The 257,289-nt window shown below is 43.5% G+C and overlaps 4 protein-coding genes across 8 annotated transcripts; 3 read left to right on the forward strand and 1 right to left on the reverse strand.

The window, feature by feature from the left end:
* The first annotated feature begins 6,055 nt into the window (after positions 1-6,055).
* Positions 6,056-129,056, forward strand: RFX3 (regulatory factor X3). 4 transcript variants are annotated; one of them, XM_033172776.1, is made up of 17 exons: positions 6,056-6,103; positions 74,636-74,760; positions 83,483-83,580; positions 86,461-86,719; positions 95,149-95,223; positions 101,944-102,125; positions 104,725-104,844; positions 109,021-109,142; positions 110,511-110,623; positions 111,112-111,227; positions 111,657-111,811; positions 119,792-119,889; positions 121,069-121,218; positions 124,001-124,209; positions 125,885-126,038; positions 127,745-127,787; positions 128,754-129,056. In XM_033172776.1, the coding sequence occupies exons 2-17, from the start codon at positions 74,644-74,646 to the stop codon at positions 129,023-129,025; spliced, it is 2,283 nt and encodes a 760-aa protein (XP_033028667.1). In that variant the 5' UTR covers positions 6,056-6,103; positions 74,636-74,643; the 3' UTR covers positions 129,026-129,056. The 4 variants fall into 4 exon arrangements, with proteins under 4 accessions (XP_033028667.1, XP_033028668.1, XP_033028670.1 ...); XM_033172777.1 differs by having other exon boundaries at positions 128,787-129,056; XM_033172779.1 differs by having other exon boundaries at positions 86,461-86,551.
* A 16,867-nt stretch (positions 129,057-145,923) lies between these two features.
* LOC117060658 (histone-arginine methyltransferase CARM1-like) lies at positions 145,924-187,614 on the forward strand. Of its 2 annotated transcripts, XM_033173069.1 has the most exons (13): positions 145,924-146,064; positions 160,116-160,241; positions 162,942-163,081; positions 163,228-163,332; positions 165,318-165,428; positions 170,166-170,343; positions 172,747-172,837; positions 179,050-179,131; positions 181,636-181,721; positions 182,195-182,284; positions 183,322-183,459; positions 186,722-186,811; positions 187,582-187,614. In XM_033173069.1, the coding sequence occupies exons 3-13, from the start codon at positions 162,950-162,952 to the stop codon at positions 187,589-187,591; spliced, it is 1,113 nt and encodes a 370-aa protein (XP_033028960.1). In that variant the 5' UTR covers positions 145,924-146,064; positions 160,116-160,241; positions 162,942-162,949; the 3' UTR covers positions 187,592-187,614. The 2 variants fall into 2 exon arrangements, with proteins under 2 accessions (XP_033028960.1, XP_033028959.1); XM_033173068.1 differs by lacking the exon at positions 160,116-160,241 and having other exon boundaries at positions 145,982-146,064.
* An 8,679-nt stretch (positions 187,615-196,293) lies between these two features.
* On the forward strand, positions 196,294-220,657 carry PUM3 (pumilio RNA binding family member 3). The gene is made up of 17 exons (XM_033173316.1): positions 196,294-196,387; positions 197,798-197,980; positions 200,023-200,158; positions 201,361-201,436; positions 201,770-201,863; positions 201,944-202,010; positions 203,099-203,273; positions 206,025-206,128; positions 206,716-206,794; positions 207,373-207,471; positions 209,098-209,151; positions 209,839-209,919; positions 211,328-211,470; positions 212,577-212,799; positions 214,101-214,188; positions 215,762-215,852; positions 220,361-220,657. The coding sequence occupies exons 1-17, from the start codon at positions 196,309-196,311 to the stop codon at positions 220,494-220,496; spliced, it is 1,908 nt and encodes a 635-aa protein (XP_033029207.1). The 5' UTR covers positions 196,294-196,308; the 3' UTR covers positions 220,497-220,657.
* Positions 220,658-232,011: 11,354 nt separating this feature from the next.
* KCNV2 (potassium voltage-gated channel modifier subfamily V member 2) lies at positions 232,012-237,750 on the reverse strand. The gene is made up of 2 exons (XM_033173768.1): positions 235,989-237,750; positions 232,012-232,275 (listed from the first exon to the last, which is right to left on the reverse strand). Exons 1-2 carry the CDS (start codon positions 237,351-237,353, stop codon positions 232,012-232,014), a joined length of 1,629 nt encoding a protein of 542 aa, XP_033029659.1. The 5' UTR covers positions 237,354-237,750.
* Between the last annotated feature and the right edge of the window lie 19,539 nt (positions 237,751-257,289).

A 257,289-nucleotide genomic window follows, 5' to 3' on the forward strand; every position in this document is an offset into this window, starting at 1 on the left:
AGCAATTCCAGTGCCCAATCAGTGTAGTGAGCACAAGCCTCTTTGGGTGATTTGACTCAGATATATAATGCATTTTTTTCTGTAGAATTGAACACATTTTTTTAAAAGTAATTGTATTAATTACTTTTAAAAATGTGTTCAATTATACAGGAGAAATTGCATTGCATATGTGAAATAGAATAATGCTTGCCTGTTTTTAAAGTTGTTGTGCAGCCGAATTCATACACTAGTTAAGATGCAAATTATGGATTTTAAATTAATTTACACCCCAGACCTAAATATCTGCACTGGCATATTATCTTCCTGTAGGAGTGCCAGCAGAGTGTCCTCACAGTGCTACTACACCAACAGCATGTTCTGTGTTTTAAAATGACTCACTATAATCGCTTATTGCATCTGACATTAAATGCTGTGGGCACTCGTGGCTCCCAAGACAAACAGAATCAGGAAGCAGAGTCACAGGACAAATTATCTCTGCAGTTAGGGACAGAGCAGGAAAGGACTCAAGACACCAACAGTGGCCCATAATGAAGCCAGACTCTGATGCCAGTGCAGATGGTGTGGATCAGTCTCATGCTGGCACCCATCTGATATAAAGCCTGGTGAAGCAGATATTTTTCACACAAGGAGATCTAGTGCTACTGAATCATTGGTCTTCCTCAGTTAGCTGGGAGCAGAATTAACAAAAATTGTTGTTGGCATCCATCTGTCCTGAGAAACAGATGCATTAGCAGCACCAAAGTGACTTCCCCAGGGCACAAGTCTGGGCAACGTGTCTGGAGGTTCTGGGCTGCCCAGACCACCTCACTGATGTGATCCCAAGGAAAGCAGAGCAAGATGTTTGGGCACCAGCTTGGCTGCAGTTGCTGGAATGAAGTGTACAAGGCACCATCCAACTGGCTTAGGGACTCTGCTCCAGATGTGTGTATCGTTTACTCCTTTTCTTCTCCTGAAGATATCTTCCAAGGCAGCGGATGTTTACAATCAGCATTTTCCTTCTACTAGATGGGCTTCCTACCCAGATTGATGAGCCCCATCTGCCCCTCACTTCCCTCTACAGCATGTGCAGAACCGCCTTCTTGACTGTTGGACCCACTCTTGGTCTCATCTGCTCTATCTGCCAAAGTCTATGTTTGCATGCAGTGGAAGCCCTAACTCAATGAGGGTTGAGATCCATCAGCTCCCCTCACCTGGTTTAGCCAGCCAGTCAAAGTCGTTCCCGGGACGTGGCTGCTGTTGCATGCTGACAGCTTCTAGGAGCCACAGGTGAGAGTTGAGTGCAGGGTGGGGGACCAAAGGTGGACAAACTACCACTGAAGAAGCACAATGTATCCCCCACAAGGTATTACTCCTCCCCTAACACCCCTTATTAGATTTAAGACAGGGTTGTATCCACCAGAATAATTCTGCGATGCCCGTCAGAAATATACATATTTAAAAATAATATAATGCTAAAATCTCCTGTTCTGAGTAGAGTTCACTTTCAATTCTATCCAAAACAAAATAAAATAAAAAAATCCTTCCAGTAGCACCTTAGAGACCAACTAAGTTAGTTCTTGGTATGAGCTTTCGTGTGCATGCAAACTTCTTCAGATACACTGAAACGGCTATCCAGTTATTTGTCTGCCTGATCAGTTTGTGTGGTTGCCAAAATGGCCCATGTTTTCGAGACAATATTGCTCTCTTTTCCTTTCGTCATCCCTCAGCCTAGTGGCCATATTTTTAAGTGGCAAGAAAACTGACTTCTGCTTCTTTGTTAACTGTGCTTCGTGGGATATGCTTTTCTGCTTTTTAAAGCCACCAACTTTTTTTAAAAAACCATAACACAAAACTCACCTACAGTAAAGAACACATATGGCAATATTACACTTCACTTCTCAGGCCAGCCCCTAACAATGTGGCCTGAGTTTTAAAGGACTTGGCTTACAAACATCTACTATGTCAGATCAAATTTATTAGCAGGCCAGTCTCCAAGCATTTCTTTTATTTTCTAGTTTGATCCTGTGTCTATATTTATTTGCATCCCTTGTGAAACCAATTTACTTACATTTGCTAATTTCCCTGGACTTGCTAACTATGCTTTTTATTTCCCGAGTCTTATAATGTCAGATATAAGATAAGGCTTCGAATTCTACTTTAAAAGGCAGGAGAAAAAGGAAAGCCCAGTATGGTAAAGGACCCCTGGATGGTTAAGTCCAGTCAAAGGCGACTATGGGGTTGAGGCACTCAAATGGCTTCAGCCCGAGGGAGCCGGCGTTTGTCCACAGACAGCTGTCCGGATCATGTGGCCAGCATGACTAACTGCTTCTGGCACAATGGGACACCGTGATGGAAACCAGAGTGCACGGAAACGCCGTTTACCTTCCCGCCACAGCAGTACCTATTTATCTACTTGCACTGGTGTGCTTTTGAACTGCTAGGTTGGCAGGAGCAGGGACAGAGCAACAGGAGCTCACCCCATTGTGGGGATTCAAACTGCTGACCTTACAATTGGCAAGCCCAAGAGGCTTGATGGTTTAGACCCCAGCGCCACCCCAGTACAGTGGTACCTCAGGTTACAGACGCTTCAGGCTAGACACTGCTAACCCAGAAATAGTACCTTGGGTTAAGAACTTTGCTTCAGGATGAGAACAGAAATTGTGCGGCGGCAGCAGGAGGCCCTATGAGCTAAAGTGGTACCTCAGGTTAAGAACGGACCTCCAGAACAAATTAAGTTCTTAACCCGAGGTACCACTGTATGTGTACTGGGTTTGTGACACTTGCATGCAAAGTAGACTATAATTCCATATATATATATACATATATATGCTATAATTTCTGAAATATATTTTATTTTGTAAAAGCAATGTGTCTGTATTGTCTGAGAAAAGGTTTAACTGTAACATTCAAGTGATCATGAAATCATTGCCTGCCCTCTTAGTTTCTTTCAAAAGTTAATTGTATGCACTGCTAGAAATTATAACATTTTAATATTAAAGCTTTTATCTCAATTTCTTAAAATTTGTTCTTAAAATTTAAATATTTCTTTCCCTAGCTACTTGCCTCAAAAGTTCAAGAGAACCACAAAAATGGAAGGCAAACATAGTTATATCCAAAGTTAGCCATGCTACCCATTTAAATTAATGGACATGACTAACTTTGGTCCATTAACTTAGATACAACCCATAATGCTTAAATTCTCTTTATGGTCATGTATTTTCTGTATTGCTGCATTGATACTAATGATATGAAAGGCTTCTTTTTGCAGTTAAGGGTTTGCACTCAGGTTTACTGAAATGATGAAATAACTTCTCAGCTAAAAGCTACAGCAAGAGAACGACTGGATTAAGTTGTATGGCACCTGCATGCAGGTTCAAATCCCAGGTATGGCAGGAAGTCTGGAGAGTGAACAACCCTGAGCTAAATGGAACGATGGTCTGACACAGTATAAGGCAGGGGTCCCCAAACGAAGGCCCGGGGGCCAGATGCAGCCCATTTGCTTTCTAAATCCGGCCCGCAGACGGTCTGGGAATCAGCCTGTTTTTACATGAGTAGAATGTGTCCTTTGATTTAAAATGCATCTCTGGGTTATTTGTGGGGCATAGGAATTTGTTCATATTTTTTTTCCAAAATATAGTCCGGCCCTCCACAAGGTCTAAGGGACAGTGGACTGGCCCCCTGCTGAAAAAGTTTGCTGACCCCTGGTATAAGGCATCTACCTATGTACATTATTATTTTTTTGAGACCCAGGCACAACTTACTGGCTTTAAGTACACATTAATTTCCACAGGTGAAATGTCCATTTCCTTGACAGTCTGGTGTGTATATTTAATATTCTGCAACTCCTATCTGGTCACAGCAGATCACACATGATATATTTGGTTAGGTGTAATGACCTGGAGGAGAACAGGTTGCCTATGTATGCACCAACAAGATGCAAAAATAGAAGATTAAAAGACAATGGCAACACTCAACTGAAAAAGGACAGGTGGAATCAGAAACTTAGTGGAGGAAACGGCAAAAAGATACATATATCCTCATAATTTCAGGAAAAATCTGGGGGGTGGGAGTGGGGGCAGAATCATTGCCATTTCCTGAAGGCAACATCTGTGCGCCACGTGGAGTGCTGTCCCTATGCAGCTGGTGCTGATCTTCCCAGGCAGAGGAGGCAGCTCAGCTCCAGCAGACACTTCTTGGGAGCCTCAGAGTCGGCTTATCTAGTTTTATGCTATGCAGTGGGAAACGCTCCCCCCCCCCCAGCTTCCTATTTGCTATTGGGGAGTGATGCCCGAGCTGTAAGGGCCAAGGAGATCTAGTGGGAAATCAACAAATGGGCAGATGTATAGCTTGCGTTTTTAGAGGGGAACAGGAATTGAGTCAGATGAGAAGATTGGAGCACAGCATAAAATCAAGGCATCAATAATGCCACTGTTTACAACTTCTTTGTTAAAGAGCGACTCCAGCTTTCTTTCTTTTTTGAAGGCTGTATATTGCAGAGACAAAGTAAACCAGCCTCTCTGTGTGCAGGAGTTTCCAACCAAGGTAAGAAAATTCTGCCAGATTCCAAGCAAGTCTTGCCTCCCTTCCTGCAGTTTGGTTAGGACACCAGATTGGTTCCTTGTAGATATGCTGCGCTGTGGAGCCTTCTATGCTGTGTGGTAAGAAAGAACCACCGCAGACATGGCAGTTTCTCTTTTTGCGTGGCAGCATGAGTTTTGTTTTAGAGGTGTCTATGCGCCACTTCAGCACAACGATGCTCAGGTCTACTTACACATTAAAGCAAACCTCTACTGTGTAACCCAACTGGGCTTCTTCTCAGGTGTTTGCAACACCACATCACACCCTCCGAGTCCAAGTTCTCAGATCTGGAACAGCTCCCCCCTCGGGGACCTCCACTCACAACCAAAAGGAAATACAGTGGTCCCTTGGTTCTCGAACTTAATCGGTTCTGGCAGTCTGTTCGACTCCCAAAACCATTCGAAAACCAAGGCGTGTCTTCCGAGTGGCTGCAGGATCTCCCCTCACTCAAGCGGAAGCCGTGTCGGACGTTTGGCTTCCGAGAAACGTTTGCAACCCAGAACACACTCTCCCGGGTTTGCGGCGCTGGGGAGCCGAGGTCCCGCTGCCCTGCTGCCCGTGCCTTTGCCAGAGCCCCAGGAGGAAGCACCACAGGGAAGCCGCGGCCCGTCTCCTGCCCGAGGGGGCCCCTTTCCGATCCCTTCTTCACCGCAGATCCCAGAGATGGCGGGCCCCCGGAGGCCTCTCACCCCGTTCCCCCGACGGGGGAGGGGGAGGGGAGAATGCCGCTCTCCGCCCCCCCCCCCCCGCCAGACAGCCAGGCCGGCCTTCTGGCCTCGGAGGGAAGAGCCAGGCGCCCCCTCCGCCCCTCCCTCCCTCCCCCCCCACGAGGGAGCGCGCGCGGACGGAGCGGCGAGGCGCGAACTTGGCGCTTCTCCTCCTCCTCCTCCTCCTGCAGCACATCCGGGGCCCCCCCCGCCCTCACTCTCCCTCCTCCCGAGCCCCTGGGCCGGAAGTGACGACGGCCAGGTTTCCCCCCACGCGGGCGGGAGCGAGGCGTCGCGGCCCCTCCCTGCTCGCTCTCGCGGGGGGGGGGGAGTGTGTCGGGCGGCCGGGCCGAGTGCGCCGCGCGGGCCAACGGTCCCCCGTCGGGTCCAGACTCGCGCACGCGCGGTGATGCGCCGGCCGAGCCCCCCTCCCCCCTCCGCGTCTCTGGCCCGGGAGTGGGCGGCGGGCTGTCCGTCAGGCCGAGGCGCCGCCTCTTCCGGCGCGCGAGGCTGGGCCGGCGCCTGCTCGTCTCCTCCCTCTCTGTGTCTCTCTCCCTTTTGTGAGTTATAGCAACGGTTGCCTTGAGAGCCAGGCGCCATAGTCACCGTAGTCCTGGCGACTGTTACCCACCAACAACAACGGCTCCGCTCCGACTCCGCCGCCGCCGCCTCCTCCTCCTCCCGCCGCGGCTCCTCCTCACCCCCGTCCTCGTCCTCGTCCTCGTCCTCCTCCTCCTCGCCCCGCGGCGCCTCAGCCTCGCCCACCGCCACCACCACCGCCACCACAACCAGCAGCCAGAGCAGCAGCGGCGGCGCCCCGGCAGCCCCCCTCAGCCCAGGTGAATATGCTGCTCGCTCGCTCGCTCGCGCGCACCCTCCCTCTCCCGGCCTGGCTCCGCGCGTGGAAGAGAAATCCCCGCGGCGGCGCCCCCCCACCACCACCCCCACCCCCACCCGCCCGGCCTGCTTGCCGTCCTCCTCGCGGCGGCGGCGCCCCCTCCCCCCCCCGCGGAGGAGTTTGGAGGGGGGGAGGGAGGGGGCGCCGGGGGGCTTTGACCGGTGGGGTTTTTTTGGGGGGGGAGTGAGGTCACAAACTAAACAACTCTGTGTGGGGTTTGCAAAAAAAAAAAAATCATTGGCGTCAATGCCGAACCCCCCCCCCCTTTTCTGGTACTTGCATGCTGTTTGCCCTGCGCGATGGGGTTGTCGCGGGGGGAGTCAGGTGCAGCGGGCGGTCCGCATCTCCGTGCGGGTCTCGCTGCTCTCTCGCCCAAATCCCCTTCTCTCTCTCGGAACTCGCGTGTGGGCCTCGGGCTCCCGTCGGGGTTGCGAGGCTCGGGGTGAACTTTTCTCTCCTGATCCTCCTCCCCTCGCTGCCTCTTTAACCTCTTCTGGGCTTTGGGGCGAGCAGGTTGCTCCTGTGACTTGGTCATTCGCATGCAAACAACCCCCCTTGGGCTGCAAATCACTCTCCTGCTTTAAACACCTCACTACATAAACACAGGTTTATTGGGAGAAATCTTGCAGAGTTTTAATCCAAATTTACTGCCTGTGCGTAACTTGGCTATACTGTAGCTTGCCCACCTGGAGTGTGCCTGTGGCTGGTAGAGAATCTGCATTTTATGTTTTATTAACTGGTGCTTTGGGATTAGAGGGCACTCACGTAAAGAAATTAAATTTCATTTTATTTAGGAGACTTATTAAACATGGGCATGAAGAAAAGAGGGGAAAACATGTACCTAGAAATTTTATTTATTAATTAATGTAGTTTTTAGTGGTTTCTTACTGTTTTTTCTTGCGAGTTTTTAATTCTCCCAAATTCTGAAACTGATCGACCATAAATAATTATGAATCTTCTGAACTTGAAATATCTGTGTATTTAATCATTTTCTTGTTGCTAGTTAAGATCTGCAGATTAGTACTTAGAGCATATGGTAATCACTTTTTCTTTCTGGACAAAAGGTAACATTTGTGATGCCTCTTCCTCAGTGGGACTGCTTGTTGATGTTCAGTTTCTTTGCACCTGACCCCATCTCCCTTTTAATATAGCCCCAAATCACCTTTCAATGAGTAATGCTAGTCATTGGGAGTCAATGTATTATGTAGACTATAAGCGTCTGTACCTGTGTGTATGCTCAATTTAGCTCAGTTAAATAGGACTTACTTCTGTGTAAACATGCATAGGATTGATCTGCATGGATACTAATGACATGAAAAGTCTTGTTACTTCAGTGCTTTTAATTATTATGATTTTTGGAGAGGTGCTAATGTTTCCTAACTGGATTCCTGTAAATTTTGTTGATTCTTTATAAAGAAGCCTAATTTAATTGTTAATAATTGTTATTCCTCACATTTGTGAAACCTGCATGGAACTGGTGGTTGTTTGTAGCAGTGCCAACAGAAAGATATTGATTTATTTGACAGAGCAACCCCTGAAGAATGTGGCAGTGTCTATTATTCCTTGAATTGTCAAGTGCATAGCAGATTAGGTTAGATAATTGATGCTTTGGTAAAGCTGGGACTATTTTCTGAACTGAGATTTGTGTGCCACATAGTTTTATTCCATAAACATAACTTACACCTGTTCTACTAAAGGTACATGATAATTCAATGAAGATTGAACAGGAGAAGCAATACATCATTCTCCTATTACACATTAACATGTGAATATTGAATACAGTTATTTTGTTTGCGCAGAAGATAAAGCCACTTCACAATATAGTTTACCTGTTTATAGTCTTTTAGGGTGACAGTGATTTTCTTCATTCCTCCTATTGGTTGCATCCACCTGTTGTCTTATTTTAGATGTTTATAGCTAGGAAACAGATTTGATGATTGTCTTCTCTCTAGCATATTTAATACAACAGTGTGGTCCTTGATCAGCGAGATTAGTCTTCCAAAGACAGAAAGCAATAGAGTAGTATATTTGTCTAGTCTGGCAAGTTTAGTAAGATGCCTTATGATCTGATAATTCAAGTAGGGAACCACTTTCCCCACCAACAACAAATCACCAACTAATCAGATTACGATTGTTTTTTGGGGGAGGGGGAGGGAATAGAATATTTGTGTCTTCTAATGACAGGTTCAGTAGCCATTCTTGTTCTTTATACTTCAGTTCACAAATGTTGATAAGTTACTCTTAGCCATAGATAGTTCCTGTGGTATCACTGCTAGGTATAAGATACCAGAATTGGTGCACTGATACTTACTGAGTTGATCCCTAGGAGGCAGAGTAGATTACCGGTAGTTTGCCTGCTCAAGACTCAAATCTATGGCATTGTGAGTCAGAAATGCCCTTTCCTCCTCTGATTTTTTTTTAAAAAGGGAATCTTCTTCCTTGACACCCCTCATGACCTGCATACTACTGAGTGTTCATCAATTTTAATTTATTTATCTTGTGTATTTTAAAAACAAATTAGTTTTTGTTCTTCCCGTGCTTCCTGAGATACTATGTACAGTTTTTGGTCTATCCTATCCCAAGAGCTAAGGGCATTTCATGAGATGATAGTTCAAAAGACAAACATCTGAACATACATTAAATCCATGTTTTTGTTCCTATTCAATTTCCTAACTAAAGAGAGCTGCTGCTTCCAACCAAATTTAGTACTCCCACCAATGGCCTGCTTTTCCTTGTTTATCTGATGCTTGCACCTATTTGAGGGTATAAACACCCCCCTTTCTGAGACAAGTGCAAAGTTTATCCACTATTACAGCAAAGATCCATGTTTTTATTTACTGCCGTGTTTGTATACGACATGGTTGTGTTATGGGTGTCTAGATATTATTAACTAGAACAGAAACTGGAGCGACTCTGGGGTTGCATAGTCAATGTTCAGTTACTAAGAATTGCACATAAGGGTGCATTTGTGTAGTCTCACATGTTGGCATACCCCTTACCCCCTCTTACATATATATTATACATGCATGCACATGAGTACATTCCCTCTATTTTGTACTCTTTATGATGTTTATGCATCTGACATGCAAACAGTTTTTGCCCTTTCTTTAGCATCGCGTAGCACCTGATTTGTGCATACAGTTAACACTGCTTTCAAGTAATCCTTGGAATTCTGTGGAAGGGAGCAGCATCACTTTCCCCATGGTTCAGCTTGAATGGAGAAGGCTCACAAAAAGTGGATAGTTAACGGAACTGCCTCACACTAAAGAGGAACCATTGCATCCATATGGGTCACCAGCTGTAACTTCAAACCTTTGGGGAAAACAGTTGAATCTTGCTTACTCAGAGTGTGATTGCTCTTCCCATGTAAGGAACACTCAATGTTTCCCTCAAACCTCAGTTCTGCAACTGCTGGTTAGGACTTCACTTGGGTGGAAGGGCAGGAGGGGTCTGTGTGTGTGCGCGCACACACATGTGTGCACAGCAGCAGCAGCAAAAAGTTGCTTCTCCTTTGTGTAGGCCAAGGTAATTGATCTTCCCATATCTTCTTAGCTCTTCACCTGTGCTGGAGCCTGCTGGAAGTGATGCAGTCCCCTTCCACAGGATACAGAATAGTTACTCCAATACACATTGTAACTATGATTTGGGTCTTGGTTGTCACCCAGCAAGACATCTCCAAGAAGGAAGCTGCTGCTGTAGGGGTGGTGGACCTGTAGCTCTCTAGATGTTGTTGGACTCCAGCTGCCTTCAGGCCTAGTCTGTGGCAGTAGCTAGGGATGCTGAGTGGTGGAGTCCAGTTAGTAGTATCTGTTGGGCCAGTGAAAGTGAAAGACCTTTCTCCTGGCTTCCTATACCATTTTCACTTGCTCCTGCTCTTGGAAGCCTAATGTAGACCTGTCCTGTGGTGAAGAAGAAAGATCCATAAAACAACTGTGGGATGGGAATGCACCATGGGACATCGGCAATGGGACAAAATAAGTGGGGTCTGGTTTTTATGGGACAGTCACTTCTGAATAATTTAAGAAACAAGTCATACATTAATTACAAGAAGGTGACAGCCCTTGTGTAAGCTGCTTAAAATCACTTTTATGATTTAAATTAATAATTATGATTAAATAATAATATTCATTAGATTATTATTCTGAAAAGGAATAGGATAAACTATACTTTGAGCATTTCAAAAATAATGTCCAACTTAGAAATCTCCAAGAGGATTGTTTAACCTGTCAAAGTATCTTATTCCATCGTTGAATAGTTTTTGATGTTTTTCTAACAGACGCCTAACTTAAATTTATCCTGCTGTAGTCTTGTTATTTCTTTGTTAATGTTTATATTATGTGCTACTTGTGAGATCATGCATCTAGAAAGGCAGCAAGTTGCAGGTACATTTCTGATATGATCATGGTGTCTATAAAAGAAACCCTTTAGCATAATTGGGGAGCGGCAGTATTTAAAACTCTGTTCTAGGGGTGAGAAATGCTCTGTGTGCAGTTGCATACATCAGGGGTGTAGTATTTTGTTTTTATGGACGAGAATGGAAAATCCCTTGCTGTGTGAAGCTCTGCATCACTGCCATGATGCTTAAAGGTACATTGGACCACAGATTGGTTACTGATCTCTCATAAGTGAGTTTGATTTTTTGGGAGCTGCTCGTTTGGGCAGGAAAAAGAATGTTAGTAGGCATTTTAGGCCTTCTTGTTGAGAAACTATATGAACATTTAGTGCTTGATTATGGTGGTTCTGTTATTGCCTCCTCTATTTCTTTTGCAAGTACTATTTAACACATTGTTTTCTACTTACTTAAAAAAAATTGTTCCTGTATATTCATTATACTTTTCTATATTCCTAATGACTTATCCAGTAGAATAGCAGATGTTATGCTAGCCGGTCCTGACAAGAACATTTGTTATTTTTAAAAATACGTGCAGCTTAGAGTACATAGCTGAAAAAGTGTGATTAAGGATGGATTTAAATTCATCTGGTGTTATAACCTCATTAAAACTTTGGATTTTAGGCACTGGTGCTCTCTTCATGTTCACAATATTTTGAATGGATTTTTCCATGTGGTATAAATAAAAAGCAAGGTAGGTGTCTTAAAAGCCTGATCCTAAAGATTTGTTGTAAATTGGAGCATAGGATAGACTAATACTTAATTGTTCCAGCACCACCCAACTAATGTATAATTGGCTTGCAGAACTGCATACTCAAGCACCAAAGTAGGAATATTCTCCTAGACTTTGCTGTGTTTAAATTATCTTTTAATTGACAATGGTTATGAGAGAAAGTTTACATTATTATTCTATCTGCTATAACTTTGGATTCACATGGCCACTTAATTCTAGAACATTGCTATTTTGTGAAGTCAATACAGTCTAGTGAATAACTGACATGTATTCATGTGAAAAGCCAATGCAAGTTGTGCATGCATACATTTTAAAGTTTGCTGAGCTTACATTGGGCTGAACATGCATCAAACCTATGGTAGAAAAAGTTACTTGCTTTGTCACCTAAGGTGAGTAGGAATTTCCAGCATATCGGGGTGCTTTTGTAAATTAAAGTTTTTTTCAAAAAAAAAATTTTTTCACACGCTTTGGAGGGAATATGATCATCATGCTTGTTGTTGGTTTCTGTGTTTTTTATATAATTCTCTTTTTGTTAAATGTGAGGTTTTTTAATTGTATATGTTAATTGCCTAGAGACATTTTGTATTGGGTAACAAATCAGTTATATAATAATTAAGATAAGGTTTCTTTATTGTCATTGTACAAGTACAAGTACAACGTTGTACAAGTGCAACAAAATTGAATGCCATCCCATAAAAACAAGACAAAAAACAAAAAAACACATTTTTCAGTCACACATGCACATACATACACCCATCACAACTCTCCAAAGCCATATTATGTGGATACAGCATTTAAGATGGTTATAGCTCTGGGGTAGAAACTATTTTTTAATCTATTTGTTCTTGCTTTAATTGTTCTATACCTCTTGCCCGAAGGCAGTGCTGCAAAAAGACTGTATCCCGGATGAGATGGATCCTGTAAAATATTGTTTACTTTTTTAAGGCAGCGGGAACTGTATAGTTCTTCCAAAGATGGGAGAGTGTGACCAATAATCTTTCGGACTGTGGTTATGACCTTCTGGAGTATTATTATTAGTAACAATAGATAAATTTTCTCCTTCAGTGGTCAACCAGCATTCCCAAGGCAGTTTACAAAATCTTCCTCTTAACCACCTCCCACAGCTTTCAGTGTGCATCAGATATTTTGCATGAGTATGTTTGCGTATAGTAAATGTAAGTGTATTTGTGGGCTATGACTTGCGAAGCTAGTAAAATGATTGACAAGGTATGTGGCTCTTGGCTAAAGATGGCTAAAAGTCACCTTGAGCCTGGGGAAAAAGTTGTCATGTAAATGCCAAGTTATACATTTTTGAAAAGCATTAACAGTGTGATTGAATTACTGGAAATGTTAGTGTTCCTTTTAATACTAGGTACTACTCAAAATAATATTGTATAATGTACAAGCCTGAGAGCACTCGTTATAGGTCAGGGAGAGGCATCAAACAGCACCCTACTATTATAAAACCTGAATGTAACCACTTTAAATCAAGATGATTCGTCCTAGCCACATTAAATTTGGCATAAATAGTCCATGTGGTGGACTTTATAAGGTTCAAAAAATCTTTTGAAAATGTTCAGGATGCAACAGTTTAATGTTTAGCATTTGAAGTGCTGTCCTGTTTGTTATCATTTTTTGCTCCCGTAATGTGCCTTCTACCATTTCTTCTGGATTAAATATTAAAAATAAATAAATTAATCTACAAAATTGAAGGGATTTTAACTTTTGTTGTTTGATGAAACAGTCATGGTCATTAGAATCCAACATTGCACAAATCTGAAGCAGATTTGGGATGTTGGAAGGAGTGGAAGGAGAAGTACTGTTGTGCTGGCAGAACTCTATTCTGCTTGTGCAAGGATGCTGCTGGAATACAACCTGTGTTCATAACAATATGAGATTTAAGTTAAGACTCAAATTTCAGTTTAAAGTCAACCAATTAGGTAAATGCAAGGTATATTGCTACATACGCTTAGGGCCAGATTGAGTCTTCTTGAGTAAAATCTGTTCTCAAAAGAACACTGACTGCCACCATACTGAGGAGGTGTAAAGCTAATGAAACTAGGAGGATGTGGAAAGAGGGGGAGTGAGTGGGATTGTATGTGTGCAACAGATTGATTGTGAAGTACTCGGCTCTACATGTGGGGATTGTGCTTAGTGCCTGTAGGAGGTTGGGCCTTAAAGGAATGGACTCAACCAAGTCCAAGAGATCTTGATAGCTAAATAAAGATATGAACTTAGTCTTCATCTAGTAAATGATGATGATGGTGATAATTATAATACTTTATTTTTTGTACCCCACCCATCTAACTGGGTTACTCCAGCCACTCTGGGTGGCTTCCAACAGGGTATACATTGCATGTTAATTTGGGCTGCAGTTTATATACATACCGGTACTTGCCTTCTGAGTAGACAAGTCGGAGAGAGTGAGTGTGTTATGGCTAAACACAGAACTGAATAGCCATTGTCTGAATAGTCACTTTTGGTAGTGAATTGTTAGACCAACCCTTCCTGCTCCCTGCTTCTGCTTTTTTAAAAACAAAACAAAACAAAACAATAGAGTTATGGACTCAAAATCAGAAGAGGTAAGAAACTTAAAAATTTAATCATGCACCAAAAGAAGGAAAAAGAGAAAAAAGAGAAAGAAAGAAATTATTATTTTAAGTGCCTAATCTTAACTTCTGCAACATGTAAAGAGTAAACACACCTATTGTGCTTGCTTACAGTTTAGCTTCCTAAATTGTCTTTCTCTGCTGTTGGGGCACGTAGAAGGAGCCAGTGCTATATCTGTGTTTAATATACTTTTAAATTCTAAATAACTTCTTTCCTAGATACAGAACACAGTTCTATCAATGTTTAACAACAAATTGTTTTGCTATATAAATTCCAAATTTTAAGTTTGACAGCCAATCCCTTGCAAACCTTATTTTAGTCTTCCGAATGCAACTTTGTACATGTTTACCTACAAGTTAAACCAGCAAAGTCATTAACTAATTTACTCTTATCAAAACATCAAACTTGTTATGCTTATAAATTCTAAGAATTTATTTATTTTAAACTGAGCCAACTTGTTACATAGTCCAGTCCTGTGCATGTTTGGTATGACATCTGCAAAATCATAACGTAAGGACTTGACCCCTTCTGGAAAGGTCCCTCACTTGACTTTGAAGTCCACCAAGTGGTCCACATCCCATCTCTAATATTCCTAAACTTTAAGGTAATTTGAATAATTATTCTACTTGGTAAGTTCTAAGCTTTGGAAGGATCGTGCGTAAAAACATGCTAAGAGCAGGTCACCTTTGCCAAGCTATCAGTGTCAGCAGCTGAAATTTAGTAAAAGTTTTAATGAATTGTGTGAACTGGGAGAAGTAATTCTGAAGAGGGAAGCTAAATATACATGTCTCTGATTTAAAACACAGAGGATAGAACTATTTGGATCACTGCTTTGTGGTGGAGCAGAGTGAATGTTAGCCTCCCTCCCTGCCAGAATACAATGAAATATTCTAGATTGCACGGGAGGGAAAGCTAGTGTGGTATAGAAATAAAATGGGAAATTAGGGTTCAAATCCTCACTCAGGTATGAAGCTCACTGGGTGACATTAGGTCATTCGCTGTCTCTTAGCCTAATCTACTTCACATGGTTATGAGGATTAAATGGGGAGGGAAAGAGAATCAAATATGCCCCCTTAGGTTCTTGAAGGAAAGGTGGATGAAATAAAAAATAAAATAAATGAATTCCTGTTCCAAAATAATTTGCTAATACAATACAAACACATTTACATATGATTATAATCTCTGAAAACTTAAAACATGACCCTCATCAAACACATTGGCTTGGCTGAGGTATAATGATCTCAGCCTGATAAACTCATGTTCCTTCTCATTCCTTTCTTCCCATCCCTTGTGTATCCGACTGAACCTTTCCTGGTTTGATTAAACCACAGTTTCCTGTGAGGTCTGAACTGGGAAACTAGTTTAAAGGCTTTCAGTAAGGCAGGATACCAAACTGGGATCATTTTCCCCCTCCCTTGTCTCAGCTGGGGATAGCTCAGCTGGTAGAGCAAGAGACTCTTAATCTCAGTGTCTTGGGTTCAAGCCCCACGTTATGCAAAGATTCCTGCATTGCAGGGGGGAGGGTGAAGTAGATGACCCTTGTGGTCCCTTTCAGCTCTACAGTTCTATGATTTTATCACATCTTGTGTTCAAATAATTGTGGTATCTCCCTTTTCAAGTGTTTATGTCCTGTGTGTACAGAGAGGGCAAGGTGGAGGAATGAACCCGAAAGTCCAAGACCTGATTGCCTACAGTAGGAGTGGAAGACCCCTGACCTTGGGGGCTACATGTCGTCCTCAGCCTCATTTTAAATGGTTCCCCAGAGCTATCAGACTCCGGTTCCTTTCTCATCCTTGCATCCCTGTTCTTGTGTTCTGAATTCCACAGCCATCTGTTAAAGGGGGAAGAAATGAAGCCATCGTTTAATTCTGGTGAACAACTAGCAGAAGATCTTTTTAATACTGTTTGTTTCAAAAAATAGTTTTTATTATGAACTAATGGAATGATTCCTTCAAATAAATCCCACAGCTCTGGCTCTGGCTGTCTGGTGTGTTGCCCCCAGGATATCTCCAAGGGAATGTGGCAAAAAAAGTTCCCTACATGTTTGAGGATAGGGAAAGAAATATTGTCTAAGACCCACAGTAAATGTGATAGAAAGCAGACTTTTCAAAATGGAGGAAATATTAAAATAAGGTCTCTTCTCTGATATGGATAATTGGTACCTTTGGAGATCATTATTAAAGTTGTTCTTTTTCCACTTTCAATTTGCCATTGCCATATTTTAACTGTGGACTTACGATCAGAAATGAGTTTTAACAGCAGCAGACTAACATGAAACAAACAAAAAGAACAAGCTTTTAAAGTATTTAAGATATTTATTTTCAATGCTGATTTTGAAGGAAATTGTCTTTCGTTTAATTTGACAAGTTATAAATTAATCAGAAATATTTATGGAACTAAAGCAAACTTTCGAGCCAACTATTAAGAAGTTAGCATGCTGTTGTTGGTTTTTTTTAAGTTGGGTTCTTTGCCAGAGGAATAAAGGCTTACTTTAAGTACCCCAAAGTGCATGTTTTAATTATGAATGATGCTGTTCATCTTATCTAAGAATAAAGGGAGAAATCTGCATGTTTATTTTCAAAAGCAATATTTTCCCAACATGTACATTAATCAATAGATGACATTATTTATGGGATTTAAGTACTGGTGGATGTGAGCAGTATTTGTGCAAGGGTTCCCAGGTGCAGTGTAGCTAGGTATTTTGAAGATCTAAGATTAAGTGGAAAGACTCTGGTTTCTTCAGCTGGTGAGGGACAGATGGTTGCTTGAAACAGGTGTCACTTTTATTTCTCATGTATTGTGTTGGGACTTCCAGTGGCTAACAAAAGGACTGCCAAAAGCATGTGGCAATGGCATCATCTGCATTTTTTTTTTTTAGCAAAATGTAATCTTATGTTGTACTTTTCTTTGGGAAGCATTTTACTTGGCTGAATGTTTTATTAGTCTCTCACTTTTCAGAGCACATTCTTATACTTAAAAAAAGCCCTAATCCTCTTAGGAGGTGGTTGTTTTTAATAAAAAGGAGTGTGCATGTGTGCATGAGAAATGTAATTTAGCAGTGTTTCAGTCTATGCAGGTAGAGGTGATCCTGGTAATTTGCTTTATAAAGCAAGGAACAGTACTACTTTTATTAACATTCATTTTGATATAAAATTAATGACAGCCACTCTGAACATATATTGCTCTGAGTATTGGTTAAAGTCAAACTATAAACTAAATTTACAGGTCCACACAGTGTCTTTTGAAGGGGTGGTTATTCTTGAGTGGGTGGGTGGGTTGTTGATTTTTGGCCTGACAGCAAAATATGGAGGCTAATTTGTCATTGTTACTCTTTCACCATCTAATGTGTGCATCCTATTAAAGTTGATATACTAATGCACACAAATTGTAAGATGGGAAGGTGGAGTTTTTGAGCCTGCAGTCTTTTGGGGGGAGTGAAAAGTTTCGTTTTAAATTTTGTGTGTGTGTAATGTACGCTGAATCCATTAGACTAGGGTAGGGGACACTAACTAAATACTAAACAGAATGTGTAAATAAAATCAGCACCTGCAGTACTTTGACTTATTTTTATACTGCTGTTGATATGCACAATTTGCGCAGAGATTATATGCTTGCATTTGCCCAGAGATTATATGCTTGCATTTGTGTGATAAACGTAACTGTTTCATGCAGTATACTAAGTGATTTTTTTTAACAGTTGTGCTATATTCCTACATAATTCAGCCAAACTACTAATCTGTGGACTATTCTTCTATGTAGTTCTTAGATATGTATACATTTCTGTTAGGAAGATCAGTGTCTGTGTTCAATGATTGGTTGTAATAATTTGAAAGGAGAATTGCAGTCCAATCCTGTTTATGTAAAGTATAATTGTGTAGAATGTGCTTTACCCATTAGAAAAAAAATAGGATTGTAGTCTCTTTAAAACATAACATTTAGCATGTTGATCCCCGACCCCCTCTACTGCAACTACTACGACTACTACTACTAATTTTATTATTTGTACCCTGCCCATCTGACTGGGTTGCCCCAGCCATTCTGGGCAGCTTTCAACAAATATAAAAACATAATAAAACATTAAACATCAAAAGACTTTTCTCTACTTACTCTCAGTGTTTGTGCTTCGGGCTGCGTTCACTGAGGGACTAAAGAGAACAACTTAGTGCTTTATTTCTTTCCTCAAAACTTACTGAAGAAAACAGGTGTGAAAGAAAATAGTGTGATCTGAAATATCAGCTCTTGTCCTCTGAATTTTGGTTGATTAAAGCAGGGGTCGGCAAACTTACCCGGCCTGAGGCCGGTTCCTCCGGCACCGATTGCACGGGAGGGCGGGGGAGGGCGCGGGCATACGTGCGCACACTTGCTTTTCCCAGCAGTGTTCTGGCGTGGCACTGGAAATAGCTTGTGCGCATGCGCAAGCGTCATTTCCAGCGCACTTCTGGCACGGTGCCGGAAATAGCTTGTGTGCGTGCGCACGGGCCTCTGCAGACCTGGAAGTGCACCAGAAATGACGCTTGTGCATACGCACAAGCTATTTCCGGTGCCGCGCTGACCCGGAGATGGGCAGCCACGCTGCGCCAGTGGGGGGCGATGGGGGTCATCGGGGGCCGGATATGGCCCGCGGACCTTAGTTTGGGGACCCCTGGTTTAAAGCATGCTTCAGCTCACAGCCAGGTAGTAGGCTGATCTGATGGTGCTGTGATGCCAGCTCTTGTACCAGCAGAATATAGTCATAAATGATCTTTTGTGTGCTTAGAAGCACAATAGCGCTAGAAGTTCACAGAAGAGCACTAACAGACAATTTCCCTATATCTCTGCAATGGTGCCACCATCCACCCTCAGTTATATTTTATCTGCACAATCAGAAGGAATTTCAGGAAGGAAAAAGTCATATTGAAAAATACAACTTTCAAGCCACCTGGCCCCAAAATGGCAACTAGACATTCTGTTTTGGCGACTGTAACCCAGTTTAAGGAGCCGTTTTGCACCTAGCTTATATATCTGAGTTTCTAACATCAATCTACGTCACATTAGGGTGATAACTTTTTAAAAAAAATTCTCAAAAATTATTTCCTGTAGCACAAATGGATGAACTTTTGCCTATTAATGACTAAAATGAGGTATATTCCATTGGAATATTTAAAAAGGTCACACACAAACTTTTTAAATTTTTAGTATGCCGTTTTACCATTTCATAAATTGTATTACACCTGAGCTGAAATGTGAGAATTGTCTTTTTCAGTCTGTTTCAAAATTGTGGGAGACTTTGAGGGGAGGGGGTGGATAATATCCAGCAGACTTCCCACCCTGCTATTTCACAAAAGGGTAGATAATTTTGCATGCACATATGTCTCCAATCCACCCTCTTTTTACCCATTGCTTATTCCATTCACCAGTATGTTGAAAGGTCCTTTTGGCTGAGATTTTTCAGAAGGTAATTGGGGATTTTTGTTTTCATGCTTCTGCTGTTTGGAAAATATTCAGCAGAAACCCCCGCCCCTTCCTTTTTGACACCCACAAAAATGGTAGGTCAAAAAGGCACCAGGCAAGCCACTGTGGGCCAGCCATTCCATAAACGGGGTGCCGACACTGAAAAAGCACTTCCTCTGGTTGCTATTTGAGCTATATTACTTTAGTTATAGGGACGCGGATGGCGCTGTGGTCTAACCCACAGAGCCTAGGGCTTGCTGATCAGAAGGTTGGTGGTTTGAATCCCCGCGACGGGGTGAGCTCCCGTTGCTCGGTCCCTGCTCCTGCCAACCTAGCAGTTCGGAAGCACATCAAAGTGCAAGTAGATAAATAGGTATTGCTCCAGCGGGAAGGTAAACGGCATTTCTGTGCACTGCTCTGGTTCGCCAGAAGCGGCTTAGTCATGCTGGCCACATGACCCGGAAGCTGTCTGCGGACAAATGCCGGCTCCCTCAGCCAGTAAAGCGAGATGAGCACCACAACCCCAGAGTCATCTGCGACTGGACTTAACGGTCAGGGGTCCCTTTACCTTTACCTTTACTTCGTAAAGTGCCATGCATTCATTCTACTAGTACCATATAAAAGTAATAAAATAATTATGATAAACAAAACAAAACAAAAAGCCATGGCTACTCTGTGAAGCAATTCCTGCCACAACTGGGGGAAAAAATCCTAGTTTTACAAAGATGGACAAAGCTATCTCAATCACAGCAAACACTGCAGCTGCTGTTGAGCCTGTAGCAGCCGCTGGTGGCAATGATAGTAAATCTAGCCCTTTTTCTCTGACACTCTCTCCAGAGCTATGGGCAGCAACATAGGTGTAGCACTGTGCATAAGAGCGGAAGAGCATTCTATAACCATGACCTTATGATGCAAACTTTGGAGGACTTGCGCTTCCAGGAAAGGGTGTGCTAAAGAAACTGAGGAAGTTCATAAAAGGATGGAATCTGGTTCCTATGTGTAGAAGAGATACTTGTTTGGTCAGCAGCCTAAAAATTAAAATAAATAAATAATAGGAAGCATGTTCTGCAGTGCTGGACTTTATCTTCCAACATCAGGCAACCAACCTCAGCTAATCATCAACTGCCTCTGCACCAGCATTACCACGCTTCTTTACTTGGCTGTATGTTTTCAGCCTGCATGTAAAAGAACAGGCCATGAATTACTAAGCAATGGTATGCTCAGATGGGGCTTGACAGGGCAGGCTGGGGACCTTATCCACAAGAGCATAAGACGCCTGCCCACCTAGGCCAGTACTGTACACTGTTCTCACAACTAACCAGAAACAGGTAGGTAGCCGTGTTGGTCTGCCATAGTCAAAACAAAATAAAAAATTCCTTCCAGTAGCACCTTAGAGACCAACTAAGTTACCGTATATCGCGGCGTATAAGACGACTTTTTAAGCCCGAAAAATCTTCTCTGAAGTCGGGGGTCGTCTTGTACGCCGGCAACATCATGACCCGGAGTTCCGCCCCGCCACTGGCTGCATGGAGCCTCTCCCCGGCGCTTCAGCCGCCATGGAGCCCGGGCTGGGCGTGGGCGGCAAGCGCGGAGGCTTCCTGTGCGGCGACGGGGAGCTTCTCCCCGCTGCCCCAGGCGTCGCTGCCGACGCCTCAGCAGCCGTGGAGGCCGTCCTGCGCTTCAGCAGGAAGCGCGGAGGCCTCCTTTGGGGCGACGGGGAGCTTCTCCCCGCTGCCCCAGGCGTCGCTACCGACGCCTCAGCAGCCGTGGAGGCCGTCCTGCGCTTCAGCAGGAAGCGCGGAGGCCTCCTTTGGGGCGACGGGGAGCTTCTCCCCGCTGCCCCAGGCGTCGCTACCGACGCCTCAGCAGCCGCGGAGGCCGTCCTGCGCTTCAGCAGGAAGCGCGGAGGCCTCCTTTGGGGCGACGGGGAGCTTCTCCCCGCTGCCCCAGGCGTCGCTACCGACGCCTCAGCAGCCGCGGAGGCCGTCCTGCGCTTCAGCAGGAAGCGCGGAGGCCTCCTTTGGGGCGACGGGGAGCTTCTCCCCGCTGCCCCAGGCGTCGCTGCCGACGCCTCAGCAGCCGTGGAGGCCGTCCTGCGCTTCAGCAGGAAGCGCGGAGGCCTCCTTTGGGGCGACGGGGAGCTTCTCCCCGCTGCCCCAGGCGTCGCTACCGACGCCTCAGCAGCCGTGGAGGCCGTCCTGCGCTTCAGCAGGAAGCGCGGAGGCCTCCTTTGGGGCGACGGGGAGCTTCTCCCCGCTGCCCCAGGCGTCGCTACCGACGCCTCAGCAGCCGGGGAGGCCGTCCTGCGCTTCAGCAGGAAGCGCGGAGGCCTCCTTTGGGGCGACGGGGAGCTTCTCCCCGCTGCCCCAGGCGTCGCTACCGACGCCTCAGCAGCCGTGGAGGCCGTCCTGCGCTTCAGCAGGAAGCGCGGAGGCCTCCTTTGGGGCGACGGGGAGCTTCTCCCCGCTGCCCCAGGCGTCGCTACCGACGCCTCAGCAGCCGGGGAGGCCGTCCTGCGCTTCAGCAGGAAGCGCGGAGGCCTCCTTTGGGGTGACGGGGAGCTTCTCCCCGCTGCCCCAGGCGTCGCTGCCGCCGCCTCAGCAGCCATGGGGGCCGCTGTGCGCTTGGGCGGCAAGCGCGGAAATCTCCTGTGTGGCGCGGGGGACGCTCTCCCCGCCGCTGCCGCCGCCTCAGCAGCCATGGATCCCGGGCTGGGTGAGTATACCCCAAACTCTGTTTTTTCACATTAAAAGTTGGGGGGTCGTCTTATACGCCGAGTCGCCTTATACGCCGCGATATACGGTAGTTCTTGGTATGAGCTTTCAGTGTATCTGAAGAAGTGTGCTTTGCCCAGGTTTCTTGTTTTCTTTCATTTATTTATTTTTCTGTAAGGGGTCATGCAGATTGAAAACCAGTATTTTCTACATTAAGAAATTCTTATATCTGAGTACTTCAGAGGCTTTAGACTTGCTAAATTCACAAAATTAGCAGTTGACCTGTAAGTCATGGAAAGATTTGGGCTTTTGGTTTTCATGTTCAAGGGAAAACTAATTCGTATCCATCCATCAATCTGCCTAATTTGTATGAAGTTTGTGGGAGGGACATAATTTATGACGGAGTTCTCTAAAATAAACATTTGCTACTGTACTTGCTCAGGACACATAAGTGTAAAACATATTTTGGAAAGTGTAAAACATATTTTGGGAGCAACTTCCCAATCTGACCAGGACTCTTGTGGTGATGGTGGTCTGGCAGGGCTGGTCTAATAACTAGGAGTCTGGTAGTAGTAGTAGTAGTAGTAGTAGTAATAATAATAATAATAATAATAATAATAATAATAATAATTTATTTGTACCCCAGCCACTCTGGGCAGCTTCCAACAAAGATTGAAATACATTAAAATGTCACACATTAAAAACTTCCCAAACAGGGCTGCATTCAGATTTCGCCTAAAAGTCTGGTAGTTGTTTTTTCCCTTGACATCTGATTGGAGGGCGTTCCACAGGGTGGGTGCCACTACCAAGAAGGCCCTCTGCCTGGTTCCCTGTAGCTTTGCTTCTGACAAAGATCCAAGAATAGGTAACATTAATGTAAGTCACTATGAGTAGAGGAATGCTCTTGGAAGGTACTAGAGTAGCAATGGAGACAATTTAGTTGCTTTTTTAATTGTGGTTTTGTTGAGAAAATATAACAATGTAGCAATTAAATGTTTAACCATGTTTCCCAGAAAGATGGTGGGGTGGGGGTGGGGATGGGGAGAGGAGGGGTGTGTGTTGACTGATGCGTCTATTAAGGGTGTCTTTTGGCTTTGAAGGGAGGGAGGGAGTGGGGAGCTGCTGTCAACAGAACACTTGGAAAGATTAAGAATTAAAGGTAGGGGAGAAATACTCAACTTTCCCAAGAAAGTAGTTTTGGAACTTGCGGAGGATGGGTGAGAACTCTGGGGAATCCTAGCCATACAAGGAGTTATAAATCGGGGCGAATACATGCTTGAGATATCAAAGGATGGTCCTGGAATGGTGCTCCCAAGGCACAAACACAGGAAAGACAATAGTCTTCCACCATTTAACAAAAGGTATCATTTGGCTAGATAGATAGGATAGAGCATAGGGGTTCCTGGCGTGCTCTGGTCCATGGGGTCACGAAGTGTCGGACACGACTGAACAATGGAACAACAACAACAACAAATCATTTGGCTTCTCCTTGAATTTGGCTTCTCGTTGGCCTGATCCTTAGTGTAAAGTGCCCTTTGCTAATTGGTAACTGAGTGATGAGGCCAGATGGCTGGAATAGGGTTGATCCCATACAGCAGGGGTCCCCAAACTAAGGCCCGGGGGTTGGATGCGGCCCAATCGCCTTCTAAATGCGGCCTGCGGAAGGTCCGGGAACCAGCGTGTTTTTACATGAGTAGAATGTGTGCTTTTATTTAAAATGCATCTCTGGGTTATTTGTGGGGCCTGCCTGGTGTTTTTACATGAGTAGAATATGTGCTTTTATTTAAAATGCATCTCTAGGTTATTTGTGGGGCATAGGAATTCGTTCATTCCCCCCCCCAAAAAAAAATATAGCCGGCCCCCCACAAGGTCTGAGAGACAGTGGACCGGCCCACGGCTGAAAAAGTTTGCTGACCCCTGCCATACAGTCTCAGGAGGTGACTTTAGCTGAATATCTCATGGCATCACCCCCTTGTCTAGATCAGTAGAAGTGTTTCCGCACAGAATCTGAGTGCAGTTACAACCTACAGTGGAACCCCGGGTTACGTTTGAGTTGCGAACGCCTGCAACCTGGAAGTGTTTCCAGAGCACGCGCGACCCCCGAATGCGCAGAAGCGTTCTGCGCATTTCGTGCATGCGCAGAAGTGATCAAATCGCGCTTCTTCCGGGGTTTTTTGTTTCTTTCGCACGTTCATGCGGGTTAGGGAACGGATCACTAATGTAACCCCGGGGTATCACTACTTTGCTTTGTCTGGCCATTTCTGCACAAGGCTCAGCCTCCAAATGTAATTCTTCAGAATTGTGCCGAGGAGCTAGAAAAATGGTAGCAGAACTTTGTTCTCCTGGCAGCACAACTGGATTCATTATGTCCAACTGGAGTATAAACTTTAATCTAGAGTTTATTTATGCATGGGCGTTTCCCATTTTCTTTGAGTGAGAGATGCTTGTTTCTAGTATTTATCATTGCCCCAGCCAGCAATTGCCTTGCATGGAAAAATAAAAAAATAAGAACCTTCTGCATGTGTAGAACTTCGCACAGCCATGAATGCTAATCCGTCTTGGCTATGATGTTCAAAAGGTACTTGACAGTTATAAGTTGCTGACAAACTAAGCTAACATGATGTGTTAAAAAAAAGAGAAGCATGAATTGTGGAAAGACTTGGGTTGCTTTTTTTGAAATGTATGTAAAAAAACATTGTCATTCGTCTCCTTGATGCATGATTTGCTTCTGTGTTAATTTCAAAACTCAGACCTTGTACTTAAGTTTCACAATTCTCATATCTGTACAGTACTAGGTTGCCATGCCAGGCAATGGACTGGTCATATATTAGCTATTGACCACATATTATTTGCCTGTCATATTTTCAAAGAAATCATGATGCTGATAATGCTTAAAGAATTGTTATGCTGCCTATTTAGCATGTGCCTTTTAAAATGGCTTTTTTGGTAATAGTTGCTGTTACTTTCCTTCTTTTTTCTATTTTAATTTGCTTTAAAAAATGTATCTGTAGACTGACCTAGTCTGCCAAGATAAAAGCCAAATGGAAAAACTGTTCAGCTAATCATTCACATTTATAGATTTTTTTAAAAAAAATATATATGCAATTTTAACAAAGAAATAATAATAATAATAATAATAATAATAATAATAATAATAATAATAATAATAATTTGTTATTTATACCCTGCCCATCTGGCTGGCCTCCCCAGCCACTCTGTGATAACAGATACAAAATCAACATACCTGTGAATTTTAAAGTTGGGACAAAATAGTGATCAGTGGACCCTAGTTGGGTGCCAGTCATTGCTATGGATTACAAACTTAAAATAGATTTCCTAGTACTTACAACACCATTGCCTGGTGTCCATCTTCAATCAGTGTAATATAGATTACAACTTTGGTTAGGTTTACCAGTCCTTTTACAATATTTATTTCATTTTGGATGAGGTGTTAATTTGGTGTATATGATATTTATTCAGCTTGTATTGAAAAGTGCATGGAGACATCATGTGAGGCTTATAAAAATGGAATTGAGCCTTATAAACATAAGGGGAGAAAACTGAAGGTTTAATAAGAGGGAGCATATAGTAGAAACCATGCCTTTACACACACCCTTTCTTATCATAGATTCAAATGGTTTTAAAGATTTAGTAGCTGCCTCCAGTTTGTTAAGAAACATAATTGTCTTACATGTAGCCAATTTAATATCTAGTCTCGTAGCTCATACTAGGGAGAATGGGCCATTAAATGCATGCCATTTACTTCTGAGTGAACATGCATAGGATTACACTGTGAATGTTTTGGTCTTCACATGTGTTAGTGCCCATATTTTGTATAGGACAATTTGCAGTAGGGCTTGAACATTTTCTTCTGCCTATGAAATGTATAAAAATGGATCCAAGTTGGGGCCATGAGTAGGCTGGCAGTCCAAATTTTTAAAATGTATTTTACATTTTTCTTTCTAAGTATAGTGTTTAGTTTTTTTCAGCTCCAAATGCAATATAATGAGAAAGTCAGGTTTCTGAACGTAAAGCTAGTGTAAGCAATGTGGCTCCACTACCCTGGAATTGGGCCCAATTTAAGTGTGATGCTAGGCAGGCTAAAATTGCTTACCTGTGCAGCGTTCCACGTGGCTGGCTTTGTGTTGAAATCAGGCCCTCAGCTGCTATGCGGTGTAGCATTAGCACGCCAGGGTTGCTCTTCATAGCACAAACGTAGTTGAAAAATAACAAGGTAAATTAATGAATTCAGAGGAGATGTTGATAGACCTGTGTATCAGAAATACATAGTACTCTGCATGCTCCTACAACTCAACAACTGGAAGCTAGTCTTCTCCTAGAGATATTGTTAGTTGCAGCAATGATGGAGGGCATGGAGGCCTTTCTTAAACATGTAGTGAAACTGTCTAGGAGAAAGTGGCTAGTGTAAAACGGAAGGTGATGCAAGCCAGATGACACCCATGATTTCTTTCTTTATCCCAGAATTTGCTGTTTTGTTTTTATGTCCTGCTGTCACTAAGCTTAACAGTTCATTTCTACTGAAAAATAAGCCCACAGAATTCAATGGGACCTACTTTCAAGTAAGTATGTGTATAGGATCGTTGATGTGCATGTTTAACAGAAATAATTTGCATATTTTTCAATATTTCTTCTTGCTTCCACTTCTGAATCTTCCTCCTGTGTTTCTTAGATTGGAAACACTGGAAAGGGACGTGTCCTCTATCCTTGTAAGCATATTGTTGGTGCTATGTGAAAATAACTAACAAACATTAAATTTTATATTTTTCACTCATATGCCCACTTTGCTGGCTCTCAGTATAAATTCTAAAGAAATTAGTAAAACAGACTAACTTAATATTCTAACTTTTTATTCTTCCTGACCACCATTGTTCCATTCTGCAATTTTCTAGGCCAGTATCTTTTCCTAGTTGTGGTGTTTTGAACTACATATATTCAGGTACACAGTTGATATATATTTATTATTGTCTGCCCCCCCCCACTTTAACTACCAATAGTGCATTGCTCTAACATGAGAGCTACCGTGTTTAATGGATAGTTTTGGACTTATTTGGGGGAAACCCAGTTTAGCCTGGTGCTGCTAAACCAGCCTTCTGGGTAGCAGCCTTGGGCATGTTGCAACTCTCAGTCTAATCTACCTCATAGGATTCGGTTGGTTTTTTTTGGGAAGATAATATAGAATGGGCCACAGATTCCCCACCCCCTAACAATTAACATCTAATTCAAGTTTGTCCAAAATTGGGAACGAAAGCTGAATTTTGTAGGAGCATATAGAATGCTGTTATACAAGGAAGTAGCTTGGTGTGCTGGTTGCATTAAAGCGAAACCATTGCTCATTGTGTGCTGTGATCTGTATGTTAAGTCAGGGCAGCTTGTATGTTGTTCCATTCTGAAGTGGAGAATGGAGAAAGAAGCAGTCCTATAGACAGCCTCAGGACTATTTAGACAAATGAGATTTCGTATTTGGACATAGTTCCAGCAACAAGTATCTAAGTCATTCCTCATAAGCATAAGCTGACATTTTACAAAACATTTTTTTAAAATTTTGTTAGTTAACATTAATGTTTTATCAATTTTTCTGCATTAAAAGTAGTTTTAGCACTTTCCTTGTTTCTTTTAGTAACTAGTATGTAGTTTTTATTGCCTATGACTAGGTGAAATTTAACGTATCAGTTGACATGAAAAAGAGTAAGGACAACTGTTGCATGATTGTTGCATAACAGTTGTTTTGATGTGCAAAAGGAGCTATTTAAATGCTCTGTCCTTGCACCCTTATGCTTATGTTTCTATGGTCTCAGATTTGCAGACTTCCTCCTTGCCTCTGGTATGGCTCGAAGGAAGACTTTGGAAGCTTTTGTTTCTATATTTTTATTAATTGCAGTTGGTTGTTTTATCCAAATCCAGTGAACTGGAGTTAATCTTAACAATGGTTTGTTTGGAACAGTTCATCTTCAAACCATGGATTATGAAGCTAGCATGTTTCAACTAAGCGCAATGCTAAACTACTCTTAATAAAAAACAAAAATGAAAGCATGCAATCTCCCCCTCAAAGCCACATCAGTGGAAGAAAGTTTTGTTTTGTTTTGTTTGTGAAGGGAAAGCATGTGAACATGAGGCTTGCTGTGGCCCATTTCCGTTGCAACAAACCATGGTTTATCAGAGCCCTCCTTAATCTGGTGACCATCAGATCGTGGATTACAGCTTCCATCAGCGTGGACAATTGCCCATACTGGCTGGGGTCAATGGGAGTTGGTGGAGGTTGGGGAAGGAGGGTTATTTTGACAACTGAATGTAGTTTTACTATAGTTGTTTTTCTATTTATCATTTTAGTTTTTTTCAGTACTACATACTTTTCAGCTTTCTGTATACTGTACTGAGTATGTGGTAGTTTATTTATATATATATAAATGTTTCCTGGAAAAACTTTGCAAAAGAAATTTCATTTCCACTTGAATACTGAGGTGGCATAAATTAGCAATTCAACATGCACATATGAAGGAGGAAAACAATTTTAAAGGCTTTTCTAGTAGCCTATAATGGTGTCGAAAGATGTGATACCAAAGAGAAAAGGCATTTCAGCATGGCTTAAAAGCTCTCCCTTTCTGTGACTTTGAGACCTACTGAGTTTCCACAGCATGTTTTTGAAATTTTGGGTATGCATGAGATATATTCCTATCTTACTTATACTGTATATAGAAATGTAAGTGTTGTCATGCTGCAGTTTGCCTGGCTGCTGACGACAGATGGCGCGGCAAACTACAGCATGACAACAGACTTCTGAGAGCTGCTCACCTGCTGCTGGGCCATCTCAACCGTGCCCAGGGGAGTCACAGAGGAACAGTTGGCCCCAGAGATGGTGGTTGTAGCATCTAAAGCTGATGGGCTACCACTTCTGACTGGCTTCCTCCTCCTCATGTTACATGTGCATGAATCACCTTGCTCGCGCAGCACCAAAAGTCTGTGCCAACCCACAGACCAAGTGAATCATGCAGCAGCGCAGCACCAAAAGTAGTGTGTATTTTGGTGCCGTGCTGCCCCACAGACCAGTTGACTGGCATGGCATTGCAGCCACACCAGCTAGCCAGCTGGAGATGTTAGGTGCCAAACTTGGACACCTTGCAAAAGACCAGTTGCCTGTCGCAAAATGCAACTGGCACTGGGCTAATGTTGAATGCTGATCATGTTGCTTCTCCTGCTCATCCCACCAGGGGGCCTTTGGAGGAATGCCAGGGAGATGGGAGGAAGGTAAGTCCTTGAAATGGGTTGTATCTTTAGTAAATAAGGGGAGTTAAGGGAAGGCCTGCGGTGGGAGCGGGAGCATAGAGAAGTGTTGATGTGATAGTTGTATCACTCTGGTGACACAGTGGGGTTGGGGGAAGCTTGAGAGGACAAGGTTGGGGAGGCGCAGGTGAAAGTGTCTAGGGTTAAGAGGGCATTTGAAGGGAAGGGCAAGGGCAGGTGTGCTGTGGGGGAACAAGAGGGGGCATTCAAATAAATGAGGGGGGATATGGGGGACAAGTCCCTAAGTTGATTTGGACAGAGGAGGGTAAGAGTGATACATATGTGAGAACTGCAGCTGGAAACATGGGGTTTGCAAAGGATGTATGTGAAAGCAAGGAAGAGATCTGTGTGACAACCCAGAGGGCTGGTGAAAGTGAGGGAGGCAGCTTTGATTACACTTGGTTTCTTGAAGGGGTGAAAATGGACATACAAAGTGAATGCAGAATGTAAGAGGAGTAGCTTCAGAAATAGGGTTGAGGAGGTGAAAATGGGGCTTAGTAGTTGCATGAGGTGGAAAGGAGAAGGTCCACAGGGTTACCATGGTGGGGGCAAGTGGGGGGTGTTGGCGAGTGGAATGAATGGGGGGTACCCCCTTGTCAAAATTCAGGAGAAATTTCTACAGAAAAACAACATGTTGACGGTTAGAGAATATTAGAACAAGAAGTATGACTTCCCTTCATTGCCCACACTGCGGTTGGATGTGCTCTTCCCTCTTGTGTACAAATTTATTCTCATTTCCCCCACCCTACCCCCGGCTTAAGGGCTAACTGAGCATTGTTAACCAACACTAAAATGAAGCTAGTTACAAGCCTGGGCTTGCTGAGAACCTAGATCCAGCTATGGTACTTGGAGTGCATTTGAAGTACCGGTATATACTTTAAGCTGGCTTGGCTGCATTTGAGTAAAAAGTGGTTTGGTATATAAGCATTAATATCTATTTGGGACAGATGGGAGTTGGAGTCTAACAACCTATTGAGTGCTACAGATTTCCCATTCTTGGTTTAGGAATGAATCTCTCAGTAATGTACAGTCCCACTGAATATTTAAGGAACAAAGAACTAGTTGCTCCCATTCACAGAAGTGAAGTCTGGATCCAACTCAGTGCCTTAAAAAAAAACCTTCTGGAAATGGGTATGTTTTGAATTAAAAATGGCAAAATTATCCTCCTACATTGCAGTACCAAATAAGCATAGCAATAATTTCTAGTGGCAGTGTTACTTTGTTTCTAGCTAAATATTCTTAGGATTAGTATTTTAAGTGCACTTTTTAAAAAAATTACCCAAAAGCACTGAATTTTTGGTAAATGCAGTCTTTTAGACAATAGATTGAAATAAAGTTACAGTCATGACAAATGTATATTATGCCTTATGGTTAACAATGTGTGTGTGTGTGTGTGTGTGTGTGTGTACACACACACAGGCACACACACACACTGCACACACACACTTAAAATAAAGAAGCAGAGGACAAACGTCCCTGTTTTTAGTTAGATGGCAAAATACTTTTAAATGACAAAATAGTGAGGAGGTAGGATCTTGATTTCTTGGCAAGGAAACAGTTGTCGTCTTAAAATACCTACCGGTAATCAATCCTAGTTTGCTCATGCTGGTTCAGGTGCCTTAGGAACAGAGCTGATTGTTTCTTGGATAGGTAAGGGCAATTTTCAAGTGTAATAGGATAAATGATTTTGGACTATTTCAGGCCAGAGCTAACTCACTTTGGACACTGAAAGATTCTCACTGAGCTTGGATTGTACATACAGTACTGTCATTCAAAGTTGTTTGGAGCAAGATGGGGCGATATGTGCCTATGTCTTCTTTGAACACTTATTAGGGTCTGTTTTAAAATCACTTTCATGTTCACATACAAGCATTGAGGTCTGTGTGCCATTGGTTCCATAAAACAACAGTAGAGAAATACCCAAGATGGAACAATGAAAACAGTCACTGCTTATGTCAACTATGTGAATGGATGTTATGCCCTGTCTGGACTATGTACAGCACAGGCTGGAGTTTCAGAACATTAGTTATTTGGGAAAGACCATTGTTCAGTGGTTGAGAACATACTTTGCAAGCAAAAGTTCCCAGCTTTGAGCACCAGCATCTCCTGGTAGAACTAGAATAGACTCCTGTCCGAAATGGTGGGAGACCATGGCTAGTCAGTGTAGATGGCACTAGGCAAGATGACTCTGTGGCCTGACAGCTTCCTGTGTTTCTAAGCAGATAACTTGCTCTGAAGTTTGAAGCTCAACTGAGGCTTTTAGTCTTGCTGCACCCAGATTGTTCCTCTGACTGAAGAGTGAAGATCCTTAAATGGAAAGTTCTTTGGCCTGCAGCCTAGTCCTGCATCTGTTGTCAGCTCCCACCTGTGTGTTGCTTGTGCTGGCAAGCAGGCATTGGGAAGTCCAAGGCTCTTGGTTCCTGAGGTCAATTTGATCCAGGGGCTGATGTCTCTGGGGCTCAGAGTTCGGTGGCCTCTCACTCAGGGGGCTGTTGGTTGACAGGCTCCAAACCTGGCTGTTACTGTCCGTGTCTGACTTCATCCTTTGCATGGGTCTTCCTGATGCTGTTGGTTCTCCCACCTCTGTGTCAGAGTTCTAGCTATTCCTCAAGATCACGGTCATGAGACACAAGGTCTGAAAACATGATATAATGGTTCATAATAGTTGGGTTCTTCTCCTTTAAGACTGTAAGAATTTCTTTTAGAGCTGTTTTTTTGTTTGTTTGTTTAAATGAAATAGACATTACAATCCCACTTTCAAATGTCTAATGTGCACAGCAAAATTACTGATCTTGGGATGAACAGATTTTCAGTTGAACGTAACATCAGTTGTAATAAATAGTGTTTTAATAATCAAGATGCTATTGAGACTTAATCTCTTGATTCCAAGGCAGATGCTTCTTTGTTGATTTAAATCTAATTAAACAATCAAGGCCTGAACTAGAAAATGCATTATACAGAGCCATCATTTTAGTTGTATTCAAAACTATTAAAACTTCTTCTGTCTGATTTAAGAGGTTTTGTAGAGGGACCCATGTGACTTAGGTACTTTGCAATAATGCCTTTTGTATAATAGTGTTAGCATTCCATCCTGAATAGTAGCTTAAATGCACAGAGAAACATGAAATGACGCCTGAAATGATCCACCCCTCCTTATGCAGCTCTTTACCATAAATCATTTTTTCTTCTTATTTCTAGCGTTAGGAATATCCAGACTAATTGATCCAAATATTATAATTGAGCATAACTTGGACTCTTAAGTGTATTATCCACCAAGGAAACTAAAGAAAATAACATTTCATATAGCTGCCATTTACACCAATCATGAGGAAGATTTTAGTTAAAATAATTTCAAATGGTGAGTATTACCATGAATACCTTTGTTTAAGAGAAGTCTCTTATTTTTTTTTTTAAAGAATCCTAAGTATACTTACATGGAAGGAAGTTTTATTGAAATCAAGAACTGCTTGTTTTCTGCTCTTTTTTACACTTAGTGGAAGAAAGAATTCGCAGATTTCAATATGTGTTTGCTTTTTAGGGAGACGTGGAAATAAAATATTGCGGAAGACTTTTTGTTATGAGTGCATGTAACAGACAAAAATGGAAATACTTGTTCTGATAGGTTGTACTTTTTCATCAATAATACGGCTTCGGCACCCTGCAGTGAGCAGGACAAGCTGAGGCTTGCATATGTTGATTACCTTTTAAGGTGTTACAGATGATTAAGTAAGTAAAGAAAACGAAGCAGTGTGCACCCTTTGTGGAGCCACCAGGTTAAGTCGAAACCAATGATTAAGAACAAGAACAAAATAAAAAATTGAATTTTTGTTTAATGTTTAAAGCACTTCTTTTTAAAAACGTAAGACATGCCTTATTGTATGTCAGGCGGAGCTATTATTCTTCATGCATGCCATCTTGAGCGTCTGGTCTCTGTTTATGATGTACTGCTTCTGAATAAATTGGGGTTGGTAGAGCTGGGGAATGGATGATTTTGACTTTGAGCTTGATGTTGGACTAGGTGGTCTTTTGATACTTTTCATGTTTATGAATATAAAGATTTTTTAATTTTACAGATATTTGCTTTTAAAATAATATCAAGCATCTTTTGTAATCTTGTTTGATTCTATTTTGATTCTTTTTGAATTAACATAGTTTGAGTTTAGAAAGCATGATTTACAACATGATGATAAATGGTTTTAACTCTTTGTCTGATCAGAGAACTAATATTAAAATGTCAGTCTTATGTGACTGCCGTAGCGTGGCCATATGGTGCATGTTGGAGGACATGAAAAGTTACTTACTTGAAAGTGCCATCCTTTCTATTGAGTGTACAGAGCTAACTTGCTCATGGCAAGGTTATTCCCTTAGGGATCTGCCTGCATTGTTAAACTGATCCCTCTGGATTTGACTTTACTTTGAAATTTAAAAAAAGCAATATGATAAACAGTGGCATGATGAAATGTTAGTTAAACATTGCGTCTTACTAACAATACATTCTCCAATGTTGGGAATCTGCATTTTTAAAATTAATAACACCTACTTTTTCCAAATATTTCACATAGTAATTTACCTAAATAAATTGGGCTAATTATATTTATTGCATTGAAGGTATTGTAACTGTTGCTTAAAGTAGAAATATATTAAGTTTTAAGCCCATCACTTGTGGCAGCAAGTGAGATTAAATGGCCTCATTGGTGTTGCCAGATGCTAAATGTGTGGAGAGTATCAGAGCCTGAAGAGTTAAATGCTCTGCTGTGACGCACTGGTCACTTTGTGGGCAGTTCACATACGGGCTTTTGTCTTTGTCTGTGTGAGCTGTATTTTTTGGTTTCGTTTTCACTGACCGGAGCAGTCATGGAACTGAGCACTCCGGGAGAAGATTTATTGTTTTTGTAAATAAAGTTAGCTCATTAAGAAGACAACGCTTCAGTGAGTTATTACTGGGCTGCCTTGGCAGTTACACACAAGCTTTCGCTGTGGCTTTGAACTCTGCTAATAGCCAGGGGTTGCCAGGCATTAAAAGCAAAGCAACGCAGTGATAGCGTGCCGGACCCTGGTATACGCTATAGATTGTGGAACACTCCATTTCACAATCCAGCAGGTTATGGATGTAATTAAAAGCACAGTGTTAGCTGTAAGGCGCCCACGCAGCCAGCTGGAGAAGCCTGTCTTGATGCAGTCGGCATAGGGCAGTGGAACTCGCTGGCAGAAGACGGACACAGAAGTGAAAGCAGCCATCGTTCCAGCCCAGGAAGGGAGCCAGGAGAGCTACTGAGTGAGTACGCTAAGAGCCCCAAAGGAGCTGGGAGATGGATGGCAATAAGGACAGCTTTGCTCCACCTTTTGCACCCTTGAATGGCCAGAACTGGGAGGAATGGCAACAAAGGGCAAGGTTTTGGCTATTGGGGAAGGACCTTTGGGATTGTGTATCAGCCCCCCCGGTGTCTGCCCCTGATGGAGCCACGCAGGCAGAGCTAAACACAGCTGCTGCAGCAAAACGCAAAGATCAGAGAGCGCTTTGTGCCATAGTCATGAGCTGTGATGTTTCTGTGTTACCCCACGTCCAGCAAGCTGCATGTGCACATGAGGCTTGGCAAAATTTAGTACGTGTGCACCAAAGAGAAACAGCTGGAGCAAAACTACATGCTATGAGGCATCTGTTTGAGCTGAAACTAAAGCCTGGGGAAAGCGTGAAAACCCACATAGCTAGCGTTTTGGCAGCATTTCATAGGCTGAGGCAACACAAAATTGAGTTTGCAGAGGACGTTATGGTGTATATTCTGTTATCCAGCCTTGATAAAAGTTTTGAAAATTTATGTCTCTCATTTGAGGCTATGCCTACCGCTGACCTGACCCTGCACTATGTTTCGGGGAGACTTTCAGATGAAGAGCAAAGACGCCAGAAAGAAGCAGCAGTTTCTGTTTCTAAGAGTGGCTGTGCTGGCAAAGAATGCAGTTTGGAGAGAAGCAGGGAGGATTCCTCCACTGTACAAGCTTATGCTGGAAGGAGATGTTATCGCTGCAACTCTCCCTCCCACGTAGCTCGAAACTGCACCTGGCAAGAAACTTCAAAGGCCAGCCAATTAAGTTCCCATGGCAACCAACCCAGAAGGGGGAGAGGAGGAAACCAGAGACATGCCAGAGGCCGTGGCAAAGGCTTTGAAGGAGGCAAAGTTTTTCAGAACTTGTCTGCTGCCATGGCAACAGTCCGGGGAGGACAGAAAAGCAGTTTATCTTGGATCATCGACTCGGGAGCTTCAGACAATTTATGCCCCCCTGATGGCCAGTTGCAGAACTGCAAAGAAGTTGCTGAAAAGAAGCAAGTCAACTTGGCAGATGGAAGCACCAGGACACTTTTTTCTACTGGTTCTTATTTTATGCAGTGCTTGCATGCACAGCTAAATGTTTATGTGTTACCTGGCATGAAAAGTGGTTTGTTATCAGTACCTGCATTGCTAAGAGATGGCTTTAAGGTCTGTTTTGAAGGTGACACATGCTCTATCTCCAAAGAGGGGGTAGTGCTAGTTAGTGTGAAAAGCCGAAGCAAGGATGGGCTGTTTGTCCTAGATGGGAGGGGGCAAACAGACAGGAGTAACCCAGGTACAGCGCAAGCACAGTGTGTCAATGCTCCTGTGCATGATAGGTGTCAACATCTCTGGCATCGAAGAATGGGGCATGTATGCTGGAAATATGTGAGCAAAGTACCAGAATGTGCTCACGGGTGCAAGTTCAAGTCATGCTCTAAATTTCTCGATTGCAGAGCATGTAAACGTGCTAAAGTCAAGAAGTGTAGCTACCCAAGGTCAGAACGGGTAAGCACACGGTGTTTTGAGCTTGTCCATATGGATCTGACCGGTCCAATGGCTACTGCCAGTCTTGGCGGATCCCATTATGCTCTAGTCCTTGTTGACGACCATTCTAGAATGTCGTGGTTGTTCCCTTTGAAGGACAAGAGGGAGGCGGCCTCAGTGATAAAGGACTGGGTCATTGAAATTGAGCTTCAATTTTCCCTAAAGGTGAAAAGCTTTCAGAGTGACCGAGGCGGGGAGTTCCTAGGGTCAGATCTGAGAAATTTCTTTCGGAAAAAGGGCATCAAGCACAGATTAACCTGTCCTGACAGTCCACAGGAGAATGGTGTTGCAGAACGCCGCAACTGCACGTTAGGGGAAGCTGCGGATGCTATGCTTTTTGACGCTAATTTGCCGCAACGCTTCTGGGCGGAAGCCTGGCGGACTGCCAATTTTTGTTTGAATAGGGCCTACAATTCTGTTGTGAGGGACACACCCTATTTCGTACTGTATGGCAAGAAGCCAAAAGTGCATTTCTTCCGAACTTTTGGTTGTGAAGCCTATGTTCTTTTTCCCAAATCTAAGAGAAGGAAGGGAAGCCCCAAATCAAGGAAGATGATTTTCTGTGGCTATGAGCCAAATTGTAAGGGCTGGAGGTTTGTGAATGCAGAAGGTGACCAATCACGTATCCACATTAGCAGAAGTGCTGAGTTCTGCGAACAAGATGGGTGGAGGCGTGTTCACGGGAATCCTGATATTCTCCTAGACAGTCTAGATGTGTCTGATGATGAGGAAGGAGAAGTACAGGAACCTGAAAGAGTACCTAGCCCGGTAACTCCAAGAGCAGTGAGACACGAAGTAAAGAGTGAGCCTACGTCACCCACATCTAGTCCCGAGGTGACACGGAGACGCAGTAAGTCACTGAGTGAGATCTCTGACACGAAGTCTGACTCTGATGTAGGGAAGTCAGAGGGGGTACCTGACGTTGTGCTAAGACGGTCAGCACGCACAACAAAAGGTAAACCACCCGAACGGTTCACAGCAACCAGTGTATGGGCTTGCATGGCTCAATGTGAGCCAGAAAGCTTTGAGGAGGTTCAGAGGTTACCTCCAGAGGAAGCTAGCAAATGGCAGGAAGCGATGGAGAAGGAATTGAACTCCATGAGATCGCTAGGAGTCTATAGCACCACACCACTGCCAGAGGGCAAGCGAGCTGTTGGCAGCCGGAGGGTATATAGACTCAAACCCACAATATCTGGTGAACCACAATATAAGGCAAGGCTAGTCGCAAGGGGTTTCACACAGCAGAAGGGGTTGCATTTTACAGAAGTTTATGCTCCCACTTCTCGCAGTGAATCTCTTCGCATGCTTCTAGCATCAGCTGCTCAAAGAGGTTTCACTGTGCAGCATTTTGATATAGATGTGGCCTATCTAAATGCAAATTTGGAAGAAGAGTTGTATATGTTGCCACCACCAGGTTTCGAAGAGGAAGGTACAAATCTAGTGTGGAAACTCCACAAGTCAATTTATGGTCTGCAACAATCGGCCAGAAATTGGAATTTGTATCTCAATGATGTCTTGGAAAAAATGGGTTTCCAGAAAAGCTTGGCGGATAGCTGCCTGTATCTGAAGGGCTCTCAGGAGCAACAGGAGCTACTGTTAGTTTTTGTAGACGACATCATATTTCTGGCAAGAAGCCAGAAACAGGTGCAAAAAAATTGCTAAAGAGTTGGGCAAATACTTTAAACACAAAAACCTAGGACCTGTGAAAAATTACCTAGGAGTACAGGTTGACAGGATTGAAGATGGTAGTTTCATGCTCAGCCAGGAAGGCAAAATTGAGCAGATACTAGCAAAATTTAGGATGTCTGACTGCAAGGGTACTAGAACACCCATGGAAGCAAGTTTCATAAAAGATTCCCAAATCGGGGATAAAGCTGTTTTTGAAAGCCCCGAAGTCTTTCAGTCTGCTTTGGGAAGTTTGTTATACTTGTCCCAGTGGACTCGACCAGACATAGCTTTTGCAGTCAATTTGCTGAGCAGAGAAGCTTCAGAACCTAGTGTCCATGCCTGGAATGGTATAAAAAGAGTGTTAAGATACCTACATGACACTAAAGATTTCCGCCTCAAGCTGTCAGCACAGGGTGAGCCAAAACTTACGTGCTACACAGACAGCGATTGGGCCAATCTAGAAGACCGGAAATCTGTATCTGGTTCAGTAGTAAAATTTGGAAATTCTCTGATAGGTTGGAGGTCGAAAAAACAGTATCTAATCGCACTCTCCTCCACCGAAGCTGAGTTTAGTGCTCTATCCGATTTGTGCAGAGAGGTAGAGTTCTATAAATGTTTAGTACAAGAAATCTACGGTGTTTGTGATTTACCCATTGTCATCTGGGAAGACAATCAACCTTGTCTAAAATTGGCGGAGTCAGCGCAATTTAAGGCCAGAACGAAGCATCTGGATATCAGGTTTAAAAATGTGTGCCAAAGTGTTCAATTAGGATTGGTGAAACTCAGCTATTGTCCGAGTACTGAAAATTTAGCTGATGGTTTCACAAAACCGTTAACCTTTCAAAGACACGAGGAGTTCTGTAAAGGGTTATCTCTTGTATAAGTTGATGTACTGTTGTTTTCCACAGTGAACCAGCGCGAGAGGGGGTGTGGAGAGTATCAGAGCCTGAAGAGTTAAATGCTCTGCTGTGACGCACTGGTCACTGTGTGGGCAGTTCACATACGGGCTTTTGTCTTTGTCTGTGTGAGCTGTATTTTTTGGTTTCGTTTTCACTGACCGGAGCAGTCATGGAACTGAGCACTCCGGGAGAAGATTTATTGTTTTTGTAAATAAAGTTAGCTCATTAAGAAGACAACGCTTCAGTGAGTTATTACTGGGCTGCCTTGGCAGTTACACACAAGCTTTCGCTGTGGCTTTGAACTCTGCTAATAGCCAGGGGTTGCCAGGCATTAAAAGCAAAGCAACGCAGTGATAGCGTGCCGGACCCTGGTATACGCTATAGATTGTGGAACACTCCATTTCACAATCCAGCAAAATGTGGAACTAAGAAGCCTAATTCCATGGTTTTTATTTTTTTTAAGCTGGAATTGATTGAGTTACAGTATTCAAATGGGAGGGAATTCCAAAGAGAAGGATACTGACAAGCTGGAACGTGTCCAGAAGAGGGCAACCAAAATGGTCAAAGGCCTGGAAACGATGCCTTATAAGGAACGGCTTAGGGAGCTGGGTATGTTTAGCCTGGAGAAGAGAAGGTTAAGGGGTGATATGATAGCCATGTTCAAAGATATAAAAGGATGTCATGTAGAGGAGGGAGAAAGGTTGTTTTCTGCTGCTCCAGAGAAGCGGACACGGGGCAATGGATTCAAACGACAAGAAAGAAGATTCCACCTGAACATTAGGAAGAACTTCCTGACAGTAAGAGCTGTTTGACAGTGGAATTTGCTGCCAAGGAGTGTGGTGGAGTCTCCTTCTTTGGAGGTCTTTAAGCAGAGGCTTGACAGCCATCTGTCAGGAATGCTTTGATGGTGTTTCCTGCTTGGCAGGGGGTTGGACTGGATGGCCCGTGTCTTCCAACTCTATGATTCGATGATTCTATGAGAAGGAACTGATAGCGGAAAGGGCAGTTATGAAAAGAGAGTAACAAAGAATTGGAGAATGTAGCAGATGGTGGGTGTGTTGGTAAAGAAGAGGTGAAAGATAAGAGAGAGCAATATGAACATCTGTAGACAAAAGTGGGGGCTTTACATGAAAAAGTCCATAGGTGTTTGTGTGTGGGGGAAGAGTGGTGCGATTATAATGGAGCAGAAGAAGGAACAAACGGAGCAGAGTTGTAAATGGTGAAATAAAATTGTATTAAATCTTTTGTATACCACTCTTTATCCACTTTGAAGTTCAGGGTGGTGTTCCACAAAAGTTACTGAAAGTTACTAAAGATGGGAAACAGGAAGACTAGGAAGAACGGCATTAGAGGTATTGGTAACGGTAAGGTAAAGGACCCCTGGACGGTTAAGTCCAGTCAAAGGTGACTATGGGGTGCAGAGCTCATCTCCACTTTCAGGCCGAGGAAGCCGGCATTTGTCCACAGACAGCGTTCCGGCTCATGTGGCCAGTAAGACTAAACTGCTTCTGGCACAACGGAACACTGTGGCGGAAGCCAGAGCGCACCGAAACGCCATGAAAACAGCCAACGTTTCACAGCAGAGGTAGAAGGGAGTGCAGCTTGGAGAGATTCAAGAGTTAAAAATGACAAAGGTTGGCAGTTGCCTGAATAAAAGAACAAAAGAAGAATTCATAATAACACCGTGATTGTGTACCTGAGAAGAATAGATCAACTCAGAGTCAAACAAGAAAGAAAAAGTTGGAGTAATAATAGAAGAAAGAGCACATGCAAAAAGCTAAGTTTAAGACATTTTTTTAAAACTAGAGAAGCATGCATTCCCTTGTCAATATTATCAGTAATGTGGGTGTTCCTGCATGTATCTAGTACTGCAGGAGACTCGCAATGTATCTTCCTCTCATGGGTGGCCTGGGCCAACATGCATATCCTTAAGCTTGAACAGCAGCAGCTCCTCAAACAAGATGGAAAAAAATGCTTTTGAAACAGAAGGGAGTTTGCAGATCAGTTCTGAGCATGGAGGCTGGCAGTTCAGTAAAAAATGGCTTTAAAAGCCTATAGGTATGCAAAAGATATTGGGTGTGCCTAGATTAGCTCTTTGGATTCTGGCCAACATTTGGTATTGTTATACTCTCATTCGGTGCATGCAAAGAGTATATTGTTTAGGTTTATAGCTTTCCGGTTGAAAGTGATAGTGTATTGGTATCTGAAGAAGTGTGCATGCACACAAAAGCTCATACCAAGAACAAACTTAGTTGGTCTCTAAGGTGCTACTGGAAGGAATTTTTTTTTAAAATTGTGTTTTATATGGTGTCTGAGTGGTGAATGTGCACATCCGCCTACTTCCTGTGATCTTGGCCCTTTCTCTTCTTGATTTGTGAGATGTACCTGTAGCTGCTGTTTGTGTTGGGTCCAAGGAGCGTGGCTAATGCTTCCTTCCTTGCAGCAGGGGACTGTTCTTGCCCCGTTCCAAGAGCAGTGGTGCTGGCTTGCCTTAAGGAGCTATCGCTGAACCTCAAAGTGTAACTGCTGTTGTCCAGTCACAAATAACCCCTTGTTGAGCAAGGTGCTTGGTGTTGGCCATTCCTCTTCAGATGAATTTAGAGAAAGCAGATTATCTTGGCACATTTTAATCTACCTTCAGGCCTGATTGTAGCACTGAAATGACTTTTATTACTTTGAGGGAGCTGGAGGCATGCTATTGCCATGTTTTTGCTCCCCCTAGTAGTGAAAGGCCCCATGGCAGCTGGGTCATGGAGACCCACAAAGCATGATTCTGTCTCCTACACTCTGTACACACATACATCCTTTTATTTGTATGATGCCTTTGCATAGTTAAAACCATGATCAAGGTGCTTTAAAACATAAAGAAAATTTACAAAATTACAAGCACAACAAGTAATAATAATAATAATAATAATAATAATAATAATAATAATAATGTATTATTATTTGTACCCTGCCCATCTGGCTGGGTCCCCCCCAGCCACTCTGGGCGGCCTCCAACAGATATTAAAATATATTAAAATATCACAGCTTAAAAACTTCACTAAACAGGGGTGCCTTCAGGTATTTTATGAATGTCAGATAGTTATTTATCTCTTTGACCTCTGCTGGGAGGGCGTTCCACAGGGTGGGCAGCACTACCGAGAAGGCCCTCTGCCTGGTTCCTTGTAGCTTTGCTTCTCGCAGTGAGGGAACTGCCAGAAGGCCCTTGGCGCTGGATCTCAGTGTCCGGGCTGAACGCTGGGGGCGGAGACACTCCTTCAGGTATACAGGGCCGAGGCCGTTTAGGGCTTTAAAGGTCAGCACCAACACTTTGAATTGTGCTCAGAATCGTACTGGGAGCCAATGTAGCTCTCTCAGGACCAGTGTTATATGGTCCAGGCGGCCACTCCCAGTCACCAGTCTAACTGCCGCATTCTGGATTAATTGCAGTTTCCGGGTCACCTTCAAAGGTAGCCCCACATAGAGCACATTGCAGTAGTCCAAGCGGGAGATAACTAGAGCATGCACCACTCTGGCGAGAAAGTCTGTGGGCAGGTAGGGTCTCAGCCTGCGTACCAGATGGAGCTGGTAGACAGCCACCCTTGACACAGAATTGACCTGCGCCTCCATGGACAGCTGTGGGTCCAAAATGACTCCCAGGCTGCGTACCTGGTCCTTCAGGGGCACAGTTACCCCATTCAGGACCAGGGAATCCCCCACACCCGCTCCCACCCTGTCTCCCAAAAACAGTACTTCTGTCTTGTCAGGATTCAACCTCAATCTTTTAGCCGCCATCCATCCTCCAACCGCCTCCAGGCACTCACACAGGACCTTTACCGCCTTCACTGGTTCTGATTTGAAAGAGAGGTAGAGCTGGGTACCATCCGCATACTGATGGACACCCAGCCCAAACCCCCTGATGATCTCTCCCAGTGGCTGCATATAAATATTAAAAAGCATGGGGGAGAGGACGGAACCCTGAGGCACCCCACAGGTGAGAGCCCAGGGGTCTGAACACTCATCCCCCACCACCACTTTCTGCACACAGCCCAGGAGGAAGGAGCGGAACCACTGTATAACAGTGCCCCCAGCTCTCAACCCCTCTAGGCGGTCCAGAAGGATGTTATGGTCAATGGTGTCAAAGGCCACTGAGAGATCCAGCAGAACTAGGAAACAGCTTTCACCTTTGTCCCTAGCCCGCCGGAGATCATCGACCAGCGCGACCAAGGCAGTTTCAGTCACATGATGAGGCCTGAATCCCGATTGGAAGGGATCCAAATGGTCCGCATCCTCCAGGCGTGCTTGGAGTTGTTCAGCAATCACCTGCTCAGTCACCTTGCCCAGGAATGGTGGATTTGAGACTGGGCGATAGTTGGCCATATTGGCGGGGTCTAAAAATGTTTTTTAAAGAAGTGGTTTAATGACCGCCTCTTTCAGCGGGTCTGGGAAGACTCCCTCGCAGAGAGAAGCATTCACCACCCCGCAAGCCCATCGCCCAGCCGTTCCCGGCTTGCTTTTATTAGCCAGGATGGACAAGGAACAAGGAGACAGGTGGTCGGTTTCGCTCGTCCAAGCAGCCTGTCCACCTCCTCGGAGGTAACAGATGGAAATTGATCCCATGAAACATGACTAGACAGGGCTCTAGCACTCTCCCACCCCAGCTCTGCTCCCACGGTGGAGTCTACCTCCTTCTGAATCTGAGCGACTTTATCTACAAAAAACTTTGTAAAAGCATTGCAGGAGATCTTTGGGTCCCTACCAGGCCCCGATGACGAAGGTGGTTCTGTTAATTGCGAACCACCTGGAAGAGTCTCCTGCTGTTTTCTGCAGATGCAATAGAAACGGTGAAGAAGGTCCTCTTCGCCATCGCCATTGCCACTTGGTAGGCTCGGAGTTGAGCTCTAGCTTGTGTCCGGTCTGATTCAGAATGACTTTTCCGCCACCGGCACTCTAGCCGCCTCAGCGACTGTTTCATCGCCCTCAGCTCCGGGGAAAACCACGGGGCTGTCCGGGCTCCATGCAATCGGAGAGGGCGCTTCGGAGCCAGACAGTCAATAGCCCTGGTTAACTCCACATTCCAGCGGGCCACCAGGGAATCAGCTGAAAGGCCATCAACATGGGATAAATCATCCCCTACCACTCTCTGGAAGCCAATTGGATCCATTAAGTAGCGGGGGTGGACCATCCGAATTGGTCCCACATCCCGGCAGAGGGGAAGGGTCGCGGAGAAATCTAGTTGCACCAGGAAGTGATCTGACCATGGCACTTCTTTTGTTTCGCTTTTACTTAGTGTCAGATCACCATCATCCATAGAGGTAAACACCAGGTCTAAGGCATGTCTGCGGCTATGCTTTCCATGAAGTCCCAAGCAGCCCCTTGTAAGGTCGTGTCGGCATGGATGTTAAAATCTCCTAAGACAACCAAAGGTGTCTCCAGGAGCATATTCGCCACGACCTGAAGCAGCTCGGGCAGGGAATCCTTGGTGCAGCAGTCACAATAAACACGTCCAAAAGTATACAGCCCAAATTGAGTAATTTCCACATAAATCATTATAAGATCTGAAAATAATGATACAAAAAATGATTATCAATAACAGCAACAATGCCCCCCCCAGGCGATACCCCAATCCAAGAGTTTGTTCAGCAGCCTAAGCACTTGTAGCTGGAGTCCGTGAGGGCCCTGCCCTCCTAGGCCAGGTGAAAAAGACGAGCAAGGCAGGGAGCATAAGGCTCACAGCCAAGATTTAACATCTATAGAAAATTGTTGTGAGTGGACATCAGGAGATTTGGGCTCAGGGATTATTGTCCCTATGCAGATGATGGCCATCTCTTTTTCTTTTTAACATCCGAATGAAGTCAAGCCATATAGGTGCTGGATCAGTGCTTGCAGTCAGTAAGGGCTTGGATGAAGGCTGATAAACTGAAGCCGAGTCCTGACAGGATAGAGGGGCTGTGGACTGAATGTTCTTAGGTCTGGAAAATAGGAAGGGGGCCTGTTCTGGATGGCGTTACGCTCCCTCTTGAGGATCAGTGTTGTATCTGGGGGCAGAGTTCCGTTTCCCAGCTTTAGCTGTTCCTGGACATGGGTCGCTGGATCACAGTCATGCCTGCTCTATTAACCTCCTGCTTGGATGACTGCAATTGGGTGCATGTGGGCTGCTGTTGAAGGATGCAACAGCCAGATTGTGAATCAACATATCTGTATGATCTCAAGGGTCCTCAAAGATCTGTACTGTTTGCCACTGAGCTCAATTCAGCGTATTAGTTTTGACAATATATAAAGCCACAACCAGCTTGTGATCTACTTACCTGAAAGAGCATCTCAGTCTGCCTGGGCTTTAAGGTCTACTAGGGAGACCCTGATGTCAGGAGATCCATGGGCCTTCTGGACTGTCTAGGGAAGGTACATCCAACAGGTAGATCGTGATCTACTGGTAGATCACTGGACGTCTGTGGTAGATTGCTGGCTCCCCCCAAAGAAGCTCAAAATGTTTGGCTCCCCTAAAAAAAGCTCAACATTTTTGCCCTGCGCCCCTAAAAAGTGGCTTTCCGACTCCCTAAAAAATGTTCAACAACTTTGACCTGAACCCCTAAAAAGGGGTAGATCACTGCCAGTTTTTAACTCTGTGAGTAGATCGTAGTCTCTTGGGAATTGGTCACCCCTGGTCTAGGTGGTTGGGAGTTGGGGGCACTGTTATACATCCCACAGAATGTAAGCAAATATGTTGTTATTTCTATTTGTTTCTCAGACTTGATAGTGCAGCTTCTCAAGACTTTATCTCATATTTGCTGGATTTTAATCCTGCTTTTGAGAAGTCATGCTTTTGGCCACACATTCAGCTTCTTTGCCATTTCATATTAGGCTTGATTGTTATGAAAAAAAGATAACTAGTTGGTGATTAGGTATTAGTGATTATAATCATAATATAAATATATCTAAGTATATGGAGACTATATGAATCACTAGGAAATTAAAGCCAATCTTCACATTAACATATTTTTGCAATGTGACATGCTTGATTAACAGTGATATTGTATATTTTGTATCTGACCAGTGATAGGTAGTGATCTAGGCTTGTGATCTGGTATAGTGCTGCTAATTCAACATAAATCAGCTTTCCTCTTTTGTGCAGCATTGTTTTGATTCATATTTAAGCCACTATTACTCCCAAATCCTTTTGATAAGTGCTAGAGTATTGTCAATATTTCTCCATTTTGTATTTATATATTTACATTTGTTTTCCAGTGTGAAATATTTAACATGTGTTGTTAAATTTTGTTTTGTGGCTAACAGCCCAGTGCTCCAATATTGTTAAAGCTGCTTTTGAATTATAATCCTATCCTTCCAATATTTGCAATTCTTCCCATTTCTGTGTCTTCTGAAAATTTAATGAGTGTTCTCCAAATCTTTATCAGAGTAATTAATGAAGATGTTGAACAGCATTGGACCTAGGACAGATCTCTGTGAACTGAAGCATCACTTTTTACTTCCTCCCAGCTTGACACTGATCCATTAATTACTCCTCTTGGGCACTGCAGCTTTTCAGCCAGCTGTGTGCCCATCTTATGATAGCACTTTTTAATTACTTTTCTCTAGCATACTTAGGCAACTATCATGTGGAACACTGTCAGATGCCTGTTGAAATCAAGACATAAATCAACTGCATTTTCTGATACCTGTCAAATCATATATTCTTACAGAGAAAGGAAATTGGATGGATTTGGAATTATTTACAATTCTGTGAAGGATGTGAATAATCATTGGCTGTCTTTGACACACAAATAGAATTAAAAAAAACATAATGAAGCTACAGTTATCTAGATGCTTATTTCTCTTTGGGTCCTCTCTTCACCTAAAGTTGGCTGAGACACAGCTAGGCAGCAAGAGAGATTATTGTTTCTTCCGAGTGCTTCCCATTGTAGGGTGAGACACTTTTTTTAGAGAAGTGGCAATTTATTTTACTCACTTTGGTCAACACTGAGAAAGTGAGCTCAGCGTGTGGTGAGTGAACAATCCCATCCTTCCAGAGAGAAAGAGAGAGAGAAATGAAAGGATGGATCAGCCTTTCACTTAACACTGGGCTGGGTGGCATGCCAAAAGATGTTAAATCAGGTATGAAGTTGATTCTGCCCCTCACATGAGCTACAATGTAGTTCCCTCCGGTGGCACTTGACTGGGAGGTGTCAGAAGCTTTGAGAATTTCCGTTGTCAATTCTCAGTATGTCGCAGAAGGTCAGGTGGGCCATGCAAGAGAGGTTAGAAATAATACAAGATGTTTCTTTGGCTATGTGTGAAGCAAGAGGAAGAACACGCAAGTTATAGGTCCCTTGCATGGAGAAGATGGATATGTGCTATTGGGTGACAGAGAGAAGGCAGAACTGCTCAACACCCACTTTGCCTCTGTCTTCTGCTAGAAGGAAAGCAGTGTTCAATCTGGTGATAACAGAATAAACGATGCAAGGAGGGAGCTGCAGCCCAAGATAGGAAAAGAGGTGGTCAGGGAACACCTAGTTACTTAAATGAATTCAAATCTCCAGGACCAGAGCTGCACTCAAAGGCACTAAAGGAGCTTGCAGGGGTAATCTTAGAGCCTCCATCTATAATCTTTGATAATTCATGGATAACAAGTGAAGTACCTGCAGACTGGAGGCAGACAAATGTTGTCCCCATCTTCAACAAGGAGAAAAAAGAAGACCCAGGTAACTATTGACTAGCTTGACATCAATACCAGGAAAGGTCCTATCACAGATAATTAAATAGTCTGTGAGCACTTCGAAAGGGATACTGTGATTACTAAGACCCAGCATGGGATTCTTAAAAACAAATCACGCCAGACGATAGAGTTATAAGCTTGGTGGATCAGGGGAATGCCGTGGAGGTTGTGTATCTTGATTTCAGAAACATTTTTGACAAAATTCCCCATTATATTCTTGTGGAGTAGCTGATAAAAAGTGGACAGGACAAGGTAACTGTTAGGTGGCTTTGCTGGTTGACTGATCAAACCCAAAGGGTGTCACTAATGGTTCCTTATCATCCTGGAAAAAAGTATCAAGTGCGGTGCCCACAGGGTTCTGTCCTGGGCCCGTTGTTCAACATTGCTGTAAATGACTCGGATGAAGGTACTGTGAGGGTGCTCATCAAACTTGCAGATGACACCAAACTGGGAGGGGTAACCAATGCCGCTGAAGACAGAATCAGTATTCAAAATGCCCATAACAGATTGGAAAGCTGGGCCCAAACTAATGGCATGAATTTCAGTAGGGACAAATGTAAAGTTCTGCACTTAGGCAGGAATGACCAGATGTACACAAGAAGATGCAGGCATCTGACCTGTTAGTAGTTGTAAGGCGTTTCGTGGCTGCTCATGAGTAACCAGGCTGACGCAAAACTTCTGGAACTAAGTTCCTTTATTGTGCAGATATTTACAGTGCAGCTAAAGAAAGAACGTCCAGCTCATCCTTCTGCAGAGTCCGGGAATGACCCCTTCCGGTTCTTCGCCCAGCATAAAAGGCGCGGGATGCAGAACCTCCGCCTCCCCCCTCTACGTCTTTCCCCCTTTGCAAAAGGGGAGACGGAAGGGGTGCTTCACCTCCCGTTTCTGCTCAGTGCGAAGGCTCTCTTCCCCTGTCACAGCCCCGGCTCCCATTTCCTGTTTCCATCTCCCCCTCCCCACTAGAGGAATTACTGCTCCTCCCACTGGACGAAAATGAAGAGCTCAGCACCGGAGACGGGGGCTCGCGATACTGATAAAGCCCTGGCACCTTCTTGGCTTCCGGCGAGGGCAGTCTCCTGACAGTAGTGCATGTGTAAAGGATCTAGGGGTCTTAGTTTAACATGAGTCGGCATGTGATGCAGCAGCAAAAAAGGCAAATGCTATTTTGGGCTGCATTAACAGAAGTAGAGTGTTCTGATCAAGGGAAGGCTGTATTATGGCTTGGTCGGATCACATCTGGAGCACTGTGTCCAGTCCTGGACACCACAATTTAAGAAGGATATTGATAAGCTGGAATTTGTGCAGAGGAGGGTGATCAATATATTAAGGGGTCTGAAACCAAGCCTTATGAGGAATGGTTGAGAGAATTGGTTATGTTTAGCCTGGTCTGACCAAACTGCGGGAGGCAGTGGAAGACAGGAGTGCCTGGCGTGCTCTGGTCCATGGGGTCATGAAGAGTCGGACACGACTAAACAACAACAAGCCTGGAAAAGAGGAGACTGAGAGGAGATATAGCCTGCTCCAACTATCTAATGGACTCTCACATGGAAGATGGAGCAAGCTTGTTTTCTCCTGCTCCAGATGCTAGGAGCTGAGTCAGTGGATTCTAGTTACAAGAGAGGAGATTCCGACTAAACATCAGGAACAACTTTCTGACAATAAGAGCTGTTTGACAGTGGAAAGGACTCCCATTAGAGGTGCTGGAATAGAGCCTTCCTTGGAGGTTTTGAAGCAGAGATTGAATAGACATATGTCATATATTATGTTTTTGAGATTCCAGCATTGCAAGTGGTTCGACTAGATGACCCTAGCGGTCCCTTCCAACTCTACAATTTTACAATTCTATCCATATGTGCTGGAGGATCCTGTGATGAGCTGAAATTTCTTCTAGCTTGACATATGCTTGTAATTTCTGAAATATGAGTCAAATATGTACAAATTTAGTAACTTAGGAAACCTTACAGTTCTAAACTAATGTTACTATATCAGTTCCTACATAATCACAAAGTTGTCCATTCAAAATTCACAGCTGAAATAAAAAAGATGAATAATAATGATAATGTGTGTGTTGCCTTAACCCTAAATAATACTGATAATTGGTCAATGGTAGGTTTTTAGCATATGGACTTTATTACGTCCTTGTTTTGATTCCTAAGATATATATGTATTTCATAGAATCATAGAGTTGGAAGAGACCACAAGGGCCATCCAGTCCAACCCCCTGCCAAGCAGGAAACAAAATGTTTTACACTATAAAGAAAATATATAATTTGCATATTATATATTTTCTTTATAGTGTAAAACATTTTGGATAGTTTAATTCTCCTTACGTCAGGGGCTCTGAGTTTGAACTGAGAACACCAAGGTCTGAGACTGGCACCTAGGCTAACACTGGCACCTAGGCTAAAGTTTGAAGTGAAATAATTTAATGTGCCAATAATTAGTAGACGATAGATGATACTTTTTTACAGTTGCACTTTAGAATGTAGCATTACTTAAAATTCCAAGAACATGGTTAATTTGAATTTATGTATAAACCTTTCTTTCTTTCTTTCTTTCTTTCTTTCTTTCTTTCTTTCTTTCTTTCTTTCTTTCTGTAGTGCTTTTTAAGGTTACAAGATATGTGTCATATAACTCTATAAATCTCACATCAGGCCTGTACAGTGGACCACTATTTTCCCCCATTTTTTTTTTTTAAAAACTTTGTTAGAATAGCTTATTTAGCACTCATTGGTCTTGAATACTTCAGAGTAGTTTTCCTGTTTCATTTGTTTTAATTTTGTTAGATTCTATTACTCTTGCTTTTGAAGGAGTACTGACTAGGCAAGAAGCAGTTTCAGGTCTTTGGACATACTGTTTATAACTGTAGACGGAGGCCTACAGGTTTATTAATGCTTCTTAGCCTGAACGCACAACATACCCTTTTAGGTTGCACAGCAACTGATGCCTAGCAACGATAATAGATTGAACTTCCAAGAGTGACCATGCCAGATGTAATAATGAAGCAAGAGTCCAAATAGTTGTCATGGTTTTCTTTTTGCAGAAAACTTGTCTCCATTCGGAGATCTTTTGTCGTTTCCAAATAAAAACCCCAGTTTTGTGGTAGAAGTACCTAATAGTTCTGGTACCCAAATGCAAAGAGTCCTTTAAAAAAAGTGTTGGGCATTTTTGTTTTAAAGTGCAGCAGCAGGAAAGGTAGCAGAAAAACAAACAAAGGTTAGATGGATTATCAGGGGTGGGCAATGTGCAATATCTGCCTGAATTCTAATTCCCTGCTTACTTCAGAAATTAATTCAAACCAGGTTGTTACATAGACCACAGAAAAATAACCACGGTAAACAAAGTTATGGAGTGAATGTACACCATTAAGCAGTAGAGCATCAGCCGACTATTAACAGGTTTAAGGAGAAGCTTCCCTAGGCCAGGTACGGTGAGATCAAAAATGTTGTTGTTGTTTCAATCTATGCACAATCAGTATCTTATTAGCTTTTGTTTGTTCCTTTTAGATTCAATCATTTCTGCAGCAGCTGTTCAATTTTTTTGAGTTTGGAAATGCATTCTTTGCTAAAGTTTTTATTTAAAAAAAATTAATAAGAAGTGCAAGAAAAGAGAATACTTGAAAACCCTACAATCACATAATGAGGAGAGAGTTTGATAGCTATTAATTGCACATTCATCTAGAGACAGTGGCTATGAATAAGTTGCCAGTGGCGGCTAGACAAATTTAGTTCAGTGTCATAAGTCTGTCATGCTGTTCTCCTGTCAAGTCTGCAGTGTGAAAAGTGCAGGGACGTGGGTGGGCTGCTGAGGAGGTGGGAGGCTGAGAATGGCAAAAATGATAGAAACTTTGGTATACCTGTCCATGGTTACATTTCCTGACATGGCTAGTTATGCTGAGGATTGAATTGTCGCTTTTGACAGCCATAGGCTGTAAATGGACATTCATACACCATTTGCTCATTATTATTTTAGGAAAAAATGTAAAATGGTAGTTTAAAGGCTGGCAATTACATTATAGAGCAAGTGTTACTTTTACCCAATTACATTTCATTAAAAGGGCTTCCTTATTAAAATGACACAAATTACTATGATTAGTTGACAGTTGTCCTAGCAGTATAAACATAAAAGCTTAATTTAATAACAAACTAATCCACACAAATAACTTCAGATGAGCATTAAATAATTCAAATTGTTTAAAATATTTTTTCAGGAGGTTGTTTGTCTTTCACTATTAAGCTCCTTCCGTAACTTTCTTGGCATGTGGCATAGAATGAGATCAGGAAAGAGACTTGAAACTTTGCAGAATTGTATTTATATTTATCAGTTGGTTGAAATCATAGGCTTTCAATGAGATGAGGCTCTACTATGTCTTCTTTTTACCCGAGTTCTTTGTTTCAGTGATACAAAGGTGAGAACAGTTGGGATGGGAAATTACTGCTCTCCCAAATACAATGGGGAGTCTATCTTATAAAAACTTTGAGGTGGTATCCAATGCACCTGTTCATTGGTGCCAAGATTTATGTTTGTGCAGTGGAACCTCTTCTTGCCCACTGTGCTCTCACCAAATCTGCTTTAAAGGGTTGGGGGGGGGGAACCCAGAACAAATTTAGGGGGTGGACAGGGAGAGGAGAGCGAAGGGCAATTCCGTTCTGCAGCCAGAAATGCTCACACTGATGGAATGAATGCATTAACCTCTGTCCTTGAATACTTGGTCTTATGATAAGTGGTTTTGTTTTTGTGATAGCTTTTAAAAAGTTTGATGTCAGCACATTAGTAAACTGAAAATATGAGTCTGCTGCATATTTAAGGATTATGATGAAAATGTGTATAGATGGGCTTAACAACTTTCTTGTGAACTTGGAGTGAAACTGGAAATACTGTCCAATTATTTTCTGATACTCCTTTGGTGTCCTGACACTTGCCCTCATCCCTTTCCATGTGCACTACTTCTCCCTCTCATTACTGCTTTAATTTCTTTGCATTGTCCACAAGTACCACTCCATAAGAATTACATTTTTTTCTTTCTCATACCCTTCTGTTATAAGTGTATGTATAAAATTCTTTGCTGCTTCCACTTGTAGTTGTGGTTTTTGATTTGGTCTAGTCTCATTCAACAAATGGCATATTAGCGTTACTAAATGTATCTGGAGTACTAGTACAAGTGTATTAATCTTTTAGTGATCTACATAGTCAGCATTTCTGCAATTGTCTGCATTATTTTTCTAAGTTGATATGAGCTGTAATAACTCCCCATAGCTCCCTGCATCCTCTCCCAGCATAATAATAATAATAATAATAATAATAATAATAATTTATACCCCGTCCATCTGGCTGGGTTTTCCCAGCCACTCTGGGTGGCTTCCAACAGAATATTAAAATACAATAGTCTATTAAACATTAAAAGCTTCCCTAAACATATATTGCTGTCTTTCCCACTTTTTCTTCATTACCTTTTGCACCTCTACAATTCCTACGTTTTTGTCTATCACATTCCTATAGAGGTCAGGATACAGTGGGAAATAGCATGAACTAAATTTCTCTGTTGAAAACTCATCTCTTCCTTGGGTGGCATTGCACAACCCTTGAGCCCCATTCAGTATCTGGGATAGTCATAACGGTGGCCTACCTTTTAAGGGTTGCTGAGGCTGTAGAGATTCTAATAGTGCCTGGAGTAGTTAGTGGACTGGATAAGGGGCATTAAATTGAAGTTAAATCCAAACAAACCAGAAGAACTGCTGGAGTGTAACTTGTCTGACCTGAGAACTGATGTTTTGCCTTCTCTGAATAGCATTGCACTTATACACAATAATTGGGTTCAGACTTTGCAGGTGTTAGGCCCTGTCTTTAGAATCTCAAGTGGCTTTCCTGACACCTTTCCTCAGCTATGGCTCGTATGCCCGACGTTGGCATCTTCTTCAAGGCAGAGATAACGTAGCCAACAGTTATGCATTTCCTGGTAGCTCAGCTTAAAGTGCTATTTCTCCATTAAGCAACATTTGAACCTGCCTGTGTGGCTCTCCAGCCTGAGCTACAAATGGAGCTGTCCAAGGTGCTGCCTACTTTGCTTGGACTTCTTATCAGAAGCTGACTACTACTGTGTCTCACTGGAACCTAACTCAGACTTGCTTATCTTTCTCTTGCTGGCGCACTTTGCCTGCACTGGCTCTGGGAATCAAATCCCGTCTGTCTGAGTTAAACTGACAAGTTTGCCTACAAAAGATTATGTGATGGCCTCCAACTTTAATCTTAAAAGGGAATTAGATCAGTAGTTGCCAATCCTTTTCCGATGGGCTACTTGAAAACTTCTCTAAAAAATTTCTCCTTGTCACTTCAGTAGAGTATCCAACTGGAGGAAAGCAGCATCTCTTACTTAGACTATAAGATTATAGTATCAACTCAGCTTCATGATAATTGACTGTAGCAGTATGACCTCAGAATTTCAAAACTCGATGTTGGTTTTAGACATAAGTAGCAGAATTCTGGATAAAAGGGGCCATATCTTCCAAAAACTCCAAACTGCAGTAGAGAGTGGGAGTACAGTGGTACCCCAGTTTAAGAACAACCCTGTTTATTAACTATTCAGTTTACGAACTCTGCAAAACCAGAAGTAGTGTCCCGGTTTACAAACTTTACCTTGGTGTAAGAACGGAAGCCGAACGGTGGAAGGGCACCAGCGGTGAGAGGCCTCATTAGGGAAAGCACGTCGTGGTTTAAATGATGGTATTGGTTTAAGAACGGACTTCCGGAACAGATTAAGTTCATAAAACGAGGTACCACTGTATATATTATATATATATTACCTGGAATACATAGATTAAGTACATGAGGCTGCTTTGGTGAATATGTAGTACACTTCCTTGTGTAGCTGTTAGCATGGTAACAAATGAGTCATAATCTATCATAAACCTTCAGTCTATGACATTAGTTCTTGGTCTTCTCATGCCCAGGTTTGAAAAAGTTATTAATAAAGTAAGATTTACTAGTGGACTAAACTACATCTGATAATATTTTCTCTTGTTTTAGATACCTGTGTTTTATAGGCATGTGGCTAGGGAACCCCCCCCCAAGTGTCTGAATTAATAATACCTAATTAGTTTATTTTTATTTACAAGTTGAGCTTACTCTAATTTTCTAACAAAAAAATTCAAGTCATAATTGTATTATGACTAAGCAAGAACCATAGCTAAGGTGATATGAAATGTTTGTGCTTTAATGCTTGAAATGACATTAGGTTTTCTGTGCAACTTACACATTGATTTGAAATAATGAATTGGAGCAGAGCATAAATATACTGCAGCTAAGCCTAAGTTCGTGCAGAATTTCTGATACATCCCATTCCTTTTTAGTCATGCTATGAAGTTAATGGCTCATGTTGTATGATGTTCCTCACAACACTTCCAGAAAAGCCAAGCTATCTTATGGCAGATTGCCTCACTGTGTTACATGTGGGCTAACGTAGAGTTTGTGTATCAGTTCTTACTATTGTAGCCTCTGGCTTGACAATTGGAAGGTCGGCGGTTCGAATCCCTGTGACGGGGTGAACTACCATTGCTCTGTCCCAGCTCCTGCCAACCTAGCAGTTCGAAAGCACGCCAGTGCAAGTAGATAAATAGGTACCTCTGTGGCGGGAAGGTAAACGGTGTTTCCGTGTGCTCTGGATTCTGTCACGGTGTTCCGTTGCACCAGAAACATTTTAGTCCTACTCACCACATGACGCGGAAAGCTGTCTGGACAAATGCCGTCTCCCTTGGCCTGAAAGCGAGATGAGTGCCACAACCCCATAGTTGCCTTTGACGGGACTTAACCGTCCAGGGGTCCTTTACCTTTTTACCTTTTACCTTTAATTAGGAAAGAAGTCTGAGATGGCTTTCCGGGAAATTACTGCAATATGCATTTTGTCATGTCCTAGCTCGTCTTCCAAGCCAAACAGTCATGTTTAGGTGAATGAGAGCAGGATGAGGCAGGACTGAGTCTAGGATTCAACATACTTTACAGTCTGTAAGCATGGTAGAACACTGAGAAGCCATCTGAGCAGGACCTCTGGTATCAATGAGAGGAGTGTCGTGCTGATACAGGATCCTGTCTTCCATTGAAGGAAAATCTAGCCCCTCCTCTTCTGCCATTCTTGTAAAGTGGGTTCTCCTGTTAGAGTTGCAGCTCTTTTGTTTCACTTCTTACATTTGAAAGTGAATATATGTGCTGTTGATTGAAATGCATATCTTTGATTTATTTTCCTCTTATTTTAGAAATACCTGTTTTATTTTTCTTGCACAAAGAGAATTCAAATTAGCTCAAGGCAATAGAATACAAATAATCCACACAACATCAAATAGCATGATAAAACATTTGAATAGAATCAGCAAACAGAACAGTTTAGCTTTCCCTAAAGGCCTCTTTAAAGAGCCAGGTATTATTTGTATATCAGAGGGCACATGAGGGAGAAGGTGGTCTTTAAACTACCCAGGTTGCAAGCAGCTTAGGGCTTTAAAATTAAGAAACAGCACCTTGATTTGAGCTGGAAACCAATGCAGATCAAATGGGATCAGAGGACATATGGCAACCCTAGCTTAGCCCACGTCCAATCCTTAACTTCCTATGTTACTATATATCCCTAGATCCTACTTTTCTTCTTCTTTTGCCTAACACTCCTCCACCCTATTATGGCTCATAAGGCCAACTTTTTCCTCAGGGCACTCCCGGAGCCTGACCCTGAACCACTTCTTCTTAGTCCCATATTCTGACCCCCCTGTCTCACTGTTTCATCCACTCACCCTGCCATCTCCCTTGAATTTTCCCAGGGCCCACCCAGTTTTTATTGCTTCCCAATAGAGGGGACTTTGAAGATGAGAGAAGGCTTGTTGTTCAGTCATTCAGTCGTGTCCGGCTCTTCGTGACCCCATGGACCAGAGCACGCCAGGCACGCCTATCCTCACTACCTCTCGCAGTTTGGCCAAACTCATGTTAGTAGCTTCGAGAACACTGTCCAACCATCTCATCCTCTGTCGTCCCCTTCTCCTTGTGCCCTCCATCTTTCCCAACATCAGGGTCTTTTCTGGGGAGTCTTCTCTTCTCATGAGGTGGCCAAAGTACTGGAGCCTCAACTTCAGGATCTGTCCTTCTAGTGAGCATTCAGGGCTGATTTCTTTGAGAATGGATAGGTTTGATCTTCTTGCAGTCCATAGGACTCTCAAGAGTCTCCTCCAGCACCATAATTCAAAAGCATCAATTCTTCGGCGATCAGCCTTCTTGATGGTCCTGCTCTCAATTCCGTACATTACTACTGGGAAAACCGTAGCTTTAACTATACGGACCTTTGTCGGCAAGGTGATGTCTTTGCTTTTTAAGATGCTGTCTAGGTTTGTCATTGCTTTTCTCCCAAGAAGCAGGCGTCTTCTAATTTCGTGACTGCTGTCAACATCTGCAGTGATCATGGAACCCAAGAAAGTGAAATCTCTCACTGCCTCCATTTCTTCCCCTTCTATTTGCCAGGAGGTGATGGGACCAGTGGCCATGATCTTAGTTTTTTTGATGTTGAGCTTCAGACCATATTTTGCGCTTTCCTCTTTCACCCTCATTAAAAGGTTCTTTAATTCCTCCTCACTTTCTGCCATCAAGGTAGTATCATCAGCATATCTGAGGTTGTTGATATTTTTTCCGGCAATCTTAATTCCGGTTTGGGATTCATTCAGTCCAGGCTTTCGCATGATGAATTCTGCATATAAGTTAAATAAGCAGGGAGACAATATACAGCCTTGTCGTACTCCTTTCCCAATTTTGAACCAATCAGTTGTTCCATATCCAGTTCTAACTGTAGCTTCTTGTCCCACATAGAGATTTCTCAGGAGACAAATGAGGTGATCCGGCACTCCCATTTCTTTAAGAACTTGCCATAATTTGCTGTGGTCGACACAGTCAAATGCTTTTGCGTAGTCAATGAAGCAGAAGTAGATGTTTTTCTGGAACTCTCTAGCTTTCTCCATAATCCAGCGCATGTTTGCAATTTGGTCTGTGGTTCCTCTGGAACCAGAGAGAAGGCTTATTGTTCTATAAAGGGAGAGAGGGTGCTGTAGTTCAATAACTCAAGTGAGTAAAACAGACACCCCTAAATGTGGTGATGCCATGGCAGCCGATCATTTCTATTGGGCAACTTGCAGGGGAAGTCACTAGTATATCCCAGGTTTCATAAAAGCCACCAGTGATCCCGGGAATCAGAGTGCCTGTTTTGTAATGATGGCAAGCTGTTGCACTCAGCGTGATGCGTTGGAGTGGAGGTGTAACAGTAAACACACTGCACCTTCTGCTCTTTCCCTATAAAATGATTACACTAGAAAACAGGGGGGAAAGGTCACAGTGCCTTTGTGGAGTGGGAAGCAAGGCAGCTAAGCATCACTGGTTACTGGAAAAAAGGGATGGCTGTGAAGTCCAGCCCAAATATACAGACCTTAATCAAGCAGTATATCACCTGTATGTGATTTTAGCTTTGCCAATTCAAAAAAACCCTCCGAACCCAGGTCTCAGGAGAATTCTTAGTAAGTATGTGCCAGCAGTTACTGGGTCCCTCAGCCTTACTTGTATAAACCCAAGTTTAGGTATCTTTACTACTTCAATTTTCTGATGCCACCAGTTCACTCAGAATACCTTTGAAACCTCCAGGTAAAGTAGGCTTAGGCATGAAGTGGACACCAGCACAAGAGAAAGGATGACAGTTAAACTAAAATGGTTGATTTATTAAAGGGATACTAACTGTATTCATAAGGGAATGCTGATACTTATAGCTGGGTCTTAGATGTGCTTGATGGCTGTTTCTGAAAACTCGAGAGACACTGTAGCTCATCCTCGCCTCTTTTAGCTCAGACCAGATTCCCTAAACCTCTACCCCAGCCAGTTACTCCACGGCTCCTGGGGACAATCTGCCCTGTACCCCAGAACTCCTCTGGTTGTACACCGGCTGCCTGGACCAGAAGCCACTGTGTCACCTTCCTCTGGTGGGATCTTTATGCATTTCAGCCTCTCCAACTAACTGCCACCAGCCACCTTCCCTGATCTTCCACAGACAAATAGCAGTACCAGACTGGATATTAATATATGGGCCCCAGTTTTCCCTTCAGCTGTTCTCTGGTCTTCTTCATTGACCCAGCATCTCAGCTGTTCCCATCCCAGCTGTCTCTCTGGCTGACTGTTAACTCCCAAGGGACAGTTAGCTTCACACCTGGTGTCTCTGGCCAATCAGAGTCTGCTGTCACACTGACCAATCAGGTTGAATTTACCTGGCTCAGGCAGTGCCTGATAAAATCTTCAAGCGCTACTCCCTCTCTCTCCCCTGTCAGAACCTGTCACCAAGAACTACTGCTACACAGGCTTGCAGCATTATAACGACACGAGGTTTCAAACTGTCACAGAACGTTTTCCCATTCCAAACAGGAACATAAGCATTTTTCCACGCCATGCTCCACATCATATCTGTTTACCCTGATCTATATCACTTATATGATGTATGACATCAGATCTCTTTGGGAGGTGGAATTCCACTGTGCTTGTATTTTACAGGTGTTGTAGGCAATTAGCTCAAGGTCAGGTAGGGCAGAATTGGTTGTTGCTGACAATTCTGCTTACTGTTCTTGGGAATCAGAAACTCTAGCTGAAACATGGCAGATCTAGCAGAGATCTTCCAGTAGATCTTGATATTCTGCCCAGCAGTGATGCATGCCATTCTTTTTCTTACTTCTACTCTGATATTGTGGTAATAAAGTTAAAAAAAAACATTTAAAGAGCACATGTTCATCCTTAAGAGGTTTTAGTAGGCAGCGCCCTCTTTAAGGAAAACAGTCTTTTAAGAAATATATGTATTTATGTTTCGAACAGAATGATAAACATTTAATTATCTACCCATATTTGACTTGCATGATGTGTAAATCATAAACTTTCATGGTTTTGCTATTTTTTTCCTTGCTGTCTCTCTTTTGCCACCTGGTGGACAAATTTATATTTTTACCTCTCTAATGGAATCTTACTACATTTCTGTTGTTTATCAGGGGTTGCTATTAGGTACAGTTTTGTTCTGATCAGTTTTATTTTTCCATCTCAAATAGGAGATCACATTTTGTTACCAAACTATCTGCATCAACGTGATTGTTTAATATGACTGTATGTTGCTTATGTTATGTGGTTGCAAAATTGCATTGTAATACTGCTGGAAAGTCCTTTTATTAGCATTTCACTGAAGCTGTTAACAGTTAGAAGGGTTAAATAACTTTCTGATTGAATATGTATAACAGTTCTAAATACAGCATTAAAATTATATATCTTCTCTTTGTTGTTGTTGTTCAGTCGTTCAGTCGTGTCCGACTCTTCGTGACCCCATGGACCAGAGCACGCCAGGCACGCCTATCCTTCACTGCCTCTCGCAGTTTGGCCAAACTCATGTTAGTAGCTTCGAGAACACTGTCCAACCATCTCATCCTCTGTCGTCCCCTTCTCCTTGTGCCCTCCATCTTTCCCAGCATCAGGGTCTTTTCCAGGGAGTCTTCTCTTCTCATGAGGTGGCCAAAGTACTGGAGCCTCAACTTCAGGATCTGTCCTTCTAGTGAGTACTCAGGGCTGATTTCTTTGAGAATGGATAGGTTTGATCTTCTTGCAGTCCATGGGACTCTCAAGAGTCTCCTCCAGCACCATAATTCAAAAGCATCAATTCTACGGCGATCAGCCTTCTTTATGGTCCAGCTCTCACTTCCGTACATTACTACTGGGAAAACCATAGCTTTAACTATACGGACCTTTGTCGGCAAGGTGATGTCTTTGCTTTTTAAGATGCTGTCTAGGTTTGTCATTGCTTTTCTCCCAAGAAGCAGGCGTCTTCTAATTTCGTGACTGCTGTCACCATCTGCAGTGATCATGGAACCCAAGAAAGTGAAATCTCTCACTGCCTCCATTTCTTCCCCTTCTATTTGCCAGGAGGTGATGGGACCAGATATCTTCTCTAGATAGGACCAACATATAAAAATTATAATAGAATTGCAGTCTAATCTTATAATTTAGTGGAAGATCTGTTTTAAGAAAATCTCCTTCCTGATTAAATCTTGTCTCTGTTTTCCGCTGAAAATCTACTGCAAAAATGAATGTAATTGCACTAGAAATGGAATATGGCCAACAGAGTGGTTTTGAGAGTTCTGTTAAATTAAGCAATTAAACAAAATGTATCTGATTCCTGCCCCCCCCCCCACATTGGTTCTGTATTAATTGTGGGTGATAAGATGATGAAATGTTGGAGCATTCTTATTTTTAGACATTTTTCTTTAAGAATACCTCAAGGTTCATACTACACATTAGACCTATTGAATTCTTCAAGAAATAGTTCCATGACCAGACTAGTTAATATTTTCATTTGAAGCTTTTATAGTAGGAGTGGTTTTGGTGAAACCTAATGGGTTTGCCAACTTTGAGTTGTTACCAACACTGTTGAGAACTGTGGAAATTATCATAGATAAACAGAACGGCTGGGATCCAAAGAGCTATTTTAAGAACACCATGGGATTTAGTGTACATAATGCTCCTTCAAAAACAAAATGCTACCACACCACAAACTGCTTTTGAAAGGCTGCTTAGTAGAAATGTAGTTTGAACACAGCCGGTTAGTGGGTATGAATCAAACTTGTGTTTGGGAAAAGAGAAGTCCATTCCCCCATGAATATCTCAGACTAGTTTCATAGTTATTTAGCTCTCAGCCAGTGACTCCATTTGATCTAGTGGAAATGTGGCTAGTGGTGTTGTTTCTAAACCAATCGAACAATTTATTGTTGTAACTAAAATGAGTCCCCACAGCCACAACAAGGATAAAGCAACCTCTTGCAAATGCACTGTTTACAGTATAGGCTTCTATGAACCTGCTCAGTGTATTGATGGCTACCACAAATACTGCCACTCTCAAATGACTGAAAGACTGTCTTAACCAAATCATCATATTCTCCTGTAGCTGAGAATTGGGATCCATGATATGGGATTGTCTCCGCCCATCTCGCCACTGGCAGGAACTCTTTTTTAACAAACACTTTGAGGATACTTCCGGGGAGAGAGAGACAAGCCCCTTGCCTCAGTTCCATTTCTGGCCTTCACCAGAAGGGAGGGTTACAGGATAGAGTTTGACCAATTCCCTCCCCCTCACTTCATTTCCTCCCCATGTTCCCAAAAACCACAGAAGCCTCAGCAGAGGCGTCCGTTGGGAGAAGAGTGCCCAATGAGGAGATCAGGCCCACAGGGGCTCCCACCCAACCTGGACATTGCAGAGATACATCCCATGTCATGGATCCCAGTTCTCCCCTACAGGAGAAGCGAACGTTGGTACTTACCGTGATAAGTTTCTTCTCTGTGTGCACGGAGGAGGCTATCGGTTGCAGCATCTCAGAGGGTTGCCCGGAGTGGCATGAGACTTTGCCCCAAGGTCCAGGGGCCTCTGATCTTTCCTTCCCAGCTTTTCTTCCTCTTCAACCCATATCAGGGTTATTTCCCTTCTCCCCTTCACCTGTGCTAGTTACGGGCCAGTAGGAACTTTTCCTTTCATGCAGTGAACAGAGGGGCATGTTCCATTGAAATAACTGTGTTCCTCTCCTGTTCCTTAGTTGTTATTTTATGGCTGTACAGTTACTTGCTTAAGCATGAGTGGAATTGGAACAAGGGGCTTGTCTCTCCCCTGAAATATCCTCATAGCTTTTTTTTAAAAGACTTCCTGCTACTGGTGAGATGGGCGGAGACAACCCCATATCATAGATCCCAATTCTCCCTTCAGACAAGGAACTTAATCACAATAAGTACCAACGTTCATTTTATCTTGATCTAGGATCAGAACAAATAGAGTCATGAAGCACATAGTTTCATACCATGTCAATTTTCCATGTGCCACAAAGACATAGCGAGTATATATCAGAAATTCTGAAATCTTCAGATATGGGAAGGTTTGGAACCTTAAAGGTTGCTATTGTATTTAATTTTTTAGTGGGGGTGGGTTATACTAGAGCAATGGAAATCAGTCATCATCAGTAAAGGGAGCTTCATTGTACAGAGGCAGTATATGTTGAGAAAGGGCAGAGTGGAAGGCTGTCACCTTTGTGGTAGCCCTGTGCTCTTCTGCCAACAAGTCTGGCAAAGAGGTGTAATATATTGGTGTTGTGGTGTATAGGAACAAAAGGGACTGAGTTGGGCTCCTGTTTTGCACCCTGAGCTGGAGAATAGTGGACATCCAATGAAGCCACCAAGCCAGACGACTTTAAAAGAGGATTGGACAGATCCATAGAGGAGAGGGCTGACTGTTGCCAAGATGGCTCTGCTCTGCTTCCACAGTTGGCAGCAGAGCTTCTGAATACCACTTGTCTGGAAAGTGCAAAAGGGAAGAGTGCGCTTGCGCTTGCATCCTGTGCGCAGGTTTCCCACCAGCTTCTGGTTGGCCACAGTGAGAACAGGATGCTGGACTAGATGGGCTGTTGGTCTGATCCAGCCGGCTCTTCTTCCATTCTTATGTCCTTAATTGTTATGGTCTCCCTTTCCAGTCTTCAGAGCCGCATGCAAAGACGTCTCTAATTTAAGTTTGTATTTGTTTGCATTAGAAAACTTCTAATTAAAGGATGTAATCTTGTTTTAGCATCCAAAAATATGAGGCATGTTTCACATAAATGTGCAACAGTGAAACAAAGTTTATGTTTAGCTTTACACAATAACATTCTATTATTCAGCAAAAAGCAATCAATATTAAAATGTTGTCCAAACATAATATTGACATATAGGTCATCTTAGTTGACTGCTGAAGGTAATTAGCTTTTCTCTGTTTTTTTTTTTTTTTAGAAAAACAGATAAGACATTCATTGCATTTTCAGTCATCACAATAATGTAAAATGTGTTTAACTCCTGCAGTTCCTTAACCTGATTTAGTGCCAGTTGCTTACAGTACAGGCAGTGAAAGTGACAAGCATTTTTGTGCTACAAAAGCAGGCATGATTGACAGCCAAGCTCTTTTTTTATGAGAGGCAGCAATATTGGAGTACTTAAAAATGGCCTAGATATATGCAACTTAAAACTGCCAGGTCCTGGTAATATTTGAATAATGGTTGTCACTTGAACTTTTCTTAGGGGTGAGAACTAATGTCATTTTTCCTGTCAAAAAACTCCAGGTACAGAAGCCATGTAAATACACTTGTCAGATGTAGCATAACACATCCCCTTGAGTGGCTGCAACACTTCAATTGCTGCTTCCCTGCCTTCTCTCCTCCCACAGTGGATGCCGTTGCATACCTGCATGTAAGTGGGCCTGAAAGTATGTAATCAGCATAAAAGTGTTGTGGCAACTTAAAAATGAGTGAGATAACAGGAATATTTTGTAGGCAATAACCTAGTAAACGAATTTCTCTGCTTTGGAAACTGCTACAAAGCTTAGCTGAGTAGTGACATAGTACAAGGTGATTTGTTTGGAGAAAACTGGCATCTAATAACATGATAGAGCAATGATGCAGTTGCTTCATCCACGTGAGCAGAGAAGGGAAAAAAAGCTCACTGTATTCACTCAAGCTGTATTTTTAGGGACAACCTAGAAATGGCATTGGAGATGGGGAATGCATTTGTCTTGTACTGTGTTTATTTTGTTGCTAAAAGCAGCTGCAAGTGATGGGAGGAGTATAGGCTGGAGCTGGTATCACCTTGTCCCTCAACACTGGTACCCTGATGCAAATCTCCCAGTCCAGGAGCTGCTTTTAACAGTAAAGACCTATTGTGTCTGCATGTTTCCCCCTGTGCAGCTGGCAGCAGCTGTCGTTGGCATTTGATAGAATCTACATAATGAAGGTGCCAGACGCACATCTGCGCTGAATGAATGTGGCAATGTATGGGCTCATCTCTGTCCTAAAGGGGCTATAAGGGCCCAGCCAGCCATAGTTGGGAACAGGCACTCATTGCCACCAAGGCCACCTGAACATCTAGTGACAATGTTGGACCCATGAGTATCCTGGAGCTATGGACCTGCTCCTTCCAGGAGAGGGCCACTCTGTCCAGAACAGTTTCTCTTCCCACCTCCTGTTGTTTGAGAATACGTAGCCCCTCTACCTTTTCCAGATTCAGTTTCAATTTACTGGTCCACATCCAGCGGATCACCACCTCCAAGCCCTAGTCTTAATACCCCAACCACCTCTTCTGATTCAAATAGAATAGAGAGATAGAGCAGGGTATAATCTGCATGTTGTTGACATCTCACTTCCTATCTCCTAGGACGCTCCCAGTGGCTTCAAATAGCTGTTAAACAGCATGGGATACAACATAGAACAGCTCTCATGGTTCCGAACATTAGGAGTGGAGTTACTGAAGTACTGTGCCCCCATTCGTCAACATCCTGAGCCTTTCCAGAAGGATATTGTAGTCAGTAGTTGTGGTCAAAAACCACTGAGAGGTCGAGGATAGCAAGCAAGAACAGACTCCTCCCATTTCTCTCCTGACAAGTGTCATGAACCAGGGTGACCAAGGCTGTTTCAGTGCCATGACCAACCCTGAAGTCAGACTTAAATGCCAATTCTTTTTTACCCAGAGTATCACCAAGTACCTCCCCCTAAAAAACTTCAGGGGAGGACCTGAGAAACAGTGAAGACTAAACATGCTCAGTGACCATGGAATGAAGGGAAAACACTAAAGTGGGTGGGAGGGAAGGTAGAATGGAATATCCTGGAAAAGCTGTGGCTGGCTGGCTGAAACACCAGACAGGAGCATTGCACATTTTAACACTATTGCAGGTCTTGCTTGTGTTATTTCTATGGTAATAGGGCAGTTTAGGGAGTGTGTGGCCCTGAGATCTAAACCGCTGAGCCTCTTGGGCTTGCCAATCATAAGGTGGCGGTTCGAATCCCCATGATGGAGTGAGCTCCCGTTGTTCGGTCCCAGCTCCTGCTAACCTAGCAGTTCGAAAGCACGCCAGTGCAAGGTACTGCTGCAGCGGGAAGGTAAACGGCGTTTCCATGCACTCTGGATTCTGTCACGGTGTCCTATTGTGCCAGAAGTGGTTTAGTCCCGCTGGCCACATGACCCGGAAAGCTGTCTGTGGACAAACACTGGCTCCGTCGGCCTGAAGCAAGGTGAGCTCCACACCTCATAGTCACCTTTGACTGGACTTAACCATCCAGGGGTCCTTTACTTTTACCCTTTTACTCTTTTTACTTAATAGGACAGCTCACATAATATACAGTGGTCCCTTGGTACTTGAATGGGTTGGTTCCTGAACCAATCGGTTCCCAAACACTGCAAACCTGGAAGTGAGTGTTCCGGTTTGCAAATGTTTTCCAGAAGCCGAACGTCCGACACAGCTTCCGCAGCTTCTGATTGAGTGCAAGAAGCTCCTGCAGCCAACCAGAAGCCATGCCTTGGTCTGCGAACGGTTTTGGGAGTCAAGGTACCGCTGTAACTGAAATTGTATCAGTTGTGCATGAACAATAGGTCATTAACAAATAAATAATATGTAAAACTTTGTAAATAGCCTTTTTTATTGGATAACCCAAATTGATTCCATTGATATTTTTGAAACTGATGAAAGTGGATGTGGAACTGGAAATTTCTATTACAGTGGTGCCCCGCTAGATGAAAATAATTCGTCCTGCGAAAATTTTCGTCTAGCGGGTTTTTTGTCTAGCGAAGCAGCAATGACAGCCGCGCTTTCGCTAAACGAAAAAAAAAAAGACGAAAATTTTTCGTCTTGCGAAGCAGCCCCATTGACTTTTTCGTCTTGCGGGGCAGCTTCCGCTAGACGAATGCCGTTTGTCTAGCGAGTTTTTCGTCTAGCGAGGCATTCGTCTAGCGGGGCACCACTGTATAGTATACAGATTTATTATTGCATCTTATGCAACGGTCTGTAGCTATTTTTGAATACACATCTGCTGATCATAGAATCAGAATCCTGTAACTTCCTAAGTAAGTTACCACTGGAAGAACCAAAACTTCTTTTTCATATATATTTGATCAATACATTAGGGACTCCATTGGCAGCTTAATTGGTGGGGCCCCTTGAACAATGTACCGTTATATTTATCCCCTTACAGAACTGCTCTCACTTCTAGTGGATTAGCATTAGCAATCTAGTATTATAGAGAGAACTTCCCTTTTTTAATGGGACATAATACAGCAACGCATACTCTCCATCCCAACCCCCAACCCCCACCATTTATTGAAGAAGTGAGGAGGGGCTACACCTGGAGGGCTACAGGTTTCCTGTTCCTGCTTTAGTACCCCTTTCATCAGTGCTGTGCTACTCCTTCCTTTAAAAAATGAAGGCTCTCTCTCTCTCTCTTACAATGTAATCAGAATTTTTAAAAATTAAGCTTGCAGGTTAAAGAATATTCTAAATCTGTGTTTGTACAGCAATTCTGCAAAAAGAAATATTTTGATCCCTTTTCCTAGGATGGGGAATTCAAAATATTATAAAACCGTTCTCTAATGGGCTTGGTTGGAAGGGAAGGAAGTCACCACCTTGCTGAAGCGAAGCAGGGCTGTTGTTGTCTAGTCAGTGCCTGGATGGGACGCAGTTTGGGGGTCCCATGTATGCTACCTGGAAGGATTTATCATAATTTAAATAATGTGGTTTCTGCTGATTCTGTTGTATACTGAATTACCTAATTTGTGTTTTAGCACACACTGTAGTTTAATTGTCCTTTATTTTTATCTCTGTTAGCATCTAATTTAAAACAATTTTTAAAAGAACTAGATTTTAAATAACCTTATGCAGGACAAGTGAGTACAATATATATTTTTTTGTTAAAAGGGGTTATTCAGGCAGCTTCTCATGTTACCAGTACACAGCCGGTACTAATTGCCAGTATTAATTACTACTATCACTTTTTGTAGAAGGATGACTATGGAAAGTCTACACGATTACTATTCTCCTTTTTAACTCTAAAAATAACTTGAGCACAAGTACTTAAAGGAAATCTTTGCAATTTAAAAACATAACTTTAATGCAGTTTTCTAAGTGTGTGGGTGTATTTAACTTTATTTTTTTTTCACTATACAAGGGAACAACCCATGGGTGTAGCCGGGGGGGGGGGCAGTGAGGGGCAGCTGCCCCCTCCTAAATCAATAAAAATACATAGCTAACTGAGGTTCTGCCCCCCCCACACTGTGACCAGTCCTCTTTTGCTTGCCACAGTACACTGAGCCAGTAAGAAAGGACCTGGAAGAGGTCACCTCCTCCTGTTCCTAGCCCAGCTACCTAGGCTGCGGCCAGGCCATTCCCTCTCCCTCCTCACCTTCCTTTGTTCTGCTGAGTTTGAGAGCTTAGGGGTCATTCCACACCAAATCACCTGGTGCCATGACGACTCAGATTTTTTCCCCCCAAAATTATATGTAGATAGCTATGAGATAACCTCAAATTAATTTTTAAGGGTTTTTTGTTCCAAAATTGGGCACAGGAGAATTTTTTTAAATTTTCAATTTTTGCGCGATTTAGGCTAATGCAATTTCTGCGTCAGTTTAGAAAAGAAACTCCTGTTTCGCTTATTTTTCAACCAATTGGGCTTCTGTTGGTATCAAAATAAAGCTAATTGTGGTCTCTTTCAAAAGATGGTATAAAAATGGTATTAAGTGCCACAGAAAAGGGTCACCTACCATTCAAAGTGATTTTTTGTCATTTTATTCCCGGTAGGTTTGATAAGCCATAGCGCGCAAACCACGTGTATCATACTTTTTTTTTGTAGAATGGGCTAACCATGTATTTGTTATGTTTTAAAAATAAGAAGGGTGTATTTTGTGGTTATAAAATAAATTTTGAAGTATTTTTTGTGTGCACAGGTTTAAGGTCTCTTTGAGCCTGAAATAACTCACACATTTGTGAGGATAGTTAAAATTTTACCCTCTTAAGTTCCAATGCCACCTGATATATCTTAAAAATTAAGTTTTATTGATCATTTAATAAAAACAAAACACGTTTCAGAGCCCTTATTCATTTTATTGTGTAAAATACTTCTGCAGTGATATGGTCAAAGCTATTTTGTTTCCCATACAAGTAATATGGTCAATGATGTTGTTTTGACCACTGTATGCAATACGACCTATCTGAATCAGCAAGATAAAAAGTATTTATTTACCTTAAAAATGTCTAACAAGTTTCTTGTGAATAAAACCAAAGGATTCAGTGCAGATTTCTGAGCAGAGGTGTTCTTTGCTCATTGGGTGTCCCTCCTGTCAGCAACGCTGAGGCCGTGCTCTGTACTCCTTGCTGTTTCCGGGTCAAGCCCAAGAGAAGTCCCACTTGGAGTTCATTGCAGTAAACCAATCTTGAACTCACGAATGCCTGAACTGCTCTGGTCAAGCTCTCCTGGTCCAGGAATGGCTATCGCTTTCAGGATAGGCACAGCTGGTAAAAGGCACCACTGCCCAGAGTGGCTGGGGTAACCCAGTCAGATGGGCGGCATATAAATAATAAAATTATTGTTATTATCTAGCTACTGAGAGAGACCTGGATCCAGAAGCACTCCCAGGCTGCATACCTGAAACCCATCCAGGACAGGCAACTGACCAGTTTCTCTGATACATCTATTATTATTTTTCTCTGATACATCTATTATTTTATTTATAAAATACTTCCCCAGTGCTCATAAAGGTTTTATTGTTGATCTTAGTAATTTATTTGTTTTATAGAATAGGAACTTAGTGCTTTGTACTGATATACGTGTGTGTGTGTGTGTGTGTGTGTGTGTGTGTGTTTGTGTTTGCATGCACTCACACAAGGACACTGTTAAAAATATTAAGAAATATGCTGTTCAGAAACAAATCCACCATATGAAAATCTGGCCATTCACAGTTACATAGGCAAGTTATTTTTTAAAGTCCCTTCCTTCTATAAGATCACTTCCTAGCTAGAGATATTATTCTTGGGAGGAAAAAAGAAAAGCAACCTTCTCCTTTGGCGATCCCTCATAGCCGAGTAAGATTGTCTTCCATGAACACGGTCTTAACAGTGAGTCTGTACTTGACTGTGGAGGCCAATTCTGGATCCACACATCCTTCCACAGTGGGGACATTGGTTTCTTTCTTTTTTTAAAATAAATTTTTATTAATTTTCCAAATATACAACCAATCAATTCAATATCTAACACAAATTATATTCAACCATCGCTCCGCCGAGCTATGACTTCCCTCCCCCACGTCAGTTGGTTTTCTAGTCCAATCTTATCACACAGTTTTTATTCCGGGGACATTGGTTTCTGAGTGGGAGCTGATCACGGTGTGGATTTGCCAAGCATGCCATCCTCTTAGCACATTTCCCCCTTGCGTCCTGAGTTCAAGCGTCTTCAAAGCCCATGACACTTTTGGTAAAGGTTGTTCTCCAACTGGAGCGCTAGTAGGCCAGGGCTTCCCAGTTGTTGGTGTTTATACTACACTTTTTAAGATTTGCCTTGAAATAAGTCTTTAAATCTCTTTTGTTGACCCACCAGCATTACACTTTCCATTTTTAAGTTCAGAATAGAATAGAGTAGTTGGTTTGGAAGACGATAATCAGGCATCCACACAACATGACCAGTCCAGCAAAGTTGAGGCTGAAGAATCATTGCTTTGACACTGGTGATCTTTGCTTCTTCCAGTACACTGGCATTAGTTCGCCTGTCTTCCCAAGTGGTATGCAAAACTTTTCGGAGACACCGTTGATGGAGTATTTTGAGGACTTGAAGATGGCCTGGTGTCTTGAAAGTAAATTACAGGCATTTATGTTTTTGTACTGAATGAAGAATGTGTGAGGCAGTGAGAGATTTCACTTTCTTGGGTTCCATGATCACTGCTGATGGTAACAGCAGTCACGAAATTAGAAGACGCCTGCTTCTTAGGAGAAAAGCAATGACAAACCTAGACAGCATCTTAAAAAGCAGAGAGATCACCTTGCCGACAAAGGTCCCTATAGTTAAAGCTATGGTTTTCCCAGTAGTAATGTATGGAAGTGAGAGCTGGACCATAAAGAAGGCTGATCGCCAAAGAATTGATGCTTTTGAATTATGGTGCTGGAGGAGACTCTTTAGAGTCCCATGGAGTGCAAGAAGATCAAACCTATCCATTCTGAAGGAAATCAGCCCTGAGTGCTCACTGGAAGGACAGATCCTGAAGCTGAGGCTCCAAGACTTTGGCCACCTCAGGAGAAGAGAAGTCTCCCTGGAAAAGACCCTGATGTTGGGAAAGATGGAGGGCACAAGGAGAAGGGGACGACAGAGGATGAGATGGCTGGACAGTGTTCTTGAAGCTACCAACATGAGTTTGACCAAAACATGGGAGGCAGTGGAAGACAGGAGTGCCTGGCGTGCTCTGGTCCATGGGGTCATGAAGAGTTGGACACGACTAAATGACTAAACAACAACAACAACAACAAAAGAATGTGTGACATCTTTTAGTGTAGACATTAAAGTAGATGCAGTGTAACAAGATTTTGCAAACTGTAGTGTTTAGAATAGCAAATTAGTTGCTGATGAAAGTGCTTGCTAAAAATAGTTACTATTAAGATGGCATATTTGCACTGTGTGATTTGCTAGGTAATTGATGGATCAGATTGTTAAACCATTCATTCTGGTATGCGCAGCACAGAAGACAGAAGGATCCCTACTGTGCATCTAGAGCGTATTAAATAACCCTGAACAACTTTTGCAAAGAACATTGGGGCAAGATAAATTTTGTAATAAAAGCTGTGTTCTAAACACTATTTCTTAAATTGAAGAAATGCTAATCTTGTCACAATCAGCAGCTGGGTTACTGCAATATTATTTTCCTCTCTTGGAGGTTAATTAGGCTTCTTTCAAAATGTGCCCTATTTGTCTGTAGATGCACATGATTCAGCTAGTGGTGGTTGTACAAAGCAGACCCGTTAACCGGCGGGTGTGTCCAACTGCTTAATTAGCCAGAATAAAAAGGTCCTTTGTCAAACAAGCATCTGTTGTTGGTGACACACCTGACAGTCACATTAGGCAAGGATGGCTAGACGGAAGTTGGGCTCGTCTCTCCTTCCGTCATATACAGTTCACTTCCATAGGGTAGTGTTCTTATGAGGCAGCAGAGGGCTATTTAGCTTTCCAGAAGAGATTAATCTGACTGCCTTTGTTGTGTGATAAGCAAATCACTTGAAAAGAGCACTGTAAAAGTACTGTACTGTACTGTACTGTACTACAATTACTTTGAAGCACGGCATCTCACTACCCGTTGATGGATCAAGCAGGTACCCGGTATATGGAAAATGTTGAGCAAGCCGCGTTCTGTCTTCTACAGTATTACTAGCACACAGAATGTCTTAACAATCATTGTGATACACACAAAAATAAAGGTAGCCATGTTAGATCCAGAGAAACACCCACTGAAGGGCCATGCTGGAAGATTATATTTCTGCCCCCCCCCCAACGCTCCTGAGCCCCTCCTCAGCCTCTGGAGCCCAGGGATGGTGACCCTGCCAAATGAGGTGGGCTGCAACATAGGGACTAAAGAAAAGGAGGGCTTGCTGAAAATTGGGCACCTTCCACTCATGAAAGTTGCCTCCACCTGATTTTTAGCAATCCCTCTCCTCTGTAGCATCCTATACAAAACCCACCCCCTTCAGCAGGTCCCCCATTCCTTAGGAAAGGCTTTTTGCCAGGCTAAGAAGAAGAACTTTCCATCCATCCCCATCCACTGATGTTTTTCTCGATCTATCGCTTTAAAAAAGATCAAAACAACAAAAAATGCATGTTGCTATTAGAGTTAAATTTTGTGTTTTAATAAGAAATAGCAAGAAGGATTTATGGTTTAGTATTTTAATGTACAGTGGTACCTCGGGTTACATACGCTTCAGGTTACATACGCTTCAGGTTACATACTCCGCTAACCCAGAAATAATGCTTCAGGTTAAGAACGTTGCTTCAGGATAAGAACAGGAATCGTGCTCTGGCGGCACAGCAGCAGCGGGAGGTCCCATTAGCTAAAGTGGTGCTTCAGGTTAAGAACAGTTTCAGGTTAAGAACGGACCTCCGGAACAAATTAAGTACGTAACCAGAGGTACCACTGTACTAAAGAAACCTTCGAAACTATAAAACGGTTAAAATACTATTCAAAATGTAACTTTTTTGTTACTACAGTCATTTACTTAATTAAACTCAGTCATTCACTTTATGACTTTTATTTTTCTTGCTGAAAATGTACAAATTAGAGAAATATGTCTGTATCCGTATTTCCAGTTACAGGTGGGTAGCCGTGTTGGTCTGCCATAGTCAAAACAAAATCGAAAATTCTTTCTAGTAGCACCTTAGAGACCAACTGAGTTTGTTCCTGGTATGAGCTTTCGTGTGCATGCACACTTCTTCAGATACACTGAAACAGGGGCACCCACGACTAAAAACTGAGACCAAAAAGAAAGTAATGAGGATTTTACAGGATTTCTTCACCTCACTCCCAGTCAAGGATGGCACATGGACAATACGGATACAAAATCGAAAATTCTTTCTAGTAGCACCTTAGAGACCAACTGAGTTTGTTCCTGGTATGAGCCAGGAACAAACTCAGTTGGTCTCTAAGGTGCTACTAGAAAGAATTTTCGATTTTGTATCCGTATTGTCCATGTGCCATCCTTGACTGGGAGTGAGGTGAAGAAATCCTGTAAAATCCTCATTACTTTCTTTTTGGTCTCAGTTTTTAGTCGTGGGTGCCCCTGTGAGCCACCCAACTGTACATTTCTTAAATACTGAGCTATGAACGCTTCTGTGATAACATAGACCATGGTATCCTTCTGGACCATTTAGGGGAGTTGGGAGTCCTGTTAGGCAATGGTTCTGCTTCTTCCTCCTGGGTCGTGTCCAGAAAATGGTGTTGGGCGGTGAGTGTTTGGACCCCTGGGCTCTCACTTGTGGAGTGCCTCTGGGCTCTGTCCTCTCCCCCATGCTGTTCAATGTCTATATGAAGCCACTGGGAGAGATCACGGGGGGGGGGGGGTTGGGCTGGGTGTTCACCAGGATCCCTATCTCTTATTTAAATTGGAACCAGCGAAGGCGGTGAAGATCCTGTGTGAGTGTCTGCAGGCGGTTGGAAGAGAAATGGAAGTTAGTGGATTGAGGTTGAATTCTGACAAGACAGAAGGGCTGTTTCTGGGGGATGGGGTGGGCAGGTGTCCTGAATGGGGAGTGTGTTCCATACTTTAACTGTGTCTTATATGAAGGAGTTCTTTCTTTTGTCTGTCCTGAAGCTTCCAACATTCAGCTTCATTTGATGTCCCCAAATTCTAGTGTTATGAGAGGGGGAGAAAAGCTTACCTCTGCTTTCTTCGCACCATGCATAATTTGATATACCTCTTATCATCTCCACGCCACCACCCCAAACACACATCTAAACTCAAAAGCCCCCCAATGTTCTAACCTTTCCTCTCAGGGGAATTGCTCCAATCCTCTGATAATTTTTGTTGCCCTTTTCTGAACCGTTTTGAGCTCTACAATATCCTTTTTGAGGCGAGGGGACCAGCAATGTACGCAGTGGTCCAAGTGCAGCATTGCCATATATTTATATAACAGTATTATTTTCAGTTCCTTTCCTAATGATCCCTTGTATGGAATTCACCTTTTTCACAGCTGGCACATTTTGGGTTGATATCTTCATGGGGCTACCCACTACAAGCCCAAGATCTTATTCCCAGCCAGTAACTGCCAGTTCAGACCCCATGTATGTTTTTGTGGAATATAGGATTATTATTATTGTTGTTGTTATTATTATTATTATTCTTTTTGTTTTGGCCTAATGTGCATCACTTCACAATTGATGACGTAGAATTGCATTTGCCATTTTACTGCACATTCACTCAGTTTGGAGAGATCCTTTTGGAGCTCCTTGCAATCCCCTTTTGTTTTAACCACTCTGAACAATTTGGTATCATCAGTTTGGTATCCAGATCACACTAGATCATTAAGGAACAAGTTAAAAAGCCCAGGTTCAAATACGTGTCCTTGGAAGGGTCCCTGTTGTACTTTTCCCCATTATTCATCCCTTTTGTTTCTTCACCAGTTACTGCTCTATAGTCAGACCTCTTCTCTTCTCCCCTGTCTGATAAGCTTCCTCAGGAGTCTGTGTTGAAGGTCTCACCAGAGGAGGAAGATGCTGGATTATGAAGGGAACGTGGCCATTTGAAGTGGCCAGTCGTTAAAAGAGAGCACAACCCTTAACATGCTTATTTTTCAATTTCATGCAGAAACGACAATGCAGACATCAGAGACTGGTTCGGACACAGGTTCGACAGTGACTTTACAGACTTCTGTAGCTGGCCAAGCAGCCGTGCCCACCCAGGTGGTACAGCAGTTACCAGTGCAGCAACAGGTAAAGTGCTTGCTTGTCAGATATGGATGAAACATGGCAAACAAGTCATTTTCGTGTAAAGCCAAAGTAGTCTCTCATTATATATCTATCTCGCCCCAAAAAGTTCTGTGTTTCAGTTTTACTCCTGCTAAAATGGCCCCGTTGCTGCACCTCTTCTGCCCTTATCCAGGCTGCTCCCTCCCCAAACGCAGCCTCCCCACCGGCCTCCTGTCTTCAGCTGCGGAGTCATGGAGTCCAAGTGCAGGGTTAGAACCACCTGTGTTTATCACAGCTCTGTATGGAGCTTTAAAGGGAGTTTCATAATTAGTATGTAAATGGTGTTAGCTTTATGCAAGGCTGGGTGGGTCAAGGGTTGAAGGAAAATCTTTTAAAAATGCACCCTAATTGGCCCCAGCTTCTCCAGTGTTGGTTCATTCGCAAAATGTGTAGAATGAAGAAGGGAAGGACAGGACTTTGTTCCCTTACAGTATTCTAATCCGTGTGTACTAAATCTCATTGTGACATGAAAAGTGGGGCTTCATTGATTTATTTTATGTTTGTGGAATATTATACGGGAAATGCAAAAGGTTTATGTTTAGTATAGGAGACCAAAACAAGCAAAGAAATGAATGAAAATAAGTGGGGTGGCTTGTGGAGGACGCCACCTTAAAAAACCATTTTATCTTGTCTTCATGAAGCTTCTCTGAAGGTCTTTCTTGGGTGACATTGGACTCTGGTTCACTTAAGAAAAATCAATAAATCCTCTCTGCTGGAGGGATGTGGGAATCTTGGAACCTTTTTCCATGCTAGGTAGAATACCAGGGTCTTTGATACCAATTCTAAAATATTTGAACAACTTCTCTTGCCAAATCCAGCTTTAGTGTGCTTTCATTGAACATAGATTATGACCTCATTATTTGACATAAAGATTTAGGGTTTTTTTTTAACCCCCTATTGATAACTGCACGTTTGGTGAAAGCTTCTGTTTGGCATTCTCAGGCTGAGCTATCCTTTGCAGGATGTGACTGTCTCAGAGCGACTCACCAGTCTTAGAAGGAGGGCAGAAGGTATTACAAAGAGAAATACCTTTGTGGAAATTTGGTCTCCTGTCTTTTCATATGTAATGGGGAAGAAGATAACAATTCTCACCCAGCAACTACTCAGATTTGCCTTATATGAACCATTAATACCTTAAGAATATGCGTGAAATGACCCTACATGCTCATCGTAATGTTAGTTGTGGAGATTGTATTACATAACTAGACTTGTACCCAGCTTTTGTTGTTAACAGTTTTATTATTCTCTACATGTTTTTGATACTTGAAAAAATACGGTATTTAGTCTGCTTTATTTGAAAGTGCTATAATTAAAATTTCAAATTGGATTTATAAATCTGAATGAATTGAGCTGGTTTAGCTTCTCTCGGTCTTCTGTTTGAAAAGCATATTGTCTGGAGCAATACCTTCCCTTGTATAATGCTTCATTTTTGTCATTCAAGGTGGCTTTTAATTTTGTGCTGATTGTTTTTATCCACTTTTGATGTTGTTGACAAACATTGAATAGCAGCATGCTGTATAAATTGATGCTCCATTTGTTCCCGTGAGGCAGCAGATTTTATAGAAGCATGTAATTTGTTTTGGTATGCCTTTCTTCTGCAAATGACAATGAAAATAATGACTAATAAAAGACGGTGTTTTGAGAGGCGTTGTTTCAGCTACCACATTGCGATCTTTTTTGCCTCATCTGCTCTCACTGAAAAGGGGCCCTGCCCTTGAGCCGTTGTGTTCAACTGGATATTTCACTGCTCAAAGGAAACTCTTACAATTGTGTGTTGCGTCTTTCCTTACTCTCTTGGAAACCAGCCAGAGGGTCAGACTTGAAAAGTTGAATGGTGTGCTGACCCTGGTCCCCAACTTACATTCTGATATTTCAATCTTTTCGTTTGGGTTCATTTGTTCAACATTTTCTATAACCTCATGGAAACGGCTTATGGTCGTTAAACAGGAGTCTAAGACTGAACTGCAGATTAGATTCCTAAATGTGCTGGATCACTAATTCTGACGTCTCCATTTAAAAAAGACAGGTTGAATTGGGATGGGTGCCACATCTTTCCTGACCTTGAAAATGGGTGCAGGAGCTTCAACTTGAAACATAGAATGGTGTCCTGCACATGTTTACCAGTGGTTACTCTAATGCAGGCTTCCTCAACCTCGGCCCTCCAGATTTTTTGGCCTACAATTCCCATGATCCCTAGCTAGCAGGACCAGTGGTCAGGGATGCTGGGAATTGTAGTCTCAAAACATCTGGAGGGCTGAGGTTGAAGAAGCCTGCTCTAATATCTCACATGAAAATGTATTTTGCATTTTCTTTTCCCCATCCTTTGAAAACATATGAAAACTATGCTGGTATTCATACTTGAATCATGTATCTGCCCAATTTACTTTTTCTATCTTAGTGTTCAACCGAGTTTCCGCATTACGTAAGTAGAGACTTTTTCTGGCTAAGTGGAGAGTGCTCCTCCAAACTGAGTTTCTTTAGAAAATAAAGAACAGTGAAGATGAGCTAAAGATTTACCTGCAGCACTTCTTACCTTCAGGGATGCTTCTCATATAATACCGGAACCAACCTGCTTGACCCTCTTCTGTTGGGGGGCATCAGTGGGGAGTACAGTCACTGTCAATTTTTGGCACTGGCGTTTCTTGCTCTGTTCAGTTTTCTTATTTGAAGGGCTGTCTTTTCTTTCGTTTCTCCTCTGCTGTCTTCCATTTGTTGGCTTGCTGCTTTTGAAAACCTGGTAACATTTTTGTCTTAATCAGAGTCCCCCCTGCTCAGTTTTTAATTCTCATTCTACTCTCATTTCTATTCCATGTAGGTTTTCCTGCGTCGCATCTTCTTGTAGGGGTTCTTTGAACTGTCATTTGGTGTTCAATAAATCTGCAGTTTTTAGGATCTTTTTATTTCAAAACATATTTCTTTTTGCTGGAAAGAAAGAAGATAACTTGGTTATCCTCTTTTGAAACAGTTACCCCTGCTGCTCTTTCTTTTGGTAGTTCTTTTTGACATTCTGCTTTCCCTGACAACTGTGGTGGTGAGGTTGATCTTATTCTTTCATTATCTTGCCAGTCTTATAGTGCTCACTTTTTCCTTTGTAAATGCAGGTTAATTTTCTTTCCTTGCTGCTGTTTACTGTACCATTGGATGTCTTCCTTTTTTGCTTTTGGGTTTTGACCTTAAATGGCATAGGAAGCTGCATTACACTGATTCTGACCCCTAGTCCATCCAGAGGTGCCAACAGGATTGTTTGGGCCTCATCAACTGTGTGTTAACTGGGTCTCCTGCTGCACTTGCAATAAACACACGTTTGCATAAGATTTGCACACTGTTTATGTTCTACTAGTTAGGAGTGCCTGGGTTTTTATATGGATAGTGTTTTTTGTGAGTTTTAGGGTTATGTGTTCTCTCACACCATGCCATGGCTCTAATCTAACCCAGGAAATGCTTGACACAAACCCAGTTGGGGGAGATGCTAATGTTTAATTGTGGTTTATTTGGTCCACCATATTGATTCAACATGCCATCTAGCATCCAAAAGTAGATGAAGACCACCTCATTAACCTTCATGCAGACTTGGGCAACTATATCTTCAGAACCATCCATATTGGTGCAGATTGGACCTGTAATGCCAGATTTGTCAAAATCACACCAAATGGGGTAGCAGTATCTTCAGAGGTGTCCAAATCAATGCAGTTTGGACCAGTCACACCAAAAATCAGGCAAAGGCATACCAAACTCATGTTTCAGTCCATCATCTTGGTTCAGAATGGCAGCAGGTGGCCCAGTGTCAGTGAAAATCCGTGCTCCTGTGTCGGAAATCCTGGTGCCGAGTTTGGCGACAATATCTTGAGCGGCATCCGATTCATAGAGAACGCACAGACAAATCAATTCCAAAAATAAATAGTAGATACAATTTTGTACCCTCTGTTGTAGATGGGAATGGAGGGCCCAAAAATAAATTGAACCCCACAAACAGGTAATAAGATGTATTGACACAGACTGACAATAGGTGAAGCTTTCTATGTAATTGTATTTCTTCACAATAAAAGTCTTGTCCTGCTTAATTTCTGCCTTCCACACGGCTGTAAAAGGCACAAGAACAAATCTCTCCCCAGTGCCAACCATAAACAATGTGAAGGACTCAAATTAGGGTAAGAACAATAACAGTAACAAAATATTTTGGCAGTTTGATAATAGATTCTAAAGTAAAAATATTTAAAATGACCACCTGTAGCAAAATTAATGTACTGTAATGTGTGCATATAGGTAGGGAGAGCTAAGGGTCTCCCACCAAACTAACCCCCACCACCCCAACCGAATCAGGAGCATAGTTGCCCGTCTCCTGCATTAGTCAATTAGCAAGACGTGAGGCCAGGATGACCCCGCCCCAGGCCATGCAGCCTGCGGTCTGACTTGTGGTCTTCCTTTATAGGGTTCCTTTATAGGGTTATCCATTGGTGGTGATGTCCTGTCTTCTGTCATGGCAGCTCTGGCAAATTTTCCAATGCAGACTGACAATTTTCTGATGCAAACTACCCTATGTACACCACCTAATTTGCGTAGGACTCCCCCCCCCCTCCGGAAAACCCATGTCACTAGTGGTAGCTTGAGCATATGAGGTGAAGGGCTTGTTCAAATGAAGTTGCTGGAAGTAGGTTGAGATATGCTAGGATGCCCAACTATACCTCATTTACTTTGGTTCTCCAAACTAATTTCGTGAGTTCGATTCCCCTCCCCCTTTCCTCAAATATCTAGAACTGGGTCTTTAAAATTTGATATTTAACTGGTTTGCCCATGAAATATAGCTAAGTGATGATGTAAGATAGATAGCTAGATAGGAAATATTGCATGTTCCTAGTTCCAATAACAACTGCAAGTACAGCTTATTTTGGGTTGCCCCAGCCACTCTGAACAGCTTCCAAGAGAATATACAAAAGCACAACAGAACATCACACATTAATAGCTTCCCAATGCAAGGCTGCCTTCAGATGTCTACAGAAGGTCGTATAATTATTTCTCTCCTTGACATCTGATGGGAGAGCATTCCACACGGTGGAACGACCAAGAAGGCCCTCTGTCTGGTCCCTTCACTTCTCGCAATGAGGAAACTACCATTATACAATTCTTGTTTTAGAAAATAATCCTAGCATGGTGAGTTCTCTTAAATCAGGTTTCTTATTGATATGTAAGTCTAGGGAGAATAAGTTTGGGGTTTTAAAAAAATACTTAGGATATTAGTACTGTAATTCCATTTTGTCTTTTTTCACAAATCTGTTAAAGGCTCACTCTTTTCCCATTTACAGTCATACCTTGGGTTGCGATCGCTGAGGGTTACGCGTTTTCAGGTTACGGACACGCCGAACCTGGAAGTACCAGAACGGGTTACTTCTGGGTTTTGGCACTCGCACATGCACAGAACTGCTAAATCGCGCATGCGCAGAAGCGCCAAATTGCATCATGCGCAGACGCGGTGCTGCGGGTTGCGAACGCGTCTCCCGCACAGATCACATTCGCAACCCGAGCGTCCACTGTACTGATTTACAGATTGAAAACCTGTTTACTTGATTCACACAACTAGGTAAATGCTTTAACATATTTTTATATTGAAATTGCCCATACAGTCTTGCCATTAATAGACATGTAAACACACCTGTTCAACTCCTTTCATATATTGAGATCTTGTGCATTGTACATTGGCGGGGTAGAGAAGAGATGGGTTTATACCCTGGATGGGGTAGAATGCCCAAAGAATAAATCACAATATTTTTCTTAAGTGGGTAGTGGGCTCATTTACAGTGAGCCTTCCGTGATCTGACTATTGTGGATTGATGCTGGCCTGACCTGGTGGTGAGATAAATTGTCTACATAAATTGTATCCATGATGTGTCTTGGGGAAATGAGATTTGGGAGGGGGTGTTGGATGACCGATCTCAGTGATGAGCGAGAGGAAGAAGTTGCCTTCTGGTTGCCCTCCGTCTCCTGCTGCCTCTCCTGCTCTGGAAACTCTTCCTGACTTCCGCTGGCTGCTTGCCCTTGTCTGAGATGGGGAGGACAGAAGCCTTGGTACTCTCCCCCCATTGGCTTGTGCCCTTGCCAAGTTTGTAATTCTTAGATGACCTAGTCGGGGAGGAGATAATCATGGATGCCTTAGTTCAGATTCCTGCATTGCAGGGAGTTGGACTAGGTGACCCTCAAGCTCCCTTCCAACTCTACAAATTAGGATTTTTTGAAATCAGTCCCAGCTGGAATGAAGTAGTCAAAGCACCTTATAGTTTCCAGAAGTTCAAAACTGTAAGAACGAAAATGGCCTGGTGTTTTTAAAAAGCACATTGTGACAATTCTTAAATCCTTACATAGGTTTGTAAACAGATTCAAAATGGAAAGACTTCACAGTTGAGAATAATATAAATAAATTAATGTAATTGCACAGAAGTCATTCCCTACAAATTCTGGGTTAGTGGATGACAAGGCCTCAGTTTTTCACTAAAAGTATATGATTTGTTTTTAAAGTGAAGGTATTTGTATTGATTCAAATGAAGAATTTGTACTGATGGCTTTTCAAAGATTTATGTGAATAGCAAAAAAATAAGATATTTAATTTGCTGGTAACAGCTTTACACAGTCCAATTAGAGTAGCAGAGACATATAATTGAAAAGCACTTAAGCACTAGAATATCTTTCATCGTCTCTCAATGTGTGGATAAACAGTACCCCCTGCCAGTCCCCAAAGTAGTGTGAGTAATAGACTGCTGGCAGTTCTTCATATTTACTCATTCGATTATCTTCAAGGATAACATCTGAAGATCCACATATAAATCTATAGAATGTATAAATATGGACACGAATTCCAGGGTAATTTTGTTTGAAAACAGATATCATGCAGCAGAGCAGTCAGGATAAAAGATAGTGGTAAGCTGCATTTTTGTTATGTTTTCAAGAGTTCAGAATCTAGTTGACAGGAAATAGCATGAATTTGTCCAGACAGCTGCAGTGCTCCTGAAGGAAATAGACAATTATTAAAAGGCAGAATTTGCTGACAGAATTAAGTTCCAACTTCCAGCAAACCATGTTTAGGGAAGTATAACTGTTGCTTGACTCAAACCATGCTATGCAATAGGCTGGCAAAGGAGAATTGGAAAACAAGCTGTGGTTTGTACAAGTTGTGGTTTGGTATGAGGTCTGAATAGAAAACCCATAGTTAAGTCCTTTGTTCTGTTTCCAGAGGCCATTGCACCCAGAGACAAGATTATTGAGCAGGGAAGTAACTATAAACCATGGTTTGCTTGATTGTGTCAGCACTTAAGGTATTGCTATGTTAGACATAGGAATGAGTGTCGGCCTCAGCAGTGCTTTTTCTGGTGGTACTCAGTGGCACACAGCCCCGCCACCGCCACCCCCCAGAGATGCTCAGCTGCATGGGGAGCCATGGCATGAACAAAGCCCCTCCGGGGCCTGGGCACCATCCCCCCAGGGCTGACCGGAGCACCCAAGTCCCGCTCCCCAAGGGGTGCCAGAATGGGGGGGGGGTGCAGCTTATGATGTGCTTCCCCCACGTGCCTTGGGCTCAACTGCTGGCTGGCTGGGTGCCCCCTGGTCACCTCGCTGGTGGCGCTCACGGTGGTTGTTGCAGGGCAGGGGGAGAAGCTGCTGGTCAGTGCCGTAACCCCCCCCCCCCGAAAAGGCACTGGGCCTCAGCTTCACCCTCTCTGGTTTTGTGCTGTCCTGCTCTTCCATCACAGCCTGAGAAAGAGAGGGGATGTTTTCACTTCCGTTTCGGATTAACAGCAGTCTGGGGTTGCATCTGAATCATAAACTGGGGTCATACTATGATTTATTGAAACAAGCCAGCTTCATAAACCACAGTCTGCAGTTGGCTTGTTTAAGCAAACCATAATGAAGACTAACCATGGCTTACATGGCTTCGCATTTCCTGCTGAATTGTGCTTTCGTCAAAAAGGCAAACAAAATTCTTGGAGCTCCTTGCAGCCATAATGGAAGCTGAGAGGAGAGGGGAAGATACATGAGCTTGACTACACTCATTCCTATAATAATAAACCTTAGTTCATTGTTCTGTCGAAACACAGCCTATAGTTTGGGTTTAAATTATTATTTTAGCACAGACCATGGTTTGTCATAGCATCTGAACAGTTCACAATATTCTTTCCCCCTTCATTAAAAAAATTTAGCCATGAAACTAATACTGCTAAGTCACTTTTTGATAATTCAGGTATATTTACAGAACAAGAGTGAATCTCTTCTAAATGTTACGTTACGTTATGTTACATTATGTTGACACCTGCTGAAAAGTTACTTTTTAATGTTTAATATTTTACTATGTTTTATATATGCTGTCTGCGACTGGACCTAACGGTCAGGGGTACCTTTACCTTTACCTTTATATATGCTGTAAGTTGCCCAGAGTGGCTGGGGGAACCCAGTCAGGTGGGCAGGGTATAAATAATAAAGTTATTAGTATGATTACTTTAAAATTGTACAGATAAATAAAGCAAGCATGCCTTGGGGAGCTTGTCCTTAGTCACCATACTGTGGGTTTGTTTTGTAATCTGTTTAAGAAGCTCCACTGCTCCACTGTTTGTTTATTGCTCACTAATAATTAGCAACAGTAGAGATTAGGTGCCGAATGGCCGAGAGGGAAACCCATCTCATCATGTGACTGATTTCTTTGCAGGTTCAGCAAGTGCAAACGGTGCAACAGGTCCAGCATGTCTACCCAGCCCAGGTGCAGTATGTGGAGGGAAGTGACACCGTCTACACAAACGGAGCTATGTAAGTCCTTCACCTTGGACATCCCACTCATCCATGCAGATCTTCTACATGCAGGCTGCACATAGGACCAAAGATGGGAAAATGTGTGAGAAAGTGAACATATGAAACCACCCTCGCCAATTGTGAATGATGGACCCCCATCATTCATTCTGTGTTTGTTTTGTTTTTTTAAGCTCCATCACGGTTGACTCCTGGTGGTAGCTAATGATCTTTTGTGGTTGGCGTGGATCTTGAAGGGGTGGTGGGTGTTTCTTTGGCACATGATACAGGTGAAGCCCATGTTGAGATGAAAACCATGGTTGGCATTTTTCTTTTCAGTAGACACAGGAAACATAAATAAGCTAATGCCACAAATAAGCTGAACAGTTCTGATTATGGGAGTGTGTGATAATTACACAGTCTTAGGAGTATGTGATAATTACACAGTCTAGGAATTTTGAAAGAAGTGAGAGAGAGCAAGCAGTGTCCTTAAAGTGGTGCATACGTCATTACAATACCGGGTGATAAATAAAACTGCCTTATGGTAGAGAATCTTTGCCATGCTCATAGGGAAATTTTCAGTGAGGCAGAAGCAGCATTCTAGTCAGTATATTATGCACATCACAGATCTGTGAGTTTTCAGACGGTTGATCTATGAATAGTGAGGTACAAAGAGTACATTTTAAAGTGGATGACTCTTGAGGTTGTATTGCCTGTTCTCTACCATTATAATGTACTTCTCATGGATGAATGTGACCATGATATGTCACTTGCATTGTGCAGATAGAAAGAGATCAGTTTAGCACCTGAATTTTTATAATTATCATACTCCTTCAGTTTTATGTTGCTAGATATCTCTAATTAATTATAGGTCTCTAGTATTGTGACTCTTACGTTGCTTATTTCTCATATAGCCAGCCTTCTAGATGCCTTTGTTCATTCCCTGTGTTGCAAAAGCTGTTTCCTAAGGGCAGAATTAGACATTTGCCTGGTTTTCACATTACCTTGAACATGGGAGAGGGGAATGTGGCCTCATTGCCGCTTGGTTCTGCTGCTGCTGTACTAAGTCAAGCCATGTCATCTAAGCCCCAGGCCATGGTTTAGCTCTCTCTAAACTAGCTAGCTTCAAGCTGTAATCACGGTTTGTCCTAAATCAAACCACCAGCAGAATAACTGGGGAGGAACAAGGTGGCTGCCATTTCCCTTTGAGAACTTGCACCCTCATGCATTTGCACGAAGCACTGCTTTGGCCTAGTTAGTGTGATGTGTGAACCAGACCCTCAGGAAGGACATGCGGTGCTGCCAAAAACGAAAGCCCAGGGTCGTGTTAACATTCTCCATCTCCTCTCCATAATAATTCCAAATATATTGTCTGCAAATTACATTGTGGTTAATGTTTTCAACATCTCTGCTTTGCAGGAATAAATCATTTAAAAACCTATAAAAACTTGGGTTAGTTCTCATAAATATTGATGGGTGTAAGCAGCTTTCCTAATTTTTAGCTAAGAGATCTTGTCTACTTTCCTCACAGTAATATTGGCTAATATGATTAAATGTATTAATGTTATTAAATTCTATTACTATCCCTGCATACTGTTGAAATAACAATAATAAATGAACTCTTTGTAAATAGATGGTGAAGTTAAACACTACAGTATTATGAACAGGTGTTTGAATTGAGGTTCTTCTGTGCGTTTAGATTTTTATAGCAATTAGGCTGCCTGTAAGGAAATAACACTTAACTGAGTACAGAAAAGAATTAATTGCAAGGAAAAGCCTTTCTTGATGGAGTGAAAAGCAGCTGTAAAACAGTACTAAACCTAAGAGCAACTTTTGCATGGAAAGATCAGTGTGCTCCAGGTAAACAAAGTCTATTGAATGAGCAGATGAAAGAGAATTTAGGGTCGCATTCAGCTCAGGTACATGCTGAGGCAAGATGAGGTGGCAGAAGTACTAATTTATAAAAGGTGACAGATCATTGTCATGACATTTCCATAGAACCTAATAGAGTCAGCTGGGAATAAATCAATGTGTGGGAGTGTGCCATGTGCACACCACCTTTGAAACTTCAGAAAATATAAAAGATTTACCCTTTCAGTGCCATTCTCTTTCATCAGAATTATTACTACCTGACTTCTTTCCCACAGGGAAATGTCAGAAAGACACAAAACATCTTGAGCACATGAAAATAGTAACTGGCATTGGACTAGATGATCCTCAGGGTCCCTTCCAACTTCATGATTTTATGTTTGTGTCCACAGGGACACACACACACACAGCCCAGTTCCTGTATACATCGCTTGTGCTTTCCGTTGGACATGCTAGAATCTGGAGAATCTGCTTTTGTTTCTTTTTAAAGTTATTGTATAGCTCTCATGATTTCACCCAGAAGTTTGAATACATATGGGCAAACACAGCAGCACACTTTCTGTGCTTGATCAAGTTTTCAGCATCTAAGCTGAGCCATTTTTCTGCCCGTAAGTGTATGTCATCTTTCTAGTGAATTAGTATTTTGTATTCTGAGCTCAAAAGTACTTGAAGTTGACATCACTGAGGGTGAGCATTTGAAACAGGTGGACTCGGGAGTTACATGCTTGTTGTGTTTTTCTATTAGCAAAGGGTGTGTCATCTCCACTTCTAAACATTGGAAATAACAGTTTGCTGTGTTGCTACTTTTGTAGTAAATAGTTGATAGTTTTTTCCAGGAAAAGAGAATTCATTTTAGATTATAAGCTAATAAATTTAAAAGACTTTGTGCAATAATAAATGCTGTTAGAAATTAGAAATAATATTTAGCTCGATGCAAGCCATTGGTGCTTAACTCTGTGGTGAAACAGTTGTCTTCCTCTAGTAAAAGGATGCATATAAACAATTTTGTCTTTTCTCTCTCTTTCCCTGAAGACGAACAACCACGTATCCTTACACAGAAACTCAGATGTACAGCCAAAACACTGGAGGGAATTACTTTGATACCCAAGGCAGTTCTGCACAGGTGACTACTGTGGTCTCTTCTCATAGTATGGTGGGCACTGGAGGCATTCAGATGGGTGTCACGGGAGGACAGCTCATCAGCAGCACGGGAGGCACCTACCTGATTGGCAACTCCATGGAGAACTCTGGCCATTCAGTGACGCACACCACGCGCGCCTCCCCAGCCACAGTAAGTAGCGCAGACGCTTCGGTCTCTCTTGAGCTACGTCTTTCCTGCATGTTAGTTTTCAGTAGCAGAAATTCCAGGTTGGCTTAATGAAGGCACGGGCTACCGGGCCCTGTTGCCATGCAACCTCTATTCATTTCCGTGTCACTTCCACAAGGACATTGAAATGAACAAAGCTTCACAGCAATGGGTCGCAGGGGTTTTTGCCCCAAATAATTGACGCCCACCATGCAAAAAAAGGGGGGGGGAGAGAAAGGGAAAAGTATGAGTCTCATTCTCTTCCATGGTTTTACTCAGATTTATTCGAATAGATTCAGACTTTCAGATGGCTTTCTCTCAAACCTATGTTCAGGATATTTACTTTGTGGGGAAATAAAATTGCGGAAATTTAGTTAAATATACTGACAGTATCACAGCTTCTTTCACTGCATTCTTTTCAGTTCTGGATTTCATGTCTCCTGTATGGGTTGCTCTAGGTAGTTCTCCATGTGGTTGTCATTTGTGTTTTAGCTTTCTTGATATTGATAGCAGCTTCAGTCACAGTTGTAGTTTCCATGTGAGCAGGCATTTGACTGCATTAGAGGTATGTATCACAGAGATTAGCAACTGCATGTAAAGTTGCTAAATGGCAGGTGGATGCAAATGAACTCAGTGTTTGATAACTTTTTATTCCTTAAAAACAACCAATCCTATTCCTGGTTAATATAAATTGTAGCAGTAAATGATAGTTTGTATTATCATGGTTTGTTGAATAGTCTAGGGTCCAGCTTACTGATATTCAGACAAACCATGGCTTGTTTTGTCTAGTGTTGGCTTGCTATTCCTTGAGCTCCTCTGCAAATACCCTGCTGCTACGCTGAAGCCCTTTGTGGCATCTGGGGACTGGCAAGGCATCACCAGCTGCCTTACCATTGGCTGGTTGCAGAAACTGGGCAGTGAACATAAACACTCACCTTGGAGATCTTTGGCCTCTCCAGAAAGCCTCTAAGCAGTAAAACATCCTCCTCCCACAATCCTTTTGAAGAAAAAGTCCTTTCCCTCTGAAAGTCTTCTGCTTGCACCCAAATTATGTAGTTTGCCATCAGGCGAGGCTTTCTTTTGCTCCTCTCAGCGGTGATTGTTCAGTGGGCAAGGGAGACATTAAACTTCTCAGTTTCACATTCACCCACACTTGCTCTGACAGCCTCCTCACCCTGCCCACACACAACTTGGGTGATCCCGGTCTCCCACAAAGTGCAATAGTGTAATTTGCTCCAAACAAACCATGATGAGTGATCTTAGTCAGCTTAAGACATACAAAGAAACCAGTGTTGAGTTTAACAAACCATGGTTTAACGTTGCATCTGTACGAGGCCATTATGTTATGAGAACCTGTGGTGTTCTAGGTGTTATTGAACTCATATCAGCTCCAGCCAGCGTGGCTGATGGCCAGGAATGATGGGAGTTGTGGTCCTGCAATATCTGGAGGACTGCAAAATGGAGGAGAACATACAAATAAAATAGAGCTGCTTGTAGTAGCCATGTTAAAATACAGAGGCAGTGAGGAAAGGAGGAAAAAAAACAACCCAAAACTGCATTATGATATTAATGAGAGAAATATTAAACATTGGGAACGAAACCCAGAAAGCCTTGTAGGGAACGAAGGTTTCTGAGGTTCCTTTTCTACTCTCTCTGCCTTGCCAGAAAAACCATTCTGTAAAGTCAGTGGATCTTGTAGATTGGCATTCAAGAGAACTTAAGTTTAAAGAGGAAATCTCATAAGACATTGTGTAGTTTTGTCAAATTCAGATTATAATGTATAGGGGTTTTTGGATGCAGACTAGGAAAGGCAAGTTTTAAGAAAGGAAATTACATACATTTCAAATGTTGACCCCTTGATGTAGAAGGTTCACCAACCATGAATATATTGAAAATCAGATTCCTTTTTTTAAATGAGGGTTTTTAATTTCTGTGTGTACTTTCTTTAGGGTTTTTAAAAAATAGTTTATTACATAATACGTATAAATTGTAGATACATTGTGCTTCCGCTTTACAGCTAGAAACTTTTATTTAAAAATACTTCTCAGTTGTTTTTTTAAATAAATCTTAAATTGTTGGAATTGTAGAGCATACTTTTCAACTGCTGATGCCATACACAGCAATATCCATAATTGTTGCATGTACCATCTGTTTTGGCAAATTAAAAAGAGAGAGTTTAAAAAACTGAAGAGCTTGAAAGAGAAACTTTCAAGCAGCTTGTGTGTTTTTTAATATTATGACTAATTGGTGTTAAAATAGCAAAAGACAAAAGAGTGGCTGGTAAATTCAAATTTTATATTTGTTCTGTAATGTGAAATACTGTCCCTATTTTGAACTGCATAATTACTGTATTCTTCCTCATTATTTTTGCAACAGCAACCCCCCCCCAAAAAAAAACTATGATGTGGTAGAAAATAAACTGTTTCAAGATTCCAGAAGTTCTTTGTGTATCTTGTTCTAACAATATGCCATGGAAGCTTACTCTGCTAAGTGTTTTATAATGCATTTACAAGAAAAAGAAATCCACCAAGCTCTCTGTATGCCAGTTTCACCAACTACTTGATGACATCAGTATTATATTTGGAGATTGATGACAGTATTTCTGTCACCTGTTACAAGTTCATTTTTTGAAAATCCCAATGTGAAATAGTTACAAAATGGGAAAAGCTGTTGATTTATACATAGAAATGAGTGACAGTCAATATGAAAAACAAGGCTTATGTTGAAATCAGATGTTTGAATTCATTGATATTATGATAGTCTTTTATTACATTTTGTCACTGTGAACCAGATTAGAATTATATTTACTTTGGAAAGGACTTGAGTTAGTTCTCAGCGTTGTATTTCAGTATTGCTAAATGGTGTTAAAAGTACAATATGCAGGTTACAGGGGTGTAGCAATTGGGGGGGGGGTTGCCAGGGTGATGACCCTGGGCACATTTGTCTGGGATGCACTGCTCACCCCACCCTCCCAGCTTTGCATGGCTTTGTGAGGCTGAGTTCTGAGTTCCGCCAGTCAAATAATTCAGATCAGATCCCAGCCTTGTGAAGTGGAGCAGGGCTGGGATGATCCAAGGGCTGCGTTGGTTGTCCTGCCCCCCACCATAGGCAAGTAGGTGGCTCAGCACAGCCCCGCTTGGCTCTGGGGTGTGTGGCGCTCTGACAGTAGCCTGGACTGGGTTGGCACGGCAGGCTCCGTTCACCCTCTGAGCCCTACCGCCTCCTGGTGTGTGCTGCTGGCAAACCACGCTATGCCACTGGCGGGTTACACAAGATTTTTCATTGGTGGTTAATTCATGAATGCTATCCTTAATAAACAGATGTTGATTAATCTAGGCAGAGGATTTCAAATTATTAGTAAGATTCCCCTGTTCACTTTGGTCACTCTCAAAATCAATGTGAGTTTGCAATTAATGTTTCACTTCATTTGCATACCTGAGATAATGATAGTGATATTGAGTGGTAACTGCCCACTGATGGAAGGGAATCCATTTGGCCACACACACCCCTCTGAGGAGACTGGGGTTCTGGGAGCAGATTGGACTGAACAGATTTAGAGAATGCCTGGGCCACAGCAGGGCAGAGGGCGACTGCTGAAATTTGCCTCACTTCCTGTTCTGCAGACAGATTCTCATCCATCAGTGAGCAATCACTTGTCACCCAGTGATCACCAATTTAAAACAGGCCAGACGGGAGCCCATATTTATGAAGGTGGGCTTCTATAATTATTTCAGCTTCCATCTCTGCTGAATATTGACACAAGCTGACATTTTACTATGAATCTTTTATATATTTGTGTTTCGGAAAGATTCTACGTTGTATAAACCGGTGCTGAATCAGTATTTTTTCATTTTTCTTGCCAGGGTTTGACAAAACTGATGTTGGTAGCCCGCCCTGTTTTCACCCTGACAGCATGTGCACGGACACATGCACAGAGGGGATAGGGTCTTCTTACATTATGCAGGCAACTCTTCCACTTCATGGCTGATAGGGAGCTAAGATTCTTCCAATGTTGTGGTGCCCATAGTGGAAGCGAGAGGGGAGCAAGACCAGGCTGGCTTCTGTTGCTCCCTTTTCCTTATCCACTTCTCCTTTATAGAGCAGGATGAGCTTTCTCTCTCTGATGTGGTTTTCTCTCTCTGATGTGATAAGCTGGGAAAGGAGAAGAAATTTGTGCTTCAGTGATAGCTTGAAGTTCTTACTCCCCTAACTCCAGCCCATAGGATCAATGAAACCTTGAGAATTTTGTTGATTGGTTCTACAAAAACACTACCTAAAGGAATTTCCTGACATACCTTGAAGAAGGTGTATGTTCCACTTTTGTGTGGAATTAGTAGTGGACGGCTTGGGAGCTGAAATTTCAAGGAACTTATTGAGAGAAACTTCAGAGAAAAGTAACCGGAAGATGCAAGCTTTGCCCCAAGGTCCTAAAAAATAGTTTGCATTGTTTTAGTCGCAATTATTGATGTTTTGCAGATGTTTTCTTGCTACAGCAATTGATCTGCGGCATTGCTGTGAAGCATTTGTCTTGGAGTGCACTCAGACTGCTTTAAGTATTTAGAATTTGTGAAGATTTAAACAAGACATAAGAGAAAGGTATGAAATCACACTACTGTGAATGTTCTACCTTTTCCTAAAAGCCAATAGGAGATTGTGCCATATTTTTTAATGTACCACCAGAGGCTTTGTGTGATTGGTTGGAATCCACATTTCCATACGAGTGCAGAATTTTATACTGAGTGCAGAAAGCAGCTGAAATTGTGAACAATTTTATTTATTTATTTTAAAAAATTCAGGAAGTTTCCATCGTGGCTTGAAAGTGTGAAAACGAATGAAGGTTGCAGTCCCATGTGTTAGTGCTCTGTGCAGGACGGTGCTATTCTCTGTCCTCCTGCAGGGCTGGAGTGTCTTTGCAGATGAAGCAGAGATGATGGTTCATAACAAACCCTGGTCAGTTTCAAAACAAGTCCACTTCAAGCCACAGGTTAGGGAACTGGCTTGCTAAATAAAGTGCAATCACTCACTTGGGATTCTTTCATGGTTTCGCCTTGTGTGGAAACTGGGCAAAAGAGAGGGACCGCTAAGGGCTCCTTCACAAATTAAACTGGCAGGATGGGAAGGGTAGCTTTTGTGTAAAGCGCTGGTTCCCAATTAGCTAAATGCTGCAGACCCACCCCCCTTTTTTTCAAAAGCCAAGCCCTAGACCCCCTACTTTTGAAAATTGTGATATCTCTCTGGTAGTTTTTGTTATCTGGGTGGTGCCATGGGCCCCTTAGGTGGGTTATGCAGACCCCCAGGGGGTCCACCAACCACCAATTGGAAACCACTGGTACAGAGGGAAGCCACAGCTCGCTCTGCATGTCCCAAGACATTTATTGGCGTGGGGAAGAGCAAGTATTTTTCAGATACAAATGCTGCAATCACTTCCATGTCACCAGAGTAATGCAAGAAAAGGCCCTAAAAAGAGCAGTGAAATGGTTGCTTAGACATACTAGAAACAAATTATGCAAATTTTCTTAATTTGCATAATTATATGCCAACTCCATAATTATGAGTTACTGTAGCACAACATTTGCCTTTTCAAATGCAAGATACTCCATGTACCACCCAATAACTAAACAACTGTTCTTCTGAGAACTTTTTTTTTAAAGCAGAAAGCACATTGTACATACTGATAATATAACACACACAATTTGTAGTGAATTGTTTCCTTAACATGTGGTGGTATGTTGTGCACAAATGTTAAATCAATGTCTCTTTATGGAAAAAAAAAATATTTGTTCACTCTCCTGTTGTGTGTTAATAGGGACTTGATCATTAAAAGATGCAATTAGCACATTCATACAGTTGCATATTCCAATACATTGTTACCCCAATTTCCCCCAAAATTTGGAAGAGTTATCTTAAATAGAGGCTGTCGTTTGTGAGAATATGTGAAGGCAACATGACAGGCACATTTCAATTATTTATTTGCCGTTGTAGCCTGTTATTGGCAAACAGAAGATTTATTTGTATTTGTGCACATTGCAGGTCTAAACAGATTATTATTAGAAGGACATTATTTCTGGAGATCTAAAATTATTTGTGTACTCACATTAGTCCTGTTGTACACTGAAGGTTTGAATATGGACAATCCATACAGTGCTTTGTGTATTGAGGTTTGCAACCATTTTAGTCTGCATTAATTTAGATAAAACTAGGGTGTATAGTTATTAGTCTATTAATACAAACTTAGTGATATGTTCTTTCAAAATAATAAGTCATTTGTTTACTTGAGAGTATAGTACAATACTTTCTGTTACTGTGTTCTCCTCTGTCCAGTACAGGACTACATAGCAAGAGTGGGGCTAAAACACTCCCCCATAACAGTTAATTTTCCTATGATATAAAATGCTGTTAAGAATACAAGAACATAAGAAGAGCTCTGCTGGATCAGGAAAGAGGTTCAAATCTGGAATCACTTAGCTTATGTTACTTGCATTTAAAGGTTCCTTGTATCTTTGGCGTTCTAGGTTAGACCACTGTACAATACTGTACTTTGCATGTGTCTGCCTATGATTTATGTTCTGGAAATAGCAGCACGTACAGCACCCATTTTGCAATTACATCATTGGTGACCAGTTGGCTTCCAGGCTCAGCTTGAAGTGCTGCTTTTGAGCTATAATGCCCTAAAGTGTCTGGGTCCCTAACGCCATAAGGACGGGGTGCTGGGATATTCATTGCAGTGAGTTGCAACATGCAGGCAATGTCTTCTCTAAAGCTGCAGAATTCTCTCTAGGGAAATTCATCTCGTTCCCTTCTTTTTGGTTTTTAGACATCATGCCAAAGTGGTCCTCTTCTGGCAGGCTTTTGAGTTGCCCTGATTACCTCTTTTTCCTGCTTCTGCTTTTCTGATCAACATCACTGCTAATTTGTTTCTCTGGGGTGTTTTTCAAATTTGACGATTTACATGTTTAATATACTTTGTTAGAGACCTTGAAGATTCTTCACTGAGATCGTGGTTTAAAATAATAAAAAAATAAATAGATTTCCTGGAGAATGTTATACTAAATAAAGTATTTTACAGTTTTCTGTGTCCTATGAGAAGGGCCTGAAGTTCAGTGGGAGGGGACATGCTGTACAGGCGTAAATGGTCACATTTCAACCCCTGGCATTTCTAATTAAAAAGGTAGACGGCTAGGAGGCTAGGAAAGACTTCCACTGGTTAGAGTAGACAAGACTTGGCTGGATCGGACAGTGGTTTGACACAGACAAATACTATCTTCAGTTGGTCTCTTCATAATCTGATCATTGTAGAAAGTTCTCTAAAAAGACTCCATTCAGAAAAATAAAAACATGTTTATGTTTTTGTCCATTCTGTAGTGTCCCCCCCAACAACTGATTGATTTCATGCTGTTTTTATTTCATTCAGAATCATCACAGTAGCTTATTTGTTACTATCTCTCTGAGCAGCTTAAGAGGGAACTGGGAAGTTCTGTCAAAATGCTTCTATTTTTATATATTCCCGCATACAGATTTATTTATAAGTGCAAATGCAAATATTCTACGTAAGGACATATACACAAGGCCAGGATGCAAAGAAAGAGCAGGTGTGAATGAAGCATATGTTCCATCAGGCTCATCAGGGATTTGTCTTGTGTCTCTCCCCCCCCCCCAGCCCCATTTCGGAACCCATTACCCTATTTAAACTGAGCAGCGGTGTACATTTTTGCAGTGGGAACTGCTCTTGCAAAAGCATTTCAGCAAAGGACCAGATCTGAGTGTAGTTCTCTCCTGCTCATCTGCATTTGTCTTTGGAAGGCCAGGGTGCTAGCCCAGTCAATAAATTCTGGTGGCTTGGTAGCCGTTTAAATCATGAGATTAATTAAAGTTGTTCAATCATTTTTCAAGAATCACCTGGCAAGAGACACATAATAAGAATTTGTAGGTCCAAAGAAGAAACCCTCCTGGTGCCATCCTGTTCATGTTTACTTGGAAGTAGGTCTCACCAAGATCAGGGAGACCTGCTCCCAGAACGGAGCAGAGGGTTGCAGGCTCAACCAAGTGTTTCCAGTTCTTTGTATACTTATTTTCTAGGATGCTTATCTGTTTTCTATGGATATTATACCATGCTCAGGATTCTGAAATGTTTGCATTGTGGCTTAACAATAAATCATGTCTGTCTTTCTTTCTTTTTATGGAATGAGCAGGAGTGGGGGGTGGCCTTTTTGATAACTTGCTCTTTCAGTTTTGTTGAAGCAGTTGTTGTTGCAAAATTTGCTGGGGTAAATATTTGAAGACTATGCCCCCAATAAATTGTAATAGCTTTGAACTAAAGTTTTCTTTTGAACTTTGGCAATCTATCAAAATTTCTGTGGTCAGTCTTTTATTACTATCTTGTCTTGAGCCCTTTTTTTAATGACATCTATTATCAGATTGAAATGGCGATTGAGACACTGCAAAAGTCTGATGGTCTGTCCACTCACAGAAGCTCTCTTCTCAACAGCCATGTAAGTTGCCTCTTCTTCATGTAAACTAATCCCTTGCTTGATTTGCATGCCTAGCTTGCCTTCTAAATGCTTGTTTTGGTTGCTGCTTTTTTTCTTTTTCTTTTTCTTTTCTTTTCCTTTTCTTTTTTGTCTCCTGAATCTTCCTTTCTACTTTTAAGCTCTCATAGCAACTCCTCACTGTATCTATTTTCAGACACAATGACAATGCAGCAAAATTGTTGAGTTGTTTGATTCCTTTGCCCTTATAACATTGCTCAAACCACCATGAGCATTTTTTTAAAAAAAACCCAGTTTTATTTGGATTGTTAACATAGGCTTCATACTGTTAAATAAAATGTTAAACAAAAAGATGTCACAGTTGTGACTTAAGATTTTTTTAAGCAAAGAAATAATTTCACTGCTTTATGCTTCTTTGTTGCCAATTCCTAATACTCCACCGTGCTCCAGTACAACCAAGAAACAGGATGTGACTCTTTAGGCCAGGGGTCAGTAACCTTTTTCAGCTATGGGGCAGTCCACTGTCCCTCAGACCATGTGGTGGGCAGGATTATATTTTTTTGGGGGGGGATGAACCAATTCCTATGCCCCACAAATAGCCTAGAGATGCATTATAAATAAAAGCACACATTCTACTCATGTAAAAACACGCTGATTCCTGGACCGTCTGCAGGCCAGATTGAGAAGGCGATTGGGCCGCATCCAGGCCCCAGGCCTTAGGTTGCCTACCCCTGCTTTAGGCGAAGACCTAGACCTGTATAGATAAGAGCAGATAGGACTTTCAGAGAGGACACTACTAGAGGGAGGAAGCAGATTTGGCCCTTACCGCAGCCATGTTCTGAGTATCTCTCTTTATTGTTTCCCATGCAATCTCACTCCCATGCCGACAAAGTGGGGATGCTTTTGTAGTGGAGCAAAACCCTCCCCTCCAAGCCAGACGGGGTCACCTGGAATTCTGTAGTGGGACTATAACATCCCTTTGCAGAGAGTCCTTGCCATATGAGGACTGTTTTCATATACAGCCTGCCTCTCAAAATGGCAAGTGTTTTGCCACTTTGTAAAATGGTGTTAATTTCCATATATTCATTACACAAAAGCCAATATTGTAATCAGTTGGCATCTTAAACACTTTCTTTTTATATATACAAAATTGTGCACCTGGAGGAGAGCCAGAAATATGAAAAAGTACATGTCTGGTGTTTCACAGGTACACAAGCTTCTGTTTCTTCAGGAAGAAATGCATTGTTGAGCTTTGTTGACCTAGCCTTAGGTTCTGTACCTCCTGATGCCTCTGAGTGTTGGACTGAGCCCAGGGTGACGTGACCCAGGCTGCCTCTGGGGTCAAGGAGAGTCAGGGGCTTGGTTCATGGGGTCCATACGCTTGTAGTTTCTGTATGCTCATAAACCCATGACCTTTTGAGTAGGCCTAACATCTTTTTATCCTCAGTGCTGTTTTCCTACCCTTGTGTTTTCCCACTCCTCCATCCCACAAGTTGGCCCCACTCAAAAATCTGTAAATATTGTTCAGCTCTCATCATGCCATCTCGTTATTGTTAAATCACAAAGCCTGTATGTTTCAAGTCTTGCAGATGAAAGAATGCTTTTCTAACTTGTGTTTGCATGAAAAAAGATCTTAAAAGAAGCATAACTATGGAAATGAAATTTCCAAATATGTGATAATCTCAAAATTAACTAATTGTGTATATATAAAAAGCTGGTTCAATTCATTCAAGAATTTACCTGCTGGCATATAAGTAAACTGCCACCACATTTCCTGAAACGTGTTGGTAAATCTGACAAAAGAGCACCTTGCTGTGCTATTTCCAGGGTAAAGGAAAGCAAAGCTAAGTCATTGTTCCAAAGCAGGTATTTTGTGAAGTTCTGTTTTGTAGTAGCGTGGGCCATATAGTAAATCTTTACCTGCAAAATTAACTATTTTCTTACAGTGCCTAGTGATCCATGGCTGAAAATATCATAGCTTTATGTAAACATATATTTCCAGAAAAATAAACCAATATACCTGTCAGGGAACTGCCCTCAGCCCAGCGGGAAGGGTCTTAGATGTATAGAGAGCCCCGACACCTCCTCAGCAGCGAGACCTCTCCAAGCTGGCAGAGCGACTCCTCCTCCTAGAAACCTGACCCAGACCCCTCCTTAAAATTAAGTTTTGAACGTAGAGATCTTTTAGACTTAGAGGTTATAGTGGGATGACATTCAGTAGATGGGATAACAGCACATAGTTTAATAGTATTTTAAATCTCTGTTTTTATCTGACCTCCCCTCATTTTATGTGTATGGTAATTACCAGTGTGGCTGAGAATTAGGTGGAAGGGTGAAGGTTGAAATTGGATGAAGGGAGGTAAATTTATTACATTAACTTATTTTTGCACATCATAACAACATTTGACTAAAATTTAAATTCCAAACTACAGTGGTGCCCCGTTAGACGAAAATAATCCGTTCTACGAATTTTTTCGTCTAGCGGCTTTTTCGTCTAGTGAAGCGGCAATGACAGCCGCGCTCCGCTAAACCCCCCAAAAAGGCGAAAATTTTTCGTCTTGCGAAGCAGCCCCATTAACTTTATCGTCTTGCGGGGCAGCTTCCGCTAGACGAATGCCGTTCGTCTAGCGAGGCATTCGTCTAGCGGGGCACCACTGTACTTTGAAACAGACTATCATAATGGTGACTTATAATGCCAATGCTTAACACTTTATGGTTAAAACAATATAAAAAATAAAAAATTCCTTCTGGTAGCACTTAGAGACCAACTAAGTTTGTTCTTGGTATGAGCTTTCATGTGCATGCACACTTCTCCAGATACACTGAAACAGAAGTATGGCATGGTCTTACAACATGGTCTTAATGCTGTCAGCTAGTGTTTTCTTTAAATTATTTGTATGTTGGGCCAAGTATTAATGCTTACTTATTTTTGTGGCTTTCTCATTATTTTAATGCCCATCCCCTGTTTATACCCAGCATCAGTTATTTGGAGCCATAGGCACCTGAGCATGAAAATGCTGTATAGCTATAATGCTAATATTCATTGCTAGACCTATTCTGCATGAATTTGTGTCAGAGTAGTTGCTGGTTACTAGAGGGGCATCTCTTACTGTTTCAAAGGCAAGTTTAAGCTTTTTATTCTACATACTGCCCTGTGATCTTCAGCTGAAGAGCGGTATATCAGAATAATCAATCATAATCCTGTACACCCACTACTAGCATACATGCAAGAGAGCTGTTGCCTTGCTCATTTTTGGAGGTCCATGCTTCCAAATACAGTGGTACCTCAGGTTACATACGCTTCAGGTTACAGACTCTGCTAACACAGAAATAACGCTTCAGGTTAAGAACTTTGCCTCAGGATAAGAACAGAAATCGTGCTCTGGTGGCACAGCGGCAGCGGGAGGGCCCATTAGCTAAAGTGGTGCTTCAGGTGAAGAACAGTTTCAGGTTAAGAACGGACCTCTGGAACAAATTAAGTACTTAACCAGAGGTACCACTGTATGTAGAACTTAAATTTATTATTTTCACTGTAACATTTTCTGTGACCTAAAACATCCTCTGCTCTACCCCCAGTTTTATAATTCAAAACAACTGGACCTTTGTCAGTGAAATGTGTGTGTCCTAAAGCAAAAGTCTTTATTCAGAATATTGACCGCACTGCCAGCAATGACTATTGCAAGTAACAGTTATATTCTGTCAAAAGTAAAGTTGTTTATTTTTTTTTTGTAAAAATGTATTTAAAATTAATCATAATATGTTATAATTCATCTATGGGGTGAAATGTCAAATGTTACATTTATATTTTAATTGGGAAGTGTTCTGTGGTTTTTGCAATTCCATTTCAGTATTTCCCTTTGGGATAAATAGCAATAGAATATCTGCTTTAATCTATGCTGATTAATTATAATGAGTTAAGTGCAAAGTTTGAAAGCTATGATGGTTCCTGTCCTCAGATATGCTTATGTTAGCTCATTAGTGAAATAAATAAGTGTTTTTAATACACCAAGGTAAAGGTTACCATTTCCCTTGACATACCGTCATAAGTTATATGATCATAATGGTACATAACTAATTTGAAAGAGATTTGTGACAAATGAGATATCTTGAAATAATATTGGGCACATGAACTAAAACAAGGAAGGAAGAACGGGCTGGATCCTGAGTTCCCCTCCACAGAGGCTTGCTTACGGAGTGCTCCAGGCCATGTTCCCCCTTCCCTCTCTCTCTGTTTCCTAAAACACTGCTTTGGGGGCACAATCCAGAACAGTGGGGGTGTTGCAGGAAGCTGCAGCGGAAAATGGTAATTGTACAAAATAGTCTGCCCTCCCCGGGATCTCAGTTCTGTTTGTGAAAGGGACACTCTGGATCTCTTGTTTGATAGGCTTTGAGCAAACAAACAAGCCATATCTCAGTTGCAACCGCGTGGAATTCCCAAGCACAGCATAACCTAGCATAACTATTTCCATTTTTTATATTAGCAAGAACAGCAGCAGCAGTAAGAACAGCAACAAGAAATATACAATGTATACAGCTTTTTAGAGGGTTCGTAGTGTTTATAACATTCTTTACAACAGCACTGTAACTCAGGTCAGTGTTATTATCCTTTGATGAGTGGCTGAAGCTGAGAGTCGGTGGCATGCCTTAGGTCTAAGATGAAATCTGAACCCAAATGCAGAGGGTCACCTGCCTCCACCTTTTGAGGAAACCTCTAATCCTGTCTGGCATGAGAAGTCGGTGTCAAGGAAGAGGGTGGGGAACCACTCAGGATAAGAAGTGGACCGGCCAGCATCCTTAATTGTGTTGCTGTGTTGGCTGGGACACAAGATGCAAAGCATGATGGGCAAAAGGGAGAGAGCAGTCCTTCTGGTCGCCCCCAGTACCTCCGGGACTTCTCATCTGCCTGCCCCGTGAACTTGATTTCCACGTGAAAGTCTCATTCTGGCTGCTGGTGGCCAGAGGAACTTTTCCTTCGCCTGCTGATCCTGATAGCCTTTCCACTGCCTTCATTCACAGCAGCAATGCGGGAAGATTTTAACCTTTGGATACTCATTGCAGTAGGCATTTCTTGGGGACTGGGGTTCTGCTGAAGGTTTTTGCTTGGGCTTTTGTCATTCAAGCTGGTCTGGTAACTAGAGTGCACTAATAGGGAGATGGCTAATGACAGGGGCCAGTTTGTTCAGCAGATGCCTGTTACTACAGCCCCAAAACCTTGCTTGTCTACACCAGAGATTTTCAACCCTTGTGAGTCCATGACTCCCTTGATCAGCTACATTCTTTTTGCAGCTCTCTGTGGGGCTCAGGAGCCCAGTTATGCGACCTCTTGCCTGCAGAGCTGGCAGCCTCTCACCCTTTTCCAAACACCTTCCCTTGTGGAGTGTTTCCTCAACCACCTCCTCTCCTTGGGAGTCCTCTGGGCAGCCACTGCTCTGAGCTGCCCCAAAGAGAGGTACCTTCCAGGGCACCATTCGCCTGCAGAGCTTATAGCCAGGGCTGCTGTGCAAGCCTTGGGGAGGCAAAGACGCCAAAGGGCATCAGAGGAGGGAGGGAAGGAAGGGAAGAAGTACAGAGACCAGTGTTGTCATGGCACCCCAGGGTGCCACAGCACACTGCTTGAAAACCACTGTTCTACACCAAACGGCTTGGAACAGCTAATCAGTAAGTATATCTAGCCATAGGTACCTCTCCCATTCCTATATATCTTACTAAAAACTACCAATCCTCAAAGACTGGTTGAACATTTCCCCCCTCCACTAGAATGTAAGATGGAAAGCTAATCCAAGGTTTCTTAGTGGAGTTTACTTCTAAATAGGAATGTACAGTACAGTATTAATTTGTGCTGTAAAAATGTTTTCCCTATTAAAACTGTAAAAAATTTAAGTGGTTTGATTATTTGGAAAGTGATCCTTTGTTTCTGTCTCAGTACTTGCAATCTGCTCTGCATACATTGTATAATTTTGCCATATCTGCAATGTGCCCCTCAACCCATGAATGATCATGTAAATCCCAAATAAAGTAGCCTAAAGCAGGGCTAGGGAAACCTCTGGCCCTCCGGTTGGACTCCCAGCTCCCATCAGCTCAAGCTAGCAGGGCCAATGGAAAGGGATGGTGGGAGTTGTACATTGGTTGCCCACCCTTGGTCCAAAGGAAGCCCAGCTTCTTCACAAGACCCAATTTGGTTTTCAGTGAAATTGGACCTCTCTCTCCCCTCCCCCCTTTCACTAGTGGGAGCAGGATCTGATCCAGAATCTTCAGCAGTTATAAAAACAAGTTATTCAAGTAAATACTGCAATATTTGTTACCTTGGTAATCTAATACTACAGAAGCATGGATAAATGTTACCAGTACTTCATAAGAATATTTTCCTTTTTGTTTGTGTGACTTGTTTTCAGTGTTGCTCTTCTTCTCTCAAGTGCCAACACTTTGTCTGAAAGTCTAGGTCAGTGTACATGGAATTAACATGTTGCTGCTTAAAGTAATTTATATTACCTGAGGCCACAAGTCTTAAGAATTCTGCTGTTTCTTTATTTGAAAAGCTATTTTAAGATGATGTAATGCTTTTAAAATTTCTGTGGAGAATTACCTGGAGCTAAAGAAAGATGTGTCCAGCTAAACAGAGAGAATTATTTTTGTTCTTTCATTATTTCAACACTAATGAAGGCATAACTGTTCTGCAAAGTTATGTTGAGATTATTTTTCTTCTTTGTTCCCAATTTGAAATAGCTCCAGTGGCTTTTAGACAACTATGAAACAGCAGAAGGAGTGAGTCTCCCCAGAAGTACCCTCTACAACCACTACTTGAGACACTGTCAGGAGCATAAATTGGACCCAGTCAATGCTGCCTCTTTTGGAAAACTAATAAGGTCAATTTTCATGGGCCTACGAACCAGAAGATTGGGAACCAGGTTAGTGTAAGGAAGCAAAGTTCTGAGTTAACGGGACAGAGTGTTACTCCCTCTAATAGCAAATTTATGCTCCCATGACAATAGACATGAAGCTGAAACATGATCACTGAGAAACAAAAGGTGGGAATCTTCATGTTCATGAAAACCCCAAATTGCAGAAGTACAAAAAACGTTTTGTTTTTTTTAAAGACCCAAAGCCCCCCTTCCCTCCAGTCTCAGTTTGCAGCGATTGACCAGGAAGGAGATCTTGGCAGTCTGGTGGTTAGTCAGAGGGGGCGTGATAGAGCTTTATATATGAGTGGAGAAAGTGGATGAAGAGATGTTTTTCTTGCCCTCATAATATTAGAACAAAGGGCAATTCTGTGAACCTTATAATGGGAGATTCAGGATAGGCAAGGTCTTTTAACATAGCACAGAATGAAACCATGGAATTTTCAATCACAGCATCTGTGTTCACCACCACTAATATGTTCTTGCAGGATAAGGCTATTAATGACTGCTTATTAACTGTATATTAATTGTAATATTACTTATTAGCTATATATTCCTTTTTGCTCAAGGTAGTCTACATGGTTCCCCCTCATCCTTCCTCCTTTTTATCTTCACAGCAACCCTGTGAAGTAGGTTAGACTAAGAGAGAGTCTAACTAGAACTCTAAACTAGAACACTCCTGTGTGGAATAAGGTTGTGTTGCAACTCCCACAACAAAGTGCTGTAAAAACAAAGTTTGTGCAATTGTCTAAATATACTGCCCAGTTCATTAAAATGTGTATTAAGCACTTTCTTCTCCCATATTGCTCTTTCAAGACATTGCCAAAGCACCAGTTTCTATCAAGCATTATAAGAGGTACATATATTAATTAGTACTTGCAAGCTATATTATCCATTGCAGCATGTAAGGTGCTTCATTTAACAAATGGCCTTAGATTAAATAGGGACGAAATGCTTCTGTCCATTTTTCCAAATGTTGCACCTCATTTTTCTGAATGAATCAGCCCCCTTTCAAGCAAGCTATCCTTGGAACAAAGGTGTGCGGTTTGCAGATTCAGCCTGTGTAAGAAATGTCAACAGCCCAGATAACATGCATTTCAGAATACAAGGGTCCTTTTTATATTGTCACAGCGGATTGCATGCCTTGATGCTATGCAGGAAATGTTTCAACTGCTGCCATATGGATGAAACCAGCAGCATATGGAATGTGAACAAACTTCCATAGAATAATAGTGATGGAATTGTGAGCTACTGGTGCCTGTAGTGCCAGATTCAGGCAGGACCATGAACTGAAGAAAAGCAGCCCACAGCTTCTTTGGCTACAGCTGGCTGCAGGAAGGCATGGCACACAGACAGGGATTCTGCTTCTGATAATAGGCATGTCCTAAGACGTGCTTTGGCCACCTCATGAGGAGAGAAGACTCCCTAGAAAAGACCCTGATGTTGGGAAAGATGGAGGGCACAAGGAGAAGGGGACGACAGAGGATGAGATCGTTGGACAGTGTTCTCAAAGCGACTAGCATGAGTTTGACCAAACTGTGGGAGGCAGTGGAGGATAGGGGTGCCTGGCGTGCTCTGGTCCATGGGGTCATGAAGTGCTTTGTTCAGCCTGCCTGTGGGAAGATGCTGCAGGGTAGAAAGCAACAACTGCAGTCCATTTATATGTTCCCCTGACTGTAACTGAACACTTGAGGACATGGCACTGGTCTCAGACCAGGTGGTTCTTTTTGAGTTAGAGGGTGGTGTGCTCACCCCACACCTCTTTCAGGATCCTGGCTGACACCTAGAGATGATGCCCCATATCCAAACACAGCAACAGTTGTGATTATATAGGCAGTGAGTAAATCCCCCTCTGGTCTCTCAGGCTAAGTCCCTCGTACCACCCTCAGAGGAGAGAGAGGAGAAAGCTTTGCCAACCATATGTAAGGTGGCTGCTTTTGGGTGGCCACCATATACACAGCATTTGTTCATCCCACTGGGCAGGGGGCACAAAGGGAGTCCCCGTGAAGGGCACCATGTCCTTGCATTATTGCTTGCAAATCTTTTGCCCAGTGGGAGCAACTTCCTTTTGATCTTACGTTTTTGTCATAAAAGGAAACTTAGAATAAATAGTTAAAGACAAAATAATTGCAATTTCTCTCCCCTACCCCACCCCTTCTCTTTCACAAACTAGTAACACTGGTTGAAATCCTATACGCACTTAGCCTCCTTAAATTCTATTGACATTCTGAGATCAAGCCAACTAACTACGTATAAATCTACATACAGTACATTTCTTAATCATTAGAGTAATCCACAGTCCCCTGCTGTTTGGGCCATTTTCTATTCGAGTGGTAAAAACCTTGTCAAGAGACCAATATGTGGAAGGATTGTGAAATATTTGCAGTTGTAACTAAGTGAATATCTAATACTCAGATAGCTTTCCATTCTGCTGGGACTAAATTGGCTGTATAGGATTATTCTTGCGCAGTCAGAGGAAAGCAGCCAAATTTAACAACAGTCTGAGATACAATTCAGATCTAAAATATTTAAGAACAACCCAAAGGGATCACATTTGCTTTTAGGTTGTGTACATTTCCTTGTCTTTAATATTTGCTTTTTCCCAAAGGGGGAACTCCAAATATCATTACTATGGGATTCGTGTCAAGCCAGACTCCCCTCTAAATCGGCTACAAGAGGACATGCAATATATGGCTATGAGACAGCAACCCATGCAGCAGAAACAAAGGTACAGTCCTGCCAAGCTGACCAGACCCCTTGGAATCCAGCATCTCTTTCTGCATCTCTCTGTCGCGGGAGTGTTTGCCAGGGAGCAGTAACCTCTCCTTTTATTAGACCACATAACTTCTCTAGCGGAAAGTTTACCTGCAGTTGCCTCAACCATACACTCTTTTAGACACTACATAAAACCTTACCATTTGGGTTGGGTTTTTAGATGCTGATGCATTAAGTCGTTTTTGTAATGTTGTTAATTATGTGATTTCTGAGAATTATTTTCATATTTCTATTTATTTTAAGTTAAGTTTTTATATTACCTTATTTTCAAAAGCTGGCCTGTGACTACCAGTATTATTCGTGAAGGTTGGTATAAAAACATACAAACCAACCACCTTTTATCTGGACAGAAATAATTTTGCTAAAGGGCGTTATCTCATAGTTTTATATCAAAATTGAGTGAGGAGTGAGTGGTTAAATGTAAAAGTGTTTGTGTTTCTAGAATCTACTAAACTTGAGAAGAGAATTTGGCTTTTAATGAGAGGAGATAGAATTATGTGTGCCACCCTACGGCCAAGTTTGGAATGCTTAAAAAGAAAAAAGAAAAAAGCTGAGATCCAATGCCATGCCAGCGGACAGGACAACATTTCCCTTCCTACCTGCTGCCCTGCCCCCCCCCCAGCGAAAAAATCAGTTGTGGCAGGTCTTCCAGTGCCCCAGAGCAGATTTTGGGGGTGCCTGGGGGCTGCAAAGCAGGAGGGCAGGGAGGGTAACTCTCATTTGCACAAGAGGGTGTTTGTTGTGGATGCAGGATGGGTCGAGAAGGAAGTGAAGTAAACACGACTTTATGAATGCTTTGTGCTGCTCTTAACTTAGAGCATTAATGCAAAGTATACAAAATTCTGTGATGTACCGTTTGATATTAGGAAGGATGAGTGGAATGGCTTGTTGTGTTGTGGAATAAACTGCTTACATCCAAAAGGGAAATGTTATTCAGAACAAGTCCTTTGAACATATTAATTCCAGGGAATGAAGGAGAGATTCCTGTATACAAACATAATTTTATTTAGCTTTGTAAAAGAGCAGCATGACTCCATCCTACCTAAAGTGGTGACTGGATTTTGGCCAGAATCTCCACTTGAACTCATCTTGGTATAGCCCTGGGTGAATCTAGTCTAATTCCTCACATTATTTCCAAGCTGGGTTGATGTACTTCTGAGCCAGTTCCCTCAGTGAGCTGAGGAGCACTTTCTGAACATTTTGCTTTTTTCAAGTAGCACATATCCATTTACTTGTCAAATTATTATTTTTTAAGATACTCTTGCAAAGCAACTAGAGACAGCATGTAACATTTGTAGGATGGCAAATTGTAACATTTGTAGCAAGGCAAATAGGAGGATTGCCATTTTCCGTGTTTTAAAAGCTAGCACCCACTTCTCTCAGCCACACTTGTGCACTTCCACTATGTTTCCAGAATGAATAAATATGCAGCAATAACACCAAATAACATTTTCAAGTGTTCCTTCCTGTAACTAGTTTGTCAGAGGAACTAAGAAACTAGAGAGCATGCCAAATGGAATAATTGAGTCTAGATTGTATCCAAACTCAAGTTTCTGAAAACAAGGAATGCTTAAGACATTTGCACTTCACAAATTCCAGTAAGAACTTAGCTGCATCTCCCACATGAGTAAATATCCTTCAAAGTTTGCACATTTCCCAATTTTGTGATGCAGCTCTCAGCTCCAAAGACATGCCAAAAAAGATTTTAAAATTAATATTTTAAGATAAAATAAGTTTAGAAATGTGTATTTTATGAGAAAAAGTTGTTGTTGTTATTTATTGAATTTATAAACTGCCCTAAACCTGAGGGTATTTCATGAGAAAATACAAGCAAGTATGTATTTAAATGCACCTTTCCCCAGGCAGATTTAAATTGCTGACTTACGAATCAACACATGCAAACGTGATGTTGACTGAAAGTAGGCAGATCTGTCCATCTCTTTTAGGCTCTGTGTTGTGGGGATATCTGATGAAACCCCAGTGCATGGAGGGACTTTATATTTGAATCTAGTTAAGTGCCACAGAGTAGGGAAGGAAGGAAAGAGGAGCGAAAGGTCTTAATTCTTGTGCAAGTGTTGCATTCAGTGTTGCTGCAGGTAGGAAGAAGAGTCTGAGGATGGGGGGGGGGGTGCTTTTCATGAGGAAGTTGAGAAAAACCAGACCAGGCTGCGTAGTGACTGAAGGAGCAGAGAAACGTCAGGCCCCAGTCGGAGGTACAAGGAAAGAAGCTGAGGCAGGGTGGAGAAAAGAAAGATCCAAGAAAGACCAGCAGAACACGCAGAGAGTTGAAGGAATGTGGAGAATGAGATGGGGATGCAAACGTTCTTCCATGGGGGTTATGGGACAATATCGGTGAGCTCTTGGTGGAGACCTGGGGCAGGTGGAACTTGAAAGCTCACAGAGGCCAATGGCAGATCAGTGGCAATGGCCACTTCAGGCAGGGCTCTAGTAACACTGGAATAGCATTAGGTGGAAGAGAAAATAAGTGCATCCTGAAACCGATGATCTGTTTGGGAGAACATTATTTTTTATTTCTTCCTGCCCTGCTGGGAGCAGCATCTTCAGTGGAAAGTGCACGTGTTCTTTTGTTTCACTGGAGAAAGCAAGCAAAACTAATTTAAATTTGGAGCATTTTAACTTTATTTCTCAGCGACTCTGCAATTAGAGACCACCATAATGTGAATAGGAGACAAATTCCACGTGCTTCTTTTCAGCTGTTTCTTAGAAAATTTACTCAAAAAGGCATTTTAAATCTCAGATGCTTTACCACTCCAACTTTTTAAATTGTTGTAGGTAGTCAAAATGCATGGGAAATAATCTGAATAATAGTTCTTTCAGATTAGTTATATAGAGATCTCTCATTATTTAAATACTGCACTTCCTGATGTTCAGGTCTACTTTACTGTAATAATAAATCACTACATATTGAGAGCTAGCATTCAGTAATTAACATCTTAATATCTACAACAACTGCAAATGATGACAAACATTCTTTTGTGCCCTACTTGTGAGAAATTGTTATGAAATGATGATTCATTGCTAATTTAGTTTCTGTCTTCCCACAAAGATTCATATTGAGTCAACATTGTTTTATTAAACACTATGCTTCGCTCTAATGTTTTTGCTGAATGTTGCTAAATTACTAAAATTAGCTGCCTGTTTCATATGACGACCACCAGTTTTTATCTGTGTGTGCCTTTAAATTGCAAAGTTCAGAATGTTCCTAACATAGAGAAAGATTTAAGGTGGAAGGAGTGGGATGGGCATGCAAATGTACAAGATTCAGCTGACTCTGGTACTGCAAGTCATTTTTATTCCATTCTTAAAACTCTTCATTGTGATATAAAGTTGTAGCCTTCAGACAGTTTTGTTTTTATTTCATGGTTCCTGTTTCTGAGTTCATGTTCATGGGTTGACTTCCTTATTAGACTAACTACATTAATCAGTAAGTCAGATGATGGAAAGCAGTAAATTGTATAGCACCATCCTTTTAAAATAAACAGCCCAATGATGTTTGTGTTAGAATCAACATGTGCAATTTGGGTGGCTGCCAAAAATCTGGACTCATTGAGTACTATGTTAATTAAGTAATTGTCCATATGTGTGTAATATAGTGCAGAGTTAAGTGAATGCAAACTGTCATGGCTACACACACTTTAAGTTATGTGTGTTGCTTCTTCCCAGATTTAATTTCCAAGAAATCAAATGCAGTTGCTTAGGTTAAACAGGCTAAGGAAAAGTGGTACGGAAAATGAGTGGGAACTGAGATAGTCACCTTTACTTTTACTGCTAACTTTGTGTACTTAAAAAAAAGTGAGCCAGAAATACAAATCTTCTATGCTTTTTGGGTTTTGTTTTTAACTAATACATAAACAAGTTCAGCATCCAAGTGTTTGGACTGTTACTGAAAATTTATGCAAGGTGCAGTTCTGTGGATTGATCAGAACATCAAAGTACGGCTTTGGATAACCATAACCCCCCCCCCCAGCATAAATTTGAGTTTCTTGATAATTTTTTAACCAAAGTTTATCAGCTATGTCACAAGGTGTTGCTAAAATCAACTTTATAGTCTGAGAGATGGAAAAAGAAAAGGATAATTTTGTCCTTTGTTGCATGTGATATATTCTAGGTACAAGCCTATGCAGAAAGTGGATGGAGTCACAGACGGTTTCACGACAAGTGGTCAACAGACAGGCACATCTGTTGAACAAACTGTAATTGCTCAAAGTCAACATCATCAACAGTTTTTGGGTATGTAGGAAGAATATTGTACTAGTGTCCAAAGAAAAATAACTTGTATAGTCGTTAGTTAAGAATCAGAACAAAGGTTTTCTTGAAGCTGATCCAGAGTTAACTAACTGTGGAGTGTAACCATTTGTATGAGTTTAACATTATGCAAATATTAAGTTTCTAACAAGGGTATTGAGCTTAATTAAAGCTGTCATTCATTCTTGAAACAAAGAAATGCATATCCTTACCATGACTTTGCAGCCAAGTCCCATACAAAGAATAGGTGGGACTGTTGTCTTTGCACATACATACTATTTTGACAATATATGGGATGAAATACTCCAGACTTATTTAACTGTACCCTCAACCCATGTGGCCTGAACACACCTCTGATAGAGAGCATCTTGGAATCCCTTGCTGAGACAGGCTAGTTTCACAATTACTACTACATGGAAATAGACTAGGAATATGTTCCAAAAACTACTACCATACATATATGAAATAAACTTATTTAATATTGCTAACATAATTGTCATTGAATTAAGACACAATTGAACTTCCCATGTAATAGTGAAGCCACCTATAATTAGGTAAAATCCAGCTATAATTTGCTCGTTGTTTTCCCTAAAGACCTTGTATAATATGCAATCATACATAGATATGTCTGGAAATATAACTACATAGGCAAAGGGCACTTTACTAAATTAAAAGAAGCAAAGATCAATTGGTATGTTCAAATGTGTGTATTCACTGAATTGGATCCAGGTGCCTTATGTGAGCAGGCAGGAAAGCACTTCTGGAAGGCAGCCCTTTTGCGTTCTCCCCATTTCCCCATGATGCTGCCGCCTGCCCTTCCCCTGCTTCCTTCTAGAGGGACCCCCCACCCTCCGGAGGTGCTTTTCAGGGGGCTGCAGTGGGGGGGGGGCGACCAGGAAGTCCCATTGAACCCGCAGAGTTCTGCTCGTCTATCTCCAAATTCAGGCCTCTGTCTATTCACAATTTTAAGTAGGTTTTCAGACACGTAAGTTATGCACCACTCGATCTCAGTATGATTACAGCTGGTTTAAATATTCAAAGAAGTAAGCCTCTCATTCAGTCAGAAATCCTAGAATTTCTGTAAGTATTTCTTAATTCCTATGGATCGAGCACATACGATTTAGCAGATCTGGCTCCCTTCGCTTAAGAATTTTAATTTAGAAGAATAAAATTTTGATTCCTTTTTAATTGCAACCTATTAAACATAAAAACCTTACACCTTCTCAATTTTTAGTCCAACACCTTGTGACCTTTCTGATATTTATTTCTTTGTATCATTAAATGTTTCCCTAATTAAAGTGGGATTGACACACGCTACAATGTTTTTCTTTCATTGCGTTGCCATGGAAACAGATGCGTCTCGAGCACTTCCAGAGTTCGGAGAAGTTGAAATCTCTTCTCTGCCAGATGGTACTACTTTTGAGGATATTAAGTCATTGCAGAGTCTCTATCGAGAGCACTGTGAGGTAAGAAAGGAGGATTTGACAATGGGCTCATGATGGGATGATACACAGGAATACATCAGATACAGGAGGCTCTCCATTGCCTGAAAAGCAGAATATTGTGAAGAGAATTAATATTATGCTTGCTAAATTTGTGTGTGTTTGGAAAATGTGGTTGTGGGCCAAAATACAGAGCATTTCTGTAGGCTAGCTTTCACCCACCCAGGACATTTGAGAGTAGATCAGCAATATGCCGATGCCCAATGTGTCCGTCTTTGGTTTGCTGTTGTGTTAAAATTTTAGTTATGAAAATGATATTAACTAAATTCAAAATACGCAATCCTGGACAAATGATAACGTCCTTTGATACACCCTAAGCGTGTTTACTCAGAAAGAAGTCCCACCAAATTCAATAGATCATGCTCCCTTAAGTATTCAGGATTGCAGACAGACTGCTCAATATTTTTCATGCATTCTGTTAAAGAATACCGGTATCTGTGTTGTATTTTTAGGCAATATTGGATGTTGTAGTGAACCTTCAGTTTAGCCTAATAGAAAAATTGTGGCAGACTTTCTGGCGCTATTCTCCCTCAACAACAACCGATGGCACTACTATTACTGAACCAAGGTTGGTAATCCTTTATTCAAAGTTTGTGAATAGTTTTAGTGCTGTTTTCAAATAAAATAGAAATCTAAATTTTACATACTAAATAGGAATGCTATCTCTGCAGTTCGTTACTAGATTAAATTGCCATGTTATGATAACTGCAGTTTATATTTGTACGCATACCATTTTATTTTATGGGAAGAGGCCCAGTTATTTTCTCATGAAATAATATCCAATCCAAAGACCATTCTTATCACTGCTGCTGTTTGACTAAAGCTCTGGAGGCCACGTACCAGCCATTATTACAACACTAAGTGCCTCAGGGCTGTTGGGTGCGTTTCAGACATTCCTAATGTTTATTTTTAAAAACTTTGAATTCCATTGTTCTTCTTTTTTATCTTCATGTAAATGCATTTTCATTTATTCATTTGATACATTTGTTCACACCAGCAATCTGAGTGAAATAGAAAGTCGACTTCCGAAAGCAAAGCTGATTACTCTGTGCAAAAATGAGTCAATTCTGAAATGGATGTGTAACTGTGACCATGTGATGTACCAGACTTTGGTGGAGATTCTCATTCCTGACGTCCTTAGACCTATTCCTAGTAAGTTGAATATAGATGACGTCTTGTAAGGATTTCTTTTTCTTCTGGTGATCTTGTGACTTCAGTACCTCCCAAGGAAACCTGTAGGAGTGACTTTAAAGACTTCAGAAGTAGCATGGGTGTATTCACTTTATTTACATGATATAAAGGTATACCTTAAAATAATAAATACTGCTTAAAATATAACTGTGGTTTTGAAAAAGTAGCTTTCAACATGTTTGTGGTATATATTTATCTGTTTTTGGCTGCCCTGGCAATGCACGCTTTGTCATAACGAAAATTCCAACATTCCTTTGAGCTCTTCCTCTAGTCCACATGATAACATTAAAACGTTGAAGGCTTGAGTATGTAGTTCTGTTCAAATGACACACGAAGCTATAGCTTAAATGTGATGAGAATAAGCCACAATGAGCTCTGGGCTTGAGTGCCCAATCCTCCTGCTTTGTGGCCATGGAATTCAAAAGCTTTTGTTTCTTCTTTAGAGTAATTGTAGCTTTCCCTGTCATCCCAACCTGTTGTCACTTGAAAATAGCAAACTTCAAAGCATTCGTTCTTAAACGGGTATGGTTTAACAAGCCATAGTTTAGAGTTTGGATGACATGCTAAACGGAGGTTAGTTGAAATTGGAAATAAAGGCTCCCAAATTCCCCCCCAGAAACACAGCAGAGAAGCAGGGGAGAGAGAGAGCGCTAGCACAAGGTCCATTGCCCCTCATTCTAATCAGGAACTATGATCTATGCATGATGTCCAGATATGGTCTATATCTATCTCAACTTTTGTTTTTCACTGAATTCAGCAAGGTGAAGACCAAGCACGTCATGACACTTGTGCAGTTGTATGACATGTCAGGGTAATATGTAATCAGAACTGAAAAGTAGCTTTTCAGTGGCCTGGTTTTACTGACCAATAATAATAATAATAATAATAATAATAATAATAATAATAATAATTTATTATTTATACCCCGCCCATCTGGCTGGGTTTCCCCAGCCAATCTGGGCGGCTTCCAACAGAATATTAAGTGCAATAATCTATTAAGCATTAAAAGCTTCCCTAAACAGGGCTGCCTTCAGATGTCTTCTAAAAGTCTGGTAGTTGTTTTTCTCTTTGACATCTGGTGGGAGGGCGTTCCACAGGATGGGTGCCACTACGAAGAAGGCCCTCTGCCTGGTTCCCTGTAACTTGGCTTCTCATAGCAAGGGAACCTCCAGAAGGCCCTCGGCACTGAACCTCAGTGTCCAGGCAGAACGATGGGGGTGGAGACACTTCTTCAGGTATACTGGACCAAGGCTGTTTAGGGTTTTAAAGGTCAACACCAACACTTTGAATTGTGCTTGGAAACGTACTGGGAGCCAATGTACGTTAAGTGGTCTCGAAGGCCACTCCCAGTCACCAATCTAGGAGCCGCATTCTGGATTAGTTGTAGTTTCAGGGTCACCTTCAAAGGTAGCCCCACATAGAGCGCATTGCAGTAACCCACTCTGGCGAGACAGTCCACGGGCAGGTAGGGTCTCAGCCTGCGTACCAGATGGAGCTGAAAAACAGCTACCTTGGACACAGAATTAACCTGCGCCTCCATGGACAGCTGTGAGTCCAAAATGACTCCCAGGCTGTGCACCTGGTCCTTCAGGGGCACAGTTACCCCATTCAGGACCAGTGAGTCATTCACCCCTGCCCGCCTCCTGTCCCCCCAAAACAGTACTTCTGATTGCACATTTGCCCCTTGTATGGTTGGACCAGAGTTTGCCCTGGTGCCTAAAGAGGAATACCGTGCCCAAACATGTTAGTTGAGCATTTGAATCCACTTTAACATATTACTTATAAAAGATTTACCGGAATTAGTTGGTTGCAAATCTTATTAGTTAACTATCGTCAGAAATGTGAGACTAACATTTTATTTTCCTCATTCATTTCTCTAGTCACTCAATCTTTTATTTTAAAAAGCCTGGAGTGTCTCACAGGGTGGACTCACCATCTAATTGTAAATATTACACTTCAGCTAGACATCCATTATCAAATAGTTATACTTATGAAAATTTCCCTTTTAGACATAGAATTATTCAGATTGTTGCAGTGTAGTTTGTTCTTGTTTGGTATAGAAAGCTGATTTACTTTGGGTTCTAGCAAAGCTGATTTCCATTATAAAACATTATATGTGTTCTGGGCACTGTGATAAATACTTAGGAATTTATTTCCCATTAACAATAAAGGTTAACGGTTTCTGCGGGGGAGGAAATCCATATAACTGCACAAGCATTGTGTTCTTTCTGTGAACAATTATTTTGTAGTTCGGTTAGATGCACTCATGCCTCAAAGAGACCAGGAGCGAACAAAACTATTTTCTCTTGAAGGGATTATAAAAGCTACTGAGTGGTTATAGTTGTTACAAAATGTTCAGAAAAAAATACATATCCAATTTTGCAAGAACATGCTACTGCCCTTCACCTGCAAACAAGAAAGAAGGAACCTTACTATTTATATCACTTGTGGCACAAACCTGAGTGTTCTTATAAAACACAGTCTAAATGTCAATAATGCCTTCAACATTTTTCTGAAATTCAGAGAGTTGCTATACACAGATGTTTGACAATTGCTTAGCTTTTGAAACGTGCAGTGAAAGCAACAGGCATGAAAGGATTTAGTTTGAAATTTGTGTAGTAGCATGGGTTGTGAAACGGAGACTCTTCTGGGTGACAATTCAACACCCTCAGAACCGTTCTTGAATAAGACGAAGCCAACCAGGTTTAATTCAGATAGCTACCAACAACTCCTCACTTTGGGGGGGGGGTCAATGTTCCTTGGGTATCCTTTCACTACTTATAGGTGGTTTGCCAACCTTCTGTTTCCTTTGTAAAATACAAAGCCATTTTGAGTAGTAGGCAGGAATGGCAAAGGAGAACAGAGATTGATCCAAGAAAACAATTTCTGGGATATTTGAAAGTTGCATTTTAACTACTGATTTGATTTCCTCTAGAATTATGAAAAGGAGTTTGAGTTCCTGACATAAAGATCAAAGAATCATAGTTACCTCAATCAATATTGCAGAACCCCCCCCCTTTATAAGCAAGATGGATATGTAATGAGATCAACATTGTCAGGCAAGACTCCATCCTTCAAGGCAAATTTCTGTTTCAAAATATTGGACGGTCATACCTATTTCTTATATCAGTGGGGTCAAATGTAAGGTTGGGAAGCACCGAGAGACCCTTGAGGTGTGCCTTGGACCACATTGGGGATTCCTGCCGCATTATATAAACCACTGAACTGTCTTCAAGGGTCGGACGTTGGTGCCCTTGTAGGGCAAATGGCAGCAGCCTTTCTTCCTGCCTCTAACCGAGCAGTAACAGTGCCAACAGGGGGCATGGAGGGGGGTGCAGTGCCTTGGCATGGAGCGGAGCGGAGCCCTGGCGATTTGCCAGACGGGGCCCCCTTGTGAAAGTGCATGGAGTAGATGGGGAAAGTCAGGCCAAGTTGCCAAGTGGTGGGTGGAGGAGGGTGGAAGAAGCGGGAGGATTTGTGGGGGCAGTTGGTTGCATGTGGGAAGGGAGCTTAGATGGCAGGGCCTGAAGCCATTTTTCAGATGTTAGTGTCCAACTGAGATGGAATTTATGACCCTTTGGTGCTGAACTCAAGTGCAATTGACTTCTGTGGAAAGAGTACTAGTGTGGCCTTTGGGTATTTGCCAGGTGGAGAGTTTGGTCCTACAGTCTATTTGAGTTTCACACTCTTGCATTTGGTCCTTTCAGGAAACTGAAGTCTGTTAACTGAACCAAAGTTGCCATGATGGAGCATGTTTTTAAAAAAATGTTTTTATTGTTTCTCTACTTCTAAACCATCTCAAAGCAAATTGATGGCTATTAAATGTTTTAAGTAAATGAGTTTCTGATAGAAAATACTAGATTAGATTCAAAGGTACAGCATAGAGAAATGGAGAATTGTTCAGTATTGAGAGCAGAGGATAGAGTCATCCAAAAACCACTGCCTTTTGACCCTATACTGGTTTTACCCTCAATATGGTTGCCGCTTTTCATTCACAATAAATTTGCATATGTAACTGAACCTTGCAAATGCGACAAAATATTGTTGAAAGCCATCACAAACATCTAGTCATTTTCATAGGCCCCGAACAAATACTGCTCTTTCAACACCAGAGAAGTATCTTTATTTGTTGCCCCGTTAACATTTTTGAACTTTTTGTTGGTTCTAGCCTTAAGTCCTATTTCTGCATTCCAAAGAAAGTGTGAGAGCTTAAGCTAGAGGGAGGGCGGAGGCCCCTGCACATTGGGAAATTTTCTTGTATTCAGCAGGTAGGGCGGAAGGGGGCTTGCAAGTATGTCCAGCTGAATGTGCTTAAAAGCCCTGCTCAGACTTCCCCCTCAATGAGAGATGGCTGGTTGCAAAGGAGGCCTCCCTCTGTAGTTCTGTAGATGTTCCTCTCCTACATTTCTGACCAGTTATCCTTTACCATTACAGGAAAATCTGTCAGTGTTCCCTGGCTATATTTGTTGAAGAACACATGGCTAAAAACATTAGGGTGTTAGAATGATTAAAAACAACAACCCCAAACCCCTCTAAATAAATCAAAACCCAAAACCTGCAAGAGAGGTGGTTGGGCTGTTAGACAACAGTGGTGTGTAAGGAGGATAGTGAAATTGCACAGAAATGAAGTCAATTCTTTTGGAGAAGAGGTTGGCCCAATAACCATGTCTGAGCAGGTTTCGGAAGAGCACCAGGGCATTAGTTTTCTCATGCAAAGGGGAATGGGGGCACACGGCCAAGTCCTGCCCCCCAGCACCCTCCTGTTCCTGCACTGAGAGCCTGCCATAAGTTGGAAGGCAAAGGTTAGCAGCAACAAATCTCCTCTTCCAGAGTCTCCCTGTGCAGTTTTTGACCCTGATTGTGCAGGGTTCTGTAGTCTCCCCAGATAAACACTATGTCCAGCAGAGTATCTTTCTTTCTAATACTTAGCTTCATAAATGCTTAAAAGAAAACAGACTGTTTTTCATATAGTTGTTACTGAAATAAACTTTTATTGTAAAGATCTGGTACAAATCTAGAGGAATTATGAAATTCAAATTGGAACCCCTTCTGAAATCTTCAGAAACCTGGAAATTCAGTTTGTGCTTTTTGTATAGTTTATTTCTGGTAGTTGGGCGGCGGGGGTGGGACGGGACTTCTTTATGAGTACTAAAATCTTGATACAAATATTTTCTTGCTTTTTTGGTATCATATGTATGTACCACTATGCAGGTGCAATTTGAAATCATGTTAGAGATATTTTGTTCAGTACTCATATATGTGTGTGGGGGTCCGCTTAAATAATCCTCAACTATCTAACATTACCTGTGTGTTTGCTTATCTTTCTTTCACATAGGCAAACACATATCTAAAAACTATTTATTCCACTGCAGCGACTGAGGATAGTCATGTCTGCAGATTGTTATTTTGGTTGATTTATTTAAATATTTATATCCTGCTTTTCATCCCCAACACACACACTCCAATTGAAATCTATTTAAAACATTAGAAAAGAACTGAAGAGCAATGAAAGCATGATTCCCTTATATAAGTCTGATATCTCTGTAGAAAGAAATGTGCTGTGTGTTTTAACAGACTGACTATTTTATAGGTAGGTGTTATGGAGCTCTTCAAGCCTCATTTGTAATTGAACTCAAATATGATTCATGCTATTTTAAAAGAGCACAGAGCTTTTTATGGATAACTACTATGACCGGTTTTAGTACTAGTAATTAATATTTAGCTAGAGTTTCACATTTATTTAGCACCGTGTGCTGAGGTGTTGAGGTGTGCAATTGTCAGGATGTTGCCCTTGGTAATAATCTACACGAGCCAGAATCTAGAGAACCTCATGCGTCTTCAGAGGTGGTTGTGTGCCTGCTCTTTCTCTCAAATGGCTCTTGTGACTTATGGCGTGTTTATGAGAGTGCCCTCCCCGCATTCTTGGAGGGGGCATGTGAGAAGAAGGATGGAGAAGCCTGCCCTTACCATTTTAGTACTAGAAAGTTGCACAAGTCAGACACGTGACAAAAGAGTTTTCCTGCTCTCTGTGCTAGTTAGTGAGCCATGTGGTCCTACAAGAGACCCCTCCCACCTCAGATTCATTTTTTTCACCCTAACATCACCATTCAATGGCCCATTTCTCATTCAGCTTTTTGCAGCGGGGAGAGAGCTTAGTGTTTCTTCTCAAGTTTTCTTTTTGTGCTTCTACATACACCTGCAACGGACTGATCCGACCACCTTATGCGTGGATGGTGTCATTTGAGCACATCAGCAATGCCTCTTATACAGGAACATTTGGAAAAGGGGAAATGATCTGCTTACCTTATTCTTTTGACATTGCTTCTTTCAAATGTTAAACACTAGTATTAATAACTCCCATATCAATGAAAGCAAATAAAATACAGGGAAAGTCTAATTTTAATTACAAATTTCCAATCTCTTTATCCCAGTGCTAGATGTCTTCAGCATATATCCTTGTTCCACCTCTATTCTTAAGCCAGAAACTTAATGAAAATTTTATAAACTTCCCATCTCTTTAATTAAGACAGTGTGCATGCTTAATTAGGGCATGACAAACAGCAAGGCAGATTCTAATGCCATTCCATGATAGGAGTTGACTCCCATTTCCATCAGTTGGGTGCCTGGTTATATTTTAATATGCAAACTGCATACTTATGCTGTTGGCTAGTTCTAGTTTATAAATTGTGTCATTAGTTTAAAGTGTCTGAATTGAAATCATGAAATATGTCCCCTTGTAGGTACATAAAGAGGCTCCCTGAATTTTGGTGAGACAGAAAGTTTGTGTGTTTGTGTGTTCCATAGATATTTAAAGAGTCACTGAATAGGTAGGGTTAGTTTGTGTGGGCTCACTTTTAAAAACAGAGTATTTTAATGTGCTTTAAAGCATCAATAAACACTTTTAAACTCTGTCTAAGAAAAACAGAGGTTTTCAGTGAGGTTGACTGACATTCAAGCGACACCCAAAAATCTGAGAATGTTAGGAGCGCTTGGTTTAAAACAGTCACAATAAAAATTCAAATTAGAATGCGTAACACAGATGTGTATTGAAACAATCAGTAGAAATACAACATAAAAATCAGTTTGCATAATTGTGTCAGTACCAATCTAAAAGGTCATACTTTCCCTCTCCCAGAGTGAATATCAATATCTCAGAGAAGAGTCACTGGCCTGGATCACATGTAACACTAAGCCACGATTTAGCACTGTGTGGATGAGCCATCAGGAGCTCAAGCCAAACACCAGACTCTCACATTTTCCTCTCCCCATCCTCCTCTCAGCAGCAGCAGGATGACTTCTGCCAAGTTGAGTGCTTTCAAAGAATCTCAGTTTAGATTTACGTACAAACTGGGGATCATAGTTTATGATAAAACAATGGTTAGTTTCTAAACAGGACAACTTCAAATCACAAGTTACTGTTCAGTGCAAGCCCAGCATTGCCATGTTGCACTGTAACTGCACAGTAACAGCAAGTTCCAGGCCTTTATCTGACAATACACTTAGAGTCTAGAGTGGATCTTGCAATACTTGTTCTCTCCTACCTGCTGTGCAGATCTGCAGTGATCTGTTGCTTCCCCTTATTTAGGCCTACTTTTTAGTGCAAGAGTGAACCTGTGTTGAGCTGTACTGGTGCTGACTTCCATGACAGAGTGTCCCACCCAAAAAAATGGTGCTTTCTTCCCAACTGAAGTAGCACAGTCAAGAGAGGGGTTTACTGCCTCGGTGAGAACTGGAACCACAAACATTAGATACCAGTAGTCATTGTTTGATGGCTACAGTACTACCTTTAATTCTATGTGGGATTTATACTAATTGTTCCTATCGTGATTATCATTTGCTCCCTCGCTGTTCTCTGTAGTTGTAATAGTCAAGGACATTAATCTTTAAATACCTACATGCCTTGACTTTTTTTTCATTTGTTTTGTATTCTTTTACGCATAGGTGCCTTGACCCAAGCCATTCGCAATTTTGCAAAAAGCCTTGAAGGTTGGCTTTCCAATGCCATGAACAATATTCCACAGAGAATGATTCAAACCAAGGTAAACTGCCTTCTAAACCATTTGGAACAAAAATGACATTGCGGAGACACTAATAAAACATAATTGTTAAGAGTCAATGCCAGAAGCATCTCTTTAAAGAAGACCATGCAAAATTTAGCCTTCTGTTGTTGTTGTTGTTGTTGTTGTTGTTGTTGTTGTTGTTGTTTGTTGTTGTTGTAGTTGTAGTAGTAGTACAGGTGTGTCCCCCTTACGTGTGATCGATTTGCACATGACCACATATATGCATGGTTCCAGGAAATAAATAATTTGATTCAAACCTGGCAATGGCAGCAGAGAGCTGGAGAGTCTTTGTGGCTCACAAGGAGAGCCTTCCTAGACCCTGAAGAGGACATCAGTAAGGGTGGAGGAAGGGACCAGAGGCTGCTCAGCCTCCCTGCCTAACAGCTGATGTGCAGGGGAGCCCAGCAGCTGCCACCCCTGCTTTCCCTCTTGTCCTTCAGCCTCCTGCTGGCCCCAGAGCTTCAACTCTCGTTGTGGATGTTTCTGGATACAGTATTTTTGGTATGGATTGAAGAGAGAGCGGCAGAGAGGGTGTTTGGAGGGTGCTCCCTACTTTACGTATTTCACTTATACGCACGTGTGCCCAGAACATAACCCCCATGGGGGCACCTGTATATATTGATTTATACCCTGCCTTTTTCCCTGACAGGGACTCAAGGCAGCTTCAGTATTACTGACAACATACATAGTTTTCTACAGATGTCAAAAACTAGGCGCTTTATATGACACGGTGTTGAGCACTTTATTTGCTTGTGTACTTCTTCATTGTATGCTGACAAAGCATCTTTCAGAAGGTCCAAGAGAGGGTCCTATGTACTTGTCAGAGAATGAGAGATGATTATATGAATTCTTGTAGAAATATCTCTCCCAGGTCTCTCCAGTTTCCATCTCCTATGCAGAACTCTTGCCTTGCCCTTACCCGCTTCCCTGCCTTATCCCCTGAGCAGTGCAGGAAAAGCCTTTTGCGATGTGTGGCTGTATTATTCCTGCGCAAGCAGGACCTGCCACATTCTCATCAGCATACTTTCTAAGAAAAGGTTGATAGACAGGAGTGAACATGATCTATCTCAGTGAAGACAAGACCTGAGTGAAAATGTCCTGGTCTGTCTCATCCCTGTGCGTTTGTGCGCGTGAGGCTCTAGTCTTCCTTCTCCTTAGGTTGCCGCTGTAAGTGCCTTTGCTCAGACTCTGCGAAGATACACATCTCTGAATCATCTGGCTCAGGCAGCGCGGGCTGTACTGCAGAACACGTCTCAAATCAACCAGATGCTCAATGACCTCAACCGTGTAGATTTTGCCAATGTCCAGGTAGGCAGAAAGTTTGCAGGAAACATAGGTGGCTGCTCTTGTTTTCCCTCCTCTTGTGCTGAGTTGGCAGTGCCAGTTTCATCTACAAAAATGGCTACAAAAATGTTCCGTTTCTATATAAAAGGTATACATAACTGAAACATGTCAGCTTATAGCTCAGCCTCCTTGCAAGGAAATAATTGTGAAACATTTTGGTGTTGCAACCTCGTACTTTTAGAAAACATATGGATCGTTGACAAAGTACTGGGGTATCTCTCAGTATCAGTATCCGTGCATCTGTGGTCTATAGACAAGGATCCTCTAAGCCAACATCATAAGAAAATGTAGAGCGTTTGAAATAATAATAAAATAAGTTACTTAAACTAACCCATACACATGAGATGAGAATCAAGAACAAAAATTAAATGTCCATTAATTTCCATCCCTTCTCTCTCCAGCTGTATCACCCCCAAATCTATCCCTTTTGCCTGTGGTTCTTCTGAAGCACTTGTTGTATGTCGAGACACCCCCCCCCCCAAATAAATTGACACTTCACACAGTAATTTAAGTTTAAGGTTTTTGGCATTATTTTGGCCACAACTTTATTTAAATACAAGCAATGTGAGTGGTTGCTTAGGCATTGGTTCCAACTATCTGTCCCCCACCCTGGGACAGAACTGACATCCACTAGCCATCTAGCAAAGTCAGTAAGGGTAAACACTTCCTGGGAGAGGATAGAGCTGGGTGCCAGGCCCTCACCTCTCCCCAAATGCTCCCGGGGGCTCTTACGTGGCCCTAGCCCCTTGCCGGGGGTACGGACCAAAGCATGTTGAGCCCCTGGATTCCTTTAACGGAATACCCTTGCAGCAGCAGCATTTTGAGGGGCAGGCACAGCCGATTTCTTAACCCCTCCACCAACCAATTTTAACCAATGCCTAACCGCAACCTTACAAGTTGTGATGATTTGCTACGCAGTAGGCAAAAACCAAATGGCATCAGCCAAATGGACAAAATTCCTACCAGGCCCCTGCCCCAAAGCAGGCAACCCCATGACAGGCATAGCAAGGTCAAACGCAAAAACGCCCTGAAAACAGGGAGGGCGGGCGGGAGATCCGATGCACGCAGCGAAAGAGAAAGCTCCATGCTGCGTGCAGGGAATTTAAAGGGCTATGGCTGTCAATCATCAACTCGCAACATCAACATCTCCCCAACAACAAGAGGAGCCCAATCACAAGCGTGGCCATCCAAACTGACCTGCCCAGCAACAAGGGAGTTGTCTTGTTAAGCCAGTGTGGTGTAGTGGTGAAGAGTGGTAGACTCGTAATCTGGGGAACCGGGTTCGTGTCTCCACTCCTCCACATGCAGCTGCTGGGTGACCTTGAGCTAGTCACACTTCTCTGAAGTCTCTCAGCCCCACTCACCTCACAGAGTGTTTGTTGTGGGGGAGGAAGGGAAAGGAGAATGTGAGCCGCTTGGAGACTCCTTTGGGTAGTGATAAAGCGGGGTATCAAATCCAAACTCTTCTTCTTCTTCTTCTTCCTTCCGCAACACGTGCTCTCCATGATGGAGAATAATAATAATAATAATAATTTATTTGTACCCCACCCATCTCACTGGGTTTCCCCAGCCACTCTGGGTGGCTTCCAACAAAGATTAAAAATACATACTTGCTATATCAAATGTTAACTAAGATGTGCAGCCTTTTGCACTGGTGAGAATGACAAACTAGAACGACATTGGAATTGCAGTACAAATTACTCATAAGATTTGGCAAACTTTCCACAAATTGATCCACCAAAAGCCAATTTATTTCTTACAGTTCTCACTTGAGAGCAAACAAAGACAAGTTCAGTCTCAGGTTTAGGCCTATTGACTGTGGACAACTAAACCTTCCTGAACATTAACATAAAAATCAGTTAGAAAGTCCATTCAGAAAGGAAGAGCACAAGCCCTGCAACCAAGGGAGATCTAAAGTATGACATTGCTTTTGTCTAGTGTCACTTTTCTTCCTTGTTGGTAGTTTTAGGAGGCAAAAATACAGTTATAGGACTGTGCTGTCTGTTATGTCCAGGAAGAAGCTGGAAATCATGTAGCTTTATATTTTTTGTACCTGTTTCTTGACTTCAAAAATGCTACCCTATAGTAAGATTTGGAAGAAAAAAGCAGGCCTTGGCTAAAAAGGGGTGCAAAATGTCACTTCTTAAAATGCAGCCCTTACTTCACTTGCAAGCTCAATGTTGGGTGTCCTTCCTTGGATGCCATCCCTTCCTCCTCATTTTCTCACACCCAACTTGAAGCATCATCAGCATTACGAGGGTTGAGGTGCAAATGAGCAGCTCCTTGGCCTCGGCCTCACTTCCTCCCCTGGCTGCCGCGGCCGCGGCCGCCAACCTGGCCTTGTCAACTGCACAGCCGCCCTTGGCCCCCATCCTCTTCCCTCTAGCTTCACACCAGTGATGCTGTTGCTATTACATCACCTCTGCCTCCTCCCCTGCTTGTGAGGTTATGTGGTTTGCTGTTTGCAGACACAGCCAGAGCTGGAAATGGAGAGCAAGTGTGGTGCAGCAGTCACAGCAGCAGCGCTCTCTTCCTTTGTTCTGGTGCAGCACAAGCTGAGAACGTTCCCTGAGAGATGGAACAGCCCCGACAGATCAGCAGCTCTGAGCCTGCTGCCAACCCTGCAGATTAAAAAACCAACCCAAACCTGCTGTCCCTTGATGTGCTCATGGGCTGCTTTTCTTTTCTGCCATCTCTAAGTTCCCATAACTGGATTCTTCTTGTGCCTTTTTTTGCACTGGGACAGGAGCAGGCTTCCTGGGTGTGCCAGTGTGATGACAACATGGTGCAGAGGTTGGAAACAGATTTCAAGATGACTCTTCAGCAGCAGAGCACTCTGGAGCAGTGGGCGGCCTGGCTTGACAACGTCATGATGCAAGCACTGAAACCGTATGAAGGAAGGCCGAGTTTTCCTAAAGCAGCGCGGCAATTTCTCTTAAAGTGGTCTTTCTACAGGTCAGTGCCTTAGGAGACTCTGAATAATTGGTGCTCTGTCTGTCACAGGCATGCATTCTCTTGTCTTACTAACAACACAAGAAATGGTGTGCTATTTACCATATATGCCGCCGCCACCTAAAAATAATGTTTGAGGGAGCTTACCACCTAAATGTTTTTTCAGAGGTGGAGGAGAGTAAAAAGAGAGAAACATGAGCAAGTGCAGTTACATACACTTAGGCTTAGTTGTGTTTGGGAATTATAACTTTGAAGTATTCTTAACTTTTATACCTTCCTTCCTTGGAGCTATCTGATGTCTTTGTAGGTCCCCAAAAATGAGTCAATCATTGCTGAGATAATTATTAACCTCATACTTAAGATCAGAATTCAATTTTTGATATAGGTAATGTGATCCTTGTGGTTAATGAATAGGTATTGTCAATCTAGTTCTGCCATCTGTGGCAGCCACTGTAGGGTGACTTTCCTGTGGGGTGATTTTTCCAGGCTGGGCCTTTCTGTTGACTATGCAGGCTGTAGGTTGCTTCTGTAAAAAAAGGCTGTATATATTAGGCATGGGACTCCATGCAGAGTTGTAATACATGGTGCTTCTAAGCACAACACTGAGTAACCAACGCCATGGCTATATATTTGCTGCATCATTTCACCCACATGCCTACGATAAGTGCTATTGACCCACAAAATGGAGGGAGGCTGCAGGAAAATTCTGACTTTGTACGCAAGCAGTAGAAGACCTTTATCATTATGTACTAAATTGCCCTCTGTAGCCTGAACGGAGAGCTAAGTATATTCTGGAATTAATGTGTGAGGTGCCTGATGTGGACGACTGAGTGAAAATCATGTAGTTATTGTCTGGCACGGAGAAGTTTGTGACCGACAACGTTGCAAGATTTGCAGTTGCACCCCAGAAACAGAAGAATGTTCATCAACGATATTATGGTGGACTGTAAAGTTTGATTGCCATGTAATACAGAAACTGATTCGTGTTGGTCTGTATTTTAAGGTATATCTGTATACATTGGTTAACTCTGTTTTTCAACGGAGTATTTCTGCACATTCTATATAGTATGTATAGGATGTACAATTCTTTCTGGTGGTGCTTGAAATGACCATGATGGTCATAACAACAAAAATTGAATTTTACCAAGAAAATGGATATAACAGTACAGTAAATTGTAGTTTATCATTATGTGAATAAGCCTAATGTTCACGCCTTGCCCTTTTCTCTTCCATAAAAGGAGGAAACTTGAACCATCTGCTTCCTAACTGCAGTTTATTATAATGCTCGAAAAGGACAAACTGTTTTTAGCTTATACTATGGTTTATTAAAACACACTGGGATCAAATAATGGTTTATTGTAGTTTAAGTTAACCAGAGTTCCCAGTTTGGGTGTAACAAGCAACTTTGGTTAGCTTAAATCAGGAAGCAAAAACTTCAGCTCTCCCTATGGCTTCTCCAGAGGAGGAGGGGTGAACATACAAACCAAAAGCTCACTTCATGTTCATTCATGTTGCTCTAAACCATAGTTTAATGTTACGTCCCAACTGGGCCATTTACACATTAATAGAACTTTCTAAATGCAATGTAAATAAGCATATTTGCACATTAATTTGAGGGTTTCTGAAATAGTTATGTAATTATGGAATGATCATATTTCCCATTTTTATTTTTATACAGCTCAATGGTTATTCGAGATTTAACCTTGCGCAGTGCTGCTAGCTTTGGTTCTTTTCATCTGATCCGTCTATTGTATGACGAATACATGTTTTACTTAGTTGAACATCGTGTTGCTCAAGCCACAGGAGAGACACCTATTGCGGTTATGGGAGAAGTAAGTCCACAACCAGAACACTTTTCCAGCTGATAAAATTTAATTACAGTCATACCTCAGGTTACATACGCTTCGGGTTGCGTACTTTTCGGGTAACGAACTCCCGTAACCTGGAAATGTTTCCCATTGCGCTCCAATCCGCGCATGCGCAAAGCGCGTTTTTCAGGTTATGTACAGCGACCCGGAAAGAATTGAGTACGTAGCCCGAGGTACCACTGCAGAATTTTTTTTTCTCTAAGGTGTATTCAGTTAAGAAATAAATGTGTTTTGTGGGGAATAAATGGGATAATTGTTGCACTGAAATGTCTTTATGTAAGATTCGGATGTGACAGATGTAAAATCCAGTTTTCAGTTGTAGTATCTTATCTGACACTTCCGCTCCTGAAACCATGCTGAATTGCTCATTCTAGTTTGTCAGAATGTATCTGTTCGTGCTGAGTTGATCCCTAAGTACCAAACCTCAAAATTTGCTCTTTGAGTCTATAATTTTCCTATATTTTCCAATATTCAAAATTCATATTTGAGACCTCTGGATATAGGGTGGTATATAAATTCAATAAATAATAATAATATTTGTGCTGTCACCCTGGTCAGTGAATGAAGTTAGATCATTCACATCCTTCCTTTGCTTCTTCCTAGAGTAAAGAAAGTTCTTGTTTTCCTGTCAAAATTGGTCTTTCCTATTATCCTAATAGTAACCTTATTATTAGTTAACTCCTAATCATCCTCAGAGATTTTTTATTGAAATTGTGCATGACGAGAACTTGAGAAAATGTGCTGCCTGTCTTTTGAATTGAAAGTAATAATAAGCCTTTAAATAGAATGCATCCTATTTGGTTACTGTGGCTTTTCTAAACATATCAAAGCTTATCCAAGGAACTTCTTGCTTGTCTTTTATACCACACAATAATTATTTCTATTTCTTGGGCTGAAATCCACAAGACTGTCTTGTAAGGAAAGGAGCCAAGTAGGCAAAGAGCGTGCCTTGCCTCCATTCACCAACCATTGTGGTTGCCTTTTCTGTGTGCTGACATCTGTTGTCAAATGCTTACTTTTGAATGCTGTCATCCATTTTCTCATTCTTTCCTCCCTCTTGGTCTCAAATACTTTTTAAAAGTCAGAGTCAGATTAAAAGACTTGTGGTTTGTGCTAGTATAAACATTTCCTTACCATCGCTGACATCTTAGAACCTTGGAGAACCAGAGGACTGAGGGATGAAGCCCAAAAATCTGAACATAGGGTGAATCCTTTGGTGCTCTCGGTCAATCGCTGCTTGGGTTGTTCCTGTGGAGCCAGGGGGACGACTAGATGGGTCAAAGGATTTGACTGCAAGAAAAAATGTTCAGATAATACAGTGTGTGTGTGTCAACTGAGGCCCTTCTTCATGTGCCCTCTCCACAAGAAGTTCAGAGGATGGGGTCTTTTCCGCAGTGGCTCCTCATTTGTGGAATGTTCTGCCTAGGGTTGCTCACCTGATGCCTTCGGTAGATATCGTTTGGCGCATGGCAGAAACATTCCTCTTATCCTCTTAAACAATCTATGGCCTTTTAAATGTGCCTGTGGGGTATTGGGTTTTTTTGTTACTGCGTTATGTATTGTTGTGTTTTTCTTTTGTAAACTGCCCTGTAATGCTCAGATGAAGGGCAGTATAGGAATTTTAACAATAATATTTATCTATCTATTTGTTATGCTTTCCTCCTCTGCAGTTTGGTGATTTAAATGCTGTGTCTCCTGGAAATATGGACAAAGGTCAGTAGGAAGTTTGTTCTAGATCTTGGGTTACATCCAGAGAATTGCAAGTAGAATTTGGCTTGTGCAGTGGTGCTTTCTTAATCTCACCTCCCTGCTACAGCTCTCTTTTCTCTCCAAAAATCCATTTGGAGGATCAGAGATCCCTCTGAAAATCATCAGGATTGCGGTGCGTAGGGGGGTGGGACTTCTTGCATGATCAGAAATGCAGTTCTCCAGTGGAGACTAGGACCCCACCAAGTGGGATATTGTTATTCTTCCCTTGTTTGAAAAGCAGAAGTGTTCTAGTGTCCCCTTAGAAACACCTTTCAGGTGAGTACCGACAGTATCTTCTGCTCATACAAAGCACCACTGGATCTAGTACATGGGAAGTTGTGAAACATATGTGTACTGTGTAATATTCAAAACTGTTCCAGAATCCTGCCAGAAGGGCCATCTCAATTTATTGACAAATATAAGTCCGGCTTAATGAAACCAGTATGACACAATGCTGAACCTGCACACCAGTTCAAACCCTGGTCAGAGGTTATGAGAATGAGAGATCGGTATACACTGAGATAATTTCCAAGCAATATTAACTTTTCCAAGTGAGATATGCTTAATGGAGTTTAAATTCATAAGTAAACATATAGTTCTGAAACCGGCATGTAGATTATAGAAAATCTGCATTCCATGAAACACAGACAAAATCTGCAGTATGAGAGTTAGGATGACTGAAAGTAGAATCATAGAATTGTAGAGTTGGGAAGGGCCTGAAGAGTCACCTAGTCCAACACCCTGCAATGCGGGAATAATTGAACCTACACCTGCAAGAATGGTGAATTATTTGACTGACTGGGTACATAGATGCACCCTCAAGTTCGCCTAGTTATTCTTTGATGTAGTCCCAAACTGGGAACAGTTGATACATAGGGAAATGGTCGGGTTGCTAAACAATTCCATCTCCCAATAATGTGGCTCTTTCAGATTGCAGGATTCATGGTGGTTTTATTTGTGCAGATGAAGGTAGTGAAGTTGAAAGTGAAATGGATGAAGAGCTGGATGACTCCGGAGAGCCGCAAGCCAAGAGAGAGAAGACTGAGATGAGCCAGGCCTTCCAGGTGGGCTGCCTGCAACCCGTCCTGGAGAGCGGCGTGCAGCAGAGCTTGCTGAGCCCTCTTCACAATGAGCACATTGTCACAGCCACGCAAACTATCAGACAATGCAGTGCCACTGGAAACACATATACTGCAGTCTAACAGATATTAAAGCTCTTTTTTTTCCAGATTATATTAGCCCTGTTGATGTTGGGCTTATCATGGGGGAGGGGAGGGATGCAAAAAAAGAAGAAGTCTGAAGGTCGACTGTTGTCAAATTTTATCTGTGCTTGAACATTACTTTTACTGGAGTTGTGAAATGAAATGAGTGTATGTATTTCTCCAGGTCTCTTTTGGAAAAGAAAAAAAAATTGGTAAATACAATCATTTTACACTGGCCGCTTAATATAAAGAGTTTTCTTAGTTTCAAGAGTCAAGAAGCGTTTTTGAGAAGCTTAATGTTAATGTTTTTGTCCTCTTTATAATTAAAAGTAATTTAATTTTTCATAGTTTTTACAAAATATTTTAATGTTAATTGTTAGTCATGGTGATTTCGTATAAATAGGGTTTTAATTAATTGCACTCTGAAATATCAAGAATTTTCCTCTTTGATTTACACTGGAGGCCTGCTCATTTGACAGCAGCTGCATTAAACTTGTTATAGAAAGGCAGCTTTCATTGGACAGAACTGGAAGATGCTATTTTGATACATTTCAGAGTGTTCAGGGGTTATATTGGAAAATTTTATTATGATGCTAGAGAACATAGACTGTCGTCTTTCTCAGAGGAAGAGCGATTCTCACGGTTGCAGGATAAATGAGAGCTCTGATCACATGTGGTAATGTGTGCTTAATTCATGTGCACATGACACCATTACAGACAATGCAAGCTTCCTTTTGAAAAAAGAATCACTTATTTGCGTACCAACTCCTCTCTTTTAAGACTACTGATTTCAGGTGTGGTCTGCCCAAGCAGCCGACTCTGGGTAACCTCCACTGGTTTCAGTGGAGCTTGCACCAGATTCGGAGCCTGTGCACCTCGTAAACACAGGGGAACACCACCCAGATGCTTTCTGCTCTTCAGTGGGACTGTCGATGCTAGAGACTGAAGCTAGAAAAAGAAAAGAAAAGCATCTTGATTATTATTTTTTAAGTGTACGTACTACTTATGCTGAACTGGACATGCAGGAAACCATTCCTTTCAGATGACTTTTTTTATTCCATGTCCTTTTCCCCGTGATAGTTCAATCTGCTGCTCTTGTTAAAGATAGTTTATAGGATGCAAGGAATGTAGCAACCTGCATTGTAACTTTGCTCAAAATAATTCCTGGTTCTTAAGTGGATTTCATTTTATACAAAAATGTTTAAAAGGCAGTGAAACTGGCACATGTCACTTGTACTTATTTCCCAATTGCGTAGAATTTGAATAGGTGGCTAGACGGACCATTGCCATTTAAGAATGTACATCAGGGATCATTGTACCTCGGCTATTACATGGTGCCTTAAACAGAACTGAAGCTAAGATTTTCTTGTTAATAACTCTTGCATTGATTCAGCAAAGTGTGCCTGTCTTCTTTCTTTCTTTCTTTCTTTCTTTCTTTCTTTCTTTCTTTCTTTCTTTCTTCCCTCCTCCCCCAAGTCCCCGAACAGTAGAAGGGCAGGTTACATAGTTTTCAAAAATCAAGATTTTCTTTATTTATTTATTAGATACACTATCCCACTTAGAGTGATGGCATATTTCTTCTTTATAGCTGAATTTCACTTTATTACTAATCAGATTTTCTTGGTGGGGAGGGGAGTGTATGAAAAACAAAACTAGCTTTAACAATGTCAAAGGTCAACAAATAGGTTAGCCAATTTCCAAACAAGAATTTATATATATTTCTAAACCCTTATCTACTTTTAATTTTTAAAAAGTAAAGTAAGCAAAACTTTTTAAAGCAGCATATAGTTACAATTTGTGCACATGTGGGGGTCAGCCTGCTGTTTCGTTTACTGGTTATATCATACTATATGTGGGGGTATTTTTGTTTTGCTTTTGTCTAATGACCTGTTAAAAGTATAATGGATTAAACATGTCATTGGTTGAAAATATACCTGAATTTCCTTAGTTTGATCAAAACAAACCAAAAATGAAGGAAAGCACAAAGAAAATTCACAGACTCTATAGCACAAGGCCCATGTCAAATCTTAGGAGCCTTGTTTGTCATTTGTCTGAAAGACCATATTTAAGGTTAGAGTCACCAAATGCTCAACAGCAAGGAGGAATTGTTGGTATATTTATAGCACACAAGTTTGATCCTAGATTTTTCATGTTTCAAGAATTTCTAAAGATTTACTAATTTTTTGATTTAAACATTTATACTTCTAAACCAAGCTTTATGAATTTTCTTAAAGTTGCAGAATTGGAGGCCCACTGGCAGAGCGGCCAAGCGAGGTCTTGCGCCAGGTCATTCCTGCCACATTGTTTAACTTATGCTGATATGATTCCATGATCATTCTGTTCCCTCTGTTATTTAAATGTGTGTCCCACCCCACCCCCCGCTCAAAATCCATCACGTCTGTACCCCTCACCATTTTTTAAAGAAATCTAAGCTGTGATACTTACTCCCTCTCATTGTGCATTATGAAATGTTTACACTTAAATACAGTGAAATTAAATGTAAAAACAAAGAAACACTTTTCAGCATAGTTTTTTAAGGCTCTAGTAAGGATATTAGATTTATTTACTGATGATAATCCTTTGAGATGGCAAACTTGTATGTTTTCTAATCATTGTCCTTTTCATTATTGTTGAATTTTGTTCATGCAGTGAAATGACAAAGATGCAAATTTAGTTTTCTGAGAGAGACAGGCCTTGTAAACCCTCTGTAAGTCAACTCTTTTCGCCTTCCCACCTTAGTTGATCACTGTATTCAAGGTGCCAAAAAGATCAATATATAATTTTATCTTATGTCAAGTTCTCTGATTAAAAGGTGACATTCTAGTCTGTAATGCAACCAGGTAAATAAGGTGGATCTCTGCAGCCACATATTGCCCCAGATTCATCCAACAATGCTCTGATAAGCTAATATTTTTTTAAAAAAAATAGAATACTAGTTTTGATCAATCCAAGTGTGCGTATTTTTATCACTTATTTTAGTGGCAGTTGATCATTTCTGATTTTATGTTTATTGTGAACAACTGTTGGTCTCACAAATCGGGTGAGCTCTCTGCTCTGCATTGTCCCCACAGACCTTTCCGTGTATCACGAAGCCACATCCAGGGAGCGTTCTGACACTCGACTCCTTGTGCCTACAGGTGAAACTCAAAAAATTAGAATATCGTGGGAAGGTTCATTTCTTTCAGTAATTCAGCTTAAAAGGTGAAACTAATATATGAGATAGACTCATGACATGCAAAGCGAGATATGTATGTCAAGCCTTTATTTGTTATAATTGTGATGATTATGGCGTACAGCTGATGAGAACCCCAAATTAACAATTTCAACTTTGGGGTTTTCATCAGCTGTGCGCCATAATCATCACAATTATAACAAGCAAAGGCTTGACATCTCGCTTTGCATGTCATGAGTGTATCTCGTATATTAAACACCAGTAGCTAATGAAAACAGTTGCTTACATAATGGACTTTTCCACAATACTCTAAATTTTTCGAGTTTCACCTGTATATCCTTTCAGCATTCCTTGCAAAATGTGGCATATTTAATGCATCCGGGCTGGGATTCCCAGACTCCCCTGCATGTGCCCAGGTGCATCTGTGCCCCTAACCCATAGGGCTCCCCACAAGTCTCTCTTCCCACCCGAGATCCTTTGGACCCTAGATATTGCACCAGAAGCCCCCCAACTTGCCTTGGGGAGGAAACCTCAGAATCTCTGGCAGAAGCCCAGATGCTCCCCATAGAGGGCTTTGAATCTTGGATATGAATTTAAACAAAATAATCACAATTTAACCATCATTCACAACATAAATATTAATCTTATGTCTTAGCACTGACATTACCAGTGCTTTTTTCGGGGGGGGGGGGGATGCAGGCGTACACATACCCCTCAACATTTTGTGAATCTAACTTTGGCCTCATTGAGGGGCAGTATTTCAATATGAATAGGGAAATGAGAGTACCCCTAAACATTTTTTTAAGAAAAAAAGCACTGGACATTACTAACTCTTGATGGCATTGCAGAAGAATAGACTCATAGGATTTGTGTGGCTCCTTTCTTTAAAAGTTGGTTTAAGGAATAATCAGTTTTTAAAATAGGACTTTTTGGCTCTTGAAGAAGTAATGCAGTGATCAATGTAGACGATACTCTACATGAAACTTCCTACTCAGAGGCAGGGCCCAGTTTTCATAAGCTCTTCAGGAATGCAAAGTAGTTGGTGCTGTCACTTTAAACTTACAAATGTTTGTACTGTCTTGTCGAAATTATTTGCTTTGTGCTTATTTTTGTATTACAACTTGGAATTACGACACTACTTTAGAAATGGAACACCTTTTAAAAAGTTACCAATGTGCAATGTTACCACATTTGGTTCACCGTGCGTGGTGATAATTTAAACAGGACTTGTACTAATGGTACCGTCATTCAGGAATGTACAGATCTACATACAATTTCTTTAATTTAAAACGAGGTATTTGTAAGCATCAGAAACACTTCTCTCAAATTATTTTCAGTAAAACATTAAATAACTGCATAGTTTTCTCAAGACAAATCAGCAAGGAAATAGATAAGTTTGACTTTTAACTACAACCTTGTTTCAATAATGGAATAATTTTATATAAGGAATGCCTATAGGGTTTTTTTTAAAACTTACATATAACACTAATTTCGGAATATGTAACACTGATTGGTGAGAGTAGTACCCCTACGTGAAAATTGGGCCCTTATTCCTACATTACAGGTCAGTCTCTTTTATCTATATGGTTAAAATGAGTTAAGAGGAAGGAGAATGTTAGTACTGTTGCAAGGTTGTTTGGTGACGGAAGAAAACTGGAATAGAAGCATAAATGCAGTGCTTAGTTCTAGTGATAGGAAATTATTTTGATGGTAACGCCTTGCATTAACCCTTTGAGCATTGTAAGCTAATGTGATTAGTACAAATATTTCAGAGACCACTGGCGAGAGGATGAGTGCCATGCCCCCACCCCTAACCACTCTCTGAGATAATCATAGAATCATAGAGTTGGAAGAGACCACAAGGGCCATCCAGTCCAACCCCCTGCCAAGCAGGGGGTGGGTATATATAAAATTATAATGAACACCACGTGCACAGTTCTGCAGTGGAACAGGTCCCAAGAACTCGGAGAAAATCTAAGGAGATGTGCCCTACTTCAGAGACTCCTGAAAGCTCCTCAAATCCTACTGAAGAAATTACCTTTTGTGGGGGGGGGGGGGAAGGGGAGTATTTTAAATTTTGTCATGCATGGGGTTGACTCAAGACCTAGTTATTCTTAAAGTCAGCCCAGGGAAGTTTGTAGGACTTGATTTCAATAGGTCTGCTCAAAGTATGGCTAAGTTAGGATCCACCCCTGGTTTGTACTTAAATAGGTGTGGCATAGGAACATTGGAAGTTGCCTTATACGAAGTCAGACCAGGGGTCCATCGAGCTCAGAATTGTCTGTCCCAGGGTTCTTCGACCTTGGTCTGTTGCTGGACCACAACTCCCATCACCCTCAGCCAGCTTTGCCTTTGGTCAGTGGTGACGGGAGTTGTAGTTTAACAACATCCAGGGACCTGAAGTTGAAGGACACTGGTCTGCCCTGACTGGCGGCAGCTCTCCAGGGTTTGGGGCAGGGAACATTCCCAGGCCTGCCTGGATATGTCAGGGATTGGAACGGACAACTTCTGCATGCAAAGCACATGCTCTGCCACTGAGTTATGGCCCTTCCCTATTAGACATTTTAAGCACCAAAGATCTGGATCCATTGTAAATGTTTTTCTCAATTTTAATACTTGAATTTGAGGAGGACATTTTATGCTGAATACATTTAGAACACTGCCTCAGCAAACTAGCATTTATGCTATTTACTGCCTACAGCAAACTAATATTGCTACTAGTTTAGGGGGGGATTATTTGATCCAAGAAACATGAATTGAAAAGTACCTATATGTTCTTAAAATTAGATACTTAACAAGAAAATAACTTTATTTGAGAATAGTGGGGAAATCTTGCTATGCTAGTATATGGACATGTGTAAGTAGGAAATGTATCCAGGAGACCTGAATTTTATAAGACCTTTGCTGTTCAATTACATATGCCCCCCTCCCGTCCTATAAACCAGGGGGGCTGGCCCATGACCCTCCAGATGTTGGGCCCCAAGTCCTATCAGCCCCCAACCATTAGGGAAGTCATCGCCCAACAAAATATGGAGCGCCACAGTTGAGATGGCCGTGCTGTAGACGATCTCCCCCAGGGTATTGCTGTGACTACAGTTCAAGGAGCTTCTACAGGTGTTCCTGGGAGAGAACTGGGTGGAATTACAGGTGTCTTTGGATTTTGTTTTGCAACCACTGTTCTGCTGAAGGCAAGCTGCATTTTGAGAGTGGAAATGGCTTTCCTCTTCCACATTGTGAGCTCCAGTGGTGCTCAGAGAAGCCTTCAGCTGCGCACATAGTTTTCCCGCTAGGTACCGGTATGTAGTTTTGTTGAGCTGAAGCCTTGATTCGCTCCATTTCCCCATTCCCAAGTCTGTCTGTTACTGAATGCAGAGTGGCATATTTCTAAGGAATTCCAAACTTAAGACATTGTGCAGATAAAAATAGGCTGCAGGCGATAGAGCAGTATATGGTTGTTTTTTTTTAACATAGTCGCAATTGCCAAACCAGCCCAGTCTCTAGATCTGGCCTGTGTCCCTCCAAGTCATGAATCCTGTTGTAGCTGAGGCTCCACCAACCTCCCCTTGTTGCTGCTGGACTGGCCCTGCCCCAGTTGCCAGGTTGCGGAGCGCCCAGCAGCTCCCAGTAGGTGGCTGGTGAGCTGCCTTTCTCTTGGAGAGCCCCAAGGAGCGCTGGCCTGCTCTCAATAGAGTTCTGCAAGATTCTCATCCATTGGTTCAAGGCATCATCACTAATAAGCAGTTTGCACTGAAGCTGTGGTTATTCTGGAAGGGACTTGGGAGTGCTACGGTTCTCTGACACAAGCCTCTAACCAGCCTTCCCTTACTCTGACAAGCTATTCAAATTAATGTATAATTAAAAATGAATGCAATACTCAAAGGGTTTATGAATTTCTTATTCATAATAATTTTACTGTAAATGCTTCTCAGTTTGCATGCCTTGATCATTGCTGCTAGTGATTTTATGTGCCAGTAGAACTGAGTTTACGTTACCAATTTTACTTAATAGTTAAAGCCACTTACAAAGTGACTGCCTGGGGTCTTTTGATTGAAGTAACATGCCTTGATTTCAAAGCAATTTGTGGTTGTTTTTTTTAAAATGATTTTTCTCTCCTCTTTTTTTAGTTCCCTCCCTTCTTTTTCTTATCATATATATATGAAGCCCTGAGTAATATTTGGTAAGAATTCTCAGTTAAATTGATTATGTAAAATGAAATACACCAGAATACCCATTGAATGCAAACCACCATCCCATTAAGCCTCATCTTTGTACATTTCACCAAGCACTGATGCTGGGCAGCCTTCCATACAAATCACATAGGAAACGAGTTGAAATTGCCCAGCAGCAATGCCTTGTGGATTGTGCCTTCTGTACCTAGACTTACCGGAAATCAGGGAGATCTGGTTTAACTGCAGTGAGAACGGGATGAGGCAACAGGTTGCGATTGAGAGGGAAGCAAAAGTGTCGAGCAAGACAAGTGTGTGGTCCTTTCCACTTGGTTGCACAACACTTTTGCAATGATCAGTCGTCACCTTTCATGGCCAGGTAAGAGACAAATCTTCAGCATGCATGCAAGTACTATATAAATAGGAATCATTTCATTTCCTAAATTGAAATTTTAACAAGATATATGGCTTGAATGGGTTGTCCACATTAGGATATATGTATTATTGCAAAACAGCAAAGGAAGTATGGAACCCAGTGTAATACTGATTATGAAGAAAAACCCTATTTAGTGCTTATGTATTATTTCATTACTACATTCCTATCTCCCTAAGCATCTCACATCCATAAAAATGAGATTCAGGCCCTATAATCAGATTTACGAACTAAAAAGACAAGACATGCAAGGGAAGCGATCTTCCTGTGCTGCTGTGGCTCTTCTTCGCTTGGCGGGGGGGGGGGGCAGCCAGAGGGTCTTTTCTCTTGGCTCCAGCTGTTGCAGCCTGCGAGGGAAGCTGCCTTCTCCCGGCTGCTGCTGCGCTTTCCTTGGACCAGTGGAGGGGCCAGCCTGGTCTTCCTCTGGCCCCCAAGTTCTCCCTCGGTCCCCTGGCCAATTTCAGAGATCCTGGAGTTCTGCCTTCGGCTCTGCAACTTTCAAAAGCAGCCTATTGAAATTCTGATCTGGATTTCTTGCACAAGAAGTACAGTCCCAGGTAGTTTAGGGAATTATACCCTTAAATTTTAAATCTTAAATACAGTTTCAAAATAACCAAATAATTTTCAACGTACAGTTATCAAAAACAAAAGTCTAACCAAAGCAGGTTTCTCCTTTTATAACTTAATTTTTCCATTTGAAATTTGACTTTTTTAATAATAGCTAGTGAGGCTGTAAAAAAACAAAACAAACATTTGTGTGCCTTCTTAAAAACTTGGGGAATTTGTGCCTGTCTAATACGGTTAAATTTATTTCTTACCATTGCTGACTCTACTATCACTCAGGGCTTTCTTACCTTTGATATAAGTTATTTCATTGTTTTCTTTTCCAATTTGTTTTTGTTCTTTGTTACGTGCCATCATTTAAATTTCACTTAGTAAGTGGCAGGTCATGCTTTTCAGTCCCACAAGCACAGAAATGCAGGAAACACTCATAGAGCATATTGGATCTTTTTATTTTCAAAATTGACTGAATATATAATGTAAATGAGGTAAGCAACTTTTTGTAGATTGTATGTGTGAGATAATGTAATGTTCTTTTCCAGTTTTTGGATTACAGTTGAATATACTTTTTAATTATTTAAAGAAAACATCTTTACAGAATAACGTGATGGGTTTTGTATAATGTATTTGATTTTGTAAATACGTATTTCCTGATGTGATTTTTGTGAAAATGCTAAATCTTTTAGTATATCATGTCCTCTCAAAATTGGCAGGAGCTAAATAATAGTTTGTGGGCAATTTGTATTGTGTACTGTACAATAACTGCGGAACTTTTATAATTATAAAAATATATATTAACTTTTAGTGTGTTGTTTAAACAAATGACTGGAACATACTAAAGATAGTAGGATTTTTCTGAATATTTCAGACTTGAACTCAGGCTAGCTTTCTTGTGTTTTTCAAAACAAAATTGTGTCTTGTCTTTTAAAATCAATAAATTTGTTTTCTTGTTACAAATATATTTCAAATGTTTCCATTTTTATAGAGGGGTACGGCAACATCTCATATGTATTAAGTTTTCTTTGGAAGAAAAGATTTGTGTTTAGTTTTCTATAGTACGCAATTTTCCAAGAACATGGCAGGCCTTTGTAGAGAAGTCCTAGAAAACAAAACTTCAGGCATCAGCATACAGAGAATATCTGCAGTGTTGGATAGTCAGTTTTCTCTTTGGAAGACCCACGGGATACATAAGTACATGCAGGTCCGCTCTCTGGGTAGAGAGCAGCGTAAAAAGTTTGCGAGGAAAAGGGAATAGTGAAGAGGACCTCTGTGATGCTACCCTTTGCAGGCTTGAGGACTGTCTGCTGGGATACTCTTGATGCCGCTTAGCCAGAGAGCTGCAGGCGGCCAGATTCTCTCCAGGTCCCCTCTTCCTCTTCCTCTTCCTCTTCCTCTTCCTCAAGGCCTCACAGCACAATGCTTTGCATGTGTACAAAGTCCTACCATGTTCACTACAACCGGTTTCTAGGAAAATGTATATGAAGTTGCAGCTTAACTGGTGTATACCAGCTGCATTTTCTATTATCTGGATTTGGGCCATAAGATTTCACAAAATTATTTGAAATTTAAATAGTTTTAACTTTTTGCAGTCAGCATGAGAACAATATCATACGATTTGGCTGGATGTTTCTGTTTTGACACTTTCCAATTTGTAAATATATCATGATCACGTAAGGCAGTGTTTTTCAACCACTGTTCCGTGGCACACTAGTGTGCCGCGAGATGTTGCCTGGTGTGCCGTGGGAAAATTGAAAAATTCAAGAGATTTACTTTATATATAGTCAATATAGGCACAGAGTTAAATTTTTAAACATTTTCTAATGGTGGTGTGCCTCGTGATTTTTTTCATGAAACAAGCGTGCCTTTGCCCAAAAAAGGTTGAAAAACACTGACGTAAGGCAGTCATCTCCTAGTTGCATTTCCGTCTACATTCTTAGATTTCTGAAATTAGGTTTTTTGACCTGATATTCTCTGTTGACAGACCTTTCTGTGAAGCCCATTTCCTATGCAGATAAAGGAAACAATCTGCCAAGTACGACTTTTGTGCAATTAATTTCAGCAGGGTGTGATTTTGCAAACACCATAGGGAAGTTACGCAGTGCATGGTGAATTCCAGCCAGGGAAGGGGACAGTGAAGGTAGCTGGCTTGGTCCGTTGGTGAAAAATGAAAACAGTAGCAGAACTCTCTTACTTGGGAAAATTTTAAAGGCACAAAGTTAGGAGCAAGCTTGTATTTTCAAAGGGGAAACTGCCTTTGCTTTTCACCCTTGCACCCCTTGCTACAACCATGTTTGTTTGTTTTTTTGGAATTAGGCATGCCTTAACTCAGGTGGGCAATGTGCCCTGTGAATGTTGCTGGATTACAACTTCTCTGAGTTACAGGCTGGCAGCATGGCCAGTCGTCAGGGAAGAGTTGTAGCCCAAAACCTCCCAGGAGGAATCGCCTTGGCTGTCCCTGGCTTAGCTTTCTGCATGACAATAACCGTTTTTAATTTGTCAGGAAGGCCTAGAACTGGACCTGGTGTCTCCATTCAATTGTCCTGTGTCTCAGTTCCTCAGATTCCCTCCACATCTTCTGCTGTGAAGACATATGCAGAGCATTCATTCAGCTTCTCTGCAATCTCCTTTTCCTCTTTCCGCACACTTGGACTCCCTTGTCATCACCTCCCTCACTAGTGCAAGTATTTAGTTTCTAACATTAATTCATGCATCTAATGTTAATCCAATATTCTTTTGTATGTGCTCCAAAGGATTATGTTTTACTTTGCCACTTTTCAGCAGTTTATCTCAGACACTGTAGAAAATTGGGGAAGTGCCATAATACTTTGTTCTTAACTCCTACAAGTAATCTAAATGCTAACTGGATCACAGCAAAATAACAGAGCAATCCTTTTCTTGGGCAGGCAGTGTCAGCACCTTATTCATAGTTAGGAAACTTTTGAAAATCGAGGAGCACTATGGAGTTGTGAGGTCTTTTGAAGAAGCAAAACACTTGTTAATAGGAATATCTGACATGTATTCTTGATCCGCGTGGATTAAAGCCAGAACTTAAAGTTCAGTCACACAGTCTACACTACTGCCTATTAAATTTAAGCTTTTGGAACATCTAACTAATAAATTCCTAAGACTGTGAAAGATGAATAAATAGGTATGCTGTAAAATGTTAACAGAAGATGTAGATCTACACAGTCTGTCCATGAATTTTAATAAATGGAAATAACTGCAGCCAGAGTTCTTGGGTTTAACCCAGTTTAGTACCACTGAAGTGAGCAAGTCTCAAGTGACTGGTTGCAATCCTGTACCAGCTTAGTGGACATATATTCATCTGAACTCAGTAGAGCGTCCTTCTGCATACAGGTAAATGTGAATTGGAATAGGCTTCCTACCCCCAGTACTTTAGCTCAGTGGTGGTTTAGTCCTCAGGCATCCTGCTGTGAAGATTAACTGAGGTGTGGAATCAGTCAGTTAGATTTTTAGTTTGTAGCCAATGGCCATTCCAGTGCAAGTCACAAAAACAAGCAGCACAATCCAAGAATAAATCAAACCTGTCCATTTTCTGAAATGTATGCTTTCAAAATATGCAATTGTAAAGCTCTTCAAATTATTTAAAGATTTTTTTTTTTTAAAAAAAATCTAGACATGACAGCCCTAGTCAATATAGTAGCCCTTAACTTTCTTGCTGCTGGAACATATAAAGATATCCTACAGGTGATGCACTTGTCTTCATTAGATCATCTGCAGCCATCTATAAAAGATTCTGAAATAGCAGACTTATCTCTATGTGAGTTGTGTAAGGGGCAATACCAAATAGATTGCACAATGTCTTCAATCTGTCCTAATTGACTGGTCATTTGTTGGCCTATTAAAGAATTTACTGCTCATATTATGTGGGCATCATTTAAAATCTAAGATGACTAAATGCATGCCTAATGGGAAAATAAATTAATTCCTTCAGATTGGCAGCCCTTTTATCATAATATTTAATTTTAATATACTGAAATGAGAACTTGGAATTCTTCATATATGCAAATATGTACTCTGTGACTCTCCCACAAAGGGCACGTAGGGATTTATTTTGGATTATATTCAGAGGTGTTTTTTTAGCCACAACTCAGTTCCAACCCCTCTCAGGTGGGTGCCATTGCCATCATAAGAGAACAAGGGAGGTGTTCATGGTGAGTTCTGGTGCCTCTTTCTCTAGAAAAATAGCACTGATTATATATCCAATTCACCTCTACTAGAGCTACCCCGGATTGCTAACAAGCCAAATACTTTTATCCAAAGCTGTCTTCTCAGGTGGCAGAAGGCAGCCACACGCAGAAGAGGAAGGGAGGCAGTTTTTGGCAATTCCCCCATCCCTCCCTAAATCTGCTCTGGGAGAGTTGAGAGACCCTCTGGAGCAGATTGAAGGTCGACGTACAAAGGGCTGCAATGAGAGGAAGAAAACTAAATTTCTCTCCCTGTTCTGCAGATTGATACCTTCCCACAGCAGAGGGGACAGCATTGGAAGCCAGCCAGCCAGCCCATTTCAGAGCATTTGCTGCACCTCCTGCCTGCATCCCTGGCAGCTGGGTGCCTGGATCGCCCCGTGGCACAGCCCTCTTTCTGCCCTCCCTCTCCTGAGTCAGACCATTGGTCCATGGAGCTCAGTAGTGCCTCCACGGACTGGCAGCACCATTCCAAGGATTCAGGCAGGGATACATCATCGGCAGCCCTCCTCGGAGAGGCTGGCGAATGAACTGGGCTCTTCTGTGTGCAAAGGCTGCGATAGAAACCCCTGCAGCAGCAGCAGCAGAATACGGCTGTGCTTGGCTGCTGGAAAAAAAAGGCTGACCGTCCTCATTCATGTCATCATGACATGATGATGTCCTTGAAGAAAATTACAGTTGTGTACTTACCGCCATTCAGTTCTTTGTTCTCATGGACAAGTGTGAATAAACTATTGAGCGTTTTCAAGCATGAAACTTGGCTCAGGGCTGAGATGCTTAGAAATACTGCTGTGAATTTTAATCTATTTTAGTATTTTAACTTTTTGTATGCTTTAAAGTGTTGCGGATTTTTCCAGATTCTTTTGTAAACTACTTGTAGGTGTTTTTTTTATTCCAGAGGTGGTATTATTATTATTATTATTATTATTATTATTATTATTATTATTATTATTATACCCCCGCCACTCTGGGCGGCTTACAGCATATGTAAAAACGCATGGGCCGGTCTAAAAGTAAAGGGACCCCTGACCATCAGGTCCAGTCGTGTCCTACTCTGGGGTTGCGGCGCTCATCTCGCTCTAGAGGCCGAGGGAGCTGGCGTTTGTCCGCAGACAGCTTCCGGGTCATGTGGCCAGCATGACAAAGCCACTTCTGGCAAACCAGAGCAGTGCACAGAAATGCCATTTACCTTCCCGCAGGAGCGGTCCCTATTTATCTACTTGCACTTTGACGTGCTTTCGAAGAACTAGCAACAAAATCTGTCAGGGGTACCTTTACGTTTACCTTTTAAAAACATAATAAAAACATCAAGTGGTAAAAACCTCCCAATACAGGGCTGCCTTCAGATGTCTTCTAAAAGTTGTGTAATTCTTCATCTCCCTGACTTCTGAAGGGAGGTATGGAAATAAATGAATAAATAAAAATCTCATGGTGGTTAAGTCAAATTCATATTTAAAAGGCACATACCCTCTTATGACATGGATTTCACATCTCCCGTGTCCATTATGGAGAACACGGTGCCTCCTTCTCAACGCTTGAGAGGTTTAGAGGGGGAGGTGCGATGCTCATGCGCAAGACATCACATGCCCCCCCCATTGCCCTCACAAGCTGCCCCCTCTGGCCCCAACTTCCCCTATGAAAAATTCTACCGCACAGAACTGAGCCCAGGAGGCCTGCGAGTCCAGGAATGGAGCACAAGGATCTGCTTTATCAGTGCATGGTGTGAAAAAGACAAACTGATTATACCTCCATGCTAGGGTAGCTTTCTTCCCTTCTCATTCTGGTGTGCCTGCAAGGCCTTTCAGGGGAGATGTCCGTGTGCAGTTGCCTCAAATGCAGGAATCGCACTGCACCAGTCAGCAGAAGCCAAAAACTTTTCCAAACCGCATTGAGAGCCATTGCCCTTGGCTAGGCAGTTTTTCAGTAGAAAACTGCTTGACTAACAGCAGTTAGTCAAGCACAAGTACTTGTTCATTTTTCATGTTTGAAAAACACTATTTCCAATTACTATTAGCTGCATAACACATGAATATTTTTTTTCGCTTGCTATTTAATACAGCATAGCCAGCAGATGCTTCCATCTTAATTTACAAATGCAGATGTTTTTCTTAGAGCATTTCATATTATGCATGGAAAGAATACCCTGAGCATTTTTTATGAGAGTACATCCTTGCTCTCAAGAAGACTAGGACCCAAAATTACCTTCATAATACTTTAATAGCGAGATGCTCCCTAGATAGTCACTAATTAGGGCTGTTTTGCACCGTAGGTTTTTCCAGTGTGGGTTTTAATAATGTCAATGCCCCTTCTGGCCTGAAAGATAACTAACCACTTCTAGAACGCTTCACTTAACAGATTTTGTTGCTAGTTCTTTTTTTCTTTTTTTTAAGCTACTAGATGAAAACACCTTAACAGTGACATCTCCTGGGCAATTATTTTCATACAGACTGTTTAATGGAAATGGTCTAAAAGAGATTGCCAAGCACTAGAAAATAAAATTCACCAATTTAAACCAAGAATTTATTTGTTTCATTTGAAGTCTTAAAAAATTGGATCTGGATTTGGGAGGCTTCCAAAACACACACACAGATTCTTTGTGACTCTTTGTTCCATTTGCTGTTGATTTTAGGTGTTGTTTGTTTTTAATCTGCATGGAAGCATTTTCCAGGGTGATAACTGAAATAATTCCTTTTCCATCTTTTGGAATCCAGGGTGGTATTCAACTAAGTTTTATGCAGTGTAAACCCAATGATGTTGATGGACATGACTACTTTGGCCCTTGGAAATTAATGGGACCACTCTCAATAAAACTGTATTGAATATTGGGGGGGCATTAAAATAAGTTTAAGTAAGTAAGTAAAACTTTAATACGGTCAAAGACCAGCAGAGATAAGTTTAAGGAATTTACAGCATTCCTTGGTAAATCTGTATGAAACTGGGACCCTTTTATGATCAAAAACACCCCAGAAGGAATGCCAAGGTGCATTTATAATTTAGCACTTTTTAAAATAGTGTCCTAAGAAAAATACCAGTGTAGATGATTTTATAAGAAGCATGCAAATTCACATTCTCTTATTGATTTCCCCCATCCCCAGACCAAAATGTAGCACTATATATACCGGTATACATTCTGAAATGCAATCAGGGGTACCAACTGGGGGGGGGGGGAGTCCCACTCTGCATAATCTATAGATGCAGCACATGTCTACCATCTGAATGGTGATGCTCATCAACTTGGGGGCAGAGCGCGCCCCCCCCCCCCGACATTTTATTGGGGGTCCAGTGGCCCCTGGGAGCTGGTTCCTATGAGTGTATCAATTGTTCCTCTGCAGGGTCATTCAATATGTTTCCTCCTCCATATACAGCAGGTTTGGATGATACCAGAAGGGTAAATAGGATTCTATTTGTTGTTGTTCAGTCGTGTCCGACTCTTCGTGACCCCATGGACCAGAGCACGCCAGGCACGCCTATCCTTCACTGCCTCTCGCAGTTTGGCCAAACTCATGTTAGTAGCTTCGAGAATACTGTCCAACCATCTCATCCTCTGTCGTCCCCTTCTCCTTAGGATTCTATAGACCCCAACTAAGTTTTGTTGTTGTTGTTGTTGTTCATTCGTTCAGTCGTGTCCGACTCTTCGTGACCGCATGGACCAGAGCACGCCAACTAAGTTTACCGGAGGGAAAAGGAACCCCGAGGCAGACTGGAACATTGACTCTGTTCGCTTTGCAGAATGTATGGAATGCTTTAATTAATTAATTAATTACTTAAATCCTTGTTTCTGTTGCTCCTCTCCTGCTTTCTTCTGCCCTGAGCCTTCCGAACAAGGTAGGAGACACACCAACATCTCAAAGGTGTCTTTTGCATTAGAGCTGCCTCCGGGGGTGAAAGAGCAGGAGCGTCCCTTCTTCGCCCCCTCCTGCCTCATTTCTGCTCGCCAAGGAAAGCGAAGGATCAGCTGCGCCGCGTCCGTCCCCCGATGGCGCTGCTGCGCCGAGAGCGGCCCGGGAGCATCTCCTGCGCGGCTGCAGTCCCGCGGGGCGCACGAGAGAGCGCTTCCCGGGGCGGCCGCCGGGCGTCGCTCGCTGCTGCTGCCAACGCGGAGCTCGACGGGCGGAGAAGCGGAGCGGGAGCGAGGCAGGCTGCTTTGAGGCGCCTCCGCCGGGGAGCCTGGCGCGTGCCCGCGAGGCTCGTGCCCGCCCTCCGCGCTGCTGCCGCGGGTCTCGCGCGAGGAGGAGCCTCGGCCGCCTCCGCCTCCGCCTCCGCGGGCGTGCCAGGCGCCTGTGCGGCGGCGGCGGCGGCGGGGCGAGGAGGCGGCGGCATGGCTGTCCCGGGGTCGGCGGCCTGTCCGTCGGCGGCGGCGCCGCGCTTCGCGGTGCAGCTGCGCCTGCTGAGCGAGGAGCAGCTGGCGCAGGGGCCACTCGTGCTCCGCGCCGGGGCCAAGGCGCTCCGCCTGCAGCTGCAGCCGCGAGACGGAGAAGCCGAGCTGGCCGTGACCGACGGTGAAGTAGCGCGGCGCGGAGGGGCGCGGAAGGGCGCGCGGGGAGGGGGAGGGGGAGGAGGAGGAAAGGGCTGCAGGGCGAGCCGCGCCACCGGCAAGGGCTGCCTCGCGGCGGGTCACGTCCGAAAGGCTCTCGGAGAAATCCAACGCGTGCCTGGTCCACACGTTACGCGCGTCTCGCGCCAGAGGCTTTTCCCGTGTAATGGGCAGTTGGCGAGGAGGAGCTGAAGGAAGGCGAGGGCGAAAGAGATGCAGACTCTCCCCGGAAGCCCTGCTCTGCCGTCCCGAGTCGGAGAGGGTCCCCGGGGACTGAGGGGCAGTCTGCTCATGCTCAGAGACAGCTAGGTGATCTCCGGCTCTCTTTGCCGTTCTGGCAAATGGCTTAATGTGTTGGAAAGCCACCCTGAGTGGTTGGGGCAACCCAGTCGGGTGGGCAGCATATAAACAAATTATCATCATCATCCTCATCATCATCATCATTATCTGACTGAATGTGCCCGGTTAAAGGAGTCTGTTTGTGGAGCTCCGTCCTGCAGAATGCTCTCTTGGTTCAAAGCTTCCTTGGTGAGCCCTCCTCCCCTGGCTTCAACCCTCCTGCAGAAGGATTCCTGCTTGAGTTCTGACATTGAGCAGAGAGCTTGAGAAAAGCCTGTCTGTCCCGGACGAGGACTTGCACTTGGTTGCTCTTGCATTAAGGAGGCATCTATCCATCCTAACTGCATTTTGAAAAGTGAACAAATAGAGCAGGGGTCCCCAAACTAAGGCCCGGGGCCCGGAGGCGGCCCAATCGCCTTCTAAATGCGGCCCACGGACGGTCTGGGAATCAGCGTGTTTTTACATGAGTAGAATGTGCCCTTTTATTTAAAATGCATCTCTGGGTTATTTGTGGGGCATAGGAATTTTTCCCCCCAAAATATATTCCAGCCCCCCACAATGGTCTGAGGGACAGTGGAGCAGCCCATGGCTGGAAAACTTGGCTGACCCCTGAAATAGAGCAATAGCAGAAGCTTAGAACAAGTTGCTCTCCTTCAAGAGGAGCACCTGCTTTTGCCTGCTGCAAAGTGGGAGAGAAGGGCAGGGGAAAGGACAGGCAGCCCAAGCCAAGGAGGCTCAGCTGGGGGCTTTTTCCTGGACACCATGGCTTGCTAAGGATGCCCTGCCTTCTTGACTAGTCAGGAACAGAAGAGACCAGCTGGGTGAGGCCAAAGGTCCACCTTGTTCTGCATTCTGGTCTCACAGTAGCCAGACAAGCTTTGAGCTCAGGTGTGTACGCCTTGGTGGTGGGTGGGCTGTGGAAGGACCCCCGGGGGGGGGGAGTTAGTTTGTTCTGTCCTCTAGTGAGCTGAGGTCGGTGGAAACACAGAGCAGGGCCTTTTTGTGGCAGCACCCCAGTTGTGAATGCCCTACCAAGGCATTTCCTAGACCAGGCATCCCCAACCTTCGGCCCTCCAGATGTTTTGGACTACAATTCCCATCATCCCTGACCACTGGTCCTGTTAGCTAGCGATCATGGGAGTTGTAGGCCAAAACATCTGGAGCACCTCAGGTTGGGGATGCTTGTCCTAGACTCTCCTCTTCTCTGCTTGCTTTCCATTCCAGGCAGCTTTTACTTGTTTTTAATAGGTGGAGGTTTGATTCCATTCCTCTTGGTCTTTGTGTGTGTGTGTGTGTGTGTGTGTGTGTGTATGGTTCATGTTCTTTATTTGGTTTGTTGCTTAATTTTAATATTAGTGTTTTATTTTTTATTGTCGGCTGCTAGGGCCAAAATGTGGCTTATGAGTGTATTTCACGAGTGAATAAAAGCAACACAGTTTAGAAGAAGCTACTGTGCATTTTTCTTAGTGTGTTTCCTTTGCTCTGGACTTCAGCTATCTGGCAGCTACAGGCCTGAGAACATTCTGGCACATGGGGAACCTGGGCTTTCTCCATTATCTATAGTACAGGGTTTTTGTATTAAGGTACTTTAGTGGGTTAGAGATATTTTGTGGATCTTCTGTTCATCGTGTCCCAAGTGGCACTTGAGCATCAGAGCCAAGGAAGCCAAGAGCAGGGGCTGGAAATGGAGTGGACCCCTGGCAAAGGGGGTGGGCTCAAGAGGCACACAAGCAGTGGCAGAAGGTTACAGTCGCCAAAAATGGAATGCCGGGTTGGGGGCCAGGCAGCTCAAAAGTCGTATTTTTCAATGTGAATTTTGGGTTCCTGAAATTCATTCTGATTGTACAGATAAAATATGAGAGTTAGAATTCTATAATATGTGTTGCTGGGGTGTGAAAACAGTCCAGATCCATGGATCCTCAGGCAGGCACCTCCAGATGAGGAGACACCAGGCACGTCCTGGAGCCCGGGCTTCTTCGCTTGGTCGTAAGTGGCTGATAGCCTGGTGCCAAAGGTGCCATGCACCTGGTGAGCTTTGCACCTGGGTACATCCCTTACAGCCTGCTTGTAACTGGGCCTGGCCGATGCATTGATATCCAGGACCAGTTTGAGGCCCAGAGCAGGATGAAGCCTTCAGCCGGTGGGGCTTGCCTGTGCCTTCCCTTCCTTCTCCGGCTGCCTGCTTCCTTGCTGCACCGGGCATTGGAGGTGGAGGGAGCTGTGGCGGTTTCACCCCAGAGCCTCGCAGGGCCAATGTTCCTTCCTTTTCAACATAGCAATGTATTTTAGCTGGTGATATTTAAAAGACTGATGTCGCTCAGCCGTGTTCATAACTCAGCTCCATTTGTGGCTCCTTGTGCAGAGCGGACCCTGCTACGCAACAGGGTGAAGCGACCTGATTCAGTCAGGTGGGGGAGGGAATCCTTTGGTGGTTAAAGGCAGGAAGGGGTCCCTAAAAGGCGCTGCAAGACTTTAAAAAAGTTTTGGCTCAGGGTGAGGAAAACAAGTTCAGTTCAACTTCATGCCACAACTTGTCTTTCCCTGGTGCCGGCACTATCTTCGACTGCTACTGCTGCTGTGGAAATCTTTTTGACTTCTGAAATGTGCGAGAAATAAAATATGTTCCATTACTAATATCAAGATAGTGCTAAAAATATAGCAGAAATGACAGCAGATACTCAAAAACATTATTAGGGGAACATTAGAGGCTTAAAATAACCATATTGAGCTATACTTAAGTATACAGCAGGATATAAACATTGCAAATAAACGGAATTATATTTTATGATGTCAGACATTAAAAGGCAGAATTTCAGCCATGTGTGTTGTATTATCCTTTTAGTTTGAACAAGAAAAATAAGCTGCATAACTAGCACTAGAACAAAGGACACTCTCTCTCTCTCTCTCTCTCTCTATATATATATATATATATATAATTATGTTTTATATGTTGCCAAATTTCAAAAATGTGGGATAATTTTTGAGAAATGATTGCAGGGGGGATGTGCTTTTCAAAAAATTCTCTGTAGAAAAGGGGATAGCAGCCCTGAGCTGCATTGGGGCAAAGTGCCTTGGGCCAAGGTGGGCTGTTTTTCTGAAGTGCTTACTGGGGGGCCCCACCTGATTTTGTGATCAGTGCAGATGCTCCCTAAGAAGGGGGCTCTTCTCTGTGCTAAGGAAGAAAGTTGAATGTTTTCTCCTGCATTTGTATAAACTCATTATAGTAGGCTGGATTATTATTTGTGTGCGACTTGGGAAGGTTTTCTTCAAAGGTTTCGGAAACTAACCCAGAAGACCTGTTGACCTAGTCCTTTCCTGCAGAATCTGCCCCTGTTTGGCAGCAGAAGTATCTCTCCCAGCATGGCATGGAGCGGCTTCCGCTGGCGTGCTGCTGTGCTCTCACGGCCGGCTGTTCTGGGGCAGATGCTCAGGATCCGGCCGTGTGGATGCCAAATGCTTTGCCGGCTCTTTCACAGATGTTGGAAGCAGTGATCTTACCAGCAAGTGTTTCAGAAAACTTCAGTGCCAGCCTTTCCGAGGCTTTAGGAGAAAACACAGCGGCTGTTTTGTGCTTTTGAGTGCTGAATATGGAGGGGGGGGGCTAAGGATGAGAAGGAGAACTTGTGTCTCAGAGGCAAATATTGATCCCAATGCCGGAGCTCTTTGTTTAGCCTGAATTCATAGGAGCTGTGGGATTCTTCACACAGATGAAGTCTGTTTTAAATGGTTGTCGCTGTCAGGAGGATGAGATATTAATTTGTCTCAAGGGAAAGTTGTGTTGACAATAAAAGCCGTGAGGATGAGATTAAAATATCCTTGAGCAATATTATTTTGATCACGTTGTATATCTGTGTGTTCAGGAACACTCTTGGTGCCTAACCTGTGACGTCCCTGTGCACGCACGGCCGTTTACCTTGGGCTGTCCTAGCAGAGCCAGTGAAAATAATGGGCATTTCTAGTTGAGGCTCATTCATTTCCATGGGTCTCCTCTGAGTAGGACTAGCATTGGCTACAAAACCTTGTTTGTGGCATCTATTTTGTAGTGAATGTATCATTACATCCTTTTCTTAACAGCTTGTCTGTTAAGAATCTTCTTCTGATGCTTCCCATTTTAATCCCATGAAGAAATAAGCAATAAAAATGGAAATAAATACAAAACTTCTGCTGAGAAAACCAGAATAAATGAATCTTAAGGCAAAATGGCAGTTGCATATGTCTTTTGCTAATATTCCTGCCCATATATAAAGTATGGTTGTTGTTTATGAGGATCTGGTGTAACTTATCTGTGCTGCTTTACAATGTCGGTATTAAAATTGTATTTATTGCATTTGAAATATTTTTATAAAATTGTAAATTTTAGAGATTTATTTGAAATATGAGTAGGTATCTAAATTACTTAAAGTTGTTACAGTAAGTGCCACACTTTTTAACAACAACAAGAACAAAAGAGATGGCTGTACTGTGTACCCTTTAGTACCCCTGAAAAGAAGCACCGAATAATAATAATAATAATAATAATAATAATAATAATAATAATAATTTATTGCCCATCTGACTGGGTTGTCCCAGCCACTCCCGGTGGCTTCCAACGAATTAAACACATTAAGCACCCCTGTTGTCCAGCCCAGACATGGAGGTCCAGCTCCAAGGGCCTTCTGGCAGTGCCCTCCCTGCGAGAAGTGAGGTTATAGGGAACCAGACAGAGGGCCTTCTCGGTGGTGGCACCTGCCCTGTGGAACGCCCTCCCATCAGATGTCAAGGAAATAAACAACTATCCGACTTTTAGAAGACATCTGAAGGCAGCCCTGTACAGGGAAGTTTTTAATGTGTGGTGTTTTATTATGTTTCAGTATACCAGTATGCTGTGAGCCGCCCAGAGTGGCTGGGGAAACCCAGCCAGAAGGGCAAGGTATAAACAATAAAATTATTGTTATTATTATTATTATTATGAGCAAGAACAAAACTGTCATTAAACAGAATGGAAATTATTACCAGTATTTTGGCAATATTATTTTGAGTTGTAATGTTCAGCCTCATCACTGATTGTCAGCTTAAAAAGATTCAGCCAGCACATTAAAAAGTATATTTCAATGCAAAAAAAGTAATAATGAAATAATACTATGTGTTAAGCTGATTTGCTGGAATAAATTCCTTTATGGGCTAACATTCTTCATGTGAGTATTGTACCAACCCATCATATGAGTTATTCAAGCATGTGGTTGGTAATAGATGTCTTTCTGCGTACATATGGTTCTCTTCTGAAGAAGAATCACAATGCCCCTCACTGCCAGTGCAGCAACCGCATGGAAATTATGTCAGATGCTGTTTGGTTTTTTTACACTGTTTAAAACACTTTAAAAATTGTTTGCAGAATGGGGGAAGCTAAATTTGTGATGGGTACAAAGACGAGCCAATGCACACTATGCAAAAATGGTTTCTGGTGAAGCACAGAGCAAGTTTCCTCTGCGTCTGATCTCGGTTGTATGTGGTCTGTTTGCACAGTGAGCTCATGGCTGAAGCTGTGTTCACAGACTCTGTGTGCAAGAGCAGTTATGACTTGCTCATTCTGCATTCAGTTCTCTGAAAACGCACCATCGTATTTATTTCAAGAAATTTTATATAGGTATAGCAAAAAGATCTCCAAGCAATTTACAATTAATTTTAGTAGCAATAAAAATGCAAACAACATTCAGTAAAATTATCTTTAAAAGTGGATAAAAACAAGATTAAAACCACAGCATTATATCACAAAAGGAAAGGAAAGCTCGTGCCCAGGAAAGCTTAGGTAAACATAAGTTTTTAAAGGTCATCCCTGTCTCACCTCCTGAATTACCCAGAGTGTGGGGGCTCTGGGCAAGGCAGTTTGTCACCATCTGTATGTCTGTATTTACGATTAGGCTGTTAGTTTTCCAGGCCAAACATGTGAAAGTGTTTTATCTGCATTGTATAGTATAGAAGAAAACTATATTTGCATGTGTCACAAAGGATATGTTCACATGCAACATTTTCATCCTTTACCGGTGACTTTCCAAATCATTCTGCTCCTTGTCTCTTGATCGCTTGGCAGGGTCATTGTTCAGGATGCTCTGAAATAACGGGGGGGGGGGGTCGCTTTCCTCCCATCTGTGTAAACTATACTTTGTATCCACCAGTTAACAGACTTTTCATTTGGGGGTGGGATGCAATTAATAACCGTGGGTGCCTCGCTCAGTTTACTGTTAGTTGTTATATTTTTACACTGTGTTATTGTGTTGTCTGGACTGCTCATAATGTGCTGTATTCAAAACATATACCAAGGAAGCAATAGTAACCCCCAATGATACAAAACATGAAAAACAGCTCATTTTGTGCCAGTAGAAAGCCCACAAGGCAGTTACGTGCCTGAGAGGACCAAAAGGTCTCCGTCCGGGAACTGCATCCATACAGGATTCACTGGTCACATCTTTCAGTGCAGGCAGTAAAACTAACAAAATGGGAAATCCACAGTAGGAAAATGCAAATGCTAAGAGCTAGGTGATAACCATAGCAAATGCATGAGCACATAAACAAGGCTTTAGTAAGTGCCCGAAAGCAGTCCAGGATGGCTGCTTGCCTGAATTCCAGGGGGAGCCGATTCCCAGGGCAGAGAAGGCCCTTCCTCTGGGTGTCCCCCGAGGGATGAGTGCAGACTGCAGAGCAACTCAGCAAAGGATCTCCGCAAACTGGCAGGCCTAGGCAAGGAAGTGCCTTCTCTTGGCTACATTGAACCAGGTGTTGTCCGATCAAAGTCGGTGAAACAGCATCTGCATAACTGAGCTGTGAATCTGTTGCAGTGAAAGAAAATCAACTTTCGAGCTATGTGTGGTTGAATGTAGTCAGACTTCAGGAAGGATGTAGTTTCCTCTTCTGATGGTATATGAGAATTGTAGGAGAAAATAGATGTTCTTCTTCAAGTATCATAATCTCTTGAAGGGCATAAACTTGCTTTAATCTTTAATATCCTAATTAAGAGTAAATAAATGTAAGGGTCAACAGATTCCATGTGCTTTTGTCTTTGGAGCACATATTAATGTTGGCTGAGAACCTTATATTTTCACAAGAAAAAAATGGTGTACAGAAGTAGACAAAATCAGATAAAGGTAGATCACTTTCAGATCCTATTAAAGTCCTATATGAAATTTGAATAGCAATGCACTCTTACTTGTGTCTACTGAGATGTTCAACAGAGTCCTGTGGCTTCACTCCCAGGTCCTGCAAATCTGCGTACATCTACCTCTAAGGTAAGCCCCACATGGCGTCCAGTGGTACTTTCCCCAGTAAATTGTGTGTGCTGGAATAGCATCCATAAAAATCCTAGTTGGTAGGTTTTACCCAAGAGTAGACCCACAGAGCCTAGGGCTTGCTGATCAGAAGGTCGGCGGTTCGAATCCCCGCAATGACGGGGTGAGCTCCCGTTGCTTGGTCCCAGCTCCTGCCCACCTAGCAGTTCGAAAGCATGTCAAAGTGCAAGTAGATAAATAGGTACCGCTCCGGCGGGAAGATAAACGGCGTTTCTGTGCACTGCTCTGGTTCGCCAGAAGCAGCTTAGTCCTGCTGGCCACATGACCCGGAAGCTGTACGCCGGCTCCCTCGGCCAGTAGCGCGAGATGAGCGCCGCAACCCCAGAGTCGGGCACGACTGGACCTAATGGTCAGGGGTTCCTTTACCTTTAGACCCACTGAAATCAGTGGACCTACAGTAAGTTAGTCTTTTCAGTGGATTGACTCTTGAGTAGGACTAGCATTGGCTACAGCTCGTCTAAAATATTCATCCTCCTAACCTAAATTGGATCACAGGAGAAAGAAAACATAATATGAAAATCTGGATGATAGAACTTGGTCTCTCCTGTACTGGAAATCTTTGGTCCTGCAGCTTTGTTCTTGCTGCTTGCATCCCAGCTGCTAGTTTTTGCTGCAGAACCATGCCAAACTTGCCCTGCTGTTGTGCCGCATTTTAGCATTTATTTTCCTGCATGAAACGGCTTCATCCTATTCCTTTGTAAGCAAGGGCTGTGGTGTCTTCAGATTTTTGCAGCAAGACGTGCTCTTCCTGTCGCTGTTTCCTATTTTTGGAGAGCTCCTTTAACATGCTTTCTTGCAAAATACGCCTAAAGGAAAGCAGGGATTTCCTATGTAACCACAGGGTAGAGCTGCATGTCAAAATCATGCTAATCTAATATAATTGTATCATACCACAAACACACCAGTTGTGCCTGGCAAATCCACTGTTTTCTCTGGGCAGAAGCTTTCAGTCATTAAAACACCATGAGCGGAGAGTGTTAGAAATTTGCTGCTTCTTTTGGTATTGTTTGTCAGAATGTTACTATGGAAAGGGGAACAAGCAGCCAGGGACACGAACTGGATACATACTTAAGGTTCCTTTCAAGATGTACAATATGGGGTCAAACTAGGAGATATGCAAATACTTGATCTAGTCTTAATTCTTCAGCGATTGTTGAGCATGGCAATTCCGATTGGGCCAGGGTGTGGTGGTTAATCTTTTCCTTATAAAAGCCCCCAACACACACACACACACACACTTGTGGATGTAAATAGCACATTATTTTTAAAGGCACACATTTATTTAACTTATTTATACAAAATTTTGCCTTCCAGGACACACATCCTTTCAATGTGGCTTACAAGTGACATGAAAATACATCAGTCGTGTCACAATAACAATCTCAAATAGCAAGTCATCAATATCTCCCCCACTTGGCCAATGCTCAGGGATGCTGGAAGTGGCAGTCCAGTATCTGGGGACCCCTGAGCAAAGAGCCCCCCCCTACAGAGACAATGTCTCCAGTTATCTAAGGGTTATTAGAGCGCTATGAGCCCCACCTTAGTGGGTGACAACAATTAATAACCCTTATTTCAGGAACATCGGACAAATTGATTTCCTTGATACCAACTTAGGGGTGTGTCTTTTGCCACTTTTAACTTCAGATATGAGTTCCACATTCCATGACAAGTACCTGTTTGCCTCTATCCAATCTCTTTATTATTTTTTAAAAGGTTTGAATAATTTTCTTTGCCATTATGCCTCATTTTAGATTTTCTCCCATTTTTAAAATGCATTGTAAGGAAGGAAAGTGTGTGTGAGAGAGAGAGAGAGAGAGAGAGAGAAGTAAATGAAGTCATAGAATGTATATGTGTTAAGCTTTTTATTCTGGTGATGGTAAATTCATCTGTTCATCCCATTGTGTTTTGTTGTGGATATATAAAATGAACAAAAAGTCAAACAGACAAACACATTTTTGAAAGCTACAGCTCTTGCAGCTTGTTACACCGGTATGTCTGACTTTGGGCTTTGCTCTGTCTGACTGAATTTTTTGTTCTTTTGTTGACCATGTGCATAAGAGATTTGTTTAACCACAGTTAAGACTGCTATAGCACACCTGACATCTTCATACATGGAACTCAGAGGCGAGTAAGAGAAAGAACCAGTTCCTCTTGGAAAATAAAGTGGAGACATGTGTATGGAAGTATACCGGTAGATCTTGCAGATAAATCTGTTTTTCAAGTAAATAAGTACAGTCTAGACAGACTTTCAGCAAAGGGATAAAGAGTTTTCATTTCAAATATCACTGAGCTGTGAAAGCAAAGTTAGGCACAACTTGTTCCTCAGGAGTTTTGCATTAAGGTTTTTATTACACGCAAATATCAGCATTTAGTATTAATAAAAAAAAGTGTCAACTTCAATTTTTAGAAAATGAAGCTGCATGTTGTGTGTCTTCTAACCTTCCTGTAAGGAAACTGAGCACTGTTGTTGCTGAAACATATTCTCAGTTTTTGTACTTTGTGGCTGCAAATAACCCCCCGATTTTCTGATTACTAAATTTGCAGCATAGATCACTGGCACACAAGCGTGTTTATCCATTTTAGCCTATTTGGCAAATATTTACCAGTGCTTTTATGCGTGTAGCAGAACAACATCCCCCCATGTGATGCCACTGCACATTAAAATACTTGTTTTAAGCTACTTTTGTGTTTGAATCTGGTAAAGCTAATAACACTGGCAAGGTTTGCTGTCAGGGTGCTGTGCCGGTGGCCTTGCCTTGAGACCCAGGCTGTTCTTTCTTGTATTTTCTTTTGCCATCGGTGCAGATGAGGCCTGGTGCAGAGCAGATGGATTATTCATTGAACCACCTGAAGCAGAGCTGTGTTCCTATTCTAAAATTCCACCTTCCCCTTTTCTTAGACTCATTTTTCTTTTTTGCCTGATAAATGTTTAATTTTAAAATCAGCAGTGCATATTCATTGCTTTCTTTTAATCTGTGTGGCAGGAAGCAGGTGGCTCTTGGGAGCCTCTGTGTCGAGTTCATTACTCCCCCCCCCCCCCAGCCTTGTAATGATTTCCAGTCTCCAGCCAGACACAGTCCGTAGCTGTTACGCTAAAAGGCTTCTGCCAGTTTTCTCCTGTAAATGAAAGCTCCTTCGGGAGGAAAAGAAGCTCTCCTTATTTATTGGGGTTATGCCTTCATGCAAAGGTTAACATGTGCAACTCTGACGGCATGCCACAGTGCTCCTTGCAGCCCAGACGCTGCTGGAGTTCTTCCCCATGGCACCTGGCATCCACCAGCCAGGCTTGTGTGTAGGTTGAGCCAATGTTACAGATGCACTTAGATATTCCCGTTCAGCTAATGTGTTCGCAGGTGGGGTTGGCAGTAGCATGTCAACAGCAGAAGCATTGGCTCCGAAGACCGACTGGAGAGATGGTTGGCTGGAGCCTGCCCTACCTGGCCCTCACTCCACTCCCCAGCCAGCAGCCGATTGGCTAGGCGGAGCAATGGCCAGCAAGCAAAGGGGCTGTCACCCTGGCACAGGTCACAAACCCCGCCCACTGCTTTGATGAGTGATTGGCAGATCCAAGACTTGCTTTATAATCAGGTTGGGCGGTTCAGATCAGAGACCCGATCTGGGCAGATTCAGCTGCTATCTAACACGGCATACTATTATACCATGCAGCACAGAGAAAAACTACAAAATCACATTCTGTTTGAAATTCGCCAGGCGCCAGGAGCATTTTGTACCTGTCTATCGGCCACTTGCAAGCAAGGGAAGATGTCCAGGTGCCAGGAATGCCCCTGGTGTCTCCCTTACCTGGAGGTGCCTGCCTGGGGATCCTTGGATCTGGACTCTTTTCACACCCCAGCAACACATCCTGTAGAATTCCAGCTCTCATATTTTATCTGCACAATCAGAATGAATTTCAGGAACCAACAAGTCATATTGGAAAATACAACTTTCGAGCCATCTGACCCCAAGATGGCAACTAGATATTCCGTTTTGGCAACTAACCCTGGTTTATGGAGCCATTTGGCACTGAGCTTATAGGTATGTTTCTAACACAGCAGTAATAGATCTTTGTGCTCTCCATCTCATCCTTCTCTTAGTTTAGTTGTAACCTATTTCCATAGGGCTGCTCTCTTGATCAATGAATGAGCATGGAAGCAAACCCTCGGCCTCCTTTTCTGCAGCCTACCCCCCCCCCCCGAAATCTCTGGTTCTCTGTAGCATTTGAACAGGATATCAAAGCTCTAATAGATTTTGAATCCAGACAGACAGTTTGACAGCAGCTATGCAAAATATTAGTGTCTTAATCAGATGTCATTTTTGTGCAAAAACTCCTTTTGTCCCCCCTGCCTTTGTGCGCCTGGTAAATTAGTGGATATTCAGACAAGTTAATTATATATTCTAGCATTCAACTATGACAGTTCTTTTCCTATAGAATAGGAAAAATAGTTTTTGCATGGTGAGATAAACATATATCTTCTCCTTTCTGCCAAAAATAAGTAAGCAACAAGATGGGTTGCATCTGTGGGTCTCAAATTACATGCTAGTTTTGCATCTTGTAAAACCATTTGCAGATAGTTACAGCTATTATGTCTCCACCCCTTTTATTATAGTGGCGATAAAATATCAGTAGATTTTATGACCATATGCATTCACTAAGCATGATTGAGAAAAAGACCTGTGAATTATGTCTTGTAGTATTATTGTCCCATGCAATGTTGAGCTTCTTTTTTGAAGAAGTTGTTCCTTCTTCTGTTGGTTGGTGGGGAGGCGGAAACTTTTACACTATTCTGGAGTAAAATAAATGAACTGCAGGACGACAAATGCCAGTTTTATCATTGGAAAAGTACCAGAGAGAAGAAAAGCAGCCTAGGTAGCAAGCAGTTATATGACCGTGTTTCAGATTAGACATTTCTCATCATGGGCCATGAAGGGTTAAAACAGCTGCAATGATGTGTCAAAGATTTACAAAGAGAAGGAATCACATTGGCTTCACTTGCAGACACAAATTAAGGAGTTTCGTGTGGCGTGTTTCTCCGAATGGAAAAAATATTGGTGTGGTTGCTCTGAGTTCGGATGGAATTCAGGGAGAATGTTCCTCCATCAGGCAGAAGAAATGCAGCAGACCAGGAATGTTAACTTCATGGACACGTTGAGGGAATTGTGTGCTTTTTGAGAAGGTCGCTTCTTTGCAACGATGCCCAGGGTTTTCCGATGTGCCATTACAGCTGTTCAGTCCCGTGCTGCAACTTGACGTTGGCTTCTCCCTTTGGTGGCAGAGGATTGAAGACGAGAATGTCGTGTCATTTGCCTGATTCAAAGAACCTCCTCGCCTGGTTCAGGCCAGATCCGAACAGACTGTCTCCTTATTCCCACCCCTTAGAAAATGCTGCACAAACACACTCCGTGCAGTGGTAGCACCTTGCCTCGCGCAGGGGAGATTGCTTCTTTGAATGGGCCTCCACATCTAAAGAAGCTTAAAGAAACGTCTTTTGCATTTGGGGGGAAGGTGCTTCAGAAAGAAGTCTCCCCCCCCCCAAAGCACAGGTTAAGCTGGCTGCCACCCAATTCCATATTAATAGGAACCTCAAGGAGGGAAACCCCTTAAAGAAGGTTTCCTGACCCTCTGAAAAGAACCCTTCTTTCTATGCTGCGTTTTATTTTTATCTATTCCACAATTCTTTCGCTACTATTTTATTTTCTGCTGCTGCTCATAATTTAGTCCTGCCCACAATTCCTTCAACATATAATATCTCCAGATGTCCAAATTGGGAGTTTATTCTTCCAAATCCAATTCATCCCTTAAACTCTTCTTTGCTGTCATCTTTGCCGTGTCCACGTGGATTTTAAAAATAATTCTTCTTTGGTAGCTATTCCTCCTCCTGGCTGCTGATCTACGTACATCATCTTGAGATTAATCCTCTTCTTTACAGCATCCATTCTTCTTGTTTCTCACACTGCTGAACATTGAGGGGGGGGGGGTCTCCTTAGAGACTTCATAAATGAGAACATGATCCTTTCCTCTCCCCCCCCCCCCCCGTGGCACCAGGAACAGCTCAGAGCTGGTGCGTCACAGTACTTCTTTTACAGAGAACTTTTGCAATCCCAAAACAATTAGGTAAAGATGGAGCTGTTGGCATGAATAAAAAAACAAGGGGCATATAAATAATGAGAAATATATCTGAATGAAAATGCCACCCACCAAGGCAAGCTGTGGATCATCCGCCAATCATATTGTTGTTTAGTCGTGTCCCACTCTTCGTGACCCCGTGGACCAGAGCACGCCAGGCCAATAATATATACATATGTATTTACCTGTCTGTGTTTGTAATAAGCACTAACATGTTTTTCCCCCTCCCTACAGCTGATGGCGTTTGTGTGTTTAAATGCTTGGTTAACAAGGATACTGAATATTGCCGTGTGGGAAAAGAGTCCATCTTGATTTCGCTCGGGTATAACAATGCCTTACTTCAATTCAGGTCCCATTCTGGTAAGTGATTGGCAACATTCACAGTTCTGTCCATGTCTCAGAGTTTCTCCCCCTTTGCCCACTTCCACCCCCCTAAACCAGTAACTTGGGTGCACATTCTTGTACACTGCTTTGCACACTACGAGTTCATAGAACTATAGAATTGTAGAGGTGGAAGAGACCCTGAGGATCAGCCAGTCCAAGATACTGAGTTATCAATATCTTCACAGGAAACCTGAGGTTTGCAGAAGTACAACTAGAGATGGGAAGGCCTGGGGGAAAACCGGAAAAATAACCAGCCCCCCTTTTTTCACAAAGCCATTTTTTCCCAGAAAAAAATGGGGGGGGACAGTTTGATATAGTTTGAATATTCCACACACATTTAGTTTGGGGAGGATGGTTAAAGGTAAAGGTAAAGGCCCCCTGCATGGTTAAGCCCAGTCAAATGCAACTATGGGGTTGCGGGAGCTATTCTCGCTTTCAGGCCAGCGTTTATCCACAGACAGCTTTCTGGGTCGGGTGGCCAGCAGGACTAAACCACTTCTGGCGCAGTGGAACACCGTGACAGAAACCAGAGCGCACGGAAACGCTGTTCACCTTCCCACCATGGTGATACCCATCTATCTACTTGCGCTGGTATGCTTCTGAACTGCTAGGTTGGCAGGAGCAGGGACAGAGCAACGGGAGCTCACTCTGCCGCAGAGATTCGAACCACTGACCTTCCGATCGGCAAGCCCAAGAGGCACAGGGGTTTAGACCACAGCGCCACCCGCGTCCTGCAGCAGCTAACTGTAGGCTCTTGTTTGCCTCTATGTCTGAAATCTTTTACACATTGGACAGCCTTTGACATCTGTTGCTCCATGGAGAATTGAACAGAAAGGGTTTCATGCTTCTCCATCATGGTGGCAAATTCCTCTAAAGCGGTTTCAAAGTTTTACACCCTCATACTGTGTTGGAACCAAACAACTGGGCAACATTGTTTTGAATATATGTTGCTTTTTAAGAATACCCAAGGATGTCAGACATTCTCAGACGTCAGGCTATAGAGTATAGGTATCAATATCAACATGTTTTTCTGACAACTTGAAGATGTTTCAGACAAAACTTGAAATCACAAGAAACATGCGACTTCTATCTAAAGCAGCTGCTGTGGGTTTTTCATAATGTCTATGGGACCATGTTTTTGAATTTTCAAGCCCCCATGTGACTTAATTGGCTGCCACTTGCATGAATAGGAAGGCTCAAACATGATTTGTTAGTTAATTAGTAGATTGATAGCCCTCCTCCTTCTGTCCTGGGACTCAAGGCAGTGGGAAGGAGGGTTCTCAGGGGGTCTCCCATTCTTGCACTGACCAGGCCGGAACCTGCTTAGCTTCAGCAAAGTGGTGCATCATGTTCTTACGTGCTGGATATTGCAGGGTAGATATTCAGGGTTGCTCTTTTGGGCAGCAGACTTTCCACAGCAGCCAAAGATGCCTTGGACCACAGGGCCTTGGGGGAAGCACTTCCGGTTTAGTCCTCAGTCAGAGATTGGGCTTCAGCTGCTTTGCATCTCTGACCCAGTTTAAGCTTCTAGTTGAACAAGGCATCTTTGAAGAGCAAATCTTCTAATTGTTTAGAACGAAGTCTATTTGTAAACTTCCCATTGCACCATTGCGTATGACTTGGAGAGTTATGTCGATTTAGATTTCCAGACCCCCATTTCACCCGTCTTTCTGGTGGCGAATGGATGCCTGCCCTGAATTCATGCAGAGGACAGAGCTCTCCTCATTGCTTCCGTTCCACCGTTTAGACAGCTATAAATCCTAGATGGTTTTCTCTGTTTCCCGAAGAACATGTGTGCAGCATCTGAGTTGCATCAAGCAAGCCATAAAATTGACTGCCAGTGTGTCTTGTGCATATCGTCTTGTCTTTCCCAAACAATGGCCGTCTATTTAGAGCAGCTCATCCGAGGAATATTTTGCCCACTGGCTCATGGGGTGTACTTGCTGCCATCTTGAGTGGAGCACAGTTCAGCTGAGAAACAAGAGGACTGGTGTCAACACTGGTTTCAGAAAGGCTGGGTCAAATCTTGCAGTACAGATCTCTTGCATTTATGCTACAGTGTTGTGGACATTTGGTTGGCTTCAGAGAAATGCCAGCCTGGGCTGTGGCAAGGGTGGCTGAGAGAGCGGAGGAGGATTTCTAGAGAGCAAGTGGATGCATCTTCTATATGCAGGTCCATGCTATTTTTAAGATCCCCCCCCCTCCACCACCACAGCCCCCTTCACCACAGCTCATCCCATTTGGCAGAAGCTGCATGGCTGCTGCACGGGTCGGGTGAGCCGGGCTGTAGAGCGGGGGGGGGGGGCTGATCTCGGTGGATTCCCCAGCTGTTCTAGTGACACATAAATCAATGGAGGTCCACAACTCTGCTTTCCCCAGTGAGCTAACCTGTCTTAAGGGAAGGAAGAGGCAGATGAAAGAGCACGGAGTATAATTTGTGGCTTGCTGTTTGCACCTTTAGTTCATCAGCAGAATGTTGCATGGTGTTTTGCAGAGGGTGGAGAGCAGCTTCTACTGCCTGCTGTTTCACATGATGCTGTTTAATATAAACAACTGTAGTTTTGCATAGCCAATACCATTCCCCCCCCCCCGGTACCCTAGCAAAGCCTGCTGTGAATTTGAGTGGCCCGCCTTTCAGGCCTCTGCATTTAATTAAATTCACCGTTTCTGTTTCAGAATATAGCATGTTTTCAAATGTGCTGAAGAACTGCAGGAATTGGAATAAGGAGCACTCTGTGTTCAATCAGAGAACCGAAGAATCCTCTGCAGCTCAATATTTTCAGGTAGAGGTCCATTGCATCACAAACCTAGAAGAGGTAAATTCACTACTTTCCCAGCGTTTCTGCACTTCCTGCTCAGAGCTGGTTTCTGCAGCCATGACTTTGCCTTTCTTGTGTGAAGTGCAGCAGGCAAGGGGGGAAGGGCACAATTTTATATATTTGTTCCTGTTTTTCCTGTTTAGTTTTATGGCTGCTTATCCCAGCAACAGAACATGATGCAGGATTTTGTGAGGACGGCCACATATCACAGAGCAATACTACAGAACCATATAGATTTTAAAGATAAGGTAAGCCCTGTTAGAAGTCTGCCCACCCCAATTCTCTCTCTCTCTCTGTAAAATATTTTTTATTGAATTTTCCATTATAACAGACATTGCAACAAGCCAAAACCACAAAACTACCGAAGAAAACCAAACAGAAAATATTACAGAAGGAATACAGGAAGAAGACAATGTTACATGATAAATGAGCACCCTTAGCAGTTTTCCGTCAGTGATATAAAAGAGAGCTCATTTGATCCTGTAGTAGGAACTGAAAATAAGATCGCCGTGTTTGCAAGTTTGAGTATCCCCTGAATCTCTGTACCTTGGTTCTCAAACTGAATCCGTTCCGGAAGTCCGTTCCAAAACCAAGGCGCGCTTTCCCATAGAAAGTCATGCAAAACAGATTAATCCGTTCCAGATTTTTAAAACAGCCATTTAACATGAATTTTACTATCTAACAAGACCATTTCCATAAAATGAAAGCAATAATCAATGTACTGTACTATAAAATAAAGAAGGCAGTATTGTAGATGATAAAAAATATATATTCATTTTTTGCCTTACCTGCACTCATGACAGTCGTTGGGTGGATGGGGGGGGGGGGCGGGGCTTTTATCCATTTCTGCAGTCACACAATGAATCAGTCAGTAGCTGAACTGGGTTCCACACAGTCACAAAAACAAACTAACTGAAAAAGCCTCAAAAACAAAAACGCAAAATAAATAGCAGAAACAAAATTGCCAAACTTAATCCGTTCTGGAAGTTTGTTTGACTTCCGAAATGTTTGAAAACCAAGGCGCGGCTTCTGATTGGTGCAGGCGCCCCGGAGACAATAGCTGACAGCCGCGTCAGACGTCCAGCTTCCGAAAAACGTTCAAAAACCGGAACACTTGCGGGTTTTCGGCGTTTGGGAACCAAGGTACCACTGTAACAAAATTGGACTGATTATAGTTGGAGCTGTGGAAATGCAACAGGATTATTTTCATTAGACTGTAAGACTCATTTTTATCAAAAGTACACTTGAAGACTGGCATGTGGTACATGGTTTCCACGGTAACATTAATTTTCTGGTGCATGAGGAAAAATTTGTCCTTTATTGCTTCAGGTTTCTCATTTGGTCTTGAACCAACCTAATGACTCGCTTTTTAAGCCTGTTAACTCAGCCATGCTGTCAGATTTTATGGGGAACCAAACTAGAACATTCTGCATGTCAGAAACACATCCCAACACCCCCCCCCCAAACATAGCCAGTTGTAGTCTTTGCTCCCCATGGGAAGGCTATGGATTTCCCTGGAGCAAGAGTCTGGGTGATTTACCACTTTACAGATTTTACTGCACTTTCGTATGGAGATGCAAGCAATGAAGTGGCATCTGAGATGCTGGCAGAAATTTTGCAGCCATCACTTGAAGCTTATACTGTAATGTGGGTTTATTACATAAGTTAGATCCATTGAATGAGTAAAAGGTGAGAGGTTTTGCTTTAGGGGCTTACAGAATTAAGCAATTCTCTGTTTAAATTTAATTTACCATGTTTGTATTAGAAACAAGTGTAAAAAAAATTTAATGGAAAGGTGTACTTTGATACTGTTTTGTTGTAAAACTTGATTGACTTCCTCTTCAAAGAAAATTGATGCTTGGCTTAAAGAAATACTATATAGTATTTTAAAAATATATACTATCATAGCTTTTTAGTGTATACCAGAAGGTTTTTTTTTTCAGGCTGTGGCACATATAGCAAGGAAAGGATAGCTTGGGATCCCTGCTAGAGTGGGAAATCTTCATTTTGGAAAGCATTTGTCTCTTGTGCCCTCCAGCATACGGTACTACTTTCACTCTTTCTTCAGGTGAACAGATCTGGCCACCTAAGCCAGTTTATCTGCTTTTTTCTGATTGTGCATCATTCAAGAATCTAATAGGCTCAGTTGAGTGTGTTTTATATTCAGTGAACGCAATAAATTTAATTCTTGGATCACAAATGGAGATTATTTCTCCCCTTCTTTTGTTTCAAGGTGATCCTAGATGTTGGCTGTGGGTCCGGAATCCTGTCGTTTTTTGCTGTGCAGGCTGGGGCGAGAAAAGTCTATGCAGTGGAAGCCAGCTCTGTGGCCAAATATGCTGAGGTGAGCACATTGGATTGGGTCCCACGGCTGAATGAGTTTGGCACGCTTTGCTGTGCGCAAGAGAAACAAGATCTGCATTGATGTGCTGCAAAATGAGGAGGGCCAGCAGTTTGAGTTGCTGTTGCCCATCAAGTGCTGCTTCTGTGCAATCCTCCTCTTTGTTTTGGGATGGAGCCTAGACTTGCTTTCACTGCAGGACCTCTGTTACCAGGGGAGGGCAGTTTTCTCCCTCCCTCAAGGTCTTTAAGCAGAGGTTAGGCAGCCATCAATTGCGGATCCTCTCGCCTGGATCAAGGAGTTGGGATTGATGATCTCCAAAGCCCCCTCCCTCCAGCTCTGGTTCTGGTTCTTTAGTCCAGGACTAAAGAACTTTTTTAGTGGGATGCGGGTGGTGCTGTGGTCTAAACCACTGAGCCTCTTGGGCTTGCCGATCGGAAGGTCGGCGGTTCAAATCCGCATGACGGGGTGAGCTCCCATTGCTCTGTCCCAGCCTGGACACGCCAGTGCAAAAGCACGCCAGTGCAAGTAGATAAATAGGTACCTCTGCGGCGGGAAGGTAAACGGCATTTCCGTGTGCTCTGGCCTCCGTCACGGTGTTCTGTTGCGCCAGAAGCAGTTTAGTTATGCTGGCCGCATGACCCAGAAAAGGTGTCTGTGGACAAACGCCGGCTCCCTCAGCCTGAAAGGCGAGATGGGCACCACAACCCCATAATCGCCTTGGACTGGACTTAACTGTCCAGGGGTCCTCTACCTTTTAACTTTACCTTTTCTTTAGTCCAGGAGTCCCAGTTCTGTTTTCAGAGAGGTGCATGGAAGAGGAGTTCAGAGATATTTTTTAAAAAATAATTTTGTAAATTGTGTGTCATGGCTTCTCAGTTTGTATTGTGTTATTTTATGCACTGTGACTCGCTGTTATTTTTATTGATTATAGTTTAGAAATTATTTATTGCAATTAAGAGTGAATTTCTGTTTAATTATCATTTGCTGATATTTAGTTTTATTGTATGCCATTATATTCTAATGGATTGTTGAATATTACTTTTATTTTATATTAGTTGTTTATTTAAAGCTACGTTTTTATAGTGGCGTTTCTGTATTGGATCAGATTGTTATAAGGTGTGTGATCTTTGTTGTTTCTTCAGCTTGTAAACTGCCTTGTGTGCAGTAATATAGAAAGGCCATATACAGATTAAAAGTGAAATGAAAGTGAGACAGCCAGCCCATCAATCTGCAAAACAACCCATACAACAGATGCAAATCTGGAAGGGTCATGTGTCTCCCATAGCAAATGTAACTGAAACTTTACAAATAGCTGCTTTGGCAAGTCTGTTCAGTGGAAAAGTCCACTGAAGATGCAGATATTTCACTGAATTAGTCCTAGTCAACAAAAATTGCATATGGCTCAATAATGTAAAAAACTAAATTTATTTAGAACCTTCCATTGCATGACTATGACCTTTTGTGTACCTGAAACCCAGTGAAAGCATTACTGTCTGAAGCGCCGGTATAGGAGGCCACAACCAGGCAGCTGCCTCTCCTGTTCCTTGATGGACTTAATAGCATCAACCAGGAATGAGTGACATGTCCACCAGTTGGGGGTGCTCCTGGCACATCCCCAACAACTTTCTTCGGGAAACAAACGATGTCATTGTTGCCAGTTTTGTAGACCAGCCCAGTAGGGACAAATCAGCAGACTGAAAAGTTACGCAAGTCTGGAGTTTAGGAATGGGAAGAACTGAAATCTGCGCATAGTGGTTACTACCTTTCCCTTTTTAAAAAAGCTATATATAGATGCCATTCAATTAAATGGCTCTGCAGTTTATCCAAAACTCTGGATATCTTAATATATTGGCTGTTCCTGAAGTTGTATGGATTGTAATAGAATGCAAAATAATTTGGATTAGATTTAAAATTATGTGCTGTGTTTTCATGTCACAGACATTATTTGGTTGAACATAGACAATTATAAATGACCAGCTGGTGTTTTCAGTTCAGTGTGCCAAGTTTTCTCCCGCACGACTCCCTAATTTAGACTTACAGTTGAAATGCTGCGATCCTAAGCTCAGCTGGAAATGGGCTCTGCCGAAACAAATGGGGTGTTTTTCAGATAAACGTGTTTAGGGCTGAGATTTCAGCTACTTGTATAAAGATTAAGGAAGAATTTTGTGTCAAGCTGAAGGGAGTTTATGGCGAGCACTTGAACAAACAGGACATGGGGGCAGCTATGCATGAGGAAGAGTTGTCTATGGGGAAGAGGTCAACTTGTGCTGGGGATCATTAGAAATAAAAAATTGGCCCTTGAGGAATACTGAGGCAGTTAGCATCTGAGGCGGGGGGTGGGGGTGGGAATCTTTATAGGAGCCTTTATTTTCCAAAGAGGCCCAAAGACAAGAAGTGATTGTTCTTGTAGATGCCAATGTCATTGTGCTGCCAGGATAAGGGTTTATACTGAACAAAAGGTGAAATTTGGAAAGGTAAAAGGGAATTAAGTTGCTAGTTTTGTTCTGTTAAGCCTCTTTTTCAGAGCATTCTTGATTTAATATATTTTATCTGCCTTCCTTCAACACATTGACCTGGTTTACGTGATCGAATCCTGTCTTAATAAGACAATGCCTGTGAACGCAAACTCTTGAGTCCCCACCCACAGCTCCTTTGCTCCTTCCTTCCATGTGTGTGAGGAAAAAAGCAGAAAGCCACAGTTAAAGCATGGCTTCCTATTGTGTGCGAAAGAGGAGCTATTATGGTTTATGGCTTTTACACAACCCAGGATTCCTAAGCCAATTTTAAAGCCAGTTTCATATCCTAGCATAGTTGGAAACGCTTAACCATAGTTTTTTTGGTTCACACATCATGGGAAACTGGTACTTCCTAGTCACCCCCTATCTGCCCCCCAGATTATAGGAGCTCCCAGAAGAGAGTCTCTGACTTTAGGCCACGGGCATATTTGTTCAAGAGATGGTGCTCCTTCAGGTAGCTAAGGACCACTCCGTCAGGGATTGTGTGGTGCAATGTACTGCACCCAGTCAATGCCCTTTATGGTTGCTATGTGTTTTATTTCTATTGAACAACAGTGAAAATGATGGAGGATCATTGCTCAGGACAATCACAATTACTAGAAGCTCGCAAGATCAGGTAGTAGAAGCCATTTTCGGCATGGGCCAACTCCTTCAACACCAGTTGGGAAAGTTCAAGATTTGTTTGTAAGTCCACTAAAATTGCCAGCTGTGTACACCAGAAACGGCCCACATTGAGCTACATCCCAAGAGAAAGAGGAGGGTCGGAGGGTCGGCGTACCACCATAGTCCTTGGGTGGGCCATCTGGCAGTCATAGGATTAACAGTTCCAAGTGCGTCGTCATGCCAGATAAAATAACCATTTTCTAGCTGCTTTATGAAGCACTACAAAAAGCAATATTTTTCCAGCCTCTGCATTTCAACATCTGATGAGATTTTCTAGTTTGTTTCCCTCATCCCAAGCGAATTCTTTAAAAGTCTGTGGCCTTGTTTCAGCAAGTTACTCGGCTGCAATCATAATCCTCAAAAAGTTGAGTATTTTAAACTGAAATCTGTTGAATTTTGCCTGCTTAAGGTCAGGCATGTGATCAAACTGTTTCAGTGCTTCTCTGTCTGCCAGTAAAATAGATCCTGCTCTGGAAATTCTGGTTAAGGGCAGGTAAGAAATAATAAGAATAAAAATAATAATAATAGGTAGTGGTTTGTTTGTTTTTTATATTAATTAGTCACTTATTATCCCAGTCTTCCAGCCAATGTACAACATAAAACAAGAAATGATCAAAACAGATAAACTACAACATCAACGTTGTATTTGTTTTTAGCAGCTGTGGAAGGAAACTCGGCTACAAAGGTGGCTTGAGGCATTCTTTGTGTGGGCTTCTACAGATCTTCTGAATTTGCCTACTTGATGGCCCCTCATATTAGGAGATTTGAGTGTTAGAAACTCAGATATATAAGCTAGGTGCCAAACGGCTCCTTAAACCAAGGTTACGGTCGCCTAAACGGAATGCCTGGTTGCCATTTTTGGACAAGACGGCTCGAAAGTCTTATTTTTTAATATGACTTTTTGATTCCTGGCATCCGTTTGGATTGTGTAGATAAAGTATAACGGATAGAATTCAACAGGATGTCTTGTTAGTGTGTGGAAACAGTCTAGATCCAAGGTTCCCCAGGGGTGCACCTCCAGATGGTGGAGGCGTCAGGCACCATCCTGGCACCTGGGCATCTTCACTTGGTCTCAAGGGGCTCATAGGTGCAAAATGTGCCTGGCGCCTGCCTAATTTCAAATGCTGGGAGATTTGGGGGAGGTGTCATCAGTACACAGATGATGCTAGCTCTGCTTCTGTTAGCATTCAATTGGTCACGGCATTCTGCAGGTGAGAGACTTCTGCAGGTGCCATCGTAGCTGAATGTCCTTTCTTCAGGGTCTTCAGTACTGTGGCACCTGCCTTTTGAAATTCCTCCTCTTGAATATTCGACACGTGCCGCCTGTTGTCTTTTGGAGGCCTACAGAAGACCTTCCTCCTCCAACCATCCTTTTAGGTTGAGATCCTTTCCTATCTACATCTGTATTGGAATTGTTTTTATCGCCTTTTCACTTGTTTGTTATCCTGAGCTCCTTTGGGTGGGATGTAAATCAAATGAATCTATTTAATAAATACGTATTATTTATGGATGAAAGAAGCTAATGTAGTTTGGGGTTTTTTATGCCTCCTCATTACAGATTCTAGTACAAAGTAACAATCTCTCTGATAAGATCAGCGTTTTGACGGGGAAAATTGAGGAAATCTCCCTGCCTGAGAATGTCGACGTCATTGTTTCTGAGCCAATGGGTTATATGCTGTTCAACGAGAGAATGCTGGAAAGTTACCTCCACTCCAAGAAGTGGCTGAAGTCAAATGGTGAGTCTGTGTTCCCCAGGAGCGAACTGGAGATCTGGAGAAAAGGAAGCATTTACCAACTTGGATCAGAGTAGTGGTGATTTTGTAGGGTCTTTGGGATACAACCCCCCCCCCCCCCCCGGCCATCACCACTGTCAGAGCTCGTGTTAGTCTCTTTCTGCCATATTTCATGTTCCCGATTCCTTCTCGATTTATGCCTTATATCCTCCACAGTGCAATAATCTGCAGATGAGACCATGCACCGCCAAGGAGTTCTGTTTTCACTTTTGTCTCCACATACAGTCTTGGACTGCTAGAGAGAAACCCTGTCTCAAGTCCACTAAGAAACAGCTGAATTTATATTAGAAGCAAGCCTCTCACTCTGAAACTTTCAAGATGATTTCATTCTAAAACAGTTTTCATCCTGGGGAGCATCTGGACTAGGGAAATGACAGGATGGGGGAAATTTACAGCCCATTTAAATGCGCTTCAAGGCAGCAGGGGCTTCTCTACAGAGCACTTGTTTAGAATGCTTTGTAGAGAATGTCTGGACAATTATGTCTTGATTTTGCAAAAACAAAACTGTTGGTTGCAGCATGGAATAGGAAAGTCTGGCAAGATGTTTGACTTAATGCCAAGTCTTCCTCACGATGCAGCAAATATCTCTCTTAGTCTAAATATTTAAATAATAATAATAATAATAATAATAATAATAATAATAATAATAATAATAAATTTTATTTATACCCCGCACTCCCCGGCCAGAACCGGGCTCAGGGCAGCTAACACCAATAAAATTACAATAAAACGTAAAAGAAAAAGAAAAAACAGTTAATTAAAATACGTGTTAAAATACAATTTAAAATGCAGCCTCATTTTAGTAGTAGCCCATAAATCAAAACCATAAGGGGAGGAAACATAAGGGTCAAGCTGAGTCCAAACCAAAGGCCAGGCAGAACAGCTGCTCCATCTTGCAGGCCCCTTGGAAAGATGTCAAATCCCGCAGGGCCCTGGTCTCTTGTGACAGAGCGTCCCACCAAGTCGGGGCCACTACTGAAAAGGCCCTGGCCCTAGTTGAGACCAATCTAACCACCTTGTGGCTCGGGAACTCCAAAGTATTGTTATTTGTGAACCTTAAGGTCCTCCGCAGGGCATACCAGGAGAGGCGGTCCCGTAGGTACGAGGGTCAAGTCTGTCAGTTCTTTGTCCTCCTATGGTGGTATATTTTGCTGCTTTAAAAGTTAGTTTCTTATTGTAATAGACGTTTAGTTCCTGATCTCTGTGCTTCTGATTCAAATCCTGCTTTAATGGCAGTGCACTTTGTACTAATGTTAAATCTTTTTTGTTCATGATATAAATGCAATGGAGCTGTGCTCCCCTTGGTTAATGATTTCTGTTTATAAAGCATTTTAAATCTATGCACTGTGAGATTGCTATCATGAAACAATTTACTCTAAATGAATACTGAATTCAGTGACTACTTGGGAGTAAAGAGTTTTAGGATTTCAGTCTGTAATCTCTACATTCTTTACAACGGCATTGCCTTATGACAATGCTACTCCCCATCTCAAACTGTGTTTGCAGAAATGGAACAATTTTCCTCCTAGCTAACATTGGATTATTCATTAAGTAGAAGTATAATTTCCTATACATTTCCTGCATCTCCTTCATAGGCTAGTTCATTTCTGCATTGCCAGGTGCACTTGTTTTAACCAATTCACTTATAAAAATGTATTATCCGGACTTATTTCCATAGTTGTTGGGTAGGTTAAGACCTTATTTAATGGAGGTATGGATGACTGAATCCTTGTCCTTCTCTGTTTGCAGTACAAGTCTGTAGGCTAATGTGCTCATGCTTGTGTGTTTTGCATTAGATAGTCTGTGAAATGGGCATAAGGTTTGTAAAATGTTTTGCAGTCTTTTGATATCCTTGATAAACACACAGCATCATTACCAGTTCCTTTATATTGTCAGCCTTGAAGTATGTTTAGTGAGTATCTGAAACTGTTGATGGTTTGTTTAGTGGCAATGTATTAACAATTATACGTTGAGTCTGTAGATAGTTGTTCAGAAATATTGTCCTTTTCCTCCAGCTGTAGAAGATGAATGAGGATATAATATTGCCTTTGATTTTAAGGAAGAAATTATTTAAATACCTAATCACAAATGAGTTAAAAACTGCACGGTTTGATCACTCATGGCAGCATATTTGACTTGCTGTCTGAAGTTATTTATTGTTGTTAATGGACTTACTGAAATGTGATCAAGAATTAGAGCATAAATTATTATCCACTCCGGAATGATAAAGAGATAAACTGTTTGAGATGGAGAGTGGATGATTACTGGATGTTTCCAACAAATGTTTAAGTAGGGCTACACAGAAGATTTGAACTTTGCTACTGTATATTATCTTTTGTTCACTAGGAATGATGTTTCCAACATTTAGTGACATTCATTTGGCTCCTTTTTCCGATGAACAGCTCTACATGGAACACTACTCCAGAGCCAATTTTTGGTAATGATTATTTCACTTTTTTCAAAAAAAAAAAAAAAGGAAAGGAAAGGAAAATGTCTTTTGCTCTGCAGCATAACAGAGGTCTCAAAATGAAACTGCTTCTTGGGATCCCAATGCAGTGGTGAATTGTATCTGTCAAAAGAAATTTCCTTATTTCCTAACCCATTTCTGTTTTGTTGATCTGCAACTGTGGCGCTTACAGCTGATTCGCATTTGTGCATTGATAACTGTTATCATGTGGTGGCTTGGCACTTTGAAGCATTTGCCGTGTGGTGGCTCTTCACTTGATGGCTTTTTCATTACGGGGCAGAGGCAGGACCTGTCTAGGAGAGAGAATGGCTTCATGCAATGAGATTATCTCTGCAAATAAGCTGCCTGTCGTCTACAACAGGAGACACGCTCCCATGCAGTCCTGCTCCAAGCAGGGAGACAGATGTGATGAGAGAACTCTTTGTCCTGTATTCAAGTGGTGGCCAGAAGGGCTTGGCATCAGTATGATGCAGCCGTCGATGGGCAAGTATGCTACCATCAAGCAAAAAGGAATCTCAGAACTGGCCAAGGCAGTGTTGGGGTTAGAGTTGCCATCCTGTGGTGTCCAGGATGCCTTAGGGCAGGCACGTCCAACTCCCAAGAGCCTGCGATCTACTCCCAGTATAAAGAAACTGGCTGTGATCTTACCATTGTCATTGGAGGGAGGAGGAGCGTGCGTGGGGTGGGTGGATTGCCCAAAGTTGTTGAGCTTTTTTTGGGGGGGGGGGGAGGATTGCACAGAGTTTTAAAGCTTTTCCCCCATACATAACTTTTTGTACACGATAAGGATCCTGCACTCTTCCAGGATCAGCTGGGGATCCCTGTCTTAGGGCTTCATGTTACTTATATGTCCTCATCTCAGCAACACTGATTCCTGAGATTGAAAAGGATTCGGGGCTGGGATCAGAAGATCTTGGGGTTGCATCCTGGCTCAAATTGAGGACTGGGTGGATGTGGCCACATCGCTTACATTGTCACAGAACTAAGTGTGCCTTGCTCACGTTCTCATGATGACACTTCTCTCTTCCGTGACACGGCCTTTTGGATTTGTATTAGGGGATACCTGAGAATTAAGTCAGGGTAACAATCACAACATGATCTGAGATTTGACCTAATATTTCCTCCCCTTTCCCATACCATAAGATCTAATTTAACTCTGTGTGCCATCGCACTGTACATTGTTCCTCTTTCCCAACCTATTATGTAATACTGGGGGGGGGGGGAGGCAGGAGTTTGAGGCAATATGCCATGCACTGGCATCATCTAAAATGTTGTTTTAAATCAGACATTACAAGGAGGGCTGTAGCGAAGATGCACAGTGGCGAGAGCTTCATATTGCTTGTGAAATCTAGTGAGAATGCAATAGGAATATCCTCTGTGACCTCCGTATACATTGGTTGCCCACTTTCTGCTTTGCAATTCCCCATTTCTTGCACTTTTCCTTGTAATGGAAAACACAACAGGCTAATGCAGATGGAACCAAAAGCTGCTGTAAAATGAATTGAACCACTGATTTGTTTATTATTAGATCATGCAGATTTTTCTTCCATTTCTACCTGAGGATATGGTTGAATTGTTCATATTTGAGTTTGCTCCATCAGAAGAGAGGTTGTGATTTGTGCAATGCTAATCCACGGGGTTTTGAAATCCGGCTTGTGTGGTGAGGAACCGATGGCCCTCCAGATATTGTTGGACCACCCGTCCTGCCAGCTTGGCCAATGGCCAGGGGTCATGGAAACTGGAATCCAACAACATCTGGGAGACGCCGTGGCTATCCTACATGGAGACGAGTATTTGTCATTCCTGCTTTGAACCATTCATGCTTAAGTAATACATGGAATTGGAACGAGAATATTCTTATTTTATGCAAAAAGTAAAGGCAGTCATGCTGGTGCATAGGAAACAATCCAAATCCCATATTATGACAGTACCACTCAGGTTGCAGACATGATCCGTTCCGGAGTGCTGTTCGCACCCCCAAAAGTCCACATCCTGGGTGGCAATATTGCGCTTCTGCGCATGCGCAAACTGCACAGACCACGCGGAACACTTCTGCACATGTGCGTGCAGCAAAACCCGGAAGTAAACACTTCCGGGTTTGCCGCGTTCGCAACCCGCAAAAACACAATCTGCAGCGGACGTAACCAGAGGTATGACTGTCTCTGTTGGGCCAACAAAATGTCACAAAAAAGAAAAAAGAACCAAGGGGGAAGAAGAGGGGAGAAGAATTGCAGGTGGGCAAACACACGTTTCTCCTTGCCAAGAAGCCTTGAGGCAGCAGCCTCTCACCTGTGTAGCATCTAAAGGAGCCTCATTTTGAAGGACGGTTACCTCCTCTCAGCAGACTCTGGTGGGTTGCCCATCATCTTTTCTTTCCCCTCTCTTCTTGCCGTGTGTGTGTGTGTGTGTGTGTGTGTGTTTTAACATGTAGCCTGATGAAGATTTCTGGAGAACTTGAAATCTTTCACACTGTTTTGTGGCATTTTGGTTGACCTATAAAGTGCTGCTTTAATTTGGATTTGGGGATTGAATTTTATGTTCATTCAAACTGACATTTGCTTCTGGATGCATCCGAGAGGCAGACTCCTTGCTTGCTTGTTCACTAAACTAGACTATGACATGTGCAGGCAAGCTCCAGAGATGACTCCTGCTGTGTGCATGTTGCTTACCTTTGGTGGCCATCCCATAGTAGTGCAGACAAGCAGGGCTTCCTTGTGGGAGGAGGAAGCCATGGGCACTTAGAGCTTGCAGCGGCCTCGGATGCCAATTGCTGTGTCCACTGGCAGAAGAGGACACAGACCGCTGAAGGATACGTCATTTGTGGAGTTGAACCTGATCTGTTGGTTTCAGCACCACCGTGTGGCTGCACCTTCATAGACCCAACTTGGACTTATTTATACTCAAAGCTTGTTTTCTGCACTGGGGGGTTTGCAAATCTAGTCTTCCGTATGAGCTGTTTTTCTCCATTGTTATCATTCTTTCTATTTCCTGTTCCTGTAATAACAAGGATAAGCTGAAATGGAATGGTGCCAGCCCATCGTTTTGTCGTTTTGTGTGTGCACCGTTTCTGTGTCCCAGCAAGCCAAAGAAGCAACCCAGATATTTGTTGCATAGCGATAGTTCATGCTTCGTAATCCTAATGAGCAGTCTGAGGCAGAAGCACAACAGTTTCATTGTAAGCTTTGGCAGATTAGAAGCCTCTCTGGAAGTATCAATGCATTGTGCCGTCTTGTGGCCTTTGGGTCTTCAGCTGGAGAAAATGTGAGACTTGGATTTCACAGGGGGTTTTTAAACAAGTAAAGGTTTTGTAAGAAAGTGAGAGAGACTTCATTGGTTTTGCCTGCTTTTTGAGTATGTTCTTAACATTTATACTGGCAGGGATGAAATCTTCTTACTCTTGCCCTTAAGGAAAATAACTTACATTGATGTACAGTACAGTGGTACCTCCACTTACAAACAGGATCCATTCCTGAGGTCTGGCCGTATCCTGAAAATTTCGTAACCGGAGGGCTGCTTCTGCACACGCATGCAGTGCCAGAGAGTGCTTCTGCACATGCGCAAGCGGCAAACCCGAGGGTCCACTGTATTAGGCATTTGTAGCTACCAGACAGTAATGAGACATGCATTTTATAAGTAAAGAAACAAAGTCAGAAAGCCCTTACTCCATTAGTTTTCAGAAAGCCAATGAAAGCCATGATACTATCTACGTGTCTAGTTACAAAGTCAGAACGAGATTTGGACAATTTGCAGGAGGGGTACCAAACTGAAACGTAGAAAATGTGGGTTTGCAGGGAAATTGTGTTTTTTTGCAAAAAAAAAAAACCCCAAAGGAGAATGGCCTGATGTAAATAAAGGCTGCTGAAACCTCCTTAGCTATTAATTCTGAGGTTTGGGTGGCCGCCTGTCTTGGATGCTTTAGTTGAGATGCCTGCATTGCAGGGGGTTGGACTGGATGACCCTTGGGGGTCCCTTCCAGCTCTTTGGTTCTATGATTCTAAGATTATCTGGAGTCTATTGAGTTTCACCTGATTTTAGCCATACTGCTCCATTTTGCCAGGTTTGGGACAGAGCTATATGTTGTACCAACTTTTGCTAAATCTTTCAGAAAGTGGTGTCACCGGACGACACCACGTGGTGAATTTGCACTTCTGGTGATTTCCACAGCAACATTTGTTTACCCCAATGGGGGTTTTGTTTTGTTTTTTGAAATCCCAGGTATGTTATAATTTCTTATCCATTGAAGACAATGGAGATCAGATTTGAGTTAAATATTTCTCCAGAAGTCTTAGGGCCGTGCAGTGATGATTCCTGGCACTCGGCGCCTCCCTATATTCTGCTCTTTTGCACTGAGTGGTGACTGGAAATGTCCAAGGCACCAGGTTTTCAATGCCACAAGTGGGCAGATCTGTTTTTAAGACAACAATGTTGGCTTAGATGTCTTCTAGGAGCTGCTTTCCTTTCCTTTCTGGATATAATTTCTGGACATCCTTCATGCACTGCCTGGTTGGATGTCTGGCATGCGTTTGACTTACGTATTGAAGTATGTTTGACCGGTTGTTTGCTGCTTGATTTGACTGTGGAAAAGTGGCCGAGACCAGCGGGAATGGGGAACCCTTTGCCTTTGCTTTTGCCCCTGAAAGTCCGCCAGGGACCAGGGACCAAGTGTTTGGCAGCACTGCAGGATGATGCTACAATGTGCTTTTGCTGTCTTTCACGCAGCATCTCTCTCTCTGCCACCACATCACTTCAAGCCTCGCGACAGAAAGGCAAGAATGGCAGGTTCTCCAAACCAGGCTTAGGCTGTGTTTTTCCCCTTTTGTATTTTGGATTCTTACAGCACAACCAGCTCCCTTTAAATCCTTCTTAGCTGCGTGATGTACATCAGTAGCTGTTATTATTATTATTATTATTATTATTATTATTATTATTATTATTTCAATCTACCGATATATACTGCCCTTTACCCAAGGATCCCAGGGCAGTGTACAACATCAAAAACATAATTTACATGGCATAACAACAACAACAACAACAACAGAACAATCACAGAAAATTTCATAATAGCAATCCTTCCACATTTAAAATGTCACAGGCTGTTTAATGGCCAAAAAGAGGAATTTTTCATGTGGCACCTAAAGACATGTAATGATAGTGCCAGGTGAACCTCTCTGGTGAGAGCATTCCACAAACAGGGAGCCAAAAAGGTCCGTTCTCGTGTTGCCATCCTCTCGGAGAGGGGGGACACTGAGAAGGGTCTCTGGTGAAAAGCGCAGGGTCTGGGCCGCTTTGCATGCAGTTGATCAGCAACCAGCAGACAGGAACCTTGCCCCAAATGGGAGGTTGGCAATGGTCGGTAGTTGCATAGGTTTTCAGAATACTGTATAGGGAGGGGTTCTTAAGGAGTGGTCTTATCACTACCCCCTTCAAACAGGTAGGAAGCTCCCGCTCTTGTCAAGGGACATTGACCACCTCCTTCGCCCAGACAGACATCTCCTCTCTGCTGAATTTTATCAGCCAAGAGGGGCACAGACCCCCTGTGTCACCTTCCAAGACCCCTGGCTTAGCCCACCTTCCATTGCTCGACAGCCTTTCAGTCAGGGCTCCAATTTCTGAGCTCCCAGCCACTTCTTTAAATCAGAGTTTGCTTCGAAACACAAGGTTTGCATCTTGATGACATTTGCTGTTGTGTTGCTTAAGACTGATGAATGCATACAAATTTCAAGTTCTTCCTCTCGATCGTCAATTCCTGTTTGAAGTTAGTTGGGCCTCAAAAACTGGTCACTCTTGGGGCCTTGGGAAATAGTTATATGATAGCGACAGTCGTGGGGAGTTCTATGGTCTGTTGGGTTTCTTCAGCTGTGTGTGCTGCCCTCATGTGGGGCGCTGGTTTTTCAAAGGCTTCCAGCACGGAGGGCTCTTCCCTGGGAGAATTAAGCAGCAATAGCTCACCGTTGTTTGCTGAGCTCATTAATCCAGTACACAATGAATAACCCACAAGCTGCATGCTATTTGAAGAGGTTAGCTGAATGGAAAGACAGTATCTTTGCATATCAAAAAATATGCTTTGACCAGGCTTCATAGGTGGTGTGAAGAGTGTGCATGGCTCTGTGGCTGTTACATGCAGCTTATAGAGATTTCTCTGTACCATTTTCTTTCCTTTACAACTGCGTTATTTCTTCTAGGTACCAGCAGTGTTTTTATGGAGTCAATCTGTCCAGTCTCCGCAATGCAGCTGTAGATGAATACTTTAGGCAACCTATTGTAGTAAGTCATTTTTTATTTCCTCTCTCTTTTTACTTTGCCCTCCTCCCACACGCTGTTCCTCCACCTTCAGGAACTCAGGGTCTGGGGTCTGGGGGGGCGTCCCTAAGTTGCAGAACGGCCTCCCCATGGAGCTGCATCTGGCCCCTTCATTACGTAGCATCTGGTGAATGTGGAAGGGGCGCCTCGTCGCCCAGGATTTTGACACTAGGGGCGTATATTTGTAGGACCCACCTTATTTCTGTAATTGTAAGTTGTTTTAAACTGTTTGTGTTTTGTAATGTTTAACTCCACCCTAGGACCTGGGGTGACATGTGGGTTAATGTCAGTGATGATGATGATAATTTATTATCTATACCCTGCCCATCCGGCCGGGTTTCCCCAGCCACTCTGGGCGGCTTCCAACAGGAGATTAAAAATACATTAAAACATCAGTCATTAAAAACTTCCCTAAACAGGGCGGCCTTCAGATATCTTCTAAACGTCAGATAGTTTATTTCTTTGACATCTGATGGGAGGGCGTTCCGCAAGGCGGGTGCCACCACCGAGAAGGCCCTCTGCCTGGTTCCCTGTAATTTGGCTTCTCGCAGGGAGGGAACCGCCAGAAGACCCTCAGAGCTGGACCTCAGTGTCCAGGCTGAACCTCCTTCAGGTCTACTGGACCGAGGCCGTTTAGGGCTTTCAAGGTCAGCACCAACACTTTGAATGGTGCTCAGAAACGTACTGGGAGCCAATGCAGGTCTTTCAAGAGTCAAGGAGCTGTCAAGCGAGCCCAGGTTGACCACAGGGCAGGAAAGACTGTGAGGCATGGAAGGCAATTAGCTTTTTCTTAACAGAAAATAACAGCACAGCAGAGTTACTTAGGCTCAACTCAGTCCGCTTGAGATATGGCTGAAATGGACCACTGCCCCCCCCCTTCCCCTTCTAGTCTTTCTTACTCCAGATCCCTCCCCAGCAGACAAAGGCTGCGTCGAAGTGTGAGCTCCTCCTCTGGGCTTGTCTTGCCTGTTGTTAAGCAACGTGCAGGACTCTCCTCGACTGGAGTGTCAGGCTGGGAGGAGAGCCAGCCGGACTGGGACTGTCCTGCTGCAGGATAGCAGGGCAACCTCTGACTCTTCTCTGCCTGAGTCTGTGCTCACACTGTGACTCTCAACCTCTAGCCCTGTCCTGGAAGGATCTCCCTTGATCGCTCAGACCCCCGACTTCTAGCACCTCCAGCTCCTCCCTTCCCCAGGCTGCTCCCCAGTATCCCACCACCATGACCCGGGGTCTAAGTCTTCTTCTTCTTCTTCTTCTTCTGTGTCCTCCCTGGGCGGCTCTTGGATGGGAGGCAGCCCCCACTCTTCCTCATCCAGCCAGTCTCTGGCAGCTAATAATAATAATAATAACAATAGCAGTAACAATAATGTTATAGAACAGAGGTGGCATCCATGTAGAACATAGCTGCAAGTCACATGTTTGTTTTTGCTTTGCTTTCCCTTAAGGTCAACACCAGCGAATGGGTCATACCTTGTAATTTATTAATTAGCTCAGGGGTCAGCAACCTTTTTCAGCAGGGGGCCGGTCCACTGTCCCTCAGACCTTGTGGGGGGCCGGAATATATTTTGGAAAAAAATATGAACGAATTCCTATGCCCCACAAATAACCCAGAGATGCATTTTAAATGGTGGGACACATTCTACTCATGTAAAAACACACTGATTCCCGGACCATCCGTGGGCCGGATTGAGAAGGCGATTGGGCCGGATCCAGCCCCCGGGCCTTAGTTTGCCTACCCATGAATTAGCTGGTCATTATTTTGATCACAGCAAAGTAATTTTTTCTGAGAGCATCTGAGCAAACAGAAATGTAAAAGTCTGTTTGGAGTTGTTCTGAGGCAAATATTATCCCATTGACTGGTGCATAACCATGAGCAGGTTTTGTGGGTTGTTTGTAAGTGGAAGGAAGGAAACTTAAATTCACAGCTTCCTCCACTCCCACCAGCCCCAGTTAGCAGAACCAGGAGTCAGGGATGATGGGAGCCCCAACAACAGCTGGAGGGCACCATGTTGGCTTTCCCTGACGGAGTCGGTCCTGCATTGTTCACTGCTTTCTTCCCTTAAAAGTGTTTAGGGGTACTCTCTTTGACTCAAGAAAATCACCATTTTATAGTTCAAATCGCAGTAAATGGACAAAAGTACAAAGATTCACAAAAATGTTTAGTGGTGTGCGTACCCCTACATCCCCCCCCGAAAAAGCACAGGCTTTCCTAAAGCATTAACTGGGGGTGGTATGAAGGTCAGAAATGCCCCCTCGATATAGAAATCCCTCCGGGTTCCACATATAAGCAATGTGTATGTGGCACATATTTCTTTTAACAGAGATAGGAACAACTAAAATAGCATATTAAAGGGACCAAGAGAAGGTATATTACTGTATTGTGGGAGGAGGGATTTCCTGTTTTGTAAACCTGCAGCACCAGATGAGAGCAGGGGTCTGATTCTCTTTTTCTCCTCTTCAACCCTCAGGATACATTTGACATAAGAATTTTAATGGCCCGGACAGTGAAGTACACGGTCAATTTTACAGACGCAGAAGAAGAAGATTTACATAGGTAAGTGTCTGGAAAGAATCCTGCCTTTCCATGTCAAATAATTGTTTCTTTCTACTCTTTTCCGCTTACGAGCAAGCAAGGGACTTCGCCGTGTGTGTGTGCGGAACCCATTCAGGGTATTTTAAGCCTCTAACCCTTAATGGCATTTTAGCCTTGTGAATTGCTGCAGTCGACTAAGCACAGTTTTTAGGGTAAAATATAACTTTGCGTGAAGTTTTTATTGTTTTAAGTGTAATGACATCTGCCAATATAACCCTAACCCTAGTAAATAAAATGAAATCCAAAGTACGGTATAATAATTGAGTATCTAGGTAGATTTTGTTATAATAAAATTATCTTGGATAAAAAACTATTCTACTTTATTTCTGGTAAATGTATTGTGCTTAGCGGACTGGTGTCTAAATGACTGGTGATATTTGTAACTTGTAATAATGGATTTCAAATGTCACACTGGCAACTTTCTTCTCCCACAGAGTGGAAATCCCCTTTGTTTTCCAAATGATGCAGTCTGGGCTAATCCATGGTTTGGCCTTCTGGTTTGATGTGGCATTTGTCGGCTCGCTGTACGTATTCTTCTTCTTTGCTCCCAAAAGTTACTTTGGAACTTCACTTTAGAGGGAAATGACCCTTTCAGTTTGGCCAAATTTGGAACCTTGTTCAAGTTCTTCTCTTGCCTATTACATGGAGGAACAAGTTCATTTTATACATCTTTGTTTTAGAGATAGTCAGATTCCCATGGAGGGATCTCACCGTGTTATGTTTGCAGGAGGGCCCCATCTGTAGAAAACAGACTTTGCATGAAAAAGCCACTCATGTGTTGGGTTTTTGTCACTTGAATGTGTGAACGTGATGTATAGCGCCTCAAAAACAAACCAGTAATAGAAGGGCACCTCCACCTTCACCACACAGATGAGCAGCCTGGGTGGTGGTTTTTCAACCCTGCCCATATTATGTAGTCAGGTAATAGAACTGCAATGCATAAGGTTGGCCTTTTTGGTTTTTAAATTACATCATGCCTTTCAGCCATAGGCTCTCAGTGTGGCCACCAATTAAAATAATTGAAACAATGTGTCAAAAATGGGGGGGGGTTAAATTAAAACAGCAGAAGCAGTAAAACACATGAACACCCTAGGGGCTGGATAAAACCAGATTGAGCTGAAGTTTGCAGAAGCCTGGGAGAATAAAATTGGCTTGGATCCTTAAACTTTTTGCTTTGTGCACAGAAAAGCGTTGTGCTCCCAAAAGGGTTTTTTCCACAGTCTTCTCTGAGTGCATCTCTCCATCCATGAAGGGAAGCTGCTGTGTTCATGGACCAAGAATTTGGGATGTGAGCACCTTTGTCTTGGTCTTCTCTGAAGCTGTTTTGCAGATGTACTAGGTCTGCCTTCTTGATGCAAATTTAATAAATGAATAAAATACCTATGGCCTTTTAAATGTGCTTGTGGGAGGGAGGGGTGATTGGTTTGTTTCTGTTTCTGTTTTATTATGTACTTTGTGTTCTCATTTTGTGCTTTCGTGTTGCAAACAGCCCTGTGATCTTCAGATAGAAATTCAATGCACTAATAAATGTTTGTCTCTTTACTGGATTTCTTCTTTCCAGGGTGACTGTTTGGCTCTCAACTGCCCCCACGGAGCCTCTGACTCACTGGTATCAAGTCCGCTGCCTTCTCCAAACTCCTCTCTTTGCCAAAGAAGGGGAAACTCTTTCAGGGAAAGTCCTGTTTGTGGCGAATAAAAGGTAAGTAGCAAAGCACAGGCAAATTGCCTTGCTGGCAAAAGAGTTTCTGAAGCGCTGTGTGGGAGAAGATTAGTAAAAATTGATTATGTGAAACATCTGCAGATTTGTGTTAACGAACAGAACCCGCAATAGAAAATATGCTTTGCATCTCAAACCGCAGTGCAGAAAATCCATTTGTATATTCAAGTATCACAAAGACAACATAAAAAAATGGTCAGTCTTAACAGTTGTGCCAAGTGAATTTCCTTCAGAGATCTGAAGTTTTGCTGCTATTAGCAATATACTTGCTCCTAAATTTAGCACAGCAATATTGATTTGTGTTGTAGGGAATATAATGAGCAAGAGAAACATTTCCTTTTCTTTGAAGCGGCTTCAATGTAATGATTTTAAATAGGTAATAAACACTCATCAGAGTAACACACATATCTGCCCTCGGCTGCAGAATGCCAGTCTCAGTCTTGCTGTGGAAAGAGGTGAATGTATATGAAATGCTGTGACCTCCTATTTTTCAGCCAATGATAAATCCTAGGTGGCTTTTATCATTTGTTGTTGGTACTTGAGAGCAGGATTAAAGCAGGGAGGTCAATTTCTGATCCCTGTTTTAAGACTGCTCTGTTTACAGGTCACCAGCCTAAATATGTGTACTAGGTAGATGTTGGAAAAGAGGATTCTTGGAGTTCCTGTGGCATTTCCTCTGCAGAATGACACACCTGGGAAAAATGTAACTGTCTAGAAATGAGATGAGAAGCTGGAGTTAACGTAGATTAAAAGGGGGGGGTCTTAGAGCAATCAGCCTGCCTCACTCTCAGGTTTGAGTGTCCTCTAGCCGAAGTCCTTGCGTCAGGAGTTCTTTCTATATTCTATCCAACTATTCTTCACAGTCTACAGGCACTTTAATTATTCCTCATGGGATAATCTTGGTTACTTTCTGTCACCTTCAACATGGCAAAGTCACCAGGAAGAATCTTGGCCAATCGGGCTGTGGCAGAAAAGGTTTCCTCTGCCCAGTCGCTGAATTACCTGCAGAAATGCACTGCACATAATAATATTCACCTGCTGGGTCTTGTTTAAGGCTGAATAGTCAAATTTAATAATTTTTGTTAGAAACATAGAATTGCAGAGTTGGAAGGGATCCCCAGGGGTCATCTAGTCCAACCCCCTGCAATGCAGGAATCTCAGCTAAAGCATCCAGGACAGAGGGCCACCCAACCTCTGCTTAAAAACCTCCAAGGAAGGGAGTCTCTTCCACTGCCAAACAGCTCTTACTGTTAGAAAGTTCTTCTTGATGGTGAGTCTGAGTGTCCTTTCTTGTACAACTTGAAGCCATTGGTGTGAGTCCCACCCTCCAGAGCAGGAGAAAACAAGCTTGTTCCGTCTTCCATATGACATCCCTTGAGATATCTCCTCTTTTCCAGGCTAAACATGCCCAGATCCTTCAACCGTTCCTCATAAGGCTTTCTAAAGCCCAACCCTTCCCACCTTGACACTGTGATGTGTAGACTCTAGCAGCTTCTCCTTGCAGGTCCAATGCCCTAGATGGAAGGAAATTTCCCACAGAACCCAGAAAAGCTCATGGGTTAAGCCTACAGCAGGCAAAGGACAAATGCAAAATGCCAAGCCAGAAGGAGCAAATGAGAATACAAAACTGGAATTGGCCAAGGTGGAAAGGCCAAAGAGACAGGCTCCCTGATAGGTCTCCTCCTGCTTCTTCATGGGGCTTTGGGGAGCTTGCGACTCAGAAAGGTGGGATACAGCTGGGTCTTATTGCCATGGCAACCCTTGCGCATGCAACATAGCTAGTTTGCATGTGTGCGCATCTCGGTCAATTTCCCCTCCCCTTTGTGCCCAGAACGGGCACAATACAATATGAAACGGTGCTATCATCTTCTTAGAATGTTTGTCTGCAGTGAGAAGCAAAGCATCCTTGCCTTTTTATTTCCACAAGCTTCTCCAGAAACAGAGTGCCCAAATCAGAGGCGCTAGTGATGCCATCAAAATACTTCATTTGTATCGACAGCAAGTGCCCCACCTGTGACTTTTCCGTTTTCTGGTTAATAGCTTTCCCGTAAAGAAGTCCTGTCGCTCGTATTATAATACCTGCTCTTCAAAGGTGAAGTGTATCAATTACTTGCAGAGTTGAGAGAAGCAGCAGCAGCAGCAGCGCTTTCCATCGCACAATGCCACAACTGCTATTGTAATCCCACTTGTTTACTACACCGTCTCTATAGCAATAAGATGCAGTTGCCAAAGCCTTCATTAAAGGCCAGGCATCTCGGCTGCCTTGCTGCCTGCAGACCTGATCCGGAGGAAATGAGCGCACGGACTCCGCAGATTAAGAGAAAAAACTAGCATGCCTTCTGGGCTGTGTTTCGTCCAAAACAAAATACAAGAAAACAAAATTTCATGGATCCTTGATAGGGTTGTCGTTTCTGCAACATCTCAGCCTGAGGCTCATAGGCAGGGCCTGCTTTCCAGCTCTTGAAGGACCAAAGCATAATAATGGGAGGGAGAGACAGTAAGAACGCAGAGCCCAACAATGTGATGGGGGCAGGACTAAAAAATTCATGGGCCACTTTTTATTTTCCAGAATGGTAAGTTAAATGCTACTTAAGGCCACGTTGTAAAGGAACAGTGATACGGCCAGTTACCACAAAACTCCTAGAATCAATTCAAAGGTAGTAAAATGAATGATGATAGCATTGTGAATATGTTTGAATACCAAGGATGATGAGGTGCCCCACTTCAGCCCTATTATTATTATTATTATTATTATTATTATTATTATTATTACTGTAGGGCAACAACAACAAAACCCACACACCTTTATTGCAAGCCCCCATTCCTACAATGTGTAATACCCCCCCCCAAAAAAACCCAAATGCTTTGTTTATGGGGAGGTTAGACAATTTGGCATCACGCACTTGTTCTTTTCTTGTCCCTTTCCTCATCCGAGGAATTTGTGGCAAAGCGGGTTCATTGTGCAAGTGGATCGAATCCTTGGGCAGCCTGGATTTGCTGACATGTGATTGAAACCTACTTGGAACGAGATGGAGTCTAGCAGTGCCCTTCCAAGAATTGTTTTCGTGGGGTAAAACTTTGATTCACCTATGTTCAGTTGATCAACTTACAAATTAATGCTTTCAGTCCTCATTATACATGAAAAACACAAGCAAAAGAGAGTATATTAATTAATTCAGAAATGTTGAAACTTGTTATGGACATGATTTTAGATTTTTAACAGAATTTCTTTTTTATGCAACAGGCAGAGTTACGACATCCAAATTGTTGCTGTAGTGGATGAAACGGGCTTTAAATCAGGCAATGTCCTTGATCTAAAGAATCCATTTTTTAGGTAAGAAATGCTCTTGACTAAGATCTGTAGTCATTGCCAAACTGCAAAATTGGGCTGAATAAATCTTTATTTCACCGTTGGTAAGCCAGCATCTGATACCGTCTCTTCACAGAGGTTTTGGATAATCCATTACTTGTGAATGTTTAGTCTTTAGCACAAACCTTTGCCATCTGTTGTAGTGAATGCTGCTACATCTAGCCTATGTGCTGTGCATCTCCCACAGCCCCTCTCCCAATTTGTTATTTTGCTTCTGAGACTCACAGTGCTAAAACTGGAGTTTTGCTGGTTTTTTGTTCTTGCACACTTCTGAGGCAAGAAGTGTGTTTGAAATAAGGCCAAAATGGTATGCAAAGAAATGTTGGGAGCCGCCCAGAGTGGCTTGGGGCAGGCCAGGCAGATGGGTGGAGTACAACCAACAACAACCAACCACAACAACCTCCGGTCGGAATCAAAAACATTGACTGAGCTACAGTTCTTTTAAGTGGCAATTGATTACATAGACATGCCTGTCTGTTCCCTTTTGTATATAAATATAAAATATTTAATGTGACGCATTTATGAACATGGTTAAATAAGTGATGGATAATTCTCCACCATTCTATTGGGCCTCTCAGTGTTCTGCAACTTAAAAAAACAGGCACTTTTCCATCAACAGAAATTAATACAATAGAAATGCATAGAAAGAGCTACAGTATTTGGTACTCTTACAACTTACAACAAAATACTGTGCATGTTATACAGCTCATATTCTTTAAATATTTTCTTTATAGATATGCTTAGATTGCGATATGCACCTGCTGGAAGAAAAACCAGGATTACCAAACCAAGTAGTAGTCCACGAGAAGTTGAAAGCGAGAACACCAAGCAGGTTCCTTCTTCTGTGAAACCTAACTGTACATATCAAAAGGAAATATTTTATGCAAATTGTATAAAAATATGTTTGTGCTATTTCACACACCCCTTTTCCCCCCCAAGCTGTCTTTAAACATGCCTGCCTGGAAGTATTTTTCACTGCGTCCAATGGTATTTTCTTGGTGAGTGCATTTATTTGGAAATCTGCCCCACTTAAATCAATGGAAACTGGGCTGCAACTCGCACCCGCCTCTCCTGCCTGGCAAGGGGCCAGGGCTGCTGGGAGGTGCAGCCTGCAGCATCTGAAGCGTTCCATCTTGTCTCCTCCTGGCCTACAGGAGGGGAATGTTGGTGACATCTTTGAATGACGGTGTCCTTTGACCCAGAGGTACCAAAATAGTACTGGTATCTGATGGACTAGGGAATTCCTTTCTTCAGTTTGTCTAAGGCTGATGCTCCTTGTTTTCCCCCCCCCCATCCTTCCCTCCCTAAGGAATATTCTTAACCAAGCCTACCTCATGTTTGTACACATACATAGGATGTATGGGAATACTGCAGACAACACACCAAGCTCATACTTAATGTTTCAGTATTTGCAAGAGGTATTTAAATATCTGGAGGTTATTTTCAGCTGGCCAATAATGAACCTTTTCCGCCTCAGAGCAATATGGCGCTAGGCTCACCACCCAACAAACATCTCTAACCTGCATTGTTTTCAAGCAATCCTGAATGGTCTTGAGTCTGTCGGCCAGTGACCCTCTTTCGGCAAACCCTTTGGAGAAGGACAACAGCAGACGACTCTGTCGCCAGTCCTTCTGAGAGCCAGTGTGGTGTAGTGGTTAAGAGCGGTGGACTCGTAATCTGGTGAACCGGGTTTGCATCCCCGCTCCTTCACATGCAGCTGCTGGGTAACCTTGGGCTAGTCACAGTTCTCTGAAGTCTCTCAGCCCCACTCACCTCACAGAGGGTTTGTTGTGGGGGAGGAAGGGAAAGGAGAATGTGAGCCGCTTCGAGACTCCTTCGGGTAGTGATAAAGCGGGATATCAAATCCAAACTCCTCCTCCTCCTCCTCCTCTTCTTCTGTACGGTTCCTACTTTATGTAGATAGCACAGCAGCAATTGTACATTTAATCTTTCCAATAAAATTTAAATACGAAATACAATGAGGTTGTGGTTTTGCTTTCTGTGCGGGGTCATTGTAGAAAGTGTAAGGCAAGACACAGGATGGCCCCAGCCTCCTCACCTCAGTGATTTAGTTGGGCTTCTGCTTTTTTGTTTTAATTCCACACATGAAACAGGATGAAAAATATCTCTCCTGGGCTCAGGTGTTCAACTGTGACCCTTATGCACTCTGTGCTGCCATTCCCTGGGATCCTGCCAAGAGTTATTTACAGCAGCACTCAGCGCACAAAAGAAAAAAAGACATTCTACACAAAGGAGGAACAATGAATTGGCTTCGAGCAGCGAGGCTCAACAGTCTTCCTGCTCTTTTAAATTATGTGCCACTTGATCCAGCCAGCTTCCAGCAGCTGTCCTGCAGTGAAAACGCAGCGCTGAACGTGCCGAGAAGTGAATACATTTGCACCCCTTGTGTTACCAGATTTGGAGCGCATGAAAATCACCACTGGCTCTTCAGTGGCAGATGGGGAGAAGGTTGCTCATCGCTGCCAGAGCTAGCCATGATTCATCATCTGTCAGCCACAGCCTGTGTTCTTTCTCCCTAATCTCTGCCTAGGATCTGTCTAGGACTGTTCTGGGAGTCTGTAGCAGATCGTGCTTCGTCTTTTGGCCTGCCTTAACTCTGGGGAGCTTGAATTCTTGGCCACGGCTGCAGCCTCTCTGAGCAGCCACTGAAAGACGTAGCACTGGACTGCTTGCATCTAGTCTGCTGATCAGCTCTTAATTCTGAAATGGCTGATCATTTCTGCATGAAAGAGAAGGTTTGGTTTATTTTGGGTAGGTGATGGACAGCATCCTGGCTGGCTGACAGGGCTGATGACCTGGTGGGCATTGTGTGTGGTTGTGATTGGAATTGGATCGCAACCCAGGGAGCAAGATAGAGTAATATTCCTGATCCTCCTGCAGAAGTCTTCCTACACATTAGATTCTCCTTGCTGGATCAAGATGTACATTTTTCAATATGGATTGGAATCCTCCTAGCCAATCATTAAAGGCCTTGGAGTCAGCAGATCCACTGCACTGTTCCTGGATAATAATGCAAACTATGAAGTTTTGCAGGGACACACTGGCCCTGCATTATAGGAGGTTGTGCTGGTGTAATTTTTTTTTAGGATTGTTGAAGCATTCATGGAATCATAGAATTGTAGAGTTGGAAGGGACCCTGAGGACCTTCTAGTCCAACCCCCTGCAATGCAGGAGGATGCAGCTCTCCCATAATGGGATTCGAACCTGCAACCGTGGCGTTATTAGCCACAAGCTGAGCTAGGTAGCAAACATTTCTGTAGGAACCAACCATGTGCCGCCTCTTTGTACACATGAGAAAGAAAAACAAGAGCAGCCCTTCTGGAGCTAGCTACCGTGTTTCTCCTAAAATAAGACACCGTCTTATATTTTTTCCCCTCAACAAAACACAGTATGGCTTATTTTCAGGGGATGTCTTATTTTAACCGCATCACATCAGTACGCTGCATAGCCACGCCTCTCCAGGCTGTTTTAATGGGAGGTGCCGCATCACTATGGCTTATTTTCGGGGAACGGCTTATATTTCGCAAATGCATAGAAATCCTGCTATGGCTTATTTTATGGCCATGTCTTAATTTAGGAGAAACAGGGTAAGGGTCCATGCGGTCCACCCTCCTGTTTGTAAAGAGTAGCCAGCCAGATGCCTCTGGGAAGCTCAGAGTTAGGCCCTCTAGTGCTTGGAGCCAGTCCCCAGCCACTAGCATCCGGAGGTATACTGCATCTGGACCTGGAAATTTATTCAGTTATCACCGTTCATAACTGCTCTTGGCGGTGCCCATGAATATGTCTTGGGTTCTGCTGATGTTGCCTCCCCTTTCGCTATGAGCTCCATTGTTCTCTCCTCATTTACAATCCGATCCGCAATCTAGTGAAGTCTATATATGCTTAGGGCACAGCTCCACAGTTGCTTTTTTTAATCCGATGCAGAACTTGCCGTCTCAGCTGCGGGCTTCGTTGCTTTGAAAATGGATACGGGGGAGCAAGACTGCAGCTGAAACCAACCAGGCTGTAGCTTTCGCTTCATATTCCTTGCTGGGCTACTTTTACTCCTCCTTCTGTCTTGACATTTATAGCCAGAAATATAACACAGGAACCTTTTGTAAGATGAATTTCTTTGGGTGAACTTGGATGTGCCCTTCTGAGATTCCCTCCCGTTCAGATTGTGAGCTGTGAACCTCAGAACTTGGCTTTGAAGGGGAAACTGGTCCTCTATCTCTGTGGTCGGTCACTTTGGCTGTAGGGTCAACACGACATTGCCCCTCTATATGAAAGTATCAGCTCAATAATGGTTTCAAACACCCCAATACACGTTTTAACCCATGATGAATCAACTTAGTCACCAGGAGGTGGATACAGATATTTTTTGCAGAGCAGTTTCCCCCTTGAGAACCTTTGTGAGTCTAAATTACTGGCGAGTCTAAATTACTTAGTAGTTGTGGTGTGAGATCAGTGGGCTATGGGGCTAGGCTAGGCCCCTGAATGTTCTCCTGGCACCTCCGTCCCAAATTCTGGGAAGCTTCTGCCTGGCTTAGGGAGGGAAGTGCAATGCTCACGGTCCTGATGCATCGCACACAATGTCCCCCCCTCCACATCACTCACGCAAGTTGGTGCCTCTGGCCCTAACTCTTCCCCACAAAAAGATTCACTGCACGTTACTGCTTGGCTGCATAATATCTCACCCGTTTTGAGCAAGCGCACCGCCTGCTACTCCATGTGCCGGCACCATCCAAGCAGATGGCCTCCTCCACAAATAAAGCCACAGATAGCTCAGGGCAGGGGAGGTGTTGCTGGGCTGCTATTCCCATTGTCCCTGACCATTCCCCATGCCAGCCAGGACGGAGGGATGCTGGAGCCAAACATCTGGAGGACCACAAGTTCCCCACTCCTGCCTTTGGAGTCACATTCTTTAATGGCTGCGTGTGAACTGGGCTTGCTCCAAGTTCTCTCGTCTTCTGAGGTGGGGGAGCTGAAGACTGGACAAAAGCCTCTTATTCGACTTCATGAAATCAGAACATCGCTAAGGAGGTTTGGCTGTGTAGTGACATCTGATGCCGAATCAGCATCATCCAACGAGAGAGCGGAGTGTTGCTTTCCGAAAGAAATCTCTCTTTGCAGGAGGGTGACTGCTGCCTCACCCAGAGGGAGGTGCCAAAAGAGAGCAAAAGGGGAGAGCGGGGGCTGGTCGTGAATTTGGGAAATTTGCTGCATGCCCCCCCCCCCCCGGCTAGTAAATGTTCACCCCTTGGTACAAGGTGTTTGTATGGATAGACTCACATTCCACCTCTTTCTCCCTGCCAAAAAAGTTCCACCCCCACCCCTGATCTTCATCAAAGTTACCAAGGCCATTGCCCTCCTCAGTGGTACACATGGCCGTTACATAGGATTGCTGTGAGCTCGTTTCGTCTTTATTCAGCAGCTGCATGAAGTGCCCCAAAGAACTGCAGGTAAGGTCCTGGGACATGAAACAGGAGTGTGAGCACCACAGGCAACGACAGCTCCCCAGCACGGCTTCCAAATCTCTGGGAGTTGTTGAATAATGAGCTCCACAGCTGATGGGCTGCATTTTTTTTTACCTTCAGTAAATGATGCAATTTGCATTTATCATTTGGCTAATTGTAGGAAGGGAGCCGCGAGTCTATGCAGCCGGTGCTGTGCTTTAAAGTCTTCTGAGAAAGGAGGTTGCCCTTTCTAATGTGCATTAAAAAGAGATCCACCTTCTCCTTTGGAAAAGAGACGCCAGGGTCACACCAAGCATTCTGGTGCAATCCTGGCAGCTGCAGTTAAGGCAGCTGGGAACTCGGTCTCTGGGGAGTCAGCCCTCTTTTCAAATCCAAGGCCCCATGATTCTTTCTGGGAAGCCGTGGTTATTAAAGTGGTGTAAGACCAATTAAATGTATGGTGTGAAGGAGACCCTTGGCACCCAAACACGTTATTCTTTCCATGGCACTTTGATTTCACTGCAACCTGCAAAAGCTTTTAGGTAAGACTGAAACAGTATATTTTGCTCTGCAGATGGAACCGCTGCGAGAGAAAGCACAAGCAGCCGCCTCACCTGGGTGTGTGATGAAGGTGCCCTTTCAAGTACTGTGTCTGGCCGTTCTCTCACACCATCAAGTATAAAAGCATTGCTCTCAAAACAGAATCAAAATGACTATCAAAATGGCAAATAATGACTACTGAAAGAGCTTTCGGCACCTAAAAGCCTGACTGTGACATTTCTAGGCACCTATCAGGAGCATTTCATTTGCTGAAGCAGCCTTTGCAACAACAGAAATTGTACATGTGAGGAGCGTATAATGGCCCTTTCACATCAAAACCAGTCTTTGGAGCTTGTTAAACGTTACTTACTGAGAGACCAAATTAAGCCTTCCTAGAGCAAAAGATACATCGGGAGGCTTAATTTGGTCAGAATCGAGTTGACACTTCCAGAGTTAACGCTAAATGCATGACTTCTGGAAAAAGGGCCCCATACCCAGTAGAGGGCTGTGAAAATTTGTGTCCCGGGCTTTTTAAGCTTGTCAACACATATACTACTACCTGAAACCAAAGGGGCACCTTGGTTGCCAGATGTTACAGATATCAACATTATTTTCCGCTCTCCTACCCCACTATAAAGAGACCAGTACACCAGTACAGCCCCTTGTATTTAGTTTGGTAGTGGATAGCCAGCCAGTTCCATTCTTTCCTCAGTGGTATAAAGAGGGTTTGGAGGTGAGACCCAGACAACTGGAATTGACTCACTTTGCTAAGTCATTGAAACATTATTCCAGCCACTGAAAAGCCACACACACACAGCTAGGCTAACACTCAAAAGACCTTCCTTTGATGAGCATAAAGGTAGGTATATTTAAGTCTTTCCCAGTCTGGTGCCTTGTAGATATTCCCAGGCCCCATCAGCAGGGGCGGAGCAAGGAGGGGGCGTTGGGGGCGCACCGCCCTGTGCTCCACCCTGGAGGGGAGTGATACTTGGCGCCACCCCCCACCCCCTCCAAGCCACCGCCCGGCACCCCTTCCGTGCGGCGGCTGCTGCTTGCGTGGCAACTCATAAGGCTTCAGCGCACGAGCTGCAGCCTTACGAGTTGCCACGCAAGCAGCCGCCGCACGGACAGGATGCCGCAGCCCATCTGAGCAGCGGCTGCTCGCGCCCGGCAACCCAGATGGACTGCGCATGTGCGGCAGCCTGGATGGACTGCGCTCTGTAGCACACATGCATAATGACGTCACGATGTATGACGCTACGAAGCGCCCCCCCACCCCCAGGGGGTGTCCCCGCATTTGCCGCTCTGGGCGACAAAGTGGCTCCATACGCCACTGCCCATCAACCCCAGTCAACACGGCCAATGATAGGAAAATGGCCGTTGTTGTTGGACCACATCTGGAGAGCCCCAGGTTGGAGAGGTCTGGCAGATGTGTAGGGTACTTTCAACAGTGACTTACTGATTCAAATAGATACTGTTCGTAAACAGCTGGGGAAATGCCCTTTTTCTCCTTAGTTTTGTCGAGTGTGAATCTGCAGTGAATTGTAAATTAAGCAAGAAATGAAGCAGAAGAGGAAGAAATCTCAGCCTGATTGTCCTGCTAAGGGACAAAAGTGTGCAAACAATTTACATTTACAACAGGCAATATTTTGCACCGCCACCAAAAAGGAGTATGTGGAATCATTAGTCTTCAGTGCAATCTTGCCCAAGGGCTCACATTTGCTGAACTGCTTAATGATTTTATTTTATTTTTAAAAACCCCACAAAACTAGGTCTGCTGCACATGGTTCTTCCTCGTCTGATGCAGCCGCAGCCTTTGCTGGTTCTATTAACACAAAGGGGTGTGTTTGTGTGTGCCTTTAAGCCATGTACTAGAGGGCTGCAAATAATCACAGCAAAGTGAGTAATCCACTAATCCTCTTTTCTCTTCCCACTGTAGAGAAGGCTGCAGAAGAATTTTAGAAGCTTATAAATTGAATCCTGGGGTTGCTTTATTCTAATAAATAAATAAATAAAGTGTTTACTAAGAAATGAAGGGTTCTAAAGATTGGCTACTAATAATGCCATCTGCAGAACCGAAGAGCAATGAACAAGAAGTTTATTTTGGATAATTTTCCACCACACTTTTCATTTACGAGAATGCAACGTCCCGTATCTGAAGGTGACTTTAATTGTGCAGATATTAGCCTACAACATAAGCCATGTGTATTTGTTTACACGTACACATAACTGGCGATTTTCTCCTTCTCTTAATGCCCCAGCTTGGGTGATTCTAATAATGGTTTATTGAGCACCTCTGTTTGGATGGCTCCTGCTGGGATCTAAATGTAATGAAAAGGGAGGATGAATATCTTTATCTTCCTCCCTGGCAACTGCAGTTCACCCCTCACAGAGCTCCAGTTCCCAGCACCCTCAGCCAACGACAAGGGGGGAAAGGACGAACTAGGGACGTCTGGATGCAGCCCTCCGTCTTCCCGAGTTGCAACCCAGAGGAGATTTCAGATGCAACCAAGACCCGCTTTGCGTCCGGGGCAGGAGAAGCGACCGAGAGCCTGGCAGGCAGCACCTGAAAGACGAGCCAGTGGATCCCAGGATCTGGGGATCTGAATCCGATGCAAAGGCAGGAACTGATGCCTGCGGCTGGGAGCTCCCGCTTGGCCTCCCGGGCCAGGATCCGCGGCTGGGCGTCCCCGGGGGGGGGGCCCATCGGCTCCTTCTTTTGGACTACAACTCCCATCATCCCTCACCGCTGGTGCTGCCAGAAGGTGATGATGGGAGTTGGAGTCCAAAAGACCCCTTCTTCGCCCCCTTTGGGATGGAGGGCAGGAGAGATGCTTCCTCTCTCTCCCTCGAATGCCACCTGCAGCCTTGCAACTGGGTTTACTCCCGAGGAGGCTCCCCCCTCTGCTCAATTGCATAGGGATGAAGGCGCAGCATGGCACCGAGCGCGGGCGGCCGCCTGAGGACGCCGCCGCCACGCAGCCCCGACCCGAGCGGAGACTCCACGAGGAGGGAGCGCGCAGAGGGACGCGGCCGCGCAAAAGGGAAGCCGGAAGACGGGCGTGCGGGTGTCACTCTACACTTTCTACGTCTATGGGCACAGCGCGCGCAGAGGGCAGCAGCAGCAGCAGCCGGGTTCCCTGGAGCAGCCAGCGCGGGCGTCACTTCCGCTTCCCCTTTGGAGAGCGCGAGAATGGCGGAAGGCGCCCCCTGCCGACCATCCCTACGGCGTTCCAATGGGAAGCGGAAGCGCTGGCAGATGTGTCCCGTTACGCGGCTTCTCGCGAGGCCCATTCGACCAATGGGAGAGAACTTCCGCCGGAATGAGCGGCGGGGGGGGGGGAGATAGAGCGGAAGTGCTGCCGGCGGAGACTTGGCCGGGCGGGCGGCACGTGCGGCTGAGCGAGGAAGCGAGTTTCCCGAGGAGCGGAGGGTTCGGGGGCCGCGGTCGCCGAGGGGAGTCCCATGGAAGCCAAGCGCCGAAGGAGGGGGCCCGCCGGCGGAGGAGGAGGAGGAAGAGGCCCCGGGAAGAAGCAGCTGGAGGGTGAGGCGGGGCGGGAACGAGGGCGAAGGCCAAAGGTCGCGGGAGGGGTTGGGGGGGGCGTGGGTGTGTTTTATGGGGACCCCCCCCCCTCGCATCGCCCGTGTCTGGGGAAGAGAGTAATTCTTGCTGGGAGTTGGAGGTCGCTGGCGGAGATTTGGCAGAGAATTTTTTTTTAATTGCTTTGTGCACCAACACATACAGAAATAATTCTGTGAACTGCCCTGACACCTCTGGGTATTGGGCGGTAAAGGGACCCCCGGCCATTAGGTCCGGTCGCAGACGACTCTGGGGTTGCAGCGCTCATCTCGCTTTACTGGCGGAGGGAGCCAGCTTGGATCATGTGGCCAGCATAACTAAGCCGCTTCTGGCGAACCAGAGCAGCGCACGGAAATGCCATTTACCTTCCCGCTGGAGCGGTACCTATTTATCTACTTGCACTTTTGTGTGTGCTTTCGAACTGCTAGGTGGGCAGGAGCAGGGACCGAGCAACGGGAGCTCACCCTGTCGTGGGGATTCGAACCGTCGACCTTCTGATCAGCAAGCCCTAGGCTCTGTGGTTTAATCCACAGCACCCCTATTCAATTAATAATAATAATAATAATCGAACGCCTTAATTTGTAGTCCCTCTGATTTTTTTAAAAAATCCTTTCTTCACCTTAGCAGAAGTAGTGACAGCATTTTTGGTTGCTGTTTTTTTCCTCAGCATGGCAGTATGTCCACTTGATCCAAATTCTAATGTATCCTGTTATGTATTCTACGTTTCTAATGATGATTACACATTGCTGTTTAGTCGGAATTTGAATTTGTTCTCACAGGAAAATGGAAGGCTGTTTTTTTAAAAAAAAATCATGTAGGCACTTTTTATTTATTAAATTAAGGTATGAATGTATAGAATCAGTACAGTTTTCTCCCCTAGGAAGTGACAAACCACACATTTCATATAACTGTTTTAACATCACTGTTACAAACAAAGTGGAAGACTTTTTGATGTGAAGTTGCCCATAACACTTCCCTGTACTTTAGCATATAATTCTGCCTTAAGCACACCAACAGTAGGGATAAAGGGTAACTCAAAATACATCCGCTAGGAAAAAAATTATGTCATATTAGCTGTATGCTATGTACTGTATGTAAGTTCACCAAATGGTAGGGTGATTAGATAAAAATTAATCTAATAATAAAGCGTTTTCTACCAAAAAAGTATTTTTTTAATTATTATTATTTTTTTACAAAATATACATTATGTGTTTTCCATCTTAAGGTTTTTGTCCCATGTTGCCTTTTGCTCTTCCATTTAACCTCCCTGAATTGAAATAGCAAAGTTGGACTTGGAAGAATATAACACATATTGAATACCAACTGGTCTGTTGTTGATTCTGTGAAATTACCTCTTTTGAAAACTTAAAATAGATGCCGGTCCTCCAACAAAACTAAGTAGAAAAGGTGATGAAGATGGCAAGCCTAAATTTAAACGTAAGAAATTTGAGAGAGGAAACAAAAAGCCTGGTAAAACTGGAGTGAAACAATTCAAGAGTAAACAACCATCAGAAAAATTTACCAGGAAGCGCAAACTTCAAGATGATAAAGAAGGAGGTGAGAATAATACTTGCGTTTTTTTTAAAGATATATTGATTAAAGAAAGATAAATGTCTCAGTGAATGTGCTACTTTTAAGATATTTGAAGGTGTCTACTGTCCACAATCTATTGATGATGTGACAGGGCCTTCTCTGCCCATGGCCCTGTTTGTGGAATGCCATCCCCATAGAAGTTGCCAAAATAGATATATATATATATTATTTGGTGCCAGCTCAAGATCTGTCTATTTGCCCAGGCTTTTGAGTATTTTATCTAGTTGGTTTAGCTTACTAAGCAGCTTTAGTTGTTTATGGTTTTATCACTTTGTATTGCGTGATTTTTTAAAAATTTAAGTGTTCCAATCCACCCGGGCACCTATACAGATGATGAGTTATAAGTAGTTCACATCTTAATGATGAATCAAAATAGAAAGAGTTTCAGTGTATCTGAAGAAGTGTGCATGCACACGAAAGCTCATACCAAGAACAAACTCAGTTGGTCTCTAAGGTGCTACTGGAAAGAATTTTCTATTTTGTTTCGACTATGGCAGACCAACACGGCTACCCACCTGTAACTTAATGATGAATGTTTTCTTTTAAAGAATGTATGAATTGTGACCAGCCTGCATGCTGTAGATTCATATCTGCACAAAACTTGCATTTAGAGCTGAGACAGTAGTTTGAAGCAGTGCTATGCTGGCCTTGGTAGTGAAGTCAAAAGTTGTGGTTCGTAGGTCCCTCCCAGTGTTCAAATTAGCCAGGCGCATTTTGCACCTGGCTATTGTCCACTTGCAACCAAGTGAAGATGCCTGGGCACCAGGATGGTGCCTGACACCTCCACCATGTGGGGATCATTAGATCTCACCTGTTTTCACACACTAACAACACATCCTGTAGAATTCTACCAGTTATGTTATCTGCACAATCAGAAGGAATTTCAGAACTCAAACCGCTTTTTCTGTGCCGCCTGAAAAGGAGAAGTCAGCATTATGAAAAAGATGTCGGAATAGGCTGATATATATGTGGACTGTCCCTGGATCACGTGACTTTTGTTCTTTTGGTTCTCCAAGCTCTTAACCCAGCTCAAGGTTGTTTTCTGAACTAGACAGCTGCTTAACTGAGAATCAATCACAGTCAGTCCATCCTTTGAAAAATAAGACTTTAGAGCCGTCTTGCCCTGAAATGGCAACTAAACTAAACAGGGAGCCATTTGAGTTTTTAACACTGTTTCTATATCTGAGTTTCTAACACTGACAGGTAGGTCCCACCCCCTCCTAGCTTGGCCATGGGGACAGGGGGGTGAGGACAGGCCCCGTTTGGCTTTCTTGCAGGGAACTAGACAGTTTGGCTGCTGCTTGGCTTGTATCTTCTTTGTGCCTCAACGTCACAGCAGCCAAACCACCCCAAGCTTTTCTCCTAACATGGGAGTGTGGAAAGGTGCAGCAATAGCCACACAACTCCTGGAATAATACCCAGCCAGTCACGATTTCGGCTCCAAGGTTGACGGCAGCATGCTTGCCAATGTGAATGTAGCAAGGATGGATGGTCATGAGTATGAGTTAGGAGCCTGAAGTTCAGATTTCAGTTACGTCTTGAGTTTTCTGAGCTTGCCTTGGGCAAAACCCACACCTGTAATATCAGGATAAAAATGGGTCAGAGCTCCATGATAAAGAGCAGGTGTTTTGTATGGAAAAGGATGCTAGTTCAATTTTTTGGCATTTGGAGATTAAGGAAAGGTGGAGAGTCACTGGAGAGCTTTTGTCTGAGTCTACTCTACTGGGCTATATGTATCCATGGTTCAACTTGGTATCATGGAAATGAACGAGCTGCTGTTTCAGAATAAGCCGTAACAGTTTTAAAAAGCTGGTTCTTTCCCCCAGACTGACATTTTAAACAGAGGCACAGCTGACAGAAATTGATTAGGGAAGTATTGCTGTCAGAGAAGATCCCAGGAGCAGAGCAGTATGCACCCAACAGTTGGCACTATCTGTTAATTAACTTGTGTGGCGTTTGATGCATCCTTAAAGTGTGCTACAAAATGAATACTTTTTTGTTATCAGGCTCGGCGCCTAAGAAGCCTAAATGGGACGACATCAAGAAGAAGAAGAAGGAGCTGAAGCAGAGCCGACAGCTGAATGACAAAGCCAACTATGATGTGGTGCTTAAGGGAAAGCAGATTTGGGAATCTTTGAGGCAGTAAGAACAACTTGCGCTGCATTTCCCTGAACTTAACACTGCACTTGTTTTTTCTTCTCACAAAGGAAAAACGTTTGTCCTGCCTTAGACTTCAGTTTAATGCACACTCAGACACGGTTTATTGCTGCAGTTGTCTGTGGATTATAAAACTGAGGTTGTACATCAGTGTTTTAGGTTCATTTATATCCAGATTAATGTGTGTTCTTCATTAAAGCATGGGTATAGGATTACATATTACAAAATAAACTTTGGACAAAGCGGCTACCTGCGAGTTGAGCACCCTGCAGTGTTTGTCACCTGCTGTTAAGTGTTTGGCTTGAGTGTAGAAGCCCAGGCCACCTCCACACCTTGCATTTGCAGTGCTATGATGCCTCTTTAAATAGACATGGCTCCCACCAAGCTTATCTGGGAGCTGTAGTTCTCAGAGTGGTTTGACAAGCCGTCCCTCTTCCCAGAGAACCCTGGGAATTGTAACTCTGGGAGAGGAGAATAAGGGTCTTGTGGCAACACTCAGCACCCTTAAAAAAGCTACAGCTCCCAGAATTCATTGGCCGAAGCCATGACTGTTTAAAGTGGTTTTGCTTTAAAAGTGTGGTGTCAAATCTCTGCTCAGTCTTAACTCACTAAATAGCCTTGGGCAAGTGGCAATCTCTTCACCTAATCTGTTTTACTCGGTGCTTGTGAGAGCTCTCCTCTCCCCCCTCAGCCATCCATTGCACTGATCATGCTGCACTCCACTCTGCTACCAAAGAGCCATGGATCTAGTCATGTGGTGCGGGGGGGGTTGGACTGGATGACCCTTGGGGTCCCTTCCAACTCTACAACTCTTTGAATCTATGCTGTGTTTCACTAAAAGAGTGGGCGCCCTTTTCTTGTAATTAGACTTCCCAGTGGAAGGTATACAGCACTGTGTCCTTAATAAAGTTGGGTACCAAACTTCTTACCTGCCTTATTTGTGTGGAGGCATTCCCCGCCCCCCAAAGAAAAAGTTTTTGATTGTAGTAAGGAGATGAGCTTTGGAACGGACAGGAAGCAAATACTGTAATTTGTTACGCTGCTTTCAGTTGCTTTTGGACAGCACTTTAACATGTTAGTCTTCCAACATTAGATGCCAATTAACTTTTTAAAGTACAAGATTATTCAGTCATCAAGAAAAATAATAATAATTGATGCATTATCTTAATATTTTCTTGTTTTTGTAGGAAAAAATGTGAGAAGGAGAAGCGGGAGAAGATGTTGAGTGAACTCCAAGAGATGCTTCGTGGGAAAATAAAAAATGTAAGAAGGATAGCAGAATACAGTGAAACATGACTCTCAAATGGCTGGACTGTTGTTGGCGTTTTGTAATGATGGGGGAAGGGCCTGTCCGGTTCTGCTGCCCCTCCATGTGATGGGGGCTGGTGTGTGTGGGGAGTAGAATGTCTGTTCCCAGGCTCAAGGGTCATCCTAAGAGTTCATCTACCTGTTGCATCACCTGCCAGTTAGCTGCAGACAACTTTTAGGAATTTTGTTAAAGCCAACCCTGAAGATATATAAATCTGTTGAAATGCAATGCTGCCTAAATGACTTAGGGGGGATGATTCATCTCAAGGGAACCATTTATCTCCACAGATGTCGTTTGCTCACGATTCGACCCGTGTCATCCAGTGCTACATTCAGTTTGGCAACGCAGAGCAAAGGCAAGAAGTATTTGAAGAACTGAAAGGTACAGTTTCTAGAAGCAAAAGGCTTGCCTTCAGAGCTCTTTGTGTTTACAGCTTCTTATGGTGGTTTCTCATCCCACAGATAGTTTCGCCGAACTAAGCAAAGCCAAGTATTCCAGAAATGTTGTGAAGAAGCTTCTTGCCTATGGGTAGGTTTTTCCTTTTTCTATGCTTCTCTCCACTTCTGAGGGAAGTCAAGCCAGAGAACAGGGTCTAAAGGAGAGAAGGAGGCAGCTGGACTGCGGCGCTTGGCTTCAAATCCTTGCTCAGCTTACTCTTTTGTGTCACCCTGTTGTCAAAAAGATGAAGCAGGCTTGGGCAGAACGTGATGTGAAGGGAATGTCATTGAAAGCCACTCCTTCGCTATGGGGATCCCACTGAGATCATGGCACTGGTCTGGAGAATGATTCTGTGTCTAAAGTCCCCTAGCTCCAAAAGACAAGGAAATTGGTTTTGTCCCTTCCAAGTCTCTGGATACTACTGATGTCTGTCCCAAGTCTGAAAAATGCCGATTTGGTTGATATGACTTAGATATGTGACTCTAAAGCAGCTCATAGCACCATTGTATGTTGAAAAGTCATGCCATGTCATTTGTAGGCAGCTGCTTTGGTAAGGTTTCCGTAGACTTATTCCGGCTCTGCAGGCCTCCTCTCGCACTTGCTGTTTTCCCTCTAAAACTTAGCTCAGTGCATGAGACTCTGCTTCTCCCTGAAGTTTGGTACAGTACAAGTGCCAGGAAGCCCTGGAGAGGAGCAGGATTTGTACCAAGCAACATAAAACTATGGTTGGCTACTAAGCAGAGCCAAGATGCTGGTGTCTCTCTCTTCTACGTAACTATGTATATTAATACACATAAGGCACTCGCACACAGTAAGATAAAACGTGGGCTGGATCCCGGCTGCCTTCCATGAATGGAATGGCTTCTGATCCAGCAGAGGGACCCGGCTGTCGCAGGAAGGGAAGGCAACGGTTGCTGCTTCGTCCCTCCCCCTGCAGTTCCCAGCACTGCTCCACAGGGTCCCCAAAGGAAGAGGAAGGTGGCACAAGTTGCCGCTCTTTCTGACAGCTCAGTCCCCTTGCTAGTGGCATCAAAGTTTGGATCAGAGACTCTCTTCTCTCCCCACCATTGAAAAAGAATTAAAAATCAGCTGTGTTTAATAAGTGATTGCTCCAAGTCTCTGCTCCGCTTTTCTTTTCCGATATGCTGAGCCACAATCCTTGTTTATTCCTGAAACAGAACGAAGCCACAAATTGCGGAGATAATCAAAAGCTTTAAAGGCGAGGTCAGGAAGATGCTGCGCCATGCTGAAGCGTCGGCTGTGGTGGAGTACGCCTACAATGACAAAGCCATTTTGGAGCAGAGGAACATGTTGACTGAGGAGCTGTATGGGAACACATTCCAGGTCTACAAGGTGGTGTATCCAGGCAGCTTCCTCTCCACAAACCTTTTTTGCATCTTCCCCACAGTATTGTTTTCAGATTTTAGATACAGTGTGCCATGGGAGAGAAAAGGAAGGGTGGACAACAGGAAAGGAAATACTGCTGTTTTATTTCCAGAGCTGGAGCTCTGAAGGTGGGCCCCTCTGCATCTGTGCCCTGTACAGTGCTGTTTGTGTCTCACCCCCCCCCCCCAATTTCCTTCCTACCTCTGAGGTCCTTCACTAGAGCAGAGCAGAGCATACTTGGGGCTAAAGGATATCTGTTTGATCTACACCATGAAGAGGTGGGCTTGAGAGTACTGACTTTGCCACTATGAAAACTAGGAATTCTGTTGATAAGCAAACCTGCCGTTCCCATGATTCTAGTTAATATCTGGGTAGCTTCATTAAAACTCATCATCAACCTTTTATTGGCATCAAACAAACAAACATACATACAAAACAGAACCGGATTAATACTTTCACAGTGGCACAAACTATGTTAAAAGAGAAAAGAGACAAGACTCCACTGTCCACGATCACGTCTCTGGGACTCCTGATAACTCAGACGACTGCAGAATATTACGACGAGAAAAGAGCAAATGTAGGTATTGAGCTACCAATTTGGTAAGCTCCTGGTCAGTCCCTGTTAGTAGGAAACGTAAGACTTCCCGCTCTGGTCTCCTTCTAGGGATACAGAGCTGGTCTAGGAATTGCTGGCGGAGATCGTCGTAAAGTTTGCAGTGAAAAACCATATGAACATTAAAACTGGGATACAGAGCAACCTGATGCATACATCTAAGCCAGCTGTTTCAAAAATGTATTGGCATCTGAACACATGTTTACTTGGTCCCTTCTCTGGGGGTTGACTTTATTAAGAGAAGTTGCTTAAATGACAGAGGCCAACTTGAAAGACATGCTACCATGTTTTAATTTGTCTGGTGTGAAACTCTGAATGCAAAAGGCTTTATAGACAAAAATAGGTATTTGATTCCTGCAGAATTTAGAGATCTCTGGAGAGCATTGTTTAAGTTGTTTGGTTTGCAATTATTGATTATTCAGGTACAATATAAAGAAGTCTTACAGTTGAATTTGCTATACAACATTTGACCTTTGACTTCAGTTTAGTTCCATGTCCCCCATTGCCATTTTTAAGGATTTAAAAAGTAATCATTAGCTTACATTTGAAAGGGAGTGGATTTATTAGGAATTTTCATGTTTGAGAATCTGGATGGAGCCATTCTAATTCCTATAAAAAAATTAAGCTTAATGAAGTTCTTTTAAAAGCTTTGAAACCATGAATACTAATATGCTATTACTTGAATTCTTCTTTCATTATGTGCTGCATCATGTTCTCTTAAAGACTCACAGATCACACGTGGTTATCTTTAATGAGAGACCAATTAACAGGAGTTCCATTTTGCACACTAATTAGAAACTGCCATCAAAGTGAATGTAAGAAGCAGTTATACCTGCTGTTTTAACCCTTTTAAAAGCTATGCATGAATAGAAGCTGCTTCAGCCTTTTTAATAGGACCCTCTTGCAAATTGCACTGTGAGCCTTACCTTGCTTGCAGAGAAGTCAAGATTCCTTCACCACCTGATTCGTGGTGCTGATGGGCACTCAGGTGCAACTGCTGGATTCTCTAGCAGTGTAATTTCAGGCACAGCTGCCCTTTTTCTGTTGGGGATATGTGAGTAGGAAGCCATCCCCTGCATTGCTGTGATTTGGGATGTCATAGGTTAGACCAACTTTATGCTGGAACTGAGAGGCCACAATAAGGCAAGAGCAGGCTTCCTCAACCTCGGCCCTCCAGATGTTTTTGGCCTACAACTCCCATGATCCCTAACTAGCAGGACCAGTGGTCAAGGATGATGGGAATTGTAGTCTCAAAATGTCTGGAGGGCAGAGGTTGAGGAAGCCTGGGCAAGAGTGACTCAGATTTAATCTCACTGTAAGCATGTGGTACAGTGAAAATATAGTATTTCTATTTCTATTCTATTCCTTCAGAGCAATAAAGGTTGTATTCAGTTAGGATGGACCTTTGCAGAGTGCACTTGAATGAAATAATAACGGGGCAGTTCTCCCTTATTTGCAGCCCTTTCATTATAAAAAAGTATTCTCTGTGTAAGTAAAACTGGGTGGATCAGAAAGGTCAAAGGTAAGGCTGGATGAATATACAAATATAATGAATTAGTGCATTCCTTCTTTTTGTCTCAATTACAGTATTAAAACAGGCAGGCAGAGCATTTGACACCTGTGTGTTTCACCCTTTAGTTGCCTATTTTTAAACTCCCTTGCTTGCTTTCCAGCCTACACAAAGATCTTGGGGTCAATATGTCTCATCAGGACCTCTAGTATGTCAATAAGACCAGATGGTTGCTTCAGCACAGGCTGCAAGATAAACTCTCTCAAATGTATCCTTGGAAACGGAGTGCAGTTCAAGCTGTTCACAAAACTTCCTTCACTGGTCACTAGGTACAAAATGGATTTTGCCTAGATCTTTCTGGAGACTTCAGTTCCCTCTTAAATCGTTAAGTATGACGTGGCAGCTGGACCATCTGTCACAGGGAAGCCAGTGGTTTATCAGAGATCCTGTGTATGTACAGAGCCTCTCAACTGAGTCTAATGAGGTCACAGTGTCAAGATCTGATGGCAGACTTGCTTTAAAAGGAAGTTTCTTCATTGTGCTTTGGCTTTTTAATGTCATTAGAATTCAGCGTAGCGGCTTTTCTTAATTTCAGTCATCAGAACACCCAACTTTGGAGGAAGTGTTGAAGGCTCAGCCTGAGAAGCGGGAGGCCATTCTGGATGAAATGAAACAGATCCTGACTCCAATGGCGCAAAAGTAAGGGCAACAAGTTAGCATGAGGCGTATCGCAGCCAACTGCGGAGTGCTTCTCTTAAAAGTGTGTTCTCATCCCTTTTAACGTCTCTTGAGATAACTTTGAAACGGTTCCATTTTGAATGTAAAGACTTAAGCTGTTGAAAGCCCAGCAGATCTTTCCAAGATGACTTATTTAATGTGGCCCTTCGTTTGTGGGAACATCAAAGGCTCTTCAAAAACAAAACAAGCCCCCAGTGCTACTCCTTGCCTTTTGGGTCTCTCTCTTTAAAGCAGGAGTGGGGAAACGGGGACCACCCAGAGGTTGGTGGGCTCCAACTCCCATTATCTCTGACCATTGACCATGGGGGTTGGGGCGGGTGCGAATTGTGGTCTGCCAACATCTGGAGAGCCACGAACTCCCTGCCTGAGAGAGAACCAAGGAGACGCACAGGAACGCAGCCAGGTCCTGTGCACAGATTGGTTCTCTGGCTTGACAACTAGCCTGCTCTGGATAACTCCTGTTACAATCCTCTGGCACATGCAGCTCCCTGTCATAGTATTATGTAAGTACAGACCTCTGTTTGTTTCCCCCCTGTTTCATCTCACAGGGAGGCCGTGATAAAGCATTCGTTGGTGCATAAAGTCTTTTTGGACTTCTTTACCCATGCCACCCCAAAACAGAGATCGGTAAGTGTTGGCACAGCTGTGGGTTTTGATCTGGTTTCATGTTAATGAATAAACAGTACAGTTGCATGCCAGGCACATCTACTCTGCAGATCTGTGCCTCTTAGCAGATCCTGTGCCTCCTCCGCTTGCCGGATTAGGAATCTGAAGCATAACGGAGGCACTTCAGAGTATCCGCATGGTCTTGATGGGATGCGCACCCTTCCCACTTCCTGGCACAACTTGCCAGGCATCATGACTTGAAGCAGGACAGGGCTGAATCAGGGTGCTCAACTCTTGGTTTCTTTCCAGCTGCATTTGCATATGTGAAGTTAGACATTCTTCCTTATTAAATGCTGGTAGCCCTGTGACGATTGTGACCAAAGCACATGGTTCTTTGTCATGCCAGTGGCCTCGGGCTTCTCCTCTTTAGTTGCTCTTGTGTTACTCTGGTTCTGAGAATTTGAAATACTTTCCATTCCTGGTTGTAAGGAAAGATACCGCAGGCCCACAGAGCTGATCGGTATAATGCCATTCATATTCTGGTAGTTGATTTGTGTTAAATTCATTAAAGCCATCTCCTTAAATCTGGCTTTGTCTAGGAAATGATTGAATCAATCAGAGAATCTGTAATCTACTTGGCGCACACGCACGATGGAGCCAGAGTTGCCATGCATTGCCTGTGGCATGGGACCCCGAAGGTTTGTATGCAGAGTCGCTGGTCCGTGCAGATCAAGTGCGAATTGGCGTGAGAATTGGTGAGGCCTTTCTGAAAAGTTTCACTGGGGAGCCTTTTCCCCCTCGCTACTTAGCTGTGTCTGACTTTGGCAAATGTGATTGTGACACGTAAAAGAATGGAAATGCCCAACTTCATTTGTGAAAAGGCCAGAAGCGTGGCAAAAGACATCCCTAATGACAAGAAAAAAGTATTTCTGTATGCTACAGCTGCTGCTAGATTACATATAGATAAAAATTGGAAGGGGGACAAGGTTCTCTCATTAGCAGACTGGCAAAACAAGCTTTGTGAATTTATGGATTTGGCAAAAATGACAGCAGCTATTAGATTCCAATCAAATCAGAAATTAAGGAAAGAATGGGAATGTGTGGAAGAATACATGACAAAACATTGTTCAAAAACAAATTTATATGTAAAATGTAATATTGTAAAATAAAATAAGAAGAAGAAGAAGAATGGAAATGCCCAACCCTTTCGTTAGAATTAGTATCTGAAAGGTACTAAGGAGGCTTTATGACTAGCCTTGCACCTCAAATGGAATGACAGTCCTTATCACGGTGCCTTGGCAAGCATGCTGAAAATTCAAACTTCAGAGAGAGAGCTGTGCCTTCATTATGTAAATGCTTAAAGCTGAGTCTTGTACGAAAGCTGAAGAGCTGTCAGGATCTCTGCCAGGGCTTTCCCAAAATACCGAAGACTTGCAGTCTGGTTGCAGCACCCTGCTTGCTTATTTCGCATCCCATAGAGAGTTTAAATGCCTCTTTGTGGAACATCTGAAGGTGTCCAAGCCCATCAGCGATGAGAGGAGAGATGGCCGAAGGTCTGCCTCTGTGTCTGCAGTGCTCCTCCTCTCTCTGGGTTCAGGGGGTGCCACATGGCCGTGGTGCCAGTCTTTTTCCTGCATGTCTCATCCAGCCAGGCATGCTGCCTTGACCTGCTGAGAAGAGATTGCATGTTGTAGTTGAACTGGACACGGGGAGGTAAAGAGACGATAAACAGCAAAAACAGATTGAAGTGAGGAGGAGGCAGGAGCAGAGATGAGATTAAAGAGAAATATGGAGAAAGGGGGGCAGTTAATAGAGAGCAGAATCGGGAGGGCGGGGGGGGGGGAGAAATTGGATATTGCATGACGTACTTCCTCACAGAACCCTGATGGACACAGTAGGCTTAAATGGATCTAAGTGGGATCATTCCAGGGAGCGTCTGCAGCAAGCTTTGCTTTAACAGTCATCTGCAGGGCGGCTTTCCATCCTTCATATAGAAGTGGGGTTCAAAAGGATCTGTAGCTCAGGCTTCCTCAAACTCAGCCCTCCAGACGTTTTGAGACTACAATTCCCATCATCCCTGACCACTGGTCCTGCTAGCTAGGGATCATGGGAGTTGTAGGCCAAAAGCATCTGGAGGGCCGAGTTTGAGGGAGCCTGCTCTAGCTTCTCAAGGACTCTTTTGCCTCCTCCTGATGTGTATATTTGCTGGAATGTTGCGCATTCTGAAGTCAGAAACCCGACTTCATGCAGCAGCTCTGCGTTCATTTTAAAGCTTGTTGGCCTGACACACTATTTTATTGCTTTTCCTTCATTTCTCTTGTCAGGACAGAAAAGTCATTATGAAAACCATGAAGACTTACGTTGAAAAAATAGCTAATGTGAGTATTTTTAAAGGTGTGTTCATAATTTTGAGCAGCAGAATCCTGTGCATATTTACTCAGAAGCAAGTGTGTCTTAGGAGTGCAGCTTTAAAAAATTGAATTATTTTCAATTGGAACCGCATGGATTGAGAAGTTTTATTCTCAAGTGTTCAAGCTTATGTATGAAACATGAATATAGATGACTTTAAAGAAGTGATTTGAACATAGACAGAAAAGTGAATTTCATAGCAAAGATAGAAGCAGGATTTTTCTGCAGCTGAGATACACATTCACTTCTGTTGAAAACTTGTGTTTGTGACTTTTGGCATGACTAAAACAGATTTGTGTTCTATTGAGCTTGATGTGAAATAAGACTTTATTCTGTGGGATACTTCTTCATTTGAAATGGCTCTGCTTTACACAGAAACAACTGAGGGATGATGACAGGACTGGGTTTTTTGTTTTGTTAATACAGCATTCCCCACAAATGAAACCTTAAGCACATTTACTCAGATGTAAGTCTCTCAGAGTTAAGTGAGGCTTGATTCCCAGTAATTGCGCATAAGAATTAGTATGATGGAACTTGTTATTGTGTGAGATGAATAGTCATTGCTGATCTTTAGCAAATGAACTTGTTGGACCAGCTGCTTGGTTAATTGGGCTTCTATGTCTTACGATGTTCTTTCTTTCTGGTTCCTATTTCAGGGCGAATTCTCACACTTAGTTTTGCTGGCGGCATTTGACTGCATTGATGACACTAAGCTTGTGAAACAGCTAACTATATCTGTAAGTAGTCTAACTTCCTGAAATTTTCAAGATTTCCCGTTTCACTTAGTAACAAGGTGTAAATTACACTGGAAATGCTCAAGTGTTTTTAGGTCTGGTTTTCAAACATTTCAAGTTTATTTTCTTGTAAGACAAAACCAACTTCATTGTGGTTTTGCTGTTGCTAAGAATTCCATGGCCTGCTCCATTTACTCACTGCTTTGATTTGAGATGGTATGTGTGCTGGAAACTCTCAAGTTACGCTGAATCACTTGGCTACCTAGGGAGTAATTATGCATAGACAATACTGCTCTTCAGTATCAAAATAGATGATACTTCAGCTTGCACCGTTTCAGACTATATGGTAAATTTCAAGGTCCAGTGTAGTGCATTCTCTATAAATATACTCCCAGCCAAAAACAGGGTGTTTAAGCACCTTGCTTCTTCTGTTCCCCTCCCCTACGTAGAATCACAGAACTGTAGGGTTTGAAGCATCCCAGGGATCATCTATCCAACCCCCGCAAGGCAGGAGGAGCAAAGCTGTGATTCTCCAGGAGCCTGCTTGTTTGTGCTAAGCCATAGCATTCCATGCAGACCTTGATTTTGTTATGTAGAATCTAGTTCTCCTGTGCATTGAATTCTTAGGCCAGTTTATAACTGCAAAATGCACCCAAAGAGGTCTCCACATTGTTCATAGAAGGTGGTAACGCTGCATGAATCCACTGACAGCTACTTCATTAAAATAAGGAACATGAACGTCTTTTGCAGCATTTCATCACTATTTCCCAAACTATCTTCACCTCTCTGTCTAATAAATGGAGCGTTGCCACCCGTGTTAGATGAAGTTAACTCATCCATCTTCAGGCGATGTCAAGGAGCCTGGACTTCAGCTGCCTCAGGCTTCTGTGCAAAATAGAGAGCCCTGGCGCTTGCTGCAAGTCTGCTTGAAGTCAGGCAGCAATCACATGCTGGAGCCTTGGAGGAACGTGTTCATAGAAAAAGTTAAAATAGATGACTTGTTAGACTTTGCACATGGGATGAACACCTTTCCTCTAACTTGAGAATAAAGTAAGTGTTGACGAACAAAGCTGGACTCCTCAAAATAATTTTGCCATTAATCCACATCTAAAAGGTTGATGCTAACTGTACCTGCAGATATGCTGTAAGGTGTTTTTTTAATACACCCTCCCCTTTCTAAGCAGGCCTTAATAAAAAGAGAAGAATTACTTAGCAATACAAGGGAAGGGGGTGGAAGGGATGGCTACTGTCAGTCTAGTGCACATGGCTAAGTCCGTTTTTGTCTGTGTTTGGGATGGGTGTGTTGCGTGTATGAAAGCAGCCAAGATTGTGATCCCTCGCCAAGTAACTAAAAATGAAATGGTTTGTTGAAAACAACCTTCCACTAACAATGCTTTTCCTCTCCTTTTAGGAAATTAGCGATTCCTTAACCAGCATTGTAAATAACAAATATGGAAGGAAAGTCCTCTTGTACCTGTTAAGTCCCAGGGATACTGCGTATTTCTCACCAGCAATAATCAAAATCCTGGAACAGGGTGATGGAAATGCTCATAGGTAAGCAGAAAATGCCATTTCCACAGTTTTGTAGACGTCCAAATTTAACATTGTCTGCCAGTTGTACAGAGAAGCAGTTATTTGAACGAAAGGAAACTAGTGGAACAGAGCTTTCCCAATGGCATTTCTGTTAACAAGAGTGGAGGCTGGAGAGGAAAGCTGTGAGATGATCACCGTGTGTTCCCACTGCTTGTGTACATTTGCATCTGCTCCCAGGGGGTGGCAGTGGCTGGCTGCACCCAGGTGGAAATGTCTTGCTTTGAACACACGTTTATCCTGCTACATCTTACCGAGTAGCTAACCCATGATTTAAACATAATAAATATGCCTAGAAATACTCCAGGCTCAAAAAAGGAAGCTGCCCTCGTTGTCACAGTATGCGCACCCCCTACCACCAAAACACTTTGAATGAATCCCCCCCCCAACAACAGGTGGAAGGCCCCCTCCTGAAATACACCATCTGTGAATAAGGGAGCCATAACTGGTTTCTCTCTATGAGCGCCACATGTGCAGCCACCATGAACTGTGTGCATGTGGCAGCCTATTTCTCCGTCCCTTGCAATTACGGCACTGGCCTCTGCCCCATGTGTAGCATCCCCCCCCCCCTTCCAAGCAGTGCTGGTTCTCAGAAAGGGGCCTCTCTGTGCAGATGCAGCCAGGCTTGCCCTCCTCAGTGGCAGGTGGGTCAGGGTCTGCTATTAATGGGGACAGGACTACCCAGGGCTGTTTGGATGATTTCCTGAAGGTTAATCCTCAGACCCAGCCATTTCTCAAGGGGTGGAAGGAATCATGTTGGCATGCACCTCTCATTCCTCGCGGCTACGATGTAAAGAAGAGCAGTTCTGCATGATCATGATTATTTTGTGCTTGTTGAGCAGCTCCCTCTCATCGCAATGTTGCCATGTGTATAATCACCAATGCTTCTGTGGCATTCTGAATTGAGGTGTAAAAGCGTAGCCAATTTTCCATTTATGCTGATTATATTTAGTGCCTTCCAGGGACAAAGCAAGAGGGCTATGTTTGGATTTTAAATTGGACAGTTTGGAGTGCCTGGGTTTTGTTGTACCAAACCACATTCCGGCAGTAGCTGCTTTTTATTCCAACAGTAAAAAAGATGTAGATGTTCGCCGTCGTGAACTTCTGGAAGCTGTTTCTCCTGCCTTATTAAAGTACCTGAACGAACATGTGGAAGAAATGGTGATGGACAAGGCAACGTTCATTGTGGTGATGGGGATCTTCAAGGCTGCCGTTGGCGACGTCCAGCCAGCTATGAAGTCCATTGCTGGCCTAGCGGCAAGAGAGATGGTTCCAGGGGGCAAAGATGGGGAGGTAACCGTGCCTGGAAAGGAGCGAGCTGTAGAGTTACGAATTGTTGTCTCGAGGGGGGGGGGCTCCCTGGGATCTGCTGCAGTTTGGCTATCAGATTGGGATAAACCAGTTTATCCTGATTCAAGCACTGGACTACAGGGAAGGGCTTCAATTTTCACGCAGGATCCTGGGATCCAACTGGAAGGAACTGCATAATAATTCTTTCATGCTGAAGGAATGATAAGTAGATAATGAGATTTTTTTAAAGCACAATTTTTGGATCATTTTTAAATGATAAGGAGCAAATTGTTGGGCTGTGTCCAGAACTGCAGCTCCACTTGGGCAGCAGGCTTTGTACAGGCAACAGAACGTCCTCTTTCTCTCTTGTAATGTTATAGCTTAGAGTAAGTAGGCTACTTTTGTGGTTTTATAGCTGTGTGAACCACTGACTATACTATGCCAAATATACAATTTATTTCCATAATTTCAGCATGTGGCATATTTTGTCTCTTGCCTAAATGGTACTTTCCTACAGCCTCAATGCACACTGGCATTTTAGGAACGCATTTGGAGAAAAGAAGCAAGATACTTTGGGCTGAGGGCATTGCATATACAGTGGTACCTCTAGATGCGAACGGGATCTGTTCACATCCTGAGCAGTCCACAACCCGCAGCGCCGCTTCTGTGCACGCACGGGTCGCAATTCGTCACGTCTGCCCATGCGAGTGACGTCATTTGACGCGTCTGCGCATGCGTGACCCACCAAACCCAGAAGTAATCCGTTCCATTACTTCCGGGTTCGGCGCATTCGTAACCCGTGCCGTTCACAACCTGCAGCAAACGCAACATGAGGTATGACTAATTTATACCCAATATCTTTAATTTTGTATTGGTATATCTGCTTGTAATGTCATTGTACGCACTTGGCAGATAAAACTTTCGCGTATTTTAACCACCTAAAATCTTTAATTCTGCAGCACTAAAATTGCTTAAGAAATGAAGAGGCAGGAAAGATAGTTACTGAAGTGAAAGTAAGATGACGGGTAGCTTAAATTTAGTAGAAACTCCAGTGCTTAATGTCTAAACAAACAGCCAGGCCTCTGAACTTATTTAAACGTTCTGAATGGCTTTCCACTTGGCCACCCCTGATTACTTAATGTACCACTTAGTCATGGGGAGAAAACAGAGTTTGTTTGTAGGCAGCATTTCTAAATATGCCTGAGCCTTGATCTGATTCCTGGCATTTCGAAAGGCACTGATTGTGATACAGCGAAGGAAGTAAAAGCACTGCAGGGACTTGACTCTTCCTGTTATTTTCAAAGCTTCATATTGCAGAGCATCCAGCAGGTCACCTGGTTCTGAAGTGGCTGGTTGAGCAAGACAAGAAAATGAAGGAGAGCGGCCAGGAAGGTATGCTAGTAATTCTGCAAAAGACAGTGGATTCACTCGTCACAGACCTATTAGGTCTGTCTAAATGCATAAGGGACAACGTGGGAGGGGATGCAAAGGTTCGTCTGCACCAACTCTTAACCTTGAATCGCTTTGCTTGAGGTGTTTAAAATGCATGCTTCCGCCCTGAAAGCGTCCAGGAGATTTTATAGACTTTGCTTCATGCAAGCTTAAAAGCAGCACAGCTTGGAAGGAGCTCTCCTTCACACTTAGTGTGCCAAACAGCTGTCATGTTGGTGGCAGTGCAACCCTATATACCTGCTCCGAAGAAAGGCCCTCTGAGTTCTGTGGCCCTTGCTCCCAGGAATGTGCTTAGAGGATTGCATCCATTAATTGTTCCATTAATTGGGCATCTTGTGTACTTCTTCTGTGGAAGTTGGGGACTGGATATGGAAGGGACGTTGCCAACAGGAGCCGTAGGAAGGTTTGTGCAGCTAATAGAGAGATTGCCAAGTGTTCTCTGCTAGTGCGATCCAAGGGTTTGGTTGTTGCACTTGCAGTGCCAGGTGAGTTCAGGCACTGCTGCTGTGGGGGGGGGGGGGGATTGTGGGGCCAACTCCAGGCAAATGGGTTCTAAACAAATAAACTGCCACCATGCAGAGTATAATCTCTGTCACCTATAGCTGCAGTTGATTTGATCTTGATAATACGCTTTCCCATTTGAGCCTGTGAATTTGTACTAGGGTGGGGGTTGTTTTGTGTCCCCACCAACCGGTACCACTCAATCCTTATCTGCTTGCAAAGCCCCTTGTTAAACCAACTGAAGTTTCTGGACATTTTCCTTACTTTGCAAAATAACAGAGTTGGAAGGAACCCCAGTGGTCATCTCGTCCAGCCCCCTGCAATGCAGGAATCTTGACTAAAGCATCCATCAGCATGGCAGGTGCTTTCTATGCAAAGAACTGTGTGGGTATTTTAAGCTGTGTCCGCATCTGAAATAGTTCTTACTATCCTGTCCATTAAATTGAGATAGAGGATTCTGCTGTTACAGTCTCGATTATTTCTTAGCATTGCTCAAAAATTAAGGCCTGACTATTACAAATGTAAGGGACGCGGGTGGCGCTGTGGTCTAAACCACTGAGTCTAGGGCTTGCCGATCAGTAGGTTGGCAGTTCGAATCCCCGCGATGGGGTGAGCTCCCATTGCTCGGTCCCTGCTCCTGCCAACCTAGCAGTTCAAAAGCACACCAAAAAAGTGCAAGTAGATAAATAGTTACCGCTCTGGCGGGAAGGTAAATGGCGTTTCCGTGTGCTGCTCTGGTTTGCCAGAAGCGGCTTAGTCATGCTGGCCACATGACCCGGAAGCTGTATGCCGGCTCCCTCGGCCTGTGGAGCGAGATGAGCGCCACAACCCCAGAGTTGTCCGCAACTGGACCTAATGGTCAGGCGTCCCTTTACCTTTTATTACAAATGTATTGAATAATCAATTGTTCTGAGGCGGTCTGTGAATATACAATTTACAAGTGTTAAAACCCCTTTACGAAAAAATTTAAATGGGTTTGTGTGGTGTCTAACCTGGTCTTTATTTTTAACAGAATGTTTTGCAAAAATACTCATAGAGCACGTGGGCATTGATCTTCTGAAGACCTGGGCAAACGTCAATCGTGGTGCAATTATTCTGTGTCGGTATGTACTGCATTTAATGACTGAACTAGCAGTAAAAGGCTGCATGTGCTTTAGGCAACAAAACATCTTCCCTGTTACTTTCTTCTTTCTTATGTGCCACAGTCATAGGTGCCTTATGCTGCTGTTCTGTTTGTACCCTTTGCTTGACTAGGTAAGCATCACTGCCTTGAAAGCCAAATCTTTCTCCTTGCTTTTTGCTAGCCTGACAAAAAGTGCCAGGAAATCCCTTCTGTGCAGTACTCTTAATCTGGAATTGCTTTTGAAGGACTTCCCATGGGTTTCTAATACCTCGTCCTATTGCGACATCTCGTGTTTCAAGGCATTGTTTGGTTTATTTTTAGAAAGCAACAAGCGTTTACATTCAGGAGCAACCAGTGTTTGCCATTTGTATGGTAATTCCATCTACCTCAGTGAGTCCACACCATAAAGGTTGCCCCTTCAACGCGTATAATTTAGCCAGCATTGACTGAGACCATGAGCGGGAGCAATGGGGCTCCTCCTTCTCTGCTGTGTGCATCTCAAAGTCTGCACTGAGGGCTTGGGGGGGGGGGTGAAATCCTGCTGCAGAAATAGATTCTCATTGTGCAAGCAGGTGGGCACCCTTGAGTAAATAATAATAATAATAATAATAATAATAATATAATAATAATTTATTTATACCCCGCCCATCTGGCTGGGTTTCCCATCCACTCTGGGCAGCTTTCAACCAAATATTAAAAGCAATACAGCATCAAGCATTAAAAACTTCCCTAAACAAGGCCGCCTTCAGTTGTCTTTTAAAAGTAAAATAGCTGCTTATTCCCTTGACATCTGCTGGGAGGGCGTTCCACAGGGCAGGTGCCACCACCGAGAAGGCCCTTGGCACTGGACCTCAGTGTCCAGGCTGGACGATGGGGGTGGAGACGCTCCTTCAGGTGTCCAGGACCGAGGCCGTTTAGGGCTTTCAAGGTCAGCACCAACACTTTGAATTGTGCTCGGAAATGTACTGCAGTGTCGCCCAGAGCGGCGCTGCAGCCCTTTTTGAACCGTTCCCTTTCCATCGTTGGCTCACACCTGAAACAAGCAGCTCGAAAGGGGCCGCTTGGCTTGTTTTAGGCACTGCATTTGACAGCCCAGTTAAACGGAAGTATTTACAGCCCCCCCCCCCTCGCTCACAAAGGTGTCTTAACCATAATTGGTGGCACATAAATGACTTGCGCTAATGAGCCGCTGCTTTTGTGTGCAGAAATTCCCTTTCACAGCAGATCCGCCAAAGATGTTTCCAAGTTGGGTCTTAATTTCTGCCTAGCCTTAATTTGGCAGCCCAGCTCCTGTTGTTGATCACTATGGCACCGTGTGCCGATTGGAGGACGCGTTCCGTGCATCACAGAAACGGAGGAATAGAAGGGGAACTCAATGCCACATCCTCCTGCCCCTGTACTCAAGCAGGCCCCTTAATTGCTCCCTCTGTCAACGTGCCCCCTCTTTCCCAAAGCAGATAGATGCCTTCAGGTCTAAGGGGTCGGCTGGTAAAAGCAAACTGAAATGGCACAAATCAGCAAAGGTGCTGCTGGAGGGACAGTTGAACTGAAGCCCTCAAGTGACCAGCTCCTCTGACATCTGTCAACGGATCTGGCCCTTTCGGCATAAGTCCTCACTTTCCAGTATCCCAGCTCATCATTCCCCACCCCCCTTTTTAGTGCTTCTTCTGACACAAAGTAAAATAACGTCCCTGACTCTCCGGGTCACTACAAATGCAGCAGGCTTAAATCAAGCATCTGCCGATAGGTTTATTATATTAATGTGGAGGTTTAACACTCAGCTGCTGGCTTTCTAATGTAGATCTATAGGGATTTTTGCATGACACTTTGGAACAGATCCCTTGCATTTGACAAGCACACTTAATTCCTTTGAAATCTCTAATCCCACATGCAGATGTTGCATAAAGATTTGGGAAGAGCTCTTTCAACCTTTACAGCGAAGTTTTCTTCTTCTGCAGAGATGTGGGAAAGGCTGGTATAGAATGGAAATGGCTCAGTTGCTCTGCTAAAAAAGGCTGAACTTTGCTTAGAATGTGTATCTTCCTATTGTCGTGCAGCCCTCTTCAAGTGGGCTTTAAATGAGGGGTCCTCCTGGTTTTTGATTCACATAAGATATTTGGCCAGTCTTCTGTTTTCCTTGGTGTTCAGCTACATCTCAAATGTTTCCTTTTCCATTTTTAGATTTCTAGTCTCTCTTCCTTGCTTTCAGTGGAATTCTGATGCAGCTTAGCAGGGTCTACTATTGACTGAGCAGCAGCTTTTCTGAAAGTCATATTAGTTTTCCAATGGACCTGTGTGTGTGTGTGTGTGTGTGTGTGTGTGTGCGCGCATATGCATTAGTTAGTAGATAATAAAATTACAAGATGGTTATGCTGCAGTACAGCGCGTGAACTGCAGCTTGACATCTGATGAGCCGGTGGGTCCCAAGGCAGGCCAGGCCAGGCCAGTTCCTCTGCGACCATAGAACCCTAGAATCGTAGAGTTGTGGAAGGGACCCCAAGGGCCATCTAGTCCAACCCCCTGAAATGCAGGAACCATTTTGTGTTTCTTTGCTGCCACGACCCTGTTGCTGCTGCTGGAGGAAATTTCTGCCACTGCTCCTCTGGGAAGCAGTGAGAAAAGGCAGCATTTAAAAGTACAGCCTCTTTCCTTGCCTTTCCAGAGCAGCAGCTGCACTCCTCTTGACACCCCCGCCACTGGCAGGGGGGGCAGCAGGGAGGGGGTTGAAGGGGAAAAAGTATCTCTCCCCTTTGTCATCATCCCCACCCCCAGGCTGCTCCCCGTATTGCTGCCACCGGGGGGGGGGCAGAGTGGTGTGTAGAGCCTGTTGGTGAGAAACACAGGCCAGAGGCACAGCCCATAATTCATTGCAGGATCTGCAGGGCAGCATGGCTTTGGGCAGTATCCTGAAGTGATGACAGGGTTCGAAGCATGAGCTTGATTCCTGTGGGCTCCTGGTACAGATTCAGCCCGCCCATGCTGCCCTCCGGAAGAGAGGCCAGTCTCTCCTTTGAGGTGACACCGGGGCACAAAAAGGGAATGTGAACTTGTCTCTCTGCTCACTTCACCAGCTGGCTTCCTGCATCTTTGGCTTCCCATTCCCTAAGATTAATGGCAATCCCCAAGAGGCCCTAGGCGTCCTGGGTGTGCCCATTGCCCCTGCTTAGCAAGAGATGGTTCATCTCTAGAAGGGGCAATGGCGGGGGGGGGGGGGATAACTGCTGCAATATCTGTGCTGGCGGGGCACATTTCCACCTTCTCTCTGGGGCTGCTGCACCTGGTTATTGCCTGTGTTTGTTACCAGGGTGCAAAACTGTTGTGGGAATTTATCGGGATCGTGGCCTGACATGCATGCCAATGTTGAATTCAGAAATGCTTCCGCTGAGTAGCAGGTTTTTTCATCCACTCCCAAATGCCCCCCAAAAGATCCCAAATAGTGGATCAGGTGAAACTAGAGGCAGGTCTTTAGGCTCACGGTGCTTACAATTCCTGCTTCCCCTGGGAGGGTTAGGGGGCAATCTGGAAGAGAAAGGGAGGCGGGGCACTGATCTGCAAGGGGACCTTGAGGAGCGGACTGTCACCTTGCTTCCTGCCGCCCTTCTTCCAGCTTGGAGGTCCTCGGCTAGCTTGGAGTCAGTTCCACAAATGGAAGGAGCTCTTCCGCTCAGGCCAGGGCAAAGCAGGATCTCTAATGTACCACTACATGAAAGGCATGCAAACTCTGCAGTGTACCGCTTCAAACTAGCAACGCTGTGCTTTTTGGATAAGGCGGAACTGCTTTAGGTCACATTGAGAAACAGATTTTTAATCACCGCACAAGCCACATTAATTCTTCTCCCATTCTGTTTGGTTTGGCAACATAATCCTTATTATGTATCTAAAAAAAAACTGCAAGGCGGGGGGGGGGGAATGTGCTCATTTAATCAGAAGGTTATGATAAAAATAACAGTGCAGTTCGAAATGAATCTGCCACTCCAACTTCCGATGGAGGCACAGGGCTCCTTTGTCAAATGTGAGGCTGCCACTTGATAACTGGGATACAGAGAAAGTTCTCCAAACTGGTCTGTGTGGTTTTCCCTGGAACTGTGCCTGGATCTTGGTTTGCAGCTGAGTTTTATCCCTATTATTAATACTACTGTCAGTGCAAACATTTTCTCCTTAAAACCATTTTCATTGATGAATTAAAAGTAAGTTACTTAGAAGCTTTTTTTCCTTTTTTGCAGTTTTGAAGAGCAATGATTTATATTTTGTAAATTCTTTGGCTGCTCACTTTCCTGTGTGCATGTTAGCCCGTGTTGAGATGGCCGACGTCTAAATTAAATGCTTCAGAATTTAAGAAAATAAACTGCTGCTATTTGCTATTAGGCAATTATCCCAATGGATGCTTTGACAAAGCAGATGGACTGCCAAGCATTGATTTCTCTTTCTGCTTGTCACATTTCGTTCTGATTGTAATTTTGATTTTTGATTTTTTCTTTTTGTTCATAGCCTCCTTCAGAGCTCCGATCAGGAAGTGGCAACAGAAGTAAAAGCTGGACTAAAAAGTATTATTCCAAAGCTTAAAAAAAGGACTAAAGATGGCACAGCAGCAGGAAAGGCACTGCTGGAGAAATTATTGTCATAACCTAAAGAAGTTATGAAGTGGACATCTTTTCCGTTTGTGGAAGCGAATCCTCCTTTTAAGACATCTCAAGGGCAGGTTTTTGGGGCAAAGATGAGTTAACCTTTTTTAAAAAAAGCAACACAACACACAATGTGTCAATAAACACTTAGGCTTTTTCAGAATGTTTGGCTGCCTTTTTTTCTCTTCTTTGGCATCAGTTTAATTGTCCCTGGTTTAATTGTCTCTTTGTATAGCCGGGCAGCTGAAAACTCTTACCATGTGCCTTCTTTCATCATTTTAGTCTCCTTGTCCATCTTCAGCTCCAGGCAGCAACTGCTTTCCCCTCTCTCTCGCTCCCTTTTGGACGGCTTCTCCCCACCTTTGGTCTCCCATAGTTCCAGCCCCCTGTTTGGCTTTCCTCCTTTTTACTGCCAACCTTTCCTCTAATGCTTGCAGATCTGCATTGCAAATTCCCCTTCTGCCTCCAAGTTCCTCTTTTTCATAGGTTGCCTGCTTCCGAGTCCTTCCACTCCGCTGCCTCTGCCACTGGTGCCATGGCTGCTGTGTGTTTTCCTTCTCAATTTCAGGGGAAAGGAGCCCCCACTTTAGCCAAGAGGCCAAAGGTGTGAGACGGACGGGAATGCTCTTTAGTGGGAGGGTCTAGTGGTGCACAGCGAAATCCTCAAATCCCTTCCAAGCTCAGGAAAAATTAAGAAAACCTGTTTTGTAGTAGTTATTGGCTTGGTTCAGTTCCAACAATACCCTTCGGGATAAATACTGCACACTTCTGAGCACCTCTCTGCTGCTTCTGCATCGCCTTCTCTTTACTGGTTTGCGTTAGCTTACAATACACTCAGAGTCTGAAACCCGAGTTAGGTTCCGACTTGATCATTTACTTGGAGGGCCAAGGAAGGACATGATGAGCTGGTGATTGCCCAGATAATCAAGGCGCATGACATTTGCACTCAGTGAATAGGCTTCCTCTAGGCTTGCAGGTGGTTCGTGTTTCAAGGCCCTCTTCACTCCTGCCAAAAACTCCTCTCCAATCTCAGCAGAAGAAAAACATGCTGTTCCTATGGAAACGCCTTTTTAAACAATGCTGAACACAGCTGCTAGATTTCTAAAAAGATGAGTTTGGTGGAATAACTGTTATTATGGGAGTTCTTTGATGGAATAAAGTATTTGCTTTCTTGAATTTGAAGGTATGTGGATTGGTGTTGAACTTGAATGGTAAGGCTAAAAACCTGTTTGACGTTTTCTCTGCAATTTGGCTGACAGCTTTGGGCGTGCCATGCTCCAGTAAGGACTAATGTATAGGGGGCAACACACCACTCTCCTCCCTCCCTGCCATAATTCCCTGGAGGAAAATTGCTTTACTCAGTGGACAGAGGAGAACGCCTGGCTCTAATCCCAATACTTCAACTGGCGCAATTCAATTCCACTTGAGTCCAAAAGAAGCTTAATTGGCATTCACACATATGAAATAACACAGTGGTTTTAGAATTAACAATGTGAAAATATTATCTGGCAGACCGTAGTACTGCAAGTACCATATTTTTTTTGCGTGTAACGCCCCGGTGTATATGACGACCCCTATTTTTGGGGAGGATATGGAGGGAGATTCCCCAGAGTTGTTGAGTTTTTTTGGGGGGGGGGGGTTGCCGACAGTCACTCACCTGCCGGGCTGCCACTGACAATCATCTGTCCACTCGCCGCCAGCAGCCACTAATCACTTGCCCAATTGCTACAGCAGCCAATCACCAGCAGACCGCCCAAACACCGCTGACAAATCTCGCGGCAGCCACCAATTGCCCGCCCCACCTCTGCACTATCCCTGTATAACAGTGTTTTTCAACCTTTTTGGGGCAAAGGCACACTTGTTTCATGAAAAAAATCACGAGGCACACCACCATTAGAAAATGTTAAAAAAATTAACTCTGTGCCTATATTGACTATATATAAAGTAATTCTCTTGAATTTTTGAATTTTTCCCACGGCACACCAGGCAACATCTTGCGGCACACTAGTGTGCCGCGGAACAGTGGTTGAAAAACACTGCTGTATAAGATGACCCCCAATTTTTAGCATTTTTAAAAAATTAAAAAACCTCATCTTATACACAGAAAAATAGGGTAAGTTAGAAGTGAATATTAAATGCTTGTCAAAGTGGATCATGTAGATAGAGTTCTTAGTACGGAAAGGAGAGATCTCTCCTGCAAAGCGATTGGCTGGAGCTGCTTTGCCACTTAACAAGCTCAGCACTGTCCGCTAACGAACCCTGACATACACCTGCTGCATAGCCCAAAGGACGGGGACCAGAGAGAGCCCTTGTCTGCTGATGGGGCAGTGTGGTGCCGACTGCGCTCTCCCAATCCGCCTAAGCGTCATTACCCTGTGTCACACTTAAAGGTTAATCTCAACTCGATCTAATTGGCAGTGACAAAAAGCATTTGCCCACACGGCCGCTCCAGAAGGGCTCTCGCAGCTCATCAGTTCCCCTAACAGGATTGTCTCTTGTGACAGTGAAACAGATAACTTTGATTAGCATCAGATGATAACCAATTTAAAGGCCAGCAAAAATGGCCCCAGCGTTTTAGTTGCTGCCCGTGTATCGCAGCTGGCGTGGACCAAGGGTGGCGGCAGTTTTTTGGAAGGAAGTTTTGAGCTCCCCTTCAGACCTGCAGTCCCAGAGCAAATGCAGTTTTTCCAAAATATCAACATAAAGTTTACTCGGTGACCCCATCTTCTATGGAGGAGCCAAATAAAGTTTAATTCAGCCGAAAGTAAATATTGGAGGTGTGCTTCTCAAACGGCAGATTATAGACATGCAGTTTTGTTAACAAGTAATTAAATGATGGTTAACTTGTGTGCTTTCATTAGCTCTTATCTCAGTTGTCTGTTGTAACTGCTTTTTCTGCCCTTTCCAGACTCAGGAAAGCAGTGTGTGTTTATTTGTCTTTTAGATGTTGCTTTAATCCAAATAAGTTTTCCTACAGAAACATAAAAGATCCAAGGAAAAAGTGTCGGCATTGTACATTTTGTGCCTTCCAAAATTTGGATGTAGACAAAGTGGGACTTACATGTCTGTTCTGTGATCATGGAATGATCTGTCCATCTACTTGGACATAAACACGGACATGGAACTATTTGTTTTGAACAGATCAGTTTTCATCAGCGTTTAGCAATGGACTTGATTCTGTGACTCTTTCGCTGTGTTGGGTGTCTCTGATTTAGATATTTTCAAGAACTGCTCTTAGTCACAGAAGGTAACGTACACTGGGAAATTAGATGGGGCTGTGGCGTAGAAATTTCATCGAACGGTTCCTTGGTGCAGGTGGAATAGGAATCCCGCTGCTGACATTAGGATGCTTTCTTTCCCATGTCAATCCCCACACCCATTGGCCACCCAGTTTTCCTTTTGAGGCGGCAAAGTCACACCAAGACTCAACCATGCCAATTTCGGACGGGCGAAATGGCTGCTTTGAATGCGCTTGCAATGATACGTCCTGTGTGACTTCATATCTGGAACTGCGCCAAGATCATAGAATCACAGAATTGTGGAGTTGGGAAGGGGCCCTGAGGGTCATCCAGTCCAACCCCCGACAATGCAGGGATAGGCAGCTGTCCCTTACGGGGATCGAACCTGCAGCCTTGGTGTTATCAGCACCCTGCTCTCACCAGCTGAGCTATCCAGGGTGAATAATGGGGTGACCACTCTGCATGGAGAATATTTGATAGCAATGAGTAAGACGGGAAAGCACCCAATTTAATAGATCACAAACTAAGTGTGAAAAGCTATTGGCAAGAGTTGTGGGGGGTGGGAATGGAGAAGTGGCCCAGAGTTCAGCCATTTATGGCCCATTCATTCCACTGGAAAGGACAATGTTGCTTCCCATGGCTCACTGGGAAAACCAGTTAGGGCAGAGAGCAGGAGGCACCTAAGTGATGTCACCAACCCTAAGCTCTTCGCAAACCTGCTTAATGTGTAGGCATGGAATGTTGCTTCGGTGGTGGGGCATATTTGTTATATGTGTTTTCAGAAACTGAAAAAGTAAGTATAAAAAGTCCAAATAAAAAAATAAATTTAAAAAATCCTTCCAGTAGCACCTTAGAGCAGTGTTTTTCAACCTTTTTTGGGCAAAGGCACACTTGTTTCATGAAAAAAATCACGAGGCACACCACCATTAGAAAATGTTAAAAAAATTAACTCTGTGCCTATATTGACTATATATAAAGTAATTTTTCAATTTTTCCCGCGGCACACCAGGCAACATCTCGCGGCACACTAGTGTGCCGCGGAACAGTGGTTGAAAAACACTGCCTTAGAGACCAACTAAGTTTGTTATTGGTATGAGCTTTCATGTGCATGCACACAAAAGCTCATACCAATACCAAACTTCGTTGGTCTCTAAGGTGCTGCTGGAAGGAGTTGTTATTTTTTATTTCGTTTTGACTACAACAGACCAACACGGCTACCTACCTGTAATTAAAAAGACCACTCACCAGTTGGTTGTGTGCTTTAAAGCAATATGTCTGGCACTTCTGTCTCTGCTCTTACATCTCATTGCTCATTTGTGTGTCCATTTTAAATTGCCTTAACAGACATATTCCCAAAATATGATTCCTGTAGCATTTGGAAGCCGTAATCCGGGATAAAAAAGGCAGATTACATTGGTATGTTGTGTAATTTCTGTACTACTGCATAAAGAAGTTAATAAAGGTTATGTAAACGGGGGATCAGCGCAAGCCAAGTATTTCTTTGCATTGCAAGTTAAATGGGACAAAAATCCAAGGTTCTAAATATAGCTGTTAAACCAAGTTTAAAACAAGTGCCCGAGATTGCAGCCCAGAATTCTGACACTGTCCTGAGTATTGAGGTTCCTGGTGTTTAAGCCACAGCTGCTTTCGTTGTTCTGAAGCTAAAAATGATGCAGGATTTAGGATCAAATGTTACTCTTTGCCTCAGGGCTATGCGAATAGAGCCAGCTGCCCAGTGAACTGTGCCTGCTCTTTAAGCACTTCTTCAACAGCCAGGTTTCCAAACTGGGACGCCTAATACACTCCTCATCTTTCCCCCAGAGGGGTGGTCTTTTTGCAGAATAGCGACTGGACAAACCCCAGTTCAGCCACAGCCCCTTTTTAGAGGGCGGAGGGGGGGGTCCAATGGGGCCACCAGGAAAGGACAACATGTATTAGTTTCGTCTCTTAAGAGTTTCATTAGTCTCTGCAAAAGAAAAGAAAGAACAAACTTAGCTAAGGTCATAAAATGCACCGCAGTGTTAATTTTCCATTGTTGGTTCTCTGAGACAGTGGCCATGCTTGCCTGAAGTAATAAGTTATATTTGGGTATTATTTGGAAGGCAGGGAGAAATATGGAGACTTGGCAGCTGAACTAATGAAAGGCGTTGCCCTGCATATGTTGTGCATCTCATATTTATCTTTTGTTTTTAAATCTCAACATCAAACGGCAATAAACCGATGTCTGGAGTGTAATCACATGATAAAAAGCTCTTCCACTTTTCTTTTTAAATCCTTGTACATAGAAAGCCAGCTGCTTTGGAGGAGGGTGGTAGCCTAAGCTTTACTCTGGCATACTCTCATTTTCTATACCTGTCAATGCTTTTCAGGGTTTTCCTCCCATTACAAGAGTCCCTACTCACAATCTGAATGGTACATTCCAGACACAGGTTACCACCCCACCTGTGAGGTGGTTTGCTCTACACCTGCAGCAGGAGGACGTAACATAGACTGCGCCATTTCAGAACGCAGGTGGGGATCGTGTTTTGGGATGCTCTCCATTAAAAGCTGCTTGCAAGCAGAGTTGGGCGAATGCCCAGCCTTATCATAGTTCTGCTTGATATGCTGCGTTTTCCTTTGAAGGTGTGTGGCTTGTTCCCCTGCACATGAGCATTCAAAAGTTGATTCTCCCTCCGCACACAAAGTGTTTCAGTCCATTCTGCATCCTGTGTAGGGGATATATGACCCTGAGAATCCAAGAATGATTCCCTCTTCAAAGGGACAGGACACTTTATCGCTGGGCAGTATTTAATCATCCTTGGCAAGAATGCTGTTTTTCTCACTCGTACGTTCAGCTCAGTCCGGCATCCTCAGCACCCAGCAGAATCAGGGAAGGGCCAGAGGCCACAGGCCCTCACACTGGGTGCCTCTTTCCTTTCTTAAGGATAAAAACTAAGGGCCACAACACTCCGCCTGGCACCGTGAAAAGAACTGCAGGAAAGAGAGGACTGTCCCAGAATGTCTGAGTCCTGCTCTTCTGGATGCGGCCTCAGGAACCGAAGGACTGCTCTCCTGGTTGTGATCTGCTGTGGAGGATTCCTTTGCCCAAGCCAACCCACACACCAGCTCTTTTTCAAAACTGCATTTGGTGTTCCTACACATCTATTCCTTACATCTGTGGCAGCCAGAGGCAATAAGTCTCTGAATGCCAGTTGCTGAGTGGACAGATTTGTCAATTTGGTCTTTCCGTTTCTCATTGTTCCAATCTTAAGCTCCAGTTTGTAACAGCCGGGGCGGGGGAGGGGGGAGCATGTTATCCTCCAGGTGTTGTTGGGTTCCAGTTGCCAGTGGTAGAGCCAAGGATGATGGGAGTTGTAGTCCAACATTTCTGTTCTTCAATTGCTGCTTTTACCCCAGTGCTCTTCCATCCTGTCCAACACTTCTCTGGATAGCTGATTTTTAAAAAGAAAACCCTATCTACTCGTGTCATTTTTTGCTGCTTTTCCTTGCCTGAATGGAGTGCACTGCATCAACCAACCACAATGTTAGGATCATAATTTTAACTGCATTTGTGTAAAATAGTAAATAGGAATATATTGTTTTCAGCAGGCCATTTTACTTTTAATGTGGACAGGTCCATCATGGTTTTCCCCTGAAAGGAGGCATGGATTACCTTGTTTTGCCGACTGGTACATTTCCCAAGCTCTTCAAGCAAACAATCCTCCAGCCTTGATCTGGGAAACGGGAACACTTTGTGAAATCACTATGTACACATTGGCTAGCCGAACGCAGCAATTAAAGTCATGTGGAGAAATCCAGGTTCAACTCCTGCCCAGCCAGGAAGTTCATGAAGTTTTCATGAGAATGTATTCAGCTATTCTCATGCAATTACCTTTGAGCTCCTCAGATGAAGGCTGGGGCCCATGTGATCACTCCACCCCCATGAGAATATCTGTGAGTGCATATCAGTTCCATCTTCGTAGGCGCATTTGTGGACTCTCAAATTGGACACACGTGCAGGTGTGCTATGCTGGGGGGGGGGGAACAAAACATACTGGCTCTTTCCCACTATCTGACAGATTACCCTTGTGTGTTCCATGCATGGCTGAAGAGTTGCCAAATTTCATGACAATCGTATTTTCCATGGCGGGGGGTATAACAAATTGGCTTTGTGCCCCAGAACAGTTTTCCAAAGCAGGGTTGAACCACAACACAGCATACTACAATTTGGTTGTTTGTTTGCAAGCAGTGATGGACATGCCAAAATTTACCTGAACTGTCAACTTCTCAATAGGCAATTCTATGCATATTTACTCAGAATAATTTCTGCTGTAAAATGTGTTTAGGATGTTCAGTAAGAGAGTGTGGGATAGTCTCTAGCTAGTCCAGGGTCACCCAGTGAACATCATGGCTCAGCAACAATTTAAACCCTGCTCTTTCCAGTCCTAGACCAGCACTTTAACAACTACAACTACTGTTCATTTCATGCTTTTGTCTATGGGTGGAATCCAACGCCCCACTCTTCCAGTTGTTACATTTGCACAAGCATCCCGGTTTGCCAGATGGAATGATGCCCCCATCTCCACCCCCCTTTGCTGTTCTGGGGGTTGCCCCGCTCCCCCCTCCCGCCAGAGTCGGTTGGGGCGGGAAGAGATTGGTGGACATCCCCATTGTGCAAGTCCTTTCTCAGGGCTTCTGCTGACTGGGGTGGTTAGGAACGAATCTCACCTGAAATATATTCAGGAAAAGCCACAGACATTTTGTTCTCGTTTGCAGAAAATGTGTGAGTGCCAGATGTGAATCTAGCTGCTGAAGTGGTAGATGCTGAAACAGACACCAGCTCTCCCTCCATTCAAGCTGCTTGAGATGGGCTTGAATAGAGAAAGTTTTGCTTCCTTCATCCGAGAACAGGAGAGTCTTGTGGCACCTTAATCTTCTGTGGACTGGAGCCCACTCTTGTCAGTGGCAAGAAGGCTATATACATAATTATAGGGTGGGGCATAATAAGCAGTAATGCCAAACAGCCGTGAAACTCAAGGCGATAACAGTAGTTCTGCAGCCTTTTTGTGCAGATTCTGGAAGGGGAGTTAACAACAGATGTGCAGATTCTACAGCGCCTGCAGGCGTAAATGAATGTGCAACTTAGCGTGTGAACAAAATCAAATCGGCACTTGCAGAGATATATATTTGTCACTGCGGCATCCAGACTCATCCTCCCCCATTCAGAAGATGCCAGTCTGTCACAAAGATGTTCTCCAGCTCTTTCTGTCAGACACATCCCTCCGTGTGCTGTTTTTGACATGAAAAACAGCAGATGACCATATTTGGGGTAAAGCAAGAGGTGATGCTGGTTTAATTCATTGCTTCCCATTGATAGACGAGTGTCGCCTCCCGCTGTCTGCCAAACAGCATTTGATTCTGCATTTGATGCATCTTTTCTTGTCTTTCGGGCGGTGTTTCATACTAATTTTTAGAATGTGATGACATAGATTCAACAGCTCCAAGTGAATTTAATAATGTGAAATGCGAACGGTTTGCCTGAGCTGCTTGCCTGTCAGTTCTGCTTCTGCGCTTATTAATAGACACTGGCTGTTTATAATCACCCTCCTGCTTTCTGGCAAATTGTCTTCCCATCAGTTTTCTGCATCCGCTCATTGCACTCTCGCTTTTCATCTGTTCCTACAGCTTCTACGGTGCCTTCACCGTTGCACTTTAGAGGACAGGAATCTGTTGCAAACAAACCCCAGACACTTGTTTTTAGTGACCCTGCAGCAATGCAAAGGAATGACTACTTGCTACATCTTTCTTGGGTTGCGATTTTCAGGCTCTTTACTTTCTAAAACCATCTATTAGCTTGACAGGGAGATGGTAACATGCAATTCTTACTATATAAATATTGGCCGGATTTCTTAGACAGAGAAGGAGCATTGTATTTTGTTAAACCACAGCTTCTGTTATAGCCAAATCAGACATCTAATACAGTAAGGGGGGCATTGGTGGGGCCACACGGGCAGTTGCCCTGGATGCAGAATTCTTAGGGGCACAAAAAAGTTCAAAAGGGGAAAAGAGAAGCAAAGAAGTGCAGCCTCCCTCTCACACAGAGAATCTCCTAGTGTCCGTGTGGACGGACTGAGGAGCAGAATTGGGCGGTGGTCGCTTGCTTGGGTGCCCTCTGCATTGGGTTTAGAAGGATTGCTCCTGACCAATCCCTCATCCCGCTCTCCATCATACTCAACACTCATGGGGTGCCGCAGTTGCCACTCAGGTCAGTTGCCAGGCTATTGCCCCTTCGTTCTAGCCCACCAGCAGGTGGTACTGAGGATACTTGCCTTGCCCCGGGGACTGGGCAAGAATCCTGGCTTGGTTTCACAGTTAAACCACAGGGTCTCCGTTTGGATGTCCCATGAACCCTGAAAGTCTAGCATGACAGTGGGAAGGAGAAGAGCAGGGAGTGTAGAGGCACAATGCTTATCTTTGTCAAGTCTGAACTGTCCTACCATCATAAGATACTGGATACCAATGAGCATAATTCCTATTAATGACAGAGATGCAGCTGGGTGGAGAATGGACACTTGGAGAGTATTCAAAAATAAAAATAATTACAATGTGACCGTTGTAATATTCATCACAGAATTTACAGAGCTGGGTTACAAGCCAGACATCTTTTTTAAAAAAAGAAAAAGAAAGGGGTAGGAACCATATTTCAGTCTTCATTCAAGAATCCCAAGTTGTAACCTGATGTCTCAGCTCCTCAGAAGGACTTAACCTGCAAGATCCCTCCCTGGGGGCCTCCAGACTGGCTAATTTTGTGTGGGATTCAACCAAATTCCAGCAAATCCAGGTTGTGCAGTTCTCGTTGATTGGGAGGTCTTGTGCAACAAACCAAGTCCCACCCCTGGACTTTTTGAGATAAATAACATGATGGAGACAGACATGTCAACTCTAGGGGGGGGGTGAGGTGTCTTTGGCCCCTTCAGTATTTGTTTAATGCAGGCTTCCTCAACCTCAGCCATCCAGGTGTTTTGAGACTACAATCCCCTGCATCCCTGACCACTGGTCCTGCTAGCTAGGGATCATGGGCCAAAAACATCTGGAGGGCTGAGGTTGAGGAAGCCTGGTTTAATGTCTGCAGAAATGCTCTCATCATCCTGATTTAAGCCACCAAGCTGCAACAGACAAGCTGCTCTCAGCTGGAGGTGTCTAAGAGAGCTGGGATGGGAGCACAGGCAGGCAAGCAAGCAGGGAGAGGGGATTTGATTCAGTTTGCAGTTAAAGACAAATCTGCTGAATTTTCACTTTATGGAACAAAATGCAAACCAAACCATAACTGTCCTTCAAAATTTGCAGTTCTCCAAATCTTGCAGTGCATTTCTCCAGCCAAGTAGTAGTGTGCACAAAATTCACACACCAGGTGAAAATAACACAACATACAACATGCAATTGATTAGGAGAAATTGCTTTGCAGAAATGTGTATATTAGAAGAAACACAAAAACGCTGCTGAATTTTCATCAGGGCTCTTTTTTGTTTATTTTAATGGCAAGCTGATGTGGAAATAGGAAGAACGCAACTTAAGATGGGAAAAAGTAGAAGCTGAAATGGACAGACTCCCCCTCCCCACGAACGAACAAGGGGGAAGCAGTGGCAACTCAATGGAGGCTAGCAGCACTTGGTTCCTTCTCTCCCCACTGCATTAATACTCAAGTGTCTTACAATGACTTGTTTTTGGTACCTGCGGATTCATTTACAGGACAAAAGGCGCTTGACACACCCTCAAGACAATAACAAAATTCTGGTACAGGACACAAATATATTCCTACTTGAAAGTCTACTAAATTCTGATTTTGAGGCAACATCCATCATGCTGGCAAATATGTAAATACCCAGAAAAAGCAGCACAATCCTTTGCACATTTACTCAGATGTAGGCCTGATGGGATCAACTGGCTCTTGCTTCCTAGTAATGGTGCTTAGCCTAAGTTAGTTGCCTTCGGTTCGGTTTTGATGGTGCAGCATTTGCAGATCAAAGAAACAAGGCTGCCTTCCTTCTCATTTCCTCAAGCGGATCCTTATTTGGAATCACTCACTGGATCACAATACAAGCACACAATTGATCACAGTGGCTGCTTGGACACCAGCTGTAACATTTATCAGACAAAATATTGAAAATGATTATCTTCATTTGTATCTTTTTTGAAAAAAGGAAAAGTTTTGCATTATACCCCAGTCAGTCTTTTCCTCCCAGTTAACTTGTGGACAAACCTGAGGGAATCTGTTGGCCTCTCATCTCCCAATCCCTCTTTACCATCGGTTTGGCCTGTTTCCACAGCACTCAGACATTTTCTTCATGGCTCGCCGCGCAAAATCCACTTTGCCCCTGTCTTTGCGTATGGCTGTGTATTCGTATGCTTTCAGCTTGATGTAGTAGTCTGAGAATTTATTGTACAGGACAGAGATGGGCATTCCGTTCAGAATGATCCCGAAAGCAATGCAGAGGAAAGCAAAGAGTCGTCCGAGGTGGGTTTCCGGACACATGTCTCCATATCCAACCGTAGAAATGCTTACCTTGAAAAGCAAACACAAAACAAGGCAGTTATTCAGAACATCCAAGCCACCTTTCTATGCTGAGGACAGAGGAGTCATGTAGAGACTGGTCTCTATAGGACAGAGGCGGTGTTTATTTCTCCCCATTGCAGGGTTGGGCAGGAAAGAGAGATCCCTCTGCAATAGATATGAGAATCTCCCTCTGCTCTTCCCATCCCTGAAGACCAGAGATGGCATTTGTCCTCCCCATCACAGCGGCCAGAGGAAGGTGCCCATGGTGGGGATTCTCAGGCTGCCACTTCTTCCCAACACAGTGAACTCATGCATGCATAAACTGCACAGAATTTAGCTGCCTTTCCCTCCCTTGTGTGACAATGATATCTTTGTATGGATGATGGTGTATAATATATGAATGATGGTGTGTTTGAGCAACTTCTGAGCTACAGCAGTGTCCTCAGTAAAGATGGCCAAGCACGTCAATGTCAGTTTCTCATTTTCCCAATCCTAAATTCAGTTCTCTATAGTCAAAACAAAATAAAAACTTCTTTCCAGTAGCACCTTGGAGACCAACTAAGTTTGTTCTTGGTATGAGCTTTCGTGTGCATGCACACTTCTTCAGATAGTATATCAGATAGTATAGTATATTCTTCAGAGATATCTGATCGGCAAGCCCTAGGCTCTGTGGTTTAGACCACAGCGCCATCCGCATCCCAAGGTATCATAGGGATGTTGATAAAACAGTGAAAGAAATGGCTCGAGACGGAATGCGCATTGTGCTCTCCTTCCCTTGGCTTCTGTCTGGCAGTATCCATGGTTAGTTTAGCAGTGCAATATTCACTGGAAAGGCAGCCATGCAGAGGGGAGGGCATTTTCCTCTCCCCCCCCCCCAATAAAAAAGGAGCGAAACATCCTGCTCCCTCCCTGAGCCGGCAGCAAGCGAGCTTATTTATCGGATGCACCTGGCGCATTTGATGCTATAAAAGGGATTAGTTTTGTGGCCTGATGGAAATTAACTCACTGGAATTGAATGTTAATGCAGGAGGGAGATCTCCGAAAATAAACAGCAAGATGAAAGAGCCCGGAGTCCTGGGGTGGAATTGTTCACGTGTGCTTCTTTACGTTGCCTCGGTGGGATGAGGTTCGGAGGAGGGATAGGCGTCAACTCTCTGGGCCCTGGGCCCTTTGCCCCCCAATAAAATATTTAGGGGGGGTTGGACCCCAATATTTCCTGCAAGTTGGTGCCTCCCTCCCCAGCCACTTCCCCCCAGTTGGGCACCGCCCTCTTTTCCCAGCTTGCCTCACGGCTTTTGGCTCCTGCTTTGGTCCTCCTCAACTTGACTGCACCAAGTGAAAAATACACACAGAGAACTAGGCGCTGCTGTTGTCTACAGGTGTCTGCAGCTGTGCAGGATTCAAGCATGGGGAGGGGGCACCTGCACCACTGTTGAAGCATGGGGAAGACGCAGGGGAGTGGGACCTGGAGTTTGGGAGGGTTCATTATGCGAACAGCCAACAGCCCAGACCAACCAGCAGGATTATCATGAGAAGATGGGTTTAGATAGACATTCTTGCAACCAGTGCTTTTTTCTGGGGTTACTCAAGGACACGCAGTAGCGGCACTTCTTTTCCTAGAAGAAAAGCTCTGCCTGCAGCCTAATGCTGGCGTTGTTCCCATTGCTTCTGTTCATTGGTCACACCCACAACATTCACTTGAAACACCTTTACACCACTGTAAAGGTGCCTCTCCACAAAGAACCCCCGGGAACAGTTCTAGGTGCTGGAATCACAGTTCTAAGAGGGCATCTCCTACCAACTCTCAGCTCCCCTGATTCTTTGGGGGAAGCCGTGACTGTGAAAGTGGTGCAAGAGTGCTTTAAATATAGGGCGCGGTTGCAAGTTACTGTGTGATTGTCATTTTTCTTCCCAGAACAATACCTGCTAAGCCAGGGGTGGGAAACATTGGACCTCCAAGCAGGCCACTCCCTTTAGAAAGGTGGCCCTCCAGGCGCTGCAGGACCTGAGGGTTCATTTGTGGAAACAATATACTTCTTTCTAGATTAATCACAATTGCCTAAAGTGAAAATACTTAGCAGCTTATGGGTGACCATTTTCATAATATCTCTCTCTCTCTCTCTCATCTATCTATCTAAACCCACACACCATATATCAGCCTCAAAGGGGAAGGGTTATCAGAAGAGCTTCCCAGCTAAGCTCTAACATGCTTTCATAAATTGGCAGGTTGCAATTTATATTCTATAGCTTCTCTAGTTTCTGTAGCTCCTCTAGTTTCTGCTCACAAGTCTGTTTACATAATCTGCTATCCAAAGTTAACACCCCCTGAACCTGCTCCAAACTTGGATTTATTTGCCTATCCAAAGGGGTCAGTCAAGGTCACGTCACACAAGAGGAGTTTGATCGCAGATGTTTGTGCTGCTGAAAACTATACGAATCCCATGGACCATCTTTCACATGTGCCAGCATTTTGCCATATGCAGGGAAGTTCCCATGGGAAGAATGTGGACACAGGCGCAAGGAACAGGGCTTTTGTTTTAGTGAAGAGATTGCCTTGTTGCCTTCACATTTGATTAATGCTGGTGACTCAGCAAAGACTTTGGACACCAAAGCAATATGGAAAATCCAAAAACTCAGGGGGTAGAGTTCTCTGTGCAGTTGGGCGCTGGCAACTCCAGGTAGGAATAGGGAGAGAGAGACCCTGTCTGAAAGCCTGAAGATCAGCTGCCTGCCAGTGTAGTCAATCTTGAGCTCGAGGTCCCACTCCCAGTCAATAGAAGGCAACTTCCTTTGTTCCTGTGCTCTTATTGCTGAACTATTTGCAGCATGAGCCTCTGTCCTTGGGCTACTAAGACCTCCTGATTCCTCCAGCTGTGAAAGAAGGAATGTCCATTTTCCCATCCCTGGTGGCTTAGGATGCATTTCAACCAGAGACCTATAAATTATAAGCTCCGTATTGCATTACAAGCAACTGAGCCAGAGGGTCCTCCTGTTTTGTTATTTTTGTCTACTGCGGCTGGCTCAGTACAAATGCAATTTAAAAAAAAAATCATTTTGGGCTCTGTTATAGCTGCGATCACCAGCTGTCTGGAAAGCCTTGTGACGGTCAGCTGCTGTTATTTTCCTATCTCCCAATTGTTCACCCACAGGCACATTTGGAAACAAAACAAAACTTCTGTAGGGACAGAGCCTCACCTTTGAGTTTTAACTGCTGGGTGAGAGGTAATATGTGCCCCCTTTGGACTGCATTGCTAAACTGCTGAGCAGAGCTGCTTTTGTAAACTCACTTTGGAAGGAATGTGAAACCATCCCCACAGCCTCCCTTATGTATCTGCTACAAAAATACCAGCAGCAAGCTGTCAAGTAGGCACAGATAAGTCACGGCAAAGTTAAGGCCATGCAGACATGTGCTTTCCCTTCTCGTTTCCTTCTTCCCTTTTCTCGGCGAGAAGCAGCACAAAGTCTGTGGCACATCCGCAAAGAGCTCTCTGGTTCAAGCTCAGCTGCACTGATTTTAGCCTGATCTACAGGTACTGTAGGAAAGCTTCCAGCTGATGGGTGTGTGTGCATGCATGCATGTTCTGTAAAGTCAACACTTGAACAGATGTTTGGAAAGCCAGGCATGGGGGGGGGGGCCCTGCTGCTTCCAAAACTGGCATGCTTGCAAGCAAAGGGGGGGGGGGAGCAAGGAACGAGCATCACATCGCCAGGGAGGTACTTACGGCAGCCCACCACCAGGCATGGGGGATGCTGGTGAAGTTTGTGCCGGAGACATCATGCTCCACGGTGTAGACCATGGCGGAGAAGGCAAAGATCCCCAGCGCAATGAAGAGCAGAAGGCAGCCCACCTCCTGGTAGCACTGGCGCAGCGTGAAGCCGAATGCACGCAGGCCTGTCGAATGGCGGGCCAGCTTGAGGATGCGGAAAATGCGCATGAGGCGCATGATGCGCAGCACTTGCCCCACCTTCCCCACCCGCCCCACTTTCTCTATGTCATTTTCGTGCTGGGAGCCTTGGCCGCGAGGCTGGTCCTCATCCACAAAGCGCTCCAGCAGGAGCTGGAGGTACAGGGGCAAGATGGCAATGAGGTCCACGGCGTTGAGGGCGCTGCTGACGAAGCAGCGGATGTCCGGGGTGGAGACCAGCCGCAGCACGTACTCCAGGGTGAAGAAGGCGATGCAGAAGGTCTCCACGTGCTCCAGCAGGGGCCGCCTCTCCAGGGTGGCCTTGTCCCTGTGCTGCATCTCCTCCACTGTGTTGAGAGCCAGCGCCACCACCGAGATGAGCACAAAGAAGCTGGAGGCCACCCCCATGGCTTTGGCCGTGGTGGAGGAGAAGGGCTTCTCCATGAGGTTCCACAGGCGCCAGCGATGCTCGGCGTAGCGCATGTGCCGGAAGAGGTGCTCGCTCTCCTGCACGGCCGCCTGGGCCCGCAGCTCCCGCTGCACCTTGAGCTGCTCGTTCAGCTCGTCCCGCCTCTCCTCGAAGCAGATGCGGCAGCAGCGGGGCGTGTACTTGAGGCGGACCCCCCAGTAGCTCAGCTCCTCCAGGAAGCTGCAGGGACACAGCTCGTCCCGCACCCGCAGCACCCCGGAGGCGTAGAAGTTGTAGACCAGCTGGAAGACGGCCGGGTCCCGGTCAAAGAAGTACTCGTCGCCCTGAGCCGCATAGTCGTCGCAGAGGCCCAGTTGGTGCCAGCGGTTGGTGGAAGTGGCCAAGCGGCCCAGGCGGGTGGTGGGGTAGATGGCCACCGCCTGGTACGTCAGGCGGTAGCTTTGCCCGCCCACGTTGATGTTGAGGATGGAGGAGGACGTGGTGGCTCCAGCTGGGAAGGCTGGACTGAAGGGAAACATCGAAGGGAGCCCCTTCTCCTCTTCCTCACCCTCTTCCTCCTCGTCCTCCAAGCAGGAGTAGCTGCTCTCAACTTCCTGGGGCAGCTGCAATGGGGATCCCCAGCCAGAAGCAACAACGCCCCCAGTCCCCCCAGTTTCGTTGCTTCCCAGAGTTGCATCCAAGGTGGCCCCCGGCCGAGATTCAGCTTTATAGTCCAAGATCAGAGGCTGCTTTCTTTGCTGAAGGTTCCACATGCTTCTCCTTAGCGTTTGGTGGTGGGTGCGAAGCTCCGTCCCGCCAGCCCGGTGGCGAGATGTTCTTCTGGTTGCCTTCTCCTTCCTGCCCGAAGCATCTGCCGCCGGAGCCGTTTTACGTTTCTTTTCCGACCGACCAGCAGCTCCAGTTGTTGCAAAAACTCAGTGTGGGATCCAGGCACATGGGGACTGCTGTTGACCGCTTTAATCTTGCTGACAGGGAAGATCTGAGTGCTTAGAGAAGGGGATTTAAAGGCTATTATCCTGTTTCAGCCTCCGCTCCCTCTATCTGTGACGTGAATGATTATGGATCCAGAAATCTGTGGATAATCAGTCGAAAAATAATAATAAGTGTAGCAGAGTCATTACTGCTAATAAAAATAAAACCAAAGGGCTTCTATTTGTGTCGCTTCAGCACATACTCAGAAAAGACTTTCCAACGAAGGAGCAACAACGGATTTTTTTTCGGAATTATCCAAGAGACTTTCATCTCACCCCCAGGTTCCTATGTTTTCTTCTTCTATATATCAACTGCTCTTAGAGCCATTCCTTATGTTTATAGCCCATTTTACAGGCAGAAAAACCAACACTTACATTTGCTGGGGTTCCTGAGCGTCAATGCAAGTGTTAATGTCAAATATTATGTAAAACAAGAGTAGCAAACATTGCTGCACATAAATTGACGTGGAATGCAAAACGCCATCTTTCTTTCTTTTGTTTTTAGATCAGGTTTCTAGACGTCAAGGCTGTGAGGACAGACTTGAAGTTGACAGTGATTTGACAATGCCTGGTCAAATCTCAGAGGCCAGAGGCCGACGATCCAGAATTTCCAGTGTCAGATTCATCAGGTGGAGCTGTGGATAGGTAGCTCTTTTCTCACTGCTTTGACTTGCAAAAGGGTGAATAAATTATGCAAAGCATATCATTATATGCATCCTTGCTTAATTATAAAGGATTACAATTCCGCTTCTTGGAATTTGGATTAACTTGCTTCTGAATTTCCAGGGTGTGTGTGCGTTTGTGTGCTGAGGAGACAATGCTCTGATCACCATCCCTTGTGTGTACCTAGTGGATCTTAAAGATGAACTTGCCCACCTGGAGAAAACACCTCAAGGTTATGCATCAGAAGTGGCAGGCAAGCATCGCACACAAGGGAAGGGCCAGAACTCAGTGGACAGAGCACACACTCTGAATGCACAAGGTCCCAAGGTCAATTCCTGGCATCTCCTGATCCGGTTGGGAAAGACTTTTGCTTGAAACCCTGGAGAACTGCTGCCAGCCAGAGCTGAAAGTAAGTAGCTCAATGAACCAAGGGCCTGACTCCGTATATGGCAGCTAGGGGATGGGGATTTTATTTGGGTTTCATTTACAGGTGAACTTGCCAGATTTTCACGTTCTGAAGCAGTTACATGAGCAGACATCTTTTGAAATCCACAATGCAGTGTTCTGCCCAAGGAATCTCACGAAAATGCACACACTGGGGCAGATTGTGCATAAAAAAAGTAAATACAAAAAATGCATTATTTTTATCCTGTATTCTATTCTGTGAACTGTCCTGAGATCTTTTGATGAAGGGTGGTATATAAATTTAATACATATATTTATTTATTTTTAAAAAAGAAATTGCTTTGCAAACATGTGCATTAAGCAAAATTGCAGACAACATTGTGTTATAGTACTGCGTTTCCCCCAAAATAAGACATACCCATAAAATAAGCCATAGCAGGGTTTCTAAGCATTTGCGCAATATAAGCCATACCCCGAAAATAAGCCATAGTGATAGGCGCAGTTCTGGAGGAAGAGGCGAGGCTGGACGTGGCACCTCCCGCCGGCAGCACCCTTAAGACGGCCCTGGATAGACGTGGCTATGCAGCGTACCAACGCGGAGCCAATGGTTCTAAAGGAAATGGAGTCGCAAGAAATTAAGGATGGAATTCCGGGTTTGGAGCGTTATGACGATGTTCCAGAAGAAGACGTCTTAACTATATTTGAATAAATGTAGATTGCTGTACCATACTGATGTAATTATAAATAAGACACCCCCTGAAAATAAGCCATAGTGTGTCTTCTTGAGGAAAAATAAATATAAGACAGTGTCTCATTTTCGGGGAAACACGGTAGGAGAAATTTGCATGAAGAATTTTCACGAGGATTAGATTTTTAATTTTTTTTAAATTTATTATTATTTTTGCAAACTGATGTGGAAATGTGGAGGAGTGAATTTATGATTGGGAAAGGATGCTAGTCTACCCTAACTCGCAGAGCCTCTCCAAAGTCTCAGGTGAGAATCCCTGGTCTCTGGGGACCCATTTCGGTGGAGATCTTGGTTAGCAAAAGTCCTGGTACTGGTGCCATGAGGCTGTTTTGCTGAACTTTGGCTCTTCCTCAAACAGCAGGGGGAATTTTGTGTCAAAACTTGTATGCCAGATTCTATCAAAGATATGCTGCTTGCAGTAGTAGAGCCTCTCGTAGGATTAAGCTGGAAGGGAATTTTCTCCCACCCCATTGCTTTTGATGGAAAACTCTATTTGTACACGAGGACTTAGTGTGGACAGCAAGCTTTTCTCCTGCTCCCCGCTCACTCTGACACAGCTGCTTTGCGGAGACTGAGCTCCCTGGCAGCTTAAATCTGACTTGTGGGTTGGACTGAATGTCAAATATTTACTGGCACAATTCCCCAAATGCTTGCCATGAACAAACAACCTGGAACTCCGTAATACTTGATCACGCAAGGGCCCTTTTGTTTGGTGGCTATCTTCTCTCTGTTTGGGGCAGATCTTGTTGAATTGTTCATCGCAAATAGTCTGCATGGTTTTTGTTGCCCCGCTCAGATTTTAAAACATCCCTGGGTGTGCTTGTTTGGTTTTGGCAGTGGGGCTGGGTGGGGAGGCATTGAATTTCCATGTGGCTCCTTGCCCCAGAGAGATGCTGTAGATAACAATGCATTGTGGGGAGATTTATGGGTGATGTTTTCCTGCCCCCTTGCTTTGTTGTGGGTAGTATACTTAGGGAAGCAGTATTCAAATAAAGCAACCGTGACTTGTCTGTGGAAATAATTCAAGAAGGTGCGTGCTGGCCTAGTGAATAGTTATGGGGCATCGGAAACTAAAGCACTGCTAAGCAGCTGAAGATCTGATCAGCCCCTCGGACCTCTGGGCGCCCCATCCATCAGCAAGATGTGGGTAAAAGGAAAGAAGAAAACCCATAAGATCCATGCGGACAGAACCAGGAGTGTCAAGAGGTGGGAAGGAATTATTTGACACAGTTTAGGTTTCTTCCCCCAACCCCCAAAAAGGCTTGCAATGAAAGCTCATGAAAGCTCAACTGAGTTGAGGAGAGTCTCCCATTGCTTGTTTCATGTGCCGTGATGCTCCCTGCTACTTTCAAACGTCACACAAACCCCTTCTGGGATAAATATGCTTTCTTACATTTGCTTTGGGGAGGGCAGTTATCTTCCAGGCTGGACACAATCCTATTAAATGAATGTGTTGATTTGATCTCTTGGGTCACACTAAAAGCTGGCCTGTTAGATTTGCACCAAAGAGAGTGAATCTTCCATGATTCAAAGGACACATTCACAGCATACATGGAAAGCACATGAGTTCCTTCCAAAGATTCTTGGAAAGTAGTTTGTTAAGGTAGCTGGAATTTGTAGCTCTGCACGAGGAAAACTACAATTCCCAAGATTCTTTGGGGGAAGTTGTGAGCTTCAAATGCATAGTGGGAATGACCTAAGATCCTGGGCTCAACTGCAGGCTTTCTCCTTTGGGGAGTAAGATGGGGTGTCTCTCACCATTATTTATCAGTTTTATTATCTGGCTGTTTTATCTGGTGCTGAATTATTGCTATGCTTCCAGGCTGAATGATTTAGATGCTGTGACTGCTGTTTTTAACTGATGTTCCAACTCCCATTCCTTCCTTTTATGATGTTTTATGAATATTTGGGAAGGGGCATGGGTGGCGATGTGGTTTAAACCACTGAGCCTTGGGCTTGCCAATCAGAAGGTCAGTGGTTCGAATCCCTGCGACGGGGTCAGCTCCCATTGCTCGGTCCCAGCTCCTGCCAACCTAGCAGTTCAAAAGCACCCCAAAAAGTGCAAGTAGGTAAATAGGTACCACTCCGGCAGGAAGGTAAACAGCATTTCTGTGTGCTGTTCTGGTTTCGGTGTTCCGTTGCACCAGAAGCGGCTTAGTCATGCTGGCCACATGACCCAGAAAAAATGTCTGCGGACAAACGGCAGCTCCCTCAGCCTGTAAAGCAAGATGAGTGCCGCAACCCCACAGTCTTCTTAACTGTCAGGGGTCCTTTACGAATACTTGGGTTTTTTTTTTTAAGTGAATGCTGCACCTTTATATATTAAGTTGTAAGCTGCCTTGTGACGGCCTGGCCCTAAAAGTCAGCCTGAAAGTTTTAAAATGCATACATATTATAAATACATGCTTCAAAGGCTTCAGGGAAGCAGACATGAGGGGGCATCTTCCCGTTCTAACCTCACAACCACCAGGAGGTTTGGAGAAACTGCAGATGCATTGGGACTCCAATTCCTATCATGCCCTGACCACTGGTCATGCTTGCTGGGGCTGATAGGAGTTGGAGTCATCAAGAGAGTGTGAGGTTGGGCAAAGGTGAAGCGTAGCATAGCAGTTACATCATCATCATCATCATCAGATTTATCAGCCATCCTTCACCAGAAGGTACAGCAATATAAAATACAGCATTCACAGCTCTTTAAAACAAATGGCAATCACAACCCGAGAGCATCCTAAACGTATATATCTTAATTGTCCAAGGCCAGGGTAACGGGCTGCAACATCTTCAGCATTCATTGGACGCACCTCTGTGGGGAGGGAACCCATTAGGAAAATGCATTGTCTTGGGAATATTTGCTTTGCCAAAATTCAAGGCAAATGTACACATCAGGAGAGAGTCACACTCAAATGCTGACGAATTAAAAAAATAATCTTGCAAACTGATGTGGAAATGTGATGAACTGAACTGAAGGCTGGGAAAGTGAGGAAACCGAGAGAAGCCTAAACTGACAGATTCACTTGTCCCTCATGATTGCCTCTTCCCAGCAGTTTTTGTGCTTTGAGCCCAGCAAGGAGAAAGATAACAAATAAGCTCTTTTGAGTGTGGCAATAAGACTCACACTTTGCATTGTGGGTGCCCTTTGCAGGATCACACACGGTGATACAGTTGCCAGCAGGGGCGCCTTGCCCATAGAGGCAAGTGGCGTGGGGCGCCAGGGTGCTAAGTTCTGGAGGGCGCCTGGGAAGAGGCAGAGGCTGGATGCAACACCTCCTGGCATCAGCAAACTGCCCTCGCCTGCCGTGGCCACCGCAGCACAGGCGCCAGGGAAGAGGCTGGGCACGGCGCCCTTGCCCACCATGCTGAAGCAGCGCCGCACCCGCCTCCTCCAGCCCCGCAAAGCTGCTGTCAGCACTGTGAAAAGGTCAGCAACTCTGGGAAACCGGGGGTGGGGGGGTGGGGGTGCCTGGCGTGCTCTGGTCCATGGGGTCACGAAGAGTCGGACACGACTGAATGACTGAATAACAACAACAAGGCAGTAGACCAATGCCCAACACACTTGTCTTCACCCTGCAGAGTTTCAAATGAGCTCCGCCAGGGAGCCAGACAATCCATCATTCTCTGCATGAAGGCTTGTTATCTACATGGTGACGGCAAATACAAGGCCCACCAATCAGGACACAGAGCCAGCAAACACTTGTGAGCAGATGCTAAAGAAGCCAGGGGAAATAGATATATATATACATTGCTTTCTCTGAATTAAGGCTCGGGGCAAATGGGATATCCCCCTACTGCCAGTCAGCTGAGAAACATGATTAGCTTATATCGGTGCAAGAGGACGATAAACTGAACTGCAGGTGTCAGTGCATGTTCCCACAGAGCAGATTCCTCCATTTTAAAAGAGGAATACTTGAAAATGTCAGGTAGACCTGAAGATGTGAAAAAGCCAAATAAATAAAGACTGAAGATTTAAAATGTCAGAGTTGAGAAAGTTCTAACTTCTATGGAGCTGAAAATGTCGGGAAGAATTCTCTAATTTTCTTGCGTGCTTTGAGTCGCTCGATCGCATGCTGGTCCCTTTTGATTCAAGCAAAGATAAATCTCTTCATTCCAGCACTTCCAAACATTCTGGGGTGTTTTGGGATTTGTGAACTGTATGAAAGCAGCGACAAGGGACCCTGTGGGGTAGTGATCTGGGTGCTGGCCTAAGTTTGGGGAGAGAGACCAAGGTTCAAATCCCCCCTCAGCCTGACCTACCTTGCATGGCTGTTTTGAGGATAGAATGGGGAGGCACCAGGTCTCCTGCCTCGAGTTCCCTAATCCCTGCCCTTTGGCCAGGCTTCCTGGGGTTGAGAGTAGCTGAAGCTCAGCAACATTGGGAGGGTCAAAGGATCCTCACACTTGGCTTCAAAACTGTGCATTGGTGTGGGAGGAAGAATGACTCCGTTTAATCTAAGGGTGTGCACAGAGATGCCTTCTTGTTTCTGCAGCTTTGCTCTCTTTTTCCCACCACCAGGGGGAGGCTGACGGTGCGAAACGCAGAGCTGTGGTCTCCGTCCCACTTGTGGTTTGTCATCATTCTCTGTGCAGCCATCAACTCTAAAATTTGACACGGGGGAAACAGCAGAAGAGGCAGAGGCAGGGGGGAACCTTGCACTTCTTTCCTTCTCACATCCTTAGGCTGAGTCACAGAAGCAGAGCCTGGGTGCCCAGGTGATGCTGGACTCCAGCTTCGATGATGACGATGATAATAACAAACAAACAAACAAGCAAACAAACAAACAAACAACAAATTTTTTATACCCCAGCCACTCTGGGAGGCTCCCAACAGAATATTAAAAACATGATAAAAGATCAAACATTAAAAACTTCCCTAAACAAGGCTGCCTTCAGATGTCTTCTAAAAGTCAGATAGTTGTTTATTTCCTTGACATCTGGTGGGAGGGTGTTCCACAGGGCAGGCACCACTACTGAGAAGGCCCTCTGCCTGGTTCCCTGTAACCTCACTTCTCGTAGGGAGGAAACCGCCAGAAGGCCCTCGGCGCTGGACCTCAGTGTCCGGGCTGAACGATGGGGGTGGAGACGCTCCTTCAAGTAGGGCTCAGGCCATTTAGGGCTTTAAAGGCCAGCACCAACAATTTGAATTATGCTCAGAAATGTACTGGGAACCAGGGAAGATCCTTTAGGACCGGTGTCATATGGTCTCGGTGGCTGCTCCCAGTCACCAGTCTGGCTGCCCCATTCTGGATTAGTTGTAGTTTCCGGATGATGGTAGGCAGAGGACAGCAACATCTGTAGCGCACAACACTGGCTGCTTCTAGAATCAGAGCATGGGCACAAAGGGGGCCGAGTCCAAGGTTTTGGGGAAAGGGTGGAGTTTGGAGAAGGATTGGAAGGGTGTGTGAGAGAGGGCAGGCCTCCTAGCAGGCACTTCCAAGCCCATGAGGTGGCGAGGAAGAAAGGGCAAAGGATTCGAGAGAGCAAGCGACTGTCAAACAGCGGAGCAAAATAAAAAAATTTCCTTCCAGTGGCACCCTAGAGACCAACTAAATTTGTTATTGGTATGAGCTTTTGTGTATCTGAAGAAGTGTATTTTGTTTCGACTACAGCAGACCAACATGGCTACCTACCTGTAAGCGGAGCAAAGGTTACCAGTAAAAGGGGAGCTTGGAAGATCTCCAGAAATCTCATCTACAGGGGGCTCCTTGTACTAAGACAGTGTTTTTCAACCTTTTTTGGGCAAAGGCACACTTGTTTCATGAAAAAAATCACGAGGCACACCACCATTAGAAAATGTTTAAAAAATTAACTCTGTGCCTATATTGACTATATATAAAGTAATTTTTCAATTTTTCCCACGGCACACCAGGCAACATCTCGTGGCACACTAGTGTGCCGCGGAACAGTGGTTGTAAAACACTGTACTAAGAGACTCCGCAGAGCAGCATCCCAGGAGATACAAGGGGCTCCTGCTGAAAGGGGAAACCAGCATATAAAACCAGGGCCAGATTTGGGTTTGATGAGGCCCTCAGCTACTGAAGGTAATGGGGCCCTTTCTATGTCCAGCTGTCCTTTGTCCACAACAAATTTTCACTGTTTTTTGTGATGAATACATGCTATATGGTAATTTATGAACCTAATAGGTCCATACATAACAAAAAAAACTGCTGCTGTATGTGGGTTTTATTTTATTTGTTTTTTTATCCTTTATTTTGGAAATGTACATCCAGTTTTCCCCCCTTTAATTTTTTTGGGGGGGCCCAAGAGAGTGGGGCTCTAAGCAAGAGCTTGTTTAGCTTATACGTAAATCCAGCACTGTATAAAACCCATTCTCAGCATTATTATCAGCAGGAAAACTATGCTCTATTTGCAAATCCCTTTAACAGCTGAAACTCCGGCCGTGGTGTTCATGGGAGTTTGTCAGCCTGCACTTTAGACAGGTTTTTGGCATCACCGTTCAGACTTCGCTTGAACACCCTGTGCTGCTTATCTGATTTTCAGGCTAGACCAGAGCATTGTTCTGAGAAGTTCCCTGTTGGATTCGCCATGCCTCTGCAAGAGGGCTGGAGTGGGGAGACGCTTAAGAACAACTGGCTCTTTTTCCGCTGAAATTCCATTCATACTTCCATTTCTACAGGCATTGACTTGGGCACTGATAGCCTGTCTTGCTGTGATGAAATCAAACTTGTGGCAGCAGCTTACACATAAATTATAAAGCACAAGAATGAGAAGCAAGTCTTGCATAATGAACCACAATAAAGACAGCAGCACAAAGCATCAATTTGCAGAGAGGCAAACACGTGTGTTGTGGATTCACATAGCGCTTTTGGTGTGTGTGTGTTTCTGGTCCTCTACATTATTTTGAAATAGCCTGCATTGGATCCGGGCTGTATCCAAAGTTAGTCCTACTCAGAGAAGACGCATGGAAAGTAAGGAATGTGGGGACTTGAGATCCATGAATTTCAGTGGGTCTGCTCAGAGAAGGATGTGACTGGCTGCAAATGAAGACGTGTCTGAATGTCCAGTGAGCAGGACCTGCCAGTGGCTATTGGCAGCTCCTGGGCTGCAGCTTAAATGCCTCCACAAGGTCATGGAAAAGGGTCTGGGCTTAGCATACCAAGCCAGCTTGTTTATTAATATTATCAAACAGCATGCAAGGGGGGGGGACCACTTAAAATTCTTCTTTGCTTGGGAAAGGCACCAACCTTGTCCTTTTAATGCAACGAAGTCTATAGTGCTAGTTTCCATGCTGTGGCATAAAAAGCAAAGGGCACAATGCTAATCATGTCTACTCAGAGGTAAGCCCTACTGAATTCAATGGGGCTTACTCCCAAGTAAGTGGCTTTGGGATTGCAGCCTGTGGGTGCAGCTGCTTCCTGACATTTAAAGAAGAAACCTCCTTTGCTCACACGCTGCTAAATACTCACAGCTTGCCTGACAGACAGCGTTTAGCAAGTAAGCTGGGAAAACTTTAATCTTATCATTTTGTTAATTATGGGCTGGATCTGTGAATGCACCTAATGGAAACGAGGGGAAGAGAAAGTTTTTGTGAAACATCTCTTTTTTTTATGGAAAAGTAAGTCTCCTTCGCATTTTTCTTCAGCAAAGGAGCTGGTTGCCTTCCCCAGTTCTCCTTCATTTATTGGGAATCTGCCACCAGAACTAATTGCACTTCCCCGAGGACTATTTAAACGGGGCAGGGGCGTCGCTGGGGAGGGGCGGTGGGGGCGGCACGCCCCCAGTGACAGGGTGAGCAGCGGCGGGTGGGGGTGACAAGCGGCGGCCCCTCCCGCCACTCCCACACGCCGCCTCTCCCTCCGTCACCCCGGGAGCAGCAGCACACGGATGGGGTGCTTCTGCCGCTTTTTTCGGCGGGGGGGCCGACCAGCGAGGGGGGTTGTCACGCTTGTCACCCCCTCCTCGCTGGTCACCACCCCCCACCGAAAAACCCGCGGGGGGGGGCGGGGAAAGCCTGGAAAGGAAGCAGAGCAGGCGCGTTTAAGTGCCGCTCTGCTTCTTTTTCCGCTTCCGCCGCTTTTTTCGGCGGGGGGGTGGGCCCCGACCAGCGGGGGGGGGTCACGCTTGTCACCCCCTCCTCGCTGGTCACCACCCCCCGCCGAAAAAAAGCCTCGGAAAGGGGGAAATCCCCCCTTTCTGTATACACGTGCGTCGTGACGTCATGATGACGTCACGGCGCGCGCGTCGTGCCCCTCCCCCAGGGGGTGCCTCTGCGCTGCCGCCGCCCCCAGCAGCGCAGAGGCTAGCGATGCCACTGAAACGGGGTGTTATGTGGACACCCTGAATTCTAGGTAGCCTGCAGCTGAAGTAATAGTAGATGAGGCTCGTTGCCTTTAAAAAAAAAGGTCAGAGGTTTTGTGCCTGTTACCAGTGGCATGACACATGTGGACAGATGCCTCTTCCCTCAGGACTGCAGGGCTAAGGAAGCTTCCCCTGTGGGTTATTCAAATCATGCTGCTCCGAAAGTCACAGGGGTCCTATTAATGCAGAAAACAATGTGGTAAGATTCTATGGGATTTTGATATTTGGAAGAGCTTCTGAGAGCTGCCAAGGAGATTTCTTTGTAGACTTCTAGCACCCTCATTAAAGAACCTTTTAATGAGGCTGAAAGAGGAGAGCGCAAAATATGGTCTGAAGCTCAACATCAGAAAAACTAAGATCATGGCCACTGGTCCCATCACCTCCTGGCAAATAGAAGGGGAAGAAATGGAGGCAGTGAGAGATTTCACTTTCTTGGGCTCCATGATCACGGCAGATGGTGACAGCAGTCACGAAATTAAAAGATGGCTGCTTCTTGGGAGGAAAGCAATAACAAACCTAGACAGCATCTTATAAAGCAGAGACATCACCTTGCTGACAAAGGTCCGTATAGTTAAAGCTATGGTTTCCCCAGTAGTAATGTATGGAAGTGAGAGCTGGACCATAAAGAAGACTGATCGCCGAAGAATTGATGCTTTTGAATTATTTTGCTGGAGGAGACTCTTGAGAGTCCCATGGAATGCAAAAAGATCAAACTTATCCATCCTTAAAGAAATCAGCCCTGAATGTGAACTGAATTGAATTTCTCTTCCATTCATAATCACAACACGTGGGAAGGTTTGTGAAGTGCTCAGTTAATGGTATTTGTACATGCAGGTAAGTTTGTCATTTCATTGAGGAATACCTCAACCTTAAATGGGTGAGGAGGCAAGTTAGTGTTTCTTCTTTTCGACCAGGAGTTTGACTAGTACTTATATTTTAGGAAAAGCACACAAAAAACAGCAATACTGAACCCACTTATCTGGGACTTACCTGAACTCAATGGGACTTACTTCTGAGTAATGCATAGGATCATTCTACAGCACTCCCATCTGTGCAGTAACAATTAAGTAACAATTATACCCTTCAACCTGTATACCAGACAGAAGAATGCCTGCTTGTTTTACAGGAGCTGAAATGCTTAGGATCATGAGCATTGATCTGTGTTTCATCTTTCATTTCTCAGAAGTTCCCCCCCCCCTTAAAAATCTATAACTGCGGAATAAGCAGAAAGGCTAAAGAAGTTCATGTTGATGTGAGCTTCCTTAAAAGTCACCAGAATTGTTTGAAAGCGATGGTGTGTTGCTTTCTGGGTGTTTAGGAAACAGATGTGCTTAACAAGGCTGGGCATAGAACCCTGTTGCTCACACCCAAAGCCTGAACACTTCTCCAGCACCCTCTCCCCCCCCCCCACAGTGGCCAACCAGATGCATCTCCGAAGCCCACAAGCAGGCTTCTTCCTCTATTGCTCCACAGTGACTGGTACTTCTGGCTGCAGTTTCCGTTCAAGTTGGAATAAAGTATGTTGGGAGAAAAAAAGATGATCTAATCTTGCAGTGAAGCCCAGACAGATAAACACAGGTGACTGGTCTTAGTAAATCTTTCTAGAGAGCAAATTCAAAGGAGAGAAAGGCGACTGGGGATTAGCTGATGGCTGTGCAGATGGTGCTGTGAGAAGGAGAGTTTTTGCATTCATGGAGCGGCACAGGGCTTCCTGCGAAGAGAAGCGATTGTTTGGATTAGACAGTCAGTCTCCATTTCAGCAGATGGGCCTCCAAACCTCCAGGGTTCTGAATGGGCAAGTTTTGTGAGGTGGATTTGAAGTGGAAGGCAAAAAGATGGAAGCTTCTCTGTGTTAACTCATTGTCCAGGGAACTGCTGTCAATGTTGCATACAAGATGAGACAGAGGAAGGAACTGAAGGCAAACTGTCACTGAAAAAGAAGAACCGAAATATTAAAAGGAAAGGACTAGGAAGGCTGGTTTTTCTGCTGCATGCAGGAAACGGGAAACTGCACACAAACACTTGTTAACACATGTCCAGATGACTACTTGTTGCCAAGTAGCTCAGTTCAACTGGAACTCTGCACATATCATGTGATTTGGGGAGTCCCTTGCCATGGTCAGATCTGCAGGTGGAAGTGCTTAACCGATGTCTTGCCTCGGTAATGGACTGGATGAGAGCCAACAAACTGACGCTCAGTCCAGAAAAGACTAAGGCCCTGTTAGTTGGTCGTTTTCTAGATTGGAGGGATGGAAGGTTGCCTGCTCTTGATGAGATTGCAACCCCTCCAAAGGAGCGGGGACATAGCTTGGGGATGCTTCTGGATCCATTGCTGTCTTGAGACTCAGGTAGCCTCAGTGGCCCAGAGTGCACTCCGATCTGGACAGGGACAGCCTAACTTCTGTTGTCTATGCTCTGGTAACTCTAGGTTAGATTGCTGCAGTGCATTATACATAGAGCTGCCTCTGAAGATGGTTCGGAAACTTCAGCTAGTACAGAATTCGGCAGCCAGGCTGCTCACCTGGGCAAGCTGGTTTGTCCATGCAGCATGAAATATACTCAGAGTCACGTAGTGATTTCATGCTCTTTATTGCAGCTCATAAAACAGTGAATGAACCCCCCCCCCCAAAAAAAAACACCCCTCAGGCTTTATATACATTATTTACAAAATGAGTTCCGTTTGATTGGCTGATTCTGCTTCCCTCCTGGAGCCTGACTGGGCTGCTCCTGCAGGCATTCTAGGATTCTACCTGCCTATTGTTCTAGGATCCAAGCTTAGTACATAACACCGCACCAACCCAAGCCCAACTCCACGGGCTACCAGTTAGTTTGCAGGTGCAATTCAAAGTGCTGGTTTTGAGCTATAAAGCCTTAAATGGCTCATGACCACAATACCTCAAGGGCTGCCTTTTTCATGCGGAGATCATCACCTGAGGCCCTTCTTCATGTGCTTTCTCTGTGAGAGGGTTGGAGGGTGGCCTTTTCTGTGGTGGCTCCCCATTTGTGGAATGCTCCCCCCAGGGAGGCTTGCCTGATGCCTTCATTCCATATCTGAAGGTGCCAGGTGCTTCTCCCAGGCCTTTGGCTAATAAAACCATCTGTGGCCTTTTAAACTGGGCAGTGGGGTGGTTTTATTATTTTTGCTACTATGCTCTGTATTTTTATATTGTAAACTGCCCTGTGATCCTCAGACCAATGGTGATATAGAAATTTAATTAATTTAATTATTATTAATAATAAAAATAGTGCTATCTGTAAGCAATTTTGTTCAGCCAGGTCAACCCATTTGCTCAACCACCATACCCTGTGCTTCTGATTTATGGAGACCCACATGATCCACTAAATAATAATACTGTAATTTTATTTATATCCAACGCCTGCCCATCAAAGCTGGGCTCAGAAAGAGAGAAAAGTGTGCACCTAAGAGAGAAACCGATTTGAAGGAGTGGAAAACATTTACTGAGCTGCTATTTCAATGCATAAAATACTTAACTCCTCCAGCCCCACCCCTCTTAGATAGATAGATAGATAGATATTTATTATTACAGCCATTGGCCCATCGCGCAACAATTTCCCAAAACAACTTATATGTACTTAAACTTTCAACAATAAGACTTCCATAAAACTTTAAGTTAACAGACTAAACAGTAAAATTTACAACAAAACATCACCCTCTGTTCATAAATTTATAAAAAGACATCAATTATGGTATCTCATAATTACAACCTAAATCATGATTTAAAAGGGTAGACCGAGCCGCCCAGAAGTCTGTTTTTCTTCTTTAGGGATAGGACGCTGATCAAAAATCTGGCAACCGCAAGTGATCTTGAGGGGTCTTCATCATTCAGTAGGTATCTCAGTTTGGCTTCGTTCGAATCATTGGCAATACCCTTTAGAAATGGGGCAAGAAACTTACTCCTAGACCAGGGGTCTGCAACCTTTAAGACACAAAGAGCCACTTGGACCCGTTTCCAAAGGGGAAAAAAACAATTGGGAGCCGCAAAACCATTGCAACATTTAAAACAAATATAACGCTGCATATATTGTTTCTTACCTTAATGCAATAATAATAAATAACGTATAGGAGCCAATGCAAAGTATAATTAGTAAAAACAACAAGAATAAGTTATTACTTTTTTGCATTGACTCAGGGGCGTACCCAGGATCAAAACTGGAGGGGGGGGGGCAAGCCATGGTCGTTCAGGTTGTGACATTTCAGCACGGAAAGGCGAATGAAACCAAAATTTTAGGGAAATTATATATAATTATAGCAGTGCTTTATTACAGTAGTTATTACAATTATTTGCTTGGTTTTTAAAAATTTTTATTCTAGTTACATGTCTTATGCCAGGGGTGGCCAACTCCCAAGAAACTGTGATCTACTTTCAGCAGTGATCTACCCCCGTTTTTGGGGGTTCAGCTCAAAGTTGTTTGGGGGGGGGTGGTGGGTGGGAGAGAGGGCTTCCCCCTCTAAGATAGGTTGGCAAGCGAACTAATAAAGAAAGAAAAAGGGGGGGTGGGAATGGAAAAGTGGGGTGGAAAAATATAAATTGGGGGTGGGGTGGGGTGAGGAGGATATCTATTAAAAATATGTAGTAGTTTAAAAAATAAAAATAAAGGGGGGAAATCTTTTTCTTCTTTTTCCTTTTTTTGAAAACAAAAACAAAAGGGGAAGAGAAAAGAAAAAGGGGGGATAGAGGCAGAAAAGGGTAATAATAAAAATTCAAATAGAGTGGCTGCAGCAGCTGTGGGGGGTGTTTGTTTGTTTTTCGTTTGTTTGTTTGTTTTAAAAATGGGATTTCTCCCCTTGGATTAAAAAAGGAGGGGAGGAAGAAAAAGAGAGGGGGGTGGGAGAGCAAGGCAAAAAGCAAAAAAGCAAAAAACAGGTTTGGGGGGGGAATAGCGCCAGGCACTGCAGCGCGCCGGCCTTGGGGCTCCGGGCCCCCGAGCCGCCCTTGGGGCCGTCGTTGAGCATGTACACCGCCCGCAGCGAGCGCTGGCGAAGCACTGGTTGGCGGAGGTTTCAGAAGCAGCCCGGACGTTTTTGCCGCCGCCGCCCCAAAGCAGCTCTACTTCATCCTGTCGGCGACCATCACTGCCCTCCCGTCACGGCGACGCCTGGCCCGCCTGCTCCGCCCTCCGCACGGCCGCTTTGAAAAGGATTCCGCCTGACAGGGGCCGCTCCAATCGCCGCCACCACCTCCCGCCGCCTTTATTATCCCGACTCTTCTCTCTCTCTCTCTCTCTCTCTCTCTCTCTCTCTCTCGATAACTCGCAAAGCCCAGCTCCTTCTTCTCCCCGCCCTAACGCCACCCTCATTGGCACGTTCCCCTCAAACAGGAACAGGCATCCCGGCGGCTCATTGGCCGGACGAAGCGTCGCTCTCCCGTGCCCGCCTCCCGCCTTCATCCTCAGTGGCTACCTCGGCGGTAAGGCCCCGGCTCCGAGCCTATGCGCCAAGGCGGGCAATCTGTCCTGCCAATCGGCACGCCGAGGTGGTAAAAGCTCAGCCCTCCCCACACGCTTATTGGTGTGAAGAAGTCGCTTCCTCTCTCTGGGAGTGGTCAAGGTGGACATCAATCTTGGGTCTGTCCTCAGGAACCCCGAGAGGGCTGAGAAAGACCGCCCAGCTGTTCAACGTTGATGCGGATTATTCATGGTTTTTTGGCCCTTTTTTGCCGATAACCATTTAATTATTATTGAAAGGGCATTGAAAGGGGGTATGCCGGAGCCGCGGGAGACCTGTCAGAGAGCCGCATGTGGCTCCGGAGCCGCAGGTTGCTGACCCCCGTCCTAGACGATGAGTGAAGAGCGATTTGAAGGAGTGGAAAGCATTTACTGAGCTGCTATTTCAATGCATAAAATACTTAACTCCTCCAGCCCCACCCCTCTTAGCTTTCGCTGTTGCAGAGCCTTCTGCCCGGGTGGGTCCTCATCTGGATGAAACAGAACTTCTTTTTGGTGCTACAGATCAACATTTGCGGGTTCCCCATAGCCTATGTGTTTGTGGGAAAACAGACAAAGAATCCTAAGGGTATTTACAAAGGGGGCGCATTTTCCTTTGTGTGATTCCTAATAGGATGGTGGGCTCTTAACTGTGCAAAAAATGCCGCACTCCATTTTACAAGGCGGCTTTCTCTAACCATCTTGTTTTCGGGAGGGATTCTGCCCTAACTAATGAACTGCAAAGAGGGGGGGGATTGCTTCTCCCTCTTAATTTGTTGTGCTGACTGTAAAGTTCAATTACATTAATGGTTTGCAGTGTTTCTGAGATCTGAAGTACTTCAGCTAATTAATCACCCTGGAGTTATATTGTGCACAGTGCAATGAAACACTTAATACGTTGATGAGACCCAACATAGTCTTTTGCACTTGGCAGAATGAATGTGGTGCTATGAATGAATCGGGGAGGGGGGGAGGGGATCTCAAAATCTCTCTGCCTTTGAGGAGTGGTAAAAATAGTGAGATAATAAGCATGATTATGGCAGGGAATTCTGTATCTGTATTGTGATTTAGAGTGCTCCAAGTACTTTCATATGCGTTTTCTTTTGCAGAATTGCCTTACCCCATATGAGCCCACTCAATGGCATCAATTTGCAAAACTGGCACTGTTACAGGTCCACAAAATGTAGGCTTAAGCTTTTTCTGGCAAAGTTGTTGAGCTTTTTTTGCCAAAATCTCCATTCAAAAATTGAAGTTTCCCCCTATTTCTTAGGAAAATCACCAAAAAACCAACACTTCCTATACGGGCTGCCATATGCCTGGGTTTCCCCACTCATTTTTGCCGCTTTTCAGAAATTCTGCCTGGATGCCAGTTTTTGCACCTATGTCTGGGAAATTCTGGAAATAATAAAAATAATAATAATTTATACCCCGCCCATCTGGCTGGGTTTCCCCAGCCATAACAAAATGCTTGTTCCTTACGTGTAATAAATCAATATTTTAGTCTGGCAGCAACTACACTTTGGAACTCCCTGCCTGTTGACATCAGGCAGGTGCCTTTGCTGTATCCAGACATGTGGAAGCTGCGTGTGTGTTATTTCTTTTTAGCTACTGTTGATTGTAATAATTTTTTGACTATTTTAAAATACATTTTATTACCAATGATTTCAATGTTTTGTTTTCTATTTTTGTAAACCTCTTCTTGTTGTTGTTGTTCAGTCATTCAGTCATGTCCGACTCTTCGTGACCCCATGGACCAGAGCACGCCAGGCACTCCTGTCTTCCACTGCCTCCCGCAGTTTGGCCAAACTCATGCCAGTCGCTTCGAGAACACTGTTCCACCATCTCGTCCTCTGTCGTCCCCTTCTCCTTGTGCCCTCCATCTTTCCCAACATCAGGGTCTTTTTCGGGGAGTCTTCTCTTCTCATGAGGTGGCCAAAGTACTGGATCCTCAACTTCAAGATCTGTCCTTCCAGTGAGCAACTTATTATGGAAAAGTGCAGTGATTTTGACCAGTACTTGGCATTCGTTATTGGCGTGATAAGCACAGACTATAGTAAGAGCACCTTGCTGTGTAACAAGTTTAATACCAGAGCTGTACAAATATTTATTTATGTCTCCAACCGCACCAGAGTATGACCTTTAAATGGATTGATGGTTGACTGCAATGCTTTAAGGATAAGTAATAATGCTCTCACTTGTCAATATTTGCTCCATGACAAGTTATAGCTAACAGGGGTGACGAAGGGTTCATATGGACCTTGCTGAAACATCAACGTAGGCTAATAACAATAATCCTTGCAGAGGTTTTGGAACACATATCGCGTCCAAAAGTTCTGCAAGCTATTTTTAGCTTATTTTAGCCATCCATTTAATGCTGCTTGTGTTCAGCAGGCCAGGTCTATTCACTACATATATCCTCCCAAGTTTTGCATGCTGCTCCGGGGGCAGCGCGTTCTGTTTCACTGCTTGAGGCGAAACAGGAAGTGCCACCTTGTGCTGCCATCGCTGCCATACCTGCTGGCATTGGCCCTGGTGCCAGGGCCAATTTCAGGCAACATGTCACCCAATTTGGGCAAGATCTTGTGCAATTTTGGGTGTTAATTTGGCCCAAATCTGTGCTGGAGGCTGCAGGGCTGCCGCCTTGGAAGCTTTTGCCACCCGAAGCAGCGGCCTCAGCCGGCCAGCTGTGGGCTTCCCCTGTTTAACCACACATTCCTCCAGGTATTGGCATCTAACGTGTTTTAAAATCCTCTTGACAGCCAATAGCACCGATGACTCAACTCCCACGGCATGACAGAGCTCGACCTGGAGCAGAGTTAGCTTCCCAGGCTCTTTGCATCCTGTCAGGTAGCAAGGAGAATTTCACAGGTGCAGGCAGCAGTTACCTGTGTCAGAGACGGGGCACCTCGGGCCTCTCTGGGTGGCCCTGGGGACCCCACCTGGGAAAGTCAAGTAGCACCCAGCATCTGCTGACCTAGGAACAAGTGGGCTGCAGATTACATTTTCCAGTCGCAGCTTGAAAACAGGGGTGGAGCAAGGTGGGTGCGGACCGTCCTGGGTGTCATCTTTGAGGGGGGTGACATTCAGCGTGCCACCTGTCTGCGACTCTCTGCTACCCCGAGCCGTCAGGGGAAGGAGGGAGCTGCGCTACTTTGCTGGCAGCCTTTCCCCCCCTTCCCCCTTCATTCTGACAGCCCCGCGCTCCTGGGATGCTGGAGGAGGGAGGCAGGCAGGGAGAGGATGCGAAGGAGGCAGGCTGGAGGGAAGGAGAGAAGCAGAAGCTTCCTCTACTCAGGATCCAAACCCTGCAACCCCCAAAAAGCTCAACAACTTTGGCCAACCCCTCCCCTAAAAAAAGCTGAACCACCCCTGGCAATGACAATGGGTAGATCACAGCCAGTCTTTTTATACTGAGTAGATCAGTCTCTTGGGAGTCCAACTAGATTTCAATGTGTGTGTGTTTTCCGCACTGGGTACCACCTGACCTTGCTACGCCACTGCTTGAAAAAGCAAGCCATGCCCAAAGTGAGGTCTAAACCACTTGGAAAACTACTTGGTCCTGCAAGGCCACGAAATGCCCTTTATCTTCACCAGCAAGGGAGTGGTCTGTTCTGCTGCCTCTGTCTCCCCATCACTTTGCTCTCCTGGCATGCCTTGCCTCTTTCTACTCCAGCCATCACTCCACCAAGATGTTTCTATGGCAACACTGTTGAGCCACGGATGAAACATTTTCATTTAAACCCAAAAGATAAAAGGAGCCCGTGCAGACAAATTACCACCAGGCCAGCTGCATCGCCTTGTCAGACGAGGAGGGCTTCCTCCCTCACACACCACACGTTGAAAGCATGTGACTTCTCCCGCAAAGAATCCTGGGAAATGTAGTTTACACCTCAGCCCTGCAATTCCCAGCACCCTTAAGAAACGACAGTTTGCAGGATGCTTGAACTGGGCTTTAAATGTACGGTGTTTATCAGCCCAAGCGCAGAGAGGTGGCAAATAGGGCTGGGCTGCCCATGGAGACTGGGTGAAGCAGTCGCCTCAGAAGCCAAAGAGGCAGGGAAGTCATGGGACCCCCACCTGGCAGAGAAGTGGCGCCAGCAGCAGCCGCACTGGATAAGGGGGGCTCAAGCTTGGCTCCAGTTT

This window comes from Lacerta agilis, chromosome 16, assembly GCF_009819535.1.
Source record: "Lacerta agilis isolate rLacAgi1 chromosome 16, rLacAgi1.pri, whole genome shotgun sequence".
Classification (NCBI taxonomy): domain Eukaryota; kingdom Metazoa; phylum Chordata; class Lepidosauria; order Squamata; family Lacertidae; genus Lacerta; species Lacerta agilis.

What these genes read in the sequence shown, in the direction of transcription:
- LOC117060658 (XM_033173069.1), top strand. Translation starts at nt 162,950, where the DNA reads ATGTTTTCAAATGTGCTGAAGAACTGCAGGAATTGGAATAAGGAGCAC. An exon ending in CTGTGGCCAAATATGCTGAG is followed by an intron (nt 165,429 to 170,165) that starts GTGAGCACATTG and finishes TCCTCATTACAG; the next exon opens with ATTCTAGTACAAAGTAACAA. An exon ending in GAAGTGGCTGAAGTCAAATG is followed by an intron (nt 170,344 to 172,746) that starts GTGAGTCTGTGT and finishes TTTGTTCACTAG; the next exon opens with GAATGATGTTTCCAACATTT.
- KCNV2 (XM_033173768.1), bottom strand. Translation starts at nt 237,353, where the DNA reads ATGTGGAACCTTCAGCAAAGAAAGCAGCCTCTGATCTTGGACTATAAA. An exon ending in ATGCCTGGTGGTGGGCTGCC is followed by an intron (nt 232,276 to 235,988) that starts GTAAGTACCTCC and finishes TTGCTTTTCAAG; the next exon opens with GTAAGCATTTCTACGGTTGG.
- PUM3 (XM_033173316.1), top strand. Translation starts at nt 196,309, where the DNA reads ATGGAAGCCAAGCGCCGAAGGAGGGGGCCCGCCGGCGGAGGAGGAGGA. An exon ending in CGGGAAGAAGCAGCTGGAGG is followed by an intron (nt 196,388 to 197,797) that starts GTGAGGCGGGGC and finishes AACTTAAAATAG; the next exon opens with ATGCCGGTCCTCCAACAAAA. An exon ending in TCAAGATGATAAAGAAGGAG is followed by an intron (nt 197,981 to 200,022) that starts GTGAGAATAATA and finishes TTTTGTTATCAG; the next exon opens with GCTCGGCGCCTAAGAAGCCT.
- RFX3 (XM_033172776.1), top strand. Translation starts at nt 74,644, where the DNA reads ATGCAGACATCAGAGACTGGTTCGGACACAGGTTCGACAGTGACTTTA. An exon ending in GCTCTCTTCTCAACAGCCAT is followed by an intron (nt 95,224 to 101,943) that starts GTAAGTTGCCTC and finishes AATTTGAAATAG; the next exon opens with CTCCAGTGGCTTTTAGACAA. An exon ending in TTAAAGTGGTCTTTCTACAG is followed by an intron (nt 124,210 to 125,884) that starts GTCAGTGCCTTA and finishes ATTTTTATACAG; the next exon opens with CTCAATGGTTATTCGAGATT.